This window comes from Hippoglossus stenolepis, chromosome 3 (genome assembly GCF_022539355.2).
Source record: "Hippoglossus stenolepis isolate QCI-W04-F060 chromosome 3, HSTE1.2, whole genome shotgun sequence".
Taxonomy (NCBI): Eukaryota; Metazoa; Chordata; class Actinopteri; order Pleuronectiformes; family Pleuronectidae; genus Hippoglossus; species Hippoglossus stenolepis.
The window spans coordinates 19,201,567-19,476,100 of record NC_061485.1 but is presented as its reverse complement, the minus strand read 5'-3'; the positions used below and the strand labels follow the sequence as shown (position 1 = coordinate 19,476,100).

At 42.2% G+C, this 274,534-nt stretch overlaps 13 protein-coding genes across 28 annotated transcripts; 5 read left to right on the top strand and 8 right to left on the bottom strand.

The window, feature by feature from the left end:
• Positions 1–14,900: 14,900 nt before the first annotated feature.
• Positions 14,901–55,025, top strand: LOC118104456 (histone deacetylase 7). Of its 3 annotated transcripts, XR_007032574.1 has the most exons (26): positions 14,901–15,348; positions 32,358–32,542; positions 32,808–32,895; positions 33,328–33,442; positions 34,343–34,407; positions 35,297–35,410; positions 35,656–35,753; positions 36,392–36,490; positions 36,978–37,131; positions 37,730–37,989; positions 38,249–38,491; positions 39,154–39,343; positions 39,483–39,616; positions 39,810–39,930; positions 40,024–40,073; positions 41,252–41,359; positions 41,577–41,632; positions 42,767–42,854; positions 43,327–43,446; positions 45,937–46,034; positions 49,368–49,486; positions 50,512–50,645; positions 50,739–50,823; positions 52,336–52,483; positions 52,599–52,685; positions 52,730–55,025. XR_007032574.1 is itself a non-coding variant. In XM_035151337.2 (25 exons), the coding sequence occupies exons 1-25, from the start codon at positions 15,330–15,332 to the stop codon at positions 52,615–52,617; spliced, it is 2,910 nt and encodes a 969-aa protein (XP_035007228.1). In that variant the 5' UTR covers positions 14,903–15,329; the 3' UTR covers positions 52,618–55,025. The 3 variants fall into 3 exon arrangements, 2 of the variants coding, with proteins under 2 accessions (XP_035007228.1, XP_047195244.1); XM_035151337.2 differs by having other exon boundaries at positions 14,903–15,348; positions 52,599–55,025; XM_047339288.1 differs by lacking the exon at positions 14,901–15,348 and adding an exon at positions 21,924–22,322 and having other exon boundaries at positions 52,599–55,025.
• Positions 55,026–55,237: 212 nt separating this feature from the next.
• Positions 55,238–62,025, bottom strand: LOC118104457 (twist-related protein 2). Of its 2 annotated transcripts, none has more exons than XM_035151339.1 (2): positions 60,793–62,025; positions 55,238–56,116 (listed from the first exon to the last, which is right to left on the bottom strand). In XM_035151339.1, exon 1 carries the CDS (start codon positions 61,723–61,725, stop codon positions 61,153–61,155), a length of 573 nt encoding a protein of 190 aa, XP_035007230.1. In that variant the 5' UTR covers positions 61,726–62,025; the 3' UTR covers positions 55,238–56,116; positions 60,793–61,152. The 2 variants fall into 2 exon arrangements, with proteins under 2 accessions (XP_035007230.1, XP_035007231.1); XM_035151340.1 differs by lacking the exon at positions 55,238–56,116 and adding an exon at positions 59,203–59,292.
• Positions 62,026–72,929: 10,904 nt separating this feature from the next.
• On the bottom strand, positions 72,930–79,177 carry LOC118104458 (heme transporter hrg1-A). Its single transcript, XM_035151341.2, has 3 exons — positions 78,921–79,177; positions 75,306–75,473; positions 72,930–74,081 (listed from the first exon to the last, which is right to left on the bottom strand). The coding sequence occupies exons 1-3, from the start codon at positions 79,048–79,050 to the stop codon at positions 73,945–73,947; spliced, it is 435 nt and encodes a 144-aa protein (XP_035007232.1). The 5' UTR covers positions 79,051–79,177; the 3' UTR covers positions 72,930–73,944.
• Positions 79,178–79,714: 537 nt separating this feature from the next.
• On the bottom strand, positions 79,715–82,973 carry LOC118102469. Its single transcript, XM_035148697.1, has 4 exons — positions 82,666–82,973; positions 81,787–82,211; positions 81,349–81,395; positions 79,715–81,259 (listed from the first exon to the last, which is right to left on the bottom strand). The coding sequence occupies exons 1-4, from the start codon at positions 82,841–82,843 to the stop codon at positions 80,278–80,280; spliced, it is 1,632 nt and encodes a 543-aa protein (XP_035004588.1). The 5' UTR covers positions 82,844–82,973; the 3' UTR covers positions 79,715–80,277.
• Positions 82,974–84,268: 1,295 nt separating this feature from the next.
• Positions 84,269–89,556, top strand: phf13 (PHD finger protein 13). The gene is made up of 5 exons (XM_035152536.2): positions 84,269–84,733; positions 85,537–85,638; positions 86,462–86,641; positions 86,738–87,155; positions 87,247–89,556. The coding sequence occupies exons 1-5, from the start codon at positions 84,689–84,691 to the stop codon at positions 87,477–87,479; spliced, it is 978 nt and encodes a 325-aa protein (XP_035008427.1). The 5' UTR covers positions 84,269–84,688; the 3' UTR covers positions 87,480–89,556.
• A 57-nt stretch (positions 89,557–89,613) lies between these two features.
• On the bottom strand, positions 89,614–98,585 carry LOC118105118 (dnaJ homolog subfamily C member 11). The gene is made up of 16 exons (XM_035152535.2): positions 98,439–98,585; positions 97,564–97,693; positions 97,364–97,437; positions 97,159–97,260; positions 96,799–96,927; positions 96,565–96,687; positions 96,331–96,404; positions 96,023–96,212; positions 95,785–95,870; positions 94,696–94,812; positions 94,439–94,594; positions 94,036–94,105; positions 93,792–93,849; positions 92,606–92,748; positions 92,378–92,507; positions 89,614–92,259 (listed from the first exon to the last, which is right to left on the bottom strand). The coding sequence occupies exons 1-16, from the start codon at positions 98,511–98,513 to the stop codon at positions 92,234–92,236; spliced, it is 1,683 nt and encodes a 560-aa protein (XP_035008426.1). The 5' UTR covers positions 98,514–98,585; the 3' UTR covers positions 89,614–92,233.
• Positions 98,586–100,917: 2,332 nt separating this feature from the next.
• LOC118105479 (calmodulin-binding transcription activator 1) lies at positions 100,918–153,842 on the top strand. Of its 5 annotated transcripts, none has more exons than XM_035153321.2 (22): positions 100,918–101,062; positions 103,201–103,296; positions 108,202–108,305; positions 126,380–126,447; positions 129,243–129,378; positions 131,643–131,714; positions 133,711–133,864; positions 135,320–137,175; positions 138,374–138,500; positions 139,799–139,933; positions 143,973–144,121; positions 144,693–144,877; positions 144,963–145,041; positions 145,137–145,404; positions 145,533–146,074; positions 147,011–147,153; positions 147,255–147,501; positions 147,746–147,814; positions 148,173–148,318; positions 148,435–148,503; positions 148,624–148,654; positions 149,153–153,842. In XM_035153321.2, exons 1-22 carry the CDS (start codon positions 101,038–101,040, stop codon positions 149,183–149,185), a joined length of 4,734 nt encoding a protein of 1,577 aa, XP_035009212.2. In that variant the 5' UTR covers positions 100,918–101,037; the 3' UTR covers positions 149,186–153,842. The 5 variants fall into 5 exon arrangements, with proteins under 5 accessions (XP_035009212.2, XP_035009211.2, XP_035009210.2 ...); XM_035153320.2 differs by having other exon boundaries at positions 148,432–148,503; XM_035153319.2 differs by lacking the exon at positions 148,624–148,654.
• Positions 153,843–154,725: 883 nt separating this feature from the next.
• Positions 154,726–170,536, top strand: hipk1b (homeodomain interacting protein kinase 1b). Of its 4 annotated transcripts, none has more exons than XM_035151954.2 (18): positions 154,726–155,062; positions 157,931–158,664; positions 159,306–159,497; positions 159,658–159,839; positions 159,997–160,120; positions 160,974–161,093; positions 161,226–161,312; positions 161,471–161,655; positions 161,748–161,898; positions 161,987–162,173; positions 162,510–162,628; positions 164,121–164,255; positions 165,261–165,418; positions 165,582–165,653; positions 166,105–166,275; positions 167,076–167,290; positions 167,380–167,462; positions 168,565–170,536. In XM_035151954.2, exons 2-18 carry the CDS (start codon positions 157,933–157,935, stop codon positions 169,033–169,035), a joined length of 3,384 nt encoding a protein of 1,127 aa, XP_035007845.1. In that variant the 5' UTR covers positions 154,726–155,062; positions 157,931–157,932; the 3' UTR covers positions 169,036–170,536. The 4 variants fall into 4 exon arrangements, with proteins under 4 accessions (XP_035007845.1, XP_035007844.1, XP_035007848.1 ...); XM_035151953.2 differs by having other exon boundaries at positions 165,258–165,418; XM_035151957.2 differs by lacking the exon at positions 164,121–164,255.
• Positions 170,537–173,252: 2,716 nt separating this feature from the next.
• On the bottom strand, positions 173,253–175,791 carry LOC118105081 (RING finger protein 208). Its single transcript, XM_035152472.2, has 2 exons — positions 175,308–175,791; positions 173,253–175,181 (listed from the first exon to the last, which is right to left on the bottom strand). Exons 1-2 carry the CDS (start codon positions 175,625–175,627, stop codon positions 175,112–175,114), a joined length of 390 nt encoding a protein of 129 aa, XP_035008363.1. The 5' UTR covers positions 175,628–175,791; the 3' UTR covers positions 173,253–175,111.
• A 149-nt stretch (positions 175,792–175,940) lies between these two features.
• Positions 175,941–182,701, bottom strand: ube2j2 (ubiquitin-conjugating enzyme E2, J2 (UBC6 homolog, yeast)). Its single transcript, XM_035152471.2, has 7 exons — positions 182,514–182,701; positions 180,271–180,401; positions 179,356–179,396; positions 179,068–179,170; positions 178,815–178,953; positions 178,284–178,364; positions 175,941–178,183 (listed from the first exon to the last, which is right to left on the bottom strand). Exons 2-7 carry the CDS (start codon positions 180,399–180,401, stop codon positions 177,893–177,895), a joined length of 786 nt encoding a protein of 261 aa, XP_035008362.1. The 5' UTR covers positions 182,514–182,701; the 3' UTR covers positions 175,941–177,892.
• Positions 182,702–183,271: 570 nt separating this feature from the next.
• acap3b (ArfGAP with coiled-coil, ankyrin repeat and PH domains 3b) lies at positions 183,272–240,492 on the bottom strand. Of its 6 annotated transcripts, none has more exons than XM_047339361.1 (26): positions 240,192–240,492; positions 213,062–213,119; positions 208,008–208,127; positions 207,468–207,521; positions 203,316–203,374; positions 202,438–202,621; positions 202,199–202,243; positions 201,940–202,035; positions 201,503–201,577; positions 200,140–200,151; positions 194,400–194,512; positions 194,029–194,080; positions 193,691–193,791; positions 193,360–193,471; positions 193,029–193,252; positions 192,064–192,133; positions 191,814–191,908; positions 191,443–191,663; positions 190,711–190,803; positions 190,423–190,515; positions 189,884–190,107; positions 189,533–189,642; positions 188,982–189,092; positions 188,579–188,640; positions 185,374–185,423; positions 183,272–183,969 (listed from the first exon to the last, which is right to left on the bottom strand). In XM_047339361.1, the coding sequence occupies exons 1-26, from the start codon at positions 240,236–240,238 to the stop codon at positions 183,901–183,903; spliced, it is 2,550 nt and encodes an 849-aa protein (XP_047195317.1). In that variant the 5' UTR covers positions 240,239–240,492; the 3' UTR covers positions 183,272–183,900. The 6 variants fall into 6 exon arrangements, with proteins under 6 accessions (XP_047195317.1, XP_047195315.1, XP_047195320.1 ...); XM_047339359.1 differs by having other exon boundaries at positions 190,423–190,524; positions 240,192–240,491; XM_047339364.1 differs by lacking the exon at positions 240,192–240,492 and adding an exon at positions 228,517–228,963 and having other exon boundaries at positions 190,423–190,524.
• A 1,192-nt stretch (positions 240,493–241,684) lies between these two features.
• pusl1 (pseudouridine synthase like 1) lies at positions 241,685–256,093 on the top strand. Its single transcript, XM_035151267.1, has 8 exons — positions 241,685–242,081; positions 242,164–242,224; positions 243,947–244,134; positions 247,728–247,877; positions 249,566–249,736; positions 254,787–254,841; positions 255,045–255,207; positions 255,955–256,093. The coding sequence occupies exons 1-8, from the start codon at positions 242,026–242,028 to the stop codon at positions 256,002–256,004; spliced, it is 894 nt and encodes a 297-aa protein (XP_035007158.1). The 5' UTR covers positions 241,685–242,025; the 3' UTR covers positions 256,005–256,093.
• Positions 256,094–256,206: 113 nt separating this feature from the next.
• On the bottom strand, positions 256,207–263,129 carry LOC118104407 (ATP-dependent RNA helicase DDX19B). Its single transcript, XM_035151266.2, has 12 exons — positions 262,929–263,129; positions 262,470–262,509; positions 262,271–262,354; positions 262,017–262,152; positions 261,338–261,430; positions 261,048–261,150; positions 260,725–260,839; positions 260,410–260,587; positions 259,959–260,196; positions 259,355–259,517; positions 258,701–258,892; positions 256,207–258,471 (listed from the first exon to the last, which is right to left on the bottom strand). The coding sequence occupies exons 1-12, from the start codon at positions 262,983–262,985 to the stop codon at positions 258,410–258,412; spliced, it is 1,461 nt and encodes a 486-aa protein (XP_035007157.1). The 5' UTR covers positions 262,986–263,129; the 3' UTR covers positions 256,207–258,409.
• Positions 263,130–274,534: the final 11,405 nt, after the last annotated feature.

Here is a 274,534-nt window from a genome sequence, read left to right as displayed (position 1 = left end):
ATAAAGATCAACCAGACTGTGCACTTATCACAATGTTTGCATGGCCTAAAATGAGACAGAACCTCATTCAGACCAAAGGAAGTTGTTTTTAATATGTTCAATAAACATAGTTTAATAAAACATACAAGAATGAAATAAAAGTAAAAAAACATAAAAAGGTGGGACTTAAAAACAAGGGTACGACAAGTTACTGAAAGTGCAATATTTAGTAGCATTGCTCCAAATTACAACAAAAGAATAAACTACAAATACAGAAAATATTATAATATATGATATACTATAATATTACAATGTACATTCAGAAAATATGATGATCAGAAGAACCTGAGCTGCATTTCAAATGTCAAGGGTCAGAGTACTTAGATCAATGTGATAGTTCAGTTTTCTTATTTGATAAGAAATTCTAAAATTCTGTTTGTGCTTTTGATTGGGAATTGATTGTGGAGCAAAGAGGGAAAACAAACAATGTTGGTTCTAAGGTTGCAATGTTCTCAGTGTACTGTATTACTATGTAATGGTATGTTTTTTGTTTCTGTCTCCTTAGCAACATTAGCAGAGATGGACTCTGTATTTTAACATCACAGTGTAAATCACAGATATTCAGTGACTAGAATTATTATATCAAATTATTTTATTTCTAGACTAGGCTTCCATATTGTGTTTTGGGACGTATGACATATATATTCTGTCACACTCACCATGTTTGTATTTTATTTTATTCCTAAACCTTTAAAATCATTTAGCCACTAGAGGGCGCTGTCTCTCATTGTATGTGCTAGTACACCCTCATTGACCTGATGACCTCTCTGATTCAACACTGAGGTCAGCCATGAGCAGTTTATCTGGATTGCACTGCACGGCCGCTCACCACAGCATTGTGGTGTGTGTACAGACACACAACAGACTCATATCAGGACATATCTGACATGTGTACAATATGTCGGAAGAGATTTGAGCTCACCTCAGCTCACATCTCTCCGGTTGGTCATGCATGGGACAAGATTGCACGGGTGGCGGTGTGCGGGGGGGACATATAAAAGGTTATCAGAAAAATCCAGTCATCGTGCGACAGTTAATTGTCAGCCCTGTGTATGAAGTATGAAGCGGAGGACCTTCTTTTGCCTGCTGATAAGCTTGCGCTCGAGCAGTCTGCTGAACCGTTTGTGCAAGAGGTTAGATGGAGGGAAGAGAGACTCTGGTTGCAGCAACATCCCTTAGGTGAGGGCTCTCTGGCTGCATTATCGCACAGCAGAGCAAGAAGAAACCGTACACCCGGTAGTTTTCCACAGCCTAGTATCTGTGGCCGCACATTCCTGCAGATAATAAGCATTAGTGCCGAAATGCAGCTTCATGCATCCTTCAGGTGTTTAAAGATGAAACAACTGTCCCTAACTGGGGACGTCCACATGTGGAACAGTCCCAATAAGAAACAGGCCAAGTTCCATTCCTATTATTCTTTACTTTAATCAAATGGCACTGATTTGAGCCCAAGCTATTTAGTTCACTTATACAGCTTGACATGAACAATAACCTATTTTATGTTAAATCTGGGGACAGAAGCATTTTTCTGCAGGTGCTGCATCACTGCTGAGGAAATCTTATCTATTTCATTCTATTTTTCTGTTAAAGCTGCACTCATCAATGTATCTACATTAATAGTAGACATGTCTCATCACCCATGGGGATGAGACTGCTATATATAAGAATATTTTTAAAAAAGTTTGAATTTAGAAATTAGATTGATTAGGTTTAATTTATTAGTTATAATATTCAACAATTACTGATCAGAGCTGTGGTTCCCTTCAGTTCTAAGTTGTGTTTTCTGCTCTTGCTCTAACTTTACAGTTATCATTATTTACAGCCGCAGCAGTTAGCTGCAGAAAAAAGCTCCAAGAACAAACTGTACTCTACCTGATCCACACCGAATGACAAACACACAACGTTGGTGAACACAGTGGGGCGTTTAGATGCTAAAGAGACAGATATTTCCTATTGGAAATGGTGGAGGCCAAAACGGAGATAAAAGGAGGGTAAAGAATTAGCCTTGTCAATGCCAGGGGAGAGAGACGTGACTCCAAATGAATGGTAATGTTGCTCTGGTTAAATAGACAAATGTTTGTAAACATGTGTGCTACAGCTTTATAAGGTGATGATATGTCAGTGTCGTGCTTACAGCTTGTTTTGTCCCAATCAAGTACCCAAAAAATAAATTAGTGCAGATTTAAGGTTTTTGTTTGATTGTGAAAGTAAACGTTTTATCCAGATTTTTGACTTGAGTAAAACGCGATTAGAAAAATATTCAAAGATAATTTTAGCACATTATTCCACCTCTGGTTGTTTGCTGTTCCTCTGGCGGTACACAACTTTGGGCTCAGTGACCAGAGTCACACAGGGACAGTTTCTCGTGATGGCACTGTGTGACTGTGTTGGGGTTTTTGTGTGAGGCTGGTAATGGGTACCAGATACAGTCACACAAACACACACACATAGACACACACATTTGTGTACATTTACAATGGGATGGCCTTCACAGGCATTTATTTCTGTCTGTGGAGGGTATTAATATGTATGGGTAGAGCCCTCGTGTTATCAGAGACTGATACTGCAGCTCTGAGCAGCACATGCTCGCTGATAGACCGCCGCCTCTGTACGAAATGTAACTGTATGTTTTTCTAAGAATGCCCCTGCCACCATAATAAGGACTGTTTTATTTTTGCGCCCCAGCTCGGCGTATGACTGTTCAGCTGGCACAGAGCCGCCTGCAGGGGGACGCCAGTTGTGACTTTCCAGTAATAACAAGGGCGTGTTGTTTTCTGTGTGCATATCTCTTGTACATGTGTGTGTGTGAGACAGAGACAGAGAGTTTTATTTGAAACTAAACAGCCAATCACAATGACACGACAAAGCAGAGAAGGACGCAGTGGGATCAGTAATGTGAAGCTCATGCTACGCATTGAGTCCACGGGGCGAAAGAGAGAGGAACCTTTTCTTCCTCGTTTCTAGTGATTCTGTGCCCACTTATCTAGATTGGATGTTGGATGCCCTTTATGCAAGTCATCCAAATATCATTAAGGCCGAACCCAGTGTGTGGTTTTGCTTCAGAATGTGAGGAACGCCTGCACGGCCCGTGGATGTTTCTCTGCTCGCCCTCAGGCCCTACTCCCAGAGCTGCTGGAAACGGAGAGAAAATACACAATTACAGAAAATCAACAGGCCGGCGTTTTATGACAGATTATGCTCATGAGGCACAAGCCGCTCCTTCACTGTGAATAGAAGCAGAGCATGCTGGGATTTAGTGCATGATCAAGTGATCACACCTTACAGATTAGATAAGAACGAGACAAAGAAAAGAGGAAAAAACGGCAGAAATGACGTTTTTTTTCTTAATCCTCTTTCCCCTGAGCTGCACATTGTTCCAAAGGTGAAAGAAAAACATCTCAGCTTTCTTTTCTTTCAATTCCCTGTTGTTCTTGTCCCCTCCGTACTTTCCAGGCAAAAGGAAGAGGGCAGTTTGTGCATGAGTGTGTGTTTAAGGAAGTGTTCTCCTTGGAAAATAATGGCTGCAAAGTCGCATTAACAGCCAGACATTTCCTCCGTGTTTTCCCGTGCCCTATATTTATATTCCGCACCCCCGCCCCTTCCCACACACACACACACACACACACACACACACACACACACACACACACACAGCATGCAACTGTGTTTATTCACCTTTTAGCCTTTGCAGTCATGTGGTTTCTATCATGGCCCTGATAACATTATACATGACGTTTAGATGGAATGTCTGAATCAATGTTGATTTCTGATGTGTGTGTATTAAACAGTTTCTGTTCACACAAGTATTTATAATGTTTATAAGTCATAATTAATGATGAGCTCTGCCCAGGACAAATATGTGCCTTATACAGTAGCTGTTTGTCTTAACCCTATTACTGTTTTTGTGATTTTCATATTTGATCATTGGTTTAAATGTCCTCTGTTGCAAATGTCAAAGCTAAATTCATACAAACTGAATTTGTTTTTAAAGCTCTTAATTTTTCTGTTTTGCAGGTTCCCGTCCAAACAGCACAGTATAATGTGCTAATAGTAAATGAAAGTCCGTTGCTTTCATTCTTTTGTGAAATCTGACAGCAAAAAATAACAAACTGCCATAGTTCTTGTGCCCTTGAGCAAAGAATTGAAAGCCTGGGCTGCTGCACTGGAACAAGTTGTATTGGACACAAATATGTGTATCTGTGAGAATTAGAAGTAGGATGTTGCTAAATAAAAGACGGCCTGCATGCACAGCAAAACCTTTTTGAAAATGATGACACACTCACAGGTTTTCTCAGTATAGGAGGAAGTATAGAAATGAATGGGTTAGGGAAAGAATCACATTGATTTTTGATGATATTCCCATCAGTGTCTTCTGCTGTTTGTTGTTCACTGTCAGTTCATATAACTACAGGTTTGAAATAGTCATTGTAATAACAAAACCAGAGCCAGTCTTGCACCCTGTGTTGAACGGAGAGGGAGAGAAAGTTTTCAGTGTGTGATGAAACTGAGACATGAGTAAGAATGTTTTCCGATTCCAGTATAAGAAGTGTATATACATCACACACACACATCCATGAACATCACCTCTTAAATGGGGAGAATGGTTATCACCCCACTCGCATATGTTCCGCTTGTGTGTGTGTGAGTGTGTGCGTGCGTGTGAGTGTGAGTATTTTCTCTTAAATGTCATTGTGCCGAGCACACTGTGGTTTCCTGGATATTTAACATCTATGGCTTTTCTGATGAACCACACGTCACCTGAGCTGCAGAGAAGTACATACAAAGTACATGGTTCATGTTAAAAGTCTGTCTGTGCTTCTGGGTGTTTCTGTCACAGTTTGTATTGTTTGTGTGTCATGTGAGTGTGGATAATGGGATGCTGATGTGTATTTACATGCCTGAAATATACATTGTGTAAAACATGTGCCCATTGTCAGTCAGATATAGTGTGTGTGTGTGTGTGTGTGTGTGTGTGTGTGTGTGTGTGTGTGTGTGTGTGTGTGTGTGTGTGTGTGTGTGTGTGTGTGTGTGTGTGTGTGTGTGTGTGTGTGTGTGTGTGTGTGTGTGTGTGTAAACTGAGCAGCTCTCTGGCTTGGAGACATGTATTCACACTTCTGCTGTGGGGGCATTTTCTCAGTAAAAACCACAGTGTGTCTGATCACAGCTGGAGGCAGGGGGACACCTGTCAACCTCCTCCTCAGCCCTGCGGCCATCCTGCCCTACTTACAACCCCGAGAGAGAGAGAACATTGATCAGCAGACGATAGAAGAAAACATTGTCTGTAAAATACTGGAACAGGAATGCAACACAGCTGAAAATAACAATCATGTCCTTTTACTGACGATACTATTTGTCTGTAGGTGGTTTCATCCTCTTCTCTGAGGGAATATTTAATTCAGTTTGGACTGTTCTGCTATTCGAGCGGCATGGTGGTTCAGTGGGTAGCGCTGTCCACACTGCAAGATGGGTCTTGGTTCGGATCCCAGTTCAGCGAGGGTCTTTCTGTGTGGAGTTTGCAAGTTCGCCGCATGTCAGTGTGGGCTCTCCGGTTTCCTCCCTGCAATGAATGGATGTTCTACCACTGTTCTCCATCTCTCTCTCTCTCTCTGTGTGTTTTGTGCAGTTCATGTGAACAGTTTAACTTTAAATAAGCGATTCTCTTAAATTCCTAAATTGGCATTAACTGCCCAGATAGAAGCTGATACTGGATCAGCCTCCAAACCAGCAGATCCACACTGAAGTCATATTACTCATAGGCTCCTGCTACATTCAGCTCAGATACAGGTTGGGTTCACTAAGGAAGGAACAGTGTCACAGTCAGAACAGAGTAGATGTGTGTCAGGCTCAAAGGAAAGATGACAAAATAATTTGCATCCTAACAGTTTCACATCTGGACCTTGGCTGGGCCTGTTTTCCACATCTGTGCCAGAACTAATGGAGGCTCTGGGCGAGATCCAAGCCATTTAACGTTGGCTGTTTTTTGACCACTCGCAGGCAGAGGAAACGAGCTGTAAACACAACACTGACGCAGTGTCATCTCATGAAGTTGATATAATGGACTTGTTAACAAAGAGCTGCCAATGTACACACACAGCAGGTACAGAGCAACACTCATTTGGAGCATCAGATTTGATTAGGTCCAATATTCACTGCATTTCACCGCCCAGCCGAGGGGAAAAGCAAAGTTAGCTGATAATTCTCATCACAAACTGAAATGCTCTCACGTGTCAGCATCATGTTACACATTCCAAACATTCAGTGTTGATTCTAGTATTATTGTAAAGCTCTGCAGTAATGATCTGTCTTTACACCAGTTTCACCAGGACATAATCATATACGTCGGATTTTCTTGACCAAAATGACACAGAAGCTATTGAGCAGATTCTTTAAATATTTATTATGTAACAATTTTTTAATAAAATGTCTAAAAACAACTAGACCGCTGTTATATATTTGGTCCGTTTGTCCACTTACATAATCCAAAAATGTTCCAACAATTTTCAAACCCAGAGAAATCTACAATTTTAACAACTTGTAACGGGACATTTTATTTTGGTGGCCTTACAAATGCATCATATCCACTTTACCAGTGGCTTTGTCCGTCTCTGCTATAAATTCGATGTGTGAGAAAGGAAAAACGCTGTGAGTCAAAAGCCGGTTGGCAGTTTTTTCCTTCCACTCACCCATAATGCATCATGATCATTCATTGCTGTTTACTGTGTAACGTGAACAGAGCTTTAATGACCGCAGCCGTAAACATGACCTGCGCCCGAGTTCTGTCAGGTAGATTTTCATCTGCAGAGGTGGTGGTGCACATGATCCCTCACTGCTTCACCAAGTCATCAAACTAGGTCTTATAAGGTTTTCATTGGGAGACCTCCATAGTGGCCGAGGTTACTTAATGTACGTTTAATAAAAGCAACTTAAGGCCTAATATTCTCTAAGAGATTTCACCTTTGAAAGTTTGCAGTGCCATCAAAATTGTTGATATCCACTTTGCATCCTCTTCTTTTGCTTCTGCACTCGCCGCGCAACACATGTGCTGCTCAGCATGATCTGTTATTGTTTTGAATATAACCTCTACACGGTCACCTAGTTTGTGGCAAGAGTGTATTAATTTGTTTATGACTTCACGAGAAAACCAACATGCAGCGATGACAAGTGACACAGTTACAGTAAGAATGTGTTCAACAGACAGGAGACAAAAAATATGACCAATGTGGATTTGTGTGTGCATGTGTGCGTGCGCGCACGTGTGTGTGTGTGTGTGTGTGTGTGTGTGTGTGTCTGGGGGGCATTTCCGCCAGAGAACAGGTGCATAGAGACATGTCGCCCATGCACAACTTTGATCACACACACACACACACACACACACACACACACCGTAGTAGATGCTGCGATAAGTGTGAGCTCAAACCACGGCGCCACTTGAGATACGAGGAGGAGGGGATTTCACAAGAAGCGGAGCCTCAAAACATGATCCAGGTGTGTGTTTGTGGCAGGTGTTAACATTTCTGCAAACACCACACAAAGAATTATACAAAATAATGTTAAATTGCCTCCAAATCACACAGATATACCTAAACACAAGTGTTTTGTGTGTTTGCATTTGTCTCTGTGTGCATGCATCGTTGTGTCGATGTTACACATGTGGTACTGTGGTTTCCTGGCTGTATGTGTCTTCTCCTGCTACACACAGTGTGTACACCAAACAAAAATGTAGCACGTCTTGTGAAAAATGGGAGTGGCACAATAAACCGCATGCTGATACTTTCTCATATACAAACACAGACATTCACACACAAAGTCAGAGGAACGTAGCGTACAGATGTGTGTCTTGGCCTCAGAATAAGTGGTGAGCAGCTCATTGAAGTGATGAAGTGTAAATGTGTGGGGATAAGTAGTGAGAGAACACACCGATGTCAAGCACTTTTTCCATAGTCTGGCTTTAACATATGACGACGCAGAGCGGTGCAGAGCCAAAACCAAAACAGCCAGCGTCCTCTTAGCCAGGGTGAGTTCATGTTATTTCCACTACCTCCCACCTCCCCCACACACACACACACACACACACACACACACACACACACACACACACACACACACACACACACACACACACACACACACACACACACACACACACACACACACACACACACACACACACACAAGGGATCTGCAGTTTGTCATCCTCGCATTGGTCATTCAAGTTCCCAAGGCTGATTCATTACAGAGCGAGAGAGACCACTTAATCGGAGGCACATCCACCCAACAGCGGATTGGTTCTGCAACAGCTGTGCAAAACATCTGCCGGGCCTCCCCTGGTCCCAGCCTGGACGCTCTGGGGTAAGACCAACATTTGACATAAACCGATAAATTTGTTGATTCCACTTCCAGAAAAAAGTCCACCCTCCGCACATGCTCTTACTCTCAGGAAGTCTGCCCCCCCCTCTCCCTCTCCCCTTTCTTCATCGTCTCCTCTGTGGTCGTACCTCGTCCCTCTTCTGTGAATCAACCGGCCCCAACACAACCCTCCTGTACACCCCCTCCCCTCTATACAGCTGTTGCTTTTCCTCATGTTGCGCATTCTTTCATTCTTCGGGCCTCTGGCTGTCGGGGACCCATTACAGTCTCCTGCTGCTGCTGCTGCAGTGTGTGTGTGTGTGTGTGTGTGTGTGTGTGTGTGTGTGTGTGCGTGTGTGTGTGAGAGAGAAAGAGAGAGAGAGAGAAAGCAATGCAACAATTTGAGAGGGATCTAGAGCCTGAAAGACAGAGTACAGCTGCATGGAGGAGAGCCCCCTCTCACACACACACACACACACACACACACTCCCCCAGCTGTTTGTCTCTCGCCAATTACTGCAGCCTCTGTTCGTCCTGTCCCCTCTCGTCCTCCCTCAGTCCCACAAGAACCTTCCTATTCCTGCTATTTTTAGCAGAGAGACGGGGGGCCCCTTCACGGCCTAATCACGGCATCCACCGTGCACCCGCTGCCTTCATATTTTCACTGCCCAGCCCCCAGCCTCCTTTGTCTCTCACTCTTCAAACTTCCCTCCCCCTGTCCTCCCCATCTTTTGGCCAAGGGCTCAGGTAATATACTTGGGAATGCTAAACAAAGGAAAAGTGCAACACAAAAACAGGCAGCGACCCGACAAACAACAAAGCAATTAGTCGGTGTTTGGTCTGGCTGGAACAACCGTGAACTTTCAGGAAACTCCCCCATCCTGTGAGAGACGGGCCTGCTCGCCGCTCGGCCCGGTTGAAACACAACAACCAGGATTCTTGGAAGTGTGTGATCACGTCTGACATGATGGAGTGAATTTCCTAAAAGAGGTCATCCCAACCTACATAGTCTATAAGACGTCAGCCACAGTGATCTCAACAGCAAAGGTGAAGGGGAAATATTTTGTTCGATGTTTTGGTTTTAAACGATTAAGTATCTACAAATTGAAATTCATTGAAATTTGACGCTGAGATTTGTAATCTTGTAATATTATTTACTTTCTTGGTTTAAAGAAATCCCATGAAAAACCCCATATATGTATAGTTATAGTTATTCTAATCTATACCCCTTGGCATCAGGCATCCACACTGTTGTCCAAAACCTATTAAAAACAGTGGGCGACATATTCCTTTATTATCATAAACCACCAACATGCTTGCTGGTTTATTTGACACTGTCCTTCACCTGTAAGTATTCACTCAAACATTTTTCTTTGATTTATCAGAGAATGATTCATTAATCTTGATGAAAAATATTGGTCATGTTTGATATTCAGTTTGTGCAATTTGGAGCAGATCTAAATAAAAATCTGGATCTGGTGAATTTAAATGTGGATTCATGAGGGGACTGTTGGGCCTTAGCTGAGGTGGAGTACTGTTCTAGTTTAATGTATTGTTTTGTTAGGTATTCTCAGAAAACGTAAAATTTGTTGACATTTTATATCAGCTCCACTATTGAGACGTTTCGAGGGACGATTTTTAAACACCGTTCACGTGACAGAAATTTCGAGGGGCAATCTTAAAAATGAGCTGCTGAACCAGATAATGGGGAAAAGATGTGGTCACTTGCAGGCTGATAAGACATTTCCAGTTTTTTCCTCTCCTTGGGATCCGTCTCAACTGCTCTGACAGATAAAGGCACCCCCCCCCCTTTCCTTCTGCTCCTCCTCACGCTGATCTTTAGGGTCTGTTAACAGTCTCTGTGCGCTCTGTGTTTCCACATGATGCAAATCCCATTGTATTCCTCAAGGACTCCTAACCTGCTTCTTATCAGCTTCTTTTTCTCTCCTTTTCCTCTCAGCGCTCCAAAAAGGAACAGTTTAGCTGTTTGTAACAACTCCACCGCAGCCTCTTGGTGCCCAACTCCCATCGATTACAGCCAATTGTGAGGAATTTGCATTTGCGGGGCTTGAAAAGTGGACTCATCCAATCCAGACTGTGTCTTTTATGTAGATCAAAACCCACATGCTGTCATATAGTGGCGGGGTGGAAATTCTGGGAAATCGCTTGAGGTTAGATCTCAAATGTTGACACTGAGGCAAAACCAATTCTTTAAATTCATGAAATATTTTTTTTCCATTGCGGCAAAACATTCTTCTGTTGTAGTTTTACAAGAGCATCCGTCAATGTGTTGCTTTTTATGCATCGATTCTGTGTTTTCACATCACAGTCTCCTTTTCCTCATTGAGTTTGTTTGAGGAGAAACTGACACCGGGGCGAGCCGACGGCACAGTCCCTCTCACTTGCCATGAGGACAAAGGGTCGTGACCCCCAAACATGAGTTTCCTTTGGTCAGTGTGTTTTCCCAAAGGATGGGGTTACATCTGAGGCAGAAAGCTAATCCATAGCTGCTAGCTCGGTAGTGGAGGGAGCCAGACCACACAGCAGATGAGGTCAGGAGGGTTGTCGACCCTTTTAGCTGCATTTCTCCTCCACAGAAGGAGACAATCAGGAAGCCCACACTCCCTGAAACAAGCAGAGGTGAGTTCAACAGCTAACTGAGCTAATGTGTGTTGGCGTAGCTGCAGCGCTGTGGTCCCATGAGAGGTCTCATGTCTGTACGTGGCATTGTTGTGTCTGCTGAGCGCACATCAGACGAAAGATCTGTTGACTGGTAGAATGAATCAAACTGATGAAATTGATTATTAGACACTTCGGGATTCATACATGAAGATATCTCAACATCTTAAAAAGGAATTTAAAACACATTCACTGAGTTCACTGAGTGTTCAAAAGAATCATAATAACGGGCCATAAAAATCCTCATTTTAAATATTTAGGAAAAAAAGATTGGAGAGCTGACAAATGTTCTCAGATCTATCAAATTGTGATCTTTTAAGAAAATATACGATATACTATAACTACTACAACGGAACATTCAGGAGTTAAAGATACAAGGGATATTCTCCATCTTGTCCTATGTTCTAAAATGTAATTTTGTTACTATACTAAAAACTTGTGCGCTACATGTTGCTGATCCACATCGATGCACCAGCTGATTTGCTGTGTTTTGTGGCTCTACCAACTTAACTGGTGTTCTTTCATAATATATTACCTTCGTTGTTTTTATCAGAGCTCTCCCATAGATGTTCAACTGGGTTAGGATATGGTGACTGCATCATTTTCACACTCATATATGATCATACCAATCAGGGACCTCTCGTGCACGGTGGATAGAGCTCGTCATCCTGAGATCAATCCCCATAGCAACAAAATGATCCTCACAGCATAACACAGCCACCGGATCTCCTTACTCTCTCAAACTGGTTTTTGCACCACTGACCTCTGAAATGTGCAGAAATCTTTATGATGAGGGGGGTGTGCACTCCTCTAATATCACTCTGCGTGTGATATCAACAGACTGTTCTTGCTGACACAGTCTCATCGTGTCCTGCATTCTCTGTCACCTGAGAACCTCACATATCGCACTAATCCTCGAAAATCAGGGTCATCAAATGTGCGCCGGCGGCCACAGGGTCTGAACCTGTTTACTGAAGTCTTCCCCATAAATCTAAATGCAGCCAGTTGATCATCTTTGTGTCTGCAGCTCCTGCCATCTGTGCTCAAACAATGAAACTTTGTTTAGAGTCACAAATGCTGTGTCTCCACTAAGCACTATACAGTCCACTATAGAGTGAGTTTGGCATTAGTGATGTCCGATCTTTAGTGAATTTCTCTTACCCTACATAGTGCACTCATTGTTTCCAACAGTGCATCTTGAAAAGTGTGCAACCGATGGTCACTGACCCGAGCACTATATACCATCATGCATTGCGCTTGCGGCGGATATACACGAGGAGAGAGGGCAGCAGGAACAAGTTTATTTTCTTCATGTAAACATGATCAATCGTTTCTTCTTACCAAAAAGTATTGACACTAAGTGTAAAATAAACATTTGACACAGCCAAAGTCACCATCTTCCTGCAAAATCTAAATCAACAGTGTTTGCTCAGCATTTTCATACCTTCCCTGGAACATGATGGGATGTTAAGTGCTTAATCGTACCATGCAGTGCATCTCTGTGGAAGCATCAGCATTCAATTTGTATCTCCAGCCTAATTTTCAGGTTTTATTATCATACTTTTGAGTAGAGCTGATATTATTAGTCATTTGACAGAAATATTATCTTCAACTATTTAGAGTTTTCAGCTGCTTATATGTGAATATTTGCTGCTTCTCTTTGTCATACACTCACTTACATGTTACATCATGCTAATACTGGGCAGATTTTTTAAAAATGTTTTGTTTTGGAGATTTTGCTTCATGTTGACGTGACTGCATCACATCATCCCTGCAGATTTGTCCGCTTTACATTCGTGGTGCGAATCACCTTTTCTAATACATCCTGACCTTTACGGGTGTTGTAGAATGGGATTCTGCTTGGACACATGGATTCATGTCTGTTGCCACAGAAGATGTTTCAGACCAGGCTACATGTTTCCAGTCTTCAGCCGTCTCGTGCTGGTGAGTCTGTGCCCACTGCAGGGGAGCCCGACATGTTCTTCTGGTTCTCGGGGTTGGACATGTTGTTCATTTTGAGACGCTCCTCTGCTTTTCTGCCCACCACAGTTGTAGAGTGTGGTTATCTGAGTTATCATAGTCTGTCAGCTGCAACCAGTCTGGTCGTTCTCCTCTGACCTCCCTCCCCAACAAAGCTTTTCTGCAGAGGTGTCGCTCACTGGAAGTTTTTGTTTTGTTTTGTTTTTCCATACCTTTGGGCATGAAAATCTCAAATACTCAATGTCTGCAACCAACAACAATGCCACAGTCAAAGTCACTGACATGTTCACACTATTATGATGTTTGATATAAACATTAACTGCTGCTACATCATTGGTTGATTGGATAATTACATGGATAAGCGGGTAAGTGTTTAATAAGTGCATGTTATGGTTCAATGAGCATCTAGTCGTTCCGAAATGTTTTTCATTTTCCTGGTAAGTTTGGTTTAATGCTATAAAAACATCATGATTGATAGCTGAGACTGACTCACGATTGGCTGAGCATGTGTATCGGCAAGAACTCACTACCGAGGCTCCACATGGAGTTGGATATTAAGAGGAAATGGAGACGTGTTGTCCATCTTTATATACTGTCTCCGATCAGTTGCAGCCCTACCTCTCTGAATCTTTTACAGTTTATTTTCATCCTGGAGTTAGGTTTTATAAGAAAAAAATTCAGATATGAATATTTTAAATACATGCTCTCCATTTTTCATCCCACGTATTTCTTTGCATGACGATTTAACACAGTTTCCGCCTGTTTGTGCTCTTTGATGTTGTTGTTTTATATGAATGAATCTCCAAACACATATGATTGGTGCCAAATCTGTGAGAAAACCACACGCAGCAAATCGTCTTTTCCGCTCACGTTTCCGGGGAGATTTTCATTTACCAGAAATACTGAACCTACTGATACGTTCATGTGTGTGCAGTCTATAGCTGCTTCTGCTTCGCAATGGTTTCCCAAATGTATATGCAAATCAGGAATGAATAATGATCACATTGTAATTAAGCACTATACTATAATTGTTAATGGAATACAGCACTTGTTCATTTCCTAAATCACTAATATGCTGCCTGTTTTCTTTCTTGGTTATATCACTCTGAAATGTAATTGCAGTGGTGAAATATGTCGCCTCGTGTAAGTAATCACACTGAATACTCCGTTTGTGTGTTTAAGAGCTTGACGGGGTCATGAAGGGAAAAGAGAGAAAACAGCTCAGTGCTTCTTACTTGAGTGATCTGTCTTTGATAAGCACCCAGCGTAAAGTGCTGCCTTTGAATAACTGATGAACACATTTAGATGCAGCGCATGTCATATCCTACTCTATGTTTGCATGTAAAGAAAAGCTTATTTATATGAAAAACTAATAAATAAACCAACACATTTACATCTAAATGAACCTAAGTAGGTTGAATAACAACATTTAGAGGAAAACAATAATTAAATATGCATTATTTTGTTTTTACGTGATTAGTCTCCTATTTTAAAGTTGATTTATTGTGATTTTCATCCTGCCTGCACATGCCTGGCAACAAAACGGGGGTAAATTATGCTCTTGTGGCAAATAAAAGAAAACATTGAGACACTCCAACTTCATACATTTAGTCTCCAATGATACTCTTGGTCCAGAATTAAAGGAACTAAGTGTAATACCACTGTAATGTGTCTTTCAACACTTGTAATGCTTTATGCAACTTTCTTATTTAGATCCCATGTGCATCCTAAAGCAACACTTCCTGCTATTGTCTGTCAGACACAAGCAGCTACACAATCTGTCCCTCTCTCTCTCCAACACACACATGCACGCAGACACACATCCCTCCTCCCCTATACCACCCCCGGAGGTTCTGGTGCAGGGGCAGCACTGACAAAAAGTTACAGTGGGGTGATAGGGCAGAGCAACCGTTTCTTCTCTGAAAAAGAGATTGAGATATAGACTGTGTAAGTAAGAAAACAGAGAGAGAGAGAGAGAGAGAGAGAGAGAGAGAGAGAGAGAGAGAGAGAGAGAGAGAGAGAGAGAGAGAGAGGGAGACCGAGAGAGAGAGAGAGAGTTATGCTCACATGAGAGGAAGTGCAAGGAAGAGAAGTCAGAGCGAGAGCCCGTTGTGTCAAACAGTTGACTGTGACTCTCTCTGTGTCAGAGCGCAGCAGCCGGGGCTCCAGCACTGCAGCACCACTCCCCTGTCAGAGCAGGATCTATCCGTCTTCTCCCGGAGCCTCCCAGCCTGTCCGACTGCTGCCTCTGTGATTGACCGGACTGCTGTGGGACCGCTCACTGGATGTCAGCACCCAAAACTGGTAAGAGGCTCAGCTTCACATAATAAACATCTAACTTTGAAAAGCAGCTGCATGAAAACGTTTGTGTTCTTCAGTGACTGTATGTTATGGTAGTGTGTCAATCTTTGTGGTTATTAAAGCCTGAAGAGAGGATTCTCGCTGCAGATGTTGACACAGTTATGTCCAGACTAGAGTTTCTTGGTCCAGTTGTTAGTTTGGTTTATCTGAATCTTCTTTTACTACCGGCAGATGGTCAGCTTTGGTCGGCTTCAGCTGTGAGAAGCTTGGGTTCATTCTGGTTTCAGCTGCAAATATTTCTAAATTTTGTAGATGCATACATGTGCAAGACTGTTCAGAGGAGAACCGGTCAGCAACAGGTAGAAAATCAAATTTCTTTTAGGGTTGTATTTGTGGAGCTTTTGAAGCGTTTGTTTCTCAGGACAGGGAAGGGGAGAAAATTGGAAACAGACCCATGCAGTCACCCTGGAGAGCTGGTCTGTCCATGAAAAGTATTAGAGTGCAAAGAAAGAGGAGACACACAACAACAGTCCTTCAGTGCAGCGCTGGAGGAGAAGAGCCCAGAGATGAGAGAGCCAAAGAGGGCGATCTGCAAAAGGCTAGAAAGAGGTTTATTTGTGAATGCTGTAGCAACAGCCGGCTACAGTATCTACCGTACTCAACCTCTACTTTCAGTCTTAAAAACGTAGACATGCTTGAGTTGTCAGATCTTGCATGGGCATGCATAAATCGTTTACCCACAGACACTCCGGTAAGTCTTCACAACACCACTGCCACATCCGTAAAACCAAATTATTCTAAAGTAAAGAAAAGTTAGTCCACTGTATAACAGGTTTAGCTTCTCACCCCATCCTTCCTTGTTTTTGTGCACCATACATAAATCATGCTGCATAAGATAAAAATCCTGTCCAGAGCTTATTCTTGCTCTTTTGCCCAAAACAGTAAACTTTCACTCTATTTTTACTCTCTCGTGCTGCTCCGTTTTTAGAGACTTTTTGTCTATGTGGTTTTTGGGCAATAAATCAGATTTAAACTGCTCTGTGTCCTCTGGGAATAATGAGTTTTAGGGAGTTCATCTCTGATAAAAACAAACTGGAGCTTAGAAAAGACAAACTCTCCCTGGACAGATGTTACACTGTCCAAATAAACAATAAACTAAATAAGACTTTTATAAATTCGAGAAATTCAGTTTTGCGGCATTAATGACAGATTACTTAAAGATAAAATAAATGTTTCCCAATCCATCCATTAAAAATGATTTGAGTTAAAGCATTTAAAATGAGATAAGTAGCTAAATGCACCTTTTTATTCACAAAAGTTTGAGCAGTTGTCTTTGGTAGATGGACGGAAATAGACATTTGGATATTTGATTAATTGCAACACATTTATTGAGAAATAATGCAACCTTTTTAAGCAAAAATATACTCCAATGATGAAATGTAACTGCTTTTATGACAGTGAACTAACTTTATTTGAATTGGTTGACTAAAACAAGACATTTAAAGACATCATTGTGCGATAGGTAAGAATTTGTTATGGTTATGTTATGTTGGATCAATGGATTATCAAAATAACTGTTGGTTATGAGAGAAGCGATATTTAGTTTATTAGAGTAGAACAAATAAATGTCCATGTTTAAAGCGGGAAATCCGAGCAGCCAAACTTAGTAAATACCTTGATAAACGTGAGCATCTGTCAATGTGATAAATCATCAGACTCCGGGTTTGTTTGGTTTGTAGGGGTTAAGAGGCCGCAGTCAGCTGGAAGTGGCCCTCAGGGGACACAACTCTCCCTCTCCCGGGGTCACTGACTCAGGCTACATCTCTAGTGGCAGTCGGCACGGGTGTCTAAATCAAGCCGAGCTGGTGCCGACCAACGGAGCAGAGGGAAAACAAAGTTATGTGTTTCAGTTTCAAATGTGTAACACTTGTTTTTCATTCAGTATTAAAGCCTCCTCTAAAAGCTTTTAGAGAAGAAGTCATTATTTGTTTTTTGGAAACCTCCATCAGTAATGGCTTGTTGAGAAAGTTTTAGTCCTTCTAATCAAAACGCATATGCATCTTTGTTTTCAATTACTAAAATCACTTTTGGATTTGCGCTGGTTCGTGCCATTTCCCAAGTTGCCGAGGGACAGTATAGTAACTTGGCCGCAAAGTAGGCCAAAAAGTATGGTGATCCAAAACAGATCACCTCTCTCATTCAGTCTGAAGAGAGCGCTTCATCACAGCAGACGCTGCCAACAGAGGTCACATCAGCTTGAGTGCTTGATGTGTGATACTGATGAGTTGATATCTGCCTAGAGCAAGCTCACTACCATCTCTTATACCTGAACAGGCTGCTGTTTGTGTTTAGATTACAAACAATATATGGAGTCATTCATTTGAGCATCAGCCCCTTGTGGGAACTTATTTTCACTGCAAAAATCTCATCTACTACAGAGCTAGTTTATTTCAATGTTACTGCCACAGGGAAGTCGGATTTTTAAAGGAAATACTGTCTGAGGAATTTTGTCGTGGAGGAAGCTGGAGTTCCAGAAACCACTATAAGGAAATGTAATGTATTTTCATGAGAGTCTAATGACACTGTGCAGTATTGTGTAGAGGAGCTCTCAGAAATGTATAGTTTTTTTCCCACCATGTTCAGCTGTTGGATGTTCAACCTTATCAAAGTCCTTATTTCGTAAAACAACAGGCATCTTAAGACAGGGGCTTCTGAGAAGCCGCCCCCTCACAGGTTTGTTCAGTTAGACATGTACATATAACACATCACAAACCTTATCAAAGTGGTTACACACCGTTCTGAACTACATGCTTTGACGTTTTCCCACAAGTGTGCACACGGGAGTTCGAAGGCGTCGTAAAGCAACAATTTCCAGCATCTCAGTCAGTTTCCAGAGAAACCAGGCGAGCGCTACATAAGGCCTATCACTCCGCTATGTGGGTTGACTTTGCTTTGCTGCTGGGAGTGGAAAGAGGTTTTAAAGTCTACCCACCGCTGCAGGCACGTCTCCATCGACGTCTCAACGTTTCAAAGTTACCACACAGCTGCTAGCTACAGCTACACGTTGTTAATGACATGCAAGGGCCCTTATTACAAAGAGTTTGAGAAAGTGAAGAAACAGTGTGCTGTGCAACTACTTTTTAGGGCCCGAGCACCTCCGGTGGGAGGCCCTATTGTATTTCGAAGGATTTTTATTTCCCTTTTGGGGCTTTTTCAGGGCCTAGACATGCTCAAATTCTCACCAAAGTTTGCAGGAAATTCAAAACCCTAAAAAGTATTTGAATTCTGGAGTAATTTGAAATGGGCGTGGCAAAATGGCTCAACAGCGCCATCTAAGGAAAAGCCCCTCAGTTAGCTTTCACCGATCTTCACAAAAATCGGGACACCTGTGTATCATGACCAGACGCACAAAAAAGTCTAGAGGTGCATTGTGAAAAACACAACAGGAAGCCCTGGCTGTATCACTAAACAATCATGTTTATATACTATGTCATAATTGAATCAATTTCTATAAGATAATATTGATGATTGCAGATCTGAACTGAACCACTAATCTATTCTATATGAAACAGATATTTCATGTCTGTCCTACAGGAGGCACTGTAGTTAATTTGTTTATTGTAAAGCCCTCTTAGACATATTTGCAATTTTACACTATATACAAAAGACTCACTGAACAACTGAACTAGCTAGAGGCAGCTAAACTGTCCTAGTAATAGTGATGACCATTAAAGAAAGAGTGAAACTGATTTAAAGCGTTGGCTGCATGTGTGTGTGTGTGTATCTGTGTACATGTCTGAGTGCACAGTCTCTGCATGCATGTGTGTCTTTCGGGCGTCTGTGGCTCAGGAGGCCGAGCGGGTCGTCCACTAACCAGAGGGTTTGTGGTTCGACGGCTGTGTCGCCAGTGTGTAATAGAGAAAGCTCTGCACATTGATGCACTGTAAGAATGTGTGGGTGAATGGGTGAATGGGCAAAACGTAAAGTTTAAATGGTCATCAAGACTAGTAAAGTGCCTATAAATACATACTGCTAACCATATTCAGGAGGATGACCCCCTGTAACAGTTTTGTCTTGTTTGTGTCAGTGACTCCGCTAACATCACTCATATCATCCACATCAAACTGTCAATACCAGAGAGAACAATTACACTCGCAGCACGTGCTCAGCGTTAGAGCTCTGCAGGCCTGCCATCCTTGGCTGTGTGTGCATCTCAGTTATTAGTGCCCCAGCTACTTTCTGCTCACTTTCTCACTCTCCCTATCTTTCTTTAACTCCCTCCTTTAATTTTATTCTTCTTGGCAATCTGCCCTGCAACTGCTGCTCCCTCCATCAACGTATTGCCTGACTGCATTCCTCTCATTCCTACTGGCTTCCTGTGACTGGAAGAAGAGTGAACCCTACTGGGCACAAAACCTCACCTTGGAGACCCATCTATGCCATATGTGTCTTTTCAATTCTCCGCTTCAAAAAAAATCGTATATATAAAATCAAATCCCTGTGAGTGTCTGGTGAGGACTTGTCTCATCATGTCACACGTGCTTTCATTGCACTGTAAAGTGGATATTTAAGTGAAGGGTCTTGGGACTGTCCGTCTATCGATAATCCAGTCAAGTCTGAAACATCAAACGAGCACTGCCCTTGTGACGACTGCCCTACAAATGGTCTGAGGGGGAAAGATATGAAGGGAGAGCTCTGTTGATATCTGATGATGTGTTAACAGAAAAATTGGCACCAACGTCATCGGCCCTGTTAGTAAACACTTACAATGAACTCTAGTGTTTTTGTACAACATACTGTTCAAAGTTCTATGACAAATGAGTCCCTGACATAATTATATGACGTGATAATTACGTGCTGAGGCCACACCAGATCCGTATACATGATGTTTGAAATAGAAACTGTGTGCATGTCAGCTACTTTCAGGGAAAATGTAACTCAGGGAGCAACCATTACCGGGCCCTCCCTGTCTCTGCATCTGTAAATAGTGTAAGGTCTGGTTCAAGCGTGTGCTGTTCAAAATGGAAGGCCTGTTGTGAAATTCAATTTGCTTGTACATATCTCAAATGATTCAGGCCACAGTCAGCCCCGTGACTGGGGGATGGACTGTTCGGCTCTGCCAAGATCACCGGGGATAAGACACGGTGTTGTTGAGATGACATTGAGTTATTGTTGATAGCAGATTTTTCTCATAATAAGTTTTAGGTACATAATTTAACTGAACAGCAGCAGCAGCAAATCTATTGATTCATAGGAGGAGGACTGGTCACAGTCACATGAAATAAAAGTCTGGCTCAGCTCAAAAAAACGTTTGTAGCTGTTTACTGATTCATCCTCATGATGTGGACTTTATTATTGGCAAAGGTTGGATTTGTCCTCAAGCAGGATGAGACATCTGTTAAAAACAGAGAGAGTTCAGTCTGGGTGAGATTGTGCTCGAACAGACAGCACAGTGCAGATAAACTTTCTGTTGGTGTATATCTGATTTGGCAAATTTGCATTTGTGTGTATGTGTCTGCATCCCAAACAGAGATGAAAATTTGTCTTTTGCTTTACAAGTTGATCAGATCCAGAAATTAATGGGGAAAAAAAACACACTGTTCATCCAGTATCAGGCTTGGCTAAAGCACTGGAGGTTCAAGACATCAAACTGAATGTTGAATGCTTTGACTTCTATTCCTTGTGGACAACCAAACTAACACATTATCCCTAATCACAACCATGATCAACTCCTACCTAACCCTAACCTTAACCAAATCACATCTTACCACCTCAACCGGGCGCTCAGAAATTATGTTTTGCCTCATCCCCATGAGGTCCACACACACACACACACACACACACACACACACACACACACACACACACACACACACACACACACACACACACACACACACACACACACACACACACACACACCCTAACCCTCTTGTATTTCTGCCTATGTGAGGACACTCATTGGCATAACTCATTCTCTAGGCCCTTACCCTAACTTTAAGCATCCCCTAACCAAACCACCGAAATATAATTCCAATACCTTAAAAACAAATCTTAACACTAAAACAGCCCTTTGACTGGACAAATGTCCTCAATCTGTGAGGTCTATACTCTTAAATAGTCCTCACAAATATTTAAAAGTACACACACACACAAACACACAGGTTTGTACATCTAGCTTAGTGAGGACAGGACATGGGCATACTGCATTCCCTAGCCCCTTAACCTAACCTTAACGCTAACCCTTACACTAACAACCACGAACACCAAAACCCAACCCTAACCCAACCCTATCGAAACTTAATGCCCAACCCTAACCCTAAAACCAAGTCTTAACTCTCAAATAGCACAAGTGGGTCAGATAGTGAGGATGTCTTCTTCAGAGTAAATTCAATTGACTTACACTATCTTACATGTAATGATTTATGTTATGGGGACAAAAAACAAGACCCCATAGGTATGACAAGTAAATAACAGAATGACAGGTTAGGTCCCCATAACACGAATAACATCACACACTCCACACACACACACACACACTTTACCCAGCAGGGTTCAGCAGATGGAGCCCTAACACCAGCAGCACACACAACACGCGGATGAGAGTGAGACTCGCGGCCGGTTTTGTCTGTAGTTTCACACACATACACGTTCACACACTCACACACACACGTTCACACACACCCACAGAGAGGAGGAGGAGAGGCTTTTTCTTCCATAATTAACTCGCATAGTGTTTCAGCGCGCGAGCCTCCATGTTTACATAGAGCTCTGTGTGACAGCGGCGCGTGCTGACGACAGGAACCACACCGAGGAGAAAAGTTGAGACCTCCATGATGCGGAGGACAGACCGGAGACTTCTATCCGCCCTCTCTTCACTCTGACCCTCTGTCTCTGCTTGTTAACTCACTGTCAGTCCTGCTGCTGCCGCCGCTTCAACCTGGAAATGCGTCGCTTTTGAACTTCACCTCCTCCAGGTAGGCGATGTTTATCTGCTAACCGGCGCCGAGAAGGGAAGTAGCTAGCTAACACTTTAGCGACTGTCAAAAACTTTATTTACAAAACCTGTCCTGGTACATGTGTGTGCACTACGTCTTATTGTGGTGAGGAAGTTGCCTTTATTTGTTTTTTATTCAGTCATCACACATTGTACCGAAAATATAAACAATGAAGACAGTGGAAACAAAGTCTTAACAGTCTTTACATTATAAATGTACTGAAAATGCTAAGGACTTTTACGCCTGTCCATATTCTTATCAATTTAAGCCACTCAGTAAACAACACAAATCCTTCAAATTAAGCTAACCTCAAATAAAACCATTCAAATTAAGCTAAACTCCATTAAAAGTGTTGAAATTAAGCTAACCGCCATTAAAAGTGTTGAAATCATAGACTGTATGGTTGAAATTAAGCTAACCTCCTTAAAATCATTCAAATAAAGCTAACATCCAGAAAAAGAGAAACAAATTATTCACACTTGTAACCCTCCAACATTTTTGGAATTTCGTAAATAAGTCTTTTTAAACCAAGAATGACACATCCTTAAGTTCATATTGGCCTTTGTGTTCCTCAATTTCACCTGAACAATAGAGACACATCTCCTTTTAATCCCGGTTTTGGCTTCTTGTACTGTAAACGTACAAATACCTCTCAGATCATATTTGCTCCTCTGCATAGAATAAACACTCCTGCACAAAGTCTGGTAATGATTTAGATCCTCTGGCTTGTGTCAAAGCTCAGCAGGTGTATGCGACCACCTGGCTGACCACTCATTCAGCTGCAGTCTGATGTGTTCTCCTCCTATTGACAGAAAATAGCAGCACTGACAAACAATTTTGGCATAATCATTTTCAAAATCAGAGTGAATGTACATGAGGTGCAGCCACATGAATTAGCGCATACATCATTTCCTCTTCTGAAGTAATTGACTGTGTGACTGTAGGTGCACTGGTAATTATCCTAATCCGACAGCTAACAGGTCTATTTGAAGGTGATTAATGGAGCAAATAATTGTGTAATTATAGCATTAAGGCTCCATTGTGAGCGCGAGTGTAGAATTTCCTACTGGATGTGTTTCTGCCCATAACGTCATTGAAAAGTTTGACTCATTCACTACCAGGCAACAAATGCTTGCTTGTTTGATGGGCCATGGGGTGGGCAGCTGTATTATGACAGAAGTTGTAAAAATTGTTCGATCCCACCCAGTCCCTAGAAAATGAAAACATGCACACATATGTACACAAACTCACGCTGCAGCCATGCGTGGAATAATGTTCTCATGTGTCCAGGTTCCCTCTCTGATCTGGATTAGGTCATAGCCTTGGTTCTGTTGTGAGGGTACTGTTACAGTTGTTTCATGTGGGCCATGCCAGAGGAATCAACACCTACTGACACTTCTCTGCCCCCTTTCTGTTGCCTTTTTAGATCTCTCTCTCTCTCTCTCTCTCTCTCTCTCTCTCTCTCTCTCTCTCTCTCTCTCTCTCTCTCTCTCTCTCTCTCCGTCGCTCCTGCACCTTTTCCTCTTGTCATCTCAGATAACTTTGAATGTCGACCTGTATGCATGCATGACTGTCTGTGCAGGCTGCATCCAGGCATGTATGTATGTGTGTGCGTGTGTTTACAAAAGTCCATCCCTGAATGGAAACGTAGCTCATAATATCCAACCCCTCATGCTGCACGATCAGTGGTGTCGTCTTACACAAACTGTTGATTACAAAGGCCCATTTGCTCTGTGAGTTGTGACGGGCCGTGGGCTTGGCTTTGTCACACTTATCAACTCTGAACAGGCCTCATATATGTCTGGAGATTCAAAGTGAAAGTTGACCACCATCATCTTAGAGAAAAAGCTAATGTTTCTCACTTTAACCGGAGATGTTGAGGTTCTGGTTTGTGTCTATCTGTGAAGTTTTTCTACATTCTTGTGCACAACACATATTTCATGTCAGCTACAGTCAGCTGTTTTGTGTTACAGCCGACATCAGCTGGGAGTAACACTCTGGCCTTATTAGATGTAAAGTTTTGTTTTTTTTTGCCGGAGTTGTGATGTGGTTGCTTGCAGTCTGTGTTGTTCTGAGTTGCTCTTGAGTGAATGAAGCAGGACTTTACTTTACATACTTTAATTGTTTGGCATCTAATATAAATCCACATTTATTTAAAATGTAAAAGATGATCTTTTTGACTTTTCTCAATATGCTCTCTATTTAGTGTTGTACATCCTGCAGAGAAGCAGGTGGAGAGGTGTCACAGTTGTTTTTGTGGTTTTTTGTGAGACGTCTTGAAGTGTAGGCTTTAAAAAAGTATTGAATGTACATTTAAAATGTCTTAAATAGTGAAAAATGCCTGTTAAAATCTTCAGATATCTTCACATTTCTTGATTCACCAACAACAGATGCCAGAATCCCAAAATTGTCAAATATTATCACATAAAGCAAGCAATAAATAAAAGCAAAGGAAATGATCAGTATTGTTGCTTAAAAAACACTGAAGCGCTTAACAATGAATAAATAGTCAAAATAGTTTCTCAATTAGTTTCTGTATTTGACCAGTATTTTTACCAATATTTCAACCCTATTTGAGAAAACATCATGGACAATCTGTAGCATTTGCTTTTTTAGTGGCCCCTTTAATGGGCCTTTACATTTATAGAAGAGAGCACAACAGAGCCAACGTCATAGTGATTAGGCCATTATCAAGTATCCATTTTGGGTGGAATGGTACTTGTGAAAGTTGATATCAACCTTTTCCCAAGGCAGATAACCTTTAAAAGTGCCCAGTGTTTTGCCAGTGTGAGCCACAGCACTGCACTGACAATAGGGACAGTGTTCTGGACCGGCCAGAGCTCCAGATCACATTTCCTGTTCCTGATTTAAGATCAGCTCAGCTGACTGCTGATACACTCTGCTTGTGTGTCATGCAAGTGTGTTTTTTTTTGTGAGAGAGACGGCAGAAAAGATGGAAAATATTAGGGAAATCAACAAAGTTCTAACAAAGACAGTAACTTTATCAAAACCAGCAGTAAAAGCAGACTAGTGCCAGAAGATGGTAACCTTATTCTCACTGACTGCAGGGTGTATCTGAAACAAAGAGGCCCTTCTGTGTACATAGCCTTCTAACCTAGTGTGTAATAACAGACTGTGATACACAGAGTACTGCAGACACATGGGGGAGTTATAGTAGGAAGTGGGCATGAGAACCTGTTCTCTCAGTCAAATGCCAGGAGGGGGAAAAGGCCACATTTCCTCAGGTAACGTCTGGTAATTGTCAGGATCAGAGAGGTGAATGTCTGTGGATTGCGATGAGGTGTACCTCAATCAGTTTGTGCTCACATCATCAGCAGCTGTTTTTTTTTCTTCTTTAGAAGTCAGCTAGTGTTCCCATCCCATCAAGTAAATCATGTATTTATTTGCATAATTGTGGTTTTGGCCGATGATGAACATTTGTGTGAGGTATGTGTGAAGGAGGGTGTGTATTAGTACACTAGTACTCTGTTACATAATGTAGTGTTACCTGTTACTTCTCAGCTGCAACTTACAGTCATTCATATTGGACTCTCTTTAGCCCTCGAGAGACTGGCAGGTTTAAGCCAGAGGAAACACTTTGTTGTGAGTTTGTTGAAATTAACAATGACATCCATTAATTGTACATTTCAGTAAAATATCCCCTCTCTCTTTAATTTCTTGTGGTTCAAAGATTATGAAAAACTTGAGTTGTTCTTCAGGAAGGGAACTTTTGTTGCTGCTGATTTTATTTGGCAAGCCTGGAATTACAGAGGAGAGTTATAGAATAATGCATTTTTTTGTAATGGAAAACATTTTTGATGCCTAGTAAATCCGTGAGAGTTGGGTTCTCTCTCTCACGAAAAATGAAATGTATGATAAAAACTTTTATTTCATGGGCTATTCTGGAATTTTGTTGCAATGCATGATGATGTTTTTTTTCCAATAGTGATTTGCGCATTGATTGCCATAGTAACACTATAAGCTTTGAAGCCCTTAGGCATTTGGGTCATCCCTACACTTAATGTGTATGTTCTCAGGCAACTCAACGTTTCTGTCTCATGCCAAGCGTATGACAGCACCCTGAGCCAAATTTTGCTATGTTTTCCCCTCCCAATAAAGATGACCTTTCCGAACCCAAAGGAGAAATAATGAAACAACTTCAACAATAGTCGGTCTGTACTGGCTGTGAGAAATCAAGCTGGAGAATCACACGGGAGAAGAGCATGCTAGTTTGTGACACTCATATACACACAACTCTACAGTGAGCTGGCGACCCCTCACCTTTTTCCTCTGCTGCCTCTGGGACACCAGATCAAGAGAAGTCTTATAACTATGTGACCCCTGACCTTTGAGTTGAAGAGAGTGGCAGGGACAGTACAAAATAGCACTTATGAGTGTGAGAGAAAAAGAGAAAAGACGACACAACATAGCTTGTGCCATTATCCTGCTGACAGTCAACTAGAGGAATGTATTAATCATATGTTGTGTCATAATAAGCCTCGAGGGAAAATGAGTTGAGCTGTGCAGCATGCTTTACTCAGTTTAACTGACAAACAAATGCCAATTATCCAACAATTATAGATTAGCCGAATTTGCTTTTAGATCAGAAACAATTGGCTGAATAATCATTTAGTTGATCAACTGAAAACTGTCTGGCAATTATCTTGATAATAAAATTGTTGTATCGATAATTTTTTCAAGTGAAAATACGAGCCGTACTCATGGCTCCAGCTGCGCTCTATAGTTGTATCATTGTAAACCGAATAGCATTAACTTTTGAACTGTTGTCTTGATGAACAAAAGGATTCTCTCAGGGAAACTGGTCAACATGTTTCGCTATTTTCTGACATCTAATGGGAAAAAGGTTACAAAACAATAAATCAACTAATAGAGAAAACAATCTGCTGACTAACATATTTTGAAAATGCTTTGATTCCCACAGTGAATTATGAATTCTGCAGCTCAGCTCAGGTCGAATGTTGTGATTGGGAAAAGCTTTATGGGATTTTTAGTTTTCAACTGGGCAACCAATGCTCCTACTGGCCTGTCAGACTGTGATGGATATTTCCATTGTCAATGTGTTTGTGTGTGTGTGAGAGAGAGAAGTAGATTCACAGCCTGACAAAGAGGGAGCTGCGCTACGATTTAAGCTGCGGTGCAAAGCACAACCTTAGAAATCTTTGATGCTATGTTTGGGTTCATTATGAAACTGTGGCAGAACAAATTTGACTCTGGGTAAATAATGGCTAACACTGAATTAACTGTAAGTTGAAACTCTGAGGAATCAGCAACAGATCAGTAGGTAGGCAGGATGTGGTTCTTTATCAGAATCAGAATCAGAAATACTTTATTGATCCCAGGGGGAAATTATGTTTGTTAGAATAGCTCCATACAAGAGTAGAAATATAAGCATATAAAGATTTTAAAAATAAAATAATATTAAATAAAATATTAAATATAAAAAACATATAATATATACACACAAATATGAAATATATACAATATGTGTGTTGTTATGGTTGTCAGTTAAGTTTTATTAACACGGATGCTATTAAATACAACAGTACATTTTATAAAGCAGACTTTACAAAAATGATAAACATGAATCAGGAAAAATGAGAGTCAGAAAATATTTAAAAATACAGCACATTATCTACACAACATTAACATTAACACAAGCAACTGGTTTTAATGTTGTGGTTGATTGGTGTAAATGCCAGTACTCCAGTAAATCAATACCATCTAATATCTTAATACACAAAGCTGAAGTTATTGACAGCCCCACAGACACGCCATACCCATACAGAATCATGTTTTGGCAATTGGTAACACTATTAATACATTCACAAGCACACACACACACACACACACATGCCACACACTCCACACACTCCCAAAAACATGTGACATGATGCTATTACTATGTCATGAAACTGCAACGTACAAACTGTCCTTGCACATATGTGCACTTGACTGCACACAATAACACAAGTGTTTACTGACAGGTGACACTAAAAATAACCTGCCTTGGATACATGCACTTAAACTAGCACAAAGAGCCACAGTGATCCTTGTAAAAAAACAAATGGACACTATTAATACACTAGCACCGACACACGCGAGCACTGATGCACTGATACATGTGCACACTCACCCCTCAACTGTTGCACAAGCAGATCCTACTTATGCAAACACAAAGACCTGTTATGTACACTCAAACGAAACAACTGCCAGCTATTAATATCTTGGCGTGTTTAGGATTGACACATACAAGAGCACACACACACATGGATGTACACATCTCACGCAGAGATTGATACTCCAGCTGCTCGGAAGCAGAGGGACAGAATGTCCCCAACAGCTGTGGATTCCTAAAAACGTAGGGATGGAGAGAATCACAGAGGGATGGGTGGCGGGCGGTGGTATTGGAGGTGGCCAGTATGGTGGAAAATAGTTTTTGTGTATGGGAACGTGTAAACATAATGAATTTACAGTCAGCACAAGTTTACATGCTTGATATTTTACTGGAAACAGTATTACAAATATTTGTCTATATTTCAGATGACACTTTGTCAGCTCTCTGTGCTTTGTTGCTCATCAAACCAGACTTAAACCTCCAGCCTACTGCCTTCGTTAATAGTAACTGTCATATAACCTGATGTGTGATTTTCAGATGTAAGTCCACTCAGTACAACTGTGTAGTCCAACAATAAACAAAGCACGTTTAAGTACCACACTGTGGATATAAATACTGCTGAAGGACGTCTGTAACACTCTCAAGCTGAAGAAATGAACCGCCATTGAACCAAAATAGAAGCTTCTGCTTGCCTAAATGAACCAAGAGGATGTTATGGTGCAGGCTAACTTTAGAAACGGGAAGTAACTGTTTCTGTGTGTGTCTGTGTGTGTCGGTGCTTCAGTGTGTTACTGCAGAAGGCCCACAGAAAGGGGAGGATGGTTGTGAAACAAATATGCTATTACAGAAACCAGAAGTTCGTCTCCTGTCTATTTTTAGCACCACAATGTGAAAACGAGAGACAGAGAAGCATGCACACAGATCTTATCTATGCATTTTTTTTAAATGTTCCGATGTTATCTTATAAATAGAATTACTTGTTTGTAATATAGTGTTGATGTGTGTACTGTGAATGTTTCTCTTGTTGTGAGCTCTTTGAAATATGGTACGAAGTAATCAACACCTATTTGAAATGCTTTAGGGTTTGTGACCGAGGGTGACTGAGTTGGTTTTGTGGCCAGTCATACAGTGTTAAATGACTCACTGTCATTTGAAAAAGTGTCTTTCTCTAAACTTGTAGAAAGAAAATGTCCGTGTCAGTGTAGAGTGCGTCTCTGGGAGGACATATAGCGACCCAATGGTTGCTGTGGCCTGATTTTCACTGTAAAAATATACTGCAGGTGTTTCAGTACGCCTGACTTCCTGATCATTTCCTTTCTGTCAGGAGAGCGGACTTGTTTGGTAATCATTTCTCTCTGTATGTGTTTGAGAGAGTGTAACGCAGACTATTCGAGTCACCACCTCCCTCCCCCATCGACTGTCTGATTTCCTTTTAAAACACACAAACATTCTTCTGGTAATGCGTACCATTCTGCTGAATGTGGCACTTCCTGTTTTTCACTTTTTTTGTAAAGTAAGAAGCTGAAAGAAACAGGCCCTGTCAACTTCAACAGTGACACACAGTGAGAGAGGCTTAAAGCAGCTGAAAGTCTCCCTGACATTAAGTGTTGCCTGATGAGTCTTGGCTTCCTCCAGTCAGCTGGCAGGGTCGGATCCCTTGAACTCTGCGGGGCAAGAAGGGTGTAAAACAAATGCATAATTTAAACAAGACAGTGCTCATCCACGTGTTTCCCCAAGCTGTCCAAATAATGATGCATCAAACTTTCAGTTCTTGCACAAAATATCTCAGTTTTTCTCTGTCTCACACATAAAAACATAAAAACACAAGGCTGTTCCCACAGAGCAGATAGTGTTGCTACTATGAACTCTCGATCAGTGAGTGCAACAGAACTGAAACCACTTGGCTTAAACTGTACAATATTAGCTTGTTACTGTAAATGATTCTGCTCTTGTTAACTCTGCTCCAGTTCTACTGTGTGCACGTCACACTTGACCTGCAGTAATAAGAGCGTGGGAGTGTTTTCTTCATCTGAGGAATTCTGTCAACCTGTAACGCTTTCGCAGACGTTACTTCTGTCTGAGTCAGTGCTGCTGTCGGGAATGAGTGGCTGAATAACGCTGCCTGGGTCTGTTTGACTGTCTGGCTCAGATGGGAGGGAAGTTTAGAGGCACTCGGCTGCAACCTGTTTGTGTTGGTCTGTTTTGTGGCACTGAAAGTTGCATTTTTACAGGAGTTGCTGTTCTAGCAGACACTGTGTGTTTAACTGTACCAACACCATCTGCTTGACTGGCCTGTGTCTTTTTTTGCATTTGGATTTTAAGCATCTCTCGCTTCACAGTATCATGCATACTTTAATCACAATTACTCACTTGTTTTGGCAGCTATTCAAGCTGTTACTCCCATACAGTGCTGTCCACAACACTGTAAGCCAGTAAAGAAATGTCCACTTAGAGGAATTATATTAATAAGGTTGGGCAATATTCTGGGTTGCAGCCATTCGGGCGTGAGAGTTCAGTAAATTTCCACATCTTTCCATCCCTCCCACTGTCCATCTACCCCAGAGGCAGCAAGGTGTCTCCTTCCATCGGCCCGCTCTTTTGTATCAGTGCCGAAACATTCCTCACCCCTTTTATTGGTTTCGGGTATCGAGTCATCTGTGAACTTCCATATGTTTTTGTCTTGTTGATATGATGTATCACAAAAGTAGAGGTTTTCTCAGTACCAGTTATTGCTATAGCCTTCCTCTCTGTTGCATGATTTATAGGTCATCGAGTTAGGTCCATATTGTGGCTTTCATGCCGTTGTAAAATCAGTCATGGTGAAAAGTATGGTAGCTCTAACATACTGTATTTGCAGTGGCCTTTGGATTGCCTAAGTGGAACCTTTTCTCACTCCCATGCTCCCATAAAAAGACATCTGTCTTAAGTTAGGACACTGAAGCTTGCTTCAATTGTCTCACTTGATCTAAATTTAACTTTTTTATTTCTTTCATTTTAGTAAAACCTGGAAAGGAGATGACAGATTAATGTACCTGACCCAAATGCTTTGACCACACACTGTTCAAATCCGGCTCACCACCCTGTTTCCTTCATTCTTTTTCTTTCTTTTGTGGCCCTGCAGCCCCAACACACACAAACACACCTCCTTTGCTCTTTTGAATGCAGTGTTGGACAATGGCCAGTTCACTTTAGGCAGGAAGACTTGAATAAAATGAAATATGACTGGTGAATGTGCAGAGTTCAAGTACAAGTACACATCTGGACATACACTTATTCCCAAAAACCTGAGTGCACGCTTGAGCGTGTTTATGTCAAGCACAAACAGTAAAATATACATCAATTGTTCATGGAATTCTTTTGTGAATAGCTGTGAAAACTTTCTTCCAACTATTTGTGTTTTAGACCAAACAAGATATTTGCATTTAAGATACTTGCATTACCTTTGATACTGAATACAATACGAAAAGCTTATAGGACCCTAAATATCATCTGTGTAAGACCACATGAATTTTTTAACATTGCGTTTTTGAAGGAAATCATCAACATGTGGGGTGAGATAATTGGCGAAGGCGCCCAGCAAAGGGCCGGGTCAGAACCAAACCTGCGACCGCTGCAGGGGGTCTCAAGTCTCTGCACACTTTTCTAAGTTTACAAAGCTTAAAAATATTCTTTGTTCACTACATTTAAAAATCATAGGAAGCCAAGCAACTTCAAGTTCTTATTTTTCACAGTGCAAAAGTACACCACGAGGACACAGATACTCCTGGGGGACAAACTGATGTTTGACCCCATATCTAATCCTAACCCAATAACTTTTAGTGTCACCAACCCGTCACAGAATAATGTGTTAATATCTTTCTCTCTCTGTCTCTCTGTAGTGGATGTGATCATCAGCAGTCAACTTTCATTATCCATTTGTGGGGAGCAGCCCATGGACCTGAGGGTGACCCAGAGGTTGTTACATCCAGGCCCAGATTCGGCCATGCTGACCCCCCGCCCTCCCTTCTTCCTGGGACCCCTCACCGCTCAGCATTGCTCCCAGTTTTCCCAGCAGCATTTGCAGGTGTGGAAACATTCTTGTTTCAGGAGATTAACGCTGCATCTCCTTAATGTTACTGTATCATCAGTTGTTTGATTATCATTGATATTTACTAAAAATCTGATGATTGATGACACACTCCAGGTGCTAATAAATCTTTCCTTTGTGAAGGCTTAGTCAGTATGCAAATCCTGTGGAAATATTCAGCTATAAATAAATATCTCACACGCACAGTTAAAGCAGACGTGACTGGTCAGTTTAAATGTCCCGTAAAAAAATGTCTTTGCAGTATAACATTGAACAGAGGCAAAGAGAGATGGAGGAGGAGAAAAGAGAGGAGCTACAGCATCTGACACGAAAGAATAAGAATGAGCAGAGTGAGTACCTCATGTGTCAGTACTGTATTGTACGTGTTGTCGTAGGTTCCCTGAAAACAGTAAGGTTCTTGATGTGCTTTTCATCTAGGTCACAATTTGTGTTTCAATGAAAAAGAAGGGGATTTCCACCAGTTCTGTGATCTATTCTAGGAAATGTGTACAAATATCAAATCAAAGTCAAACAAACACTTGTTTCAGGAAACTCATAATGCTATTTTTATTTTTCCATGTAGAGGAGATAAAGAGCTCACAGAGGAAAGTGACCTCTACAGTCTCCTGACTGCTTATTGACACAATACGATTCCTTGTAGGATAATATGAAGAAATACTGTAATATATTATCATCCTTACTGTTGGCATGCCTATTGCATAGCTGTATATGATCCAAATCATTGTCTGTTTTCCTGATCCACTCATTTTGTTGACGGACAGGTGCTGTTTCCAGTCCCCTGGTAAGGCAGAAACTTCGGGAACATATAATTATGAAGAGCCAACCCACCCATGACAGGGTTACTCCCAACCACACCAGCCCGACACTGGGATACAAGTGAGACGCACAAAAGAACCTTTTTTTAAAGCAGAACAGAGACAAACACAGAGTATCACAATATCACGATATTTCATAGTAACATATTCGGCTTGTTTGGATGTGGGATTTAATTTAATTATTTTTGTAGGTGACTGTGCAAAAGTTTAAGAATTAACAGAATTATTATTAACAGAAATATGAACATGATTAAATAATAGCATGTGACTGTAACATCTTGTATTGCCAAAGCGTGTTAGTCTGCATGATACCGACAATGGTGGAAGAAAACATCACATCTTTTACTTTACTAACTTTAATTACAAGTTACTTTGTTACAAGTATAAATCTTGCATTGAGTTGTTGCAATACATCCATCAAAAGCTACTTAAAGGATTAGGAATGTGATAATAATGTAATTTTACTGTTTTAGTTGGTTGAGCGGTTTTTGAGCTATTTTGTATCCAACTGCAACAAATTATTATCTCAGTTATGGATGAATCTGCTTTTTATTTTCTTCAGTAATTTATCAATTTCTTGATTGTAAAAATTCCCAGGACTAAGAAAAAATATGCCAACATTTAAATGTTGATGGTGTTCCTCTTTTAGCAGCAGTCTCGCTTTCTCAGCCATTTCTCTTTATGTGTGTGTGGCGCATTGGTCCATTCAGTTGCCATTTTTTATACTGGTACAGTAATAAGCCAATGTACATGGCATAATAACCACAATCCACATGTTTATTTAAATTAGGTTTCAGGGATTGATCAAATGTGAAAGTATTTTCTTAATTACCATTTTGAATTTTCTATTGGCCTCTTCCTTTTCTGATTTTAATGAATGGAATACTTAATAATGAAATGAAGTCTCCTCATGCCAATTTGTAAGTGATGCAGTTTATTCAATCTTGTTGTGGTTACCTAGGCTGTCTCCAAAGCCTCAGCCGACGCCCTGCGACCAGCGTAAGGACCTCCCCCTGCGCAGAACAGGTGAGATGCCTCTAGCTTTTACTGTCTGTGATGCGGGTTCTCACTCTGAGGCTAAAGCTGCCTAGGTCACTGGTGATTTTCCATTTCAGGTCTGTTCTCCTTGTGGTATGCTCTGTGTAATTTGAGTTAGAGTCAAAGTCATCTGACTGCATATCTCAGTGGATATTTTGTTCAGTGTGGTACTTTTCAGAGTCTCAGCAAACTGTAATTCTGGACATAAAGAATAAGGGAAATGAACATGCACAGTGTTGATAATTGTAAGACAAAGCAAACTCATAAAGCAGCAGGCCTGCAGAGCCAGAGAGAGATTGAACCGTCGTGAAAAACAACAGCGACAGTGAGACACAAAGACCAAAGCGGTTACATAACTTAAACTAAGTATGTGTAAAATGAACTCCGTGAGAGTCCAGAGCAAGCCTCCTTCGCCATGTGAATGAGAGTGGGAGTGGTTTAATGTCTTCGAGTACACTAACCATTCAAAAATCCATTATTTATTTGCATTGCCCTGGAACCCCTTAGGTGACAGCGTGCAAACACTCACACACCCTCCAGTGTGTGTTTTGTTTTAGCTCAGTGACAACACATAGCTGCTTTTCATCTGCTCTGAGCCAGCCTCTCTGTTTGAGCTTATTGGAGCCGGACCAAAGTAAACATGAAACTTCTTAATGCTGTTGACCAGGGTTGATGTGATTGATTTGGCTGTGCTGCAGATTCTTCATGGTTTTGTTATGACAATTGAGCGCATCAATATGGTATGTGCGTTCCTGAGCAGGTGCATTCCTGCAGATGTACTGTACAAGATTATGTTGTTTATTATCAAGTTCTGTTTGTGTCTGTGTGTGCATGCTCTTCTTCATGTATTTATTTATGTATGTTTTTGTTTGTGCAGTCTCCGAGCCCACTCTGAAGTGGAAGTTAAAGAAGCTCATCAATACGAGGCCAAACCCGCTGCAGAGAAAGATCAGTGCCCCTCCTGCTGTCAAGCACAGGACAGAAACTCTGGGTAGAGGATCTACATTTATCTCTTCTGTTTAATTGACACTGCTGTTTTAGCCACTTCCCGATATGCCAGTTTCGTATTATTTTACACCACAATATACGCAGTGTAATTTAAACATATACTGTACCGACGCAGTTTGATTCATTTTTTTTAACAACTTGTTATGCTCATCATTTTGTGATGTATATACACATCTGCTCTGTTGTTGGCTGCTATGAATATCAGTGTCTCTCCATTTTGTCAACCAGACTCGTCCCCCAGCAGCGGCAGCACCCCAGCATCAGGATGCAGCTCACCCAACGACAGCCTCCATTCTGATAATGGTGCCCTTCCGCTGTCTCATGAGGTGAGACTTCCTAGTCCACAATAGTAAATAATGAGTGCACAGTCTAAGGTTTGGTGTTCTGCTTAAACACACATCAACACAATACATGGAGCCAGAATTGTTCCACCTGCATGTATTCCTGTTCCAATTATGGATTCATTCATCAACTCTTTCCAAGGCAACCTTTCTGGTATTTACCCTACTTACTGTATGATGATGCAGGTGTTGCTTGGATTTTTTTGGGGTGATGTACCTCTTTACAACCATCAGCTGATTGTTAATTTTGTGTTAAATACAGTTTGGTAATGGTTCCTAGTGTCATAAGGAAGAAGGTCATATGTATCGAACAAATACATTTTACTCCATCACTTTCACTCTAATATAAACTATTTTTATTTACAAGTTACGTAGTATATTTTTCCTCATTGTATTAGGTGTGTGGTTTTATCAGTTTTAACTTGTATCTTTTTAATGGATTTAATGTGACAGTTGATACATAAAATTCCATTCTATCAGTATATGATACTCAGGAGAGAGGTCAATTTAACTTTATAACGTAACTGTATGTTTGATGTTTTTATGTTCGAAATAGACGTAACCACTTGTATGGGATTGTCTTAACAGATAATTTGTATACTGACTTTTTCTGTGTCTTGTAGGCACAGAGGTTGCTGCTGAAGGATGGAAGATTGGCTCATTTCACTTTACCTCCTAACTCTGCTGTCATGCCAAACATCACTGCTGGACATCCTGCACATGTGAGCAATTATACATTAATTGGTTCCATTTACAATCAGTAGTTGAATTGTTGGAGTTTCATGTAACATAACAACTTAGGCATAATTTAAGTAAAGAAACGGACACATATATATATCATAGATACAAATTGATGAATGCATGCTCTAAGCATGTGTATCTGAGACAATGTGTAAAATAGTGCCTGCATTGTTGGATACTTACAGAAATAAATGTGCTGTTTTTAGGCTTTCACTTCCTTTTTGATCTTGGTGTGAATCAGTCATGTGATATTTTACTCCCATTGTGAACGTGGTCACTGACAGGTCTCGTGTCTAATGTTTGAAACAGCCCATTAAGCCCTCATCTTATGCACTAACTCTTCATTTTTCTTAGTTGTGTAAGCTGCAGCATGACGAGGGCTTATCTAATTCCCTGTGTATCCCCTCCAGGTTTTCTTACCGTCATCTTTCCGCTTCTTTTTACTCTTGTCTTGTTCTCTCTCCCCAGGCTAAACTACAAGTAGCCAAGCCCTTGGCATTGTCTGCTCTGCATCAAGTCTACTTGCCTCTGGAAGGAAACGGTGCCGCCTTGGCCCAACACCTGCAGCCTGTTCTCATACTGGAACCACACACTAGACTGGTGCACTCCCAGTTTCTCTCTTGTGAGTTTTGCAACTGGAAATGTGTTGAACAACAAAAACTTAAACACTTCATTATGCACTGATAAAAAACACATGCCAGTGAAAACATGTATAGGTGCATTTTTGAATAATCTTAACATGATGCAGCTTAACCATAAATTATCATATTAAACTATGAACATGTTGGTTAGAAGTTTGTAAATGTGTGTGATGAAAAAGAAGACTGTAGGAACATTATAGTCCTCTGTCTTGTACTGCATTTCTTTTGCTTCATTATTATAAACTGCACAAGGGTGCCCTCTACTCAGCATTTGACAGTAATGCAGTTTAAATGATAATACAGAAATATGCTGTAAATACAACCAATATTATCATCTCTTAGTTCTCCAGTAAAACTAAAATATTTAGTTAATTAGTTAAGTATTTTCCCTCTCACTTCTCCTTAAACTTAGAATTATCTTTTCTTTTTCATTTTACTTTCCTCCTTCATCCTCCTGCCCCTATTTTTGTCATGTTTATTTTGTCCATTTATATTGTGCTTCTTTCCTCTGTCTCCTCTCCTGCCTGCCGAATCTTGATTCCTAGTCATAAACCTGTTCCTCTCTCCTTCTCTCTGCAGTTCATGGTTTGAGTGCCATTCCTCTGCAGCAGCACCCTCACCCACCTTCCCCCTCCAGAAGAGAAGGAAGAGAAGGCGAAGTCAACTTGCTGTCGCACAGGCCCGTGGAGCGAACCCGCTCAGAGCCGCCACCCTACAGCCACTCACCCTTTACTCTGCATGCCAGTCAGCTCTCACATGCTCAGCACCAGCTGCTTCAGCAGTACCACAAGAGTGGGCTGGAGAGGTTCAAGCAGAACGCACACCTGAACCAGAGCAAGGTGAGAGGAGGATACAAGGCCTGGACACAAATAAAAGACTGGTTATTTCTAATACAGAGGTCATATGAAAAATTATAATGTGGAGTCTTTTACCTGGATTGTACGTTGATATTATTTAAAACCTTATTTTTGATTTCTATTTACTTAATATTTGACTCAATATGGAAATAATCTGATTTCTTATTTTTAGCTAGACACAAAAGAGAATATTAATAACTTTAAGATTTTCAAAGACTGTAAAACTTTTACTTTATGCTAGCCAACGGGCCAGTCTATGGAGAAGCCTCGTCTGACTCAGATCCCATCAGAGGACATGGACCTGGAGGAGACTGGATCAGGAACAGGTTCGGGACCAGGCTCTGTGTGCTCAGAACAGGAATCAATGTGTGATGACAGCTACCGCAGGAGACAGAGCACCACAAGCACAGACTCTGTTTGTGGCACAGAGTCCACAACCTCGTCACGGGAGAGCCTGATCGAACCCACACATCCCCTCACTCAGGTACTAATTTAAACTCAGTGTTGCATCTCAGCAGAGCGAGAATAATGTATTATTTTTCTTCTTGCTTTCTTAGGAAGTGGAAGAAGACATATGTCATGACTTGTTATGAATGAATTAGTATGACATTTCTTATGAATTCAGCTTTGACCTCAGTAACATCACTGGTTATGTTTTGTACACCTCAGTGGTTCTGAAGAATAATAATACATGGATTATCAGAACCTGCACATTATTACTAATAATTAATCTGTTAGGGTAGATGATCACCTGTAGATGATCACCTGTTTTTAATATTTTGTAGTTTAGTTTAATTTGAATGAATCATTGATCATGTAACTAATTACAGAGAAAAAAGACTTTAAAATTCATAGTACATGAATTCCTTGTTTTTGACATCAGAGGGCGCTGTTGCTTCATCTATATAATGTGAATGTGAGTTACTGTGTTGTGGCAATTTTTGGCAGCATGTTTGGCAAAAGCTGAATTTTCTTTATGAGTTGCTTGTTCTAGATGAGCAGTATTAAACTGACTAAGTAATGAGTAGTTGCAGTTTAATGAAGATACAAACTGGATTTAGGAGTGTGTGTGTGGAATTTATTCATGTTAGTCTTTGCCATGTGCTGCTTCAGTTAATTGTGTTTCCTGTTCTCTGGGAACCACAGCGGCAGGTGATCCTCAGACCAGGTTCCCATCTGGACTCCCTGAGTTTGCCTTCCCAAATATGGTCTCACCAGCCTCTGTTTCGGACCCGGTCCTCTCCGGCCTCCACCTCCCTGCCTCCTCCAGCCAACACCATACCTTCTCTGTCACTATCCAGCCCTGCTGCAGACGTCCAGCTACGTTTCACGACAGGTGAGGAAACTGTGGGGAAAAAAATCAATAAATGCCATTATCTGCTGTTGCATTATATTTACATGTCACATGCAATTAGTTAATGAAATACTGAGGAAGGAAAAGAAGGTCAAGAGTTTGTGTTTGTGTGTGTATCTAGGTCTAGTTTATGACTCTCAGATGCAGAAGCACCAGTGTACCTGTGGGGACAACAGCCGCCACCCTGAGCATGCTGGAAGGGTCCAAAGCATCTGGTCCAGACTGCATGAAAGAGGCCTCAGGAACCAGTGTGAGGTAAAGCGCGCACAGTCTGTCTGTGTGGTCTTTCTTACCCTCACTTTAACCTTAACCATTATAACTAAATCCACCAATTCTATCCTAAACCTTAAAAGCAAGCCTTAACACTCAAACAGCCCTTTGAAATTTTACGGACCGGCCAGGATGTCCTCGCAACAATGGTTTCAAACAAAAAAATTTGTGTGTGTAGTCTATCCGCAGTAGGAAGGCCACTCTTGAAGAGCTGCAGTCAGTCCATTCAGAGAAACATGTACTTCTGTTCGGCACCAACCCTCTCAACCGCCTCAAGCTGGACAGCCGCAAACTGGCTGGTAAAATCTAAAAATCAACAATAATCATGAAAAAATCAATAAATGAATTAATAATTAATGATTAATATTCATGACATACATTGTCTCTTGCAGGAATTTTATCTCAACGGATATTTGTGATGTTACCATGTGGAGGAGTTGGAGTGAGTGGCACACACACACACACACACACACACACACGTACGTTAAAAACACAGGTCATGTGGGAATCTTTCTACTTATCCAATTGCATTACTGAACAGCAAACATTACATGGCTAATTATGCATCATTACGCAATTAAGCTAATAATACTACAAATTGCCAATGCTATTGTTTTTGGCTACGATAACTTAGCGACCCAGTTCGAAATTAAAGGCTGCACAAAGTGAGTTGTGGGAGAAAGAGGGGAAAAGAAAGGGTAAAAGAGGGTTCACAGAGAGATGCAGTTTTTTTGGAGTGTGTGCCATTGAAACTGGATTTTATTTGGAGGGAATGGGTTTGGCAAACAGAGAACGCTGTTACAGAAGAAGAAAAAGACATGAAGGTAGCGGAATAAATTAAATTTAACAGTGGATAACACGAGAGGGAACAATTAAGAGGATAAAAACAACGAAAGATATTTACTCCACTTATAAGACAAAACACAGAAAATAAAGCCCATGAGAAAGTTGAGAGGAGACGAGAGGAGAGGAGGTAGGAGAAGAAGAAGGGGGCTGGGTGTCAGTTGATAAGACGACTGATCTTCTGGGATTTCCGGCTCTTGCCTGGTCTGGTGAAGAGGGGTGATTGGAACAAGATGGCAAAGTCTGTGATAAAAGAAATTCCTCTGATTTCATTGTTCCACCACGACACAGCACAAGAAATACACGTTTCGAAGCATAAAGCAACACAGGAACTCAAGACAATGTTTTCACTGAGAATAGGTGCAAAAAATAAGTCTCTCTGCAGTTAATCATCCAAAGTAGTTAAAGTCCGCTGTCACACATAACATTTTCTAATACACTGTATACATCACACTACAAGAATAATTATCCATGCAATTTATTAATGCAAACTAAAGGCAGTTCAGCAAATTCAGTTAAATCAATGTCAATTATCAGAAGTGCCAATAGTAAACTGCTTATTGGCCAGCAGCTCCACTAAATGAAATGGGGAAAACTTGCTGACTGAGGCTTAGCTCAGTTCATCAGAGTTCAACCAGTAAAGAAAGTTCAGTTTTGATGAGCGTGACTGTTCGAATGCAGGTACTTTTTAACTGCATCTTAGGTAAACGTCTGTAAAGTAAAGTGGCTGTCGTTTCCAGCTGACCTTGTGTGTGTCTTCTTGGTTTTTACTGACAGGTAGATGTTGATACAATCTGGAACGAGCTTCACACATCAGCAGCTTCTCGCATTGCTGCAGGATGTGTCACAGACCTGGCACTCAAAGTAGCACAAGGAGAGCTGAAGGTGTGTTTTTGTCACCAAGCACTTCATCATCTCTGACATGTGTTTTCTCAGTGTGTTATGTGACAGGTTGTGGGTTAAACAACATCAACTCGCATACAGTAACGCCGGTGGATATTAAATCCATTGACTATAACGTTGAATGTAACTACAACAGCTTAAATATGTGTTTGGTTTGGGAAAGCAAGTTGATGTTGAACGTTTTGCTCTTCTCCCACAGAATGGCTTTGCAGTGGTGAGGCCTCCTGGACACCATGCAACAAAGTCCTCTCCTCAGTAAGTACAACAACATGCACGCACGAATGCACACACACACACACACACACACACACACACACACACACACACACACACATACCAGGAGCCAGGAGGTCTCGGCAAAGTGTTTCAAAGGATTTATTACAGATCAGCTACACTTCTAAGCAAGAGAGAGAGTGGGAGCCGATGTCTCTCTGTCTTATTTTGTGCGTGTGTCGTGTGTGTGTGTACATGTGTGTGATTTGCGCTACCTGGGGCAAACTTCCTCCTCCGCTCTGTTTCTTTCAGGACACAAAAGCACCTCAAAAGAAGTGTGTGTGTGTGTGTGTGTGTGTGTGTGTGTGTGTGTGTGTGTGTGTGTGTGTGTGTGTGTGTGTGTGTGTGTGTGTGTGTCTTTGATAGGAGCCATTAGCCAAGTAACCACACTCAGCTGGGACTGTGTGTGCTCAGCAGTGCTTGACACTGGTTATTTATGGGATGATAATGACTTTTTCTTGATGAGCAGAGTTTGAGAAGCATATATGATATACTGTCCACAGACACATTAAGCACTCCGAGTTTATGACCCATGCTGACACTGCCACTTCCAACATTCCTCTATTGTTTTTCATACATCAACACTTTTCTTGCATACCTTTGCAGTAGACAATGCGTGTTGGGGGAACTGTCGTGCCAAGTCATGAGTTCATCTCTCTGAAATCATCTCACACGTCCTGCCAGCAATTCACACAATGTTATCGTTTGGAACGTGGAGTGAACTTTAAGATTTGCTTCGTTTTCTGTTTGTCGCAAAAATTGTGGTTTTTGCTTTTCTCAGGAGTGCAGGATTATGGACTCAGCATAATGTCGTAATATGAAAAAACGTTTTTTGTTTGTCAGCAGTGAAAGAAATATAAAACAAGTTGAAACGAAACATCCACATTTCTCAAATCTTTGAAGTAAATGTTTACGTGGCAGGAGTTTCCCTCTTTGACTTGGAGTCAGCACTGTGACTGTCATGAGCTGGATTTAGTAGCCCCAAATGATGCCAGATAACTGGAGACATGTCTTAGAGGTTCCTAAGGTCCATATGGTGAAACTATGATATTAATTAAGTAAAGATGTCCTGATAATCACATGTGGCTGCCTTTCTTCCTGTCTGTTTGTCTACAGGGGCTTCTGTTTCTTCAACTCTGTGGCCATTGCTGCCAGACAGCTCCAACACAAACTCAACGTCAGCAAGATCCTCATCGTTGACTGGGTGAGGACACTGCCGCATGACAGCCATCACTGGTCCCCACATGGGCAGGAATAAATACATGCGCAAGCACACAAATGTACCGTAGACAGGAACATGGTCCACGAAGCACAGCGTCCCTATACAGTAGCACTGCTGTTTATTTTTTTGTTCATTTAGATGCTGTAATATCTGGTCTCCATGTGTGAACTGAACTGACACACATGCATAGAGTAGAAACAGAGCCACACACACACACACACAAATTCATATGAACGTAAGCCCACACACATGTGCAGATATTGATCCGCAGCCAGGTGGACGTCTCAGTTTACCACATGTGTGCATGTAAGCCTGCATCATGTCTTTACACACACACATTAATGCATCAAACACTTATTACTACCTGCTTCATCAAAAAGCTTTCAGATTAAAACACATTTGCTCTTGAGAGGGAAAAGCTGTTTAACTAATCTCTCATCCAATCATTGTCCAGGATGTTCACCATGGCAACGGCACCCAGGAGGCTTTCTATACCGACCCCAGTGTGCTGTACATCTCTCTACATCGCTACGACGATGGCAACTTCTTTCCTGGTAGTGGACATCCCAGTGAGGTAGTTACGAAACAGTCCTTCTCAGTGGTGCTGTGTTTTCCTGCTTTTGTTTGTGTTGTCATGGCGATTTTTGGATGTTTGTGTGTCTCTGCATGTACCTAAATTCTTGTGAACACAATAACTAAAGAACAACACATGAGGAACCTTTATGCTTATAAAACAAGTTCTCTTTGTAGAGCAGATTCAGGCGGATTTAGAGAGCTATTGAATTTACCGGCTAATGTGAAGATGGATACGTTGGCATTGATGGAAATATTTGGTAAATACATAATTCCCCTGGGACATGAGGCAGCTCAGGAGCCTTGTGTTTAGCATTTACTTGTCAAAACAAAAAAAATAATATTAACCATAAATCGAGGAATCATCTACATGATTTAAAGCCTCAATTATAACCTCAATGTGTTCATGATGAGGGATTTTCCTCTGATGCACAGGGGGAAAATTTGACAGGTTGCTGTGGCTGTTGGTGTTGAACTGTACAGGGATGAGGATTAAAATATTTTACCTCTCATCTGGCCTCAGATCAGTCACAGTTGTCATAACGAGAACAAACAAACAAACATTGCTTACACCACTGGTGATCCTGTAATATTCATCTGAAGTCAAAGTTCTTCAGTGTTTATTATAAAAATGTTGTTTAGTGTGATTCTGGCTCAAAGTAAATCATTTTAAGAATAATTTAGAATTATGTACTAGATTTACTTTGTTTATTTTTGTCACTGTTACATTGTCTTCAACAGGAAAACATTTGGACCAATTCAACCTTAAACTTCCAAATGCTATAAGTGTGTTTTGCCAATGAGCACACAATCCCACTGTGTTTTTGTGTATCCACCGTAGGTTTAATTTAATATGGCCTCGGATGATAGAACTTCACAACAGGATGTGTACAGTTGAATTGCATGCCCTTGTTTGCATACAGGAAATTGAGATGCCTATGAATCCTGCCTGCGGTCCTTCCAGAAACCAAAGTGTGATGACTATCTCCAGTCAGATGAATTGACCCCCAACCAATGGTGGCGTTAACCACCCATTCAATCCCCCATATCCTCCCCCAGTTCCCATCCTTCCCCTACACAATAATGAGGATAAAATAGTCAATGTTTTCCCATAAAATCCCCTGATGAGGGACGGTAAATAAAACGCTCTGCTGGCTTGGATGTGGCTTCGCCTTAAGTGGCTCCTCAACCTCTGTTGAGCTGTGTGGTAAACCTCTGGAGTCTTGCTGTCCCCGTGTAGGTATATAGCACACCATGGGGTAGGGGTGTGATGTCATAGCTATAACAGAGAGTGCAGAGTACCACACAGAAACCAGCTGAGGACTAATCCAGTCCAGCAACTCTCGAAACATGAAAGAGAGGAGGAGGACAGAGAAGCGCAAGAGACTTGGAGCAATAGCAGGAATTGTGTGTGTGTGTGTGTATCCGTGTGCACGTGCTTGTGCTAGCGGGTACATTACTAGTTGGCAGAGGACCGGAGGCCTCATGTGTTTTTCGTTTGCCCTGTGAACATCCCGTCCACGGAGAGAAGAATAGAGACAGACGCTCTGCGATGCTCATCAGCATTCTTTCTCTTTCAAACATCCTCTCACACCCATACACACTCTTACACACACGCACACACACAAAGGAAATTACCACGCCTTGTTGCCAAGAGTGTGTCAATCAACCTCCTCATTCTCCCCTCAAACTGACACATTGACTGATGGCGAAGGGCTTAGAGAACAGCTAAATGGCTGCTAGCAGGACTACAAAGAGAGAGGCAGGAATCCTCAGACCTTCTTTCCAAGAACCAGGCCTCAGTTAACTCTGCCCCAAGTGTGTGAGGTCAAACTGAAAGGAGCTCCCTGGACTCCGCGTGGCATTTTGAGAGCAGACATGTCCAGTGAAAAATCGGCTAAAATCGTATATAGGACATTTAAAAATGAACATGTGAATCCGTTGTGTAGAGAAGTACAACAATATAGCTTTACAGGGGTATGACGTACACCAAACCATCTACTGCATACACAACATGCAGTATAATTGTGTTTTGATAAAAATGCATGCATTTTTAACAGAACATACAACATACAGTTTATATTCAGGCAGCGGTTGCCAAGTGTGAATATTTTCCAGTGCAGTTGTAGCTCGAAGCTTGGGACCCATAAACGGGTGTAGCTCTGTTGTGGCTCCGGGTGATTTATATAACTATTTGACAAATTGTATCAAAATCAAAATGGAGCGACAGGGGTGTTGAATTAATAGCCATCCGTCTCTCATTTAGGAATCATAATCACTCCCTGGTGTTGCCTTAAATAGAAGTCACGTTCTTTCAATTGCAGCAATTGACATTTTTTTGCAACAGCGATGCTGAGTTTGTGAACATTTGATACAAATCTGTCATCGTCGTATAGTTTCTCAACTTTCACGGGGACTCATTAACTTTCTTTGACATTCAAAGAAATCATTTTGTTTTTCTCTCTTCTTTCCTCCTCTCTCCCTCATCCAGGTGGGTGCAGGTCAAGGTGAAGGCTTCAATGTGAATGTAGGATGGACGGGAGGACTGAACCCTCCCATGGGAGATGCCGAGTACCTGGCTGCATTCAGGTAAAGATTTAACTGAACCCGTCTCTATTTGCTTTCCCATGTTTCTTTCACACTGTCGTGTTTTATGAGTTAAAATCTAAAATTCAGCGTATTGCTACATATTCAATATATTTGCATACAGCACAATGTAGTTTTCAGGATGGTGAGAATGTTTTACTATCGTCTAGTCTGCAGCTTGAAATTATCCTTTCCAAGATGAGCGTGTGGGTATTGCTGGTTCAGTAAGTTGCTGAATGTTTTGCTGCTTTGTGTTTCTCTACTTAAGTTTCAAAGAATTTACAAAAATAACAAAACACAACTGTTACACAATAAACCTGTCCAAATTTCATCCAAATGCAAAAATTACTCCTTTCTCACCCGCCCTCTCCTCTCCTCTCTCCCAAGAGTGACTCTTCTCAATCAATCAAATCATCTTTATTTATATAGCACCATGCAAACAATTTAAATGCAATTCAAAGGGTTTTACAAGTGATTGGCAAAATGTGGGATGTTAAAAATGAATACAAAATTGGTTAAAAACTTTTTAAAAACTAATTTAGAGACACAGGGTTGTTGTTTACATCAGTCATCTGCAAAGTACAATTAAGATAATAAAAATGTAAAGATTTTAAGCTAACAAAGAAAATCCCCAGGTCAAGAAAAGGCCAAAAACATATTTTCATGAGGACTGGGAATTTTTTTTTTCACCGCTGTGAATAAAAAGTGTGAGAGCCAAGACAGTAAAATGTTATTTTTCTCCTCCTGGTTTAAGCCCACCCTCAAATTTTGGATGTGGCAACTTCCCATCTGCACTGGAATACAACGTTTAAGAATTGCGTACTTTTACACATGTGACACTGGATCTTGTTCAACATCTAAAGCAGGTTTAATACCTGATTTCCTCCGAAACAGGCAGCAATCAGTGTAAAGTCTTCACAAGCATTAAATTGAAAAAAAATATTGATGGTTTTTCAATGATACAAGCAATTATCCTTACACAAAACCAAACACAACAACATATAACACACAACAGTTTGTTTGTGAGTCACACCTTTGCTCTCACCTCACTTTTCATTTCAATCAATCTATTTCTCCTGAATGAATTTGGTTTTGTTCTGCTCTGCGCTGTAATGAACTGTGTTTCTGTCCACAACACTAACTCGCCACCAGATGATTAAACAGTGTGCGAGCGCTTCATGGTGCTGCATGCAGCACACGCAGTGGGTGGGCCCCTCGTCAAAGGAAAGATGCTAATGAGCTAGCCCATACTGGTAAAATCCATAGAGCCAATAGACAGGCTTGGAAAAACTAAGTCCAGTGTTTACTGGCGCACTGGATTTTAATTAAAAGACAACTGGTCCTTTCCTGAGCAGCCGTCTGGTTTTGGTATTTTTCATCCAGTTTGGGAAACGGCAAGTGTTTTCATGTGTAAAGCTTCCTCAGTTAACCACACTATAGTATAGAGTAACACACTATTGTGTGTTACTCCTACAGACTTTTCCCTGTATCAAAGCTCTGTGGTGGTGTGTGGTGGTGGTCCAGTGGTTTGAAGCACATACCATGTAGCTGTGATGTCCATGGCGCATATCCGGCCAGTGACCTTTGTCATATGTTATCATGTGAAGCAACTCTACATTTACTGTCACTGTCAACTATAGAATATAGGATAACATGTCATTTGATTTGTCAAACTGCAGCAAGAGAGGCAAGATTTTTGAAGCAGCAAAAATGTGAAAGGATTTCTATGAAAATATACTTTACACAAATGTTTGACTAAGTTCTCAGTAAACGCTGCCACCGCTCTGTTGATTATGGTGCAAATAAATGCATAACTCCCCAAGTAGACAAAATTTGACGCATCATGAATTCATGTTGATGCAATTAAGAATGTAGTGGGGTGCCAGCTCTGTAATTCAATCTGAATACATGATTTAGACAACAGGGTTCCAGACTGTGTGTTTCTCCACAGGATGGAACAGAGTGCGGCTGTTGATGATGTGTGCCTCTGCATTTGGGTGTGTTAGTGACGGGGGAAATATTGTGGTCGAGAGCGGCGGTTGGACTCGAGTACAATCAAGAGAAAGCTCAGCTGCATCGAGATTAGGTATCATGACGTTGTGTGTTTGTGTGGGTGTGTGTGTGTTGTGTGGGTGTGTTGAGGATTACTGAGCTGGTCAGAATTGGAAGTCGGTGTAATCACCGGTAGCCCAGCACACCCGTTACATCCAGTTTCAAAGGAAAAGCGTGCGCCTGTATCTATTTTGGCCTGTCTATTGTATGTACGGGCACATGCCGATATTTTCATATGCATTTCTAGGTGGCTACTGACAAATGACAGACTATGGAGGAGAGGGAGAATACAGCAGAGGAGAGGAGAAGAAGTGGGGGGTGCATTGTTAGGGAATCCAAAGGCGGCGTAATTAGGCCCAATGGATCCCAGATGGCTGGCTGTCAGTGACGTGAGAAGAGGGACGAGCTCCTAATAGGAACCAGACACACACAAGCGTCTTTGAACTGCCGCTGAGAGAGCGAGAGAATCAAACGCGGCATGGGCCATGCGCTCTTGCTAAATAACTGGCAGCGGGAGAGGAGAGGAAGTGAGGAGGAGAGCAGAGAAGCGAGGAAAGTGGTCTGCTCTAAGTAGAGTATACAGTATGTGGGCGTCACAGCCCCGATATGTCTAGGGTCTCATTTTTATCTCCTTGTGTCCTTTGCAAAAACCGAAACCTACCTAAAGCTGTGTGAGAGTCAGTTTATTTTTTTTATCTTTTTATGTCCAGGAAAGATCTGTAGTTTGCACTCGTGCTTTTCAGTTTTTTTCAGGGCCGCTCTGCTTCACATTTAAACAGTTGCACACGTTCACACCTGGGAGCTACCCCACCTTCTCTTCTTGGCTACTTACCAGGAACGGATCAAGAACAGAGATCAAGCACTTGGAACATGGCCTTTGATAATTTATCTTTCATCATTTTCAAATGGAGGGAGTTTACAATGAAGTAAATGTTTGCAGTTTACAATCCAGAAAAAAGTCCTACGGTGTGCATGTGTTCCAGTTGCAAATCAATCACCTTCTCGATGCAATGATTCCCGCTCGATGTTTTTTTTTTTACTTTACCGGCAACTTAAAATGTTGGTAATTACAATAATTATACATTAATCATTTTCAGTCTATTGCGACGTTAAAGCAATTGCACAAAGACTTCCTTGCTCATATTATTATGGTGTGTTCAGAAATCATAAACACCTGTTGTACACATATTTTACAGTAACACACAAGTCCACAGGGTTTGAGTGAATGTAACATAACAGTATTTGGTTCAGTGTTTTGTTTCCTCTCCTCCTCCTCCTCCTCAGAGCTGTGGTGATGCCCATCGCCCACGAGTTTTCCCCTGATGTGGTGCTGGTGTCGTCTGGGTTCGACGCTGTAGAGGGACACTCGCCGTCACTGGGAGGATACAAGGTCACAGCCAAGTGTAAGCCTCAGTCAGACACTCATTTACATACAGCAAACATTCACAGTAAGAAAGCCTCACACACGAAGGTATATGAATGTGAGTGTTGTTAGATTTTTCTTCTACATCATCTCCATTTGTTTTTTATTAAGTTAGAAGAATTACATAAAAACGACTCAACCGATTTCCATGAATTTTTTCGAGGGGTGGAGAATGACCCAAGAAAGAACCCATTACATTTTTTGGTGTGGATAGAGCATTTTTTTAACATTTTTGGGAATTGGGGAAGATCTTTCTGAAAAAAGGACATCAGGAGGTTGCTAGTATTTTTGAACAGTTGAAATTAGGTGCGATCTGGTTTTTGTGAAAATAAGTATTAATAGGAGGGTGATGTTACCCATCAACCTTAGCGGAGGTATTCTTGTTTGTGCATTGTGTACTCTTAAAAATGAGTTACCTTACTCTGGTGTCGGTAAAAGTGCATCCTGTTGGTCTAATTGACATAAAAATTATAAATATGGACTTTTATGTTTTTCCTTTCCGACATTTGAATACAGAAGAGTAACAAGATAGCTTGAGTTGGCAGATGGCTAGAACTAACTTATGGGACATATTGTGTAATCATAAAGCTTGGGTGTTCCTCACAGGCTAGTTTCATGTGGACAAAGTCTTTCACAGCTCAATGAAATATTGTCTGACATCAGCATCAGGTGAGGAGGGCTGTGATCAAAACAAACCTCAGCTCTTGAGTATACAGTGGGAAGAGAGTTTTTTGTGAACTGCTGGGGACTTCAAATGTAGATTGCATCTGTGTCTCATAAATCTTGAATTTTGTTGCATCATAAATGAAAAGCTCGCTCAGAAGTGAACTGAAATGAACAGCATTTGCAAGGCAGGAATCATCACTCTGAACTAATGTGACAACAAAATGTAAAAATCACAACGTTGGCTGACGTGGAAAGTGAATCCCTTTATTCTCGTATCTGTGGATAAATTGCTGACCAGCCAGTGTGTGTCTCAACCTGTGTATGTGTATGTGTTTTCAGGTTTTGGCTTCCTCACCCGTCAGCTCATGTCGTTGGCTGGGGGTCGGGTGGTACTGGCTCTGGAGGGGGGTCATGACCTCAAAGCCATCTGTGACGCCTCTGAAGCCTGCGTCAGCGCCTTGTTGGGCATGGAGGTGTGTGTGTGTGTTTGGGTTGTACATATATTTGTGTGTGTGCCTCTACGCATACACAAAATGGGTTGAATCCTCTGACAACTTGTGTCCTAGGTGGAGCCACTGTCCCAGTCAGTGTTGGACCAGAAGCCTTGTGAAAACGCCATCCAATCACTGCAGAGAGTCATCCAGGTTCAGGGTAAGAACCGACTCCTCAACACAACACAAACCTGAAGCATCAATTACATGGTTTGCACTGTGAAAAGTGTATACTAAAACAAACTGATATATACATATTTGGGTGTTTTGTGTTGTATTGAGTCTTAGGTTGGAAACAGAAGTGTTTCTTCATCTAACGTGTAACAAAACAATTTCTACTTTGCTCTCACCCCCCCTTTTTGTCTCAGTTGTCTTTAATTTCTCAGGAAAACTGGAAAAAGTCATATACACGTGTCAGTAAATTTGAGATGTAAATACATTTCAATCAGCTGGTTTGAAGTTGAATACGTGAATAAACAGATATTCAATACAAATCAACAGTAGAAAACTATTTGCAGGAAATGATTTGTATCAGCCAATTTGTTATTTGGCTTTAGTTTTTGGCAGAAGATTTTACTTGAAGATGGGATCAAAGAAATGCACCTCCAGCTAATAATCATACCACCATGTTCAACAGCTTGTTCAAGTCATCAATTTTTATTGATATGGCTCAAAATCACGTTGTGCTTCCGTACAACCTGTACAACAGAGAAACATCCTCTATTCTTAGACAAGACGAGGACAAACTTGGACATAAGGAAGAGCAGAGAGTTTTTATTTTCAATCTGAAATGAAAAGTCTTTTGCTTCTCCTTATATTGTATTTTAGATCTTATTTTAAAAGTTTGATTAAAACAAAAAGTAGTTTAATCAGATGAAATGTTCATAATATATGTGTCTCTCTTCACCTCTACTGATCCACCTTCAAAACGTAAGCCTCTTTATTTCTCCACTCAGCGATCTCTCCTCTGTGTCTCCTCATCAGTCCTGCTCTCCGGCCACATCTCTCCTCCTTTACATCCCTGTCTCCCATCCCTCCCTCCAGCCGTCCCACTCACAGACCACCACGCACACACACACTCACACAGACACACACGGCCCGCCCTGGCTCCAATTATCTTCAAACACTTCTCTGGCACACGACCTTCGCAACATCCCCTCCTGATTGCACACAAATGTTATCCCAACCAAATTAGATTAATTAAAAATATTTGCAAAGCCACAAGAATGTTAAGCCCATAATTTTATCCTCGGGTGAAATATATTTGAGTTGCATGCACAGCCAGAACACACACATGCTCATAGATGAACACATTTGAAAACACTGATTGATTTTTTTTACTTCCACTGTGTGTCACGGGGCTCTGTCCGGGAGAGCCACAGAGAAGAGAGTGAACTTGAGTTTATATATCTGAAATGATCAACATGGATATTTGGACCAGGGGCTGTTTATATCACAGTCAATACTTAAATTCACATCAAACAGCCACAACTGGGGGATCAAACACCAAGTAGGGCTTTTTATTAATGCAGCGCAGACACTTTCCCTAAAGGAACCATTCAAAATGAAAACATCATTGAAATACCAGCGACTGAGGCCATTAATCTTCCTCTCTCCCATTTCCTGCCTCCTCTCCCTCTCTCCCTCTCTCCCATCCCTCTGCTTCCTGCAGGTGAGTACTGGCACAGTCTGAAGGACTCGGCCACCACAGTGGGTCTGTCCTACCTGCAGGCCCAGAGACGACGGCTGAGGCGAGACTCGGACAGCGAGGCTGTCAGCGCCATCGCCTCGCTGTCGATGGGAGCCCTCATGTCTGACAGGTAAAGATGTTTACTAAAAAATAAACATATTTATTATCTTGTGCTTTAGGAAATATACAATACTGTCAGTAATTTGCTGTAAAGTTTAATTCAATATTTTCTCTTGTTTTTTAAGGAATCAGTCAGAAAACTGACATAGAGGGGGGATTCTCTCTGAAGAAACAGTCTCTTGACAGCTGCCTTCAACCGAGTCTGAATGGAGACACACACACACACACACACACACACACACACACACACACACACACACACACACACACACACACACACACACACACACACACACACACAGTTATGCATTTGGACCATCAGTGGAACCAGATGTCCTCCTCAGTTCAACCACTATATTCTTCGCCTCACAAAAACTCCTCCACCTGCACGACTTCTGGCTCCAGTCTGACAACTCTGGATCAAACACACACACCGAGCAACAACTGACCTGGACACCTGGACAACGTTCATATTCTCATGACGCCTCCGCAGGCTCTTCCTGAAGCAGACGTCACACACTGAACTTAGAGAAAACTGAAAACGAAGACACCCAGAGGCAGATTAATGAAGGAAGTTCAGTCTTTTGGAGCCAGCAACACGGAACACTCAGCTCTGTGACTTAAAACATTCACCTCATTAACGATTCCCTAAAGACCTGCGAGTGACCACTCAAAACTCTTGTAACCTTGAAGCCGGGGTCAAAGGTCACCTCGGCTTACCGAATCACCCTGAGCGGAAAGAGTGGTCCCTGCATGACGTGCCTGTGAAGGAGAGCAGACGCGTCCCTCTGCACTTACAATGCGTCCCACTATGATGATGTCACTTGTCTGCATCTGACAAAAGAGCCAATGAAGGAAAAGATCCTCTCTGATCGTTTTGCACTGTACCGTTGTGTAATGTGAACTGGACAAGATGGAGGAGACGGACGATGACAATCAAGTGTCTCATATTTTAAATATTCATTCATTTGACCTATGCCACACATCTTTGTGAATGTCAGCATGAGATTTTTTTTCAGTAATCCAGAGTGAAGCTACAGTCTGAGACACATGTGTTTCATATTGTTTTGTATGTCCACATATTTTCTTAAATCTTTTTTTTTTTTCTCTTTCTTTTCCTCTCGTAGTCCGTCAGGCGAGCATATGCAGCGAAACTCCAGGTGGCTGCAGTCTTTGTTATTATCACTCGCGGACACATAGAAAAAGACACGTCAGAGGTGCATCTTAAATGTACGGACATACTGTAGTTTGTATCGGTGGCATTAGTCACAATGAAGAGCTAATGCCTGTCGTCACTGGAGTATCAGTAATTTATCGCTCTAAAAGAGACGCAGTCGAACGACAGCAGAGACAGAGACGTGACCACTCAGAAATGATTATACGTGTGACGATGCAGATCACATCAGATCGCACGTTTGGATGAGATACACATTCAAAGCCACATGGACTTCACAACAATCTCCCACACACAAAGTGCACTTATCTTACCCTCAGGATGGGAGGGTCAGAACAACTTCGGTCTTAACCTCTGAACTTTGATGACGTGTGTTACATTACGTGTGTTATGTTACGTTTGCTGCGTTACGTGGACCAGTGTTTCTACCTGTGGATGAGCATTCCTACTGTATTTTGTAGATTTCATTTACACTTTTATTTCTTTATTTTCTTTTATTGAGCTGACCTTTGTTTTTCAGCAGCGCCGCTCTGTTTATTGTCAGCGTCAGGGTTCTTTTTCTCCCCGAACCAAACAAGGACATTGCAGCAGTTAGGACAGAGCAGTAATACTGAGATAGCTGAATATCCACACTGTGCAATTGGACACAGGTTAAGCGCAACCAAAGTTTATGAGAACAATGTGCCGTCCCTGGACTGGCACAGCTTAAAGAACTTCAAAGTCTTTGAAGAGTTTGTGAATGTTTCTTTTTCTATCCAAACAGTTGAACAGCACCGAAAGCACAGGACGGACGTATAAACAAATGTTCCCAAAAGCAAAAACCGACACGCCTTCTATTTATACATTCAGATTCTGCCTTTGAAGTGCTCTTTGCATGTCTAACACAATTGTGACGGTGCTATAGGTTATTTTGCTAATACCGTATGTTTGCTCTTTCTCTTTTCTTTCCTCATGTTGCGCTGTGGACGCAGCTCAGAACCTCTCAGATCTTCGTTCATCTGATGTGAAAATGACGCTTTACAAAGCTTTACGAGAACATTCACGACAAGGACCTAACATATCTCATGTCTTCTCTTTTGTCTTAAATTACTTATTTTTGTATTTGATCTTAAAAATGAACCCCAGTCGCACTTGGAGACCAAATGATCAGCCCGTGTGCCTCGAGGAATCACGCTGACCAGTCTGTGAGGAGGTCGCTTCAGCAAACTGGATCTTAATTCAAAGTGCACGTCGAGTCCAGTTTGATCAGAACTGACTGTCTGATCAATTTTCTGTACAGTGTATATAATGACTTTATTTTGGTTTCTATGTCTGACTTTTGTCTTTTCTACTATTTTTGTTTCCAAAAAAGTCCTTAATAAAGGTAAATTATATAGATTTGAATAAGAAGATTCATTTATTTCTAATTTCGTGCTCCTTCAACCTTCGAATGTTGTAATCGCGTGTTCCAACAAACTCTTCTCAAATCTTACATGTGTGTTGTAATTATTTCATGATCAAAATTATTGTCCACAGGAGTCGGCACAATAGAGCCGATCAAAAAGAAAATGCACAAGATGCACGATCAAAGAATAGACAGACGACCAATGGTTATAAATGAATCCTTTATACTGTGGCTGTAATCACCTCATCATCACTTTGGCACATTTTACAAGAAACGCTCTGATTTTCTTTGTTTTACATCCTTTATTGTAAATAGTCACAGCGAATTTGCGAAGAGATTTTAAAGCTGCAGCAAAAAGCCGACAAACATTTACTTTTGCCTTTCTGACAGAAACACGGAGGTTAACATAAGCAGATGTGGATTGGCGGCCCAACTGGGATCAGTGGTTTTCATGTGGACATTTTTCATTAAAGTATAATGCACAAGCAGAGTTGAAGTGATACAGTGTGCGTACACCAAATTTCACAAACAGATACACTTAAAGTCATTCCAAACAAATACACAGAAAGCTATCCAGTTACTACAGCACGACAGAGGAGAAGATCTGCGTCCGATTCCTCCTGCTCTTCCTTTTCCCAGAAGGCTTTGGGGCTTTGAGAGCCAGAGCGTTTAGCTTATTAGCATTTTTGCTGTAAACATTCATTGGCTGTGACCGCCCTCTAACCATCACTGTGCCATCATCATTAGTCATCTGAATGTCTTGTCTGGCAGTGAGTTGTCCGTCGTGGACAATGGTTATCACGGTGTTACCCAAAGGCACTCGAACCAGCAGCCATTTTGTTTCATTGTCACCGCAGGCCAGCTGTTTGTTTCTTTGTTTGTTTTCATCAGTCACAATGTTCAGCGCTCGACTGTCACGTCTCCTCGCCAGTGTTTCAAAAACACCGCTGCCATGGAAACGTCAGCGTCATGAGTCGAGCATGTGTCCAGACAAAGTAGAAAAAAAAAAATTAAAGATAAAAAGAGAGGGGGGTGGCTGGTGAAGCGGGAACAAATGTTGAGAGAATTTTCCGTTTGTGGGTTTTCTGCAGGGACGAGAAACACATGATTAGACGGTGAGCTTTTAGATAACTGGACATGCATCAGTGTGTGTACAAACAAACACGTGTGTTCAGTGGAAAAAGTGGAAAAATCCCCAAAGCTCCTCGACTGCATCTTAGTCTCTTTCTTTTAACAAGCAAACGTTTCATCTGAGCCGCTCTCTCACTTCTCTCTAATTACAGTCTGTCTTTAAGGAAGAGAGAGAGAGAGAGAGAGAGAGGTCCAGCTACCAGGGGTTGTGTGTCGGGTGTTGTGGGTGTCACATGACTTTCATTATGCCACTAAAGCATGAGCGTGTTAATTCATGGGAACGGGCTTTAATGCTGCATTCTGCTGAATTTATTTGCTTTTTCTTTTTAATAGAAAAAATATTAACAAGACGCCGCATTAGTGTACACACCCGATCGAAACACACAAACATTGTGCTCTGGCTAAATCTGACCAGGCCGCACAACTGCATGATATCATAGGGGATAGTCACTTAAAATAAAAAAAATTTGATTTCTTTGTTCATTTATTTGGGCTGACATGAAATCTTTAATTTATGTTGTGATCCATCTTCATTTTCTCTGACCTACTAATGTCTATGCTGATGCTTGCACCTCTGCAGAAATCTCACAAGTGTTACCTTTATATATATAGATTATTCAAATAGACGCTGTAGTTGCAGAGTTATACTCTATTCATGTCGGGCATGACATTCTCAAGCCGGGGCCGGAGAATTCAGATTTTCATGAAATCAAGCTTAGATTAGATTAGATTAGATTAGATTGATATTCTTAATTGTCCCCAAAGGGAAATTAATTTTGCATAGGTCAGTACCAAGACAAAAAAATATATATATACACAGATTACACGCTGCAGTAATGATAGTTTTTATCGGTAGTGGCAGATTCCGCCCTCTACGCTTTGAATCCAGATCTTTTATTTTAAATTACAAATATCTCTAATAATAGCTTTAATGATAATAATCAATTTTAACATCTGTTAAACAGTTTGACAGATCCTGATGCATGAGTCAGTCATGTGGCCTTTTGTTGCCTACGTGTCAAACCAGAAGTTATCCCTCCATGGCTCTCTGTCCCTGCAGCTGTGTGAGGAAGGCCAACACATGCAAATGCACGCAGCAGGCAAATGCACACACACACACACACACGCACACACACCCTGTCCACCTGCGCTCAGCTCGCAGTGTGGCGCTCCAAAAATAAAGATGAGTATCAGAAGCCACAACTTCTGGATGAGGCTTTTTAAAAACGCAGATGAGCCGCAGAGGACTTTACATCTGGTCCCAAATCAGTCGAGAGCCAGAGCCAGAGATTTGATATGTTCAGAAGAGCTTCCAACAGCTGATCAGTCCAAACTGTAAAACACACACACACACACACACACACACACGGACGCAGCAGAGCCAGAGGTTCCGGTGGAGGAATGAGCAGTGACAGACATTTTGATTGTTCTGTAAACAGAAGGGAGAGGTTTGATTTTTTCCAACTCAAACAAAACAATCGTCTCATTGTGAACGTCTCCTGCTGAGCCAGACACCCACATGTCCGAAAATCATGCTCATCAAAACCTTCAAAAACTGCCCACAGTGCATTCATGCTGGTGTGTGCACGTCAGGAAAAGTACTTGGGCCTTTTCTACACTGAAGAACAAAATATTAGGGACAGTTCCTGATGCAAACTGATGGAACGAAGCCACGTAAAATCAATGATCCTCTTATTTCCTTTAGAAAAAGTGTGTTGGGCGCAAAAGCAACAGCAACACTTTGCAATTCAGTGCCATCCTGGCCATCGCCATCAATAACAGCCTCACAGTGAATTCAATCACTCTGACTTTAATCAATATAACAAAAACAACTAAATATTAGACACTAATTGCGAAGTGTTTAGTTCTTTTGTCCACCCACTAATATCCGGGTTTTAAGATCTGAGAAAGCTTTAAAAGAAGCATCAGCTCAACCTTTTTGATGACTTCCTCTATCATGCATATTGTGCATACTCATACGTATGAGTGACTGAATATGTAAAGTACACACAACCTCAGATACTGTATGCATGCTGCTTAAAAACTCAAACACACACACATGCACGCACACTCTTGTCTTTGAAGTTCTCCTGACTCCTTCTAAACTGCTCTCTCTCCTAAAACTGAACGAGCTCAGCACCAGGCCTTGATTTTCTTTCCCCCTGTAGAGCTGATGACAACAAGCACAGCAGACTGGTGGGTAATAACCACCGCGCTGCATTCAAGGACACTCGGCTCCACGTGCAGGGGCCTTGACTTGCGATCCCCCAGCGCCGGCTGGAGCCCTCAACGTCTGCTGCAGAGGCCGCTGGAGGTTTTATAATAATGCAGAGTGGAACACCTGCAGTGTGCACATGGCCTGCGGCTGTGTGTGTGTGTGTGTGTGTGTGTGTGTGTGTGTGTGTGTGTGTGTGTGTGTGTGTGTGTGAATGTGCCTGTAATCATGTATATGTCTGTTCACAGATGTGTGTCAACGTGTGTGTTTGCAATGTGTTTACCTTGACCTGATTGTATTCACTCCAGCACAGCCTCATCTCTGCATCTCATCATATTTCACTGTTTCTTTCCATTTAAACACTTATCTTGTACTTGGTCCTTTTATTTGGAAGGACTTCCTGACTTCCTAAGTCTGCTAAAACTCAAACCAGGAGGAGAACCAGATAAAAATCACAGAAACAACAACTGTGAGCGTGTTCCTGTTTACTAACCTACAGATGTGTTCACGTACATGCACATATACACACAAGCTAATTAAAGCCCAGCACAAACATGTGCACAAATACACACCAGTGCACATGTATGTGCGCTGACAGGCCCATGTGCCTGACCCCAACCCTGCTACACACACCTTCCTAATACCTCACAACTGTTTCCAATCTAAAGGTTCCTGCTTGTCTGGGCCCCGGCGGGGCCTGATTGCACGATACAAGATCCTGAGGAGGAGAGGGCAAGGCTGCAGAGAGAGAGAGAGAGAGAGAGAGAGAGAGAGAGAGAGAGACTGATGTGCCTACACTTTTTTTTCCACTCTCCCTTTCTTTTCCTCCTTTCATGCTGTACCTGTGCAGGAATCTGGTGTCTGTTAAAATGGCTGAAAAAAACCAGAGCCTGTGTGAAGTCGATCCGACCGATTCTGGAGAAAAACATTTGTCATAAAAGCATCAGAGGTCTGTCAAACCAAGATAATGCACATCTGACAAAGTGCAGCAGCAGCAGAGTTGAGATTTACCAAGATAATGTTCATTTTAGTTAAGTTTAGTTTAAGAACCAGGGTGATCTAACAAGCTCTTTTTAAATCTCTGCTCTGTTTTATGGTTACAAGTCTTGTTGTTCATGTTATTTATTGTGGCCCAAGCTTCACTGTTTTCAGTCTGAGGAAATTTTAAGTGTTTGGGAAACAGGCATTTAATCGTGGTTAATTTACGAGGACGTTTGTAAATTCAATTCTTTTTATTTATCTGATTTTTGAATTAATTTATTCCATAATATCCAAATCCCCGACTTTTTACTAAAGTTTTTATAATTACATGTGTTCGCATTTAGTTTTTCAGTAATACTTTATTTATTTCAGTAAAAGCTGTATATAACATATAAGTGAAGTTAGTTTGGATCTGGTTTTTACTGGTTTTAATGTCTAAATGTTGTTATTCAATAAGAAAGAGATTCTCCCCAGATTGTCTTTTTTTTTTTGCACGAGTCCAACGTAAAGCAGCAGAATAATTTGCAAAAACTGACACAGACCCAACATTTGATTTATTTAAATACTTAATGATGTTTGAGCAACATAACGTTTATGACGTTTAAGGACTAACAACTAAAATGAGCTAATAATTAACAGCATATTATGATTTACTAAATCTGTATGAAATGAAAATAAATTGAGAAGTTCTAATCAGTGAGTAATTGAAAAGGATTCTGTTTCATTGAATTATTGGAGATTCTCTGAAGCTGTGTGAATAAGAACTGAACCCATTCACCTTCATACTGAATTAATTAAAACAGTTTTTCAAATCTGATCATTTTATCGTTTTATGAAATTTTACCAAATACACTGGATTACATTTGTTCACAATTGCATAAAAACCTTTATTTCAAAAACCAAACCAACCAATACCCCAGTTAGAGTATTGTGGAGTAATGTTTTGTAAATAGTATCTTTAAAAAGCTGAATGCAGAATTTCTAAGGGTTTTTTATAATTTGTTAATCAACATGTTTCATTTCATTTTACTTACTGTTATTGTTTTTCTGCTGAACTTTCACTGAACCAACTCTGCATTTCTCACAATAAATATTAAATCAAAATGTAGAACATGTACAGATGTAACAGTTTTTTTTATCTATTGTTGTTTTCTTTTTTTTTGCAAGATATTAATTTCATCTTATTTAGTTTGTTTAGCCTGTTTATCTGTATTTATTTGTTGAGCTTTAAGGCTCATGTAAAATAACTGGAGAATTATTTGTATTACTATTCTGAATGTGAAAATAAACACCAGCTCAGATCAAACCTGTAAATTCACGTCCATGTGCAGAAGACATGGGAAACACGTGTGTGTTTGTATATATTATTCTATCACGTGTCCGTACATTACTGTGTATTGTGTATGAGTAGGCCTCTCTATGTTGTTTTCATACCTGAGGGGCTGCAATGGAGCGTCTTGTTGCACTGGACCAAACTGTGGCACTGGGAGGGGAGAAGAGTGGAAGTGGAAACAATGCGGAGGAACAGGGTGAACTACGACAGGTTTTAGTTGCACATATCCAGCTGTGGATGTTGGAGAATGTGGTGGATGTTAATGAAGTGAAGCATCATGGAGCACAGAGACTGAGCAGGATGAGAAATGAATGCAAAGGTTGGAGATGAAAAGGTCAAGATCGGACCAGAGGGCTTGAATTCAGAGGTTCAGGGGTCAGGAAATGGGCGCAAACACAGACAGGGGCGGTGGGGTGGAGATGTGGACACGAGAGGATGTAGGAGAAAAGTTCGAGGGGGTCCTAGTGGCTGGTGGACATGGCCCAGGCCCCTTCCATCCTCCAGACAGAGAAGGCATAGCTGAGTCTCTCGTGGGCCAGGTAGTTGCAGCTGGCCAGCTTGGCGTCCATCTCGTCGCTCTGCAGCACCTGGTAGAGGAAGTCGATGTAGCGCGAGGCCAGCTTCAGGATCTGGATCTTGCTCAGCTTGTCGGAGGGTAACGTGGGGATGATCTTGCGTAGAGATGAGAAGGCATCGTTCAGCGACTGAGTGCGTTGACGCTCCCGCACGTTGGCTATGACGCGTTGAGAGTGGAGGTCCTCAAAGGGCTGGTCCGGCCTTGGGCCCAGCGGCGTGGGCGCCAGCGACACAACAGTTGTGGGGCTTTTCTTCACCCTCTTGGAGCCGGCCGGCAGCAGGCTGGTGGGGCTGCCGGTGCTGCTCTCCTCAGCCTGACCGAGACTGTCCTTCTTGGGATACGGCGAACGTTTGCGGTTCCCTGATGGGTGGTTCTTCTTCGACCCCCTCTCCAGTTCCTCTTCACTGGCCCCCAGCCCTCCTTCAGGGGAGTTAGTGCAGGAAACCTCTTCTCTCATTGTATCGTCCACGAAAGACTTTCCAAACTCCACTACAGAGACGGGACGTAGTACGGCTCTTTTTCACTGCCAACCCCTGGTGATAGCCCGACAAGCTTTTGCCACAAAACTCTTTCACTCCAAACAAAGTTACGGCTGCTGACGCTCCATCTGATTGGACGTCGCTCTGGCTGCTCCGTTTCCCGCTTAGCTTGTTAAATTTCTCACTTTCACATTCCCCCTCTCGACCTGGCAGACGGAACAACAACAAACCATCTGACAGGCAGGTCCACCTCTACCTCTTTTATACCCAAACGCTAACCTAGTGCCTGCAGGCACTTCTCATTGGCTCAGCGGACTTCCAGAGGGCGAGGTCCGTCCTGAGACAGGCAGGGAAGCAGGAAGAGAGCGTTTGCTGGGCGGGCGGTAGAGTAAGGGGGTAAGTGGCGCTCTCAGCCAATGAGGAGTGCTGTGTCTAATGTTGCAGAGATGTCTGAGGCTTTATGGGTTCCAGATTGGTGCTGGAGCGTCAGTCCGCATGCAGCCATGTGTCTGCATTCTTGTTCATCAATTCATTGTCAGGACCGAAATCAGTCTTAACTTATTACTTCCAACAGTTGACGGTACTTGCTTTAATGCATACTTTTAACGAATACATATGATTCAATTTATATGGTATTTTCATGATTACACATTTTTTAAAACCTTTTTTTTAACAACAAATGAGCAACATTAAAGTCATAAATCACACATGCTGATGGAGTGAGAAAGGTTTTTCGAGTTCACATTTGATGTGCACCATGCTGAAAACCAGTCTCTGAAAAACAAATCTGTTCAACCAAGGGTCACAACATCAACCGAGTCAGTGATAATACTGCGGATTAAAAGACTGAGGGAGGATTTATGGGTTAAATAATGTACTTTATGATGTGGAACTTATGTTTATAAATGGTACAAAGCAAAGATTTTTGCCGTGACGAATGGTAAAGCTCTGCAAATGAAAAAAAAAGACTGTTCATAAATCTGTTTGGCTGCAGCAGATTTAGGTACAGAGAAAATATGAGGTTGTGCGAGCGTAATTCCTGGAGAGATTCTCACAGTTTTTTTCTGACATATCACGGAAATGCTGATTTACTAAAAGCTCTTAACACCTGACTGGTGCTTGTTTGAGAGAAGTTCCTGAATGAATGAACACTTCTAACAACACAGCTGACGTCAGCCGTCCTCCTCTCTGCTGGATCAGGAAGGCAGCGCAGACAGGACCCTAAATAACCCCTGACCCCTGTGGCCCAGTGACCTCGGTCTGCAGAGGTGAGAGAGCACCTAATTGTGCCATCCATGGCCCCGAGGCAGAGCCGACACATGTTCCACCTCCACGCCGCTAACCCATCTGGATCTGCAGCCGCTTAAACACATTATCGCAGTTGTGACAGCAGACAGGTTCTTCTTAAGAAACTGACAACGCATGGCTCGGCGTCCACATTTTCTCAATCTGCGTTCAGGCGCCAAGGTCACTTAAGCTACAAATTGAACCAATGACTAAGTCTTGTGTAATCGTACCTTAGAATTTCAATCCGTTTCCCAACATCGTGTCCATTTATACCTTCATGCGTCACAGTGACTCAAGCGTGGATCACTGCAGAGAAATCTTGTGGGAAGTTTACCGCTCTTCCAAGTTGCAGAAAGCTTGTGCTTTTTGATGACAGCATACTTAATGGTACCCGTTACATTTCAACACCTCGAAGACATGTTTTTTACAAGAGTTGTTCTTTCCTGTTTCCAAAACTGAAACTGCCCTGAGATATGCAGACGCAGAGAGACATTTTTTTCCAGAAATAGGTTTTATTTACTAACAAACATTTCACGGGTTGTAGCTAAATCTCATATCAGTCTCCATAAGCTGCTTGACAGCTTCGAGCCGACAATTTGGGTGTGATTGCGGCGGCATTTGAAGGGCCGCATGTGCAGGGAGCGGCTCAGAAGATTTTTGATGAGCCCCATGATTGCACTGGTTTACATTTCATTCTGAGAGCGAAGTTGAACGGAAAGTAGCTTGATCCCAGTTGGGTTCAATCAACTTGAAAAGAAAGAAAAAAGAAAACTCATCTGGCCATCAAAGCAAGGCCGTGGACAGAGACAGTGAATTATACGAGGTTGTATTTACATAACAGGCCGAGTCAGCTCCGGGATTAACTGGTATTAGAAGTTTGGGCTTATTTGGAGCTCCGGTGGAGACATCGGAGGGACAGGAAAGTCATTGTTGCGGCGGCTAATCTCAGGAGCAGCCGCTTACCTTTTAGAGAAAGCGTGGCAGCGTGCCACCACCGCCATGGAAAAAATTAGCTAACGAAGCGAGTAGTCCAACAGGAATGTCGTGGCACACTAGAAGAACAGAAGGGAGAAGAAAGCGAGAGAGAGAATAGGGAGAAGAATAGGAAAAGGGGAAAAGAAAAGGAGAAGAAAGGAGCGGGAGAAAGGGGGAAAAAAGTGAGGCTGTCCAAACAGAACCAGATGCAGGAGTGTGGAGGCTCGTTTGATCTCTGTCCTCATAGGCTGATTGATGTTGCACATTTCATTTCCTTGTCAGAGTCTTGACATAATGTTTCACTAAACACTCAGGTCCTGCTCTCCTCTTCGTTTTCCTTCCAACGGGTCATAATTAACCCTCTGCGGAGCTGAAAATAGATCATACGCATCATACACATATCAATATATATCAATATATATTGGCTTACACATATACACGGGGGAGTTCAATATCAAAGAAGACCGATGTATTGTCTATTTCTGTCTCCGCACCATATGGTTTGGTCCTGACTGAAATACGGCACTGAGGAGCGGCCGTGTTGAAACTTTGAAGTTGGGAGGAAGAAAAAAAAAAACAGTTCATAATGCAGTCAGTTCAATTACCGTCATACGCCAAGAGGTCGAAGCTCTGCAGTGACGTACTGGACTGGTAGGAGCGCACCAGTGTGACCAATCATAAGTGATGTGTTTGGAAATCCACGCTGGCTTGACAAAAGGAACCAATCATTAGATTCCTGCTCACCTTCACCCTGGGAGTTTCTTCACCCTCCCGGCCGCTGTTATTGATGTTTGCACACACACTACGCCCTAGCCCCCCACCCCACTCCTCATACCCATCCTTCCACCGCTCCATCCCTCCCGAGGAGCCTATAGTGGCACAAAGAGGCAGACATCTGGGACCCATTTCCCCCCCTGGAGAAGCCCTTCCTGTGGGGTATCCACTTAGAGGGGTTCTGGAGGAGCGGGGGGGGGGGTTGAGGGGCTGAGGGGTGAAGGTATAGGCTAGGTGGGGGATGGTGGTGATGGGGCTGGGTGGGGTGAAGGGGGGGACTTCTCGCAAACTAACATGAAAGGTAACCTTGTGTTTTTTTGTCCTGAGCAAAAAGTCACGTCATGAACACGGATTCAAGTTTTGTTGATGATCAAACGCTTGTTTAGTTTTTTTTTTTCATGAAGAGTTCGATTAGGTGATTATAATTCTGCCTCAGTGGTGGGATGTACATTTATATTTAAATGTACTTGTCTCTGTACTTTACTTGCATACATTTAATTTAGGCTACTTTTCACTGTTACTCCAAAACTTGTATCAGCAAATATCTACTTTCTCCTCCGCTACCTTTTCACAATACACTCTGTTACAGGTTCACATTGTTTTCTACATTTTCAAAATTAATCAATTACGAGAGTTGGTTCAATGATCCAATCAGAGCAGGCAGGTAACATTAAAGCCCGCCTCCTTCAACAGTAGCAGTACCTGTATCTAATGGAGTAGTAGACCGTTGCAATATGCTACAATTGGCAAGTACTTTTACTTTTAGTGCTTTACATATATTTAAAAGCTAGTATTTGCTTTTATTCAAGGAGAAAAGTTAATGTGGTACTTTTCTTTTACTCAAGTACATCTTTATCTATTTATTTGTAGTTTTACTTAAAGCTTGGGTTGGTAATCCTGGAGAAGCTAACAAGAGCAGGCTACACATTGAATACATCCCACGCTCTCCCATTCATTTCGTCTAATGAAATGATCGGTCATATCAATAACAGTCCTGCGAGCAAGAGTACCTGGCTGCGGACAAGATGGCGGACCTCCGTCCTCAACGAGTGCATGCACAGTAGATGTCCGTAAACACATGCACAACAAAAATCTCCGCACTTCTGTCGTTTTCATCCCCGTGAAGTGACACAAGTACCCCTTACACAGATTTAACCCAAGAGTAACACACACATTTATCAAAATACACTAACTTTATTAATTAAAAGCTTAGTTTAAAAGGCAACTGACAGTCAGCACTTTACATTCGGTACCCTCTCATTTATTTTCATCTATCTACAGCCTATATTCACATTGTTTATAGTATTTATAAGAAAAAAATTTAAATGCAATTTGATTTAAAAAATACATAAAATAATTGTAGACTTTTTCAAGACTTGTTGAATTAACTTTATATTGGGCTGTTAAAAAAAACTGTACAAATGAGAGGGTACCGAATGTAAAGTGCAGACTGTCAGTTGCCTTTTAAAATAAGTTTTTAATCAATAAAGTTTGTATATTTTGATTTGTGTTACTCTTGGGTTAAATCTGTGCCAGAGTACTTGTGCCACTTCATGGGGATGAAAACGACAGATGACCAACTTCCACTGCTAGGATCACATTGAATCCTGTCAAGTGCGGAGATTTCTGTTGCGCATGCACTTACGTAAATCTACTGCCCATGCGCTCGCTGAGGACAGAGGTCCGCCATCTTGTCCGCAGCCAGGTCCCTCTCCCTGCGAGTGCCACAGACGCCTGCTTTTTATTAATTTTTTTCCCAGACATCTTCATTTATTGACGGCTATCGGGACGTGAAGAGGATTTCAGCAAATAAGATGAAAAATGTCGAATGTATTGGAAGTAAAATGTTTGGGTCCTTCCTCCACAACAAAAAAGCTGGTTAACTTAGATCCACACACAGACTGAAAGCAGGCCAGCTCTTTCTGAAGGCACACAAACCAACCAGTCAACTCCTTTTATGTTGAACAAACAAAACATGTTTATTTATTACATACTAAACCCGAAGAGTAAAAAAAACAACTATTCATCATTTTACTCTTTTACACTGCAAACCAGATTAGCTTTAGCAACCAGGTAAACTAAGTCATATTTTTCACAATTTCTACCTGTTCCTTTGAATAGACAAATCTGAAACATAACAAAGTTGAGTTTTAAGACCTGACCAACAAAGGAAGCACACTATAGAAATTACATAACTTAAGTTAATCAACATAAGATCTTATTAAAGGCCCCAGAAACTTTCTCAATGAGCTTATTTTTTCAAAGTTAGAACAGGTCTGGTTTTTTAACAGAAGATGTTTTCTCTCGCCTCCTGACAAGTGACAAACTATCTGTGCTTCGATCACAGTAGTTGAGTCAAACTGTTTATGTTGTGGGTATATATGAGACATATAGTCAACTCTGTTTGTATAATATATTTTTAGAACCTTAATTTTCTTCATTGCTTATTTAGTCATAATTATTTAATAACATAGAGAAACACTCACTATGTTACTCACATTTTCAGAGACTTTAAACTGGAATAAAGGAAATTTGATCACAATCTCACAACAATCGGCAAGCTCCATTTGACAAGGTGAAACGATGCTGACGAAGTTCATCAGACCATGAGGTGGGACTGTTTAGTCAGATGTTTATAGATGCCGTCAACGTGTGTTTCTCACATATAAAACCACAACCCTGCATTTAAAAACACTTCCCTCCCCCACTGCGTGCGAGCCTGTATTATTCTTATTTAGCTCTGACTTATCTTCTCCTACTTGACCGTAATTTATCATAATATTTAGTGCTCAAGCTTCCTTCAAATGTCCCTGCTTTCATGTGTAATTTAGCCAATATCCTGCTCTGGCTCTGATTACAGTGTTTAAGTGCTGGGGTCCGTCCATGGCACATTACAAACTCTCCCAGTGGAGCTCACAGCTGAGCTGAGGGATACAGCTCGCTGGGCTGCTGTACGCTGGGCAGCAGGTCAGGCTGGATGAAGACAAGTGTGGAACGGAGGAGGCAGTGCATGGTGGGTACAAGCTGACGTTCACTGGGGATCATGTGCAGTCAAGATGAGTTTCGCTGCTTTGGATTGTAAGTTGTAGCTAATGGATTTATCAATAATAAATATGTCAATTGTAATTTATAGACTGGTTTTACTCCATTGTAACACTTTCATTAATGTTTAGCATTTTTAACCAGTAGGAAAAAAAAATTGTAATAGTTTATAACCCCCTATAAAGTAGTTTTATGGGTTTATTCATAATTAACAGTCATAACTTGCCCTATAATGATATATTTGATATTACTACAATATATTATATTGTTCTTTATGAGTTTATACATCATTCTACACTCATAGGCATCCACAGGAGAGATCACAGTTATTAAGAAATGCAATCATTATAACTTAAAGCTGCTTAAAACCAGATTTAAATGTTTTACAAACCTTTATAGTGTTTAATTATAACTAGAAGAATTGTAAGTACAATTATGCCCCAAACAAGCTGGTGTTTAATCTCCCGTTTTAGTAACAGTGCCATTATATTTGATCAATAAGTCATTCGTGGCTCCAGATCCTCCTGTGGCTCAGTCACAACCTGGCAACCCAAAAGCTCCTATTATTAACTTTTTAAAACTGATCATAAAGTAATAGTAATATTTGGTAAACTACAACTAAGGTGTTTCTTATTACAAGTGGTTTTTCAGTGCTAATGTTACACAGAAGCAAACCACATACGTTAGACATAAAGTTTAATACAAGGAGTAGATGTCACATGAAACCTTTTAGGATTCGCAACTGGATGCTTGTGTCAGTGTCTGTGTGTTAGTTCATGTTTGTCTGTCTGTGTGTGTGTGCGTGTGCATGCATGTGGAAGGTTGCTCGAAGGTTGCATCATATCATGTCCATATGGGCAAACAGCAGGTCATGTGATCTCCCGTTGCATGTGATAATGTGAGACAGGGGCAACACCTACCAAGAACAGCTGCACGGAGACTTATAGGAGGTTACAAAAACTGTTCCTTGCACGTTGACCAGAATCTGTGCGATTACTGTAAAACCGCTGAGTGTAATCAGCCAGGCAGAGAGATAGGGATGTTACCCACACCTCTATATATAGCAAATGATCACATGAAAGTCATTTTCACTGCTGAGTCAGCCATTCACATTCAACCCTACTAAGACTTTCGGTGAGTCCTCAGTTCCCAGCTGACCATGTGGTCACTCGAGCTGGAAAATCCTGTTTCAGCGTGAACGTCAGAAATGAGCTTATCAAACCACAAGACTGTAGCTCACAGGAGAGGGTTCACAAGAGCGTGTGCACCTGAAAGAGAGAGAGATGAGGAGAACCACTCAGCATCACTGTGTGAATATAAACTGCTGATCAGGTCCCTCTCTGTTCCCTGGTTTCAATGATTTTTATTAGGTAGACCACAATGTGCTCATTACTTAGTCTCTGCTGGAAATTCAAATAGCACCGGAACACCTTTTTGGCCCTCTGTGAATACGGCTCCTTGTTGTAGAATAACAAAAAAACAACAACCCACAAACCACAAATCGATTTCTTTCGATAAGGAGCCTGGCAGGGAGTCAAACGCTGCCATCTCCAACCACACACTTCAAATAGTGGTTACTGGAAGCAGTGTCAACCTGGGATCTGTGGAATTAGGCTCTATCACGCATCCAGCCCTGTCAGGCAGTGCGGCACTCTGTGTGCAAAGGTACAGAGGAATGCTGCATTTCTGCAACAGAGCTATTGCATTAGAAACATCAACAGAGCCCGCTTCAAAGGGGTACGCCTTCACATTGAATCAATTCCCATAGATTAGATGACCTTAGCAAAGTTACATTGCGCTAACGTTTCTTTATGGTTTTTCAAATCCCTCGCTCTGGTTCTGTTTCCCCTGTGAAGCCACTTCAAACAGCCTCTGCCATGGCATATCCCTTTGTGCTCTAAAACAGCAAATATGTGTCTCTCTAAAATGTTTCAGATGCGAGCTCGCAGTGGTCCCAGAGGCACAGACGGCATCGTGCACAGAAACACAATGAGTCGAGGGAGGGAAGAAACAATGGCCGAGTGTAAAGGTAGGACGTCTACTGTGCTGTGTCCTCTCAGACCTGTGTGCTGACAGCACATTAGATGCCCAACCTTTACACTCAGCTAATGTGCTGTCAACAGGCAGGCCTGGAAGGAGAGAGAGAGAGTGTGACCGACTGGTGAGTGATGGAAGACGACGATAAAGACTGAGAGATGCAGAGAGAAGCAAAGTAAAGGATAGAAATGCTGCAGCGGTAAATCAGTGTGGTAATAGAGGAGATGGGAGGGGAGGGGGGGGGGGGCTGTAAAGGTCCAGAAACATATGTTTCAGTTTGTAAATAAAACAGTAAATTGCTATGGATATTGCTTAAATATCTGTGGGCTTTGTACCACACTTTGCGGAAGTTCTTCGGAAATCATTCAGGGACTGCCTCCTTTAAATGCCAAAGCAGCTTCTTAATGTCAGAGGCCATCTGGTTCTCGACCAATTCAAGATGTTTGCTTTTCATTTAGTGTTTTTCCCCTCTCTTCTTTTTTTAGATCAAATGTTTCACTTTTTTGTTTTATTAATACCAACATTCATATTTCGCAACTGACACTGTTGGACAGCACGCAGCGCAGACACAAAGCTGTGAATCCTTTCCCACCTTTTATCAGAAAGTATCAAAATACTTAATAATAATGATAATTTTCATGTATAAATAGATATATTTAGTTATATGCAAATTGTGTATGTTTAAATAACAGCAGGTGTTAAACATTTGATCGGAAGTGTAATACTTTCCCATTTAAATACTTGAGTAGTTCTGGACTTTTACTTGTTTTGGGTGATCGTGGTCGTATTCCTACTTCAACTGTCAAAGATCTTAACGTCTCCTCCATCACTGTCAATTTATAACCTAACCAAAATAGAGTGTTCACAGCATTGAGGAAGGAAGTTTTCTAATGTGTTAACTGTGTAGAAATATTAATACCATACTGCAGAATTTCAAATTACGAATATTAAAAGTTCTTAAAATAAGTTATCTCAAATATAATAATAAAACTTCTAAAAATAATTTTTTTTTGGCAATCAAATGTGAGTACAAATAAGTAACAGTGAGTATGCAGAATTATAATGTTTTATTAGCTTACCGAGTGAGCAGTCCTCCTATCAGCAGGTGGTCGAGATTAAGAACATTTAGCCACTTGATATTCCACTGAGTATCTCATGTATAACGACGCATCATATCTTAGAAAAAGATCTTATGTTTGGTATGTTGAAGATCAATCTGAAAAGCATTTTACAATAAATACAGCTGTCAAATGAGGAGTGGAACTTACAGCAGGGTTGAGTAGAATGAGCTCGAAATACACAAGTTAAGTAAAAGCCCCCTAAAACTTGTACTTAAGTACTACTTGGGTACCTGTACTGTACATGTACATTTGTTACACTCCACCAGTGGACATTGTATTGCTAATACTTCTGCATAAGTAAATGCAGGACTTTAATCAGAGGGTGTTGCCGCGTTCAGTTGAGCGACAGATCTCAGTTCTTCTTCCACCACTGTGTCCTATGAGATGATGGTAATTGTTTAATGCTCTGCTCTGACTCCACGTTTCAGTGTGTCGGCGGGTTCGCACAAACAGGTCTGAGAGCGGACAGGTGGACGTGTGCTGATCGTGTCCTCCATGTGCATTTTCAAATATTTAGATTCTGACGTCGTGTGTTGAAAGAGTGTGAGTAATGCAGAGGAAGCATTTCCCCTGTCGGCTGTTTGTTGCAGATTCTGATTCGGTCGCTTTTTAGTATCTAATTGAACAGGATGTTTAGGATATTTGTGTTATTTGAAAGTATAAACTATTGTTTCCAGCGTCACCACACTCTGCCAGACTGCCAGTCAACACTCGAGACAACTTCCTTCCGTGATTTGAGTAGAAAGGAGTCCCATAATTGAGTGAAATGAGAGCCCTCCCTCTCTTTACATACCACACAAACAACACACACGCACACACTCACTCACACACACACATTTTACAGGATGGTGTATAAACTTAATAGGATGCATTTGGTTCCACATCCCCCAGCTTGCTCAGTGGAAAGTGAGCTGGATTGTTTTTCAGTTTCTTAATGTCGAAGTTTATAACGGCCAGATAAAAAATATTGCCATGGTGATCTAACCACAACATGGCAATTACCTTGATGCAATGAGACTCTGAGGGCTCACAAACAAACCATTGTAACACAATTAAGATGCAAGAAAATGTCCTTAAAGCACAGAGGAAGGATGCAGCCAAGCAACAAAGAAAGTGCAACAGTGACGATATGATGGCTTCTAAAGGATCAAAGTTACTGATCTATCCAGTAAATAATGAAAGGTTTTCTTCATTAATTACCATAGAAGGTGTGTTTTCCTCAGCAGCTGCAGAGATGCGTTAAAGAGACGTGTTTTCCATCGGATAATAAGAATAAACTTTATTTCAACCGATATTCTGCTGCAAACCAATCACTTAATGAGTCATAATAATGCACCAAATGCTGATTGTGCCGTAACAATTCCATCACATATTTTTCACATCAACTTCAAAGTGATTCTATCAGGCGGCTACCTCAAGAAAAAAAAATCATACAGCAAAAACTCTCCGCCCCCACTTTCCCTTTGAGGGACAAAATAAAAATGTGGATGTATGGAATAATTGCCCGACTTCAAAGTGCAGGTTATTGGTCTGCATTTACTGTCGCGATTGCAATGCTGTGGGGTGTTTTTTCTTCATAAACGTGGCTCGGGTGGGTGGGAAAAGTGGCTCATTCCTCTCATGGCACAAATCCCACTCTAATGCCCGACACTGACCCTCCTGACCCAGACTTAGAGGGAGAGAGAGAGAGAGAGAGAGAGAGAGAGAGAGAAAAAAAAACAGCACGTGTAGCACCTTCAGTCTGCTTCTTTAACACCTTCTCATGTTCTATGAAGATCACAGGGAAAATAATAACTTGTTTTCTTCTGTTAATCTAATATTTTATAGGAACAGAAACTGTAAAAGATGCCGACACATTCCTTGTCATAAAAGAGGAACAGTTACGAATCACTGGCAAAGCTATTTTATAAGATTTCACTGCAAAAACGACCCAGCGCACAGGAAGATGTGAAGAAATGTTTTTTTTTATTAACATGGCTCTCACACACACTCCTGTACAAACACACACACACACACACACACACACACACACACACACACCACACACTCCTACACGTTGTTGTTATGCTTCATTTCTCACATGGCAGTGAACAGAGATATAGAACAATTAAAGGAAATAACACCAAAATAATCTCATTATTTCTGATGAGGACGATATAAAATAACATTCAAACAACTGTGGCAGATCAAAGCCCTAAACTGAGAGCCATATTCAAAATTATGATTTCCGACATTTCTTACTCTTTTAAAATAAAACTAATGTAAAAATCATTCTCATCATAAAAAATGCCCATTAATAGTTCAAAAACATGTCGAATCCAAACATGTGGTGCTTATTTGGGATTGCACATATGCACATTTGCTTGAATGTTGCAGATTTGTCCTTTGCGAAACCCTGACGCTCTGTTGAAGCAGTGTTTGGATGTACAACATTAAAGCCTTGTATCACACATTTCTTCGTATATGTATGTGCAACTAGTGATGTGCAACACGTCTGTCATGATTCACAGGTATAGAAAAACCATAAAGAAAACACATAGAAGTAATATTACAAAGTTGGGATGTCGAGCACATGTACTGTACATGTTATTTCAATATTGGAACAGTGGCTCCCTCTAGTGGCTGGACTGCAACTGATAATTACCACTGAGGAGTGTGGGGAAACGTGACAGTTCAAGATGATAGTTTGGAGTTGTTTTGTTTGAGTGTGCGATATTGTAAAGATAATAAAATTTATCAAGGATCATATAAATCAGAGCGTGACTTCTCTGTAAAGTTGCCATGTGGACAACAAATCCTGCAGGTTTGGGGGGGAGAACCTGGTGAGACACACAGCAGAATTTAAAACTCCCCCGATTCCTCTTCTGGTGTCCTCTGTCTCTCCCACGCTGTGACGCTCCGGGGTTAGAGGTCAGCACAGTGAGTGAACAGTAGAGTATGAGTGGGTCACTGGTGATGGCATCAGAAGTCGCTGAGGATACTGATGTCGGCGAACTCTTTGCGGTAGCGGTGAGCGCACAAGGCGAGCACGAAGGACCACTTCAGGGTCATGAAGCTCCACACACAGGACAGGTAGAGACTGTTGGGGTCACTCAGGGCTGTGGGAGGGGGAGACACACTGATTAGTATTCAGCAATCTGCAGACTCTCTGCAGTGGTGTATTACTTCATTGCATTCACATGAACAGGACGCATGGAGGGACGACCTAAAAACATAATACCTTCTGCCGTGGATGTTGATCAGCAGAGGCATAAAAATGTCCTTTAACTTCACACCGATATATAATATGATATTGTGAAAATATGGGATTTTTATTTATTTAAAGTACATTTGTTTTTGATATCCCTAGTATCTCCAACATCAACTAATGTGAATTTACAGCAATGTAATATATTTAGAATGTATTCACTTGGATCTTTGTCTACAACCTGTGGAGGTTCTGTAAATTTAAAACTTCTGACATTTAAGAAATTAAAATAACTTCCTTTATACTTAATTTTGGAAGCAGGAAGCAGAAAGATTTTCACTTTCATCAAAACACCACTTTTAGCAGTTTGATGAATGGGGCCCTGGCTCACAGTTGCGGTTCCACTTAATTCCAAAGATGTTGAGATCAGGGGTCTGATGATGCTGGTCTAGTTCCTCCACATTAAAGTCAGTGAAACACTTCCTGTACAGACCTGGCTCTTTGCACGAGGGTATTGTCAGGCTGAAACATGAAGGGGCTTTCCTCACACAAACTTTGAAGCATACTATTGTTTACTGCATATTTCTGTTTGCTGGAGCTTTAAGAGTAGAGGTGCAATGTAACTAAGGGGTCAAGCCCCAAGCCATGAAACAAAAATACCCACGAGATTGTGGACAAATGCGGATTACAATTGATGTTCAACATTTAAAAGAGGGACAACAATTTGAAATTGAGATAGAAACAGCAATAGCAATATCTCCATTTATAGTCGCCTTAAGAACTGAAAGGCAATCATACACCATGTTTTGAGGACGAGATTAGAGATATTGCTTAGTTAATTGATGCAGGGTTAAGGCCATTCTAGGAATTGTAGGAAATCTGCAGTTTATGTGACATAATAAAGCAGATTGAGTTGAAGTGGGGAAACTCTGCTTAGACCTTTATCCTGTAATATTTTGGTTTATTGTGACTATTACTACACAGCGTTGAATACTTTGCTGCATAAAAAATTTCACACAGGCTCCAGTACATTGTAACACATCTGTACAACTCTACATTAACACATAAAGAACAACAATGCGCACACACAAACACACGGATACGTGAAGCAGGACAGCGATGTAGAAGAACTCACACTCTTTGTTGCTGATGGCGACAGACAGGAAGGTGATGAAGGCTACGACTGCGAGCAGAGAGAAGAAGACCCCGATGAAGAAGAAGAACTTGAGGCCCTTCAGCCAGGTCCTCCAGTAGTCCTGCAGGTACATGATGTGAGTGATGAGGGCCCACAGTGCCAGCACACCTGAGTCAAACACACACACACACACACACACACACACAGTTAAATCTAAATCACTTTAAAAAGTAATTTTTTTAACTCTTCAGGCTGCCTCTGTTTACATGTTATTCCAACACACACACACACGTTTGTACTATCTTAGTGAGGACACTCGTTCATATAATACATTCCCTAGCCCCCTACCCTAACCCTAACCATCCAAACTAAATGCTTAAGTCTAACCCTAACCCTAACCTAAACCTAATTCTAACCCTAAAACCAAGTCTTAACCCTCAAACAGCCCATTGAGGAAGTGAGGACTGGCCAAAATGTCCTCACTTTCCAAAAATGTCCTCACTCTGTAGGGTCTATGCCTAAAATAGTCCTCACAAAGATACAAGTACAGGACCACACACACACAATACACTCTCTGTCCCCATTGTTTTTTCATGTTATTGCTGCATTGTAACCATAGACTGTTTATAAAGATTGTAACACAGGGACTAAAAGTTCTGAAGAGGTACCACATTCAAAACCTACTGTTGCTTTTTACAACAAGCCCTAAAGTCTGACAATAAGCAGACGTGGATGGCATTCAGGCAGCAATGAGGCCTATTGAAATAAAAACAAATATTAAGCGCTCTTGAAATTATTAGCATTAATTTTGATGCCACAAAAAAATATAATTCTTTGTGTATGACTGTCTCAGGGGTCCAGCAGGGTTGTCTCACTCATATTTGAGCAGTACTGTTTGTCCTTTCTAATACAGATTACAATCCAGTCTCTTTCTCCCAAATTCAGAATCTGTAACCTTCACTGTCACGTAATGTGTGGAGTCATTTTTATGTTAAGATACCGTGAAGCCAGAGCTTGCTGTAGGGCTATAAACTGACTTGGTGGCTCACTATGATTTAAATTAGTATACCTGACTTTACAGAGATTTTAACAGAGGATCTGTATTTTATGGGCATCGCCTGTGTCTGGTTAATACCCAGTCCGCCTATAGGGTCAGTGTGGCCCCTGCTACCAATCCAGGATCAGAGATCAGCACACTGCAGCCTTAATATTACTTAAAACCTATTAGAAAGCAGCTGACTCGGAAATCATTGTTGTCACAGATTCTTGAGTGTACCAAAAGACACATGTTTTCAGGAAGACTTCCTCATTTTCTATCACTTACATTTTTATCTCTCTCTGCTTATTAATTAGCTGATTCTGGTTATTTTCAATGGCCAATCGGATTCTGCCACAATCCCATCCACCAAATCATGCTGTTGCTGACTCTAAATCCGCCGTCAGCCGTCATTTCAGTGATCTGCTGTAAACCGCCTGCACCCCAATCGCCTCCAGTCTTCATCCAAAGCCCTGGTCGAGTCCAGCAGAGTCACTCATCATCATATCAGGGCCCTTGACCGCCACCAGTGTCTAGACCTCAGGGGGGGATTCCTATTCTACGTTCTGCTTTGCCCCCCTCTCATCCTGAACACATCACATTGGGGTCGAAACGCAAAACAGACACTTAACATATACCATCACTTTCTTTTTGTGCATGACAATAAAAATGTTTGTTCGTTTCACTGTAACGTTGAAGTGTCTCCTGATTGAACAGAAGTGACTAGAAACCAGTGTAACGATAAGATTATAATGGGCTGCAACATTCTCAGCTTTTTAAATGATCCTATAGCAGTAGTTGATCTGAGGAGTGACTGTGCATTTCCAGCGGCTGTGTCATGAAATATCATGACACAGCCGCTGGAAATATCATGACACAGCATTTTGCCAAGTGCTGAATCACTGAATCACACTTCTGCCTTTCTGTTCTCGCTTGTTCTTTGTTTTTTTTCTGTGAACATTTCACAATGAACTGGATGAAACTGTGACAGAGGGACCTGAACTGTATCAATCCGACTGCAGCCTCTGCTTCAGTCTCAGTTTTTCAGTGAATGTTTGGTGCAGATGGTTATTTAGTGACAGTAACACTTTCAAGATAGCGTGATGATGATCAAAAACACAAAAAAGGGATTATGTCTGTGTATAAACTAAGCACACATTTCATATTGTTGCCTGTTTGTCAGAGAACAGAGAGAAATTCACCTGTGTGGGTCACTGATCTTAGCAGTTGTGAAAGAATACGGACATCTCCGCACCTACGAGCATTTGACCGCCCCTAATTTTTGATAACAACTTCCGTGTGATCTATGATCAACTGGTGTTTTGAAATAACACTAAAAACTGATAACACTACGTCCTGTGGTCGGATGAGCGCAGAGTTTACAGATATGAACCTCAACTGTGGCTCAAAGGTCACGTGGCAGACTGTCGCCTAGTTGTTCATAAAACCATCTCCTCTAAACGAGCTCTAACATCATTTATGACACTACACAAATATGCAAAATCGATTTAAACACAGTGTAAAATCCAAACCACGCTTAAAAAACCAAACTCGAAGGATCATATATAATCATTTTAGTGCAGCACTGTTTACTCTACATTAACACCAACCACTTTACCTTTAAGCATTTCCCATCCCTCCCAACAAACAGTGGTTTATATTCTGCTGAGTACAGTATAAAATTCACTTCAATTCAATAATGTGAAAGACAAAAACATTCTTTGAAAAACGGTTTAAATGAATGTGAAGTATGAATCATTTATATAAGCAAAATGTTGACATTGTACTTTATATAATTTCTATTACAGCATATTTGGGGAAATACCATAATAACAGACTAAATTTATGATTGATAAGGTAAGAGTAGCCTCTATTTTTATATTAATGCAATAGTTTTTTGTTTTTTTTAATAAAGGTTATATAACATTTGATAATAGTTGTGTTTTCATTTTTCCAACAAAGGTTTGTGATCATTTAAGGCAATAAAAGAGTTTAGAATGTGAAACCTGCAGCAGGATGCTCTGCACTGTTTTTTAAAGGTTCAGTGTGTAGAATTTAGGAAACATTTAGTGGTGAAGTGTCATGTTGCAGCTGAACACCCCTCAATTCACCCTCGCCTTCCAAACATGACAGAGAACCCGTGGCAGCCTTTAGTTGTCATAAAAACTCAAAAAGGTGTTTAGTAGTTTGTCCAGTTTGGGCTACTGTAAAAAACATTGCGGCCTCTTTAGATAGGACCTGCTCACGATGTAAATATAACATATTTTAGTAGAAAGGGTAAATTCTGGGGTAAAGTCAGTAGGATTATTATTATTTATTTTCTGCCAATAGATCCCTTTCACCTTTAAGACAAAATGATCGGACTGATCACTACAGTCCTTCAAACACAGGTGTCTAACTCCATGGTGGGACTATAAACAGGATCCGTTTCCAGTCAGTGGGCTCAGAAAGCAGCAGAATACCTTCAGCCTGAGGAGGAGGGCACTGCTGTTTATCTGCGGACTGGAATAAACACACGAACATGGCACAGACAAAACACCAGCTGACTGACACACACACACACACACAGCAGTGTTTACCTGACAGTCCTCCCATGGTTGCAGTCCACGGCTGCTTGAACACGATGTTCCACACCAGAAAAGCAGAACAGCCCATGATCGTACCGAACGAGGCGTACACGATACCGACGTGCGTTTTATTTACAGCCATGATCACATCAACAAACAAAAACAATAACAAATACAAAGGCGCCGCGCGAGGAGAGAAAGAGACACGATCACAGGAGAAGCGAGTGTGAGAGAGACAGACAGAGAGAGAGAGATAGACAGAGGTGGGGAGGGAGAGGGAGAGAGAGAGAGAGAGAGAGAGAGAGAGAGAGAGAGAGAGAGAGAGGAGGGAGGGAGAGAGAGAGAGACGACCACAGAAGATGCGAGTGAGTGTGAGAGAGAGACACACACACAGAGACAGTGAGAGAGAGAGAGCTGACAATTTCAAGACAACTACATCCGGTCAATCACACTGAGCCGACGGACCCAGTGTCAACCTGCTGACTCACGGTTGTTGTCACTCACTGAGACTAAAGTGACAAAGTGATTCTAGCTGTTCTGTCCCCCTGCAGATTAAATAGCTGTTTCACTTTACGTTATCTGACATGAACCACAGACCTGTGCTCAGTGACGCCGCTCTGTGGACACAGCGCCCTCCTCAGGAGCAGGGGACAATTTAAAACCTTGACCCTCGTGGTTTGTTTACTTCAGCTTCATGTCGTCATTGCTGAGAGCTCAGTGCTGCATGTGTAGAAATATCCTAATGAAAACGTCACTTTGTCACATGTGACACGAACAAACACAGAAATGATCATAAACCGTTTATATTAGAACAAATATATTTATTTGAAAAGAACACGTCCTAACTCACAATGTAAAAGTGAAACATAAAATCCTGGATCTGTCCCGATTCGTCTTCACACCAAAATGTAATGTGTTCTTCATTTAAATAACACACAAACAATAACACAAAGTTACTACAGACACATTCTAAAGAACCAATCAGAACGGGGTGAATCAGCGTGTAGAAGAGCTCACACCAGTACCAGATATCAGTCCTCTAAACGTGCCCAACTTTTTTCATCAAGATCGATGCTTTATTCGGTGGGGAAAATGTTGAAAAAGTCCCATCACGCAATGTTAACAAAAACTAAATAAAATATCTGGATCCAACCCTTTAACTGGAGAAGTGCCAACATTTAAGGAGTTCTCTCTTGGCCCATGCCCCATGCTTCCACCAAGTTTTGTGAAAAACTGTTCAGAAGTTTTTGTCTAAGCCTGTTGACAAACAAACAGGGGAGAAAACCAAACCATCTTGGTGGAGGTAACAATACCAGTAGAACATTAGTGAAACTCAACTTCAAGCACCTGAGAGGAGCATGTTGTGTGTTCAGCAGCGTGATGATGCCACAGACACTCTGTCATTGGTGTATAACAGACTTCGCATGTAGTGACGGAAAAAGAAATTGTGCAACTTCTCCGTCATTATATTGATGGTAACTCTGTCCCGATAGATGCGTTGAACCAGTATATCATCTCTGGAGAAAACAAACAGATCACACCACCACACACCCGTCACCATCATCTCTCCTTGGATGTTCCAGTATACCCGGTGGCTCCTATTCAGTGTCAACACTCCGTCCCGGCAGACCAGGAATCTACACGTAACGAAGCTTCGCAAGCCAATGTATTTGATGTGCACCAGCCCGAAACCGTGATTCTTGCTGGGGTCGTACACCAACCCGTCAGGCAGCGCGCCCAACCACGGAGCATTCGGGTGAACGACCAAACCGCAGGGATACCAGTTCACACGCAGATGCCGACAGTATTCGCGAAGTGCTTGAGACTTCATGTCCTTATCAATCTGGGCTGATTTACGCCTATTCCGCATCTTTGATATCAGGAGCTCCGCCTGCTCCCGTCCTGGTTTAAGCCTGCAGATATCCCTGAAACAGCTGGTCAGGCGCAGTTTGCTCAGCTCCTCTGCAGACTCCCTACTATCACGCGTGGCGCACTCCATAAAGTGTGCTGTCTCCCTGGTGAGATGCATGTCTTGAATATGTTCCTGCTCCTGGGCAGTGAGATCCAATACTGTATGCAGTCTGTAATGGGGCAGGGGAAGAGCCGGCCGATGGGGGGCGTTGCTATGAGTCATGTAATCCTTACTTGAGGGTACAGGGCATTGGTAAGACAGGGGGCAACCTCTCGGGACTTTACCAAAAGCACTGTCCACCAACACCTCGTCGGCCGTGAGGCCCATACTGGTTATCAAAGGCTTCTCGTCATCTGGAAAATCCTTAAAGGCTTCAGTGATTCTGTCCAAAAACGACGTGGAGACAGATGGTGCGATTGATGGTTCGTGGGGCTTCATCCTGAATGAAACAGATTAATATTAATACCTATTTAAGCAAACAAGTAACACTGCATCGAGAAATTTAAGCCACGGTTCCGCCATTCTTACCTTGGTATTTCCAGCATGGTTTTCTGAAAGGAATTCTCTGGCTTCCTCTATTTTCATATTTTTAGAAAAGAAAAACACTCATCATTTATGCTCCGAAGACTAGCATGTGAACAAAACATTATATTCCGGTCCTTAAGTGAATTGAGATGTTTTCCATTGCTTTTATCAAAAGATTTTCCTGAATATTTCCAAGGGTTCTGTCATAGCAACTACTGTATATGCATCTTTTTGTCAAAGTCTAGTTATTTTGTTGGACTCAGGCAGCTTAAAGGAAAAAGCTAACAACTCTTCACATTTTCCACATTACTAGAAAACATTTATTAAATAAAGAGATCAAGAAATAATTAAGCACCGGCGTTCTCAGTGTTTTGACACTTAATTAAATAGCGTTCACAAAAATAACCAAAGGTTTATTCAACAATATTTTGTAAAGCTTACCTTGGATGTGACAGTATACCTTTGAGTTTCCTGACTGTCATTGTCACTTTCTTCCTCACTTAGCGTTAGTGAGGAATCTGAGTCCGACGAGGAGGCTTGCTCATTGTCATGATTCATGCCTCCAACTGAGACCGTCTCAGAAGGGCCAGGGATGTACTCCTCCACTTGAATGCTGAATGTCTCAGTGACACATGACATGTTTACGTCTTCTGCTGGATCTTCTTTTTTCATGTATTCTGAGGTAGCAGCGCTGTCACCTCCTTCTGGCTCCTGTTTTGGTTCTGATCCTAAACCGAAGACCCAATCAATTGGCTCTACTTTAGGTTTTTTTGCCGGCGTCTCTGAAATTCCGTGGTCGGCCTCAGTGCTCGGCTCGGGTGGCTGCTCTCTGACATCTGTGGTTGCTCTGGTGCATACACCAACATCTATTGTAGGGGGGGGAAGACAAACACAAATATGCTGACTATAATCTTACCTCGCCTTGGGTATACATGGTCTGCAGACACAGTGCAGTGTTAAAATGACAAATTACTTTTGTCATTAAGCAACTTAAGCTGTGTCAGTTAAACTTAGATTGCTCTGTGTGTTGACCATTCTTAGTTTGATAAAGAATTATGTTACATTGTGTGAAAAGTGCTGTACAAATTAAATCTCATTGCTGGATTGATTGATAATCAGTCATTGATTATAACTAATTCTTCTCTACTAAACTAAGCAAGATGACATATAACGGGACCGTTACATTATCCTCCTAATGTTGATCTCACATTGTTTACGTTTTACGACATACTTCTGCGAGCTCATGGTATGTCACAGCAGAAGCACATCAACTCAGCACCGCTATGCTAGAGCTACTTAGCTAAAACCAAAGTGACAGACCTATCTTCTGCAGATTAATGTCGGGGCTGAGCACGATGCGGAGTATGTTCTGCAGACGTTTGTTTTCTTCTTGATACGCCCCCATAATGGTCTCCACTTCTTCAAACACCTCTACCGCCGCGGAGGTGAACCTCTCCGTGAGAAAGCTCCGGAAACTCTGGAGCCTGCTGTCCGACATTTTCAACAGGACAGGTTTGAAAGATATGTTGTGCTTGAGATGCGAACGACCCGCGAACTCCCGCACACACTCCCAGCTCCAGAACACGAGAACACACGCTTCCGGCAAAACACTCTTCTTCTTTGGTGTTACCACAGTCCTGCCTGTTTGGAATGGGCTCTCTCTCTCTCTCTCTCTCTCTCTCTCTCTGTGTGAATATTTTATAATCATTGTTTTTCATAAATGAAACAGATTTTGTTTTATTGCTGTTCACATATGGGGTTTATGTATACGTTTGAATCATTTCATTAATTTTCTCACACATTGCATGTTGCCTATTTCAGAGGTTTACACAATTTACAGACCTGAGTTAACTATTAAAAATGAAAAGTCTGCGATTCAGCTCAGTCTGGAGCATTACAGCAACAAGACGAACGGGGTGCTTTGACTTAGAGGACAAATTGCCAAACAGGCTGACTGAGATCACCACATGTCTGTGTCAGTGGATAGGTGAAATAAAAAGAATCAAATGATCAAAATATCTGGCTCTGATTTTGACCTGCGGTTTGACTCACTTGCCGACCACTGCTGTAGTTTATCAGAGGACTTAGACTTCTACATAGGGCATTGGATGTTGTATGAAGTAGAGATGCGTCGTCCATCTTTATATACAGTCTGTGGTTGAAAACCCACCTATTTTTCAAATGAGCAAAAATATTTGAATATGCATATGACAGGTGTTTTAAAGAGCTCCAAATGTCTACTCTTGGGTTTATCCTTGGGATTCCCTTGTGAAGACTGTGCCTGTTAAAAGGGATAAACCGAAATGAAAACCAGAGAGCAGTCTATGGTAGAAAATCCTGGACCTTAGAAAATAGGGATAATCGATGAGGGCATCATCATTACACAAACTTTGGTCATAGACCATGAAGAAGCAGTGGTGGAGATGAGTCCCCAGAAGCTTTGGAACTACGATTTCTGCAGTGATGAGACCAAACCAAAGTGATGTAAAGGCCAAAGTATGTAGAGAGAAAAAGGCAACAAGCTCATCTGTGAAGTACTTTAATGATGATGGTAGGAATGGTGTTGAGTTTTCAGTTTGCAGAGCAATGAGAGAAATGCATTCAAACTAATCAGGAGGAACAACGTCATGTGGCCAGAAAATGACCTGAAACACATTGCTGACACAACTAAGGCTTCATCTCGGGGGAAAGTGGTGTAATACTTCACAGGCTCACAGAGTGTTTGTGTATTTGTGTGTTTTCGAAGAAGAAGAAGAAAGTACTGTGTCCAGTAGTAAATTATTTTTATTTATTTTACATTCCATGCATCTTTAAACATGTCTGGAGGGTGTTATTTATTTATTCATTCATTCACTCAGATAATATACAGTCCATGTTAAGAACCTGACACAGGCTCCACACCAAAAGGGGGCGGTAATGCGTCTTTTTCGTCCACTCGCTGCCATGTACACAGAGGAGAAGAAGAAGAGAGGAGTGACAGCTGAAGTGAACCGCTCCCCCCAGCAGCAGCGGCGATTGCCGTCAGTTCACTGGGTGAAACGGAGACTGTACCGGGCAGGAGGTCGATGGACACGCAGTAGAATCGTCCACGGGAGACACGTTTTTTTTACAACTTTGACCCGACTTGCTGACGCTGGATCAGTGGCTGCTGGTCCAAGCCATGTTCTCGCTGGTGGCAAACTGAGTGAGCGCTGTTGCTTCGAGTTTAGCATCGGTACCGTTAACGTTAGCTTCAGCGTTCGGTGTTAGCTCGGTGTACTCGGTGTCTATGGTGGCATCGAGCAGCCCGCCGCTGTAGACTGTCACGGTATCGAAACGCCAGGTGGTCGGGTGTTCGGTAAAGATGGATGACATCGACCCGTCGACACCTCACGCATTTCAGTCGGAGGTAAGTGTTTCAATGCAACTGTTTCATGCTGAGTAGTTTGCAGTCACGGCTAACGATGTTAGCAGACGTCAAACCCCCACCGTGAGGTCTGTCACCACACGGTGTAGTAGCCGCTGCCTAGCGTTAGCTTACTGTTTACATAATGTAGCTTCTGCTGCCGAAGTTATAAACGCGAAGCTAACTTTCATATTTATAACCTAATAATTTGTTGAATGTGAATGAGTGGTTAACGGTTTTTTAGAAGATACTTTGTTAGTAACTTTGATGTCACGTTTGAAACTAGCGTTAGCTCGAGGCTTCTTCGAAAAGAAAACACTTCTTCATCACTGCGGAGCATGCTAACATTAACGTTGGCTAACGACGCTACATGCGTGTATTGTCAGCTAACACTTGAGCAACACTGAAGCTTGTTAGACTCCTTGGTTGTCTTCAATGCGAAGTCATTTATACCTTCATAGTTTTGTTCGTCGGGTAAAACTCCAACGACGCTAGCCTGCAGCTCGCCCCTTGGCATTAGTTTCTTATCTGCTGTGTTTGCTAGCCGAGCGAGCTAATGTTAGCTGTCTTTTTAAACGTGCTAATCAGTGGGGGTTGGTAAAGGAGGTTCACAGGCGAGTCCAGAAAGAAATGTCCCAGTAGATAATCAAACTTCATCCCGTGTTAATCAGCTGGTTGTCGTTGTGCTTCGTCCCGAATCAGTACTCGGTATCAGTGACTGCGGCGATCAGCTCCTAGTGTTGACGCCATGTCGAGATGTGTTGGTGTGATACAGCCTGTGTCTCAACGACCTGACTGTGTTTCAGGGTTTCAGTCCGCCATTCAGACGGAGGAGGACAGTGGAGGATTTTAACAAGTTTTGCACTTTTGTCTTGGCCTATGCCGGCTACATCCCATACCCCCAAGAGGTGAGTAAACGAAGCCGATCGTTCCTTTACATGCATCGTCACATAACCACCTGTTTTGTTGTTGCGAAGCTGGCACATATTTTTGGGACCACATAAGGGATGTTTCTCAGAGTTACATAATGTATAGAAACATCTACAAAAAACAAAATCAAATGAAAGGACGGCAGTAAATAGATGACTGCATTTTATAAGTCTTACACTATGTTTCAATTAAATCAAGAGGTTTGTGGTGAATGAATGAAGACGATATATTAACAAAGATTCAATTGCTTTGAGATAATATATGGATGAATTTAAAATAGTTAAGTAGATATGTAGAGACTCCATGGTTAACCTTTCAGTTAAAACAAAGCAATTTACATAATAATTAAATATAGTCAAATCTTTATAGTCTGAAGCTGCACCGGCAATCTAGCTGCATTTGGCAAACTGCTAAATGCTAAATAGATTGTAACATTGTGACAAATAAGCAAGAGGCACTGTTTTATTAAACTGCTCCACAACAGTACACACAAGTTCCTGTATTAAATTAAAAATAACATTCCTGACAGACTTTGTTACTGTTCTGCCTTCACCGGCTGCATTACCATGCACTTTCCTGATTAGTCCAGAGACAGGAGCTTGCTGGACTGACTCACCTAAACACAAACTGAGACAGTGTTGCTACAATATAAGGCTAATGCTTAGTTCAGTGGCAATTTACTGATTGATAATTATCGTCTTATTGTTGAATGTTTGTAAAGAATTGTCATGTTAACATTAGCTTTATCTCCTGATGGGATTTTTCACTTGCTGACTGCCAATTGTCCATTTATTGCTACAGGACTCTCCACTGCGTAGTAGTTCCAGCCCCCCCAACAGTACAGGCAGCACAGCTGACAGTGATGGCTGGACCTCAGGACCCCCGACCTCATGCCCACAGCGCCCTCCAAAGGTCCCGCAGGACAGGAGCAGGAAACGTCCACAGTCAGGAGCCACACTGTCCAGTCACATCAAGAGAGATGTTAGTTGAATCAATGTCACATCACACCCTAACCCTTTTTACTTGTTCACTCTCACCCCTTTTGATATAAGTGACACTTTATTTTCTCTTCTGCAGCAAACAATCACCACCCTCCACCCAGACGACCGCAGGAAATCTGACAAGCTGAAGAAGAAGAGGAGAAAGGAGAGGGAGCATCAGGTTGGCGAGGTCGATGAGACTCAGCAGGAGATCTCGCCAGTACCAGAGATGCAGTTCCCTGTGTCCTTTGGTGGCCGAATGATCAAAGAAGAGCCTGAAGATGATATCAGTATTCCCCTCCACCCCCAGCATCTGCCTAGCCCGTCCACCTGCAAGGAGGAGCCCAAAGAGGAGCACAGTAACTGGGGCGGTCGAGACATCGAGGAAGGAGTGGTGAAGGTACAGAAGGTGGAGGGCTTTTCAGGAAGCAGAACGGTGTTCCGACAGGGGAAACAGGTGGTGTTTAGAGACGAAGATGGGTCAGGAGAAGATGAGGACATCATGGTAGATTCAGGTGAGACCTTGTTTTGTTCTGTATATTGAATTGGCATAAGTTTGACAATGTGGACAAACTTGACTCAGTGGATTCTCTCTTGTCTCTTCAGATGACGACTCGTGGGACCTGGTCACATGTTTCTGCATGAAGCCTTTTGCGGGTCGGGCCATGATCGAGTGTAACAAGTGCAACACCTGGATCCACCTTTCTTGCGCCAAGATCCGCAAGAGCCACGTGCCAGAGACATATGTCTGCCATAGCTGCCAAGAGACACATGGAGTCCCAGATGCCCGCCGCTCCCACCGCTCCCGCATGGGCCCGCGCAAGCACCAGCTAGATTGACCTCAATCTGAACCATGAACTCTTACCACTTCCTCTCCTGATACTCTCCACCTGTTGGACTGACCCCTCCTCAGTATCAGGTGTTGGACCCTTCAGTCTCTGTCCCTCATGGTCAGCCATGAACCCACATTTTCTATATACACTTTTGGTGGACCTATCCCAAATCCTTATTCCATTTGAATACAGTTGGAGTGCTATTTTAGATTTACCGAGGTTTGTTTCTGCTTCCCTACAGACTCTGCGTAAGGCAATCACTGAATAGATGTTTGTCTGTAGATGATATTAGCATAGCAGCAAACCGCTACTGTTGGGACTTGGTGTCTCGTGAACACTGGAAAAATTTGAACTGCCATATAGAGAGAAAACCCTCACAACTGCCACCCACTATGGTGCATGCTGGGATCTGTGGGAAAGACTGTTTGCACTTTTTCTCACTTTTTTTCTTAGTTTAAAATCCATCTGACCTTTCTGTCACAGGGACAGGTATGTCTTTCTGATGAAAATGGATTTTATTTCTCTAAGATGCCTCTAAAAACGTTACATAATTAACCGTTTATAAACAGAAAATAAGTTAAGCCTTGTGTTAATTGCTTCAGATGGTGCTATAGTGTTAAGCTGAGGTATAAACTAATAGAACAAAGATGTATGATAAGAGACTGGAGTCTGCATCTGCTTCATCTGTCTGTTCTGTTTTGTTATTTATGACACTGTGCAAAAAATATCACAGAAGCTTTAAGCCCCTACAACTGAACTAAACGCTTGTTCCTTTTACTTCACAAGCTGTCTTCCAGCCTCGGAATCAAGATGTTGCTTGACTACAAGTGGAGCTTTTTCACGCTGTTCAAATGGGGTTCTTATGTCATCAGAAGTTCTTTCCTATAAAAGTAATTTGTTATTTTACAGTTTGAAAAGACCCAGATAATCCACAAGATTCAGATAACGGGACAGCTCTCAGTAAAGGTGTCTTCTGTTGTATGTGGTCAATATGATTTTGCTGCATTTCAGGACAGGGTTAGAGAGTTGTGTTGTTCACAAACAGTTATTTAACGTTTCCTCAGTTTTCAAATGTTTCATGCTGAACTCAGAGACAAATATATTTATAGAAGGGAATCCCCTGTGGCCGTCCTATAAGAGTATCAACACAGAAAAAGTTATCGTAACTGGAATAGTGGTGTTAGAGATTCTCTCAAGTGTCCAGTTGACATTATGCATGGGAGTGTGTTTGTTTGAATGGTTAACACTGCGAGGGTGTTGCAAGTGCTGCTATGACTTGTCTCAACTAAGCCCTATGGTTTTAGGTCTTTTGTAAGATTGAGAAATGGATATCAGCATAGTACTGTGGGCAGGGTCAGTTTGTTATGTTTGTCTCTGAAGGGTCAGATCAGAAGAACAGACCCCAGTCTCTTACCACCTCTTGCTAAGATTTTCACAGCAGTATTTAGTTACTTCCATATGCAGCAAGTTTAGGACACATTTTTCCCATAAAACTTGCTGTAATCTGGAGGAAAGATTTTAAGCTTTGATATTCATGTGCCATCTGCTGTTGGGCCTGTCTGTGTAGGCTACATGTTACTGATTATACAAAAGCCATACTGTAGAGTAACAGATTTTAGACTCACAACCTTGGATATTAGTCCGGGATGGGTTTTACAATGCAGAATCAATGACTTGACCAGGGAACGACTAACACACACGACGAATGTTTGGTTTGTAAGAACAAGACTTTTCATCTGTCTGCTGGTATTTACAAATGTAGGTTAACTGGTTCCTACCCAGCAAACACCCAGGTCCTGATGTGTGTTTTTATTTTTTAAAGGCATTTCAAGACCTGAAATCATTTGCTGTTTCTCAGGACGTTCATGTCTTGAGGAGAACCTGAAGATGCCTTCAGGCACAACAAGTTCCTAACGTTAGTCTGCGGATTAATAACGTCAACAATGCTCATTGTGAAACAGCTCGTTTATTCTGATCCTGGGTTGTCCTATCCTCTTATTGAGAAAGCGTTGTCTGTACTGTGGTGCAAACTGTTTCTGTGAAACTATTGTAAACTATTGTAAATAAAGAGTTACCATTTTAACCTTCTGTGTTAGTGCATATTCTTCTATGACGCTGTTAAAATCAAACACCACACATGTTTTTTTCCCCCTTCACGTTTACTGTTTTCTTTACAGGACAGAGAATACAGGCTCCTCAACCATTCAGCACATTTACATAACGGGGGTCAGTTTGGATGATGGGTTGGGAAGCAACAGCAGGGTGCAGTCTTTCTGCCGGCCTCATGGTGGCACTAGAGCAGAGCCGACCTGTAAAAATACTTGACAGCAAACTCAAAATTCAAAAGGAGACAAAACTAGAAACATTCAGTGCAAAATGGCTGCTGTAACTGCGACTTAAAGTTAAGACAACTATCACTATATAGACAGACGTCCCATTAATTTGCCACTAATGGCAAAATCAGAATCTATCAGGAGACAGAAAAGGACCAATCACTGCTGCACAATAGAGTTCGATGAAGAGCTATTAAAAGATTCAGCACAACTTCCCAAGTAGACACAGTTTTGCTTTAAATACTGTACATTTTGTGCAAAATATTGTTTTCAGTAAAATACTTGTATAGTTTCTATCATACAGTCGAGTGTACAGGGATCATGGTTCATTACAGCGCTCCCAGATAAAATGAGGAACAACTAACTCTCACTCTTCCCTTTGCAGTTACAGTGCCAATCCACCTCCAGTTAAAACCATTTTAACTACTGACACAAATACAGATTCGTATAGGCAATAAACTTTGGGACATCTGTGCTACAACACCTACATCTCAAAAGAAAGTGCATTATAGGATACAAGATTTCATGTCAGCTTCACCTCACTCAAAAAATAGCGACCAAGGGTGGGTTACAAGAGGGTTAGATTATCACTTAAGCATCTAATACATTACATAATAGATGTATGTATAAGAAGTGGCACTGCATTTCAGATGAATTCAACTCAGAATATAGATTAAAAAAATCAAAGGGTAATATCAAATTAAAAGATATGGGACAGAAATGATGCACATTCCTGTTTTGCAACCCCAAGTTCACATATACTCAGTAAAACATCTACAGTAAAATGATTTCTGTGGCTCAGATCTGCTCCAGTCACAAGTTATTGTCTGGCAGTGACCTCTTCAGCAGCAAAGACAGTGTTGATCTACGCCCTCTAGTGGTCGCATCCCAACAACAAAAAAGATCCTTCATTTATATCCCCATTTGAAAAATACATTTTAAATCCATAGTTACTGTTATCACTGGCTGTCTGCCAGATATACACACCAGTGATGCACAAACTATAGCCTTCACTCCATAACAAAAAATTATAGTAAAGATAAAAAAAAAGTTTTGCAAGTTTAGGCTGCAACTGCACGGACATAATCAATAAACACACACAAATCAAACCCATGTGGATTTTGTGTCTTTGAACTGCAGTGTAGTCTGAGATGTAAGAAAATAAAATCTGTGTAAAGAATTCAAGCCTGTCTCTCCTTTGTTGGATCATGGATCGTTTACGAAGATGGACGACATGACTGCTCGCCAAAAGTAAAGCCAAAGCAGTACAGGTCATAAATCCCCACTGCCCCATGTTACTGGATGGGACACGGACCAAAGTAAAAGTACACATTAAATACATTTTTCTCAAAGCTGGTTTCTGTCATTTTAGATAGTTCTTATCACATCGATGCATGTCATTTCTTCTGGTAAGATTGGTTATAATTAGCTATTTGATGCTATAAAATCAGGGTGAAATGTAATGATTGACAGTGATGAGGGGAACTCGATACCGTGGCTCCTTCTATGGATTGCTACTGCACAGACTCTGGTTTCAAATGTGCAAGATGGCAGCGTTCGTATCCGGGCATTTTAGCTTCATTTCTGGATAGTTGGAGGAAGTGGAGATGCATCGTCCACCTTTGTACGGTCTATAGGTTGGATCATCATCGACACTTTCCCTCCCTATATTTCCAAATCCAAACCCAACCAGATACAAGTTTCGAGCACCAGTTTGTGTCTGCTGACTGGCGTCCTAATCAGATGCAGACATGTCGATGAAAGGCAAAATAAATTAGCAGGAGACATTTTCAACAAGTTAACAAAAACAAAAACGTGGAGTTACATGGCCGACCCCGGGTCCACAGACATGAAGACGTGATCCTGCATAGTGTTACTCTAAACATTTGCATGACTGGTTAGTTATAACATTATTAGGCTTAAAACTACCAGGGTGTTAAAACATACAGGACAAAGACGACAATGATAAGGGGTAAAATTACAGCACAGCTTATATGTCTATACCTGTCATGACAAATATCAAGAAACATTATTAAATGCATCTGTGCACATTTAGCTCACCGTCGAAAGGGGACAGTCACCACATCCGCAGTGACCACAGGTCCCTCTGTGTACATGTTAAACTATGTTGAGGGCCAATCTCAGATCTCCAGCAGCAGGCAGATAGGTGAGCAGCTCTGACAGGTGTGGTCGACCAGAGACTCAACTGGTGAGACCTCGTAGAAACTCTGTGCTGACTCCTGGTCCCAAGGAAGGGGAGGAATGGAGGAAGTCCATAAACAGATTCACTAATACTATGATAGAAGAGGACTGGAGGAGAGAAACCGAGGTATTTTTCATGTGTTCCCTCCGTTCATGGGTTCGTCTGTTCACACAAAGTCTGTTTTATCAGCGTTTGCCCTCTGGTGCCTCAACAGCGTTGAGCTCCTACGACTCGGCTTCAATTCTGTGAGCTGAAAAGACAAAAACAACAATACAGCAATAAAGCATACAGGCTTTAGCCATTTTGTAATTAGCGCACAGCGACAGAATAATAATAGTGGTAATAAGGTAAAGTGGCTGCACACTAACATTGCTTGGGTATCCGTAGAGGCTCGGCGTCTGCAGAGATGACTTGGTGCATCACACCTCTGAACTGGTACAGCAATTTAAGACTCTTCTCCTCTCCTACACAAGGGTCATAGAAGCCCGGCAACCCCACCTGCACACAGAGAAACCCCTCGTATGAATACAGGTAGATTTACTCATGCACAGTTGCATACACTGACAGGTGAATATACACACACCTTACATACTCACCTTAGAGGCCTCTGTGAGGATGAGTTTGGAGTCTTTGACCAGACACTGCAAGGGCAAAGTGACGTCGATCACCTTGGCTTTCTCCTGCTTCTGGCTGGTGTCTGACACAAACTTTCCATACCAGGCATTCAGGATGATCAAGCCTAGACCGTGATAAACGATATGTGTAATGTTTGTAAACGTATGATATTATTCAAACAGAAATGCAGGAATAATTTAAAGAAATCTGAATATTTATATGTGTAAATTCCTCCTATAGCTGTGCAAACACATGCAACACCTAGAATGACCTCTGCCAAGACCCAACAGTCCCCTCGCACACTCATAGATAGTGCCCTAAATAGATAGTGCCCATAGATAGTACCCTAAATGTGACTAACTTTTTTCATCAAGATCCAGGAATTATTCCCTGAGAAATCTGTGAAAATGTCAAATAAAACAACCAATCTTGCTATGTTAAAGAAAAAAATCAGCACCAAAATTGTATGGGTTCTTCCCTGACCCATACCACATCCTTACACCAAGTTTCATTGGAATCCCCCCAGTAGTTTTTGTGTAATCCTGATAACAATCCAACAAGCAAACGGACAGGGGTGAAAACAACCTTGGCGGAGGTAACAACAGTCGTATGTACTACGTTTGCTTGATATAAACAATATGGAGCAATTTGCATCATTGTCTATAAGGTACCTGAACACATCCCATAGAGCAGCTGTCCAAATAATGATCCGCTCTCTCTACATTAATATAACATGAAATCCATTAGCACGCTGACGTCACAGTTTTGATTTATTGGAGAGTGCACTCTGGTGTACAAGCATAACAAGGTAACACTTCAGAGTGGAGATGGGCTACATCATCACCGTCTGGCTGCGTAGCAGGAGATGATGGAAGTCAGACTTAGCTAAACAGAATCCTGGAGCTAGTGTATTATGCTGTTGACAGCAACCATGAGAAATGTGTATGCATTCCACATTTGGATTTTTACCAAGTTCTGTCTGGCTGCAAATTAAAAAGATTCTCAGTTTCGCACCCTGGTGTAATGTCTGGGAGTAAATGTGTGTGTGTGTGTGTGTGTGTGTGTGTGTGTGTGTGTGTGTGTGTGTGTGTGTGTGTGTGTGTGTGTGTGTGTGTGTGTGTGTGTGTGTGTGTGTTTGTGTGTGTGTGTGTGTGTGTCTTCCCTCACCCATCTTGGATTCTTCTGCTTCTATGACTCTCCTCACAGACTCCTGCATCAGCAGAACCTACAGAGGAGCCGAGGGAGTAAGAGGAGGAGGAGAGAGAGTGAAATAGGAATAGGATAAGGGAGGAGAGAGAGGTTTTCAGACAAGATGAGGAGAGCTGAGCCCAGAAACAATGATCCCCTACACACACACAGACACACACAATGAATACGTGTGTGTTTGCATGTTGAGTGTGTGAGTGCTCACAGCAGACTCTGCCTCCTGCTTCTTCTTGGCGATGTCTGTGGCGGAGCTCTTCCTCTGCAGCTCCAGATCTCTGTGAAGCACACAGACAGACATCAACAATCGCCCGCTAGGATTCATCAGAGACGAGCAAAACCCTCTCTAGTACTAACGACACCCACGGCTGAAAAGATGCACGTCTGCCCAAGTCAGGGGGGATAGAGTTGCCTTCAGCTTAAGAACAAAGTTTCAAGATTTAACTCTTTATTATACTAACACAAATTACATTAAAAGACACGTAACCGTAAACTTGATTATTAGTAAGGAAATGTATTAAATTCCCTCTGAATCGTGAAGAATGTTTATTTAGGTCAAATTGATTATCTGCTCTGACAAAGAGGGATGCTGACTGAGGAGCTGTACTGACTGTTCTTTCTGTGCATGTGTATACGGGATGATAACCAGTCTGTGGATGGCCAAGTAAACCAGAAGGGGTCCCACGGTGGCATAGAAGACGGCACTGGGCAGCAGCTGATCCGTCAGGTGGACCGGAAACAGGTAGGTTTGACTGGCACGCGCCAACCTGCATGTAAACACCAGCACAAACATGCACGTGAATTAGATAATCACAGATCAGACAGGGACGAGCAGTGGAGTGAGGTAATGTTTTGGGATGGCGAGTACTTGATCTTGAGCGTGACTCCCTGCGGGACGCCGACGCTGACAGTGGCTGACAGGACACTGTGTCTGCTGATCTTCCTCTCTGCTCCATATTCCACCACGGTGCCAAACCAGCCTGTCCTGGAGAGAGAGGGAGCCAGGAGTGAACAGAGACATGGAGCTGAGCTATTGAAGGCAATAACATGCGCGGAATGAGACAGAGTAAACAGCCAATTGAACTGGATTGAAATGCTCAGCGATCAAATATAGCTTTTGTGTCTAACGGCAGTTTTAGCCACGTGCATGTTTTCTTTCTTTTCTTGTAAATTGACTTGATTGTTTGATTATTTTTATAGTAAGGATCCTTTTTTTAATATATTTTTCTCCTATGGGGTGTAGTTGCAGTAGCACAGTGGTTAGCACTGTCCCATCACAGCAGGAAGGTTCCCCGGCTTGAATCCCAGCTTTCTGTGTGGAGTTTGCATGTTCTCCTCGTGTCTGTGTGGGTTTTTTCCAGCTTCCTCCCACAGTCCAAACACAGGCAGATTGTTCGCCCCCATGACCCTTAAAGGATAAGCTGTATAGATAATGGATGGATGGTGTAACTGCTTACTGCTGCTATTTTAATGCTGCCTATGTCCTGTCATGGTCTTCTATTTCCCCCGTCTATGGAAAGCACTCAAGTCAATTAAGTTATGATTTTCAAGTCACGTTATTAAATGGTTTATAAAGGATATTTGATGTACAAGGCCATGAAAACGAAGTTATCTTGTTTTCTTCAGTCATGATCACAAAACTTGTTTTTTTTATTTCAACGGGATACGAAAACAAAAATATTCCTGAAAATGACTAAATATTATTTTTTTTAAACTTTCACAATTCTAAAAAAAGAACAAAATTGAAACCAGGTAGAAAAGCAAAGAGGTGCACATCTGACCACACCCAGCAGGGATGCCAGGGTGAGCTGCACTTCTACTAGAGGTCAGCAAAAACAAGTTTTTCTGCTGGTGTTCAGTTTGCCTTCAAACTGCCCTGATGTGGAAATCATAATCAGCATATTTGCTCATAATCCTGATCCTTTTAAAGAGAGAAGAATTATTATGTCAGACCTACTTGACAGAGCCTTTGACTTTGGTCTGGTCTTCATCCTGGAACTTGTACTGGTAGCTCATCATCAGGTAGGAGTGAGGCACACCCAGCTATAAGAGGGTGGGGTGGGGAGACCACAAAAAGCATTCATAGTGTTAAAGAAGAAAACAAGGTTAAGTACAGAAATGTTCAGTTACCATACTGTGATGTATTCATCCTAATGACAGACAGTGGCAGTATTGGTGAATGTATTTGTGTGCACCTGCAGAGCTAAAGTGAAGTGGCTGCTCTTTGTGTCTCGGACCAGGCTGGTGGTCATGGCGCTATTGGGCCCCCAGCGCCACTGAAGGTAGCCCATGGTGTTCTGGTCCAGGTGGCGTGCTGTCATCAGAGAGCAGCTCGGTCGCAGGCCTCGAGGAGAGAACTGCAACCCACACTGGGCTGTCAAGAAACTGGACAGAGAAAAGACAAAGAGATTAATACGAGACTAAATTAAAGAGAGGGAGAATCTGGTTCTTCTGTTCATACAGTAAGTGCTATTGTTCCACATGTCAAACAGCTGGACCTTACCACCGTGCAGTGACATTGCGAAACACCTTTAACCCGATGAGAGGCCCAAGTATGTCTCCAGCACCGAACTCCACCTGCAGAGACATATGTACATATAGGGAGGACTGAATGTACCTACATCACTAACCAAATCGGTTTTGTCCCATTTTGACATTCATGCTTTAAAAGGCCTCTTCAGGTTGGAGGACATATTTGTGCTTTATATATTGCATGCATGTGTGCGTATGTGTGTACCTCTCCCCAGCCCTTGGCTGAAGTAACCCTTCGCACAGTCATGTTGATGTTGCCCCCTCCATTCCCATTGTGTGTAGAGAGTGAACCAGACAGCACTGCTGTGTCAGTGTTGGTCAGAGGAGCCTGGAGAGAGAAAGAAGAGATGTCTGATAAAACAGAGAATACTCCAGTGATCCTGACCCAGATAAGAAGTCTTGCCGGAGGTAAATGCTGCGTGAGTGTGTTCGGTCATACCTCTATGGACTGAGAAATGTGCATCTTGTTAATTTCGATATGAGGAAAGCCTCCTCCTGGCAACTCTTCAAAGTCCTCATCGTAGCGGTCAAACAGGTCTGTTGCATCCACACCAACGCTGATGGTGCCCTGAAAAAAAAAATGCGTGAAGGTAAGGGATTGAAAGAATGAATTATGAAAAAAGGTAGAATATAGGGTGCATGATAAAGTAAATGTAGAAACGATCCACAAACTAAGTGGTTAGCACTGTCGCCTCACAGCAGGAATCCCACTTCCCATACAAGTAGAGGCCCACACGAGAAATACAGTGAAAGTAGTGACTGTGGCAAAGGGATGTGATGCAGATGTGACTGAAAGAACCTTTGGGTTGGTTCGTTGCTGCAGTCTCCGCTCCTCTCTTTCTCTCTGCAGCCTCTCGTACTCCTCTCGTATTTCTGCTGGAGTTCTCTTCCTCTCCACCACCTACACAGCATCATCATCATTAGATATTGCAAATATATTTACACTTAATGTGTAATGTTTGGGGCGAAACCACTCAAACGTGAGATAAAAAGACGACACACACCTCCCATCCTTCCACCTCCAGCCCCTTACTGCCAAAGATGTCATAGATGGCTCTGGAGTGAGCGTCAGTCAGCACTGAGGGGAAAGAGAGAGGTCACCGTTTAGTTTATGCAGAGGTCGCTGCTTTCAATTTCAGCTGTAATCATTTTTTCCCCCAAGTTGAATGGCAATTAAGAATTAAACGGTTTAAATCCCATTTACCTTCATACGCCTGGTGCACCTGGTTGAAAAGCTGCTCGGCTTGTCTCTTCAGCTCCGGGTCTCGATGTTTGTCAGGGTGGTAGAGCATACACAGCCTCCGATACGACGCCTTCAGCTCCTCCAACGTAGCCTGTAATTAGAGAGAGGACAGGTTTCACTCCTTGAGGACTGCAGCTAGCAATTACTGTCATTACCGATTAATCCACCGTGTGCTTTGGTGAATAACTGACTAATTCCCTGGTTTGTAAAAGGTCGTTAAATAGCTTGGTTTTGTCTAAACACCAGTCCAGACCAATTAAATCATATACCTAATGCAGGATGTCTTCACGAGGCTTGAGAGGTTGCAACCTATAGTTCATTCGTTCACTTAATCATACACTTTTTGATTGTCAGAATTGTTGCAGACTGATTTGCATTCAGTTGACTGATCCTTTCAGAAACCCCTCCAGAGTGCCGGTGGGACACTGCTACATTAAATCAGCCAATTCAGGAGAAGCTGAGAAACAGCCACCGGTGAATGTCTTCCTGTCAGGCTGCCTCAGTCCCCATGCTACCCAACGTTATCCAGATGAACAAGTGTAGGTCCTGCTCAGGCCTCATAATCACCCCCCATCGTGCCCTGCGGAGGTGCACACATGGTATCCGTGCAAACATTATACACGCGTGCATCGTGTACAGTGCATGTTTTAACACCCTGCTGGTCCATGACTCTGCAGCAGCAGCCGCTCCACGGATCATGGTGCTGATGGAGAAGACCGCTACTCAACACAGCGGTGATGCACCGACTCTCTCTTTGGAGGTCTAACCGACCGTCACGGCCCCGGGAAATCGCCATCGTCGTCGCGGATCGTTGTGAAACAAAGATAGAAACGCACCTCTTTCCTGACGTTGAGCAGAGAGTAGTAATCCTGGTTGTTTAACTCCAAATCATCATCTAAGGACGCCGCCATGTTCCCGTTTGGTCAGGTCCCGCCCACCCCTCCAGTGTCCTGGAAGCTCATTGGTCGGCCTCGAGGGAAGCGGAAGTCGTCCCTCCGCCCTCTGCTGGTTGCGTTCGAGCGAAATAAGAAAGAGGAAAAAGACCCAACCAGCGAGAGGAGAGACCACAGGGAAGAGTTTCTGCTTTTTACAAGGTTCTGTGATTGTCAGTGTGTAAAAAACACTCCGCCACCGTCTTTATTCTTTCCTTTACTCCTCAGATAAAACAGTTCGGAGGCTAACTCGTCGTCTCTGCTAACAAGGCTCATTAACACGAGTGTTCCATCAGCTGCACTGGAACCAGGGGGGCAATACATGACTCTTAATTACAATAACTTAAAATATTAGCAATATTACACTAACAACTCAAGTCCGAGTGACAGTTTTATCAGTGTTCCCTGCTGTGTTTGAAGCAACCTGCGAACTAGTCACCAAAGTACACTTATTATTAATAATTACACCTTTTCACCCCCACCCCCACCTCATAAATTGATAGATATATATATTTACCAATTTGATGGTCCAGTCTTGTTTCCTGTGTATAATCTCTGTTCTCTGCTCTGCTGCCAGTCATTCTTTCTTTTGATAATTTACATCACAGTTGTTGCAATGGTGGAAGCAGCCTATGTAAAAGTTGCAATACTGCAGTATGAAAATACTTAATTAGCATTGTATTATATTATTTTGTTTTTAACACGACTACACGACCATAAGTGTTTGGTTGTAAATTTTTGTTTATTTGAAGTATGTTTCTGCCAAATTTTATTCTATACATCATTTGTATAGGCTATAGATTAGTGTTGTTTTTGCACACGCAGCATCTTTTCTTCTAGGGCTGTGCAATGTGGCCAAAAATACTTTCAAGTGATATTATCAAAATAAAAAATAAAAAAATCATATCAGTCGATATTGATTATTATCGTGATAAATGTCACATTATTATTGCTTTTAAGTTTAAACCCTGATTTTTGCACATGGGTGGAGGTTGTGGTTTTAAACTCTTCTTTATGATAATGACAATATATATATATATTAGACTTTTGATATATTGCCATTGATGAAAAATATATTGATATAATTATTGATATTGTTTTATCGCTCAGCCTTAGTTTCTTCCATCACTAAACAGTTTTAATTAAACTGAATTAATTTTTTGTCTCCATATCTTATATATCTTATATATATATATATATATATATATTTATCATTGTCATCTATCCTGTCTGAACCAAGTCGAATACCAAGAACCTTGTATGTCTCTTCACACACAGACAATACGTAGCTGAGGACGGACCATTCAAAACATATCAATTATTTTTCGTGAAGCGTGTCTAGTGGCTTCTTGTCTCTGTCAAACACAAGGCTTTGGTGCAAAGGCGATAATCTAGCCCGAGGCACAGAGTGACAGTGTGGGCTTGAAGCAGGGACATAACGGTCCCGGTTAAGCCCCCACTCTCTTTGGTAGGGTTAGCGTAGTGTAAAACACCAGAATTATAAATAGACTATCATCAGTGAGGATATAACTTAACTTCCCGTGGGGAAGCAATGAGCAATGATACAACGTTATTCCTGCCTGAGCTTAAATAGACAGGCAACAACAAGGACCGTGGTGGTGGAGCTGGGGGAGCTTCATTTCATCCTCTGAGTTTTCATCTGACCCATCCTCGCCTCAGTTCAGTAACACGGCTCAAAGGAAGCACGTATGTGAGTGTGCACCATCACAGCCTGTGTAGGCGCGTGTGGAGCTGTCCTTTCAGCACCAGCGCGAGCTTCAGCACCACAGCGGATGACAGCGGCAGCAGCAGCAGCCCACGCGCATCTAAAAAGTCTCTCTCAGGCACTTCTTCTTTTCATTAAATTCAAGGGGGAGTGTTCATAATTTATGGCGAGACGCGACCTTACATCGCAGCTTCTCAACAGTCCACTGGGTCTGCATGTGAGGAGGGGAGCGCGCACGCGACCCTCTGCGCGCGCGTGTGTGCACGTCCGTGTGTGTGTGTGTGTGTGTGAAGATGATGATGAGCACGATGATGATGATGATGCTGCGCGAGGCTGTCAAGGTGTCCTCGAATACAGACGTCGTTCAGTGACGTGTGAGGAGAGAGGGAGAGAGACGGAGAGAGAGGGGGGGGAGGGAGAGAGAGTGCGCGGGAACGTCCGAGGAGGTGGGGTGGGCGGGGTCAGTGGGAGCAAACGGAGGGATGGAGAATTCCGCGAGTCACCATCACGGATCCCCGCTGTCAATCATAACCGTCCGGACCAATCGGCGCGCTCATCCCGGCAGGCTCGTCCCCACCCAGCCCCCCCTTCTTCATCTCGGCCCCGCCCCCCTCCTTGAGCTGTCCTCTCTGTGCACGCGCGTGGCACCCCCACCTCTCACACACACACACGCACACACCTCCCCACCACCACCACCACCACCACCACTAGGTCGAGTCGAGGAGGAGGAGGAGGAGGAAGAGGAGGAGGAGGGATGAGGCGCTCGGTGGAGGGGAAATGGCTGCCGAAAACAAGCCGGAAGGTAAGAGAGAAATAACGGGTGTTTTTTTTCTTATTTCATGGCGGCAGGGACCTGATGTTCGAGGCGATGGAAGGGGGAGGCACGGCCGAGGAGATGGATGACGGCGGTGCTCTTCCCCCTTCTCTCCCTCCTCCAGCCCGTCCCGAAAACACGGACGCTGGTGCTGAACCAGCGACTGTGTGGAGCACGGTTAACCGACAGCAGATAAATAACGGAAGGAGAGTTGTCCCGTCGGTGGTGCTCTGACTGAGCCGGGATAGGGGCAGTTTTTTAATACCGTCCGGTGTTTGCCAGCGTCTCCGCTCCGAGCAGCTGGCTCATGAGTGTTTTTTTAATCATTAAACGGGATGTGGATGAGAGAGAGAGAGCTTCATGCTGAAGGAATTCAGATGCTCTCCGTGCGTGTGTGCGCGTGTATGTGCGCGCGCGTGTTTATCTGTCTCTGTATTCCTCTTAAAGCATAAAATTAGACCCGTGAATCGTAGATCTTCTTCTCTGACAGCCCCACAGCCTCCCAGTCCAGCTGTGTGTTTATTTATTAACCATATGTTGGTGTGTGTGCGTGTGTGTGTGTTTATGTTTGTATGTGATGATTTGGTGGTGAGCCTGTGTATGTGGTTGCTGAGGCAGTGAAGGTGAGAATCTCTCTGCATGTACCTTGGGGATCGTATGTGTGTCAGTTTTAGGTCATATCTTGAATCTAGTTTAAATTTTTTTGCTCCCTCAACTTAACTCTTGGGGTCATTATTGTTACCCACACACACACACACATTTCATTCAGATTCTTATTCATCCATTCATGAATTATTTACGGTATGGCCATAATCGCCATGGCGATATTATCTCAAGCTCAACTCATGGGTTAATTGGAGCTTTATCCCTTCCTCAATGTGTTCAACATTTGTTTGTAATCACCCCCTGGTTTTTGGTCTGCTCTAAGAATCAGTTTCATTGCCTCTTTTAAGTACTGCTGATGTCACAGAGGGTTAAAGTCATCAACGACGCCTGTCAAGCAATTTAACATAACAGACGGATGTGCTGTCATGGACGAGACACGTAAAAACTTTAAGCGTACTATGACATGCAGCATTCAAAATTAGTTTTAGACATCCGTTAAATAATCAGACTTTTCTATAGTATTATTTTTATCTCCCCCTCAAAGTGATGCCAAAAAATGACCCTCTAGTGGAGAGAGGGTCAAATGCCTAAATGGCAGTTGACCCTCTCTCCACTAGGGAGCGATGTTGAGCAAGATTTCTCTAAGGGGCAATTTTTCGATAACTTGAACTGCAGAAGTAGCATCACACATTTGTGAAGCACATTTCCAGGCGCACAGCACTTTAAGTCAGACACACATACATACACACGTGCAGGCAAGCATGCAGTGTGTGGCCTGAGGCAAAGGGAAGGCCGTGGGTTGAGAGTCCCATTGCGTGAAAAGACGAGAACTGTAGATGAGACAGAAGGCCCATGGGCAGATCAGCAGGCACTGTACCACACGAATATAAAACCACCCTCCTCCTGCTTATACTTTACTGTAGCTAAACACACACATGCAAACAGACCCACGCCGTTCACAGTGTGGGTCTTTTTCATCCATTGACCCCTCAGTGTTATGTGTAGAGAGGATGTAATAATTTACGAGCCTGTGCCATGCTGAATGAAAGCCAAATGAATCGCGGCTCCCGAGGCAGGAGTCAGCCATCCACTCTTTCCATCCTCCGGCAGATGTGTGTGGCACCAATCAGCAGAGTACACCAGTGGGCATGAGAACAATATCCAACATATAGCCTGGAAGACCATCTCCCTCTGCACTGGTTGGTCTACTTTGTATCATAGCAACAGTGGTCAGGGAAACAGAGAAATGATGAGAGAGAAGAGAAACTAAAGCTGGGTACAAGTTAGTCACACACACGGAGGCAGTGTATCTACTGTGGCCAATCGATCAGGGGACACAATGGATGCAAGTTAGTGGATCAGAAAATGGATCAGCCCACATGCATATCACATGGAGTTTTATGTCTGGGCTTTAGAGGAGGACGGATGAGGTGCGGTGTGTGTGTGACTGCCAAGGAAACAAAAGTGTGGAGCATCTTCTAAATATGTCTCTTTTTCCTCTCTTTTTTCTCATTTTGTAGGACTGAAGAAAATAAGAAATCCAGAGCGAATGGTCAGGATCGCTGTTGGTTACACAGGACACACCCCTCCCAAGAGTGACGACACTGACGCCAACAGTAAGAGACACACATATACTCTTCACACTGTTTGTGCGTGCGCATGTCTGCGAGAGGGTGTTTAAGTGCTGCTCTCGCATTTGTCTGTAGCGCAGGGTGACTCTGGGAGCAAGTATAAAAGCCTTCTGGCAGAATGATGTGATGCAGGAACTGAGGTCTCCTTCTCATGTGCTCTGTAACAGATCACACACATGCGCACACACGCACGCACGCACGCACGCACACACACACACACACACACACACACACACACACACACACACACACACACACACACAGAAAGCAAGCACACACTCTGTGTCTCCCTGCTGAGACATCATTCCAATTCAGCTTTGTTACACATCATGTTTATTCATGCATGCCAGTACAGTATTAGTGAGCTCGCGCCTACACACACACACACACACACACACACACACACACACACACACACACACACACACACACACACACACACACACACACACACACACAATAAGGCAAGGCTTACTTTGGCTATCAGTAGTTTATTGTCATGCCTAATCTGTACACATGGCATTATGTATCTATAATCCTCAATGGGCCTGGTTAAACTAGAAGTGAGATGGAGTGTGTAATCTGGGGTCACAGCATGGTCGTGTATGGAAGTGTGGAAGTGTGTGGTGGGCATGTGTGTGATTGCTGTGGTGTGTTACAGGGACTATAAAGGCAATGATTGCTTTGATTGGTTATTGATTCCAGAGGACATGACACAGATGCATGTCCCTGCCTCTCTGTCTGCCAGTGTGCAAGTGTGTCTGTGTGTGTGTGTGTGTGTGTGTGCGCACGTGTGTGCTTTGTTTGTTAGGGGGACACATTGCAGGAAAATAAACAGATGTGAGGAGGAGCAGACCGACATGGTACTTAGTGAGGTGGTGGGGGTTATGGTTATAGGGAGGGAAGTTATGTGGAAGCCCCTCAACATGCACAGACGCACACGCATAAACGCACACGCACGCACACGTTTTTTCATTTCGGAAGGAGCAGATGGCCTCATACCTGCACCAGACCCTCTTATTTTGTTTAGAGGGATGGGAGAAAACGTGAGAGTCACAAAATAGCAAATGAACAAACAGAATAGAATAGAATAGAATAGAATAGAGGGGAACAGAGAGTTCTGTTTGGGATGGCTGTTTAATATGAGCGGAGACTTCCTGAGCCTATCCCTGTCTCCTATCTGTTCTCGCGTCCCAGCTGGAGGATTACTGGAGGAAAAGTTTATCAGCAGAATGATAAAATTAGCATGCACACCCATCTCTCCATCCCTCCCCCCCTGCTCTCCCTCTTTCTGTCGTCTCTCCCTCCTTCTTCCTGCACACTCGCTCATCCCATGCTATGCTCCCCCCTTTCTTCTCCCTGCCCTGGCGCTTCCTCCTGCCGTCCCCCCCCCACCCCCACCCCTCCCACCCCACCCCCCCCACCCCGCCCCCTCCCACCATCTAGCTGCTGTGCAATGAGCCTTTCTTTCTGTCACATTAATTCCATCCCAAAAAGGGGGAAAATGTGAAAATTTCCCCTGATGCCTCCTAATATCAGTAGGGGGAGAGTTAAGAGTTGCATTTGGAGCATTTTTCTCTCTCTTTGCTGAAGAGAGTTTTATAATTAACTGACAGCCATCTCACAAGGGCATTGGCTTGTTTCTGTGTTAAATATGGAGATGACAGTTTTATGAGGTAAAATATTCATCAGTCGGTGGCTGCTCTTCTATGTGACTCCAGTCTAAATTATGGCATTTGATAGGCTACCACCAAAGCAATGTTTCACTACGGTTGAACACTTTTACACTTTTTAGGACGCGTACCTCTATATGACTTAATGAGCCATCAGTTTCACATTAGCATTCAGACTTTGTCACTCTTTTGGACTCTCTTTTAGCCGATTAGCAAGTGCGTGATCTATGTCGAGCCTCTTTGGGGTGTGAAAGCTCATCAGCATTCAACAAATCTGCAAAGTTGTTCTTCCATTCCTCGTCAGCGAGGAGAGACATTGTAAGAATGGGTTAAGATGATGGCTCTGTCCATTAAGGTGTGGTTTGAAACAGATTTCGGCACCAAGGTCACTGGTAAAAAAATGTAATAACACCACTCTGGGATAAATTCTGTTATGTGGCTTCCTTAGTCGACATGAGCTGCATGTATATGTGTGAGTCTGTTTGCATGTATGAGTGTGCGTGGGTGTTTGTGTGTGTGTGTGTGTGTGTGTGTGTGTGTGTGTGTGTGTGTGTGTGTGTGTGTGTGTGTGTGTGTGTGTGTGTGTGTGTGTGTGTGTGTGTGTGTGTGTGTGTGTGCCTACGCATGTGCTACGGGCTTGTTTGATGTGGTGGTTCTGGTACATTTCAAAGGCGAGGCTCTGATGAGAATTCTTCAGAACAGCAGGGGGAGGGGAGGGGGTTATAGCCAGGAGGGGTGGGGTTTAAACGCTGATTGGCATTCATAGCGGAGAGGCTGGAGTGCTGCTAAAAAAGAAATTAGGCTTTAACTAAGCTGCACCATTCAGCTGTTTAACTAAGCTGCTGCACCGTTCAGCTGTTTGAAATTCTGTCTTCTCAGGCCTTCTATTAATAAATGCATAATTGATTAGGGGGAGCATACGTGCCTGAACACACTTTTACTGACACAAACACACACACATACTCAGGCAGGTCTGAGCACACACACATAGACCCCACTCCTGTCTTCTTACAGCACTCATCTGTCTTTGTCTTACCTTGTTCCATCTCTTGTCCTTGCAAAATTCTTACTTTCTGTTTCGTCTCTTTCAAAGTTTTTCTTTTCTTCATTAAGTGTCTCTCTCTGGCTCATTGTCTCTCGTCTCCCCGCTCTGACAGCCCCTGCACCCACCCACACCCACACACATCACCTAACATATCTCTTTTTTACTCTCACTCTGTCTGCCCTCAGGTACAGTATAATTCCTATCTTCCCAGGGGAGTCTTGAATGGACGCCCTCTACTCAAATGCTTATCAATAACCTTTGAGTGCTTGCTCTCTTTGACTTCTGAGCGGCACACCCGTTGGGCATGCACGCACAAACAGGCACACACACACACACACACACACACACACACACACATGAGGGGCTCTATTTGTGCGGACGCTTAGCGCTGGTGAAGTGGTGTATCCTGTGGCGCAGAGGGATTTTTTTCTTTACCCACACCTATTCAATATTTTGGTGATTCTCTGCGCGCTGCAGTAGGAGGAGAGTTTCCCAGGTAATCCAGCAGCACCATGTCGTGTTGGTGGCGGTGCAGTCTTATAGCTCCCTCCGAAAAGCAAACCTCTATTATTCCTAATTTGCCTGCTTGTATTATTACACATTCTGCAACCAGTATAGTCACATCACATGCACTGAATAAAAATGAAAGGAAAAGACTGTCTATCACTGTTGTCAACAAGCTTAACAAAGAGGCTAAAATCAATGCTGTGTTTTCAATACTTTAATACTTGACTTCCTTTACGGGTTCTACTAAAGACCTCTTCTTTAAAAATACGTCTCAAATTATATTGTTACATTTTTTTTTAAGTTTGCTATGCCCGTGATTTTACCTAATGTACCTAAAACAGGAGACATTATATTGGGGACTATTTTCTGCTGGTGTATGGATGTATATTTACATCAACAGAAGGGTGTATGTGGGATTTAACAAAAAAACAACAACCATGCATGTGTTCATTAGAATAATGGAACATTGGTGTGATGATGTGACTCACTGGTGTGTGTTTTGGACAACAGAAGAGGTTTATGGCAGAGAGAGAGAAACATGCTATCAGGTTTTGTTTACACAGAAGGTGTTTGTTGATAGTATCAGTTCCTTGCTGGATTTATTGACAAAAAGACCACCTAGAATATCACTTCTTCCTGGCAATAATGCCAAGGAGGTAAAAGTTAGTCGATTTTAACCAACCTGTGATGAGCATGTGGATCATTGTGGTTGTAAATAATATAGTGCATGATTACGCACAGACAACTTGGTCGTCCAAGGACTTTCAGTTTGTTCAGAAACAAAAAAAACTTTGAATGAAGCATCAGCTGCTCATGGCTGCATTTTAAGGTGCTGGGTTTTCAAGAATGTGCAACTTTCTAGCTTCTGCAGAAGAATATCAGTTTCCTCTTGAGGAGGTGGTCTGCAGTCCCTACTCCATTACCAACCTGTCTGTATAACACTCAGGGGAAAGCATTGCTTTTAAAGGGGATAAGAGATGCCCATGTGATTGGCCTTGATGGTAACCAACCCCAAATGTACTCATAATGTATGATAATGGATTCTTCTTAATCCAAATCGGACTCAGGTGCACTGTGTACCTCCACCTGCTGTCCAAAAATAAGTCAATGCCACTCTCTTTGTGCTCTGCACACTTAGCCTTGATCGACAATCATCAGCCCTTCTTGTGTACGACCCTTTAAATCAGTGAATAATATAAAATAAGACAGAAGCTTATATAAACAGATGACATGGTAATTTTTTTAATAGTTCGTTTGCAATTTGCTGGCTCTGTCCTGTTGCATTGATTTGGAATAACAAATTTACTCAGCCATACAAAACACCAGCCCGACATCCCTTTTCACTGCTATGCCAAAAATGTGGATGGACCAAATTTTATTTGAACAAAATTAATTAAAGCTTCTGTCCTTCACAGGCCTGAACAAATCTCTTTGCGACTTCAATTACTCAAGGTGACATCGAGCCATTAGAAATGCCACACAATAAAAGTTTGTTATGATTTTGAGTCAGCCAGATCCCACAGATGCTGCGTTTTGGTATTCTCCTCTCACCATGTCTCTGTGTCTGATGAGAAATTTCTCCTCTCTTCCCACTCATCCCTCATTTATCTTCCTTTATCTTTTCCCCCTGTCCTCCCCCACCGCCCACCCCGCCTTCCACTCCAGATGAGCCTGGCCAATTGAAGATCTACCTTCCGAAGAAGTTGCTGGAGTGTCTACCCAAATGTTCCTCTCTGCCCAAGGAGCGCCATCGCTGGAACACCAACGAGGTGAGAATGAAAACACGCTGGAAAGTGAAATATCTGTAACAGTGAGATGACTCTGATTTTTACTGGTGATGCATCTCCAGCTAATTTCACATTGAGAGATGAAGAGGAGGTAAACAAACACAATGGCAGCTTTTTATTGTGTGAAAAAAAAAAAACCTGAGCTCCCAGCCAGAGTCCCACTGACTGTACATTCCATTATGTTGTTTCCTATTACACTTTGTAATCCAAACAATTATGGGTCAAGGCGCCGGGATCAGTCTAAAACTATGGGATCTTTCCACTCCCTGATGTTTGGTGGGTTCAACAAAACCCATATGGTCAATACGATGGAAATGTCTGAACTTCACATTGTTGCTATGCAACCACAGAAAGCTGTTAAATGTGTGGCAGACTTCTGCACAAAGTTGCTTTTTCAGCTTTGCGTTATGTGTGAAAATTATGCTCCACTTATAGTGTGCAATGTTGTTCTGCAAAACAAAGCAAAACATTGGAAATTAAAAGCTGTCTGCGAGGTATAAACAACAAACACAGTGGCCATGCACCCGGAGGATTTGATCATAAAAGTGAGTTAAGTTTAAGTAACCTGGGGCTTTTTGCACTTCACTGTAGTCAGTGTCAAGTGAACCATATTTTTTGAAACCTTTATTCGGACTGTAGTTTTCACACAAACACATGGTTACACCTCATGAATATAGGGCTGGGTCTGTCATGTTCGGGCCAAAATTAGCATCATATTTGCAGCATGAACATTACAAATTCAGCCGCTGGCGAAGTGGTGCAATGTAAAATGGGGCAAATTGGTTTGGGACAGCTCTTTACTCAGGACCATAGATGACCCTGAATTAAACATTTGGGGTGAGAAAAGCTTGACAGAGCTGCATGTTGTTTCAGACTTAATCTGTTAGCTTTAGCTTAGGGAATTGTTTGATGGGTGGAAATGGTTGCAGGCATTTATCGTCAATGACTCCTTGTTCATGCATTTCATTGCACAGCTCTCCACCGGTGGTTTGCCCCATTCATTGTGATGTGGTTGGCCTCTGCGAGGACATTTTCTCCATGTGCAGGCTGTGCACTCCATTATGGATGTGTGTTTGTGTGTTTGTGTTATTGATTACCAAGTCCTGCATTATTATGCAATGCAAAGCTGATTTGGCCTGTGGTTTTTCTCTCAGGAAAGTCATTACATTTTTCATGCAATCCATCTCAATGAAGGTCATACTGGGAGTTAAGCCCGGCGCCTACTGAACAGTGTGCACACATGAATAGGCAGTGTGTCTGTGTGTCTGTGTGTGTGTGTGTTCAGAACAAGGTAGCCGCTGTTAGTTAGGGACTTCCACTTTCATCAGCCTAACCAACAGCAATTGTGCACAAAGCGCAGCGACGAGACCAGAGCACCTTGTTGCCTGCCCCCTCTCCTGCCCTTTCTCCCTCTTTTTCTCCGTAAGTCTCCCTTTCAACTTACCATCTACTCCTCTTCATCTTTATCTTTCATTTCCTCTCCTCCCCCTCCCTTTCTCTCTCCTTCTCTCTCTCTCCTTGGCGCTCTCTCTCTGATGAGGAGGTACAGGCTCAGTTCAGGGGGAGGTTGGGTGTCCCTCAGCGAATTCCTTCAAAGCTCCTTTTCCACCCAGGCATAAAGTTTCCTGCATACTTAAACACTCCATTGTGTCTGCTGCTCCTCTTGCTTGATGCTTTCATAGGAGGATGCGCGATGTGCATCTAATGCATGTTTGTGTTTCAGTCGGTGTGTGTGTTTCTAACTGCATGTGTCTGTTAGGGATATGCACAATGCCAGATTATTGTGGTCGATTATTTTGTAGCTGCTGCAACAAAGGTATTGATTTTTTTCCACTGTGTTTGTTATCTGTCTGTATTGCAGACAACGAAAGAGCTATAGCAGTTTTCATCAGCAGCACATTGAGAATTGAAATCATCATTGGTCATCAAATTTAATACAGAGAGAGAGAGTTTGTATGTCCAACATAGAGTGTAGACTAACACAATCTTATGTGGGATTTCCAGACCAATAAGATGTCAGCTGTCAAAACAGCTGTCAAACTTAAATCAATTTTTTTATTCAGTCCCATCCCTTAAATGTGTATGTGTGTGTTACTTCAAAAAGTAATACTGTTCTGGTCGAGATATTGCTCATGAAGTGTGATGATATGTCATTGACAAATTGTTTATGTTAAAATCGCCCAGTAATTATTCGGCATGTATACACATCTGTGTGCATGTGGGTGAGTGTGTGTGTTGTCAGTGCGTGTGCTTTTTGGGGTTTTCAAAGAATTCTTCAATTCAATGTGCTCACGTATAAGGAAATTCGCTATTGTTTTTGTGTTTCCTCATCCTCACTGTTTGTGTTTCTGTTTATACATGTCTGCATTCAGAATTAGGATTATCCTTTGTGTGTGTGTTTGCATGTGTGTGTGTGTGTGTGTGTGTGTGTGTGTGTGTGTGTGTGTGTGTGTGTGTGTGTGTGTGTGTGTGTGTGTGTGTGTGTGTGTATGTGTGCGTGCAGGCACTGTGTGTGAATAAGAAGAGCACAGTGTGATAGATAAAGAGATTACCTTCCTGTGTTTTGATGCCTTTGATTAAGTCAGTCGCAATCTTTACAAGTCTTCATCTGATATGTCCCTATTTTCTCATTTTTCTTGGCATGTGTATGTCAGTGCGTGTGTGCGTGCATGTGTGTTTATTTTCTTGCACGTGTGCGCGATTGCATATGATCCTCTGATCTCTGTTTTGTCACGCATGGCTCTTTGCTTGGCCTCCCACAAGCACTGAGCTGTGACCCCATACATTTCTACTCAGTGCACTCCTCCTTCTCCTCTCTGTCCTTTCCTCTCTTCCTTCCCTTCCCTCTCTTCCTCTCTCTCTTTTGTGTACCTACTGATGTGTGAAATTATTCTGGGATGGAGGGATGGATTCCTCCCTGAAGGGCTGAGCAGAGGCGTGAGCCTTTTGTTCAATAATAGATTGGGGGTGTATGTGTATCTGTCCATGGTAATAGACTATAGACTAGTTTTAGATAACAAACCACACTCAGGTGGACAGACGGATGGTAGAGTCTGTTTTATTCATCCATCGGGATAGCCCTAACCCTGACTTGTTTGGTTTGGTTTCAGCAGATTCTTTGGAGCACTGAAATAAGGAATGAAAGTTCTTTAAATCTCGACAAAGACAAACTTCAGAATCTGGTCCTGGGATTCAAGCTCATGAAAAGATATGGCTACTCTTGAGGGGACCCTTGACATCCTGACTCATATTTTAAGATGCCAGTCTGGGTTGAATAACAAATAAACTTCCCTTTAGAAAGATTACATTCAAGCTATGAAATATGCATGCACATGCTATGTTGCATGTTAAAGGTTCCTACTTTAGAGCAGCCCCCTACTGTGATTCAAATGATGCAACTGTCAAATGGTTTGGTACAGACTCGAGTAGACCACACAGACGACAGCCGTCTGTGCCACAGTGCTTCTGCATGTGAGTGGGCGCTACGTGTCGCTCAATTGTACAGGCGCAAAAAAGCAAAGGCATTATTTTGGTATCAATGCTATGAAACATGCAGTGTTTTATTGCGCAGCTCCGCTCTCATTGCGCAGTGATATATTGTGTCACTGTGGTGTGAAGGCAGCTCATCGACAGTTCACACACGCCCATGTCTGGCTGTGCCGCCGCATGACACTAACATGATTGCTTGAATGAGAAGCAGATCAAAAAGCATATACATGTTAGACCACTGCCCCATCCGCCTCCTGTGTGTGTGTGTGTGTGTGTGTGTGTGTGTGTGTGTGTGTGTGTGTGTGTGTATGAGTGCGTCAAGGATATGTGTTGCCATGGTAACAGATTGTGCGTGTGTGTGTGTGTGTGCGCACATATTCCTGCTAATGTTATGATCAATGTTGCATGTGTGACACAAACGCTCTTTATGATTGTGCAGTACATCAAAGGTGATAAGAAAGACGAGATATTGTCAGCATGTCGCTTGTAATGCCAAACATGTACAATGGATCCCCCCCCCAAAAAAAACTAATGGTGAAGGGCGAAAGCTCTAAATCTCAGGTAGAAATATCACTCCCGCTCACCTGTGCATGCTGTGCAAGCTTCTGTGAGCGCCTGTGTCTAGCCCAAACAAAGCGCTGCGTGTGTGAATGTTTAATGTATTATTTATGTCAGTATTGTTTGTGAGCCATTAAATAGATACATTCAATTAAATATGCATGCATTGTATCCCTACATGTCTTTGTAGAGATATTTCCCATTTTTCCCTGTAGGTGAAACATGAAACGGAGAGGTGTGCAGAGAGGAAGTTAACACGGGAGGGATGACGTTAAACGCCAGTTAACAGACGATGCGAAAACAAATACTAAGGCTTCATTATTGAAACTCAGGGCGATACAGTTAGCACACAGCCAGTCCCGGGTCTCTGTGCTCCATTTATTCTGTGGTAAGGGTGCCCTTGATTTATGACTTTGATGTGTGAATCGCTAATGTCCAGCTCACACTGGCTCCTGCTGACACTCTCCATTTTGTTGGCCGTGCCAGAGCAAAGACAAACGTAACGGGCCACTGGAAACTTAGAGAAAGTTTCATATTTAAATGAAAGGGGTATGCCATTTGTGCATTTGTTAGAGAACATGTTTGGAGGAGACGTGTGTCTCTGTGTGTGTGTGTGTTTTTGTATCTGTGTGTTTATGTGTGTGTGTGTGTGTGTCCCAGAGTCTGCTTATGGCTATAACCTCTCCAGTTGACATTGAGCTCTGCACTGTTGCCGTTTACCAGAGTAAAGCATAGTTTAATGAGGGGGCAAAGAACCCAGTGCACACACATCAGATGTTCGCACACATGCATGCACACACATGTACACACACGCATACGCATGCACACCATACCAGAGGGGTGTTGCAGAGCTCCTTGTGTTTGATTCCTTTTCTTTTCTTTTTAATCATTCCTCTGTCTTTTGGGTTGAGAAATATTTTATGTTTGGAGAGCGCCAAGTTATAATCACTAATTAGTCCTCCAGGCTCTCTCTCCCTCCCTCTCTCTTTCCCTCCTCCTCTTTGTCTATCTCTCCATCTCTCTCTCTCTGAGCCAAGCATAGCCCAATTAACACCCATTGTCATTTTGTGTCTGTTGTGACTTCCATTTCCGCTCGAACTCCATACTGTCATGCCGACCAAACGATGACAACGTGAACCCAATGTGCAGCAATGCAAAGAATTAATTACTTTAGATTCATTCTATTCATTAATGTTATTTCCTTCTGTATACATGTCTATTATCCAGCGAGCCTCTCATTTGCACAAGAGCTTGTACTATGGATGTGGCATAGATTGTTGGGATCTGTATTTCAGTGTTTTTCATGTCATGCAGTTAGATCAACACAAACAAGTTCACAAAGGGCTGGGATTAACCAGGTTTTACAAGTCTAGTCAGGGAAAGCCAGGTGTCTGAGTCTCTCCTCTCCTCCCATCTCCTCTCCTCTCCTCTCGCTCTCTCTCTACCTCTCCTCCTACGCGACTGGAAGCCCCACATTTTTCTCCTGTGCTATTTTCTCCGTGTTGCACAGACCCACTATTTATCTTGCCCACTATAATTTGACACAAAATATTGTTAACTGGAGACACAGAAATATATTAAACAGTGGGAATGTGTGACTGTGAGTGCGGGGCTGTTGTGTGTGTCTGTGTGTGTGTGTGTGTGAATTTGTGTGCCTCAGCTCGTTTGTGTGTGTCTTCATGTGTTTCTTTGAGTGTGCCTTCTGAGTTTTAACTTCCTGTTACTTTCCAAGCCCAATCAAAAGGAACCGAATGACCAGCAGTGTCTGCTGTAATAAGGAGCCGGGCTGTGCAGTGGAGACAAAACCTTTTGTAACCTTAAATGTCCCCACATAGAACCTCCGTAATATCTGAGTCCTTTGTAAATTAGATTTAATTCATTTGAGACCGATAAAGCATTCAAATGTGTATGTGTGTGCATGTGCATACACACGCAGATGTGCAGTCGTTGTGCTCCTATGTTTGGAGGAATTGTACTGTATGTAGAGCTTTGTCTAGAAAACATTATCACTTTATTTAAGTTTGATGATGTTCTGTTCCTCAGACTTTGCAAGGCCTTCAGGAGTCTATAGCAATTTATATGCTATAGACTATAGACTAGCATCTATATCTTACAGCAGCACGTGGCAATTTCGCATCTTCACTTCTCCAAATAATAGTAATAATAGATGTCAACAAAACACAGCATAAATTCAGTCAACACACGAACCACTAGAACCCTCTTGATTTTAATGAGGGTTTTTTTCTTTTGCATCTTTGTTTTTCTGACTTAGACATTCTTCAAGATCTCTGAAGCCAACACATATTTCATACTCTGTGCTCATGTTTTACGAAAGAAGCTTTCAATCAAACGTTTTTTTTCTCATTATGAAATTGCAGTTTCAGCTTGTCATGTTTGACTCTAAGCAGATAATGGCACTGAAGTCCAACTGTACACCCTTCTCACAATATCAGTAGGAGTTTTTGTTCTAAGTTTGGGTCTGATCTGTTAGTCCCATGTGTTGCTATCCTGATGCCCAGACACTTTTTCATTCAAGCTCAATTCCTCACTCTGTGGTAGTCTCCATACTCAGTTATTTGGCAATATTTTACTGTAAATTCTTGTGATAAGTATCTGCAGACACCCGAGACTGCATTAGTTATACATGAGTAATCTGAGGGATTCTTTACAGCGTATATATATATATATACGTATATCAGGTAGACAATTGCACAGATACCATAACTCCAAACATATTGATCAGAACTGCAGCCTTAGTCTTTTACTAAACATGAATTAAATGTCCAATTTTCGGATTTAATGTATAGGTGAATAGTGTTATCATTATTATTGTTATTATTATTAACTATTTCACATTTCTACATGATTTCTGTTGTTGCTGCCGGTATAATGCTGATTGTTTTCCTGAAGAATTTGTACAGCTTTTACACCAGTGTATTTAAACAGACTTTTTTCTAATGCAACATCATATTTATATGATTGAAGTTAGATTCTATTCAATTCACACAAATATTTAGGATGCTCTCCTCTGTGTACACCCTTTCCCTGTAAAAAGATTTTCCACACAGTATGATTAACTGCCTCTCTCACCTAAACCAGACAGTTAAGATGTTTGTAAGATACAAATACAAAGATATCAACAAACCCAAATAATTAATACTAATATAGTCAAACATATATACTTAAAAGGGGGCTACATGTGTTTGTGCTGTGAGGCCGTTGTATGTTCGGTTTGTTGATGTTATTGGACAGATCTGTTGCTGTGTTGGCCTCATGAGCTTCAGCCCACTAATAGTCATTCGCTGGCTGTATTCTCTATTTTTAATTAAATCTAGTGAGATTATGTGGTCGTTAAATTGCACTGCACAGTGCAAAATCAATGTAGAAAAATACAACATAGTAATAAAGAAAATGTCAACTTGCAATGGTGGTTTCAGAACACTTTAATTTCTTTTCACTCATTATTAATTTGCTCACTGCTTATTTGATTTGATAATGGAGATGCTGGTGTGGGGAATAGTAAATGTATATTTATGAATATTTAGTCGTAAAATGTGAGCCATCGACCACAGACTTGGTGTTAGGATTCGGATTTTAAACAGGGAGAGGTGGCAGGTTTAAGAGAGCCTGATATAAAACTTGCAAGGTAGAAAAAGTTAACAGGGTACAGAGTTACATCAGGTTCAGAATTAATGGTGAACAACGATCTGCCAGAGTCTTGGTGGTGTAGCTGATCTCCACACACACACACACATACACGCATATATAAAAAACAACAGGCAGAATCCATAATCCCACCAATTGGTTCATGTTTTTTTCGGTTACTATAGCGTCTGTCAAGGTAGCTGTCTTAATGTCTGTGTTTGCCTGTTAATGAGTTGAGAAGTCATATCATCGTGGAGCTCTCCCGCCGTGTTTACTGCAAACTGTGAACAGTGTTCATCAACATGTTTTGGGGCCTCATGGAGCTTTGTTTCTATGAACTCAATAAAAACACAATTAAAGACTTTAATTTTGGAGCAAAAATGTGTACCCATGTTATAATACATGAATTCAAGGGCCTTCACTGTTTCTTAACATGTGCCAAAGAAACACCTCAGTTCTGTTCCATCCTCACACATTAATAACATATGATGCAGGTCAAAAGTGATGACACATATCGAGCAAAAGTTTTACCTCTGGCTCTTTTTCTGGGTTTTTTATGTTTCACAATTAGGTCTCCAGCCCTCACTTTGTTACAGGAGCTGAGCCAAAGGGGTAAACCGGCTGCCAACTATATCATAGCCACAACAAAACATAGTGAGAGAAGTGTGACACTGTGAATGGTGCTGTGACAAACATTCACTAGAGTTAAGAGATTCACTGTGAAATTTACCATTCATACCACATATAAATTATTATAGGGTGAGATACTCCATGCATTATGTGTGTGTGTGTGTGTGTGTGTGTGTGTGTGTGTGTGTGTGTGTGTGTGTGTGTGTGTGTGTGTGTGTGTGTGTGTGTGTGTGTGTGTGTGTGTGTGTGTGTTTCTGGGTTATAATATCGGAACAATTTCTCTCAGGAGAACACAGTACGTGTCCAGTTTTCTCCTCTCAAACAGCACTTCTGTTTCTCTGTCTCTCCCCGCTGCTGTCCTCCTCTTCCTCCTCTTCCTCCCTCTCCCTCCTCGCTCCTGCTGATGTATGGAATGTCGACTCTCATATGGAAAGTGTTTGTTAAAGTCACAATAATCAAATTTCACTGATTCCTAGGGGATTAAACAAGGTGGCATTTGTGTGTGTGCGTGTGTGTGTGTGTGTGTGTTCTGTCTCTTTGCTGATATGATATAAGCTGTGTACTACATTGTGTATTGTAATGCAGTGGTGTCATTAGTCTAAGACCAGCTCAGCTGTAATATATCATCCATCATGTTGTACTCTGAGGAGGCAGCTTCACTGATGCCTCATTTGCATAGTGACAGTACATATATTTAATTGTTTGAATGTAAAGCAGTGGGAAGGAGCGATGATAAACCACCTAATGTGGAGGGAGGAGCATCTCGCTATGTCTCACTAGCATCTCGTCTCAAATGACAGAGATTGAAGATAGCTCTGACTGTTCCTTTAGGTGTTCGACAGTGAAAGTTGTTGTTAACAGTGTGACGGTCTTCTACGAAATTCATCTATAATACTTGAAGCAAAATCACTGTGGCCCAAAAATATCATTATCTACTGGAAGTGTTAGCTCACTACTCCTGCAAGAAGTAAAAACAGCTATGAGCTAGTGTTAAACCTAACAACCTGCATAATTACCTCATATACTGGTATGTTCAACTCATAACAGTTACTAGGTTTACACGGTCAGCAATATTCATTTGACCCTAATCTGAATAAGACATCATTCCGATTTACATCAGTTGCTAATGGAACATACCATTTACTTTCCCTTTTACCAGTTACAGAGCATAGTCAGATTATGACGTCAAGCAGTTGGTAACTGGTGCACATGTCGACGTCGCCAAATGTTCAAATAGGATGTTATAATGCAATTAGGACGTACACATGTCAACATAATCCACTAAAATCAGAATAGAGTGTAACAGTGACCATCCACTTTTACAACGTCTCTGGTTCCTGAAATAAATCTTCAATTGTCTCCTTTGACATTTCAGAAAATCTGAATGAAATCAGTTTTAAGCCTGGAACCAGGCAGATCAGCTACAAGATGAATCATGACTATAAAACATTTTTAAAAAGGCAACGGTATGAGACTGCGCACATGATTATTTTAAGAGTGAAGGAACTACGCATCCCATAAATCATTGCAAATGATCCCTTTCCAACCACTTCCAGCGCACTTCTTCTTGAATTTAACCTTGTTGTTAACATAGTTTCACATCTCATTACCTGTGGTAAGTCTACCTTGGATGGTTACTTTATTATGGCTGATAATCAAACTCTCTATTCAGAAAATGAATGGAATTTTCAATTCCAGAACCATGCTGACACCTTTCTCAATTCAATTCTTTGCCGAATTGGGGTCTAGAATAAAATAAAATGAAATGCTGTTTCTATGGCAGCGTCATAAACTTTAATATGTATATTATATCTAATAATGTACACAATCAAGTTCATATCTGAATATTTCTGTCCATGTGGACAAAGTCAGTGTCCGATATAACAACAGCACCACTTTCTCTGTGCGACTCCAGGCTCCAGTCTTTGTCTACTGTAGGATGCCATTGCATGTTGAACTAGGAAGTCACGGCCCATTACAGTTCACATGAGGTGGATAGTTACCAGGACAGCCCGGACAGCAATGACTGATGTCTCTCCCCTCCTCAATCTCTAAAAGGTCATTAGACGAGAGCAATTATTGAATGGCTACATGCACTTAATGAATGAGAGCAGTTAGATTTAAGCAAACAAATGTCTCTCGAAGGTCATGATAGTTTTCCATAGGCAACAAATGGTTATTGCTGCTGTAAAAATGTTGGTTGTATTGCTCATCCCCGTCTGTTATTTATTTATATACATACACTTACATCATGTAGAAGTTTAAAGATAGCAAACATACTTTGGCGCCCACTGCATGACTCACAGTGCTTGAAGAGAAGGTGATGACACCGGGCTCTACCTTGTCCAATGCATCATCACTGTAAATATACAGTGAAGAGGAGCCCCTCTGGATCTATTGATGCACTATACCGTACACTTATGAACTATTATCGGAACAGCATATGTTCATCAGATAACATCACTTTCAGCAGCTCACTCTCCACGTATTTTCCGAGCCATGGCGGAGCGCAGTCTGTCCTTCATGCAGCGGTTTCAGCCAAGAGACAGTCATGAAGACATTTCAAGATGGATTGGTCTACTTCAAACTGAATTCAAAATGAAACACAGCCATTCTTTTTACCACAAGATGCAATAAATAAGTTCCAGACAGTGCCCAAATTCTGCTGACTCCTGATTTGTGGTTATGACTCAGGACAAGTCAACTGGAAAATGAGTAAAGTCAATTCCGCGAGGAAGGGGTTAAAGCAGGTTCTGCATCTTTAATCTGTCATCGAATAGTTTGATTGTCTGTAATCAAGGACAGTTGTGCATCATTTCGTTAGTTATTCCTGCTGTTTCTATTTCTGAACAGTAGGTGAATTTTCTACTTGCCCGCCTCTTGACTTATTGAAGCACGAGCTGGCAAACAACAGGATTGGGAATGCTTTTGGGACTCCTCTGTTAAACCATATATCACAGTTTGCAATACCCTGAAAGAGTGAGTCCATAGTAAGAGTCAATTCAGGTGCACAGCCCGGGGCCTCGCGGAGACAGATCAGATCAACATACAACAGTTGGAGCCAATCACTCGAGCAGGGTTGATAACCTTTAATGTTTACTTTTGCTTATGATTGTTTTACGTCCAACTGCTCCTCTCACAGTATGAAGCCTGCAGGTCTGTTGTCAGTGGGAAAGATGAACCCAAGATTGCAGACAATTTGTACATCTGTAATTTGATGCTTGTCTTTGGCAGTTTGTTTTTGAAGCTTGAGGAGAGTTAAATATGCATGGCTTCAACATGGGTGGCTCCCACTTTTTTTCTCCAAAACAACAAACAAATGACATGAAATCTTTATTTGGAGTCGACAAACAGAATTTTGAATGGATTCTTTTGGAAGGAGGACTCCACGTGAGCTCCAGCAGTTAACTAGATTTGTTTGTTTCTTCTGAAATGGAGCTACAGTGATATTTACCGAGAGCACGCGCACGTACCGAACAGGTGTGCAAACCTCGCAGACACACGCACACACGTGTGCTCCCATCCTTAGTTGGCTGAGGGGGAGACAAACCTAAAGATCGCCACGGAGACCCATCTTTCAAATTTATTCATTAAACTCCCAAATGCTCCCCTTAACGAATGTAATTAGAATATGGTAATGAGAGAGGGCTGAACCAGGGAGTGTTGTAATACGCTTAGCAGCACAGAGGGAGAGAAGAAGAGAGAGAGATACGGATAGAGACAGGGAGGGAAATAGTAAGGGAGTTAGAGGAGAGAGAAATAGAGAGACTGACTGACAGGATGCCAATTTATGTCTAGTTGTAAACAAGTATTTATGCCAATGAGAGGTGGCACACACTATTTCTTTTTTCTCTCTCTCTCTCTCTCTCTCTTTCTCTCTCCCCCCTCTCTCTCTCTCTCTCTCTCTCTCTCTCTCCCTCTCTCTCTCTCTCTCTCTCTCTCCCTCTATCTATTTCTGTGCCTCTCTATCCCTCTCTGTTTCTGTCTCTTCACAAACCAAGCCTCCTCAATAACAATAACATCAACAATAGCAGAGCAGAGACGAGCCTCAGAGGGCGCAATGACTCAGAGTGAGATGAGGCATCAGGGGTTAACACAACCACTGGAGACTCCTTCATTGAGACACCCCCACCTCTCTCTCTCTCTCTCTCTCTCTCTCTCTCTCTCTCTCTCTCTCTCTCTAAAACAAACACACACATTTGTCGCTACAGATTTCAACTCTGCATCATTGTGTGTGTGTGTGTGTGTGTGTGTGTGTGTGTGTGTGTGTGTGTGTGTGTGTGTGTGTGTGTGTGTGTGAGAGAGAGTTGTGCACCCTTTCGTGGTTAACTTTTGTGAGACTTTTTGAGGACTCTGACAGGCTTTATCCAAGACGCCCTGGCGCAGCAGGGGTCCTGGCATTGTGTTTGACACCAAACACCTGTTGCTGGCTTTGATGTGTTCGCCCCCCTGCTGAGCAAGAGGGGGCCGTCTCCTCAAATGCAAATACAGTACAGGAAGAAGAGGACAGGTAAGGTGCGCGAGAGAGGGGAAGTCTTAGAAAAATATGATTGATGTTCCCTCAGTGGATTGGAGCTGACTCTTCCTTGCTCTCAGGTCCCTGCTAAAAAAGTTTGCACTACTTTCCATACTGCATATGTATGTGTGCAGTAGTCACCTTCACCATTTGAACTTCTATACATCGGTGAATGAGAGATGAGAGGGAAGTTAGACAGAAAAAAAGGAGGAAACTGGTTGAGCTGAAGGGAGGAGAGAAGGGGAAGAGGAAGTAGAGAGGTCAAACCAAAAGGAGAGGGAACGAGGGAGTGAAAGAGTGAAAGAGTGAGGGAGAGGGGAGAGTGACTATTTCATTACGAAGCCGTCAGTCACATGGTCAGCAGCCACCACACAGATTCTTCTGAGACCAAGCCTCTCTGGGGTTGTGTGTGTGTGTGTGTGTGTGTGTGTGTGTGTGTGTGTGTGTGTGTGTGTGTGTGTGTGTGTGTGTGTGTGTGTGTGTGTGTGTGTGTGTGTGTGTGTGTGTGTGTGTGTGTGTGTGTGTGTGTGTGTGTGTGTATACGCCTGTTCATGCCTTTGCATCCTAGCATGTGGGCAACATGGGAGGTATTTTTGTGTGCATAAATGTCCATGTGTGCATGTGCATGAGCGTGTGTATGACTGTTGTGAGAGATGCACTGTGACAGAGATGAATGTGATGCGATTGTCTCCCTCCTAACCAGGTGACAGGGGCGGGTCCCGGCTGAAGGTCAGACCTTGTCCTCCAACGACTAAACGCACTAAAGTGTGTGTGTGTGTGTGTGTGGTGGTTGGGGGGTGGTGGGTGCACTAGTGTGTGAGCTTGTCAATGCGATGTGTGTCACCAAGAGACCAGGAGGAGGAGAGACAGAGAAAGTCGGGGCAAGTTGTATTCGTATTTATTTATTTATTTCACACAAGCGACTTTGTGTATTAATAGTCGGCCCATTTGTATGCGTGTGTGTACAAGTCTTTTATGTCCACGGACGTGCATGTGTGTTGCCCAGTGTGTGATGAGGTGTTTATATGATAAACACAAGGCAAGCTTGGGATGAATTCTGATCAGGGGCTTTGCAACAGTTGTTATGGAAACAGCATTAAGCAGTTGTATTAGCCAGTGGAGGTATTATAAAGGCTGTTGAAAGTAAAACACAGTGGGGAGCGAGGCAGTTTGGGAATATAATACAAACCACACATTATTGCTCTGGTTTACAAAAGACTTGATGCAATTTTATTGTGTGTCTAGAACAGAACAAGATTATACTCGTCGTAACTCACTGTCTGGCTCTCTTACTGGTGAGAGATAAAGTACACATTTTAATTAGCCAGTTTAGAAGAACAGAGTGCAAACAAGACGTTATTGGTCTGGTTTACAATACAGTGCTCATCATTTATGCCAGCTTAAAGCATAATGCAACTCTGTTTTCAGCCCCCTGCAGCATAATCTTAAATTTGGAGTCTAAACGCAGCCACTGCTTCCTTGACCATTGTGATCGTAGAGGTCACTCAGGACTGTTTGAATATTACGCACAGAAACGCTGAGCGGTCGACTCTGTCACACTTCTGTCAACAACTGTGGATAATGACATGCCCACAGGCACCTCTCAATTCTAATGGATTATTATTGATTATTTCAGTTAAAATAAAATTGTATGACGATATAGGTTTAGCATGAAAATTGTCATTGTTATACTTGCTCACTTTACATGATGAGCCCTGTTTAAAAATAGACCAGGATCAATAAAATGTGGGTTGAACGGATGGCGGAGATAGTGCTCCAGATCAAAATACAAAAAAGCCCACACACACACAGAAGCCTGTAGTCTGCAGAAAATGAAGTAATAAAAACAGGAGGCAATTTTGGATAGAGTGTCTATCAACATCAGACACTGACAGGGTTGTTCTGGGAAGGAGAGAACCGGTGGAGGTGCTCTGGAACAAATTACAGCATCAGCAAACCTCCCCTGGTAATGCTAATGCAGTTATTTCGCCCATATATGTATACAAGACTTACCACGCTCAAGGAGAAAGGCAGGGATGGATGCTGTGGTTGAAAAGGACACCTCACTTTGCAACGACCTCGCGCTGCAAAAATATGAAGTGTTCAATGCCACATGATTTCTGTGAGAACCAGCAGCAGCCTTCATTTGAGGCACTTCGAAATGGATGAGACAGTTCCAGTTTACAGACAGCTCTGTTTTCTCCAGATCTCTGTCGGGGTGATGCTCATCATTAGACTTAATATGTGCATGCACACACACACGCAGACACTCAGACAGACCCTATAACGGGATCTCCCTGGGGAAAGCTCCTGTATAAGTCTGTTGTGGTGTAGGCGACCCCCCACTTCCCTCCCCTCCGTTGGAAAACTCCCTGCGGCCGGTGTTTGTGTGTGTGTGTGTGTTTGTGTCTGTGGCTGTCTGCTTTTCTGTACATGCCACCAGTTTCTTGGAGGGAGATGGTCTCAGTGATGCGTGAGTGGGAGGCTGATTTCCCCAACTGCATCGCTCACTCCAATCTAACTTCCCACTCATGCTCTCTGCTTTGTTAGATATTTCTTAAGTAACTCTCTCTCTCTCTCTCTCTCTCTCTCTCTCTCTCTCTCTCTCTCTCTCTCTCTCTCTCTCTCTCTCTCTCTCTCTCTTTACATTCTCTCACACACAGACAGAGAGTAATAGGTGCGTGTTGGGAAATGTGTGCGTCTGTGTGTGTGTGTGTGTGTGTGTGTGTGTGTGTGTGTGTGTGTGTGTGTGTGTGTGTGTGTGTGTGTGTGCGTGTGTATGGGTATGCGTACGTTCAGCTGGGGCTGTCGTAATGTATTACTACGTAGACTCATACAGACATGCAGAACGTCTGGGTTTCTAGAGTAGATCTCTAGAGAAAGATGCTTGTCCCTGTCCCTGCGTCTGGCACAGCTAACACATTTGCACGCACACACACCTGCCTGCCTGCCACGCCCCATGCCTGCCGCCGCATACATGCACGCACACACACACACACACACATGCACGCACACACATCCCTGAAGGGTCACTGTGTCGCCAGGCATACTCTAAGCGCTCCATCACTGGTTTCCACTGGGACAATAACTGTGACTTCCTGAGGATCGACCTTCAGCATCTCACTTCTGTCACTCTTCACATGGGCGTGTGTGTGTGTGTGTGTGTGTGTGTGTGTGTGTGTGTGTGTGTGTGTGTGTGTGTGTGTGTGTGTGTGTGTGTGTGTGTGTGTGCGTGCCTGTGTGCTGGTTGAGGGAGTGAGCAGCAGTGTGTGTCTGCAGCGTGAGTGTGCATGTGTGTTTTTGTGTGTGTGGGTGTGTTTTAGAGTGTGTCAGACTGCTGTTTCAGCTGACTCTTCTGTTTCTGGCTTTTTAATGGCTCTTATGGGGCAGGCCTTTAATTGCAAGTCTCTCTCCCTCCTTCTTAATCCTCCCATCCTTCTGTCTCTCCCAGCCCCTCGTCTCCTCTCTTCTTCTCTCTCCCCCCGCCTCCCACTGGCTGACAGTCACTAGGGGAGCCCGTGTGCCTGGCCGGGGCTGTTGAGGCCGTATAGGATATTGACTTGCTGCGGAGTGGTTTGGGAGGAGGAGAGGTGGCTGCCTGTCACAGCTAATGAATAGATGCATAAATGAATGAGGCACTCCTATGTGTGTGTATGTGTGTGTGTGTGTGTGTTGTTGTGCCTAGCTATGGCTAAAAATGTGTCTGTGTAGCCAACCCAAACACAGCTCGGAGCGGTTTTCTGAGCCTCAGACAGAAAGAAATATAAACAGTGACCAGCTTGATAGTGATAATTATTAAGGGTGTGATGAGTCTACCAAATCCAACCCATCCCCCCCTTCACACACACACATACATATAAACACACATATAAATGCCGGATGAGGCAGCGGGGGGTTGGGACGTGAGGATCGAATGGAGGATACTAAAAAAAAAACAATCAGTTAAGTGCCAGCACCCTCCAGCTGCTTTCTCTTTTTGTCTCCCCCTGCCTTTTTGTTCCCTCTCTGTCCCTCCATATTTTCTCATAGGTGTGAAGCTGGAGGGCTCTTGTGTCAAACTGGGACAAATACCCTAAAATCAAACACACACACACACACACACACACACACACACACACACACACACACACACACACACACACACACACACACACACACACACACACACACACACAGAAAGAGGAGGTCTGGAGGGGAGGCTGTTGATCTGAGGGGGTAGATGAAGGAGTGCTTGAGTGTTGATGTCTTTTTCACTATTGCTTTGTGCCACATTTCAAACACTGATTGCCTTAAGAGGACAATTTACATTTCATAGTCTTTCACAACAAGTGGGTGAGATGGGAGTCAGAGATGGGGAAGAGAGAATGATGTTTCAAGGAGGAAGCCAGGGGTAAGAGAGTTCAGCGAGCAAAGGGAAAAAGGCGATGTTGCGTGAGCGACTACAAAAGTGTGAGGTATAAACAACGGTTTCTTTTCGGTTGCATCTGTGCGTCTGTATGTCTCCATCTCGGAGTACGGACGTTTTGTTTTGCTTGCTCTCGGTAGAATGCACCTGTATGATTTGAACTTTCTTTTTTTCCTTATTGGATTCATGTGAGTGTAGAGGAAATAGTGTGGAGAGGAGAGGAGAGCGGCGGAGATGAAAAGAGAGCCGGAGGAATTAAGAATCAAGTTAGGAGCAAGCTTTATCTGACGGGAAACTGGGAAACTGCAAAGTACAAGAAAACTTTTCCTATCAGTGCACTCTCTCAGCTAGTGTATGGGTCCGCTCCCCCAGTCTCTGTGTGCGTGTGTTTATGTGGCGAGTGTGTGTGTGTGTGTGTATTTAGAGATAGCTTTTCCTCCCTAGTGGAGGGAGACATCAGTGTGTTGGTGAGCGTGATTGGTTGTTGGCCCTGAGGGTCTGTCCTCTATATCTGCCTCCTGACTGGTTGCTCTGTGACCAATCAGGCACCCAGACCACACCATGGCAATCAGATAGTGACATATACTCTCTCTGGACATCAGCAGGTCATCTGGAAATACCTGTTATGTTTTATCTCCCTCTGACACACACACACACACACACACACACACACACACACACACACACACACACACACACACACACACACACACACACACACACACACACACACACACACACACACACACACACACTCACATTCTCATGCACACTCACCAGTGTAACCTTTCTGTCTTGTCTTTGTCTCCCCAGGAGATTGCTGCATATCTCATCACTTTTGAGAAACATGATGAGTGGCTGACGACATCGCCAAAAACCAGGTGAGACAAGTGCAGACAATGGTTAACGCACACACACTCTCTCACACAAAGAATCACTCAATCATCCAGTTACTCACGTTGGTTCAATGCCAATAGCTGTGTCTTTGTTTGATTAAAACATTAGCGATGTACTTCGATGCACGTCCTGCTGACGACCCACTCTACATGTAGAGAGCGCTCTAGAACATGGCTGGACTGTAAAGCACCTAGTCAGCTGAAAATGGAGTATTAATAAATGTAAATGTATTAGGATAAGTGATGTATAATTCAGACATAGCAGGGTGAAGGGGGGGTTCAAAGGGAGGGGGAGTAGGAGTGTGTCTATATGATGGGGTGGGAACAGGGATTCACATGCCAGAACTGAATATTCATCGATCCAAATTAACCATAAGTAGCTCTTTTCCAGAGTGGGTGAAGGCTGTGGCCAGGAGGAAGGGAAAGAGAAAATGGAAGACAGATGAAAAATGGCATTTTGAAGTGTTGATAAATCACCCTATTGACATTTACTGCAGATGTAGGGATGATAAAGAAAGAGAAGCGCCGAATAACAAGGCAAAAAAGAGGTGAGAAAGGAAAGAAAAAGAAGAAAGAAAAAGTAAAGTGAGCGCAGCGGCCGTCTCACGGCCCCATTCCTGATGACTGACACCACCGAAGCCCGAGGTGATGCCCCTGCTCTGCCATTGTGCGAGCTGAAGGACTCTTCTCAGGAGCAGCCTGAGGCCAGCAGCACAGTTTATGTTGTGGATGGATTTCTCATTGATTGGTTGTGCTGCCATACAGCCCCAGCAGCAACAGCAGCAGCAGCAGTCATATTGGTGATATTGAGCAGCAGTTAGATATAATCCCATTTACACATGACACGAGGCACGATTAAAACAGATTACACCTAATCCCATCAGATGGAAAGGAGCTCAGCCAATGGAGCCGGTGACATTTATGTGCAAGCCTGAATGTGTCTGTGTTGGTATCCATATTTGTGCATGCAATTGCACATGTGGGGGGTAATATTAAGGAAACAATCAATGACCTTCATTTTCCCCCCTCACTGAAATACCTTATCAGTTCAACGTAATGACTATTAGCTCCTCTCAGCCTCTCCTTTCTCATCTACTCCTCCTTCCATCTCTCCTCCCTTTGCTGGACCCTCTCTCTCTCGCCCACAATGTCTCTTTATCTTGCCGTCTTTTTTCCCACTCTCCTCCCCTTGCCTTCTCTGTTTTCGCTCTGCTACACTGTGGAACGGTAGAAAAGCTTTTTATATCCCACACATCACAGTCCAGTTACAATCAATAGCATTTATGTCTGCTTGAATCGGAAGGTTTGCGAACATGGGTACCATCCACGTGCGCGCACCTCCATGCGCAGACACACACACACACACACATACATACATAGGAACAGGCACGCATTTCCCACCCACACATACACACAGGCACACATCTGATCTCATCCATCTTCTCCATAACATAATTAGAATCAGCAGCTCTGAGATGACTCACACAGCTCGAGACAGAGACTAAACTCGGCTTTGATCGGAGGGTGGGGGTCTCCACTCCACTAAGAAACTGGCAGGCTCTCCCCAAAACAGAACAGATTTAAGGTGTCAAAGAAAATCAGCTCAAAGTAAATTCAATTTCACTACACACACAGTGTTCTGAGTAAATTGCAATCATCTCGGTCCATATAGATGTGGCTACATCAAATTCGGAGAGGAGAGGAGATCAGAGGAGAAGAGTGGGGGGTAGTGGAGAGGAGAGGAGGTGATGAAAAAAGAGTAAAAAAAGGGGGTTGTGATCGGACTAGAGGGAGCAGATGAAATGAGAAGATCAGAAAAGATGGAACAGAGTGGAGAATGGAGGGACTGAGGAAGCAGTAAAGAGAAAATGAAGAGATAGTATGATAAGAGGGATAAATACTGGAGGTTGATCGGGAAGAGGAGGTTAAGGAGAGGAGAGAGGAGGTGCATAAATGTGTGTGTGCATGCGTGTGTGTGCCTACGTGCACATGACCGTGTGAGGGAGAGCGAGCACTTGTGAGTATGTGTTAGTTTATTGATTGTTAACGGGCCTGTTCTCGTTCTGTTGTCATGAGATAAGGCCGAGAAGCATTTTTCTTCCACCTACATACACACACACACACACACACACACACACACACACGCACACACACACACGCACGCACGCAGAACCATGCGCACACACCTGTCCTTAATGTTTTCCAAGTGAAATGATTGATTGCCGAGCAGCAGGTTTGACATTGAGTCCAAAGAACACACAGCTGTAGGTCCTGCCATGTCTGATATCACTACAGCATCTCTGTCTTTCTACATGTGTGGCTCCTGGTGTGTGTTGGTGTGTGTATGTGTATGTGTGTGCGTGTGTGTGTGCTTGCGCGCGCGTTCCAGTGTGTGTATGTGTGTGCGTGTATGTTCATCCCACCAAGTGTATATAGAATGGGAGCTCAGAGGCCGATGTTCCTGCTGTGCTGATAAATCACCCTACTAAAATATTAACACGTAGGAGTATGAGTCTGTGTATGCAAGGGGTGCATGGGACCAGCTAACTAAACTGTGTGAGAGTAACATTTACAGATGTAACATATTCGTGCTTGTTCCAGTTGGTGTTTAAGAAACAGCAACGCAAGAGAATTTTCATACTTTTTTGCTCGAACACCGTTTTTTTAGTTGGTTTCCATGGAGTTGAATTGCTCTCAGTTTCAACGAAATGACCGCAACATTTACTCTGTATGATCAACATAATGCGACACTGTGTGTTTGTCTGTCTCTTTACCACCAGGCCTCAAAATGGCTCTATGATTCTCTACAACCGCAAGAAGGTGAAGTACAGGAAAGATGGCTACTGCTGGAAGAAGAGGAAAGACGGGAAGACCACCCGAGAGGATCACATGAAGCTCAAAGTGCAGGGAGTCGAGGTGAGAGGCTGCAGAGGAACAACAAGTCGATGGTCCTTTGGCACCGAGTACGGTTTCTACTGCTGCCTGTCTTGTCCTTAACTTACTCTCCTTCACTGCGAGGAGACATGCGTATCACACGAATGCACACACAAACACACATGCTGAGAAGCTACAGGCCAATATGCTACCTGGGAGCAAGTGGTGTCTCGCTCTCTCTCTCTCTCTTTCCCTTCCCGACTCCCCTCTTTCCCTCTCCTTCTCTCTCTCTCTTTCTGAAAGATAAGAGTGTGTTTGGCCCAAGGCCAGGAATGATGTCAATGCCTCCTTCAGCAGAACAGAGAGGGGTATCGATCCAGTCTCAAGGCAGCGTCTGTGCGCGCGTGTGTGTGTGTGTGTGTGTGAGTGAGAGTCACATCAGCCAGCTCAAAAATTGATTATTCAGCAGGAATATACCAGGAGGTGAGAGTAGTGAGTGTGCATGTGTCAGAAACAGAAAGAACGAAGTAGAAGGGAGAGTGAAGGAGAGACAGGAGGCACATGGATGTTTCCAGATGGCTCAGTAGTTTTGTGTTAAAGGTCAGCAGGAGACAAGCAAAAAGGAAAAAAGAATAATTGAGATCTAATATTTTTATCTCCACCTTTATGAGTTACGACCCCACACTCACTTTGACATTCATCTCACATGCGGTTCATTTTTCTACATTCCTGCCTGAACACTCACACACACACATACATCTGTAACAGAAAGTGCTCCTCTCCCTGGCAGTTGCTCGGTAATTGTTTGTGTCACCCTCCTTCTCAGGACTCTCCCTCCCCCAAGCAAGCGTGCAGTGTGTAGAGCAAGGGACGGGAATGAGGGAATGAGCAGAACGCAGAGATGAGCAGAGGGAGAGAAAGAGGATGGGGAGAGGCAGGAAGCTGGAGAGAAAAACATAACCCTGGATGGAAAGCCTCCTCATATCAAATGGAAATATATGGAAATGCACTCTGCCTTTGGCAAAACACACTTTAGATAGAGGGCGGGCTACTTCTGAGAAGAGGCAAAATGGCAAGAAAATAGAAGTGTGTACATGAAAGGAAACAGGACAAGTTTTAGGTGTTGATTATATACAACCTGATCGCTGAGTATTTGTGTTTGCGTGTGCAATTTCTGTCTTGGAAAACAACAAATTCATATGAGCGTGTGATTCATGTTATTAGTGCATGTGGAGAAATGACCGTGATGACCTTGAAAGAAGACCTCTGTCATCATTTCATCTTTCCTCTGTGAAACACCACAAACACACTCCTCATTAGGCATCGAACCTCGGCACAGTTTCAGCCTTGACCAAAATGTTCCCATAGCACAGAATATTGATAAATGTCAAGAAATTGAAACCTGGCTTAATGTCTTACGTAGACCTTGGTACACAGTACTTACTGATTGAGATGGCAATTTCCTTTTAGACTATGAGAGACTGTCTCTTGTACAGCTGCCTTGCATTTCACACTGATGCACTCAAGATAGTTCATACAAAAAATGCATCTATAGAATAACATATTTAATATTATTTGACCTGTGTTATTAAGAAAAACATTTTTGGCGTTGGTTCAGAAACCACTTCACTGGCACCAGTATTGATATATTCCATACCCAGGGCAACACTTCCAAACAAAATGTTAAAGTATAAACCTCTGCAATTTTTGTTGATTTCCGCTTTTCTACACATGTACACACTATTTTGTATTTATGTAATCATCCTCTGTTGGATGGAGTCTTATCCCAAACTGCCTCTTCATCTTTTCCACCTTGACACTCAACTATCACTCTGTGCTTTTCTCACATCCACCTCACTCCTCACCCTCCTCTTCGTCCTCTTCACTGTTTCCGATCTCTCTTGCAGTGTCTGTGAGCTGACAACATTGTGACTTTTTATGAATTCCAAGTGGGTTTTTGTCTGGTCCTGCTGAGGCAGTAAATTTCACCATCTCTTGTGCTGTAATTGTCAACATCAGATTTATGGTATTTTAGAAAAGACATTAGGAAAAAACGCATACAGCATGTTTGCAATTTAGTTTTAGCACCGCAATCAATACAACCTAAGTGGGTATAACCTAAGCTCTCCTCTCCTGTTCTCTCCTTTACTCTCCTCTCCTTTCTCCCCCTTTTTCAATTTTGGTTTTGATTCCTTCCTTTTCTCTTGTTTACCTCCCGGCAATCTCCTCTCCCCTCCTCTTCCCTCCTCTTCCCTCCTCTTCCCTCCTCTCCTCTCCTCTCCTCTCCTCTCCTCTCCTCTCTCTAGTGTCTGTATGGCTGCTACGTCCACTCCTCCATCATCCCCACCTTCCATCGTAGATGCTATTGGCTGCTGCAGGTAAGCCCACCCCCTGTCCCACCTTGCCTTTTCTGACGCATATATACACATACAAATCACATTTTTGACAGTGTTTAAATTGTGGAAATAATTTGTTAATATCTGTTCATAACAAATAGTCATTCTGTGACATTTATTCCAGCTATGTTAAGGCTTTATTCACCACTCTACACAAAACTGGACAACCAGAGAATATATAGCATATTACACAAGTGTCCATTATATTTTCAAAACACTAAACATTAAGCTAAACCATAAACCCGCAATAAACATCCTCCTCTTTTAAATTAATGAGGCAGATTATATACGGAAAATACTATCACGAAGCTGGGCCCATAATAAAACTTGATGTTGTGTGGCTGAGTGGAGTGGCCTACACACAAACAGTTCCACGACTCGAGTACTGCAAGAATATGCTCGGCCCGTAGGTCTTGTATAAAGCTCCCATAGTGTTCAGAGCATTTCATTGCCTGAAGTTAACAGTGAGTTCCAGAGCACAGTGTGTTATCTAACCCTGGCTCCCAATTCTTAAGGAGAGCATCAAGGACTGGGGTATTACTCTATGTGGTCCTCTCAAGGAAAACACCCCGGAGCTACAAACAGCACACACACACACACACACACACACACACACACACACACACACACACACACACACACACACACACACACACACACACACACACAGAATATGCACACATGCACAGGTGTCTCCTGTGTATTAAGGCATGATGTTTTTCATATAAATGTTTGACTCACTCTACTGCTCATGTGAAAGACAACAGAGAGCAGAAGTTGCACGCACAGACACACACATACACGAGCACGCACGCACACATCTCTACCTCTACTGCCCATGCAAGATATGGTCACCAGAACCTCATCATCTTCAGTGACAGGTTCCATGATGAATTTTCAAACAAGCCCGTATATATTTACACTTCCTCTCTCCTCACCTCTCTCCGTTCGTTTAAAAAAAGAAAAATTGAATACCCAGCAATGTTCTTTTAATGTATGTATATGCATATGTATTTATGTAAACTCCACCAGAATATCCTGCATAATTTGTCACATGAAACTTACAAGGGAATTCCAGCCACTGACTGAAAATTAAATCTGCCCTAACCTAATATATTTTCTTTTTCAGCATGCCAAACTAGTTAGATCCCTGCAGTCTGGAAATATTAGGGGGAAATTCTTGCTTTATGTGAAATGTGCTATTTTCTGCTCTCGCACATATATCAAAACACATCAGTGAATATGATCATAAATCAGTCTGTGAGTGCTGTAACACTGCACACTGTGGTGCTGTAGCAGCCCACTGTGCCATCCTCTTTTGGAGAGAAAAGTGTTCCACCTCAGCAGGTCCTCCCCCTCACCTGAGTCTGTCTACTGAATCTTTCATCAAGAGGAGCTTCTCTCTCTCTCTCACACACACACACACACACACACACACACACACACACACACACACACACACACACACACACACACACGCACCTGTTGAATCATTCATGGGGTCAAAATTCCATAGGTCTGCTGGTGGCCTACAGTATAGTGAGAGCTACTCTGAACCGCTCTCTCTCCCTCTCTTTCCACACACACACACACACACACACACACACACACACACACACACACACACACACACACACACACACACACACACACACACACACACACACACACACACACATTCCTACACAGCCTCTGCAGGGGTTAGAGAGAGTGATGAGTGGGCTTTAGCTGTTAAATCTTTTATGGGCAGGTGTGAGAATCTTATCTGACACGCTACATCCGACCTCCCTGACCTCCACGTTCTCTCCTGCTTTCCTTTTCCCCACCCTCCACTTTTTTTGTAAATAGACTATCATTTTACTCTTGCCCTCCCCGTGTACTGTAAGAACAATGAATTAATGAACACAGAGTTGTGTTACACTAACTCCAAGTGTGTGCATGTCTCTGTTTGGTTGTGTTTTGTGCCCTTGTCCTGTAGAACCCAGACATTGTGCTGGTGCACTACTTGAATGTACCGGCAGTGGACGATAGCGGGAAGCCATGCGGCCCCGTCCTCTGCTCTATCAACACAGACAGGAAGGAGTGGGCCAAGTGGAGCAAGGAGGAGCTCATTGGACAACTCAAACCCATGTGTGAGTTAGTGTTTACTGCCATTTCAGCGCTCGCCTCCCTCCTACTCCAGAGATCTCATATTTCAGCCCTCACGCTTCTCCAAAACCCGAGGTTGTGAGTCACCTTGGCTCAATAACAATACCACTTGTCATGGTACAGTAGTGATGAAAAAGATGATGACCCTACACTAGCCAAGCTTCAAAATTAATCTGTAGGAAACCAGTGTAGTAAATCCAAAATAGATCATTTGCTTCACTGGCTTGTTTTTAGGGTTTTATAAACAAACTTGGCAGCGGAAAGGGGCGCAGTCTGAAACCATGCCATCACTTATTAGATGAGACAACAGGTGCTTACAACAATTCAGGGGAGATGATGTGAAAATGTCTCTTGCATGAAAGAAAAATATCTAATTTTGTAGGTGTGAATAATTTAGCTCAGACATAAATAAATGAGCCAAAAAGCAACACCTGAATTTTCCCAGATAGGTGTTTTCAAACAGTGGCCTTCTCATTTAAATTTTGATTTAAAAAAAAACATTTGGAACATCAAGACTCTTTTAAATATATATCTGAAGTGAAAACAGGACTTAACAAGCAAGTGATAGATTTCTAGAAAAAAAATGTTTTTTAACAAGCCACCTTTCAATGAGACATTCAGTATTAATTTAACATTCAGCCAGGCTATATGCAGATAGGAAAGACTTGATGGTTCCAACAGTCAGCGCCATGCTGCCACCTAGAGGCAGAAAATCATTGCAAACAAGAAAGGGAAGAATACAGGGAAGGAAGACAGAGATGCCTGAAATATCCAGCATGTATTATTCATAGCTGAGCATCAGGGAGTAGATAACTCCAGTACACATACTAACACACGTAGACACTCAGACTTACCTAATCTCAGCCATCTTTTGATCTGGTTCAAACAGGCATATAAGGACAGCTGCCCAAAACTAAGTGGCTTGTTGACTTAAGTACTTGAATTGTCTCCTATCTGAATCGTATCCCCTCTTGTCCCTCTGTCTGCCCTAATTTGTTCAAACAAAATAGCTTTGTGTTTTTTCCTTTCCCTAGCTCTCGTCTCTCAAACACCGACTTGATCCTTCTGTGGTCATTGGGATTTAATGGGCATTAGGTCTCTGACACTTCAACTCTTTGGTGTTTGTTATTTTACTTGGGCTAAATCCAGAAAATGTAAATGAGGAAGTCTAATTTGGAAACTTGAAACATATTGTTCAAAAAAATTTGATGTAAAAAAAGCAAATAGTTTGTTTTGCATACATGTGTTTTTTGAACATCTGTTCAATTAACTCAGTTGTGTAGTGTAGACTCTGAACACTGGAGGGCGCCGTTACACACTGTCAAATGTTAGCGAGGCAATTCAACATTACTTTACAGATTGACATAAATATAAAGATAATATGATCAGAGTGTGCTTTGTGTAAAATTGTGTTTTCCTCCGCTCATCTCTTCTGTCAGGTGCTGGAAGCAGCCTGCATCAGAAATGTTCCAGCGTCAAGCAGCGCATCATCTCATCCAAGCAGGAGTCCGGGGCAGCAGCAGGGGGTGGATCTGCGGTGGGTACTGGTGTAGCGGCAGGCCAGAGAGCCGAGGAAGCAGATGGCACGGAGGTCCAGAACAGCGATGTGTCAGAAGGCCAGACAGAGCCCAGTCCTGGGGGGGGCAGGGGCAGAGTGGGCGGAGGAGAGAGGAGGAATGGCAGGATAACCAAACCCTCCTTACTTCCACAGAGCAGCATGGAGGTGTCCTCTTCCACTTCCAACAACCAGGTGGAGGTCCCTGACACCACCCAGAGCTCCCCACTGTCAATCACTAGCGACATGGCCGACAGTCCTGCCCTCTCCATTGGCACTGGTCTGTCACAGAGCACCGCTGTGTTCATGTCGGAGGTCACCACACTGACTGGGGATTCAGTTTACTCTGCTGGTCACACCCACCTGCTGGCATCTGCCCACGAGAGTACCACCGCTGGCATCCTGTTGGCTGTGGCCCCCGAAAACCAGAGGTTTGCATCGTTTCCTGGTGGGGTGGGCTTAGGGGAGGGAGGGGAGTTGGTTCTGTCCAGCTCTCTAGACTCTGGCGGCGCAGTTAGCATCCCTGAAAACACCATGACCTTTGACCCCGACTGCTTCCTCAACAATCCCAAGCAGGGCCAGACGTATGGTGGAGGTGGAGGGAAGACGGAGGGGTGTAATGGTGATGATGGAGGACTCCACTGTTCCCCTAACACCTTCCTCTACAACCCAGCCCTTGTCAACAACATCAAGACGGAACCGGTGCCCCTGGAGCAGCCGCTGGCCACGCAGAGTAGCTATGTAGGAGAGGGAACCGGCCTCAGCCCCAGCACCACCCTGGAGCAAATGGACTTCAGTGCTGTCATGTCAACCGCCTGTGTCACAAGTCTTAACCAGACTATACACCACCCTTCCCCAAGCCTCTTCCTCCAGGCCTCCCCCCAGACAAGCCAGCCCTCTCAGCTGCAGACCAATGGTACAGAGGGAACCCAGGACTCGGGTGAGGCCCAACCTTACATAGGTCTGCCCACAGTGCCAACAGACTCTCCGGTCACCAATAGAGATCCGCACACACATCTCCACCAAGCCAGCCCAGACCAGCAGGGCCTGTGTGGAAGGAACGGCCAAGGAGCAGCAGTGGGCCCGTTTCCCCTGACAACACAGGACACTACCGTCGACCAGTCAGGCAGCAGGGGACATCGGGAGATGGGGGGCTTAGACAAAACTTCTGAGAATGGAGGAGAGTTACTGCTCAAGCCTGGGGATCCTCACGAGGCCTACGCAAGCGTGGACACAGAGCACTACCTGCAACCCACAGATGACAATGGAGGGGGAGAGGAGGGCGGAGGAGGGGGAGGGGAAAACGAGATTCTCTGTAATGGTGTAAGTTTGCCAGGGGCCAGCAGTTCAGTTGGGGCCAGTCCTGAGTCGATAGCTGCAGGTCCAAGCATCGAGGGGGCGCTCTACAGTTCTCCTCTTCCTCAGCAAGGTGGGGGCGTGTCGGCCGCAGCAGCTGGGGCAGGATCAGCCATCAGTCTGGAAGGTTTTGAGGCTTCATTTGGAAGCCAGTTCTCTGATCTCATCAATGATTTCATCTCAGTCGAGGGGTCTGGGGGCGGGGTGGGGGCAGCGGTCACTGGGGTTCTGATGCCCCAGGAGGGGGCAGCAGGAGAGGAGCATGGCACAGCAGCGGGCCACCTGCAGGGCTCGGAGGTGGAGCAGGGAGCTCTGGGACTGCTCCAGGAGACTGGGAGGCTGTTTGGTGTGACAGACTACTCCCCAGAGTGGTCGTATCCAGAGGTTAGTAAACCCCACATGATTATCATTCATTACTTATTCATAGTTGCCTAACATAAAATCAGTCCTTCGACCACATGATTGACAGTGGCTTACACTGATGTTAAACAATGAAATTAAGTTGAGCACAATCTGTACTAATACCGCCGGCCTGGCTTTGTGTGGTCATTCAGGAGCCAGAGTGTCTCAGACTCTGCTGATTGGATTTTGATGAAATTTCAATATTACACCGATTCCCCTGGGTGGCCTCATTAATGTACCCATGTACAGCTTATCATATTTCACACACCAGTTCTGCCACTGAATTATGATTGAATGTTGGAAACATGCCACGTAACAACCATCGGTTTAAAAAAAACACCCAAAAATACTCTCTCCCAAAGACTCTCCCAAAGGCTGGTAAATGGCTTTAAAAATTCAATATTTTTCATTGTTGTGGAATCTAACTTCATGAGTTCAACATTTGTGGGCAACAGTATGTTGTCTATGTATTATTTGTAGCCGCACTAAAGAGAACACATGGCGGTGTCTCTCAGACAACTTGGATTTAAGGAGCCTTAAAACCTCTCGGGGCTGCTACCAGGCTCGTTAGAGAGTCTTTAGAGACTCTTTGGAGATATGTCATTAAAAAAATAGTAATTATTTTGTAAATGAGGCAGATTATAATGTCTATCAGTTCAGAGTTATATAACAGAAAATAAAAGGTTTCATTTTTAGGCCACTGTATCTCTGAGGTGTTTTTTTCTGACAGATAGAATAAGGATATTTGATAGAAACACATTTTTCTGGAAACACAGACACACATACACATGTTTGTGCATCTATCTTAGTGAGGACACTCATTGGCATAATGCATTCGGCCTGCCTAAGAACCAAGTTGGCCAAAATGTCCTCAGTTTTAAAAAACTTCCTCACTCTGCAGGTTGTAGGTTGTAAAATGGACCCCACAAAGTAATCTGTAAAAGAGCACACACACGCACACACAAACACAGTCACACATGTTTCAGACACCCTCAATGACTTGGAGACATTTTGTAGCAGGTAAATTCAATCAAAAGCACTCCGTCGGGTGTCTCACTCTCGCATTGACTCCAGTATCTCTTTGTATGAATGATGAAGTAAACACTTGCAATTGCAGTTTGTTATAGACAAAGAATCTATTCTGTGACATGAGACTGAGGCCTGTGCCTTTGTGCCGCAGGGCGGAGTGAAGGTGCTGATCACAGGTCCATGGTTGGAGTCGGGCAGTGAGTACAGCTGTCTCTTTGACCACATCAGTGTCCCAGCTGCCCTCATCCAGCCCGGGGTGCTGCGCTGCTACTGCCCAGGTAACACACCTGTGTATGCACACACACACACAAACATACACACACACACACACACACACAATAGACTGTCTATAAAGATGGACGACATGACAGCTTCCCAAAAGTGAAGCCAAAGCATCTCGATTGCCACCATATGGCTGAGTGCAATATAAGACATGAATCCTGCCCCCTCCATGTTGGTGGATGGGACATGGATGACCAACTAAGCAGTCAAAGCACATGTTCAATAGCTTTTTTCTCCAAGGTGGCTGGGTTAATTTTTCCAGTAAGTTTGGTTTTAATTACTTATTTAATGGTATGAAAACTGGCTGAAATATGGTGATTGACAGCTGAGACTGATCAAGGCTGTGTATCGATTGCTCCATTCCCGGATCGCTAATGTGCAGACTTTGGGTCCAAAAGTGCAAGATAGCAGCGTTCATGGATATTTTAGCTTCATTTCTGGAAAGTGGGAGGAAGCGGAGACACGTCGTCCATCTCAATATAAAGTCTATGACTCACACACAGCTCTCTCCTCTTATTACTGACTCATACATGGAAAAGCTATATCCTTGATTTTTAAATTTAAACCTTAACCCAACCATTGCCCCATCAATCCCTATAATGAGCAGTCTGTAGCAAAAAGAGAGATGTCGGCTGTCTCTTTTATACTAGAACATACAATGCAAAAAGATAATTGAGAGTAGAGACTTTGTCCTGCAGGCAGATAATGTACACAGTACTTGACATGGTTCTTAGGATGATACAGTATGTGATACATGAGTCATATCCTCCTACAATAAGTGTGATCAAGGGAGAAGTGTTTGGCAAATAGTCTCTTTCAGGCACACATGGGTAAAAGTGACACTATGATAATTCACATATTGTCCTAATATGCTTCGAGGGGGAGATCTTTCTCTCTCTCCCTTCACTTGAGCTGCTTTCAGACATGCACATAACTCTGGAGACCCCCTGAAAAAGCACGGAGAAGACACCGGCAAAGATGTCATGAGAGGTTCTTGTGATAAGAGCCGATGCCGGTGTTGATGTGCTTTAAACCAAATCACGTGATCCTGCAGCAGAATTATTATGTTATTTCCTGCCTCTGCCTGCTGCACCACCCCTCACCTGAATAGTGTGGGGAATTTGTTGTTGTTGTGAATGCGTGTGAGTAGAGAACCCCCTCCTGCGTTGTGCATGTGTGAAAGACCCACTGCGGAGAAAGTCCGGACCCAATTCTCCGGAGATTCTCTAAAAAGTCATGTATGAAAACGGCTTTAATCAGTTTTACTAACACCTTACCTCACATCTGCTTCCAGCCCATGACACTGGCTTGGTGATGCTACAGGTAGCTATGGGTGGTGAAGTCATCTCTTCCTCTGTGGTTTTTGAATACAAGGCGCGTGATCTTCCTGCCCTGCCATCTTCTCAGCACGACTGGCTGTCCCTGGATGGTGAGAGAAATTTGCTTGTGTATTTTGACTACAAGGGGTTTCACAGCTACACTTTTGCTTGCTGCTGTTATTTACTCAATAAAGAGCCCGAACCATAAACTGGAGGAGACTTGTGCATAACTGCTGCATTGTGTGCCTGGAGTGTTGCATGTGTCAATAACAAACAAAGCAAGGAGAAAGAGAGGCCCTGTTCAGACCTGGTATTAACGTGTTGTATGTGTTGGCGTGAGCAAGGAGGGGCTGAATGAATGAATGAATGCGTGCAACTGTGAAGAAAGATTTGTGACCCAGATCACCTCTAACATGCTCTGAGTGATCGGATTCACGATGCATTCAGGATGCATTATGGTGTGTTTAGACCTGGACTTAGTGCTGAGGATTTGTGATTGGATCACCCAGGATGAATGTTAATGACAGGAATGAACGGGGTCAGAGAGAGAGAGAGAGAGAGAGCAAATGTGTGTATCTTTCAACATTCACTTTACTGTTGTATTTGTACTCGGAAAAGGGTTAAACCTCAAATTATGTTCGAAAATGTAACCTTTTCTCATTCTTTCTTAAGTTATTTTAAATTCTCACTGACTTACCTCTCTGCTAATTTTGATCAGCTTAGCTTTGAGAAAACCTGTTGATGTGTGTGCATATGTGTGTTTGTGTGTGTCACTGTGTAGCTCGTTTCTGTTGCTCTGTTATGTTCTGAGATATTTATTCCACAGCTGCTGATGTACAAACAGGATAGTGACATTGCTGCTGCGGTTGGGCTGAACTGTTCTTCTGTAACTGCAGGCAGCTTTATTTTCTACGGTCGCCCTCGGCCTTCATGCAGGAATAAAAGGTGTTGAACTACACCTGTTCTTTTTTTAAACCAAGATTCATAAAGGATTAGAATTTGTCTTTGTTGGATTTGTTTAAGGATCATGGTTTACTGTGGAGTCCAAATTAAGTGTTTGGTTGTTGGAGAGGACTCTGAAGGAGATTGTTTTGGTCGAGCTGGAGGTGTTGATCTTGTGACAGTTAAAAAAAATCTAATTAAAAGTTGCTTCAAGATGTGGACAGTTTAATGTACTTTTTGGATTCAAGTCCTGGGGAGTTTGGCTGCATATGTGTGCACAGCACCAGGGGTGTTATAGCCTCTGTGTGCAAATATCTCTTGTGGTGCAGCTGCAGCTCAGAAACACACGGGTCTCCTCAGTGAGGCATGTCCTGGGTTACTCTGTTCACCCCCCTCGTCTCTGCGTTGCGCAATGCGGCAATGCGGCTCCACAGTCACAGCAGGCTGGCTGTTTGCTGGAGTGAAGGGCAAGGACTTCAAATCACAGTCGCCGGTGCATTTTAACTACTTTACCCACACACCTTATAAATACATATTTATTTTTATATATGTAGACTGAGAGAGAGAGAGAGAGAAGCTGTGTTTGACTTTCAGCGGAGATAGCGACACTTGGCTACGCGCTCTGCTCATTTTCGCTCTGCTCCTTTGTTTGGCCTCAAATGTGCAGCCAAGAGCTCCTTGAAAAGAAAAAATATAAAGAGATAAATATTATTCTGAGTAAATATGCGTCAGTGCACGAAGTCGTCACGTGCACGTTGCTCCAGTTTATTCAGTGTGCGGTCTATTGTTGTGCCGATGACGACCGAGCCTCCTGCAGCTCCGAGTCTGGCGGGCGGATTTGAAGCGCTGCTCTGCGAGACACAACGTGGAGACAGCTCACCCAAACCCTCCCCCCTCTCCCACAATCTCTCTCTCTCTCTCTCCCTGTTTCTCTCTCACTGCACTTAGTTGTGTTTTGCTCGGTCGGAGTAGGAATGTGTGAGTCTTCAAACTAACGGGGTTTGAGGAGAAGCGGGAACAAAGAGAGCAGCAGATAAGAGAGAGAGAGATACGCTGTTTGGGTTCGTAGCTCATTTGATTTTAAATTGATCACAACTTCAAGACGCGCTCTTTTAATTGGCGTTCAGGTCTGTGTTGTTGTTTGTGGAAGTTGTTTTTGTTGCCGTGTTGTTGTAGATAAATGTACCTGTTGTCCAAATGTATTCTTCATAGATGTAAAGCTTGGCGCTACTTTTGCATCCCAGGATTGATATTAGTAGTAACCGACATGTGGAGCACATGCAGACTCTGTCTGGTTCAGACAAAGGGACCGTGGCAACGCCACAAGTCTTCCTTCACGTTGCACGCTATATGTTTGAGCTGAAATCCAAGCGACTGCCTGCCTGATGTTTGTGTTGCGTTTGCGGACCTGATGATCAGCCTTCAGTCTTGTAGTTTTCCAGTCGACCTGTTCTGTTTCAGCACCAGCAGGAGTGGACAGCGCCACTAAACGCCACAACAACAACTGAAGGGAGGCTAACGTGGCTCCTGTAGAGGAGGCCCACATAATGATAATGGGGCTTCAGTTACAGACCTGTTACAGACATGTGTGCATGGTGTTGTTCACCAAATGCTTGAACACAGAAAACACATGTTTCTTAGATGTTTATGTTCACGACTGCAGGTTTCTGGACTGAAAGTTCAGTATCTGAATCTGTTGTGTATCATTTTTTAATTAGGCCTATGACCAAAAGCATAGATGTTATCTGTGTGAACCAAATATGTTTAGTTTAATAGACCTACTGTTGCATGTACTTTGTAACAAAAACTATTCCAACAGGTTGTGTCTGTACTAAAGCCACAGTTTTACTGAAAGTGTAATGAATGTAAACTGGTTTTAATAACTATTTTGGATAACTTTTATTAAATTTGGTTAATAGTTTGATATGGATATTGAGATAGAAATATTAATGTTAAGAACCGTAATAGTGGTTTAAAATAAATGTAGTATACAATGTTTTTCTACAAACATGCTGCCAGAAGAAACAAAGTATTATCGGGGGAAAAAACCATCAACAGAACAGAAAAGGTGTCAGTGTTGGTCAGTAAATCAACAGGTATCTATACAACTGAAAGTAACCCTGGAACAAAAGCAGCTGGATTTGTGTTAAAAAGGACAATAAGTGATCCGTAACTGGCCTAGAGTGTGTCACCAGAGTAGCTTAGTTACTGATCAACTATAATTTATTGATCTTATGCTCAAAAAACATTTCTAAAATTGCATTTAAGTGACATCTTAAGTAAAAACATGATTGCATGCCATTATCATACATTTTTGATGAAGTCCTACAGTGTGTTATAAAGGAGTTTTCCAGAGGACCAGTGAACTTTCTCATAGTGCAATGAATTGTGGAATAGAACATTACATTTTATGGGCATATTTTAAATTCACTAATCCATTTTTCTTTGCTTAAATGTCAAATTTCAATTAGTCTCGTCAACTTTGCAATCAAAATATTATGTATCAGTTAATAAAGTTTTTCAAATTCATCACACATTCCAATGCACTGTTTGTGAATGTATGTGTGTCTTTATGCCTGGACTGGTCTGTGTTTGTGTTTGCATTTGCTGCATCTCATGTGTTTGGCAGGTGTTTTGCTTTGTATTCAGATGAGCTGTATTACTGAGACTCTGCTCCGCGTCTGATTGGCGGAGCGGAAAGGGAGGAGCCACAAGCCTTTGTGTCACTGTTGTGGCTCCACCCTGTCAGCCCAGTGAGGCTGCTGCAGAAAGCAGAAAGAAAAATTGGAGTGAAATGAGAGGAGGGAAAAACAGAGAGACTGAGTGAGAGAGCAGCAGGTGGAATGACATAATGTGCACTGCAGCAGAACTGCAGCAGTACTGAAACAAAAGGGTCACATTCACATACAACCCCAACACGGACATGCAGGACATACATTTGTTGTAAGATATGCACTCTTTTCTTACACACACACACACACAACACACACACACATTTTACTTGGTTCCCCAGTTCCCTAGTTGATAAGGGGATTTACAAGATTCCAGACCTGATATACTTTCTAGACTGGAGCCCCTAGAGAAGAGCTTCTTTCCCTAAGACTCTCAGATCAGGATTTACTAAATCATGATATGATTTTGCTTTAGTACAACAAACACCTGGCCGATGCTTACAACTGCGTGTGTGTCACGCCTTCATTTCTGTAGATACCCAGTTCAGGATGTCCATCTTGGAGCGTCTGGAGCAGATGGAACAGAGGATGGCTGAGATATCCAATCAGAACCCAAACTCAGAAACCATGGCAACCAAGGGCGGAGGAGTGGAGGGAGGAGGAGCCACTGATCAGCAGTCTCAAGTAAGGCAGGAGGAAGTAATTCAGTTAGGCTGAACTTTTCTTTTTTTTTCAGCAATGCAATCTGAAACTGTATCAAGTGAGTAGAACAAACAACCAGCATTAAACAAAATAGACAATTTGGTTTCAGTTATTAAAAGCAAGTCTTGAAAACTGTGTGTGAGTTATTGACATAACGATAATAATCTTATAACTGAAACACCTACAGAAGTAAATTTTTTGTAAAGAATGAATCTTGAAAGTTACGATTCAGAGAGGTGTTGAAGCCACTATTTTCTGAAATAGTTTTCTTAAAACAGAATATACAGTAAACCTCACAGTGGAAGCATTTCTTCCAGGCGTATAGGCACTGGATTACATTACATTTCAAATGTGTTGCTTTTATTTTATAATTTATGTTTGCAAGATCCATAGGCTCTGCATTTTATTTAACATTAGACTTATTGTCAGTAAAGTGAAATGTTGTGACACCTTGAAATACATTTTGAAAAAGCAACAAAATGCAGAAAAAGTCTGATCACCCAAGATTTACTGGCTTAACTCATTACTCCACTCCTCCTCTCCAATGTTCCAGATTCCTCCTGATCAGGGTTCATTCGAGGGTCGCGTGGTGGTGGTTTGTGAGAAGATGATGTCTCAGTCGTGCTGGGCTTCTTCCAATCAGCTCATCCACAGTAAGAACTCCAGAGGAATGACCTTACTGCATCTGGCTGCAGCTCAGGGCTATGCAGGGCTCATTCAGACACTCATTCGCTGGCGGTGAGTTACACACAAACACGAGAGACACCATCGTGAACACACAGACCGTGCCAATTAATTTCACTTTTGCCGTCTTGCTCTGCAGCACAAAGCATGCGGACAGTATTGACCTCGAGCTGGAGGTGGATCCTCTTAACGTAGACCACTTTTCCTGCACTCCACTGGTGAGTGACTGATAGTTTTGAATGGTACTACAAGTGTACAGTACGTATCATTCTTTCCATGCCTGTGTATGACTTTTCATTTCTGGCCTCTGCAGATGTGGGCTTGTGCTCTGGGCCATACTGAGGCAGCACTGGTGCTTTACCAGTGGGATCCGAGAGCTCTTTCTATTCCTGATTCACTGGGTCGCTTGCCTCTCAACATTGCTCGATCTAGGGGCCACACTCGATTGGCTGAGCTATTGGAACAGCTGCAACAGACCCCTCAAGCTCAGGGCCAGCCAGGTGACACTTGGATGGACAGGTGGAGAGGAGAGTCACGGACAGGCGGAATAAGTAACAGCCCAACTCCAAACTCAAACTCAGGTGGGAAATCGGTTCATACCGAAAAAAAGTTTTAAGAGGGGAAGGATTTTTTTGTTTGGTTTTGAGTTAACTGACTGTTTTCTAATTTGGTAAGTAGCTCTTATTTCCCATCATCTTCGTTTCCCCAGAGCTGAGGAGAACCAGGACAGAGAGCCAGCCAGACAACCAGAACCAGAGCTGGAGCCAAACAGGACACAGAGCCCCACAGGCAACCCAGGGAGATAAGGGAGGTCCACCCCCAGCCAAGAGACTCAAACCCAGTCCAGACACCCAGCAACAGTTAGCTAACTCAACCCCCAGCACCAACACCCTCAACTCCCTCCTCAACACCTTCCCGAGTCCTAATGCTCGGTGTTCTCTCGTCCCCAACACCCTCTCCCCACAAACTCAACCCTCCAACCTCAGCTGTCAGAACACACCTCCCCCTGCCAGCTCCAGCCCTAGCCGGCCTCAGCTCCCCAACACCCCGTTCTCCCACCTGCAGGCCAGGATAGGGGGGTCCGGAGGGGGCACCAGGTGGAGTCTGAGACAGACTCTGGGGCAATGTAGCCTAGCCAGGAGAATTTTAGGAAAAGAGCGACTGGCCATTCACCTGCGCCAAAGAGTGCTGTCTGACAGGGGAGAGGAGACAGAGCTGCTGACCTATCAGGATAACACTGAGGACTTGCAGGTAGGGGAAGCGGATTGTTAGGGTCAGTTTGGATCTTGTTCCACAACCAAAACTGAAGTCATTGTACTTTATTTGATGGAAAATGTGTACAGCTTGCTTGCATGTGTGCCATGTTTGTGATAAAATACATGAAACAATACATTAAAAATATATGAAAAAAACTCTCCACAAACTTTGACCCTCAATGCGAATAAGGGAAAATGGAAATACTAAAGCTCAGCAAAGGCCAAAGAAAATGGTGCAGAAACAGGACATAGAGACAATGGGTGATGATTTGGATTTTACTGTTTGTGTACATTGAATTTGTCATTATCGGAAAACATCAGCAGGTGTATCTGTGCTGTTTTCACCACCCAGTCCCACACAAGCACACACACACTAATATGAATCGTCTAACAAGAAAGGAAAAAGGGGCAAACATAGTAAATTATAACTGGCAATAACCTAATACTAACTGGTTAAACCTTACATTAAACCTTAAATTAAAGTTTTTAGTCAGGATATTGTAGTTTGTAGTGCTCATCTAGCTAAACGTAGCTAGAAAGAATGGAAATGCATCAATTAAATCTCAGATCCATGTCGTTTTTTGTACTTGGATAAAGAATTAATTATACAGACATGTTACTGTATAATCTGTGATGCAGTGAAATAAAACGGACAGCACAAGTCCATCTAACTGTTAAAAGTATGAGAGCACATGACAAGATGAATGTTCAAACAAAATCACAGAACAGAGAATTCTAAATCAAGTAGCAATGATAATATTTTTGACTTTTTCCCTAGCCTACCTGTATGTATTAGATACTAAGAGTTGTGTGTCATGTCAATAAATATGAAAATAAATGACAAAATTACAGGTATTTATTTTATTTTAAGGACAGCTGGTGTTCGAAATAGGTAAATAACACCTGTCCTGTATGTGTGTGTGTGTTTCAGATGGACATTACAATGCTAGCTGATCACATCATGGAGGCTTCAGCTGGTAGGCTCAAACAGGAGGCTGTGGAAACAGACTCCGGGAAGGGGGGGATCAGCAGCGATGTCAGGTTACTGTCTGGTTACCTCAGTGAGGTGGAGAGGTGAGGGAAACTATAACTATTGTTTTTCCACATTTGCTTCACCTATGTCATCAAATGGCGTAAATATGTTTTGACTTACTTGGCTCTCTGTTTGTCTCCAGGTTCCTGAACTCCAAGCCCCAGACCCCTAACCCCAAACCAAAATCTCTCTCAGGGCCGGAGGATCAGCAGAGTCCTCAGGCTAAGCAAGCCCCACCCTCCCCCTTCGACTGGAGCTCCTTCCTCTGTGCAGCTATGAAAGAGGAGAGGTTGAAAAATGACTCCCCCTGTCTAGCCATGACTGAAGCAGAGCAGGGAGAGCTGTATGAGACCATCAGGCATGCCCTTCACGCCCTCAGAAAACACAAGGTATACGTGACCTCCACTCCTTTAGAACGATGCCCCAGGGATTGTTAAAGAAACTGATGCATTTTGTTACTGTGTTTTTGTTTTTTGGGTTACATATCTGATTCCGGCATCTGTTCACATTAGCTTCCCCTCCTTTTTTCTTTCATAAATTGCAGTCTTAAAGAAAAAGCTTAAGATGACCATGAACCATTTATCGTAGGCTCTATGACGTTTATTCAAACTCCTAATGTCCCCCCCCCCTCAGGGTCCCATTCAGGAACAACGCAAAGAGATTGCAGCAGTGATTCAACGTTGCTATAAGCGATACAAGCAGGTAAGGCTTCATGTACTGTTCAGCTGTTGAGTAGAGAATTATTCCTTATCATGAACACACCAACCCCACTACCTTCTTCCACACACTATCAAGTACTGGATCCATTGTATACATCATTGTATGTATACCTAATTGCCACTATCACTAACTTGTCACTATCAAACTATCTGAATGTTGTTCATGGAAGTTGAGTTGGGTTCTGACTCAAATTAGGATTAGGTCAGGGGCGTATATTCTGAATTATTTACTTTGATTCACAGGAGCAAACCTAAAATATTTTTACACTTTAAATGACTATATTTTTTGTTATCTTTATCATTCATTTGGAAATAAAATGCTGCTGTGCCCTCTCTTTAAGTATGCACTTTATAAGAGGATGACCCTGGCAGCCATCCTGATCCAGAGTCGTTTCCGGAGTTTCCATGAGCAGAGGAAGTTCCAGCAGAGTCGTCGAGCAGCGGTCCTCATCCAGCAATACTACCGTTCCTACAGACACTCCCTCAGGTACTACACACACACACACACATACACACACACGCACACACATACAAGGATTAATAGTATGTGTATGTATGGTACTAGTATTGTATGAATTTGTTCACATTTTTTGCCCACAGCAGCCTCCTAACTAAAAAACAGAACCAGGCTGCTCGCAAGATCTTGAGGTTCCTGCTCCGATGCCGCCACAGGTGAGGCATGAAAAAGCTCCACACACTCTCAAACACCCACACACACTTACAGCCCACTGCCACATGTGTGCTCGCTTCATTGGTGCTAATAGTTGGTGTTGTTTTACTGTTCCTGTGAAGCCCCTTGATGGACCATAGGCCTCTGAAACGGGTGAGTCTTCTCTCCCTCTCTTCTCTCTCTCTCCCTCCCTCTCTCCCGATGGCTGATGCCTGTTTGCATGTCAGCTGAGGGAGTGGGAGAGGAAGTCAAGGATTATCATCCTTCCCTCTCGCACTCTCTTTCTCTCTCTCTCTCTCTCTCTCTCTCTCTGTCTCTCTTCTTGCCCCCCTTTCTTCTATCTCCCTATCTCTCTCTGTCTCTCTCCAAGGACTGCTGAATGATGTTGGTACTTGTGCATGACTGACAGATAGATAGAGGAGCGATTCTTGCTTAGGGTCTTCCTGGGGGCATGTTCTGACTGACACTAGGGGACATTAAGTGTCTTGCTTGGCCTGCTTGGTCTCTTTTTTGTGCCTTGATGGGTGGGAAGATAACAGGATGGAATATGGCCTTTGGATATAAAATGGGGGAAAAAACACATTGCCAAAACATGTACAGTTACACACAGTAAAAGACACATACTCTAATGTGTGTTTTGTTTCTCCTCAGGGCCAGAGAGCAGAGAAAGGCCAGGGGTCCTGAGAGCCCACCGCCAGGCGCCACACACAGCCCCCTCAGCCTGTGAGCAATCTATACACCCTCCCTCTCCTCCATCTCCTCCTTTTTCTTTCTTCTCTCTTCCATCTCTCCCAAACACTCTCCCTTTCAGTCCTAAAACCGCATTTCTCCTCCCCCTCTCCTTTCCTTCTCTTTCTCCTTCACTCTCACCCTCTCTCCCCTCTTCTCTCAAGAGAGAAAAAAAAACTTTTCCCAGACAGACTGAGGACAGGATAGGTGTCCATCATGGCAGCTCAGACAGACAGACTGCTGGGTAGAGCCCAGGAACCTGGCTCTGCCCACTGATCCTCCTCCCCAGTTTCACTGGGAGGTCATCACATTAACCTCATGGCATTCTTTGCACTCTTCATGGATATGTTTCTTTGCAACGAAAAGTCGACGAGTCAAATGAGAGAACGCAGGGAGAAGCATCTGACGACGACAACCTGCCTTTGTGGCAGCAACTGGATTGCGAAAGGAATTCGGTGGTGAACAGATTGAGACTTTTTTGACATGCAGAAAACTTACAAAACACTGTTGTGTTTTGTATTCAAAACAGTGATCCATGAAAGAATAAGAAAACATAAACCAAAAGACTCACTTCTGTGTTGCATTTGCATGCAAGATTTTTTCGCTTATTCCTCCTCTCCATCATCCTGAAGAGCTATAGTGGCAAATCATTCTGCTGATTCCGTATATCACAATATCACCAACCACTCAGACTCACAGGCTTACAAACCTATTAATCAGTCACCCGATCCAAAGGGGAGGAACTGCACTTGAATGTAAGAGGGGCATTGTTAGATAAAGGGTGGGGGTCTGAATAACGATGTCTTAATTTGTTACATGGACTTTGTATGGAGTCGTTCTCAGAGGCAGCACTTTGCTCGCCTGACGTGGTGTCTGTGTTCGTTCAATTCAATGCATGTGTTTGAGCTACAAGCTCCTGCATGCTTGCCAAACTGCTTTAGTGTTGTTTCTTTTGTATTTCTATGTGTAGTTGTGTCTCACTTACGTCCTCATCAACTTATCCTTGCCCTGTGTAATGTGAACTGTGTAAGGACAAATGACTTATTTTGGGTGCTTTTTTTTACTTTATTTATTCAAGGATATGATTATTACTTTAATTGGCTCAAGAGAGGTTTAGCTTGAGACTGGTTTTCCCCCTTTGTGTGGTAAAATATGACATGTTCCAATGGTTAAATGTCTCTGTTAGTATGTTCTTTGCGTGAACCTCTAAATCCTAACTGTGGTTTTGAGGAGAGAGTCGCATACCATTGCCTTGACTTCTTCTTGACTCTGAGAGGTCTCTATGCGTGCTCTGTACAGGACATGGGTCCTATACCTGCCCCTATACAGGGCATTGGTCCCCATATTAGCCCATACGGGCGTTCAAATCCATATTTTGGACTATTGCATATTCCTGTATATAAACTGACGAGGTAAGGGGATACGAGGACCCTGAAACTTTTTCATAAGAGGACTGTATTTAAGATTATAAATTATTTTACTCCCATAATGAGAACTTAAAGACAGAGATCTGGGTAACACAGGATGGCTGTATTGCTTGTAAATAATGTAGATATTTAAAACAGAGTAATGTGCATGAGACAAAGAAACAGCAAAAAGAACATGTTAGTGGCTATGGACTGTGAGAGGATTTTAACTGCTTCACTTTAAGAGTATCCAGTATAAGTGTTACTGAAAAGAACATTTTGTTAAAGCATGCAAACTGAAAAATCTAATGTTAGAATTATAAGTGGGAAAAACAACTTTTAGCTGAAACAATGATCTTTCAGACGAAACATTTACATTTTGTGCTTTTGTTTCTTGGCTAGCAAAAATTAAACCCTTTTTGCCAGTAGTGCCAATTATTATGAATGCTATTTTTGCCTAACGATATATTATGTTGGGGAAACCAACACCCAAAAGCTATCAGTAAGATCCACAGAGGCAACACACACACACACTCAGACATACACACACACAATAAACAGTAGAAGAGATCTAGTACTAGCTCAACCATAGACCTCCCTTCAAGTTCTGAAGTTTGTCTGAGGCAGACTTACGTATAGATGATGATGATGATGATGATGATGATGATGATGATGATGATGATGATGATGATGATGATGATGATGATGATGATGCAAGTATGAAAATGATATTAATGGTGATGATAATGATGATAATGATGATGAGCGTTTTAATGTCAATGCAATGACTGATGACCCAAAAAAAGGGAAGAGGGCGCTACATTCTTTAGAATGTGGTCGTACTTCAGCAACATACTAGCTTTTATTAAGACCATTAATCACACCTACAGCGGATCCAGCCTGGCCTCCAGTCAAAGCTTCCCATCTTCAAACAGAATGTCTCCCCCCCTTACTTTCTTACATATCATTTGATTAATTTCCCTTTTCTCCTCATTGTCACTGCCATTACTCTTCAACATGTACTTTGGACTTCTGGAAAGCTCTGTTTAGAAAGTGCCTGCTCAATAACAGAAAAAAGTGCAAGACAATATCAGGAAATATCTACTGTATGTCCTCCAAAAGGTTTTGGAAAAAAAGGTTTGTTTTCTTAAATCGTGTGCTCAGAATGAACTTGACAGTGTTAAACTGGAATGCGAGTCTTACGTTAGAAGCTCCAGTTTGTCAGTGGAATGAATGAATGCCCATGGCCTGATTGGTGGTACGTGTTGCCTAATGAGACAAACTGGTAATTACGGTATCACTTTATGCCCCACTTGTGTGTGCATTTTGCAGTATTAGAGGAAGATAACCATATAATTAATGTATGAAAGGCACTGTCATGAGTCTGTTTAACGTCCCAGTGTCGCTGTCGGGAAGAAGATGTGTGTTTCTTGCATGGACTCGCTTTGTCTTGTCTTTCCTCAAAAAACGTTCTTGCAGCATTTAAGTGAAAGCGTTACCCAGCAGTTTTCCAGAACAAAACAACTGTCATACACACTTTCTTTCTTTCTTTCTTTCTTTCTTTCTTTCTTTCTTTCTTTCTTTCTTTCTTTCTTCGTCTGTCTCTTTCACACACACATGTTACACATACAGTCAAACACAAATGTACACATTCAGATACAAAAAAAAGCCACACCCTTTCTCTCTGTGCTTATGTCTTTGGGAACAATTAAATCTCTCCCTTAGATTTTACTCAGGGTTGAAGAACAGGGAGATGGTATGTGGAGTGTAATGTTTGCTGACACAGAGTTGTACCACTGATGACAGTGTACATTTGTGTATCCATGTGTATGTGAGCAAACTTGACAATATTAGGGATTCTCCAGTTGTTCATTCACTATTTAGTATCCACAAACTTTCAGATCACGCTCTTGATTACAAAAAAAAACCCTCTCCGGATTTACCAGCTCCACTTTGAAACAGCAAACGGTCTGTTTCCTGTATTCTAGCTGTAGCTTGCAACACTTTTTCTACAAGGAAATACAAATCTCCAAATCCCTTATTTTATAGGATTTTGCTTGGATATAAACTAAATTCAAAGTAAGTAATGTGATGTTTCTATTTATACACATGCTCTTGTCTTAAACGCACAAGATTCTTCATACAAAGGATTCTTAAGTAATGCAAGAATAGCTAATAGCCATGTATCACCTCAATTATCTTAATTTAGAAAAAGGAAAGAAGTTGGAAGAGAGGGTAAATTCAAACTCTTACAATTGGAAGATCTCTATTATGTGTGTTTCACATGTTTTCTGAATCTTCATCGCACTGAGGGACAGCCATGGTTAGGACAGCGCTGTCAGGAGCACTCACGCTACAATATCACTCCAACCTCCTCTTAAACTGCCCCTCCTCTCATATCAGCACAACTAAAAAACATTGCTTTATACATTGTCTACATGCACAGATACATACATACACACACACACACACACACACCAACCTCAAATGCTTGCGCCTGTCAACACACACTCACACACATACACCCACACAAACAATACGAAACACACAGATTGCAGAAAATCCATCAATATGTTCATGTTTTCGGAGAGGATGGTGACTGTAAAAAGAGTATGTAGTGTTAAAAAACAAGTTTTAAAAAAAGAAAGAAAGAAATATTGCCATAGTAGACAGCTGGTAAACATGCACAGCGATGGCTTCTGTTCTCATAAGTCCGCCTAGAAATGAATGGTATAACCTTTCAGGCCTTGTTTTGAGAGGGCGTGGCCAAACACCACATTGCATGCTAGAATGGTAGATCCTTATAGATAATCTATGGCTTGACCTCTCCTTGCCTTTCTCTTCTTTCACCCCGTCTTCCCCCCCTCTCTCTCTCTCTCTCTCTCTCTCTCTCTCGCTCTCTCTCTCTCTCTCTCTCTCTCATCTCCTGCTATATTCCCACCTTGCCTGCTGTTGTGTTCTCCATGCCTACCACAGTCTTTCATCCCTCTTTTATTTTGTAGCCTAGTTTTTACTTTCCTTTTAATTTACAAATGTGCATGCACAAGCATCACTAAATTGTGGATGTTTTTAAAAGAATATTTTGTTGCTGAGGCCATGCAAAGTGTTTTGAATATTGCCCTTATATGTGGAAAATGTCTTCTGAATGCTTTACATAATTTCTGCTGTAAAATTAAATCAGAATAAAAAGAAAATTTGCACTTTAAGTTATTTTTGCCTGATTGATTTATTTCTCCAATGGTTTATAAAAGCAAAGTTGTTTGCAAATGTGTTGTTGAGAAAAGGGTATGGCAATATATGCTAACTCTAAGAATTGTAAGGAAAGATGAGCCTATAGATCACTTTTAGGTTTAGGGAAACTCTCCAAACTTCGCAGGCGCTTCAGGCCTGATGAAAAGTTAAATATTCTGGAGTAATTCGAAATGGGCGTGGCAACATGTCTCAACAGCGCCCCCTAAAACGCATCAATTCCGTCTGGTTTAACCGATCTTCACGAAATTCGGAACACACGTGTATCATCAAATCTCGGACATACATGGTCAAATCTTCTCCGAACTGGACATGTATGACAAGAGTCCTTGCCTGATGACATCTACACAAAAATCAGCGGGATATGTCTTGTTTTTTGCATGTCTTACACTTTGATGTACTCCTCCTCGCCATTGACCACAACCATGTCAAACTTTGTCAGAAGACATTGATGATGATGAGTGAAACGATATATGATGAGAGAGAGAGAGAGAGAGAGAGAGAGAGAGAGAAGGAGGGAGGGAGGGGAGAGAGAGTCGGGCCTCCTGGAAAATTACTGATGTATTCTACCAAGTGACGTTCTCTTTTTTTTTTACCGTAAAACTTTTCCTTTACCTTTTAAGCTTTGTTTCTAAATCGATCCCAAATGTGTCTCGGGCGCTCTTTCAACCATTGAGGGATCGTGTTACACTTGTAACTTATATTCTATTGCTACTTTATTCTATTTCTTCTCTTAACCTTGTTAAAAACAACGTCCATATTAGCGTGCAACTCTTGCGGAATCTACGGTAATTACGGTAGAGAGCGGAAATGCCGTAAGAATCGCAGCTGGTATAAGGACGTGGTTAGTTCCGGTGAGCGGTGGCTCTCCTGCCTATACACAGACGCTTTTACCACAGGATTTATTCTGTTTTAATCAACATATGTACATATTTTTACGACGTGTGGATTAAAGATCCACGGGACGATGCTACCTGTGTGTTTTCCGTCAGGTTTGTGACGTCTTCTCCTGCTGCCTAGCTCCTCGCCGACTGGAGAAACAATGCAGGCCTAGCGAGCAGCTAACGGTAGCTAGCTAGCGGGAGCTAATCGGATAACGCTGGTCCAGCAGCAGACTGCAGTGGGATTTAAATCTCGGAGGAAGCCGATTTTCGACGCTGTAATTGCACCCAATCCGGTATGTTCCAACCACAAACGTGTTTTCTGTTCATTTATTACGCGAGCTGTGTCTTTTAAGCGTATTTGTGTGAGGATAGCGGTACAATATCCATCGACATATTTTTCAGAAAGTTGAAGCGTCGGCTTTTTAGCATCAGCGAGCTATGTAGCATCGCCTTGTCGATCTGGTCCTGAAAGGCTGAGTGTGTCAGTGGAGTGAAAATGTCTGTGGTCAGCACACTGACAGCCTCACGTTAGATTGAAGATATTCTCTGGCAGCGATGTGATCATATTGACTCAAAGCGGCTAACGCAGCTTAGCTCTCACCGTGGTCCATCACAGTCCCCCTACTGTCAGTGAGCACACCACTGTCTGACTTTACATTTCATTTTCTCCTCACTGGAAATTGTATTGAATCACACCCATCAAATACGACTGTGTTAAGTGTGAGTTTTTGTGGCTTTTCTTAGAAACGGAAAGTCGGTACTACAAATCAGGAACAACACGGGCTGTTTCCAAAGGCGTAACTTCCCCACATTCCCCTTCCCTTCCCACCCCACCCAAACAGAACAATAAGAGGGTCGAGCCACGTACAAAGGGTCTTTCTTGGAAAGAAGCAGCAATGAACTCTACTTAGACATTGCACAGACGCATATCTCGTACTGTAATCCATGTCAACATTGTGCTTTCTGATACATACCTCTCATTTATCGTTCTTATTATCATCCCGGTCAGAGTTGTACTGATTTCTCCAGAAAATAATTGATACTCTTGATAATCAATTAAGCATTCTTCTAGCTTTAATGCAATATATGTATAACAGGTAACATCTTTTATTATTTTTGTATACCATACAGAAACACAGAATTAACCAATGTGATGATCAGTTGTAATATCATTGATTAATATAGATTTCGATGAATGTAGACTAATATGTCATTAATAGTCTGTATTTAATTACCCTGTTCTTTGATTCTTCGATGATAGTTGTATTAGTTCTGAATGATATGGTAAATGATATCAAAATAATAAAGTCCATATCAGCCGATATCGATAATTATCACGATAGACATCATATAATCAAGAGAATGTAAAACACTTGATATGCAGCAAAAACATTTTACAAATCTGAGGTAGATCAACTATGGGTTAAAGGGCCCATATTGTGTAAAATACATTTTCTGGGCTTTTACTATCCGTAATTACTTGATGGGGGTCAGTAGGGACCCTCAAAGTATGAAAACAGTCACTCAAAGAAATATGTTATCGAAACGTCTCGTTTCGTACTTCCTGTCCGTATGATGTCATTCGGTATTGCACTTGTCTCTCAGCCCCACCAAGCCGGTACCAGTCCACCCCCCGCTCCCCACCACCACCCCTCCGCACCAAACCCGACACCAAGCAGACATGTTGCTGAGCTAGCAGCTTTTTAGCTACCACAGACTAACCACAACAAACAACACTGAAGAAACACTGCAGCGTGGAGGGATGCAAGGAAGAGAATGTGTCCGTGCACATTCATCCTAAGAACGTTACTGTTCGAGACCAGCGGTTACGCTTTATTTCTTCTGACGTGCCGTGTCGCTATGCTCAGTATGGAGTGACGTCTACATTATTCCGTATTGAAACTCTGTACTGTAACTCGAGACGTCACCCCTACATTGGCCGACTGTCCTGCTAAAACTTGAACAAACATGAGGACGGTGTAACTTAACGTTCAGAAACCTCCGGTTGTAACCGACTGTAAATATGTGGCTGGTCTTCTATAGCTGCAAACATAAACAATGTGACTTTCAGCTGTGTTTACCAGAGAGAGTGAATGCGCCAGAAAGAGACCGGTGATAGGCCTGGTCGCGTGTCACTCAAAGTGCAGTCAGCCAATCAGAGGAGGGGCTCACGAGGCAGGCGAAAACAGCCTGTTCTGTCGGCAGCTCCAGAGAGAGGCAGAAGAGAGGACATGGAAACTTGTCCATTTAAACCACTGATATATAATCTTAGGGGTACCAATACCTCAAATTCAAATCCCAGAAAGGTGTAAAATATGGGCCCTTTAATCCGTCCTTACTGTGCAGAAGCATAAGTATTATAAGATACGATAAAAAACTGACATCAGGGAAAGTAATGAAAAAGTAAACATGCAATATAAATGCATGGAAATATAAAGATATTATATCTATGTATTGTACATCTGGAATGTTGCTTTTGATGAAAATTATATTTCATTAATTATTGTTTTGTATTGGCCTCCTGGTCTCAACTCCGGGCTGTCATGGTTGTTGCTCTCCTGATAAAGTCGGTCAGATCTTTACTTACTTGAGCTACTCCATCAATGCAGTTTTTCTTCAATAGACCACGCCTTGCCCAGAAAGTCTCCTAATTCTCTACAAATCCTGCGGCATGTGGTTGTACATGTCATTACTGGTCAGATTAGACAGGAGCCCAGAGAAAACTGCAGTCTGATATTGTCTATGCATATGCACACACCAAGTCAATGTTAATTTTTTGGACCCCAGATTGGTGTCACTGGGGTTTTACCACCAACATGAATAATATTACCATATTACACTTACTGTTAGCCAGCAGCTGCTATGGCTCCAAGGATGAATTTAACTTTGGACTTAACTTTTGAATGTTTCTCAAAAGGTGAAATGTGTGTTTCATAGTTGGTGCCAACTGTTGAACTTTGGGCCTCTGCTTAGTGGTATCATGTTTATTCCACATTCACTGATGTAAATGGGACAGGCTATTGTGTTTAAACTGAATCTTTACTACAATGTGATATACTTGCATTGATTTTAAGGTTTATTTATAATTGTATTATCTTTACTAATATTTTCATGATTTTTAGAATGAAATGTTTCCCTAACTTTCATCTCTATCTTTTCAGCGATGAGCTCTCAGCTGCAGGTCTTCTCCCCCCCCTCGATCTCCTCCAGTGCCTTTTGCCGTGTGAAGAAGCTGAAGGTGGAGAGCAATGTTTGGGATGTGTCCACCACTGAAGCCTACAGCTCCATAGCAGGCCAGTCAGCATACACCTTCGCACCTGCAATGGCTGTGGCGCCCTTCGCACCATCCCTGGTCTTCCCCCCTTCAGCTCCTGGCTCCAGGGGTCAAGTGGTGGTGCGGGCAGCTGACAGCACTGGCAGTCTTCCCCGTGGTTCCAGTCGACGGGTCACTGAGCAGGCAACGTCCTCCTCTTACACTCATGCTGAGACATCCTCGGAAACGAGGGGGCACCGGCACGGGCAGAAGAGAAAAATGGAGGAGGCCAATGAAGGCAGTGGGAGTGGGTGTGGCAGTGTCCAAATATTAGAGGAGCTCTCAGCTCCTGCTGCAACTTACTCCAACCGTACAGGCGGCGGTGGAGGGGGGGGCACTGGCCAGTCGATACCCCACTCAGCTCCAACCACCAAAAGCAGTAGCTCCAATGGCGAAGGAGATTATCAGCTGGTGCAACATGAGATTCTCTGCTCAGTGTCTTGTAGCTATGAAGTGCTGGAGTTCCTAGGAAGAGGCACGTTTGGACAAGTAGCCAAATGTTGGAAGAGGGGCACCAATGAGATTGTGGCAATCAAGATCCTCAAAAACCATCCTTCATATGCTCGTCAGGGCCAAATTGAGGTAACTAGATCATTTTGTTGACAAAATGTGCTTCCTGCTTTGATAAGTAACCTCTCTGTGCAGTGGTGACTGCTTTGCCAGAGCACCTCTTGTGCTGCAGCATTTTGTCTCCATAGGTTAAGCACCCCTGAATGAGAATTAGTTAGGCGTTATTAATTTATAATTTTTTAACCTCAAAATGATAGTGATGGCACACGACAAATGAATTGTGGTTGACTTGAGTCTGGATTTATTTAAATTGAAAAATATCCCAAAATATGCTGTTACTTGTTTTTTCACAACATCTAAAAGCAGCTTATCAACGATGTGTTCCCCTGAACAATAGGCTAAATTTGTGTTGGAAAAGATCCCTTACATTAAAGGAATGAGATAATAGTTTGGTGTTTACATGGGTCAATGCAGATGCCTCACAGATATGTTGTTGGTGGTGGTTGGGGCCGTTAGACTGAAAAGACCCTCAGACTGAAATCCATCTTAATTTAATGTGCCTCGCTTTCAGCAACTGTTATTTCACGTCATTATAATTTTGTTGCAAAGTTTCCAAAACTTGCTTTCTTCTTTGTTCTTACATTTAATGGTTTTAATCATGTGTATACCAGCATTTAGTAGTAAGTCGCGTGTTGTTTCTCTCTCTTTTATAGGTAGGGATTCTGAACCGACTGAGTGCAGAGAACGCAGATGAGTATAACTTTGTGCGTTCGTATGAATGCTTCCAACATAAGGGCCACACCTGCCTGGTGTTTGAGATGCTGGAGCAGAACCTGTATGATTTTCTCAAGCACAGCAAGTTCAGCCCGCTCCCCCTTCGCCACATCAGACCCATCCTACAGCAGGTTGGCAAAATGCTATGATGCACATTTTCTATATATTTTTTCTAATTATGTAATTACCCGTCATATCCTTACTTCTACTTTGTTGTTGATGTAATTTTAAAATCTGAAAAATCCCCAGTTGTTATTCTAGTTGTAAATATCTGTGTGTTTGTATCTTTAGGTGGCTACAGCCCTAATGAAGTTAAAGAGCCTGGGTCTGATTCATGCAGACCTAAAGCCTGAGAACATCATGCTGGTCGACCCCCTCAGACAGCCCTACAAGGTGAAGGTCATTGACTTTGGCTCAGCAAGTCATGTGTCCAAGGCTGTTTGCTCCACCTACTTACAGTCCCGCTACTACAGGTTGGTGGCATCCAACTGTGCTTTGTTGACCTAAATACATCTTGTAATCTTATTAGCATGAGTGCTGATAATAAGTCATGTTTTTATGACATGACTTTTGACCTCAGCTGTAAATCTTTGGTTCTAGTCCTGTTATCTTTTGTTGTTTGCTTTCTAGGGCTCCAGAGATCATTTTGGGTTTGCCGTTCTGTGAGGCCATTGACATGTGGTCTTTAGGCTGTGTGATAGCTGAACTGTTTCTGGGTTGGCCTCTCTACCCTGGAGCCTCTGAGTATGACCAGGTCAGTGCATCAATGTATATACAAATATATATTTGACCTGTTTTTGTCATGAGTACTTAAACATAGGTAAATATTACATGGCGAATAAAGGCATCAGCCAATCATGGGACATTATTATATTAAAGCTATACAACTTCCTCAGATGAAGCTCTAGTATCTCCCTGCAGGACCCCATTCTCTCCTACTGACTTTCTAAAGTGAATGTCTGGATCCAGGACTGGTGAAGCCTTAGCCCTAGGGCTGCACTATCAATATGCGCGATATATCTATCGCAAAAGACTGTGAAAAATGATGTCATGTTCAATGCATTCACACTCCGCATGTCATTGTATTTGACCAATCAGATGGCGCCTTGCTGTAGAAACTTCTAGTGTTCACGTTTGTCCCGAGTCAAATTCATCACCATGAGTGGTTGAATATATAAAGAATTGCGTAGCTTATTTATGATAATCCCAGAACCTGAGGGAAACGTAATGGCACGCACACACAGACACTGACTTTGCTTCTCTCACTCTCTCTTTCTCTCTCGTGTTCTCTCTCGCTATCTTTCTCTCTCTCTCTCTCTATCTTTCTTTTTCTTTCACTTGCTTGCGAAGTGCAGCGTCAATGCTAGACATTGAGACGAGCCGTAAATTACAGACGGAGCCACTAAAAACCTTTTAACCGTAAGATCTTAGTTCGTCGCAGGCCAAGGTGCTACTGTACAAAAACTCATATCGTTTTACACCAATGGATGTTGAAGTGCTCTAGAAGAACAAGTATGACCACAAACTTCAGGGGTATTGAAGTTAATCATTTAATAAGGTTATTGTAGTCTTATTGATAGAATTTGCTGTTTGGTGTCTCTTTACAGATTCGATACATCTCCCAGACTCAAGGCCTTCCAGCAGAGTACTTACTGAGCGCTGGCACTAAGACTAGCCGCTTCTTCAACAGAGGCCCTGACTCCAGCTACCCACTCTGGAGGCTGAAGGTGAATAAAGCCACATAAAAATACTGTTAATCAGACTTTACATGTTTTTTCCTGCCATCTGGAAATAGTTAATTATGCCAAAATGTGGGCCTAGAAAGATCAATATTCATTATATATTATATATTTTCTCAGACCCCATCGGAGCATGAAATGGAGATGGGCATCAAGTCCAAGGAGGCCAGGAAGTATATCTTCAACTGTCTGGATGACATGATGCAGGTATAAATGGCAAATTTTTACATTATACTTGATACAGTGCACTTCACACACCGGTTTTACAGTTTTTAGTTTTTTTGGTAGGGGTTCTGAAATGCACATATCAGGAAATACCTGATATTGTTAGTTTGACCCATTTGGTGTAATTTTGTGAATTCCAGGTCAACCTGTCGTCTCATTTGGAGGGGACAGACATGTTGGCTGAGAAAGCTGATAGACGAGAGTTTATAGACCTCTTAAAGCGGATGCTCCGACTGGATGCAGACAAAAGAATCACACCTACAAAAACTCTGGGTCATCCCTTTGTCACGATGAGCCACCTCATGGATTATCCCCACAGCTCCCAGTGAGTGTTTGTACTGAGATGTAATTATATTTATTTAGGTTAGTGTTAATTGAAATGCAATCACTGAAACACCATCCCTCTTTCCTTTTCAGTGTGAAGTCATGCTTTCAGAACATGGAGATCTGCAAGCGCCGGAGTGCCTACGACAGTGGCAAATCCTTGTACTCCACCAGTGCCGTCCCCAGTGCTGCAGCGGGCAACCTCACCGTTACCTTCAGTAGCCAACTCAACCAGCATAACCAGGTACGACTCATATCCTCACCATGAATTCTTACATTAGTTTAGGCACCTGTAACTCCTCCAGTGTTAAGCAGTGGTGTTTCTCTAACAGGTGCCTTCAGCGGGGGGAGCGGTGCCTTTGCTGAACTACCAGCCAGCTCTTTACCAGCAGGCGACCATCAACATTCCCGGGCTGGCGCAACAGAGTGTGCCGATTCCAACGCGTCCTGCTGGGCTGTGTAGCCAGACAGAGCCCTTCCAGCAGACTCTCATCGTCTGCCCACCCTCCACTATTCAAGGTAATGTTTACAGTTGCATCCAGACTGGAACCATGTAGAACAACACAAGGGGGCTTCATTATGGGCATGTTTGAAGGCAGAACACGGCTGTGATATGAAAAAGGTTATACAACATTTAAACTGTATCAACAATGGAGTGGGGTGTTTCCTACTGAACATGCACACAGTGCTCTATCATGTGCATCTGATGCACAATGGCTGCTGGACTGCAATGAACATATCCTGGTTTCTATAACCAATACTTACAGACCTATTATTAGGGCATACCTGCTCTGCATGCAAACATACTGTGTCATGTTTTACTGACATTGTTTCTGTGGAATTGTCCATTTCCAGGGCTACAGCCATCCAATAAGAGTTCCACTTTCCCTGTGAGGATGGAGAATTCTGTACCTATTGTACCTCAGAACCAATCTGCTCAGTCGCTGCAGATCCAGCCAAGTCTGCTCACCCAGGTAAGAGTTTGTAAAGAATGCGTGTTGTCAAATTTCATATGTTGTGTGGGGGTTCTTGTTTCAAAAAGACACAAGTTGTATTTTTTCTCTGTCATGTTCATTGCGGGTGACCTGTCATTACAATGGTGATATGATCGGCTTGTTGGGAAAGTTTGAAGAAGTATTCAACCTTTTTTTGTTTACAGTAGTGCTTTGACCTGAGAGTTACATGAGTCTTACATTGTCCAGAGTCTGTAAACTGTTCTAATGAATACCACCTACAGACCTAACAAGCTCATGTTCCCACTTCAGACTGAAACAGTGACATTGTTGAAAGCCACATCGACAGTCTATCTGATGGAGTCAGCATGTGTTTGACCTCTGGATTTGGCTCAGTGAAGTAGCATAATTCTCAGAGAGAAATGAATATAATGGATACTGACATTTAAATGTCATACAAGGAGAAAGGACATCAGGGAGAGGGAAAGGATAGAGAAAGATGAACAAAGAGTATGCGCATGGTTTATGAAAGAGATTTATGAAGATGTAACTATTATTGGGTCATTTTCACCATTATACTTTAACACTTTTTTATGTAATGTATGGGGCTACACTTGAGACTGGAGGTAAGGCTAATTAAATAAATCCATATGAATATGACCCCAGTGTGAAACATGCGTTGCGTAAACCTGCATCATTTGCAGAGAGTGAAAGTTGTTGAGATGTGATAAAGGTGTCTGTAGATTTGTCACATTAGGTTGATCTATTTTCAGTATTGTACAACTGTCATTTCATTTGCAGTAACTTTCATTTCATTCCAGCAGTTCCTCACACTTGACACAGTGCACATGAACACGTCTTCCATCAATCAGTAACCTAAACTCGAGGCTGTGGTAAAAATCTGACATCTATGAATGATAACATGTCACTAGCACCGAGCTGACGGCGGTGGTGTCCAGGTTTGCTTATTTCGTGGATGCAATGATTTCATCCAGAGAGTCTCTCTGTTGGGGTTCTCCTCATGACCCCTCTGTTCTTGCAGCCAAAGTTTGTTTGTGAAGAGAAAATAATTGGTTTACTTTCAATGGAGATTTTGGCTATGGTAATGCATTTACACAACAGATTTTTTGAAATGATGGAGGGCTGTGGCTTAAATGATGCTGTTTTTGTTGTTTCTGTTCCTGGTGACTGCATCTTGCCTTGGATTTGCTTCCAAAACTTGACTGCCAGGCCTCTCTTATTCCCAGTCTCCTCTCTGGGATGGAGGCCAGATGTGCAGTGTCGGAGAATCATCTGGCACAAAAAGCTAGTTAATTTTAATTTGTTTGCTAAATTTAGAAATGGTTGCTGGAACCGACAGAGGTTAGGTGTCCAGATGGCTGGTGGTACGAGTGTGCAGCTGGTTTTATCTTCTCCGTCCCTTCATCGTAATGAGATTCAGCCTTGAAGGACATAACTTTTCATCCAACCCTAACACTGCCCTCCCCTATCCTCCCCTCCCTCCCTCCTCCAGGGTTCCTGCACACCCCTGATGGTGGCCACCCTCCACCCACCCTCAGCAGGCATAGCCCCCCAGTATTCTCTGCCCCTTGGGCTGGGCACCGGGGTGGGTCGGCCCACCCTCCTGGAGCACACAGCCACAGTGCTGGTAAAGCAATGATGACCTCCCTGAAGGAAGACATGCATATGCACACTCGCTCTACCACTAACAATGCCATCTCTCTCCTGCCCCCACTTTCCATTTTCTTTTCATTTGTTCACAATTCTTCCTCTCCCTCTGTGCCACACGTCGTATGTGGGTAGTCTTTATTTGATGCGTCATATTTCTACATTCTCCTTCCTCACATGCGTTTGTCAGGATCATGGCTGATCAGTGCTTACTAGTAATCTAATTGGCATTTTTTGGTCTTTATTGATCATCATTGTTCGCATGGTGTTCATGTTTTAAAATTTGCCTCTGTGTCTCACGATTTACAGTCTTTCCAGTCCTGATGCCACCGCTCCCCCCTCGCCCTTCACACACTGTCATTCCCTCCCCCACAGTCTCTCCCCATAGGTGTGCTGAGGGCATGGAGCGCATGTGCTGCTGAGTTGGTCTGCGCTTTGCTTGCAGCTTCTCTTGTCCTGTCCATCCTTGATTTCAGCAGAGGAGGTTGCGGCTACAGAGCTCACTGAAGCAATACTCCACAGCCCCGACTCTGACACACATCTTTTTGTTTCAGCCCCAGAACATGTGGCATGCCTTTCCCCAAGACAGCTTATCAACAGACAGTTTTGCATCAGTGAACTAAACTAATCTCTAAGTGTTTCTTCTTTAACAGGCACCATGGTTCTTTGAATACTTGTCTTTATACCTGATCTGACTGTTGACAGTGTTTCATTGTCTGTGCTTTGCATGATATCCTCCTGTGAATTTGTTATAGGGCTTTGCTTTAATAAGAGAATGGCTTGGAAAAGGTTGCTCGCTTATCTTAGCTTTATTCTTTGGCTCATAGAAGAGATTGCCCATTGTTTTTGCCTCTTCAGTTTTGGGAGTTTGTTTCTCAGCATGGCTCAGTTTATGCGGACCATTCCAGAAATCAGATAATTGGTTCATGAGCAGCCGATCCTTGAGTGTTCTGAATTGTGAGTCTCTGTTGTTTTTTCTCAGCAGGCCTGGCCCACTGGCACCCAACAAATCCTCATACCATCCTCATGGCAGCAGGTCCCAGGCGTGGCCATCCACAGCTCCGCCCACCAGATGAACATCGCAGAATCTCCCCTCAAAACACTTCACTCAGATGCTGCCATACAACAGGGACAGAGCTGGAGGTCGGTCATTAGAGTGTGTTATAGTGGCTCACGGAATATCTAACATGGCTACTTATTGTCTACATCCCCTCAGAATAATGAGCTTTCCCTTGTGTTCACGTTTCATGTTGTCATTGTTTCAGTTGTGTCCATCACTAACTAGACTGATCTTTGAACACAACAGGGGCACAACCCAAGCCAGGAGTCAGCAGGAGAGGAAGAAGGTGAAAGCCAGACGTGGAGAGAACAGAAACAGGTTGGTACAGCCCTGTAGTTTTTAATCTAAAGATTATGATAAACAAAATCATATATTGAATAATAATTTTTTCATTAACACTTTGAGGGAATTTTTAAAAAGCAGGTTCAAAGATTAACAGATTTAGATAGTCAAAGTTTTTGGTCATAACTCAAGAATTTTATACACTTATTATGACAACTGCACGTAAAAACTTTGTATTGAATTCCTTCAAAGTCTTCACTACATATATTATGAGTCTGGACAGACTTTTAATTTCTAGATGATTCTTCCAGATTTCAAATATTTTTCTTGAAACATTTTGAGTTTCCTTCTGTAGAGGTTAACAGAATTTTGAACGTGACAGGAGTTCTGTGCGTTCGTTTTTCTTGTGGTTTTTCTGTTTTATTACAACCAAGTCACACTTTCCTCTCTGAGAAAATTCATTACCGGCATTATTTCGGTTTTCTAGGGGTCTATCCGCAGCGTCGTTACTCAGCAGCAGTGGTATTACCCCACCAAGTTCCAGCGCCACATTGTCCCAGCCAATCATCATCTCTGACACACCCAGCCCAGCAGTCAGCATTATCACTATTCACAGTGACACCGACACTGAAGATGAGCGCAAGTTCCATCCTGCCAGGTAAGAAAACGATTCCTCTGGACTAGAGATGAAACAGTACGACAATATTCTTTCATGGTTTTAATGACCACCTAACTTTTTAATTTAGGTGGACCCAAAAATGTACTGCGTCTTTAGCACTGCAATAATACACCAATTGAACCTTTTCTTGACAGTTCCCATTTCCATTGGTTATAGGGTTCAATTAGATTTTTTCGAAAATCCATTCAGTTAAGGTTTTTTCATTATCATCATCATTCATAGATATGAAAGAAATTCTCAGAAATCAAGATGTAAACTGAACAAGGAAACATTTAACTTGGTGAATTCTTAGAAATATTAAGCTAGGCCTGTCACAATAACAATTGTTTTTGGACTATATTTTGTCACAGAAATGTTTGCGATAAATGATATTATTGTCACAATCGTAAAACCATTTTAAACCGCTGGTGCAAGGATAATATTATAGCTCAATCATCCAAGTTCACCCTTTCAAAGAGCAATGAACTTAATGAGAGAATATCCTAAACAGGTAAAACAAACCACACACAACCAAAACAACAAATAAAATGGACTCTCTGGCTCTGGTAATAAGAATTGCTCTTGATTAGACATGTGCCTTAGAAATGAGGTTATCTGCTATTTCTTCCTTTGGCTCCTCACATCTTCCATCTTAGCTGCGGCAGGGCTCATCCGATATTCGTAGTTTAAAAACTATTCTATGTCCTCAAGCTATCTCCCACTATGATGACATATTTTCTGCTATTTTCTAAATTTCTGCATTTGATCTGTGTATAAACACTGTTCTTTTTCTCACACAGCGTTGGTCTGAGCCAGCGTACTAATGTCATCAGCTGTGTGACGGTGCACGACTCTGACTCGTCCACAGCCAGCCCCCTGACTCCTCTGCCCCGCACGCTCAACCCAACGAACACCGTGTCATCACGCCAAGTCAAGTCTCTGGCAGTGGTGGCACCTTCTGTCAAAACCCAGGGCTCAGAGAGAGGAGCGGCCTCACGTGGACGCTTGGAGACTGGTGAGTGTAATTTGTGAGCTATCAATAAAATTTATATTTTGGATGAAAAAGCAGCGTATCATATATTACCTACAACTTCTAATTCTCAGTGAACTACACAAAGCCGAAGAGATCTAACCGACAACCGTGCAGTTCAGGGGAGACCATGGAGTACCCCCTCAACCTCAGCCAGGTGAGGCTTCTGTTGTGTTGTTGATTCATTTTTTTATTTACCTTTTTAAAGACGCACTCTAAAACCTAAGCATTGTTTGAAAACAACCACCTACAGCCGGAGGGTTTTGACAAGCCGACAGTGTTGCCAGCTTTTACAAAAATCTTATCATCTGAAGTAGATCGAGAAATGGAAATGCAAAACATTTGATAACTTAAACATTTCGCTTCCATTGTAAATCATTGCTGTTTTTCTCTAAACTTCATGAACAAAAAACAAACAAAAAAAGCCGTCAAAATCGCAGAGAAAAAAAATCTGGAAAGCATGTCCTAGAAAAAAAGTCCATAGTGCCCTCTGCTGGACAAACCTTATAACGGCAGGAGAGTGTCAATGACCTGAAACAAACTTGAGTATTTATGAAGTGGTTGTTTCTGCCAAACTGTCCGCACCAATACATCTGTGCTGAGTCGCTACCTGCTGATAACACTGGCTCACCGAAAACAGGCGCTTATCTGAAATATCTTCTCACAGTTGTGTGCATAAATTCAAAAACCTGGCACTTCTATTTTATTTTTATTGAATCATTTTGCAGTCATGAAGATTTTTTTGTAAACATGATTTGTCTCGTAATTTTTTTTGTACTTGATTTTTCAAAAAGCGATCCCCTTACCTTCTTTTCACCTTCTAGAGGGACGGGCGGTTTAGGGTCGAAAATAATGACTTATTGCACAGTGTAAACATCATGTAGTTTCCTGGAAGAGTGAGCTGAAGTCCTGCTTACGTTCCACGTTGCTGTTTTACTTGCGGGACCTTCCACAGTGAAATATTACCAAATTGCTGACATTTAAGCGAGCTCTGCCTAACGCTACATCACCCAACAACACTCTGTCGTCGTCATACTATAAACAGTACTTGCCAGTGGCAGTACTGCACAACTGAAGTAGGAGTGATTTATGGGAAAAGAAAATTGCAGTTTTATGTGGGTGGAACTAAAATACTTGAATGGCGTGGTATTGGATTGCTACATAGATGTGTTTACTCGGCAGTATCCGAGGTTTTTCCAATGCAGGTGTTGGAAAATCTCTAACGTGTTCTGGCGTCTGATTGTTATCTTTCTGGCCAGGTTCAACCAGTGGTTTCTTCATCTCAGGAGCGTTCTGGGTTGGCTCACAGTGACTCATCTTTGCGTCGCCAGCAGACGTTCCCTCCCACCATCTCGGCCTCCCACTACAACTTCCCGGAAGTCTCAGCCCTGACGTCCGTCTCCTGCCCCGGCCCGAGTCTGTACACTTACCCAGCCTCCACCGCCCTCTCCTCAGCTTCTCAGGCCATGGAGCAGCTGCTTGGCCGTGGTCACAGCAGCCACGGACACTCCCCCTCCACCTATGCAGCAACATACACCTCATCCTCTTCCTCCAGGAGAGACTCGGCCGGTCGCAGGGATTCCGTCAGTAGTCTGCTGCACGGCCTCCCCACAGCCTACCAGCATCCGTTCGCCACTGGGACCCCCTACGTTAGCGTGACGCCCCGGGCTGAGGCTTACAGTGCCTACCAGCTGAGTCCCAGGCGGCTCACACAGTACCCGTTCCTATAGGGAGACATACACACTTTACTTTAAACAAAGGAAGAAAAAAAAAAATCTGCTTCCCCTCATGCTACCACAAAGGGACATTTAAACTGTGTTTCTAATAGAGTAACTGTCAATCACTTATTTGTTAGCTGCTTTTGTCCACCAGGCAGAATTTCCCCTCCAGCTGTGGACTGTTTGAGTGTTTTTGAAATGTTCTTTGGTATTATTTGATATCGTATCAGTTAATCTTCCCCTCAAAGATATAGTTTATAGCCCATATTTTATCCCCATCTTATCCCGATGTACTCGTCTAGCATTGGTAAATGTGTTTTACACCTGTAAATCTTGAGGTTGTGTGTGTGAAGAGAGATTTTCCTCCTGTCACAAGCTGCAACGACACTTTTAGCTTTTAGACGTCTGTCCAACGAGGCTGACGGCGACCGTCACCAGCCCTCGTTACGAAGTTGTCCCACTAATCAGCGAGGCCCCATGTTTTTAGCAAATATAATCATGACTGTACCTTTTACTCACATCTGTTTACTCACAAATGTCTTTTACTATGTTTATTAAATTATGTTTTGTCGGTGAGAGGTAGGAAGAGGAACGTCCATGATGTGGAATAAGAGAAAAGTGGTAAAAACTGTGATGGATACATGTTAATTTAAGTGCACATGTGATAGTCTGTTAATGTAGTGACCTTGTTTAGACAGGATTAATCATGTCTGTTTTGTTTCTTTTTAAACTGCATCAACTGAGTGCTGAATGTATTTATGAAGTACAGAGGAGTGGAAACACCATCCTGAGGAATGACGTGAAAAGCTTTTGGTTTTAAACAGTTCAAAAAGAGAGAAAATTTACCCTTTTTCCCTCCTTTCCTTGAAATATGAAAAATCAAGTTACACGTGGACTGAAAAAAAAGATCTATTATCTGTGAATCTGATTGTGTAGGACCTGCTCATTATTAAAATTGATATATGGCCAGTTTTAACAGCTTTTTATATATATATATATATATATATATTATTTGGGTGGGGCTGAATATTTGTCCTGTTTTCTCCCCTTGACACTTTAGAAATGCTCGCTATAGTTTTAACAAACCACCTGCACTGCTGTACGATGACTGACAGATAATAAAGTTGATAAACCGCAGGCTGATAAGTCAGTTGGCGTTGGAGGAGAAGCCGTTAAGTCTCTGGCCACCGTTCAATCACAGGTGGCGAGTGTTTTTTTCCACTCAGTCCCTGTTGGTGTCTTCTGAATTCAGAGCAGATCTCCGGCCACCATGTGTTGAGCTCGGAGATGTGATGTGTTCAGATGGTCTCTGTGGGTCATGAAATGTTTTTCTTTTTTTTTTAGTAAACCCTTTCCTGTCGTTTGCATCAGTTTTGTGTTGTCTGAGTATTTAACTGTGTTTCATCTTAACATAGTATAGTTCAGAGGCTCTTTGGTAGAACTAATTCAGGGAAAAAGGTTTCAGCTCAATTAATCCACCGTCACTGTTTTCAATAAAATAACCATAAATTCACAAACGTGTTGATTTTTATTTTGGCGTGACTCAATTATTTACTTTCCCTCACGACTCTGAAAAGAAACTGCTACGAGTCGGTGAAACTTCAAACATCAAGGATTCTTAAACCCAAACCTGGAACCGTTTGTGTTCATAAAAAACAAACACGAAACAGATCATGAGGAAGAGCCCATGATGCTTCATGTCAGTTTAATGAAGCTCTTATCTAAGGCTATAGTATAATATAACAATTTAATTTAACAGCTGACATGTTGAGCAAGTTGTCACCAGCCTATCAGGGCCATAGACACTTCAACGCCCCACAAGGGGAAAACAACAACATTGGATCAAATACTAAACACAGATAAATAACTAGAGAATAATTGTAATCTATTGTGTAATATTTAACAAATCGCAGTATCCCATATTACAAGAGTATAACGTCATGTAAAAGGTAAAAAATCTCAGAATTTGAGATTGAACATAAATACAAAACATAAATTAAATGTGGTAGAAACCAGTAAAGGCTTATATGAAAACCACACAAACAAAATAAGAAAATACAAATCTAGAAATATATCAGTGTAGCAATGTATATCAGAAGTATACAGTCGTATTTTTCAAATTACAACTTTATTCTGTTAATGACTTTTCCTTCAATATGGCCCCAACACAGTCGGACCTTATAGCCACTGGATTATGTTCTTTGTTACAGAATGAGGTCTGGAAACAAATCAGCATCTAATAAGTATTAATTAACTGATATTTCACTGAATATTATTATTCTATATATATATATATATACATATATACATTAGATAATAAATACATACAAATTAAAATTAATGTATTTTACAACTTATTCACAGAAGACATGTTTACTTACAGGCAAGTGCTTCTTGTTTCAGGTTCAAGACAGAAAAAACCCAACAAACTAAAAACTAAGTTTGAAGCAAAAGTCTCGGTCTGGGCTCCTCACAGGCCACACAGACGTATCTGTTGTGTTCACTGAGGCTGACGGCGACCGTCACCAGCCCTCGTTACGAAGTTGTCCCACTAATCAGCGAGGCCCCATGTTTTTAGCAAATATAATCATGACTGTACCTTTTACTCACATCTGTTTACTCACAAATGTCTTTTACTATGTTTATTAAATTATGTTTTGTCGGTGAGAGGTAGGAAGAGGAACGTCCATGATGTGGAATAAGAGAAAAGTGGTAAAAACTGTGATGGATACATGTTAATTTAAGTGCACATGTGATAGTCTGTTAATGTAGTGACCTTGTTTAGACAGGATTAATCATGTCTGTTTTGTTTCTTTTTAAACTGCATCAACTGAGTGCTGAATGTATTTATGAAGTACAGAGGAGTGGAAACACCATCCTGAGGAATGACGTGAAAAGCTTTTGGTTTTAAACAGTTCAAAAAGAGAGAAAATTTACCCTTTTTCCCTCCTTTCCTTGAAATATGAAAAATCAAGTTACACGTGGACTGAAAAAAACAATCAATTATCTGTGAATCTGATTGTGTAGGACCTGCTCATTATTAAAATTGATATATGGCCAGTTTTAACAGCTTTTTTAAATATATATATATATATTATATATATATATATATATATATATTATGTATATTATTTGGGTGGGGCTGAATATTTGTCCTGTTTTCTCCCCTTGACACTTTAGAAATGCTCGCTATAGTTTTAACAAACCACCTGCACTGCTGTACGATGACTGACAGATAATAAAGTTGATAAACCGCAGGCTGATAAGTCAGTTGGCGTTGGAGGAGAAGCCGTTAAGTCTCTGGCCACCGTTCAATCACAGGTGGCGAGTGTTTTTTTCCACTCAGTCCCTGTTGGTGTCTTCTGAATTCAGAGCAGATCTCCGGCCACCATGTGTTGAGCTCGGAGATGTGATGTGTTCAGATGGTCTCTGTGGGTCATGAAATGTTTTTCTTTTTTTTTTAGTAAACCCTTTCCTGTCGTTTGCATCAGTTTTGTGTTGTCTGAGTATTTAACTGTGTTTCATCTTAACATAGTATAGTTCAGAGGCTCTTTGGTAGAACTAATTCAGGGAAAAAGGTTTCAGCTCAATTAATCCACCGTCACTGTTTTCAATAAAATAACCATAAATTCACAAACGTGTTGATTTTTATTTTGGCGTGACTCAATTATTTACTTTCCCTCACGACTCTGAAAAGAAACTGCTACGAGTCGGTGAAACTTCAAACATCAAGGATTCTTAAACCCAAACCTGGAACCGTTTGTGTTCATAAAAAACAAACACGAAACAGATCATGAGGAAGAGCCCATGATGCTTCATGTCAGTTTAATGAAGCTCTTATCTAAGGCTATAGTATAATATAACAATTTAATTTAACAGCTGACATGTTGAGCAAGTTGTCACCAGCCTATCAGGGCCATAGACACTTCAACGCCCCACAAGGGGAAAACAACAACATTGGATCAAATACTAAACACAGATAAATAACTAGAGAATAATTGTAATCTATTGTGTAATATTTAACAAATCGCAGTATCCCATATTACAAGAGTATAACGTCATGTAAAAGGTAAAAAATCTCAGAATTTGAGATTGAACATAAATACAAAACATAAATTAAATGTGGTAGAAACCAGTAAAGGCTTATATGAAAACCACACAAACAAAATAAGAAAATACAAATCTAGAAATATATCAGTGTAGCAATGTATATCAGAAGTATACAGTCGTATTTTTCAAATTACAACTTTATTCTGTTAATGACTTTTCCTTCAATATGGCCCCAACACAGTCGGACCTTATAGCCACTGGATTATGTTCTTTGTTACAGAATGAGGTCTGGAAACAAATCAGCATCTAATAAGTATTAATTAACTGATATTTCACTGAATATTATTATTCTATATATATATATATATACATATATACATTAGATAATAAATACATACAAATTACAATTAATGTATTTTACAACTTATTCACAGAAGACATGTTTACTTACAGGCAAGTGCTTCTTGTTTCAGGTTCAAGACAGAAAAAACCCAACAAACTAAAAACTAAGTTTGAAGCAAAAGTCTCGGTCTGGGCTCCTCACAGGCCACACAGACGTATCTGTTGTGTTCACTGAGGCTGACGGCGACCGTCACCAGCCCTCGTTACGAAGTTGTCCCACTAATCAGCGAGGCCCCATGTTTTTAGCAAATATAATCATGACTGTACCTTTTACTCACATCTGTTTACTCACAAATGTCTTTTACTATGTTTATTAAATTATGTTTTGTCGGTGAGAGGTAGGAAGAGGAACGTCCATGATGTGGAATAAGAGAAAAGTGGTAAAAACTGTGATGGATACATGTTAATTTAAGTGCACATGTGATAGTCTGTTAATGTAGTGACCTTGTTTAGACAGGATTAATCATGTCTGTTTTGTTTCTTTTTAAACTGCATCAACTGAGTGCTGAATGTATTTATGAAGTACAGAGGAGTGGAAACACCATCCTGAGGAATGACGTGAAAAGCTTTTGGTTTTAAACAGTTCAAAAAGAGAGAACATTTACCCTTTTTCCCTCCTTTCCTTGAAATATGAAAAATCAAGTTACACGTGGACTGAAAAAAAAGATCTATTATCTGTGAATCTGATTGTGTAGGACCTGCTCATTATTAAAATTGATATATGGCCAGTTTTAACAGCTTTTTTTAATATATATATTATGTATATTATTTGGGTGGGGCTGAATATTTGTCCTGTTTTCTCCCCTTGACACTTTAGAAATGCTCGCTATAGTTTTAACAAACCACCTGGCCAAAGACACTTCAACGCCCCACAAGGGGAAAACAACAACATTGGATCAAATACTAAACACAGATAAATAACTAGAGAATAATTGTAATCTATTGTGTAATATTTAACCAATCGCAGTATCCCATATTACAAGAGTATAACGTCATGTAAAAGGTAATAAATCTCAGAATTTGAGAATGAACATAAATACAAAACATAAATTAAATGTGGTAGAAACCAGTAAAGGCTTATATGAAAACCACACAAACAAAATAAGAAAATACAAATCTAGAAATATATCAGTGTAGCAATGTATATCAGAAGAATACAGTCGTATTTTTCAAATTACAACTTTATTCTGTTAATGACTTTTCCTTCAATATGGCCCCAACACAGTCGGACCTTATAGCCACTGGATTATGTTCTTTGTTACAGAATGAGGTCTGGAAACAAATCAGCATCTAATAAGTATTAATTAACTGATATTTCACTGAATATTATTATTATATATATATATATATACACATATATACATTAGATAATAAATACATACAAATTACAATTAATGTATTTTACAACTTATTCACAGAAGACATGTTTACTTACAGGCAAGTGCTTCTTGTTTCAGGTTCAAGACAGAAAAAACCCAACAAACTAAAAACTAACTTTGAAGTTAAAGTCCAGGTCTCGGCTCCTCACAGGCCACACAGACGTATCTGTTGTGTTCACTGAGCGCAAGACTACATGAGGCTCATCTTCAGCTTCGTCAAGTTCAACACAAGGAGGGAAGAGGCTGCTCCTCGCGGGTCAGTAGCCCTTCAGAAAGCTCAGCATCTTTTTGAGCGCAGACATGGATCCCGAGTGCCTCGAATCAGAGCTGAAGACAACAAGAGACATTTGTTGATGTTAGTTTTGGATGAAATATAGTCAGCGCTGAGATTAAACTGCCGTTACACCTCAGAGAAGTGAAAAAAACAGACCACTCGGGCACCTGCATACTTACAGCTTCGACTTGAGTTGTGTCTTTGCGTCGTTCAGAACCACCGATGGAGCCTCCCTCTCCTGCTGCACGTCCTCGGTGATGTGGCTCCAGATTTCTGTGTTGATGTACAGGGCGTCGGACAGGGTCAGGCTGACTGGGGTGCACGTGATCCAGCGGCACAGAGGGCAGGGGATGGTCAGCATGGTGATCTCCCGCCTGGTCAGCTTCTCCAGGCACAGGATGCAGAAGGTGTGGCGGCAGTGGAGGACTCGTGGGATTCGGTTGCTGCGGGAGAACTCGTGGCAGCACACCACACATTCGCGCTCGTCGCTGTTGAACATGGTGGAACCTCAGTGTAAATGTGGAGGGTGACGTGGAAGACGAGTGTTCAGTCGCCGGACTGCGGGTGAAGTGTCTGACGAGTGCTCGCTCGGCTCAGGCTCTTAAGGAGGTTACCCGGACGTGCCTGAGCTTGTCTTGTTATGCACTCACGGAAACGTTGGAAAAAATGTTTTTCATTCCAGTTCTTTGGAAGCTCAAAGGGCGGGCAATTTCTCCCTCCCACACACACACACACACCCACACACAAACACACACACACAATTGGATTCCAAGTAAGTGAAACTATTAATGAATGCATGCTTCAGAGGAAGGTTTTCTAAAAGGCCCTGCAAAGCAGGGTTATTTATTTGCATTTACTATGAAAACATATGTTACACAAGATTAACTGAAGCATGGAAATGTGGGCATTTGCTGGATAATCACACAAACGCACTCCCACCATCATCATCAGTTTGTATTTGTTTTTTTTTAAAGATGGTGCAGAGAAAAGAGCAACACAAAGGCCAATCTTCTACCGTCAGATCAGTTTTCTGTTGAAACATTAGATACACAATAGAACCATCTTTACTAAATGCAATGCACAACAGTAAATTATCAGCAATTATGGGAGTCTGGGAAGTGACCTGTCTGCGCATGTTTGTCCATTATAACGCCTCTTTTAGGCAACACTAGACGTTTCCTCAGAGTTGGGACAGACAGGCCCAGATTTTCTCTATAAATAAAGAGAACAAAAACACAAAAGAAAAAAAACAAAAAAAACATAAAGACACAAAACTGTTGGTTCTTTTCACGCGTCTCCTTCCTTGGACCTACAGTATATAGAGCTATACTATACTGGTCAGCTAAGCCAATTGAAAAAAGGAAAAGAAGAGGTCCTGGTCTGACATCCTGCGCAGACACTGGTTCAGTGCTTGGCTCATGGGTTGACTGGAAACAACATCTGGACTCGCTTCAAACCTTGACCGTGCGTCAGTCTCTCTTCAACAGACCGACGCTCCCAAGTTGGTGTTTCTACGTCGTTTATACCCTGTTGTGGCAAAACTGCTTTTTCCACTCACTCGTTTTGACTCGTCATCATCAGAAATGTAATCTAATGATTACACACGCAGACGCTCTTTTGATGTTTATCTTTGTGCATGTGCTGTTTGATATTAGTCACTGATTACTAATGAGCATGTTGGATGTTTGCAGGTCATAAATATTCATGATTAACTTTTTCTTGTCAACAAAGGACACAAGCCTTTTATCTCTGATGTTAAGGTTTTGACACACACACACACACACACACACACACACACACACACACACACACACACACACACACACACACACACACACACACACACACACACACACACACACACACACACACACACACACACTTTGACAGGGCGGCAGGGATAATGCTAAAAACTGATGAAGTGAGCTTTCAGGTAATGTGCTTAAATTTCAGACCAGTGTCTATTCTCTGTTTGACTGACTGCTCTTTTCTTTTTTTTTTTTAAACCTGAGAAAAAATAATTCTTCCTTGAACCAGACATGACTTTATAGAGTAACAGAGTCACCTGTGAGGATGTGAAATTGAAAGTCTGAACTCTGCAGGTGAAGAAATCTGATGGTGAAATATAACACGTACATATCTGAAAGATCACGCAAACATTTCCTGAATCTCTTCTCTTGAATTTCAAAACTGCAACATCATCACACCCTGAGGCGACTGTAAAATGGAAAATCTGCAGAGGAAAAGGCTTTCGGTAGCAGAGACAGGCATGGGAGACTTAATTTAGTATGATCTACTGAAAGGAGACAAGATTTTATCAGTGCTGTTCGAGACACTGCAGGAGAATGCTGCATTCCATTCCACCTCAGTAGAGCACATTCGTGTTGGTGTCTTCGTGCACGCTGCGACAACCTATGGCCTGTTTACAAGACGTCACGTTAACGTTCTACCACAACCCATGAGCCAAGTCTGTTCCTATTGCTGACCTAAACCTCCAAAGCCCAGAGTGGATCACAACCTTATTAATAAGCCCCTTACAACCCCTGCCCCTGCCCTATTGTCCACTCCCCCACCTCTCAATCCTTCCTGGGCGGGTCGGCTTTGAGTTTCCGTCTTCCATAGTCCATGGTGGTGGTGGTGGTTGTGGAGGGGCTTTACCCTGGACTGAACATCCCTCCCCCCACGTAGTGTGTTTGTAGAATTTGGAGTCCACTAACTGGCCCGCCTGCAGGGTGGGGGGGTCACCCTACAAAGCCAGCTCCTCTCACTCCTGAGCTATGCTCCTCAGCACGTATTTGACTGTGTAGGCGAACGCAGCAAAGCCTACAATCACAAACAAGTTGGCCAGAGCCCCTCCTAGAAGTCCGTGGTTGCGATTGGCCTGCTGCAGACCAGGGGCAGGGTTGGCACCTGCGAGTGGGACGGGACCTCCGTTAAGGGGAGGAATGCCGTAGTGGGCGTGTTGGGGGTCACCGTCTGGCACCACGTCAGGTAAGGGGAGGGGCTGTGTGCGGGCGCTTAACTCCTCCTGGGCCTTCTGTTTCTGTTTCATCTCCTGTGAAGGGTGGAGGGAAAGACATGGGAGAATATTAGGCCACTAAAAAAACAAAAGCAGCAGATTTAGATGGCAAAGTTAGAGATCACATCCTTCTTACATCAACTACATCAGGAAACAGCTCGCAGAACACTTTATCCTTGAGGTTGAAGGCCAGGCTTTGGGCCGACAGCTGTCTTTTCTGAAAAAAAAAAAAAAGAAAAAAGAATTTAACACCTGAGATGTCACTGTCTGATGATCTAAGCGAGGAGAATTCAAATAACAATGAAGAGGATTAAGGCCCAGACAATGTTCCTGCTGACCCATCGACCTAGGCTTAGTTGGTAAGAGACACGTTTGTTGAGGAGGAGGAAGAAGAAGGGGAGAATCTCAGACGTTTTGCAGGCTTTGTTGGTTTTTTAAAAAGTTTTAGGGAAACAGCAATGATTGACAATGAAAGCCATGACATGTTTGTAATATTTCATGTCACTACCTGCTTCAGATGATGAGGAAATTTAAGTTTTGTAAAATTTGGCAATTCTGTCCAGTCTTCAGAAAAGCCTCAGGTTTCAAATAATGCTTAGGTCTTAGGGGGGGTGCTTTCTTTTGGCCTTGCGTCTTTATGGGTAAAGGATCATTTGTTTGACCTCACCGTGTAGTCTGAGGTCTCAATGCTCCCGAGGGTGGGGCCCTTCTCCACCATGAAGCTGAGCAGACCCGTGAGGATGGTGGAAACAGACCACGCAGGGTTCCACGTGTCTGGATGGAAGTCTGTTATGGACAAACATAACCTGTGGAAGAAAACAGGCGATGTTACAGAAAACAAACAAAGCAACAAATAGTTTTTGGAACTTTCTTAAAATCCTGAATTCTCACAATTCATCAATAAGAAACTACAGTCTTACCTTGTATTACACTTAAATCTCCCATTCGGTGTAATCATATAGATACTAGGTGGTTTAAAAGGAAACTCTCGGGGAAAAATGAGTTTTCCGTGGTAATATCCTCCTGCACAAAAGAAAAAGACATCACAGTACGGATTAAATACTGGATTACACAATGTAGAGACAGAAAGGTGGGAAACTATGACACATTATTCACAAGACACAGAAATCTGCACGTTCTAAAAAAAAGCCCCAGAAACAGAGACTACCTGAAGAGTACGTACAAGTTAACTCATCAGCATATTTTACCTTCATATGGAGTTTTCTCAGGACCTCTGACTACATAGTGCCTGGAAAAGACAGGAAAAATGTGTTAGTCACAACAATTATACAAGCCACCTACAGTACCTAATGTTTTACCTGAGTGTCTCCTTTGATCAGCTTTTTTTTCCTTCCTTTTTCTTGTCTTTAACTTTGTTTGGTGAATCTCGGTGATCTAATGGCTGAGATGCACATCACACGACTCAAACTGCAACTATCAATTATTTTCACCTGCGATTTATCAGCTGGTAATTATATTGATTACTAACTTTGTCTCCAAAACATAAGAAAAGTATAAGATCACTTTGTCAAACATCGTGTATTGTTTGACCGGCTGTCGAAAACTATAAATTATTCAAAAATATGTAATTGTAAGACAAATTAAACCATAAAGATCTTATTATAGAAATTTGAGGGCCATCACATTTTGGTATTTTTCTATAAACAAATAGGTACGCTGGTAATCAATCATCAAAATAGTTATCAAATGAATTTCTCAATCAAAATGGTCAACTACTCAACGCAGGTCTAGACGGCTTTCCCCAGGACAGATATTTCTGCTGTAACTGAAATTCACAGGCAGTGATGAGAGAAACTGGATTTTCTGCTCAGGGCAGTGGAACAAAAGACGAGGGTGTGGCGTAATTATAGGCACACCACATGATGGTAAGCTGCAAAGTAGAACACCTGCACAGTGCACACTGATGCCAAACCACAACTCTCTGTTTGTCTGTTTGAGTAAGACTAACTTAATTAAAAGTTGATGTAAAAACTTTTTTTTAAATAATTTTATGTATTTTAAGTATATAAATTAGAGGATCTGAAAATTCAAATTTATTTATCTGGAAAAATGGGTTGAAGCTGGTGGATGTGTTAAAAAAATGTGTGAGATGAGCATCTTACCATTCTAGGATGTTGGAGGGGAGAGGTTCTGCACAGATGTAAGGCACGGGGTCTTTCTTTATCCTGAGGTAATCCTGCTTAAGTCGCTGAGTGGCTGTGGTTGGAGCTCTCTTATTCCCGTTGTTGTTCATCTGAGGATTTAGAAGACATGCAAAAAGGAAGATATTGAAATTCATCTCGGTTCCTTTGGTCTTTACACTTATCAGGATTCATCATCAGGATGTACTCGTTCAAATCCGGAGCAGTTCTGCTGTCTGGTAAACCCATCTTTTACCAGTGTATGTTGTTAATTTGACAGTGTTCATGCTGTCGTGCATGTCTTGGATTGTAGCGACACAGATATTTAAATGTGTCCAAACTGGTTGAACTGCCACTAAGAACTGTGTAGAACATAGTGCGATTGTATCATATTAGCTGATAGAAAGACTAAAATGTGAAGCAGCAACAGACATGTTGCGTTTGCAAAATGTAACTGCAGCTGTGAGTGAGGCTTACAAGGAAACGTGTTTGATTGTCAGCCAATTGTTTATTTAGATCAAAAGCACAGACTGAAGTTCAAGGCCAAACCCGAAGAAGGTAATTATAGGTCATTTTTACCACAGCAACACTGTGATGCAGTAAACATCTCAGGCCTATTTCCCTGCTGACAGTGAGTTGTGTGAATCATTTAGATCACGTTGATGCTGCACTGGAATAAGGAATAGTGTCTTTCATAGTCAATATTTATAATCATCAGGATAAATGTCACATTATTATTTTGCTCCCGATTGAATGTTGTGGTTTTAAAACCTTCTTCATAAGCAGAGAATGACAAACACTTGATCAAACAAAACCTTACGAAGTAGATCAGACAAAAAGTATAATCATTATATTGGACATCTGTTGTATTGCTGTTGAGGACAATTATATTGCGATAATTATTATCTCCACCAAGGAGGTTATAGTGAGGGAAGTTTTCAGGAAGCTGGTGAAAAGAAAAGGTTGTTCAAAAATTCCTTCACAGTTACGTTTCACACCTGTCTGTTTGTTGCTTAGTTTGTAAACATGCAGTAAAATTTAATCCAAAATTTAGCTTTAACTTAATTTAGCCTGATTGACTCACAGGGCAAAAATCCACAACAGGGTACACCCTTAGAGTTGTTAAATTTAAGAATATTACATTTCCCCAAAAAGGTTCTTTTTAAATAAATCTATTTTAGATCCACTGTGTGTTGAGTAATGGATAATGTATTCTCCATCAATATCTCTGGATTAAAATGCAGACTTTGACAGGCTTTTGTTAGTTAGCAAGCTTATGCAAAAAAACTACTGGACGGATTACCAATTAAATTTAGATGCAGATTCAGGTCAGGGTTGTCTTCAGGAATTTCTTATCACTTCCTTTAAAGTGTTATTTCCCAGGGAATGATTGATGGATCTTGATGAAACAAGTCAGCCATGTTTAGGGAACTCACATCTATGAGTGTGTGGAAGTTCTTGGAGCTTGATTGAATTAAAGGGAACTGTTGGGCCTTGGAGATGCTGTGTGTTCTCCTGTGTCTCTCCAGGTGATAGTTATATCACCCCAGTCCTTCATAAAAACCAGTCCCATTAGGTGTCAGATTTTAGATCCAATGCTGGCTGCAGCCTCCATGCCACTGGTGTGGTGTTTTGAAAGTGAACTTCACGTCACACGGCCTATGCGCTAGTACACGACGTAGATTTAACTCCAGCGCGGCCCATTGAACTCCAGATAACTTCAGTGTTTGCCAATAGAGCTGCTGTCATGCGGCGAGCAGCTGACGACGGGCTGCGAGTGGAAGTGAAGTCATTGTCGCTTCCTCATGCAGGACGAGCGAGTTGACGCATGTTGTGTTTCCGCTGGGACTAATCCCTGGCGAGCTGCGCTAATGTTACATCCCCACCTGAACCAGTTGTATGAGCAGGTAACCCCCTCGATCGCCCGGCTGTAAACAAACAGAGCAGACCAGCTTCCAACTGCACACCGACATGACACGTAGCTGAAGACTTGTGTCGTAGTAAACACGGTGCGATCAGCGCTGCCCGCTCAGGAAGGCTAACTGGGCTTTACACGAATTTCGCAGGTAAACTGTGCTCCCCGTGTTAGCCACCAACGGCTAACGTTAGCTAGCCTAGGCCAGAGCTATGTTTAGCTAGCTGGCGTTAGCATCCCTTCGGTAAGAACCGCTGTTACGAACCAGAGCTGAGCCCGCGGGTCTGTCGCAGTGTAGGAAAGCACATACCTCTCCAGAGACCCCAGTGAAGACGGGTGTTCGTGACTGGACCCGGGATGAAGCGGTTGTTCCTGTCGTCAAACCCCCCAATCCGGTGAGACGATGGCAGCGACGTAGCTTCAGCTAGCGCCTACAGCAGGAGTGACACTTCCGGTTCTTCTTCTTCGCTTGTTGGGAAAGGGGCTGAGAAAACGACCGAGGAAATGAACGTCTCCTATGAGCTTTTGTGGAATTTGGAAAAAAAATGAATGAAAGCCAAATTTACACACGTGAAAAGAACTATATATTTTTTACCTTAGTACACCAACTAACATTTGTAGTGAATATTTCCTAATTATACATTTTAAATACTTTTATTGTGACGGAGTCGTTCATCAGTGCGACCCATAACGATCAACTGTATTGTTCTGTGTCTTTGCAATTATTGTTTTCTGTTTTGAACACCAAGTGACACATAAAGAAAAATATAAAGAGTAAGTTCTTGTTCATCCATAGATACACATAGGTAGGTTAGATAAAGGTACTACAAGTATGTACATAGATTCCCAGAAGTAGCCTGTGTACATATCTTGCCTGCTTACAAACGGTACTATGCTGACTTAAATATGTTAACCCAAAAGGGGGTTTGTTTATATAGTATTAACTAAAGATATCTGGCAAGTCTGGTTACCGTAAGGCGACTGACACTGCCAAGATGACCATGTCTTTCCTTTTCCTTCTTTGTTATACACAATTTTAAAGAAGACAAATTTAAATGCACAGAAACATCCATGACAGCCTTTTATTTTGGTCAAATATTTTATTTCTGCAATGAGGTGCAAGAATCAGAGATGTGCAGAAGACAAAATGTTATTATTCACAACACTAAATGGGGCACTTCACTGATTTTAAACCTCAAGTATAATATACTCATCACAGAGAGTATTATTTAAGCTGTGGGAACAGTTGCACAGTATTTTATAATTCCTGGTGTTATTTTGGCTTTGATCCATTGATATTGATCCATACTTGAGAGTATAAAGGCTTTTAAACATGTGTTTTGTGTCTTATGGTGGTGCAATACTATATTGTTGAAGTTCCCCTATAACAAAAAAACAGTCTGGTGTCAGGTGAACTAAAATAACTGTGCAAAGGTGCAACTGTTTGAACATGACATGACCTCACTTGTACAAACTGAGCATAGAAATAGAGAACAATGATATTCAGTGATAAAATAGCTTCAGAGTCTGCAGGGTTTTGACACATTTGTCTTTATCTGCATCACTCAATCCCCAGCACCACACGTCTTTTCTAACAGCATGGACTGCTTCGATATCTGAAGAGTGGTGAGATGAAGTGGTGGTCAGCTGTGGTCACTCTGGTGTCCTGCAGCGGCCGAACTGTACGCTCCTTCTCCTCAACTTCTCGGGCTGGAGAGACGCGAGGAGAGAAAACTCGCGAAAGACGTCAACACAGGAGACCCGACCTGTGGAATGGGACACTTGACATAAGTCGATGGGGGCTCACCCGACTGTGAGCACTGTGGAGACAGCAGGTATTTGTCTGCTGGGTTTTGCTTTACTTTAGTAACAAATCAAACCTTATTAATGACATAAAATCAAGGAAATGAGCCAGAAAATACAGATCTCCAGTCACCCACATATCATTATCTTCAGGAGGCAAGAAAAATAGATCCACCTACATGCACCCATGAGAGAGCAAAGTCCCCTGAAGCGTCGTCTCAAGACCCCAAGAGTGAGGCTCCTCTGTCTAGCCTGGTATACACCTATTCCTTCAGGATGATTAAATTACTCACTCCTCTATAAACTTTCTTTTGTTTGTTCCCCCAAATTCTCTGTGGAAACCACGTGCTTAAGGTTCCTCTCCAAGATGTTTCTTTACAAAAAGGGAAATTAGAAAAGACAAATAATCCCTTGGATCCAATTTCCTCTCTTGTACATTTTCAAATCACTAGGAAACGATATCTGGTCTCATGTGCTTAATATTCAAAGTCACATTTTATAATATGAAATACTACTGCACTCAGTAGAGCGCATTCCTCTTATGAGTCCCCTTATGAAACCACATTTAAATTCACTAGATCCAGATTTTCATTTGGATCGGCACCAAATTTCACACACTCATAAATATCAGTCTCATTAACATGTCTGTTTTATTTCATTAAGATCCATGAAATGCAGCAGCTCGGGTTCGAGTCCGACCTTTGGCCTTTTGCTGCATGTCACCCCTCCCTCCCTCCCTCTATCTCCCCTTTCACACTTAATACACTGTCCTACCCTAATAAAGGCAAAAATGATCCATGAATTCTTTTCTGACAAATCAAGAACATTTTGAAAAACACCCAATCACGTTGTTAAAGAAAGAAAGTGAACAAAAAAAAAACATTTCTAGATCCAACACTTATTCCAATCTGCACCAACATTTAATGGGTTCTTCCTTAGGTCATCGTCCCTCCACACAATTTCATGGAATCAGTCGAGTATAGTTTTTATGTAATCCTGCTAAATAACAAACAAACAAACCTCCTTGGCCCGAGGTAACTGGCTCAACTTACCATTGGATGTATGAATTTTTTATCATTTTGTTTAGGTATTAACTACATATTTTCAAATGCATGTGAATACTGAATCTTACAGCACTTTCTTCTGACTTAACTCTCCTCAACAGCACATCTGTGAGAAGTCCCAGATATATAATTTCTCCCTGTGAGACAAATAAGGTTCACATCATCAAGACGGCTCCGAATATTTTCCCAGAGAGAGGGGGTAAAATGAGTCTATGACAGAAAGACACCCTGAAGTTCCCCCACAGCCACAGAAGCAGAAAGAACACAGTGCCCCTATAAGACGGCCTGGGAGGCTTCACTCACTCTCTCCCGAACATCCTTGGCTTTAACTCTCCTGCTGCCTGTGGCAACCCCTGTGGCAACAGAAGCAATGAAATGTCAGACATTGTTTTACTTGCTCACGTGTTTAGTGTCAGGTGAGGAATTAGGCATTTCTAGCACATGAGAACAGGTTTTCAGTGATGGTGTGCGAACGCTTGTGAGATCGCATGAGATGTTTTAACACACTGGAGACACTTAATTATTCAAGGCACAGTGTTGCAGCTGCTGCAGGCTGAAAACAGAAGGACTGTTAAATAGCCATAACCTGCTAAACAGTAAAATAGTCTTTAAATATCATGTGTGCTGGAGGTGTCTGTGTGCACACCTCACTTTAATATAACTAGTGTATTGCTTTGAATAGGCCAAATGCTGCCCAGTTTGTTATAGACCAAAAGACACACCAGACCATATTGTGAAAAATACTATTCTCCCAACATCTGGCAATATTTCAACAACTAGGTAGCGAGAAATTGAAATTACTACAAATTTAGAGCAGCGACTCTCTGCAAACCATTTCAAATGTATTGCTTCGATGTTGAGAGAATGTCACAGATCAGAGATGAGACAGGAAACAGAAATGAGAGCAACAAGCGGGAAGCAGGGTTAGTTCATCAAGAGTTTCTCAGTTTTATTGTATGCATTTTGTTTTCTTCTTTTCCCCCTCAGTGCTTGTAAAGACAGGAAAGAAAGTATTCCAAAGATATCCAAATGTCAGCGAACAGAGAAACAAGTAGAGCAGGACTCTCTGTCACAGTTCTGCCTGACAGGATGTTTTAGTTGTTTTTAGGAAGAGAGTAAAAAGACAAACATAAAACCGATCAGACAGTCAGGATCCTTGATTGAATGCTGAGAGGCAGGCAGTGGGCTTCGAGTTAAAATACACAAGTGTACTATTTACAGCATGTTTGTTCTGAACAGCACCTTTAACCACTCTTATGTCAATACACACAATGGACACGACATTTAATACTTCCTGCTATAGGGCCTGTATGGGCCACTAAACAGTTTGGTCACAGTAGCTTCACATCACCTCCTAGACTGGTTCTACTTGCAGCACATCAAACTATTGCAGAATATCACCTGTTGTCACAAAGTCTCTCGGGCGAGTCACATTTCTGTCACCTCTTTTTTTGAATACATGAGTACACGGTCAGTGTTTTTACCACTCTGTCACTTCACAAAGCAAGGTGAGACTATGCTGCATCTACTCGGAACAGTTTCAGAAAAGAAAAAAACTGTGATATCATACAACAATGTCAGACACTTTCCCTTTAAAAAATCTTTGGCAGAGGAAAATAAAACCACATGTGGAAATAAAGAAATCAAAAAAGGACAGGATTGAGGAGGTCACCACAGGTTGGATTGGTGGATGGAAGAACGGCACAGAGGTGCAAAGAGGAACCTCTGACGCTCAACGGGTCGAGGTGGTTCATGCTTATTCCACTGGACTGCACTGCACGACATGATCAAACCGTAGAAAACTATTTCATCATGCTCATCATAATGCGAAACGATGTCGAAGTTGCCAAAAAAGACGATTCTGGCTTGGCATGCAGGGAATACTCTCAGCATTTACCAGTGAGGGAAGCTAGAAACAAACAACCTTTGACCCCCACCAAGGGTGTAAACTGTTCTAAAGTGATGTGCTCCATGATCTCACCACAGGTTCTGCCTCATGTTCGCGTATTTACAACAAAACTGAGCCGTGGGTTTACACACAGGAGTGTGAATGACGGAGAAGAAAGGGGCTGTTGAAAGGCGAGATCTTTTGTTTACACACTCTCTCCCTGCACTGCACCACTGCTCTGGTTCGTCCGCACATCACCTGAACAACTCAGCGAGTTCCCACTCTCAAAAACGCACATACTTAGGAAATGATTCACTGTAATAAAAAATTCCAGTCAAATCTCTTTCAATGGTTCGTTTGAATGCCAAATAATTGTACATGTAGAAGCATGAGGCCTTTATAAAGCAAAACTGAAAGCAAAAAGTCTCACGAGTAATGTGGTCTGACAACTTGTGTCATCAATTCCAAGGAACGCTATCAGATCAAAATGACAATCATTTAGAGAAATGCAGACGATATACTGCACCAAGAATGCATTGCACTGGTCCTCTGGAGATAAACATAAATAATAATAATAATACAAAAAAATAGACAATAGATAGATGTACAATAACTTGAGTGGACAAGAACAATGTAAAAAAAGTCGCACTAACTAAATGAAAATAAAAAATAATACTGGAGATGGGAAAAGTGCACAGGTTCTTTTTTTCCTTTACATATTGTATCATAATATCATATTATTTAACTCGGTCTCTCAGTATTCTCTCATGCACGCACTCATTCACTCCTCATGTCACAAAGGATCTCAGAAAGCAAGCGAGGGTCTCCCCCCCTCACAAGCCTTTCAGTATTTTTGTCACAGTTTTACAATAACTTCCCTCCCAGACCTTCTCCCTAATACACACAGGAAACTGCCCTGCTCACCTCTGATGCAGCTTTTTTTTTTCTTAAAGTAATGGAACTTTTTTTTTTCACCCCATGCCACAGCACATATAAAGATTAGCCATTTTAACTTCTAAATATGTATATTTACATCTCTGATTGCGGAGAGATGGGTACGCTGGATGTCAACACAGATGGTTTGGATAGATAGAAAGCATGGAGGGGGTTAATGCAGTTGTTCAGAGGTCAGAGCTGTTAGGCCACAGTAAACCCCCGCACCCTCACACGACAGGTATAAGTTAGAGGATAACCCTGTTAATAAAACACCAAAATGTATTTTTACTGTGTGTGTGTGTGTGATGGCGGTGCTGAGTAATGGCAAGCAGAGACACGGTGATGCAGAGAAAATGGAAGTGGTGGCTGTATTGTCAGTAGAGTTAAAAAGGTCCATCAGGGGTCTCCCTATGACACGACGCACCCCCACAATGAGCGAGTGGTACGCTCCTCTCTTCTTAGACGCCTGTAAGCCTTCGTCTACGTGGTTATTTTCAGTTTCCAATCAGGGGGAACATTTTGTATGTATATACTAGAGTATGTATATATAATGTATACATGTATATAACACAAGCTACACTCTTGGATACAGGAGTAACTAGCACTCCTCTATCGTGAGGCAGATGAACTCCTGGATGCACTTCCTATACTGCTGCTCAGTGGGGCTGCTGCCCGGGTATTGACCTGGTTGACCCAGCGGAGCCTCGGCCTCCCGCATCTCCTCGTTCATCCGTGCTAAACGTAATCTGTCAGAAGAGAAGGGAGAGCGGGAGAGAGAGGATTGAGAAAGAGAGAAAGGCAAAGAAAAAAGCAGAAATGAGAAATGGGAAGGCGGCAGGTGAGGAAAGAGAGAAATACGAAGGAAGGGAAAGGATGGAGATGATCAGGCGCCATGACATCATGGGAAATGTGGTGGTATACAGCAGTGACAGAAGACAGATGATAGGAGGAGGGAGGAAAGGAGGGAAGAAGAGAGTGAAGGTCATTATCACCGTGAGCTTCCATTGCAGAAGAATAATTAAAACATATTGAACAACATTTAGATGCAGAAGACAGTTGATTTTTGAGAAGAATTCAGATGATTTACAGTGTGACGATGTCTGCGTTGGCAGCCTGCACGGCGATACTCAGGGGGTCATGACCCTGCTCGTCCACCTCCGTCTGCGATGCTCCCCTCTTCAGGAAGAGACACACCTGACTGGGAACCAAAAGTTACAGCGAGAGAAAAGACAGAGAATGATGTCAGTTGTTAACATCAGAAATTTATTCTTTACACTTTTTATTCCATAAAGATTATAATTATCATTATTAATAAAAAGCAGAAGGATGAGAAAAAATGTTTATGGGCTGATAAACTCATGGGTGTGACATTTGTTGATTTTTCCAAGCAATGATTTGAGACCGTGTGACACAACTCTCAAAGAATATATGTCCTTCAGCAACAGTCTCTACAAATGTGGCTGTTGTCAGTTTCTGACGAAAATACGTAATGACTAATACAATCCAAACCATGCCTGGAAAATGGAGCAATCCTGGTGACATCAGAGTAATTTGGGGCAGGTTGGCACATGAACTATGTCACGAGGAAGAGGCAGAGAGATTTGAAGCTGTTCTTTTCCCTTTGCAGGCGTCACTTACCCAGTGTGCCCCAGGTAGGTGGCGTGGTGCAGCGGGCCTCTGCCCCTCATGTCCCTCTGGTTCACATCAGCTCCGTTCTGCAGCAGGAACTCACAAGCTATCAGAGAGCCCTGGCAGAGAGACAGACGGACAGAGAGTTTATTATTAGTTTTTTTATTTTCTTTCGAGTGATAGTTGAACATTACCGACTTATTTACTTACTATTTAACCCACACGGATTCCACAATTATTTGATATCGCAAAAAACGTAAGGGTCAAATAAATTGCTAGAGAGTAAATTGCTGATTTACACTTTTCTCACTTTATACAAATTCAAATGCTTTTGTGGGTCGAACCAACTTAGTGTCTCACCCCGATCACGGCCTGTATGAGCGGCGTTTTCCCCTCCTCCTCCTCACTCGCAGCGTGTACGTCAGCACCGTGTGCAAACGCCTCAGCCATGAGCGGCAGGTTGTGCAGACGCGAGGATCGGTAGAGGAGCGCCCCGGGGTGTAGCTCCCTTGGATCTTCCGGGTCCGATGACATTTCCTGCTCGATCTCCACCTCGCCACTGGACGACTCCTCCGACTCCTCCTCTGAGGGTAGGTAAGGAAACAGGTAAGGAGAACAAATGCTAGCGAGTGTACGTCATGCAGTGTGACTGGGCTCGTAAAGGTCTTAACAGGAATTCTCTTTTGTGTGATGTTTCTTTACAACATCAAAACTATTGAAAAAATTCACACTGGGTTATTAAGTAACTCTTATTGACCCAAGTGTCCTGCTTCTACCATGAATAACTCTTTTGTATTCGACATGCACACACACACACACACACACACACACACACACACACACACACACACACACACACACACACACACACACACACACACACACACACACACACACACCTTCTTCTGTAACACTGTCCACCACTGAGCCAAAAACCAGGATGTCAGTGCTGCCGTCAGTGCTTCCTCCGAGGCCACTGTCGCTGCTGAGACCTGCGGGGCCAAGCATCGCCAAGCCACGGACACGTTAATCATTACACAGCACAAACTGTGCCGCTAATACACACATCATCACAGGTAAGACTGCACAACTAATAGAAGATATGTCCGAAATTGCTGAATAAAAATCTACAATAACTCTGCAATGGATGTGTGTAGACGTGTGTGCTGAGTGAGTGGTGAACTTACTGCGAGGACCATTGCCGGTGTCGAAGTAGGAAAATAGTGAATCCAGCTCATCTGGGCAGAACAGGGAGTCTCGGCGAAACTTTGCTGCCGCCGCTGCCGAGAGACAAAGGATTTCAGATTAAACAATATATCTAAGCCACCTTATTATCTCTCTTTAACTTTATCTTTAACTTCTCCCTGAGTAAAGCCATTGATCCCAAGAGCTTCAAAACCACCACAGTAATCTAATCTCAGGCAAACACCCCTCGGCATCCGTGGCTCCACTGAGAGCATCTAGTTTGTTGAGGTGCAGATCTCGGAAAGACTCACTAACACCACCAGGCCCAGCAGAGATCGCACTTTCATAGGAAACTGAAGCAAAACATTCTCACAACCTTCCAGAGAGGAACAGTTGTGAGAGCATCACCACTTATTCAACCTGCATTAACAGTGATACTGCCGCCCTGCAGGAGGAGCTGAGAAGATCATCGAAGTCTAGATAACTTCTGGAGCATCTCCTGAGCTGATGGCTTTAACATCCTCAGGGTCCACTCACACCCACTTCACAAATACTTTGGTCGTCTACCATCACAACCACAAGACTGTTAAACAGCAACTTCACCACTAGATGTCAGTAGATTCTACACACTGAACCTTTAAAAGGAACTTGCATTTAACAGATCTCAGGTAAGCATGACTCGGGAATATATATATATATATATATATAAAGTGATGGTGATTAGCTGAACTGACCTGCTGAGAGATTTGCAGGAGAGGCGCTGCCTGGCTCGTAGCGGTGGTATTTCCTGCGGACCTTGTTGGGGGCTCGCACAGAGCTGTTGTGTCGCTGGCATTTCTTCACCGTCCAGGGGCGGGACTTCCTCTCGCCCACCACCAAAGCCTCACTCCCGCTCATTTTCTTCAGGAAGCGTTTCTCCACGTATTTGGACTTGATCCAGGCTTCCTTCTCCTGCCTGGAGGGAGATGATCACAAACCCATCACTTTTTACATCACACTTCTTTTAACTTAACTGTCTTCAGGGTGAAAACCTATAGCCAACGGTATTAACAAACAGTGGATTTTCTTTTCTCTCCAAATGTTTGTCATGGAGTAAAAAACTGACCTTGAACTAGAGGGTCCAGGTTTCTTAGCCCCCACTTCCTCACAGCGTCCCTCATAAATCTGGTTTATTACAGTGTTCCCCAGTTCACACATCAGCTAAATGTGATAGAAGAAGGAAAGAAGACACAGGAAAGTCATTTAAAGGAGTTATTTTAGCAATGTAATACCAGAGAGCCAACTGTAACAGGGGAAAAAAGCTCAGCACAGAGAGAAGAAGCTGTTTGTGTGATGAACGGGCTGGAGAGACGCACCTTGAGTAACTCTGGCTCCCATGAGTCTAACGTCAGTGAACGCACTTTGGAGCAATGGACACCTAAACTCCTGAAAGACACATGGAGAAGAGGAGAGAAGAGATTTTATAAAGTTTATAAAGAATATAGAGTTTTACATCTTACTACAAAATCTTAGCACATTTTTACTCTTGCCACTTTTAATAAATCTGCTAGAAGGGACAGATCAGAATATGGTGCCACTTTTGTGTTTCTACTTTCTGAATGCTCAGAAAATCTCTAGAGTTAAACTAAAAAGAGCAGCTCTATTATTTACCATGCAACAGTTACATAAATAAAACATCAGCAACAGGATGAACGTCACTTCTGCAGAGAGTGACATGTGTGAGGAGGAAGCTTCAGCCACTAGGGGTTTCTCAATCAAAACAATAACTAAAGCCCTAGTTTGATGACATTGTGAAAAGGCGCGGGATCACGGGAATCATTGTCTTCACCAACATTGCCAATGAAAATCGACATGCCGCGACTCGTCAATGGATAATCTTGATCCATTATGAAAAGGAAAAAACAGACAACTGGCTAACAGTGCATTTTTCTTTCGTCACACGTCGTTTGCCCTGGAAGTGATAGCAGAGATGGGGTAATCCACGGGTGAAGTATATTTGACACAAAAGGAAAATGAAAGGTACCGTAAACTTGTATAAAACTGGGGATTTGTCTGAGTTTGAATATTATTGGAAACATTTTGGATAATGTAAGTTCACAAGTCAACAAAATAAAAAAACTTCATTTTTAGACATTTTAACGAAGAGTTGTTACATATTATTTCTTTAATAACATTTTCTAAAAGGATGATTTAATTATCTGGAATTGCTGTGAATTCTTATTTCAAACTGACGAAGCCAATTGATAGGTAAAAAAATAATCCTAAATATTGTTGCCGCCCTCTACAAACAAACCCAGTCTCGGTGTTGGTGCAGTTATACCTGTGGATCCCTGAGCACTCGATGCACAGCAGCACTCCCAGGTTGATGGAGGCCCAGCACGGAGCTGTCTGTCTACAGTCGCAGCACAGCTCGTTGCCTGGCAGGCTCTGCACCCTCTGGAGGAGGCTCTCCCCCCCTACCCTAACTCCTTTATCACCCCTTTCTCTGGGTTCGCTGGCAGAGTCGATGCTGCTGGTGGAGGGCGAGGCTGTCCGGTCCAAACGCTGCACAGACAAGGGGCAGACAGGTCAGCGGCAGACACTTTCATTTCAAGGAAAATTCAGTAATGAAAAGAAATGAGTGATGTGAATTTTTCTGCATGTGTTCATACCTCAATATAGTAATTGTCAGCGATGTCTTTGTAAGCAGAGGCGATGCTCGCCTGGACGGCCTGAATCCAGGCCTGTCGCAGCTTCTCAGACTCAGCTTGTAGCATGCAGCTCCTACAAAATAAAAGTCCAGTTATAGAAATATCATAATGGTCTAATATTAGAAATCTATATGTTAGTGAGCCGCTCAGTTCATTCCGAATGATAGTACATATAGAATATATATATATATATATATATATATATATATATATATATATATAACACACACACACACACACACACACACACACACACACACACACACACACACACACACAACACACCACTTACTTGGTGGGTGAAACCACCTCAAAGCAGAACCTCCTCTCGTTATCCTCACAGGGTTTGACTGAGCACAACCTCAGGTCCTCCACCACCACTGTCAGAGAGTCCTGTCATTGGCAGAGAGGAACGTCACTCACAACAAGGTCGATCTATTTACTGCAAGTTACACTGGAACAGGTTAACGTCCTCATATCTGGCAGGAAAGGATGAGTCACTGCACGGCTCCTTCCTTCTCTGTCAATATGTCATTGACATTGATTTGGAGTAGTTTAATTTTAGTAATGAAATAAATTATTACATAAAAACACACACGTTGTAAAAAATTTAGGAAAATCAAACTGTACCTTGAGTTTCTTTTGATAGACCAGCTGACTGTTTTGTATGGAAAACCATCGCCTGCAGGGAGGAGAGGGTATGACATTAGCTTCTGTATAAAAGACATAAACAATCAAATGTCTACCCATTAAAAACACTGTTCTTTGGGCTTAAAGAAACAGATTAAACCCATAGAGTCTGTTCATGTTAATACATGTTATTATTTTAAGTTGAAAAAACTTTTTAACAATTTGTGTGTTACCAGTTTAAGTGATTTTTTGAGTCGTTAAACAATTTTCGTTTTTTTGGTGTATTTAAGTAAAGTTTAATAAACAAACCTTTTCTTGACAATTCCTGACTTTTGATAGTTACAACACTCTATGTCACTCTTGTCTTTTACCTGTTCCAGGTCTTGAAAGCATTGCTGGCCCTCTTGAAGAGGTAGCCCTCCATGACCACACCATTGGGAGCATCCACATTAAATTCCAACTTGGGGTCATCATAGGAAAAGTCCTGCAGGGAAAACACCAACACACATAAATATTAAGATCTGACTTCCTCTCCACTGTATGCTCTTATTGTCAGGGAGTGATGGATTGTCTATGATCAACGTAATGAAAAGTCCACATCTCCACGGTCTAGTTCCTGTAGATACTGGATGTTCCCCTGTTCTTGATAACAAATAAGTAATTACAGAAATGAATGATGGCTCAGAGACAAACAGCTTTAATCAGTCATCTGCGTACAGATCAGGTCTGGAGATGCTGAGGAGTGATTAACGTCCACTAAAACATATCAAGAGGAGCCTGAGATATCATCTTATCAGAAGCACAAACAGTAGCTCCTGACGCCTTGCTCCGTTGTGACGTTACACATTTTCTCTACATTTTTTAAAAGTGTCTGTGTTCCTCCACAAACATCAGTCTGTGTCCTCTCTTCACTGATCATCTGTTCTTTAGTTTATCTTCAAAGATGACATCGAATCTGAGCCTCTCTAACCTCTCTACCTGTCAGCTGAAACCTCACCGGCTTTGTCCACTCAGAGCTGAACTTCCTGAGATACATGCCACCTGGCCAGCGAGGTGAATAAAACAAGCATACTGATTCACATGCGAGTCAACAGGGAGGTTGGGTTTCAGTATTGTTAAGGAGGCCTTTGGTTTGGTGTAAGGGAATACTAGGCATATGGCAAGCTGCTGGCATTAACACACGACCACACACACACTCACATACACTTGTCTCTCTATTGTGAAGACACTCATTGACATAATTCATTCCCTAGCCCCTTACCCTAGCCTGAAGAATTCTGTGTTTTTCCCAAAAATATTTTTACACCAACGCCATCAAGTGTATATTCAGCATCCTTATTAAATATAACTAAAACGTTCAAATCAAATTGATCGTTTTGGCAGCTTTATGCAGATCAGTGTGGAAGATGAGCAACTTGTGGTATTGGGTTATTAGAAATGTAAATTGGCATATTGCTCAGCCCGTGTGTGGGATTTCTGCTGGTTTGTGTGACAACATTCAGGCTATGTGATACGTTAACATGGTGGGATGTAACAGAACTGTCCGTCTCCTGGCTGTGAGACATTCATAGCTTGAGGTGTTTCCAGCAGGATCCAAAAGAGACGCTTGTAAACACCAACGCTGCCTCGTTCTTACATTCTGCAACAGGCCACTAGAGGGAAAGAGCTACTTTATACCAACTTTGTGGAGAAGAAGAGAGAAGAACAAAAAGAGAAGACTTCGGCAGAGTATGCACACAATGGTGTCAAGCATCTTTTTTTCCAATGTAACTATTGTATTTGATTTGTAGTGAATGTTAACTACACACTAGAAGTGGGCGATAAAACAATATCCGTAATTATCGCAACATCATTTTCATCAAAGGTTCAATATCAATGCTTATGCAGAGATGAGGAGCTATAACACATTATTGATCTACCTCAGATGTGTCAAATGTTTTGCTGTTCATCAAACCACAACCTTCACCGGACCAAAATTAAAGTCTTTAAACTGGAAAATAATAATGTTCCATTTATCATGGTATTTATCAATATCGACTGATGTGAATCTTTTCTGATCTTAGTATAATTTTTATTGCATATCACACTAAGACAGACACAAGTTATTATTTTCCTATCAATGTGATCTATCCTCACAACACACTGTGAGTAGTTCTCAGTGGGAAATAGGTCTGGGGTGTTTACTGCATCACAGTGGTACTGTGGTAAAATGACCCCTTACTTTCTTGTTCAAGTTATACTGGCCCTATTACATACCAATACCAAAAAACAAACAAAAGTATCATGACAACGGACTCCTGACAAGAGAAAACAGCCATTAACAGAAGAAACATGTTTCTCACCAGTGTGTGGTCCAGTCTGCCAAATATCTTCATCTTCACCACACTGAGATCCAACAACATCTCCAATTCAACAGTAAAAGAATAAATAACTTAATGATAAAGAAATAAACTGATGCATTACATCACACACACACACACACACACACATCTCACACCAGTGCAGATGAGAGACTGTCAGCAGGCTCGTGCCGTTGCTTCACTCCACGCCACCTGCCTGCACACTGCTCCTGCTCCAGGGCCGCCATGCATGTGTCGTGAGCCCTCATTACCATACAGCTGTCACAGAGCGTGCTCGTGACCCTCTGACCCCCCCACGGCTGCCGGAGATCAAACATTTTCACTTTACACCCCCTCCCTCCCTCCATCCTCCGTCCCAACCCGGGATTTAAGGCTCTCCTCTAACCCCTGCAGCTATATTCTCCAACCCCGGGTTTAGTGCACACTTCTGGAGGAGTCAGCTCTCCATCTGTCTCTGGCTCTCAACACTATTCCTGCTTAATCAAGCTGACGTTATTGCTCCCCAAACACCAGCACAGAGCTCCTGCTTCCCACCTTAAATCAGACGGCACAGTGGAAGAATGCAGCGCAGCAAGAGTCCAAAAGGCGCAGGAGGCTGCACAACAACAGCCTTTATTATAGGGACTGAAAAAAGTTCCAGAATTTATTATCCTTAGATAGAACATGTCAGGTGGGTGGGTGGGTGGGTGGGGGGCAGTCGACCAAAAACAGTGAAAGTGTAGGGGTGAGGTCAGGAGCCACACAAACAGGAGAGGGGGAAGAGGAGGGAGAGAAGGTGAACGTACAGTGATCATCTGTGTAAAACACTCCCTCACTGATAAAGAGTTTATTGCTTTCATTTCATCACGACCATGGACATCAAGATAAGACATTTCCGGCATTTCAAGCTGTCTGTTTTTTTTCTGTATTGATGCATCTCACATAATTTTCATCCATTATAAGATTAATACATTTCTTCTTGAAAAAATATTACCATACAGTATCTTATACTGATTCTGTTCTGGTATCCATCTCCTCCAACTGAAAAATAACCCAATCCACATCAAATGTATCTTAAACTATACTTTTATGATGAAGAAATCTTATTCTCTTATGAGCAGGACTCCTGCAGTTACTTAATGGTATATTAATAAAGAATGTATTCTATTAATAATTCACAAACTCTTCTCAGTCTCATGTCTTTACTTCCTGCAGCAACTCATTTGCATATGGAAGGAGTCTAAAAAAAGAAGTCTTTGATCGCAGGAGAATATCAGAAACGGCTCAGGGCAACATCTCCTGAATGTCTTGATGTGCTGTGGCTTTTTCTGTCTCCAGACCTTTTTTTTGGAGAAATTTCTTTTCACAGATGCAAAGACAAAGAAAATCGGGAATAAGAGACACTCGACTCGAAGCAGCTTACATATTTTCTTGTGCGTCATCACCATTTGGCTTCATCCAACCATCCGATCTGTGTGTCAAGGTTCACAACGGAGGCCAACATTTTAAACTGTGATGTTGTAACAACTATTAGCAAAATTATGGTGCAGTGATTAACACTGTCGCCTCACAGCAAGATAGTTCCCGGTTCGGCCGGGGTCTTTCTGTGTTGAATTTTAAATGTTCTCCCTGTGTCTGTGTGAGTTTTCTCTGGGTTCACCAGATTCCTCCCACAGTCCTAAGACATGCACATTTGAATATGTCTTTATCAGCCCTGCAATACGCTGGTGACCTGTCCAGGGTGTACCCCTCCTCTCGTCCAATGTCAGCTGTGATTTGCTCCAGCCCCCCCAGGACCCTCAAAAGGACAAGCGGTATAGATAATGGATAGATGAGTAAATGAAACTAAAGTGATTTTATAGGAATAGGAGTTTTTGATTCCTAACTATAAAGAGCACCATCACATGGAGCTAATTTCTCCATTCGGTAGCCACACTGCTAAATTTAGAAAACTCACATATAATCAAGTGAGCAGGGATAAACAGATTTAATTCTTTAAATCAGCATTTATTCTATGATGACAGAGGTTAAGCTGAGAAGTGACTCTATAATTCTATTATCCTTCATGGTCCCTGCCTGGGTCTTAAACTTGTCTCCTCTCTTTAGTCCTCTGCTCTTTGTCTTCTTGCTCTATCACTTCATGTTTAACCCCCCACTGTGCTCAGTTATGCCGTCTGTTGACTGGGGCTGAAGCTGGCGGGGGTCGGAGAAGGAAATGGGTTGATGCTGCAGCATCGGATATCTGAATTTAGAAAGTCAATGGCTGAATTTAACTAAAAATACAACGAGGTAATGATGGAAAACACTGTCTCAATACAAAAAAACATCACGACTACTATTTTTAAGCGTCTACTCAGACAATAATATCTTTGTAACAGGCTTACTGATGTGCTGACAAATCCTCAGGGTTACATTCTGAGATGAAACAAACTGGAACAGCACAAAAAAACAGGAACGGAGAGAGAGAGAGAGAGAGAGAGAGAGAGAGAGAGAGAGAGAGAGAGAGAAAGAGAGATAGAGAGAGGGAGAGAGATGTGGGTGCATGTGTTTGTTTAGGTGCATGATGAAGAAAAATGTGTGTGCGGCTGCCTCCATGTAAGTGAGAGAGAAACAGAAAAAGAAGAAATAAAAGGAGAGATCTAAAAGAAGAGAACAAAGTCGACATCCAATGCGAGACAAAAATAAGCTCACAAGGTTTGTACGATGTAAGTAGATCAGTTGAGACGTTGTTACAGAAATATCAGGGGGATAGTGGAAAAATTCAACACTTCATGGACACTAAGTCATGAAGCCCAAACTTCAGTGGAACAAACGTGTGGAGGTGAGGTCACACAAAACGAGAAATACCTGAGTAAAAGTACTTAACTATGGAAAAACAAGTTCCTGTTGGCTATTGCCGACAAGAATGTGCTCAGGTTCCCTGGAAGCCAAGCTACCAGATAAGAAATGCATTTGATTGACATCCTGGAATGCTTCCAGACTGACACACAAACACAAACACAAACACACACACACACACAAGTTAAAGTATGAAAGAATCACAATTCATGCAGAAACACACATACCCTCTGCACTACTGCTCCGAACAGGCTATAGATTCCTGCCATAGAAACCAGCACGTGAAGGTCATAAAACTGCTCGCAGTACATCAGTCACTGAGTCTGCTAAGATAACTACCACACACACACACACACACACACACACACACACACACACACACACACACAAAACGCTGCGCACACAACGCACACGCACACGCACACAAACACATACACATACACACACACAGGGACCCAGGCATCTGCTAGACCACATTTTATGGGGTACCACTCTAAATGCAAGTTTGATGTAAACAGGGGAGTTCAGATGTGGAAACGTTACTCAAATCATATGCAGTCAGAAAACTGTCTAATGAAAATATTAAACATTATTATCACGTTAAACGTTTAGAATTGATATAAAAAATAAAACTCTGTGATGTGGCTGCTTGGTTGAAATATTCACGGAGGAAAAACAAAAGTATCTAAAAAACAAATCTTCTCTTTCAAACAAATTCAACAACAATGCCAATGCAAAACCATGCACATGGAGTTGTAAAGCCCTCTGCCATATTCCTCCTGAACCATCATAAAAACACTGTAATATGACATTTTGCAATGTAGCACAGTTCCTCTTGAACCAGGGGGATTATACTGTTTCCTAAGTAAAGTGGAAGTTGAGGATACAATTTAAAGGTGCAGATAAAAAAAAAAAAACATAAATATAAACTCACCTGCATCAGAGTCTGGAGGTGAAAGAAAGTGGTTGGGCAAGGACGCAATGTAAAGAGAGAGAGAGAGAGAGAGAGACAGAGAGAGAGAGATGTTATACATAAATAAAACAACACGTGAACATATAGATTCATTGACCCTGAAGAGTCCAGTTACTTTGGCCACTTTGAATGCTTTGGATTTTGTCTTTAGATGCCACTTGCCTGTATATGACCAAACAATTCATTTTTCACTTTGACATATTGTACCCAAAAACACACGCCGCCACGTCACATGGTTTGATCATGGCGGCGTGTTTGTAGACTCCGCAGAGAGTTCAACTAAATATGTTTTTTACTGTGAGATATCGTGTTATAATCAATGTCAGTTTCAAGGAAATCTTAGTTCAGAGGGCTCCTGAAACACAGACGTCACACCTCCAGGAAACTGTTTCTCTCGTGTCACTAAAAGGGGGAGGATGTGTTGCTGAAAGGCAATTAGGTCGAACATAAAGCTGAGCGACGTGTCTGGCACGATGCCTCCACTTGAGGATCGATCAGAGGGACGGGCACAGTCAGGCAGAAAACAGCCTGTGGCCTCTGGCGTCTCCTGAGGTAACAGATGGATGATTTATGTGCATCTGTGCATGAGGATTTCAATTTAGTGTTTTATTCAGCCGAGTGCCTTATAACATAAATACATCGAACCGTGTTTGTGAGAAATGATTTCCTACTTTAAAATCTTAATTTGAGCATCAAGGAAAAACTAAATTATTCAGCATTCATACACTTTGTACTTTGTACTCTTTTTGTTTGCTAATTGTTTCTAAAAAAAAAAAAAAGAGTCACGAACCAGACAATATAAAAATAATTCAAAGCTGCAGTGGGAAGCATTCTTCAGATGAAGTGTTTACTGATGACATAAGATAAGTTCTTGTTGTTTTACATTCCAGAGAGACCGATAAACATCTTCTGTAACCACACTAATTTCACTGAGATTCTTTAACTAAGTTAGGAGGAATGAGAGTGAAACGTGTTGATATAATTAGACTCAGAATGGACACATGCCATGAAGGTTTCATAAGCTAATAACTGCTTGTTTTAGTTTGTGAAGATATTCACCTGAAGTGTCTCCATGAATTTTGGGACGTTAGTAAAGTTTTGAAATGATATAAACTGCACATCTCAGTGCTGAGGGGATATTTCTCTGTATTCTGCTGCTTATCTTCAATAGAGGCGTATTTTTTATTTAATTGTGCAGGAAAGGAAAAGTTCCAGTGTATCTAGGGACAAGAGATGAAACGTAGAAGCATGAACTAGTTTCCTCTGAATAGAGGAAGAAAAGAGGAAGAGAAGAGGAGGAGAAGAAGTTGTGTTGTTGTCTCACTCTCTGCTGTATGATGGCATGTTTGTGCTCCAGCTCTCGCTTCTCCACGGCCGAGTCGATGACCAGCTGATCCAGCTGCACAGAGCAGAAAACGGAAGAGTCACTGAGACAGCACACGCTCACATGCACGCACACACACACAGATACATCTGCTCACCATCGTAAACTCAGTTTATTGTTATTTTTATTTCATTATTGACTGTGTACATGTGTTTGTGTTATTGTACTTAAGTTGCACTTAAAGTAAAATAACCTACAATTCCAGAAAAGGCTGCAAAATTAGATGTAGTTATAGACGAAAACAAGCATAGAGCACAACAGTTTAATTATTTAATTTCCCTAGAAGTACAGTAAGAGTAATAAAGTGCCCAAGTGCTGTATTTCCTTGTTTTGAGCCTGCATGGCACTTTGTGTGTTTTGGGTTTGTTTGGTTTTACCTGTGCAGCCAGTTTTTTCATATAAGGGTCGATCTCATCTAAGATGTTGAAGCCTTGTTGGAACAGAGTGTACTGGGCTCTCATGAAGGACAACATCTGCAGCAGACACAGGGAGGAAACACTGTAATACAGCTGTGTGCATCACCCTGCTCCACATCACACCGCACAGGGATACATATGTTTAACACACAGAACATACTGTATATAATAATGCACAGATGCTATTGTGATATTAAAGGGACAAATCTGGGTCACTCACTGCATCCAGGATTTCAAACTTCTTCTTGGCCTGAAGAACATTAATCTGTAAAAAAAAAAGGAAAATCAGAATGTGGATTGTATTAAGGTTGGATTTTTCAGATCAACAGGAGGATTATAGATGGTTAGTCTCTTTTTTAATCTACAATCTCAAGTATTTGGCTTTAGCGCCATCTACTGGACAACACTGGGAACACAGCTGGATTTCGAGCCTATGCTTAGAACAGGTGGGTTTTTCACCTGCAGCACGTAGTCCAGCGCCAGGTGCCTGAAGGCTTTGCGGCTGAGGACGAGGGCCTGTGCGGCCTCCTCTGCCTCGTGGACCTTGTTCCTGGGGGCCTGGGCGTTCTTCACCTGGGCCAGCTCCATGTCCTCACGCACCCGGTCAAACTGCTTCTTGGTGTCCTTGAATTTACGCACATCCCTGAGAAAAGAGAAAAGAGACAGCTTACAATTCATGCACATTCATGACCACGGACATTGCATGAGCGGAGTCAGAATAGCACATACGCATTTTCTGCCTATGTTTGCAAAACGGCAAAGAGCATTGGGGTTAAACGTGGGGGTTGGCAATGATACGAGTGAGGTGGACAGCTGTATTCAACAATGGTGGATGTTTCTATATAAGACATTTATCTCAGAGACTATATATATTGGTTTAATATCATGCTCAAGAGTATCTTGAAGGGCCGCCTCAGCATTAAAGCAACAACTAGAGTGGCACTCAGTTGAGCATAAACCTCTGCCAAGGCCCAACAGTCCCCTCGTAAAACACATTTAAATGCACTAGATTTTTTTTTTTATCTGCACCAAATTGCACACAATCATAAATATTAGTCCCCTAAAGATGTTTGTTTTTTCCCCCCCAATTAAGATCCATGAATTATTATCTGAGAAAATAACAAAAATGTAAAAAAGAAATTGATATTCCATCCTTCCACCAAGTCCTGTGGAAATCCGTTCAGTAGTTTTTGTGTAATATTGGTTACATGAGAGCTGTTGAGCCTAAGACGTCCATTTTCATCACAGCACCTCTTGAAAAGGTGTGCACACCTGATGCATCACAGCAGGAAGAAGCGACCATTAACTTTCACCATTAAATGTGATGAAGTACTCACTCTTTGATGAAGGTGTGAAGCTGCTGCTTGATGGACCTCTGGGCCTGGTCAAACAGAATCTGTGGACACAGACGGCGAGAGAGTTGGAAACATGAACACATTATTACAAGAGCGGGGCAGTGAAACAAACGGTGGGAGCTGAGATCTATTGATTTAATCTTCAAATCTGAGGTGGCCACATCTCACCACAAGATGGCAACATGAGGCCTTACACTCAGAGCAACAGATGAGGCCAGAGGCAGAGGAGGGGAAGAGGAAGAGGGATGAGGACAGACACATGTGCACACACTGAGCTGCTGCCTCAACACATTTTTAGCCTCACAGACGTCTTTTCCTGTTAACTGTGGGTTTCTCACTCTGCCTCCTTCTTCCTCTCACTCTCCTTTACTACAGTACTACTCCTCTTCATCGTCCTCCTCCTCTTCTCTGTCTGTGTATTTTCCATCCGGTTCTTGAGCATAGTAAGAACAGCAGCTTCAGTCTCCATCTAGATATTTGAGTTTTCTTCCATTGCTACATTTCTGATCATACGAAATAAAATGGCTGCTGGTGAACAGAACATCCGTCTTTTTGAAGGAAATGTTCACGGACGGACACACACACACACACACACACACACACACACACACACACACACACACACACACGCAGCCACACACACACACACGACGGCACACACAACCACATACCCACACAAACAACAATCAGCCTGTGGATTAAACTTTCTATAGCAATCCCTTGTTAATAAACATACACATTGAGGATTAGCCTACAGGCTTTGTGTATATTTATATATATATATATATATATATATATATATATATATATAGCGTAAGTGTGTGTGTGTGTGTGTGTGTGTGTGTGTGTGTGTGTGTGTGTGTGTGTGTGTGTGTGTGTGTTTTGTGTGTGTGTGCCTCCACCCATATGACGTCCCTCCCAAGTCTGATGACGTCACAGGCTGGTTCTTGTTTGGGTGGGTTTTCGTACGTTTTCTCAGATCCAGTCTGATGTGCTCATTGTGGGAATACAGAACACTGTGTCATGCTCCCCACTGACTGAAGAGCTTTTTAAATGGTGGACATCAAGTGGTCAGTTTGGTGTCAGACACTTCAGGGTCATTCCGAGTCAAATCATCAAACCTTTGTTTGGCACCGTCACAAGATTTTAATGAAATTTGTCATTCCGATTTGGTCACATGAGAAACCAACAGAACAGAAATCACATGTGTCTCGGATCCCCATTAAGAGAGATATACTGTAGGCTAACCAAGTTTGAACTATTTTTTTTTGGGGGGGGGGGGGATCTAATATAGGTCACAGAGAAATGGTTCTCTTATCATTTTAAAACTCTTTCCAGCTTCATATCAATATATACGTTTTTAGCCAGCTGGATGCATCAAAAATAGAAAATATTTCTATGTGCATTTCAAAATCTTTATGAAGAATACAGTTGCATAATTATTTACACAAACAGATGCATTAATATTTACTTGATAGGCTCTAGCCCCCCCCCGCGACTGCGGTGTAGATAATGGATGGATGGTTTAAAATTTTAAATAAAATTCCACTGTAAATCATTTTTGAATGCAATACAACTAACTTAAATTATTACAATATTAACAAATGAGATGAAAAACAGAAGGCGTTTCAGGTATTTGTAAGTACGGTGGACACATTTCTCTCCACTCATGGAGTTTGCTTCTGTAATTGTGTTGTTTATACAGCATCTAAATATGACAAGTGAGTCACAGGACTGGGGCTCATTTATAAAAAAAAAAAAAGAAGGTTTGGTACTTTCCAGAGTGGTGTAACATATCTGCCAGTTCAACAGAACAGAAGTAAATCCCATAAAAAAAAAATCTAAATCATTTCCACCAGACAGACTTGCACATGTGCACTAATCCAAATGTTCCACCCAAACCTGCTCTGGATTACAGTGTCCTGGGCATGACCCAACAAACACTTCTTCGTGTTTACACTCCTAATACTCTTAAGGTCATGATGCCTTGATGTTAAAATAGTAAAACAGCATGTCGATTTTACAAGATGAGTTGCACCATAGATAAATGAAGACGCTACAACCTCACAAAAATCAGTTGGGGGTCATTTTAACCTGCTCAGATTCATGGAAGGATTATGTCTGTATGTAAACACGTTTAACCATCATGTGATACTAGGGAGGATTCTCTCTCCTGTCTGAACGCCGTCTTTTGTTCCTGACGAGAGCAGAGAAGGTGCAGAAATAGGCATCGGTGGGTGGTCGAACAAATACAGATTTCCTTTCACTGTGTCTCTCCCTCCCCTCTCCTCCCCATGTCGCTCCATCCCTACTGTCTGCCAGACAAGCTATTAGAGTAAGTCCTGGGTGTTAGAGTGGAGGAGTGGGACGCCTGCGGTGAAGGGTGAGAGAGGAGGGAGGCAGGAGGAGAGGGGGATACGGAGGATAGATGGAGAGGCGATGGAGGAGAAGAGGAAAAGAAATAGGTGGTGACAAAAATCACAGTGGAAAATGGCCCGTGTGATAAGGCAGAACCCAAACACAAGAGAAATTGTCCAGACACGTTTTGGACAGAGGTAGAGAGACAACAGAGAGCCATTATAGAAAAAGAGAGATAGAGGAGAAGATTGTATTGGATTGATGCAGCTGATGGATCATATCTACAGTTTTGATTTGATTTAAAAGGGCTCTGGGTGGAATGAAATGAAAAAATATTGGAAAAGAACAGGACAGATTAAAGAGAAAGAGAAGAGGAATGAGGAGGATTTCATTTTTTATTGTGGTAAATGTTTTTGCTTGAAGCTCATTTCATCCAACTGGTGGATTTATACTGAGAAAAGCGATTAAATGTCCTTCAACTGCTTCAGTCAAGATCATTTCAGCTCTGTGATCAAAACATTGATCAAACTTCAAAAGCAGGAAACAAGAGGCCTCTATCCAAGGCTCAGATCGCAGAGGGCACAGATTTTCCACATTGATTGCAAGTGATAGAGTTAATCAGGGTGACAAATCCGAATGAATGAAACGATGCAGTGCAATGATAAAAGCAAAAAGGGAAAAGGTCTCTGATGAGGTCACAGTACAGCACAGGAGTCCGCTGGACACCAACACCAGCATACTAACAGAAAGATGAGGCAGTTTCATACAACTTGTTTTTTTAACCACAGTTAGTGTTCATTGAGATATTTCAAAGTGTTAATACAACTGAACTTGTTATGAGATCAGATGCCACCAAAATGGTTGAACTGATGAACTATTTAGAAATGAGGCTGTATCCCAAAAGGCAGACTTGAGATATCATCTTCCTGAGTACGAAAAAATGTTTGGTGGGGCCACTTTGACCTTTGACCACCCAAATCGAATGGGACAGATGGACAATGGACATGAGTAAATAACTTAAATGTTTTTCCTTTAAAGCCACAGCTTATTGTCTCCTGTGTCCTGCAACTGAATCTTTAAATGTATCCATTTCCCCCTCCTCGAGAGGACATCTTTTCTCCTGCTCACTTCCCCTTCCCTCTCCTATTTTCTCCTTCCTCTCCTTCCTCATACTCTCTTTCTTTAACTGTTATAAATCCTGACTTCACCTCTTTGTTGGCAGATTTGTTTGTTTACACACATAATCATGGTAAGACATGGACATGCATATTGTCTTGTCAGTATAAAACAGTGCAGTTTAAGTGTCTCACACATGTAACTGTAAATATTGATGACTTCCACATATTCATCTCTTTAAATGCAGATTTGCCTTTGAGCTTTTCCAACCTGTAGCAGCGTCTCAGCATGATTCATAGAGAGGAGAATGTCATAATAACACTTAGTCATAAGGAAAATTCACTCATGTGAATAAAACCTGTGAGTGTGTGTTCATGTATGTGTGTGTGTGTGAATGTTTGTGCATTACACACATCTGGTGAAGCATGTGGCTTGAATCAGACACACACACACACACTGTCCAGCAAGTACAGATTCACCGTTACAAAGTGTGGTCACAGTTAAAGTCAGGGGTGTGTGTGTTTTGTAACATCAGGCCCAGGAGAGACTGGATGTCTGAAAGATGTTAACATGCCAAGAGGACCTGGGCGTGTCCGAACAATGCTCTACCTCGACCTCTTGCCTTTGGCTGACAGTCGCGCGCGTGTGTGTAAAACTCACCATGTGGTAGTTGACGATCTCTTGGAGGCTTTCCCCACACTTTTCAAGGCATTCCTGCAATGTTGACGCACACATACACACACACAAACACACACGTGTTAAAAAATATGTCTATATACTAGTCTATAACATATCATTAACACATTCACTTGTAATTGTAACTGAAACACTAATGTCTCTTCTGCTAAATCTTTGAGCTTCCTGGGTGACGCTGGCACTGACAGGAAATCCAGTCCAAATGTTTTCCTAAAAGAAAACCATGAAGCAGGTTTCCGATCTCACTGCTCCCAGCCATGTAAACTAGCAGTGTAAACATCTCCTGTCTGCATGTGGTCACATCTCTGGTGTTTAAAAAAGCTGAAGGACTCTGTGTCTGGACAATACTGTTTATACTGAGTTACTGTTGTTATTCCAATTGGGGAATCACTGGAATGTACTGGAAGAGATAGATGAGAAAAGATGTTGATAAGTTGACCGCTAGACATTCCTCTGTGGATGCACAGATTCCAGCGCAGCTGAGGTTTTGTCACCTCCACTCACCGATATCGCCTCCTCTTTCTTGCACTGCTGGGACAGGTCCTTGATGCCGTTCACAAAGAGCTTGTTGGCGCTGACGTAGGCCCTGCCCGCCTCGATCATCCCACTGCACAGCTTCACCAGCTGGGACAGAAACATAGAAATCATCCCTTTAAATAAGACTGTCTATTTTAGTTTCACACAGTGTGATGCAGGATATTAATAGACACAGTGATTACATAAATCAAACTGATAAGAATTGTTAGTCACATGCACAATCTGCAAGGACACTCAGATTTAGAGGCATCGAGGCCGGGGGCAGTCAGGACTGATGCTGGTGTGACCAAAAGAGTTGTGTGTGATCAATAAAGAGTTCAATACAAGTGAAATTAAAAATATGCAAATTGGATACAAGACACATGGTCCTTAAATGTTTCGTAAGAGCAGAATATAGACTGTGTGTGTGTTCCTGTACTTATATCGTTTTGTGAGGACCATTTTAAGCATAGTCCCTACAGTGTGAGGTAATGTTTGGAAAGTGAGGTAATTTTTGTACGGTCCTCCTTTTTTTAATCGGCTGTTTGAGGGTTAACACTTGGTTTTAGGGTTAGAATGAGGTTTAGGGTAAGGGTTAGGCATTTAGTTTGAATGGTTAAGGTTAGGGTAAGGGGCCAGGGAATGCATTATGTAAACATGTGTCCTCACTAAGAAAGAAGTACAAACATGTCTCTGTCTGTGTGTGATTGTGCCTGCAATTTTGACAATTTTGACATCTAACCTTGGAAATATCCAAACCTAATCCCTTCTTCCTCGACTTTCAACTCTGTACATCATATTTAATAATAGCCAATATTGTATTTTTACAGTAACATCACTGCCAATTCTAGAGTCAAAGTGAAGCACCACGCTGAGTGATTATTAGTTTAAAACAAAGTTGTGGGTATTACTTGTGTACCGAAGTGGGTGCCAGAGGTCCCTCATTACTTCTTATTTCTAACATGTGTTTGTAAAGATTGTTTATTTTTCTCGTGATTTCGTCCAGGGGTTGTGAAGTTTGTCACGTGAGTTTGCTTGTGTCTATTTACCGTAATGTTTATTCATGTTTCCAGTGGAAAACACACGCATGGACATTCTGACTTAACTGTATAAAAGGCACATGACCCCCTTCTTTATGAGGGATTAGGAGCTGAACTATTTTGGATTTGGGTCCCCTTAGACAGAGCCATGTTTCCTGACTTAATGTTAAGTTAAGCTAAATGACTACGAGTTGTAGTCTTACATTTAACAAACATTCATTATGCAAATAGGTGTATTTCAAAAGGTCCGGAACCAATCCAGTCCTTGAATAAAGCAACTAAGAGAGCTCGTAAATGAAGAATCACTGCATCATGTCATGTAATGTTTGCAGAAAAAATTATTAGTTTCATTAGATATTTGTTAAATATTAATAATATTCGGATAGAGTAACTGAAGATTAGAAGTCTTCACACGGGGAGTGATTTCAGACACAGAAAGCAGAAACCTAATTGTAAACATGTATGTTACCAGGAGAGTTCACAGCACTGGTATGTTCTCTTTTAAACATTTAAACACACGGCGACCACATGAACTGGCAACCGCTGCACTTTCCCACTCTATGGGAAATATGATAAGCTTCAGGGTGGTACACTGTCATTACCACTGTCCTGACGCAGCTGTGTATACTGCCGAACCAGAACATATGTGTTTGTGTGGGTTGGTGAGGGGTGGAGTATGCAGGGTTGGAGTGGGAGTGGGTGGGGGGTGCAGAAGGGAGGGTACTGTAAACCTTTAATTATTTCATTTAGTGCAGAGGTTCCCAAGGTTGATGCTGTGTGTGTGTGTGTGTGTGTGTGTGTGTGTGTGTGTGTGTGTGTGTGTGTGTGTGTGTGTGTGTGTGTGTGTGTGTGTGTGTGTGTGTGTGTGTGTGTGTGTGGCTGACAGAGAGACCTTTATTCTGCACAGGCCGCAGATGAGAGACCAGACAGTGAGGACAGATAACTGCACAATCTGTGACAGCTGTAATGTGTATGTGAACATCGCTGGAATGAGGTGCTGGCTTCAAATGGCTGGGTACAGCGTATTGATCTGATGCACATTATCCAGTGTACATGTTTCCCTTCATGTGCACACAACTGGATACGGGTACGAATCCAATGCAAAACACAAGGCAGCGCGATGCCTGGCCTGCTGCGGCTCTCGGGCTGGTCTGACAACATATCTGTCAACAGACTGGCTGACGCAGGGAACCTGATCTCACCGTGTGCTGTACTGAGCCCTCAGGGTCTGAGCAGGGCCATTAGAGGGACAGTGTATGTGTCAGGATGTGTTGATTAATGGACAGGAAGAACCATGGGGGTCCACTCAGTCTCAAACGCCACATCTGGCAGCACAAGACGGACTGAAACAGTAAGAGTGTAACGCCGAGAGCTCACTGAGGTGTAGGATGGGGGTTTTAAGATTTGGGCAAATTGGTCAATAGCAGCAACATTTTAGCAAAAAAAATGTATTATCATCCATCTACCAATTATATAAATAACATTGTTATATAATTGTGTTTATATTTTTGTAACTAATTAATAGAAACCATCAGAATGGACAGCACTGCATGTTTCCACACTGGTTCTAACAGTCATTTGGACCCTGCAGGCAGGTTCAGCCGTCATTAATCTCAAGCCTGTTCTTCTCTAAGAACCCTCAACGCCCTGAGTCCATCCCTCAGGCAGCTTCAGAGCCTCCTAACAGAGCCGCGTGAGGACCCCTGCTGAACAGAACAAATCACCCTGATTGACGGTCATCTTTCAGTGGTGCTCAAATGGAGCTCAGAGTTCAATAGAGGGTCCTGACCTTTCCGGGGGCAGAAATAATCTGTAGATGTGTGTGTGTGTATATGTGTGTGTATTTTGGTGTGTGATGTTAGGGTGGGGTGGGGGCATGCACATTTGTTTGAGATGTCAAAGCGTCGCCTGCTGGTTCACTATTTTAAGAGTGGGGGGCTGATCTATTGATAAACCTGAGAGAGACTGCAACAACGAGGAATTGTCACAATCATCTAAACAGTTTGTACATCACAGATATATATATACTGGAGAGAGGGGCCAGTTGTCCAATAGGATGTCTTAGCTTATGTATGCATTTAAAAAAACAGGTGAGAGGAGATAGCAGGGGCGGGCAATGACACAATATCAATCATTATTGCAATATATTTCATCAATAGCAGTATAATAAAAGTTAAATATTTATATTGATGTTATACATTGTGTAAGAGCAGTGAGGAGGTAAAATACATAATAGATTGACCTCAGATTTGTCAAATGTTTTGCTGTTTATCCATTGTTTTTAAATTTCAAAGAAATAAAAAAGGGACATTTATTCTGATTATTATCATCGACTGATGTAAAAAAAATGCAATCGATGATGATATAATTTTTGGCCATATCGTCCATTCCTAGGGGACAGGAGACCAAAAAGGGTGCGGCCGCTGCTTAACTACATTAACACCATTTCATCCTTTAAATGCTGCCTGACTCACTAGTCTATTAGTTTAACTGCAGAGGCATGATGTCAGCTCATAGACTCCCCAGAGACAGTTCTCCATTCATTCCCACTGGCCCTCCACACTTTGGATCCATCTCTTATAATAATGAGAAATAAGATCTGACAATGGTCAACTAAGACATTTCTCCACATTCAGTTGTTTGCCTTTAACCAGTTTCACTATTTTTACATGTGCCAAAGTAGTTATGTTTTCATCAGTGTTTATTTATTATTCAGCAGGATTATGTAAAAACTATTAGACGGATTACCACAAACCTTGGTGGATGAATGCGGTATACATTTTGGTGAGAATCTGGATTAGGGGCAGATACAAGAATTTTCTTTCCATTTTTAAATATTGCAAAGGTTTTTCAACATTTCCTTGATTTCTCAGAGAATAATTTGTGGATTTTGATTAAAGAAATTCAGAGTGATATTTATCTATTACTGTGTGAAATCTGGTGCAGATCCAAATAAAATTCTGGATCAAGTGACTTTAAATGTGGTTTCATAAGGTGACAGGTGGGCCTTGGTGGAGGTATGTGCTCTCCTGACTGCCATTCTAGTTTTAGTCATGTTTTTAAAGGGGATAATAGCAGCTGACCCACATTATTTCTTTAACCTGTTCACCCACTTGTCTTCAACAAATACATTTACAACTGTGTCAGATGCCTAGTTCAATACAATAGTAACATATGAACATATTATATCTGTATCAATAAAGTAGACTTTTGTATTTTCAGTCACCTTCAACATTTCTGTAAAAATGGTGCAGCCACATTTCACTGCAGAGAAACTGAAACCTTGTATTTCAAGGTGGCTGAATGTAACTTTATTCCAAATCACGGTCACACAAAAGATGATAATGATCATTTGTTATTATGTTGCATGGAGTTAGCAGGGTGTGGTGAAGCAGGAGAGACAAAGACTGCTCTGTGTGATGATCACATAGGACAGAATATAACGCTAATCAGGGTTTGTTCAGTGGAGCTGCTCCATACCAGCATGTGTGTGTGTGTGTGTGTGTGTGTGTGTGTGTGTGTGTGTGTGTGTGTGTGTGTGTGTGTGTGTGTGTGTGTGTGTGTTTCTAGCAGCGCATTAACCTATTAAATATTATAACTCATGTCTGCAGTGTTTCCCTGCTTAAATAACCTTGACATTTCGATAACCCAGAGTGAGAGGACGACAGACAGATACACAAATGAAAAGAGAATTACACAATTACACACAGACACACACAGATAGAGAGAGGCAGACAGGTAGAGACACAGTGAGCCATTTGATCAGGTTCAAAGTACTGTTTGCATTTTTTCATTTTGACAGTGTGAATCAAAGCCACATGCAAGTCTTTTAGTTGTTCTCACAAGCATTGCCATGTCTGAGTACTTCACAGGTATTTGTAAAATGTTCTCTAAAACACAGAGGTACAGTGTTTACAGCCGTTTAAAGAGACAGACGCATGCAGCATATGCAGGTTTGACATTTTGAATGAGCGGCACAGTCTTCAGCAGCATGGTTCATACCTTGTCGAGCTTCGCCTCGATCTCCACCACATCTGTCTCCACATCATCAATGCCAGCCCTGTAGAGAGAACACAAAGCCACGCAGTTAATCATCTGCTCCTCAGTCATTTCCAGACTCTGTTCAAAACCATTTGTGAAGAGAGGAGCCACAAATGAAGACGAAACCCATTGTGGTCGCAGTCAGAAAGATTCAAATCCATGTTTATTATATTAGCGGTGAGCCATAATATCACAGTAACTAATACCAGATAACTAAATTACATGATTTAGATTTGAAATGATCGTCTGTGAAATGTAATGTAGAACAATGGGAATAAAAGGGAGGGGAGGGATAAAAGCATAATTGAAAGGAATCAAAGTGACAAAGTGAAGCCGGATGAATAATATTCTCTGTATTCAAACACATGCCGCACCATCTACCATCATTTACCCCCAACATACTGCAAATCACATAGCTATCAGTCACCACACATCACAGCGAGTTGAACATCAGTCCTGATGACTGGATCGACAAAGGCATCACTCTGGAAGATTAGTGGCCACACTGCCGAGCTGCAAAATCAATGAATGACATCATGCAGAGACACACTCTGTTACTTAAGTATCAGTAAGGGGAGCTGTTAAAAGAAGCAGCAGCAACAGAGATGGGTTTATGAGAAGATATCAGCAGCTTAGCATTGAATAATAATGAAAAAACGCAGATCTCCAAAATGAGGTGTTATTTCATTTTTCAGTTTCATGTAAGATAAATATGAAGGTAATGGGACTTGATGGCTCTTGGGGGGGCGAGAAGCTTTTACCTTCCTTCCCCTGGGGGTGGTCTTCGATTAGCATGCAAGTACACATACACACACACACACACACATAAATGCACACACAGAATCCCATGACCACATTTACAGGGTCAGTTGTTATGGCAACCCCATATATGTGGGGCACAAGCTGTGTCTCAATTCAGGGGGCTGCATCCTTTCGCCTTCTTCGTGGGCCAAACCGAAAAAGAGACGTCTGGTCTATGCGTCACACAACATCACATACACATCAGCATCACTTTGAGAACCAGAAGGACAGCGACACAGGGAACAGTCCTCTGATACCAGGCAGGCCCCGACCCAATGGCTAGAATACTCACATCATATGAGCACAGATATTTACTGGAAATGACATGATACATGTCTGTTACACATAATGGGCCGTGAGTAAAACAAATGTTTGACTAACTAGAGTTGAAATCTGAGATGTTGACCTGTTAAACAAGGGCAGGGGAGCAGCAGCGAACAAGCTACAACTGAAGATTGTCAGCCTTTAACCAAAATAGCTGCATCTCATCTGTTGCTTCCCAATCTGAGCCACTGACCTAAAAAACACGTAAAGTATAGAGTATATGTGTATGTGTGTGACAGACATGTTTGATTAAATGGGCACATACTGTAATAATACTGTACACTAGTCTCCAATATCATTCTGCATTCTTTATTTCCCCCAAACTGTCTCGGATGACTGCGTGTGAATAGTGTGTCTATATAGAAGCGCTGTGGGAATATGTGCATGAATGACTGAATGTGACTTGTACTGTTAAGTGCTTTGACTAATCGATAAGACTGGAGAACTGCTATATATACAGTCAATTCGCAATGCAAAAGAATGCAGACTGTCTCCTCAGGTAAATAAATCCAAACTAATTCCTCAGGATCAGCTGAAGTCCGACCAAGAGCCAAGCGACGTCGTCACACCCTGCATGTGCTGGAACATGTCGAACGTAACCCAGAAAGAAACCGTGGGAGCTGATGAGCTCATCACACAATCCTCAACCCCGCCCTCATCCCCGACTCTTCTACTTGTAAAAACACAGACAGCTGATCTAATAAATCACAGCAGAAAACTCAGAGCAGAACATGTGAACAATCAAGTGATGGCACAAGTTGTTCTATGTTGTTTTCTAAAGGTTGTGACTGTTTGTGCTTTGCGAGGGAAGTGCACGATGGGGTCAGGAGCTTCACCACCTGCTCCGAAGAACAACATTCCCAGAATTCCTTTCTGCTCCTGCTTATTCTTAACTTGTGTCCTTCTTGCAATTGTCTTCTTCTCCTCTCATCCAAAACACTGTTTACAAAGGTGGCACTTTTTCTTGTGTGGTCTGCACTGGGGAACAGAGGTGATGGAGCATTTGTGGCACTTTGTGTGCTGTTGCTGTCAAATTTGTGGCGTGCAGTCCAATCCATCAGCTGGCTTATATAGTTCCTGCTCTTCGGCTGCATTTAAATTAGAAATACAACATGCACACTCACAAGCTCCACACCCAAGCAGCATCATGTTCTCCATTCACTCACTCTGAACCAAACACTTTCAATGTCAAACAGCTGTTCAATGCAGTGGATAAGCTCATTACAAGCATGTCGTGTCTCTGGCGGCACACGCTCCCAATAAGCAGTCACTGACATTTAATGACAAGGAGTCAGCTGATACTCTACTGATCAAAGTTTTCAAGTTCAACACAGACTTACAGAGATAAACTGACTGAGGTTCTTGTGATTCGTGTCGCAGGTTGTTTGTGCTTTGGGAAAATCCATACACTATGTGGTTGCCAGCTCTGTCGACGTTAAAAACCCCAAACCAGAAGTACATAGATAAAGGTGTGTGTTAATGAGAGCATGTGTGAGCTTGACAACGCATGTTTGTCCTTATTTGCTCCTCTCAGTGGTGTACATTATCTTGGCTATTAATTTCCTCCAACTGAATGCACCAGAGAGTTATGGGATTAAAGGGAAAAGGAGTAAGATTGTCTCCCAAGGAGGATTATGGGTAATGCTGCAAGACACAACAGCTGCATGAGGATGCCACGGTATTGAGGATGAAGATGATATATACGTTGTATATGTGCGCATGTGTGTTTGTGAGTGTGTTTCAAACTATGTGTCTCAGTGATGCCCACTTCCTTTGTGTGGTCAGTGTGTGTGTGTGTGTGTGTGTGTGTGTGTGTGTGTGTGTGTGTGTGTGTGTGTGTGTGTGTGGTGTGTTAGAGAGACACACACTGGAAAAAATCCCCAAAGATGAAATGATGATGATGATGATGATGATGATGATGCAGGAGCGGGGGATGGGCTCATACTTGCTGCCAGCGGCAACACACTGTACAGGGTCTGACGTCATCAGTGAGGGGGGAGGGGATCCTCACGTGCACTTGCTCCACGTGTACTCCCATCAGCCCCAACAAGCATCTACACTAGTGCTCAGGGTCTATTCTTGTCCTCCACGCTGTGTGTGTACTCTAGCATGAAGCTTGCGTGGCTATCCTCTCCAACCTCCTCACACGAGAGCAATGTGCACACACACGCACACAACACACACACGCTCAAAGTAATGCTTTGAGCCCAGAGACATATCCGGGACCCTGTGTCTTCCAGACTTGATGTGTCACACAACATCACATTCACATCAGCATCACTTGGATCAGAAGGACAGCAGCACAGGGAACAGTCCTCTGATACCAGACAGGCCCCGACCCAATGGCTGAAATACTCACATCATATGAGGCATTAGCACAGATATTCACTGGAATTGACATGATACATGTCTGTTACACACAATGGGCCTTGAGTAAAACAAACGTGACTAAAGAGAGTCAAAATCTGACATGTTGACCTGTTGATCCTGAAACAAGGGGAGTGGAGCAGCAGAGAGCAAGCTAAGATTGTCAGCTTTTAACCAAAATAGCCGCATCTCATCAGCTTTATTGGGACCACAGTGCAATGTGTGTGTGTGTGTGTGTGTGTGTGTGTGTGTGTGTGTGTGTGTGTGTGTGTGTGTGTGTGTGTGTGTGTGTGTGTGTGTGTATTGGATTAGATTTAATAGGACTACCTGTCCTGTTGCTTCCTAATCTGATCCACTGACTTAAAATACACGTAAAGTATACATAAGTATTTGTGTGACAGACATTTTGGACTAATTACAGATTAAAATCAGCAGTGTCAGGTTTACTAAGAAGTTCAGGTTGTGATGAGGTCATTTTATACTGACATCAGGCTGGTGAAAAGTAAATTCACGGTCTCATGTCTGACCACACACACACACACACACACACATACACACACTCTTGGACTTCTATCTTAGTGAGGACACTCATTGACATAATGCATTTGCCAGCACCTTGCCCCAACCTTAACCATCACAACTAAATGGCTAACCCCCAATTCTAACCCTCACCGTAAAACCGAGTCTTAACCCTCAAACAAGCCTTTCAAAAAGTGAGGACCGGCCAAAATGTCCTCACTTTCCATAAATGTCCTCACTTACCAAAAATGTCCTAACTCCATAAGGTCTATCCTCAAAATGGTCCTCACAAATGTATTAGTACACACACACACACAGACACACACAGAGACAAACACCTACTAAAAACAAAAAGTCAAAAGTGAGTATTTTCATACCGCTATAAGGTGAACAGCAGTGAGTGGAGAAGTGTGAACTTAAGAGCATCATCAGGCGTGTTTCACTTTAGTAATAACAGCTTAATGTTCTCCTATATGCTTGCCTGTCTGATTATGCTCAGTCCTCATGGGTTTATAAGACACTAATTACCATGGCAGCACTGAGAACGGACAGCAGTGGAGGATATGAAGATATATGCAAATTTGTCAACTGTCAGATTTTGTCATGCTATTTATACTGTGGTCTCTGTCTCCTTAATGTTTCTATTAGACCGTTGTTGGCATCGTTGTATGACATGATCTATAATACTGTAGATATAAAAAATAAAAGCAAAAACAGTAGAGAAATCTTGTTGATGCATTAAGCCACTTGATCTGTATGTACACACAGACTCAAACTGTACACTCATTTATAATGTATATACATTTTCATCTGTGCTCCACCCACAAGTTCAGACTGTACACACACATAGACACACAAAAATATCCCCTTCCCAGAATTCCAAGTAGCGAACTCCATGGCAACCATTCATTGACCCCCCAATCACCATGGCAACAGGCATCAGCATTACTTACGCTTTTTTTACTGACCAATTTCCTCCGAGTCTGATGTGTCTGTCCCTGTGCATCTCCAATTCATTATTCTTGTTTTATGAAACGCTCGTTCTCCACTGATGTGTGTTCGTGCAGCTCCATTAACCAAAACACAGAAAGCTACTGATACAGTCTGTGTCACAGACGGGTCAGTGTGATACAGTGGTGCAGCTGCAGTGCCCGCTGCCTCACAGGCAATGTGCCCAGGAGGAGCCTGCTGATCCCGAAAAGCTACAAAAGGCTCTGTGGTCACTCCTGCATGCTGCAAACGTTGTCTTTAAACACCTGGACATTCTCTTATTGTGTTTAGATTATTATATATTTTTTTTAATATTGATTTAAAAGTGTTAATTGAATAAAATCATGTTTCTAATAAACTAATAATGTAATTTGCTTTATTCTCCTGTGAAACCTCTTCAACAAGATATCAACCACAAAGCTCAAATTATAAAATCTGGTCGCTGATTGTTAATTTACAGATTACATTAGATGAAGTGATGTGCTGGTATGGATAATTTGCTTTGTCTGACAGTGAGCAGACGCAGGTGGTTTCGACTGCAGCCCATCCCTCGTTTCTTTGTTCTTCTCTCCCAATCCCCAACAATCCCCGTATGGAAACCAGTTTTAGTCAACTCAAACAAACATTTACTGCTTTTATATTCAAACTGTCTACATCTTCAAAGGGTTCTGTACGACTTTGTGGTCATATTCTCAAACAGTCTCCGTGCTTAGCTCCAGTTTTTCTCCACGTCATCTCTCTACACACAGACATCCTCCACCTCCTTTCTCTCTTTGTTTCATTTCTGCACGTCTCCTTCTGCTCCCTCTGTCTGTCTGTAACGCTCCTTCATTAGCTATTGGCATGGACAGTATATGTGTGTGTGTGTGTGTGTGTGTATAAGTGAGAGAGGAGAGAGAGGAGAGGCTGTACCAGTATACCAGGGCGAACAAAAGATGAACTAGAAACTGATGACCATGTACTTAGGCTACAGTATATTGTATTGTCCACTGTTCTGTAATTACAGACCCTGTGGAGTGTATGTCAGAGTGCTCCTTGATTCCCTATAGGTGTGGAGGGAAATATTGATTTGTGTACAGTTGCCAGGTTGACATTAATTGGCAGCTTAATCTGGAAAGCCATGACGACAGGCTGCTCTGTTGTCCAGGACTTCTCGCTGCTGCCCGCACCTACGCCTGCAGATTTAACCGAATCATTGGACAGTGGTCGCTGTGCATTGGTCTGTAATAGGCAGAATTTAGAGTCATGGAGAGGACATTAACAATTTGACAAGGTTATATCCTTGGACACAGAGTCAGTATAATGACCCTGAGTGCAGGGTTGAAAGCATTTCAGGCAGATAAAAGACAGATATTGGTGAAAAATACAAAGATATTTAGTTTTTTCTTACAAGTATTTCGCAAATACCAAGAGATGAATAAGAATTTAACCCAGGACAAAAGATTAAAGCTGTGAAAACAATCTCAGCTTTCACAACTAAAAGTCACATGTAAAATGTAACTCTGTCAGTTGATGTCTGCACCACTTGCTCCATACCACTAAATACACGCGCTCGTGCTCTGACTCAATTAACAGAGTAAATGATCCTCACACACACACACACACACACACACACACACACACACACACACACACACACACACACACACACACACACTTGCATAAACAGGCTGCCTTTTCACACCAATAACAAGTCGAGCCAAACACTAGTATCTTATGTGCGTCTAACAAAGCTGCCTTCACTGCGCCCCATCCCAACACACAACAAACACCACACTCATCACCTGAAAAAACATTTGACTGCGCCGAGGGCTGATGAGACAAAGAGACCAAACATGACGCGGACAAAAAGGACAACCCTCGCTTGTATCCTGGAGCCTCGGCTTCGTGGTGATACACACAACTTAGCTGACTGGAGACAAAGTAATGTGCTGATCCAGAGCTCGGCTACAAAATACATCAAGTATGCAGCCACCATGGCTTATTTTGTTGAACTGTTTATTGGAAACAAATCCTTATTTACATTGTAACATATATAAAGCTGACGATCATGTTTTCAATTTAGAGATTGTTGGTTTAGTCTAGAAAGTGTTGTCTATAAGATGCTGTTACATGTTCATAAAATGTTAAAATATATGAAAAAAAGTTGACTAAATTAAAATAGTAAAAAAAACATCCACTACAATTTCCAAAAGCCCAAGGTCACTCGGGAACTGATGTATATGAGTGTTTTCTCAATTTGATGCAAATCCAAATAAAAATCCAGGTCTACTGGAGTTAAATATGGTTTTACATGGGGTGTTTTTTTTTTTTTTACTGCTGTATGGTAAAAATAGGGTTGGAATGTGTAGGTGACATATTGTGGACTCAGAAGGAATCAACAGTTTGTATATATTTTCAATGTCCAAATCAAAATGACGGATTTGGTGGAGAATTTAAGGGCTCTGTTGGGCCTTGGCAGAGGTATGTGCTCTATAAGTATATATATATATATATATATATATATATATATATATATATAAGATCTGCACATTTGCCACAAACTATAAGAGAAGATACAGAGTCTCTGCTTCCCAGCAGCTGTCAGACCACCTGCTCACTGGCCTCACTGAAGAAGAAGAGTGTGATGGGTCCTTGCTATCATAACTCACAAGCCGTGGTTCTGTACGCTGCTCTCTATAAACACAATACAGCTCTAAATATTTCTGGTGTAGTGGAATCGTCTGGGATGTGCTAACGTCATTTTATCATTCAAGAGTACATTCCAGCAGAAGGCCACAGGAAGTGAGTTGGAAGCCTCAGAGTGCAAAGCAGACAGAAATAATTTCCCTCTAATGCATTGTAACAGCAACTGGAGCCCGGTGGAACAGCGCAGAACATTTTCTCTCCTTTTTGAAAGGACATGAGGGAACAGGGATCGAAACAGGGAAAAAACGACTGAGAGGGACTGTTTTCCACAGGAAGCCACACTGCTGGTTACATCATCATCAAGTGACAAAAATGAGTCCGTTGCCAGAAAGTCTCAAACCTGTGTGAGACGTATATAAAATGTAATACAGATGACAAATGAAAAAGAACCCCAAACAGATGTCTTAAGATGAAAAGCAGAGTCATAGACGTAGAATATACTGACGGAGATGTTAAGAGAGCTTTTAGCAACAAGGGCCGACACCAGGGTCGTTGTGATGTAAATAGAAACACGTGACCTCTGCAGCAGAACTAATTCGTTACATGCTGCACCAGCCCTCACCTTAACGCTCTGGAGATTTCTGTGTTGTTGTGAACACGTCTGAGCAGAGAATCTCCTGCTGCATTGTTCATGTGTGTGCAGCAACCTGCTTACAACGATGCGGCGTAAAGATGGTCTAGATTTGGCCACTATGCTACTTTAATGTTAGCAGATAAAGAGTATTACAGTGTAAGGTCTGACTCAATCTATGGAGACAATGGTTTGAGCTGAGAACCTGTACTGGCTCAGTAAAACATAAAAAGACAGACTGAAAGCAACAGGAAGCCACAAAAACAAGAGCATAAAGTCAGACTGCATGTTCATCCCAAACTCCAACCTCTTTAACCTCCACTGACTCCCAAGCCCCCACCCCTCCAGAGGGGTAGAAGCGGCAGCCAACACGCACACGGACGCAGGCTGCATGAGAAATGCAGGGGAGGAAGAAGAACCCCTGTGGTGTGAAAGCACTTTGTTCCCAGGACTCTTCTGCCTCTGTCCTCTTTACATCCATCCCACCCACAGCCAACAGAGGCCCCACTCAGATCCTGGCAATAACAACCCGTCTCCAATGGTCCAATCACATGTGCACCCCGGGAATTAGGCCGCGTCTCCAAATGCGTCTCGTGTGACCACTTGTGATACTGAAGGATGACAGTGATGGAGTCACACTGGAAGTCAATCGCTGTGTCCCAAAGCCACGAATGGATTGTAAGACAATTGACCCCCAAGCATAGCTATGTAAAAGGACTCCCATCCCAACCCATCTTCACATAATTAGCGAAACCCATGGGGGGTTGCAGATGTGGCGTCCCACCAGGATCTCTCTCTCTCTACATATATATATATATATATATATATATATACATAAAAAGAATATCCAGGCCAAGTCCAGACAATCAGTTTTTTGTTTGCATTTATGAAGGCAACAATTCATGATCCCTCTAGAATCCAAATGAATGAAGCAACCATTATAAAATAAGCCCACCTCTCACGATATGTCAGTCTCTTCTACTGTCATTATATACAGAAAGAAGCATTTTTGTCACATACACACAAAAACTGTATGTAGCTATACATTCGCTTCCCATTCGTCAATTGTACATATAGAAAGAGAGCATCCAGCTCACTTGGGCTGATGATCTACTAAGGATCAGTATCAGTAAACAGTGCAGTTGACACACACGCTCAAGTAAACGAGTGTTGCCGAGCCATGAATTGATCTATTGAATTTAGATCCTGCAGCATTTTCACACTGGAGGAATCACTTCTCTCATTTATGAGCAGAGGAACATGTGCAAACCTACACAGTCACTGTTGTTATGAACTTTTTGTTGCTTAAGTTCAAAAGTATTTTCTAGAATCACAGTTTTATACTGTTCGTTATACTTTACATTCTCAACATACAATGATCCCTCTATATTGTACGGACTCAACAGATATTCTGATACTGTGATACCAGGGACTAACAACCCCCATTCGCCTGGAGCTGGAAGCCAGAAAGAGAAACGAAAATCAGAATGAAAGTGCACATTGTCCTTAAGGATATTTCAGCCCTTTCCTTTCCACCAAAACAGGCTTTTCAGGACATACACTTTCCACTGAGATGGCAGCGAGAGTCTTCAATGGAAAAAATAACAACAGTAGCCAAGTCAAGTAGCAGACATGACTAGTGATGATTCAAATATACAAGAATTTGGATTCAAGCCACCTGCGCAAAGCACCTGTTAAAACTTGTGTTACAAAATTTACAGGAAACACAAACTCTGCTTAAAACATCCTGCCAAATGAAAATCACAATTCACAAATACCAACTTGTCCCCAACTGGTTTGTTCACTGGCCTTTTACTGTACGGCTTCAAAGAAAGCTACAGAGATGCTAAGGGACTGATAGAGACAGGTTTACAGGTAAACGCCTCCAGCATTGCTGAGCAACTGTTCACATTAACCCAGCAAAGAGCAGGACTTCTTCCTTAAAGAATGTCTGGCACAGATAAGGCCTGCTTCTTGTTTCAGCCCTAAAACACACACACACACACAATTGTATGCATTTGTGAATGAGCTAACCTAAATAGAGTATATGTATATACTGTATTAACATGTGCAAGACTTAAGTTATTTTGTATTAATGTTATATAAATGTATCATAAAATGTAGTCTTGATAACATTTACTAATATCAATGATAACATTTACTAATATTCAAATTGATTTATCAACTCAGTAGAACGCTCATCACCGCCAAGGCCACAGTTTCAAACCTGCTGCACCAAACTGGACAAATTAAGTACGTCCTCTGGTTATTCATCATTTTCCATGCATAATGGTGAAATCTTTGAAAATGTCACGAAAAAAACAAAATCAAACACCTTATCTCACAATGCTAAAGACAGTGATAAAATAAATTGCTGGACCTGCACCAATATTCATGGGAATCTGTTGTGTAGTTTTTGCGTAATCCTGCTGACAAACAAACCGTCCATCAAACAGGCAAACAAACAGGCAGGGAAAACACAACGTCCTTGGCAGAGGTAAACAATCTAATGTTGAGACACTGTGTTTCTTATTACCTAAAAATTAAAGACATACAGTTTCTATATTTGTATGAATCCCATTTTGAGTTTGAGTCTGACAAGAGAAGAGAAATACAATATTTGGAAAAAACAGGAACAAAATTAAACGTTTGTTTTGCATTCACTTCCAGGTACATTCAATTCAAAAGGATAACAAATACACAAATTTATTGATTCCTTTATGTAAATTCCTTATGACACTGTGTAGGTCTGAAACCAGGTGAAGCAGTGAGTCAGTTTGTTTTAATATTTAATCGTTCCTCCTCCCACAAAAACCTACAGAATCAAAGCTAAAGATATATGCTTAGGTGTGTATTTATGGCTGAGTGTGTGTGTTTGTGTGTGCGTGTGTGCGTGCGTGCGTGCGTGCGTGCGTGCGTGCGTGCGTGTGTGTGTCTTTGTGAGTGTGTGCGTGCATTTTAATGCAGACATGTGATAGAGTAGAGATGCTACTTTGAACCATGAGACCCAGAGGAAAGATATGAGCTTTGCACAACAGCCTGCTTCCCTCCTGTTATATTTGGCAGCACTGATCCAACATTAGCAGAATAAGTCTCCTGTTGACACCCGAGTCAGATGTGCCAGAGAGGAAACGACCACCTTTTAACACTTTTATCCATCTAAGAGCAGTGTGTTGGTGCCAAAGACTCAGTGAGGGGACACGCTCTGGCTTTCTGGTTGGCATTAAGTAATTATCTGATCATGTACATGTGCTTCACACTCACGCAATCTGAACAATCAGATCTTGGCCACAAATCAACCTGCAGATCTGGTTTTATTTTTCTGGGTTCAGCTTTGGTAAACTGATACACTGTGTTTGAATCTAAAGGACAGGAATTAAAATCCCTATACAGCTGCATGTAAACTCATTCCTCTTTTAACTTTGTACTGTCGCCATCCGACCCTCACGTAACCTGATGTTTTTTATTTATTTATTAAATGTTGTCACGTCAGTTGGAGGATTTCACAATGACAGACCGGTCCAGGGTGTAAGTTTTCACTAAAAGCATGCTGGGACAGGCCGCTACCCCTTGTAATTATCATGGCATGTTGTGGTTTAGAAAACAGATGGATGGACAGTTTATCGACAGCAAAGGTGAGCACATATTAAAAGTGTATATAACCAGATGAATCATGTCTTTACTGGATTGTGACCAGATGCGTCAAGTCAGATGCTTGTAGATGTACATCACTGTTTGGCTGTAACAATATTTAATCATTAAAGTTAAGCTTCATCCAAATAAAACCCACGATCAGACCTCTGACAGTTATTAATGTCTCACTTCCTGAAACACTGGTCGTTGATGTTTCCACGTCTGGAGTCAGTCATCATTTTAGCACAGACGACACTGTCAAATGTCCATAAACTGAGAATACGACCCAACCGCTACAAACACAGAATCTCATGCTCTGATTTCGTCAGCGAAAATAAACTGTGGCTGTTATCTCCGAATCCTAAATGACCTGTCATCACCATTTCAGAAGTCACACGGACCCAAATGTTTTCAATGAATGACTGTTAAATATATTATGTGGAAACAAATGGTTCCCTTATCTTAGTGTGAATGTGAGTGATAAAAGAAAGGAAGTAGAATCTACTGTGGAGTGATTACCAATCTTTAGTTTGGAACGTCCATGCGGCAAATATAAAATAAAGAATATACTGTGATTCCCATTAGTATTTATCATTGTGAAAGCACAGTTTCTGTTGGCCCATGATTTGTCTTTTCATTCACTCCAGAGTCTTTATCACTGAATGTTGGGATTAAGGATGAAGTGACCGCCAACACCAGAGGATTATTTCCCAGTTTAGGACAATGGCCACATTTTCTCTCCCTTCCCTCGAGCATTTTCTCAGTCAGACAGTAATGGCTCTCAGCACACGTGGCACAACATGTAGTGGAGTAGATGGAAAATGGAGAGAAGGTTCAGGGTTGGAGAAAGAATGAAGAGACAGGTTTACACTAACTCGAGGGGTGGTCTTACACAAGACCCCCGCACACAGACACAGCTAGAGAAACAAAGCATGCTGGACTCAGAGCCGCGGTCTGGAACATGTAGGACGTTACAGTCAAAGTGTGTGTATGTGAATGTGTGGACATGTGTCATGGCCTCACCTATGAAACAAAGAGAGCTGAAATGACTTTTTTTTAAAAAACAGAATCTGTACAAAAATATATGAGACGAATAGAAATCCTGTATGGGGCCTTTCGGTGTGTTTCTGTGTCGAGTTTGCATTTTCTCCCTGTGTCTGCGTGGCGCAGTCCACATGCAGAATGGGGTTGGATTAATTGGAGACTCTAAATTGTCCGTAGGTGTGTATGTTGGCGACGTGTCCAGGGTGAAACCCCATGTCAGCTGAGATTGACTAGAGCTCCCCTAGGCAAACCTCCAAGGATGAGTGGTAATGAGAATGGATGGATGGATGGATGGATGGATGGATTTATGGATGAATCCTAGTGACTCAATTGCCATTCATTTTCATTTTTTAAAAATATCATTCAGTAACACCTTCTCTTACAGGTCTCATCATTTTCTAATAACTTCCCTAGTTTTACTGAAAATAACAAAGTGTGTTGTTCCAATGATGAATGATGAGGGAATATTCTATTTGATGAGTTGAGACTTAGCTGAATTTACTTCATAAGCAGTTGTAATCTTTAGAGGGATTTCTATGAAAGAGCTGCTAAGATCTTAATGACTGGAAAACTAATAGATCAACTACATCCAAAGCCAATCTTCATTTATTACTCGAGACGCGATTCTTTTTTTCCCCCTGCCTGTACACACCTTTGTCGACCTGCTTCAATGAAAAACTCGAGGATCACTAAGATTTAATCAAAGTGAATTGACCCCTCGCTCTAGTTTCTCTATAATCAGTCCCACATTACATGATCCTTTCCAGGAACATTTCTTTGAATGTGAAGATACATATCAGTTTCTTTCTAGGAAGTTGTTAAGAAACTGAAGTGTTTGCCAATGTTATTCTTATACAAGCAATTTAAAATGGAATTAAAAACCTACATGAGTGTTGTGCTATCAGCAGGTTTTGTCTGACAACATTCAAGAACTGTTGCTGGCCTCAGGGCAAAACACATATTACAGATATTAGATTTAAGAGACATACTAAACTCTAAACTATCAAACTTAGTATTGACTTTGGCTCTTTGGGCAGAATTTATCAATATACTCAAGTGGTATCTCGCCAAAACGTTAAAGACATGTGTTACAGTCTTGTACCATTCTGAAGGAGGTATAAAGTTAACTATGCAACTTACACAATTTGACATATACATATATAAAAAGACAGTACTGGAAAAATGTGTTTGGCTGCAAGTGAAAGTGGAGCCTTGACAGCCAGCTCTCTGATCTGCTGTATTCGTCCAAAGTAAACCGCCAGTTGCAGTCACCATGAAACATTTAGTTATGCTTGTTTCACATACTGTTGAGCCTTAATCTCCCTTCTCTCCGGCCAAAATCTATTTTACAGAACTTCCCTGTTCAGCCAGCTACATCTGTCAACTCCACAGTGAAGTATGCACACACACACACACACACACACACACACACACACACACACTGTAATTCCCATCATGACTCTACACCCACATTCCAACGCAATGGTATATCAAGCATGGTCATCCTTCCTTCCTGCCCCAAGACATATTATCGTGCATTATGGACCATGTTTCAGCTGTTCAGATTTTTTCAGCTTGCATGCGATGGGCAATCCATCCAACAAATGGAAGAGAGCACTCCCTGTGTCAAAGAGCGCATGTGTATATGCGATTTTGTGGGGGTGGTGGGAGTGATGGATCCAAGAAAGTGCGGGACTGCTGACACGGCAGATGGGAATGTTTTCATTTGGTTACAAGGAATTCCACAGAGATCAGAGGCAGGGATCCAGGCTGAATAATGTAAGGATGGAGAACGGGGAAAGGGAATCCATGGGTTTCTGCAGAGTGCAATCAGTGTTCCAGTTTTCTCCTCTTGTCTCTATAGAAGCTTGGCATGTCAATCACGCAGGGGTGTTTGGATTCAGTGAGTCAGGGAAGGTGTACTGCCAAGCACACAGCGAGCCTGTGTGAGCAAGCTGCGAGGAAGCGATAAATGATAAATGTCTCAACACACTGTCGCTGAGAGGACATGGGAATAGCAGAGGAGGTGACACAAATCAAGTGGGTGAGTGGTGGTGGTGTTCAAGACACCGGAAGTGAAAGTCAGTGGTCCAAAATTCTGATGCAATCTGGTCCATCCTCCTCCACACAGCATCACATGGTGCCCGGGGCGACAGGAACGCGGGTGGAGGACGAGAGACAGACTGAGAGAGTTGGAAAAGGCACAAGAATAAACAGGGGGGGGGGGGGAGAAACAACATATAGGAGCTGAAAATAATAATAGGATGTAAAGAAAAACCGGAATGCACAATACTGAGAGAGAGAGAGCAGAACTAAAACAAAGGCAGAGAAAGTTGGGCCAAATCGGAACCAGCTGCTCGACTGGATCCCAGATGTGAGAGAGTGAGAGTCAGCATGCACACACACACACACACACACACACCATCTCTTCTTGTCGTCTGCGAGCCAGAGTAAACCCCATGACTATTTAATTTGTCACCTCAGGGAAACTGTGTCCGAGCAGCGGCTGCCATTTGACAAGACAGCTGTCCACTTCCTCTGCTCGGCTCCAGCGCCGTCCTCTCACACTTCCTTTTGCTGGGAAATCTTTTCATGTGGGTTTTAGTTCATGCTTATATAGGTGCCTGGAAGATAATGTAACTCGTGACGCATTCGCCGAATAAATCTGTGAAATATCAAGACAGGATCGCACCGCAGTAACGATGGAGAGCATTAATCTTTCTCCACTTTCCGTCTTCCGTTCCTCTGTCTTTAAGTCCACACCTCTGAGTCCGTTTATCCATCCAGTCCACCCACTGTTGTGTCTCTGCGCTCCATCTCTCCTACGAACGTCTGTCCAACAATTATTTCCGCTAACATGCCAGTCATCCATCACCCCTCCACTCCACATTCAGTTTGAAAACAGACAGACTCAGGTAATCTACTGAAACCCAATCCGCCTCGCTGCTGCAGCCCTGACACTGATTCATATCCATCCCACATCTGCAACAATGGACCGGAGGAGAAAAGCAAATGCGTGGGAAGAGGAGGATGAGAGGTAAAGAGGTAAAAAACAGGTTGGATAAATGTCAAAAGAAAGACGAAGTGCTGCAGTGAGAGAGAGAATCACTGAGAGTAAAGAGGGATGACAAATGTTGACAAAAGACCATTCACTCCTTTTCTCTTCCTGTCTTTTCTTTACCACTTGGTTAAACCAGTTGGGTGATTTTTGAAGGCGAGCACGGTTTAGCAACATCCTGTAAAGTAATTCCCACAGTGTGTAGGTGACAAATATCCACTTCTTGCCCAATGTCTCCTTTTTACTGGAACACAATGGTTTGTCATACCAGCATCAGAGGCAGGGATTTCTATGACGATCCCTAATCTGGAATACTACACACATTAAAGACAGAAGGATGTGTGTATGTGTGTGTATGTGTGTGTTTGTGATGGAGAGATGGTCTTGTGGAACGGGCTTTTCCCTGCCCTGAGCTGGGTGTAAGCAATGAGCACTGCAGTTGGTATTTCATGGAATGGTTTACTCTGACCAAGAAATGCTTCAGGATGAGAAACTGTTTCCTGATCTTTCAACTCTACTGTATAAAGAAATGCAAAGTTGCATTTGAAAAATCCAAAACAAACAAAAAGCCACCAAGAACTTGAAAGGTCTGGGTTTTTGCAGACACCATGTTCTACTGAATACCTTTTGATTACCCACCGCCAAGGAGGTTACATGTATGTTTTCATCTGCGTTCGTTTGTGTGTTAATTTGCAGGATTACACAAAAACTGCTTGACAGGTTACCTCTAAACTTGCCACTATGGGGCATGGGTCAGTCCATTAAATTTTGGTACAGATCCGAATAAATGGGCAGATCGAGGAATTTGGTTTTCCTTTCTCTGCAGCAGCAGATTCAGAGTGACAGGTACACAGATTAGAGAGTGAAAGGCAAGTTCTCGTATGAGAGAGAGAGAGAGAAATGGATTGAATACGACATACAGGTACGCACACAACTGCAGCTGAAACTGTGAGGTCTGACTGTCTGCGTGGACAGTAAGAACTTTATGGGCGATAGCGTGAACACGTGGCAAACAGTGCTGCACACGGCTGTACAATGCCGCAAAGGAGCAAAAACTCAAACCTGTGGCAGGACAAACTAGAATTTTAGCGGACTGGCAGAGTCTAATGGGAAACACTGCTTTGATATGGCAAGAAAGGGCATTTGCCTTGGCGGCTGTATGTGGCCTCAGAGTGCCCATCTGCGTTTGTTTGTCGGATAGTTAGCAGGATTACACAAACAACTACTGGACAGATTACCAAGATACTTGGATGTGGTATGAGTCAGGAAAGAACTCATCATCTGGGAGAATAATTCATGGATCTTGGTGGACATTTTTTTGGCATGTTTAGGGGACTGATATTTATGAGTGTGCTATTTGGTGCAGATCCAAATAGAAAACCGGATGTAGTGAATTTAAATGTGGTTTCATATGGGGGATGCACTCTACTGCAGTTTGAGGAAACCATTAGGTGATTGTTCCTTTCTCTACTGCAGAACACAACCGTATAAAGTCACACTAAAGCAGCCCATGCTGCATACATACCAGCAATTTACTGTTTTGTAACATATGTGCGAACACACATGCTGCTGCATGTTTTAACAGCTTTTTATGTGTGCATACATGCATGCATGCCTAAAAGTGTGGCAGTGAGGTCTGAGGTCTGGCCACCACAGATGCATTCCACATATTACATACCGGCTAGTCCTGTTTCTTTCCCCCTGTGAGATTTAATGACTTCCTGTGGAGTGAACTCTCAACAGCAAATTTTGGGGTTCATAGTTCAGACATGGCTTCCATTATGAGCGCTTAACCTCTTCACGTCTTAACCAAAAGTCAACCCTCTTTGTTTGTGTGTCAGTGGTTATGACAAAACATAAAGTCTGAAAAGGGTTTAAAATGGTCATGACACTCAAGGATAGACAAACAAAGATGAAGAGAGCTGCCAAGGAACAAGATGCAGGCAATTTACTTAACTGTTCTGATTCGACTTTCAACGGGTCTTGGAAGAAGAAAAGAAGACAAAACAAACTATCAAATCCTGATCTGAGTAACAGCAGTGAGAGAGGTTGTATACAATGAACTGTGAGACAGCAGGAGAGAGGTGAGACGGTTCAAACTGTCCCATATTTTTCATTCCTGTTGTTCGTGATAAGAATCCAATTTGATCCGAGCATCACGTTGTCAGAGGTCGGACTTCTACATCTGCCACAATCCACAGCTCACCTTGTTCTGTTTTCCAATGAGGTCATTTCAAACGGAGCCTCCTCTCCACACAGTCTCATGTCCTTGAATTGGAACTGCATTGACTGGTGAGTAATGTTAAGGGTATACAGGCTCCTTTCAGAGTGCCCGGTGCTCTTGATGATCTTGTCTTTATTGACAAAGTCATTACTTTAATTAGGAGAAACTGCCCATTACCCTTTAGTCTACCTAGACATCAATCACTGCGCTATGAACAGAAAACTAAAGGAGACACAGATGAATTACAGTTGTTATAATAAAGTGTCTGTTCACTCCCTGCCTTGAAAAATTGATTGTCCAATTAAAGCTTAGTAACTGTAACTGGGCGTGGCCGGTCTTTGTCACGTTGAAGCAGTGAGATTGGTGCTTTAGTGGGAGCACAACTTTTTAGGATGTTAATTGCCTATATGTTTAGTCATAAACCCAGCCTCCTCCATGTTAGTCGATGGACGAAAGAAAAAGGCAAAATATATGGCAAATAAGTGAGAGACGTCACTGGCGTAAGACGACATCATTCAGATATTTTGGCTCCACACAGTGAGATGAAGTGGAGAAACATCACACAGCTTTTAACAGTCTATGGTTGTGACATAGTTCGTTTTTGAAGTTAAAAATAATAGCTACTTGTAAATATCTAATCTATTACAAACACTGTCTTTGTTTGAAAAATCACCAGACTACTGCACTGTGCTTTCAGTATCTTCATGTGACGTGTGACATCAGCGTATACCATCAGGTCTTAAAATAACCCAAGCTTCACAGTATAAAGGTCAGATTGATATTATAGATAAAAACATATATATTACGTGGCACCTGATCTTGAACAAATAAGGGCAGGAATCCAGCCTGTGCAGCACACTGAAGCAGCACATGTCGTTTGAACTGCACTTAGACTTATTTGTGTTGGACCAATATCTGCAGTTCTACATTATCCTGCGCACCACCGCTGAATGGGATGGTAAAATTGTATTGAGGTTCTCAGGGTAAGAGGCTGATAGTGTGTGAGCTGTAATAGGGTGTGTAGGCTATCCAGTTGATTTAATCAGAGAGTGTGGTTACTGATAATCCTATTTCATAAATGGGTCCCACACTAAGTCCCCCGGCAGCACGTGCAGCACAGCGGCAGAAAATCTGCTGCACCGTGGACTCGGTGGAAGTGTCCACGTGCTGGACTGATGTTCTCTCATGAGCACATCAAGCTACTGCATACGCCTGACATGCCAGCAGCGACAAGAATATGATTAGCCTACATGCTAGCCAGCAGACACACACACCATGCTTGTGTGGCACAACCAGATAAGGACAATGAGAGCTGATAGAAAGCATATGCAGGCTTCATTACTGTGCTCATATCCACTATCCCCTGGAAAAAGATTTAGTAAGAGCATGTGGATTGTCCCATTAAAATTCAGAAAGTAAATCATCTATCTTGATGTTTTTTAATCTAACCCCAGAACAGGTCACGCCGTTTCTGATTCTATTATGTTTCCCAGGTAAGATCTGGTAAAGGTAATTATGATATTATGCTAAATGATGTCATATTCAGGTTCAACTAGTAAACACACTAGCAGCCTTGCTGTAAATTATATGGCACAGTCTGGTACACCGTGCAGTGGCATTAGAGATAATACGTTTCTCCATTTAATTGTTCCATGATTATTCTGATCTACTGGCTCTAACAGCTTCAGCTTCCAAAAACAACTCAACAACTGCGCTCATGACAAAATTATCCTTGATCTATGTGCAGCTATTACAAATTATTAATGCTAATTCAATCAATCACCACTGACTGCCAGTGAAACACCTTTTCTTACATGATCTTCATGTTGGGTATAGTCATTATTCTTTTGACATCTGTGTCAGGCTCCTGTATGAGTGATGCCACTGGATTAAGCATTCATATCCTGTTTATTGGTAAGAACCCAAGCTCATGTGAGATGCATGTGAGCAGGGACGCAGGCCTCATTTTTTAGCCACTTAGTTTGGCTCTAATTCACTGAAGTGGTGCGCTCATGTAGTCTGACATCATTTCATTATCTAGGGGCATCAACTCAATGCACCCATACAGGAAAAACAAGGGTGGGGCTGCCCTCTGTTCACCTGCTCCATCCACTTTCAACAGTGGATAGTCTTTGTTCAGGAGAAAGAGAACAACACAAATCTGTAAATATGCAGCACAGATGCTGCAGCACCAATACGACCATATCCAGTAACCACAATGTTTCACGCTTTACACGTGACAGACGTGTTTCCAGCAAGGCCTCTCTCACACACACAGGGGGAACTGAAATATTCATGCAAACTGATGGGAAATGTCAAGATATTTTTAAAGCCCTGATGTTCTACATTGTCTTATTGTGACATTTGTAGGTCAAGAGAGTTTAAAAGGTAAATTAGAGGTTAAAGTGAGGCTTTCCTGTGGAGAAGGACATTTACTGAGTTCACCACTAACCTCATCAGGAGTTTAGCAAAAACGAAGCAGCGTATCAACCCGATCCTCCATCTACTGTAGATCCAGCTTTGAAAGCTTTTTTCCCAGTGTGTGCAACTATTAGACTTGAAGTAATCTAAAACAACTGCATCATACTGTAACAAATAGATTTAGCACAACAGTTTAACATTAAAAAAAAAATGTTATAGGGTTAGTTACTGTGCTAGAAAGTTGTTTTATTATACTGTAGATATACAGACATAAATAATAGCTATAAAGATTTAAACCTATAAGCATCAGAATGTTCTATGTATGTTAAAGTTAAACATCACTAAACATTTTATGCTAGAATTATTTTCCTTATATTTGTTTGGTCTGAATCTCAAATAAATTGTGTGAACCATATAATTTCCATGGATTACAGATTCATATAGAGAATTTAAGTATCCAGTATTTAATAACTATATTCAATCTGCTCAAATTCAATAGTCTAGACAACATTGTCGTTGTGTCCATTTATAAACTGTAATTTACATTATATTGACAATGTAGCAAAAATAATGCTACAAAATTAATCTAGCAATTCTTTACATTATTTTCTGTCAGCGCCAATGTCCAGATTTAATAAATGTAATACTTCTGCTCATCCATTAGAGCCACCGTAGAGATATTAAACCCCATGTGTGGGAGCGTAAATAAATTGTTTGACCTCTCTATACCTTTGAAGAAAAAAAAAATCTATTGCTTAGGGGGCAAATCCCTCAAGATTAGGGCCAAATGTCAGAGATTTGTTTGCAGTTTATGATGCATTTTCCAACACTGATGTAAAGTCTGGGTCTGAGTGGTTTAAAGAAAAGAACGAATCCTCAAGCAGAGCAATTTCATCTTTACAATAACTAAAAAAAAGCTTTGCAACGGATGGAGACAACCTCCATATATGGAGGGTAAGAGGATCGGGATTCCAGGCCTGTGGGGTCGTTCTCTTGCCGAGAGAGAGCACATCTCCTGTGTACATGGGTGCATTAGGGAGAGTGGTTGGGAATGAGTGTCTTGACATTAGCAACTTAATGTGAGTGGTCTGGAATCTTTCTAAACGTTTTGCAGAGGATGTTGTAGACTCGGGTCTATTTTGGGTGAAGTTCAGTGGGTCACGGTGTGGCTCTGAAAGAGGTTTTCTCCAAAAATGAATAAAAGACAAACTGATAAGGACACCGGGTGTGTATAGTTGAAAGCTGGCACTTCATACGTCATTGTCTCCAGCCCGGGAAGCTTTCCAAGCATCATCACGTCAGTAAAACACACAGGACGTCAGCGTCAACCTTCTCTGGCAACAGCTAATTTGGTTCATCACTTTAATGCAATTTATTATCTACTGTAAAACCATCCACACTCTCTGAAGGTCATCGTGTGCCGTTCTATTTTACGCTGCGAGTAAATACACCTTCACCCTCTCTGCTGGCACACACACCTGCCCGCTGGCACACGCCGCAAACAGCTGTGCGTGGCCCTGCGATGAAGTGGACAGATATTAGTCTCCCCCTGCATCCTGGAGCGAGGCAGGAGGATATGCAGTCGCCATGCCCATGAAAGCAACTGATCACCCATGGCAACGACAAGTCCACTTCCCCTCCCCTGACTAGAAACGGCAGCGCGGTGTTGGATATTTACATATTTCACAGGCGACTTAACCGAAACGGAATCCATTATCTCTGACAACCGAGTTTATGACATGTGTAAAAAAAAAAAGGATTGCAGGTGATGATGATGCAGGTAAGGGAATAAAAACCCCAGACAGTTAAAAGAAACCAGGGCGCCAGACGGATATCTGGAGCATCAAATGGCACTTTAATCTGTCAATAAACGGAGACGTGCTTTTAAAATAATGCAGGGAACCAGGAATAAGGACTAAAAGGACCGAGAGCCTCTTGTTATGAAGCGCTTTCAAATCTTTTATCTTGGTTTACCCATTACTGTAGGCCTATATAAATTCCAGACATTCTTCACTCTCTCTTCAGACTTCATTAAAATTAATTTCATAGTAAGAGGGTTTATGTTAACTTAATATGGAGCACAGCACAACTAAATGGAGCTGGGGAAACAGCGTGAGGAATCACACCTTGTTTGTTATTTAAGTGAAGAGGAAGGAAAGGGAAAAAAAGACCAATTTGGTTCAGTCAACATAATAAGCTCTAGTTTGTTTACGTTTCCCACAGAATATGGGGTTAGAGAGCCACCTCTATTAAAAACGCTGACAGGTTGTGACCTCTCATCAGTTTTTCCCCTGAAGGTCACCTTAGCACCCACAGAGGAGCTAAACGCCTGAGTAAAGCTGATCTCACACGCTGCAAAAGAAAACAAACAGAAAATTACTTCTGGGTTGGAAACCGTGCTGCTGAGATAAGATTAGATAAATAAAATATTTAAACATCCACCAACATTTATTACTACCTCTACCAGGGAGGTTATGTTTTTAATTGCCACTTGTCCATCTGTCTCTCAGCAGGGCTACTCAAAAACTAATAAAACGATTTACATGAAATTTTGCGAAGGGATAGGGGCATGATCATAGACGGCATATAAAAATGGATGCAAGTCTCCACTTCCACTATCCAGAAATGAAACTAAAATATCCAGAATACACTAGATCTCGTGCATTTGGAGTCTGCTCAGTGATCGGGGATGGAGCCACAGTATCATATACTTATACATGTACTTGACTAGTCAGTCTCAGCTGTCAATCATGATATTTCACCCAGTTTTTATAGCATCAAATAACTAATTAAAACCAAACTTACCAGAAAAACACTTGAGCAAACAGCAATGTGATAAGAACTACCTCAAATGACAGAGACCAAATTTATTAAAAGTGTATCTAACTTTTTTGTTTGGTCCATGACCCATCTGCTAACATGGAGGAGGCCGGCCTTATGACCTAAACTGCAGCCAGCCACCAGGTGGTGGTTAAGGTTTGGCTTCACTTTTGGGAAGCTGTCATATCGTCTATCTTTACATACAGTCTCTGGGCTCGACCCAAGGGTGAACCCATTCAATTCATTCAGCCGTGTAGGAGTTATGCATTCTCTGAGTATGAAATGAAAAACAAATACTAAGAGATTATTTTGTCATCATAAGAAGCCAGCGTGCGGGTTTGGCAGCTTTCAAGTGCAGATCTACAGGTTAGTGATTGTAACACTGTCCTATTGGAAATGACTGACCACTAATGATTACTGATTACACTCTACATGGACACTGGTTTTGCTTTATCTGAACATGTTAGTGTTGTTGTGAATCAACCCTATTGTGTTTCAGTATTGAGTCTGAGCACCGCACAATAACAACTCTATGCCTTGCCTGTCTGATCCTTCCTGTCACCTTCTGGATCTCGTTGAGTAACTTACACAACCTGTCTGTTTCGCCGGATGCTGCATGTACACAGTGGGAGGGTGGGACAGAGACAGACAGAGGGAACTGACAGAGAGAGGCAGACAGGTGCAGCTGGTTCTCCACATCAGTTAACACCTACACTCATTGACCTCAGACAACTGTGGCTGGAGGCAATATCTGAGTTTTCATTCCGTTTTGATGTATATCACAATGAAATATTAAAAATGATCAGGCAGTGAGGAGTTCAATATGCAGGTAATACAAAAATACACTTTGCTCTTATTTATCTATTTACACTGCTGATCACTTCACTTTTACAAATATATCAAAACAGAAAATAACAACCTTCTCATATTAAGTGTTGAGCGTAAAGAAGTCAACAAATTCTTATAGACAACACTTAGTCATCACAATGAAATTATTCCCTTTATGGTAAATTCAAATATAATGTTGCTGTCTTTTCAAATCACCCATCTTCTCTCCCATTCTTACATGTTCTCTTCTCTTCTCTGCCTGTGCTCATTTGTCTCCCTTATAGGAGCAGTTGCTAGGCAACAGCTCAATCCCACATGTGCATATTAATACTTATACCATTATAGCACAGTGAATGAAAATAACAAAACATTAATAAAATAAGGATAATGCAATATTTTGCTTTAGGATCACTAGACCAGTAACTATAAGGTTATTTAATTGAAAAGCAAAAGGCTACACTTGGTTTATATTGGATGAGTAAAACAATGAGTCATGTGCTATGTCCAGCACTGCTTATCAAAATCTGTTCAAGTCAATGGGTTTCAGTTTATAATAAGGACCTTGTTGAGAACTTGTGCAACCACAGCTCTGCTCCGTCATCACAATGAAACCATAATAATGATAATATCTAGGAACTACCAGTGTGGACAAGCAGAAAACTAAACTGGTGGCGGTAACAATCTTTGTGTCTCATGGGAATCAGATTGCAACCATTTACCAACAACTACGGGCAGGTGCACACGCGTCATCTGATCTTTTGTTACAGGATCAATGAGAGTAGCAGGTGACTGCTGAATAAAAGACAGAGTGGTGAGGAAAACAAAAGAGTTTAGTGAACAGAAAAAAAGTGAGGAAGAGAATGAAAAAAGTGTGTGAAAGAGATACTCAGGCATACCTTAAATATTCTTTCATGTTCACCCAGTCATGCACACACACACTTACAGCACTGGCACAAGTTTGGACCTGCAGTGAGAGGGTGTGTGTGAGCTGTTTCAGCACCATGTGTGGGAAGACAGGCAGGACTGCATTTAATTACCTGGCACACTGACAGCAGACCGGCTCCAGTTTTTGAAATAAATGTTCATGTAAAAAAACGCCATTCTTTAGGCTGCCTGTGTAAACCTTGAGGACAGACTCTCTTTTGAACACACACTGCGTTGTCTTGATTCAGAAACTTCTTTCAGTCAGGTGATCACAAAGTCTTAAAAATAACTACCTCCGCCGAAGTGGGTTGAGTTTTTTTTTTATTTGCAGGATTGAACAAAAACTACTGAACAGGTTTCCATGAAACTTGGTGGAAGGACGGGACATTGGCCTGGAAAGACTGACGTTAAGTCTAATTAGTAGTTTGCCGTCACCAAATCGTAATCACACTATTATGCAACATTTTATTTTCCCATCCACTTCATTTTATCAGTGGTGGAATTTTCCAAATAGCATCGCTCTAAAGATCATGGGAAAGTGATCCAGGCGATAAAAAGAGGGAAGTGTATAAATGTGCTCTGATTCTCTGTCTCTTCCTGTGACCTTCCATCTCAGCCATTCAAGGAGTGAGAAGGGATTTAAGGAACAAACTGAATGGCTGACTCACTCAGTCTCTTCCTTGTTTGCCACTGTCTGCTTGCTTACTCAAATCACTGGCTGTGTGTTTGTCTGTGGTCGTGCAAAATGCTCAACAAGCAAGAGAAGTCGTGTGACAGAGAGAGGAAGAGGGAAGCAACAAAATGAGAAACAGAAGAATCAAACAAGTAAACACAAACACTGTCTCTGATGTATTATCACTCTGCTCCTTCTATGCGACACACTGAGCACATATCTGCCACCCAACTATCTGACATAATTAACAGGGGATCCCTGGCCTGGCTGCTGTCAGAATCTCCACTGCTGGTTTCCCCATCGGCCTGCACAGGAGTGCAGCCAGACTGGCACGTGGACTGAGTGTAACTACAACCCTCCAGTGGGCAGCAGGCGAGGGACAGAGCGGCTGGATACCAGCTCCATCCCTAGAGAGAGAGCATACTCCTCTCCCTGCTGCCTGCTGCCTGTCAGCCAGACCACCACCACCATCAGTACTATACTACTGCTGCTGCTGCTGCTGCTGCTGCTGCTGCTGCTGCAAGGACATCTCCTCTCCTGTCTGCTACCACAGAGACACAGTGTGTGGCTGCATGGCCTCCTCTATGAACGAATGAGAAGACTGCACCCAACCTGTGTGCCATGCTGCTGCAACACCCTCACACACAGAATGATCCCTAAACACTTGTTCGTGTTGTATGGACTGGGTCGTATAGATGTGGCTGTGCACAAGAATATAGATCTTTATTAAATTGCTAATTAAGACATGACATCGTAAAAATCACGTTATTAACGCTGAGGAAAATGGATCCTCACTGTGCGAGGCACTGAGTGTCCCTCCTCTCACATGCACTGAGCTACAAGCCACATCCAAGAAAATCAGACAGTCACATATGGAACCACCGACACACATGTGACTACCAGCAAATACAGGCCTATCACAAAATAACACAAAAACAACCAAATCGCGACATGTACAAATTCTCAGGAATAAGACTTCAAATTTGAGCAAATACAGCAAAATAGACAAAAGATAAAGAACGCCATCCGGTCATTGAGCACATGGATGAATTCACACACATCTTGTATCATTCACCCTGTTGATGTCTCGCACAAATTCTGGCTGAGAGGACGCATTGAGCCCCCGTCTCAAAAAAAAAAAAAAACCGTGCGTAAAAGAAGGTGTGCCATTTTTGCGCACCGCTGTGATGAGAGAAGCCGCCTTACCTGAATCTGGGGGAATCTTTAATACATTCTTCAAAGTCCACCGTCATGTTTGCGTGTTCTCGTGTATTCCCACTTCAGTCCACCAATGTCATTGCCCGCAGCGGATGGTGTTGAGGATCCTTGTTGAGGATGGTGAGGTGGTGTGTACCCCGGTACGCAGCAGCAGCAGCAGCAGCAACAGCAGCAGCAACAGCAGCAGTGGTCTGTCGCCCCTCTCCCGGTGGCACCGTGACACTAAATGCGAGCAGGCGGGTTACTACACCACAATATACTCCACTACTGCCTCTGCTGCCGAGACAGGCGAGAGGCGAACCTGCAGCCTGGGAGATGATAAGAGAGAGGAGAGCGCCCACTAGTTACAGGCTGCTGTCACAACTCCGGACAAACATGAGGAATCAGGGGAGGACGGAAATATGGAATGATGTATAAATCATTCATCTTATTCAGTTTATTTATAGAATGTACCCTAGAATAGGCTCAACAATATCAGCTAATACTCCATACAAGTAGCAATAATAATAACAGTGATCATAATAATAATAATAAGAAGAAGAAGAAGAAGAAGAAGAAGAAGAAGAAGAAGAAGAAGAAGAAGAAGAAGAAGAACATTCACAACAATAGATTACTATAAACATTCTTAATAAGCAGACATTTTATAACTTTAAACCTGAAATATATAACAAACTAGTGTAGGGCTATACCACCATATAGGCCTACACTACATACATGTATGATCAGTTATCTGTACAAACTTTACAGTAAGACAAACAATATCGTGATGTTTGTGAACATTTGAAATTATGATATGTAGCCTACATGTTAACTCAGTCAGCGAAAAGAGGTGCAATCCAACATTAAAATTCTTTATTTGTATTTAACTATTTCATTTCCTTCAAAATGCTTCTTATTTGTATTGTCTTACGTTGTGTTTACAATTTGTCATGAGGCCTTTTACACCTTACACGAGGCACTTTGATTGGCCTTGCTGATGAATGTGCACAAGCTATAAAAAATAATCTTGCCTCGCCTAATAAAATTAAATCTTAGTGGATGAATTGTGTCACGTCCCAGTGTGGGAAACGTTCTGAATCATTTTGTCTTAATTTTACTTTAAGTCATAGTTTCAGCAAAGGTTTATAAATACATTTATTAATGATAACAACTTTAAATGTGTAGGCTTTCAGAGCTATAGTCAAAGATGAATCTCTGAATATTGACTTTAATGGATGAAATCGGACTCCTGTATCTTATATGACATCAGTGTCAGTGTCAGTCAGAAATGAAATAATAACAGGATGATTGTCAGAGCTGCTTGTGTTGAGTCTGTTGTCTTCTCACCACTGATCCATCTGCACTACGAGCTTCAATGGGTTTCAAGGCAGACTGTTTTACAACTGGTCACGCGCCCTACGTAGAGTATGACGCAAATAAAAGGGGACGAACAAATAGAAGTCATTTCGCCTAAAACCACACATTCTGTGGTTTATTGTAGGATAATGATAAACTGTGATGTCTGTACACAAACCTTGAACATTGAAGTAGTGACTGAAGTGATGCACTAACCTCATCATTCCTTTCTACCGCGCTGAGCCTACAAGTGGAGTCTCTACTCTACTTCCGGACTACAAATCCAACCACGAGCCGAGCCGGAAGTGTTTCTCGTGTCCACGCTGTGTTGTGAAAGTTATTTAAAGGTCGACCTCCACACACACGCCAAAACTACACAGCTGCACAGTTTGACAATGAAAAATGGCTTTTATTTTTAAATGTAACGTTCCACTGCTGCGTTCAAGAACAACATGACGGAGCATTGCGAAAGACACCAGGAGAGAACATGCACTGCTGCACACGTTACCTCATCTTCTTTCAATACATTGGATCCAGATACAGGTATGATTCACTGCATGGTCAGTTATTACACGTTAACGTGCCTCCTTGTGAACATATTTAACTCTAGTTATTGTTTGTGCAGTGGTGCAGTGAAGGTGCCTCCACATCAGCTGTGGAAGAAGGGCATCCAGGACCATTTAGAGGTGAGCGTGGATGAAATGATGATACTGCCATAACCTTAAATACACCTTGTTACTTGTCCTGTAAAGATTAAACAAGCTTATGAAATCATTATGTGTCTATTATCTAATTGAGCTTTGCTCTAAAGTGGATTCAGTAAACTGAGCAGGTCGTTTTATACCATGTTATCATGTGATACCATGATAATTATACACAACAGCTACATGTGCATGTGTGCTGTTATAGTCGTAAGTGCTTGGAGACAGGCCATCTATGATAATACACGTTATTTATATAGCACCTTTCCAAACACAGTTACAATGTGCTTTACAAAAAAATTCAAGGCAAACAACAAGAAACAAAGCCCAGATACAGCAATAAAAAACAAATGTTACAGATGAGAAAAGAGTTAAAACAAGATCATATGAAACATTACACAATGATTCAAATAGTTGGTAAGATCTGAACTAGGAGAAAGCACACCTATAAAAATGTGTCTGTAAGAGAGATTTAAGAGGATAAGAAGTTTGCCAGACTGATCTCCTCAGGGAGATTGTTCCAAAGAGTGGGAGCCCTGACAGAAAAAGACCCGGTCACCTCTGGACCTCAGTTTTTGACGGGGTCATATGGTGTCAAAAGATCTGAAATGTACTGTGGTGCAAATCGAGAACGGGCCTTAAAAGTCAGCATAGTAAAATCTATTCAAACATTTACTGCAAGCCAATGAAGAGAAGCTAAATGTGGAGTAATAGGTTCTCTTCCAGCAGACCTGGTGAGGAGTGAGCTATAATGTCCGTTGCTGACCCACTGTCCACTTATTATTATTGTCCTCACTAGCTTCCTTTGAATCAGAGCTTGATAAGTACTCATTCCCTGATTTTACCTAATTCTAGTTTTATTCGTATAATGGGTGGTCACACTCTGTCACATGTTTCATGTTTTTAATCTTTTATGACTTTAAAAAAAAAGTACATCTTTATTTGTGAGGCACTTTGTAAGCTTGTTTTGAGAAGTGCTATAAATAAAGACCATTATGATATTATTATTATTATTATGAGGCACACCTAGTAAAAACTAATTCAGTTTAATGCCATGTATTAAATTTGTGAAGGTTTTTCAGTTTTTCAGGTGATGATTGAACTCAGTCCTTATTTTGGAGGCTGCAGTTTGTGGTGCTATTGAATTGCACTGCGTTGTACTGGAAGGAGTTTCTATTGTTTTGTTTGGCCCATTTATATCAGATCGGTTGGCCAATTAACAGAAATGCCTGCAGGTATGTAAACAATGTTGCTCAGAACACAAACAAAAACATCCATCAGTGATGTTGACAGTTTCAACATCAAAGTGGGAACTTTATGTCTGTGACAAGAGAACATTTACAGATAGCAGTTTGAAAAAAAAACATTTATTATGGAAGAAGGACACATGCAGAATTCGGGCAAATAAGTGTCAGTTAATCAAAGTATACTCGGTACCTTTCACAACCTGGGACATCCTATTGGCCCAAGGGTTAAGTTGTTAACCACGAAACACAATTGTTCCAGTTCACATCTAGTGAGGGACCTTTGTTGTAATTAGGCATCATTCTTATGCACTTTTTTCCCCGTTGGCTCTTTAATTTCTCTCTATGTGCTACCCCTCTTTCCTCTGTTGTGATATAACTGGTCTATGTGTGTTCGTGGTGAGCTATGAAATATTTCAATTCTTCTATTTTTTCCCCCACAATTCTCTGTTTTTGGGAGCAGGAGGCCATAAGGAAGCTGAAGCCCATCAACCCGGTGTCTCTGTCGATCTCCAGCAGGACAGACACAGGCGTCCACGCCCTCTGTAACTCCGCCCACTTTGACCTCCAGCGCAGAGACAACAAGGCTCCGTTCACTGAGGACATTCTTGTTGAGGCCCTGAATTTCCACCTCGGAACCGAACAAATCAGGTAAGAACCGATTTACTCATAACAACAGGTGTTTATGTGTTTGGTTCTGTTTCTGAACACACGTATGCATGGATAGCGTACGGGTGGTCAACTCTTTATCCGATTATATGATATATTCACTTTTCTCTGCAACTACAACTTCACAAACATTACAAGCATGATGGTGGGTGAACCAATAATGAGGGCTCTGATTGGCTGCTCTCTGCCAGCCAAATAAGTGACTACTAAACTAACATAATGAACAAGTCCTTCATCACAGCTACTGAGCCACTCATACCGTACAACAACACATTTATGAATACTTTATTGAAGTAAAGTCATAAGTTCAGACAGAGGTGTCACTAGAAAATCAGCAATATTTGCTCTCATCGAATTTGAAAAGGGATAGATGTCTCTAGTTATCTGGTTGTCATGGTTCTCAAACTGTTCTTATTTCTGAAAGCAGCTGTAGTGTTGTCATGTTTTCACATTAAACTATTCCACCTCAGTAATCAAACCAGGAGGAGGCTGTTCTGAACTAGTCGAACTGTGATACCAGGAGGAAATAAAGTATTGGTCATCAATACTAGAAAAGTGCTATTTAAATACAGACCATTTACATAAAGGAAAACATGAATTTGCACCGCAAATGTACCGCATGAGGACATGCCTCCTGTAATAAATCACGAACAACAGTAGATCTGTGTGTCTCAGCCCAACATCTAGTCAAGCAGTTAACAGCATAGAACTCAAGCGAAATGCTATAAGGTCACTTGTTGAGTCTTTTGAAATAGGGACATATTTGAACATTACAAATCCTGGTTGATAGTGTTTGTTTTAGCCTCCTATTATTTAAAACCAGACATTTTTGCTTATTCATAGCCACAGTCACTTCCTTACGACTTTGGCTGAGACTGCTAAATTTGTGAAAGTTAGATGGAGGCTTTTCTGCATGAGAGAGGATAAAGGACAGAGATTGAGGGATAGAGAGAATCAGAGTCGGTGAGAGAGAGGAAATAGAGGAGGGAGGTAAGGGAAGCCCCCAGCATCCCGCTAATCCCTAAACCTGCAGAGAGAAGGTTAGAAAGGATGATCCCTGCTCTGCTTTTTGGTCTGTAGCATCCGTTCATCACACACACACACACGCACACACACACACACACACACACACACACACACACACACACACACACACACACACACGCATCTGGCAAAATGGAATTCATCATTATGTGAAACCTATGGAGAAATTTGAATGCAACATGAGGGAGTTTTTGTGTCGGCCTCAATCAGGAGCTTTGAACTGCCGCCTCCCGAGACAGAGACACAAAGCAAGATAACAACATAGACGATTAATAGAAATAAAACATCTCATCTTACTTTTCTTTCAGTGAACATGAACCTCAATTAGCCTAAAATGAAAAGCCCTTTTCCCATAAGGGGAAACTGCTGAGTAGTAAAATGGAGCCACGCCAAACAAAGGCCCCGTTCCTCGTTGTGGGAGGCCATGCTTTGTATACTGCTTATGAAATTTGTATGTGTGTGTGTGTGTGTGGGTGGGTGGTTTGGGGGCCAGGCAAAGGCTGTCACTTCACATTGGAGCCGGCGCTGGTGGCAGACACAAGGGTTTCCTCTGCCACGTGTCACACCCAATCTCCTCCTCTGGAAACCTAACCCAGTTTCTCTCACTGTGTGTACACCACACACATCACAGACTGCACTTGCATGTGCACATACATATGATGTGTATATCTGATCTTTGATTTTCTTTTTACATTTAAGATTGGTTTTCTCTGGGCTTCCTCTCAAATTCCTAAAAATAATAATTAAAATAATAAAAAAATAATAAATTGCTTCTAGGTGTGAATGTGAGTGGTTGTTTGTTTCTGCACGTCAGAGGATGTCAGCTGAGTAGGCGGTCCGTCGTATGTGGCCCAGGATGCATTTGCGTTCACACAGCGAAAAAGATTGTGGCCACATGTATCAGTCAACCTCCGAATGTGGTCAGAGGGATCGGATCTCACAACGCATTTAGGACGCATTTGGTTACATTCAACTTAGAGCTGACCACTTGTGATCAGATCACTCAGGATGCATGTTAATTCCAGGTCTGAATGGGGTCAAGTTTCCTCTTTGGACTACTGCAGTGATTAAAACTATTCAATCTTCTTTGGAGACTACACAGGACACAGGCTGTTTTGGTTGGTCTTCGTGGTCTTGTTGGTCATGATAATTCTGCCCTCAGCCCCTGATGTAAGCCATTCTTTCTTAGACCAGCAAAGTGTTGGTGCCAGAGTTTAAGCAGTTTTTCTGGTCAAGAGTTGTTTTTTTTGGCTGTTGAATCCCAAAGTGCCAATACCAAGAACTGGTTCCTGAGTATGCACTGGCTTCAAACCAGTCCCTGTCTGGAAAATGGACCGGTGACCCATCCAGGGTGTATCCGCCTTTACACATTATGTCAATGTCAGCTGGGATTGGCTCCAGCTCCTCACGTGACCCTCAAAGGATAAGCAGACAATGGATGGATGGATTGATGGATAATAATTGCATGCTATATCTACAAAGAGTGGGAATTTAGATTCACTCTGTAAAATACATTTTACATTTGAATATTTTCATGCGCTATAGCTTCCATTTGTGAGGCTGAGAGAATAAGAGAGGCTCATTTCTAATGTGAATTGGAGGAATATCTTGCCATGTGCAGTGTGACTTGTTAGAAGTCTGTAAGCAATTTAGCATTTTCACATTTTTACAAACTTTGCATTGGTTGGACCAGAAGCAATGAGCAGAACTGGAATCTTCTCACTATAACAGCGCGACCAAAATACATTTTTCAAACCATTTCTGTCAAAACCCTTTGTGAAAATTTGTTTGTTCCGGCAGCAACACTTTGCACAAAGTAGATCATAAAGAGTGATTCAAGTCCATGTGTCGATCTTTGATCAGAAATCACAGTGACATTCCTCACAGTTATTTTATGGTGTGTGTGTGTGTGTGTGTGTGTGTGTGTGTGTGTGTGTGTGTGTGTGTGTGTGTGTGTGTGTGTGTGTGTGTGTGTGTGTGTGTGTGTGTGTGTGTGTGTGTGTGTGTGTGTGTGTGTGCGTGTGTGGATCCACTGGAAGTGTCCACACTCCTGCTGGAATCACTTCAAACAGCCTCGGCCTCTCAGTCGGTTGTGATGCTAACTGAGTGGACATAAGCCCTTTGGCTCTTCAGGGCTCTTGGCAGCACTTTGACAACGGCCGTGCTTTTGTGTAAGAAGATGCAACATTGGCATTTTGGACAATGACTTCTGCACAGTTTTCCTTGCTGGCAGGACAAGATGTTCGTATTAAGACCATCTGTGTCTGGAGACAATAGTCTGTCTGAAACACAGTTTGTTTTGTGGTTTTTGTGTGAATATCCACCACATCAGTGTCTCTGTTTTTCAGTGGCTTTTCATAGCACAATACTAAAGCAGCACACTTTTATGCCGAGCATCAGCTGCATGTTGTATTAATGAATACTATGAATTAGAAATTACTGCTCATTACAGTTTCAGAGTTTAAAGTTTTATCGTGCCTGAATGGATTGTAGCTTTCACCCTAACTGCTCTTCTTTTCTTACTCCTCTAGGATCACCCATGCCCACCGCGTGTCCAACAACTTCCATGCCCGTTTTCGTGCCGACTCTCGGACCTACGTCTACCGGATCGCCCTGGGAATCTCCCACCGCTCCCTGCTTCCCCTCACAGATCACGATATGTGCTGGACCCTCCGCAACACGTGAGTTATCCGCCCCTCTCTTCGTCCGCAGTCGAAACACACAAACACACAAACACACAAACACAAACACACCAACAGACTTACCCTCAATAAGCTCATGCCAAGCCTTGCAGAAACAATTGCACATTTAAACACATGAATAATCCACACGTGCTGTGCCGGAACTGCAAATTAGGGCAAGTCAAACAGGGTGTTTTATGCGATTCAACAACCCTAAAAACAAACAAAGAGAAAAGGAGGGAGAGCAGGATGAGGATGGACAGAGTATAAAATGATGGGAAGAGCTGGGGTGTCACAGCCTGGACAGTGTTCTTTTAGCCGTGGTTGGACGAGAGGGAGCGTTCAGAGACACTTCAGAGAGCGACCGTCTGAAGCGTTTGTCTTCTCTTCACTTTTTGGGGGGAAAAGTAGGGCAAGATAAGCTGCGGGCTTATACACATGCAGAACAGCACCCACGCACATTACCCTGACTGTGTGGTTTTCTTTTCCACTCTCTCTTTCCCTCTCCCAACCTTTTCCTTTCCTCCCTCGTTTCTCTCTCTGGTGTCTCTACTCTCTCTTTCCCTCTCTCTCTCTCTCTCGTTTCCAGCATCCATCTCATCCCTCCAGCCCTGAGCGTCTCTGCCTCAGCAGCTTCTCTCTGTTCTCTCTGTTCTCTCTTTGATCTGCCGCTCCCTCCTTATCCTTCACACTGCAAAAAATATTCATCCCCACTGTTTATTTTAATGCTGAATTTAGTCCAGAAACCCTTTTTTCAGAAGTGCATTATTCTGACTCTGAAACCGGCACAGTCGTGGTTAGCGGTGCCTAGCTCGTCTACCTGGGGTCCATGGTTAGGTGAGGGAAAGATCATGTTCTGGTTAAATACAGAGAGAAGTTCACTGTGACTTTAAACACAATCTGCCCTATCTTACACTTTTCCCATCCATTGCTCATGTCACCCATCTCCATGCAGTGAAAGCAGTTGTGCAATTGTTAGTGGTGGAAGCACATCTGGCTTTTAGGAGATGGCATTGTGATTGATTCAGGATGTTACACCCAAAACACACACATGATTAATTAAGGGACTAAGTAGAAGGGGCATGGTTGACAGGTGTTAGCACAGCCAGAAGGTTCCCTGTTTGAATCCTAGTTCGGCCGGGGTCCTTCTGTGTGGAGTATGCATGTTCTCCCCGTGTCAGTGTGGGTTTTCTCCAGGTATTTCCTCCTAAACACATGCAGATTGGAGTTAGGTTAACTGGAGACTCTAAATTGAGCATGAATGGTGTGAATGGCTGTTTGTCTCCTTATGTTGGCCTTGCGATACACTGGCGGCCTGGCCATGGTGTAGATGAGCTGTTGAGTCCTTCATTTCTTACAGCGCTCACATCTTCATTCATGGCGTACTGTCGCTTCAAGATTTCAAATTGGTGATGTTAATTGATGAGTTACTCAGCACACTCATCTCTCTCTGTCTCTGTCTATCTCTCGCTCTCTCTCTCTCACAAGACACGCTCTGCTCCCTCATGTGGCGTTGTGCCTCACAAATTGTTGATAAATTATATCCGGAGGCAGGTCACTTTCAGGCCAAGTTGGATTATCACAACTCTGTTGTCCTCTTTTGTCTGTTCTCAACGCTCAAAGAATCAACATAATTTTTCACGAACACTTATTAAAGTAAAGTATCTCCTCATTCTGGCTGCTATCAGGGAGCTGGATGTGGGAGCCATGCGCAACGCTGCTGCCCTGATGGTTGGGACTCACAACTTCAACAGCTTCAGGGCGGTCAGCTCGGACATGCCTCTTATAAGCCCCGTCAAGACGCTGGATGTGGCCGACGTTCAGCCAGGAAGCTCTTTCTCACACGCACACTTCCACAGGTAGGTTATATACTCAAGGACAACTGATCACATTGATTAACAACAGATTTGTTGCCACTTTGTGATGGTCACTCAAAGCAGTTGTCTCCTGAAGCAAGGATGCTCATGAGAGCTGAACTAAGTACACATGCTCTAAGTGCTGTAAAATCTCTGTATAGGAATTATCTGTCAAACAGACAAAATCGATATGTGTATACTTTAATACTTGAAATACATTTTTCTGTACTTTTATCTAAGTGGAATTTTTCCATGCAGAACTTTTACCTTTAATTGAAATGAGAATTTAATAAATATTAAGACTATATAATAAATGTTGTTTTGATTGCTGTATTGGTAACTTTATTTGAGTAAAGGATCTACATACCTCCTCCACCTCTGGCAGTGAGAGTGAACGCTGCAGGCCAAAAACCAAAACAATGAGCTGTAAGACACTAAACTGCTGCGTCTAGTCAGCTGAGAGGAACTGCTGAGATAGGTGGAGATTTTCTGGGTTTCAGTCTCTATGAACAACCCCCTTTACATTACGCACTGTCAATGTATCTATTGTTAATATTGTTGCAGCTTTAAAATATGTAATGGGAATGTTGTAGAACGCTTTACAGATTCAAAATTGTAGTTGTTGTAATACTTTCATTTGCTTTCCTGCTGAGCTACAATCAGCTGCAGGTCAGGTTACATTCCAATAAATACTGGTACCAGGAGAAAACGGTTAAAACAGCCAGGACCTGTTCTGTCCAATACAAACTAGATCTGCAGACAAAAGCCTCTGTAGCTCAAATTACATGTTGTCTAGCTGTTTCCACAGTCTTTATGCAAAGCTAAGCTAACAGTCTGTTTGCTTAGCTTTCTTCTCAAATGGTATTAGCCCGAAAATACGGTGCGCGAGATGGTGTCAAACTATTCCTTTAAAAGACTTTATGTTGCAGTACATGGCAAATCAGCTTAAGACCGACCTGCTGTACCTTCAGTTTATTTGTATGTTTCTCGTGTCTCGTACTGGTGGTTCAATTGCCCTGCAACTGCAGAGTGAAATCCAGGGGGATAGCGTGAAACTCTGAGCAGCAGAGGTAGCACATGACCGTCTGCAGCCTCAGTGACCAGATAACTGATTATTCAAATCAGGGACAAAATAATTAAGAAATAATACATGTACATAATACATTTTCCACTCTTGAATCTTGTGTTTCTCAATCTTGCGTCAACTGCTGCTGAAGAAGTTGGTCGAACTTTTGAATCATTTACAGTCACTTCACTCTGCCAGCTCTGCATGTTCGGCCCAGAATACATCTCCCTTTCAAGCTTCAGTCAGACGCACTGATGGGTTTGATGTTCTCAGGTGAATCACAGGTCAGAAAGATTCTCATCTAATCTCATCCTGTTCAGAACAGCTAGTACTTCATTGACTGATATTACACACAAAACTGCAAAATACGTGTTTTTACTATTTAAGCAGCAAGAGATGCATCATAGGAGAAGTAAACCCGACACATGTTAGAGCCCACAGGTAGAAGCTCTTTTTGATGATTAATGTTCTGTGTGGTTGCAGGGTGGTATACTTAAAATAAGATCCAATATCCTATCCATAGCAGAGATGGGGGGGTGGGGGTGGGATTAAGACGGGGACCATGTGGGCTGAGTTTGTGAGATGACACACACCAGGGGGTCGCTCTGCATGCCCAATACCATTTTCATGCTCATTATCCATATGCCTAAAATAAATACGGTTCACGAGATGGACATGGGCCGCAGCTCTCAAACTAAATGTCACACAGTCCCATAACCTCCGACACGACGATGTGGTGCGTTAACAATCTGAGCGCCAGCCTTACAGATCCATAATGTGTTCTATAGAGTTCTGCACTTTAGTGTCCGTGCTTGCATTCTCACCATTTCTCTGCAGAATTCCCATGAACGTCCAGATGTGGGCTAACGTTAGTCAGGTTCAGAGAAGGCGAGCGAGTTGAGCTGCACGTTTACTTTTTCATGAGGGTCACTATTCTAAGTAAAAGGGATAAAACAGGAAGAAACGCAGCAGTGAATTATTGAGAAGCCAAAGGTTGAACTAAATTTTTGATCCTAAAACAGGGAGCTGTGGGACTTCTCCGGTCTCTACTCAACACAGGGGAAAAAATTTGATATTTTAAACCTGCAGAAATACTTGATCTCATTGTCATACATAAGTGAACAGCGCTGCATTTCAGAGATCTGTGGGATTCATACTGTGCATTCACGCTAAATCAGTTTTATTATATAGGACCATTTAACAGAATCTCAGGGCAGTACAAGTACGTTGTTGTAGATTTATTTTGGCCTACAGTGTTGACCTCTAGTCTTAGAGCAGCTTGCATGACTGAAGACACTTAGTGTTGCTGTTGTTATTTGATAAATGATTTAAAGAGTCAAATATCGGAATTTATGAAAATGTATTTTGTGCAGACAAAATGATGATGTGTGTGTAGACAGGAGACGTACCAATACAGAGATTAAAAGACTTTATGTCATAGAGGTTGCTTTTAATATAGGCAGGAATATGTGCCATTAGGAAGTGAATTCGATTTTTTTAGAATTTGGATTGTTTAACGGGAATAAATACATTAAAAGTACTCAGAGCTACAAACATTTAGCTTTTATATCTGATGATGGTCTGATTCACTTTATTGTAATTCAGACCACACTCAAGTGCACAGGAGAAGGAAATTACACTGCATCCAGCTCCCGAATGTCATTAAGAATGCAATGGATTCCTAAGTGGGAATTGTGATGGAAATTTGACCTGGTGAGACTTCTGACATAAAGAGATTTATGAATAATAGTCTTTTTAGTAGACGTTATTCCTTTCAAGGAAGGTCAGACAATCATACAGCATGCGAAGAGCATTCTGCAGAGGGAATGACAAAGAAACAGGCGTGTGCTTTTTATGCAGATGCAGTGAAGAGATATGTGTGTGAAGAGTTGAACTACGTGTGCGTGTGCGTGTGTGTGTGAACTATGTGTGTGTATGTATGTGAACTATGTGTGTGAACTAAGTGAATAGTAAAATCCCAGGAGATAAGACTAGACACAGGCTGAAGGCTTCTTCGAGGTCTTGGTGGGGGGAGACCAGCACAGTCTCAGATTTGTGGCTCTGATGTCATCTTGGCAGTTACACAAGCAGAAATAGCATGCATAAGCAGAGATAATATATAGTGTGGTATAATGGTATAATTTTCCATTACAGAATCAGAAAAAAGAAATGTAATAATATGGATTAAATATGGATTAAAACAGAAATAAGATGTAAACAGACTTACTGAGACTTATTGTACATACTGGATGAAATTTCCACGTACTCGTAATAGATCAAAAACGTACAGCAGCTAAACTTAATTGAATAAGGTTGAGCTTTGTAGAAATCTTGTTTACAATATGCACAGAAAAATGTTTCAGTCCTGTGTGTGTATTAAGATCCCACTGCAGGGATGTGGGGCTGCAGACAAACAAAAGGTGGTTCAGAGATTTGGATGAAATGGTCCCAGTATACTGTGTGTATATGGTGATACGGGATGACAATGACATGCTGTCACTGTGTAGTAGATCCACTAACATGTTAATATTTTGTATTTGTTTTTTAGTGATACATATTCCTGCCCTGTTATTACCATGGGAAGAAATGTTAGAGGAGACACACAAATACAGCTGCACACGTGTGTGACTGTGCAACACGTGACCCAGCCTCAGCTAAACAGATTGTCCCTCACCAGAGTCCATGAGCTAACAGCTGTATAAATCTGTCTGTGCACTCCTTACATGTCAACTGTAATCAGACGGCGAGCGCTGAGTCAAATTTGCATTTGACCCAATTCCTCCTGCGAGCCTGTTTGCTCACTTCACTCTTTTCTCCCCACAAAATATCAACTCAGTCAGATTTTTTTTTTTGGGGGGGGGGAAGCTGCTGCGACTTAAACTGTGAAATAACAAACGTCAGTTAAAAAAAAAGAAAAATTGAATGTCAAGGTGCAAAAGAAAAGCAATTCATATTTTCTATGGCATTACACATAATCCTGTTGGGCCTAAGCTGCAGTGGCGTATTTAGTGAGTGACATTAAAGGGAATCTTTGCACCAGGAGGGTCCCGGACTTTTTATTGTTTATTTTTTTATTCTACCTACCAGGTCCACTAAAATAGATCTTTTTAACATTTAAATTTTATTATGTCACTTTTTTCTCCAAAGTCTGGTGTCATTCTGACCCATGCTCCTCCTGTAGAGACATTGGATTATTTCCTCCGCCAGGGAGGTTCGGTCCTGGATGTGGTATGGGTCATTCTAGTTCTTTTTACAACTTTTGAAATCGTTGTTTTGTTCATGATGAGATTTCATGAGAAATATTTCATGAGAAACATATATATATATATATATATATATATATATATATATATAGGTCTTACAGCCTTTGTGCACCTTTTGTCCAATGTGCAGATGACACATATAAATTAACGACACATTTATAAATGATTATGTATATTGGTATATACCTTAGACGTGTATAAAGATGGACGAAGCATCTCCACTTCCTCCCACTTTCCAGAATTAAAGCCAAAACATCCTGGATACGAATGCTTCCATCTTGCACATTTGGAGCCAGAGTCTGCACAGTAGCGATCAGGGGATGGAGCCATTCACGTGTTTGACCAATCCGTGTCAGCGGTCAATTATGACGTTTCCCCACATTGTTATAGCATAATCAATATGATTATATTATTAATGTTATTATAGCACTAATTCAAACACTCACAAGATTGAGCACTTGAACAAACCTGAGTGTGATGAACTACCTAAAATAACAAACCATCTTTGAGAAAACGATTATTTGATGTGTACTTTGACTTTTGAATTTGGTCCTGTCCACTAACACGGAGGAGGCAGGATTCCAGGTGGTGATCGAGACACGTTGGCTTCACTTGTGGGTCACTGTCACGTTGTCCATCTCTATACACTGTACAGTGTATGGTGTTTACATATCATTGCGCACTTATCTTTGTGACATTTGACACCGTTTGTTCTCTCTTTCAGGAACATCCCACTCTGGGAGCTGACTTTCAGAAGCAGATCTTTTCTCTACAGACAGGTTTGTTCACTTTAAATGTCTTTTAAAATCTCTCTCTATATTTCTGTTAACAATGTGTGTGTGATTGTGTTGCCATCTGCTGGGGGTGCTTGAAAAATATGGATCATAAGTAAGGAGTTCTTATTATTTAAGTCTTAGAGATTCCTACTGAGACTGTTATTCCCAGTACACGTTCGAGTGGTTGCTCTGGCTCTGTGCTCCAGGTGCGGAGGATGACGGGGGCCCTGGTGGCTGTGGGCCAGGGGACGCTGTCAGTGCCCCAGCTGAAGGACATATTGGAGGCTCAGGACTCTTTAGCCTTCCCACAGGGTCTGACCGCCCCAGCTCACGGCCTCTTCCTCACAAGAGTGGGCTACAGAGACGCAGGTGAGGAGGCTGGAAAACAAATCCTCCAGAAAAGGAGGATGAATTTAAATAGGCAAAACGCCAACATCAATCTGTATCATTTAAATGTGACACATACAGCTACCTATATTTCAGCTCAATGGGACTCTTAGACACAGTGGGTCTGATGTGGTACAAACAGGAGGATATTTAAATATAACTGATAGAATGTAATTATGTTCATTCACAGTTGTTCTTTTTCATTCTTGCATTGTAAGATTCCAGTTTATTTTCAAACACGCTCTGGATGACACTGCAGATGCCAACTTTTACTGAGCCCGTTAATTTCAACATGGAATAACACAGAGAACAATCTAAAGCTCCACTCAGTTTTATTCTTTGGGGAAATCTAAGATTTAATCTTACCTTATTTTACCCAAAGTCATTATTTTTTCCTCCTTTGTTTATTTATTTGCTTTACATTTGATTTCATGTACTGTATTTATTCCTAAGGCTTTTAGTTTAGCTCTTGATTTTGCTATTTGGCTAATTTTAATGTTCATGTTTTCTTGGTGTCTTTGGCATTTTGTTTAATCTCTGTTCTCAGCTGTATTGTAAATGCAGTCCGTTACGAGACAGGGCATTTTGTGACTTTCACCAATTTCCCAGGGAGAATTTTGATGATAAAATCAGGCATGTTTAGTGAACTGGAATTTGGCGTAGCTTGATTGAATTTCAGTTAGTGAGTGACCTTCTGTTCGTTTTCTCTTCACCCCTTCACCACTCTAGACCTGCAGTTTTCCCAACCGACTTCAGAGGAACATCTTCCCTCCACTTGAAACTCAGAGGATTAATTCTACTTGAACAATTCATTCATGTTGATGTATTTCTATAGTAATGCATGCAAAATAAAGATTTTATATTTCTATGTATAGTTTTGTCTTTACGCATAAAACACATCAGCTTAACTTCTTGTCAGTGACCTCCAACCGGGGATTTAACAAAGTGATTTCCACACAATCATTAGACTAAATACAGATAGACATCTATATGTTCTTTTAATTCAACATATTAAGAAGACATAACTGTGTCCATGAATGCAGCTCAGATACAGAATACCACACACCTTGAACCTATCATTGTCTACACATGGCCTTCAGGTTTAAACAGACAACTTGTTTCAAGCCTGGTTAGGCAGTATTACTCGTGTGTGTGTGTGTGTGTGTGTGTGTGTGTATATGTGTATATGCGTATATATGAACTGGGTTTTGTAGGTTCTCACAATCATCAAACAAAGTATACAACATGTGGAGAAGAGTGTTAAGTTCAAAACTGCTTTGTGTGTCCATGGCTCTTATACAGTGGCATTACATTACACATCGACAAAGTGCACGCACACACTCACTGATAATGTATACATCCAAATGTCCAAATAAAACTGCATACACTGCTTCTTTACCCTGGAAAGTCTTCACAGAGCATTCTGGTGGGTTTTCAGCACACTCCCTTGCTTTTAGTTTTGGCAGAATCTGCTCACTGAGTTGAGGGGTTTTCAGCAAGTTGTCCGTAAACAGTCCATTAAAAACCGGACCACCGCCGGCAAGTCGCCGGTGGGAGCCAGATGAGGTTTGCAGAAGGTTCAGACTGACCAATCACTGCCCTTAACGTTCCAGCGCATCGATCAAACACACCAGACACCACAGTTTTCCTTAATTTCATTCAGTCACCCACTGATGCAAGGTTAACTGATTTTAAGCTCGCTGCATTTCTAAGTGCTGCGTCTGTTAAAATTTAACCTCATGAGGAATGTTGTCGCACTTCTTAGAAGTGACAAACTGTCAATAATTCAGACACACTGTCTTAAATTTTAAATATGTACACAAGTACATGTTTGATACTCCTGCGACCATGTTGGAACAACACAGTGAATCTGATTGGCATAGGTCCTCTGATCCTCAAGTCAACTCAGCATTTGGTTTCAAAAAAGATAATTCACACATCCTGAAGACGCCCATAATTCAATATATCATCAAAATTTCAAGTGTTAGTCAGAATATTAAGCCCGATGTCTTAGAATGTCAGTAACAAAATCATATGTATATATAATGCACTTGAGGAAGGCATTGCGTATTCTTTTAACTCACAATCCTTATTAACAGCACAGCCTGGATGAAGAATGTAGCTGAGCTCAAGTCAAACTGGAGAGAGACCCTGATTAAAAAGATTGTGGGACAGTGAATGACAAACGGAAACTGAACAAATCAGGCCTTGACGGCCACGTCTGGAATTAAAATTAGGTTTTTTTTATGAGACAGATGAGGGAAAAAAGACGACTAATGCTCAATGCTCAGCGCTGGAGCCGAGCCTGTTCTTTGATAATGGCCGTGATAGTTTTTTAAAATGACAAAATAACACATGTAACATTTGTGGTTGGCTGATGATCGATTACTGGTGAAAACACAAACACCTTAATGTGCATGACTTGGAGTTAGCTGTGTATCATCACTATGCAGCCTTTTTTTGGCATTTGACTACACACCCTGATGCTAAAGCTGAGGTTAATTCATGAATAATCTGTGTCATGTGAATACAGGTTGATAGTATTTGATAAGAACTATCACAGGTTGATAAGTTTGCATAGACCCTTTGAAACTCAACCATCACCATCTCAATAACAATCTTACTGATATATCTACCACTTGGAGCAACATACCCAATTTCACCCTTTGTACTGATTTTAGTTGATATAACAAAGCACAATAGAAGCTGTAGGAGTTGAACATGATATTTTTACATTCAATTTTATTTTTGTTCTTTAAAATCAAAGATAACTTTGTGGCACATGGAAATAGCTAATCGCCATTCTGGAGTTTTTCGGAATCTTTTTAATAGAAAAGCTTGTATCATGCCACCACTACAGCCAATAAGTGTTTTTTAATCCACGTGTGTTCAGTCAAAGAGTCGACTATTCCTGCAGCAGCATTATAAACACAGCGATAAACTCATAGACTTTATTCAAAGTAGTACAAAGAGTGAAATGGGGTATGTTCCAGAGACGTACAAAACACTTGTCTGAGAGGAGACATATCCACGTGTAAACATATGCTGTGTTTGTGGTTCTGCTCATTCCTCTGACAGCTAAAAATTAAAAGCATAAAACACTGTAGGAGTGCACAGTCCTTAAGAGAGCGGGGGTGGGGGGTGGGTTGGGTTGACGTCCTTCATGGGAGCGCACCCGTTGTCTTTAGCCGGCGATTCTCTCAATTTCATCCAGATCGTCTGTGTCTAGTTTGTCAATTTTCTTATCTGTGGAGGAAAGACACGGATCGGATCGGCATATGGATGATCAGCAGCCTGACAAGAACCATCTCGCCAAAATAAATGAACAAATACATTTAAGACAAAGAATAACACTCAAGGGGCTAATGTAATTATATCATTTCTACAAGCGTATGAACACTCCACCACAACTTCACTGCATCGTTAACCTATTGTTATGAGAAAGACAGGTTTGTGTAGCTGCTGTCCAACTTACTGAAATGCTCCTGGATCCTGTTGAGGATGTTCATGCTCATCTTGCTGTCCACCATGTTGATCGCCAGGCCCCGTTTGCCAAATCGACCTGTGCGGCCGATCCTGTGCAAGTAGGTCTCGTTGTCTGGGTTCCCGTCCTTGTCCACTGGTAAGTCAAAGTTGATCACCACAGAAACCTGCTCCACATCAATGCCTGAAAATAAGAGAAGCAGGCCAAAAGATTATTAATCAATATTGTCAATAACAGTTCAGTTAGTTTCAATAAAGGAGTTTTCCACTAACAGAAAAACAGATGTGGCTCCACTCTTCGTCTTTGCTTAAAGTACATAAAGTCCACAACCAGGTGGAAACAGTGCATCAAGCGTATGCTGACACAGCATGTGTTTTAATATCACAAGTAAACACAACATCGTCTGGGGAAATATTAGATTTAAAAGTTGGCTCATAATTTCAGGCAAACAATCCATTACTGGAATAAAAGGTAAAGCTTTGCAAAAGAAACCCTATGAGGGCAAACCATAGGAACACACACAGTTCCATGGTTTTTACTGTACTCGCTCTCCAATCAGTTGGTCACAGAGAATATACAAGTAACAGTCAAATAAAGGTCACGATCACGTCATGTTTCTTCTTCCCATTCCCACATGGTCCTTACCTCGAGCACAAACGTTTGTCGTAACCAGGACCTTCTCCTTGCCCTCCCTGAAGCGATCAATGACAGCAGCCCTCTGCTCAACCTGCATTTCCCCACTGAGCAGCGCCACCTGGTGTCCTTCTCTAGACAGCTCACCTGCCAGCCAGCCTGCAGTCTTCCTAGTCTGAATCACACAGAGAGTAGAGTTTGTTGCTTATTAAACAGCCAACTAGGTGCATGTGTAGCAAAGGACAAAATGTAAAAAAATAACTTGGCAGTTGATTTAAAGAATGAGAAAGAAAGCAAGTGTTTTTTTGTAAAACAGAGAAAAAGCAACCATAACAAAATGGTTTTGTGATATCACAATGATATCCTCTTTGACCATCATGAGCCACTATGTTCATCATTGGGTCCAAGTGAAGGTTTGCTGCCATAAAAGATATCGTGTTCAAGAGAATGGAACAGACGGATGGAGTAACCCCGAAAACATGATGCCTGGGGCCTCAGCTCTTACAAGCATGGAGGTATAACAACACTCAACTTACAATACGACTAGAGGAAACACAACCCGTCTCCGTGGTCGACTGGAATAAAACACCAGGGTCAAACTTCTCCGTGAACTCACGTGGCAGAAGATCATGGCCTGGGCGATAGTGATGGCTCCGTAGATGTTACAGAGGGCATGGAACTTCTCTTCTTTGCAGTTGCACAACACGTAGTACTGTTTGATGGTGTCCAGCGTCTCCTCCTCCCTCTTCAGTTTGATGACGTTGGGGTCAGGCACAATGCGCTGGGCGAAATTCCACACCGTTTCTTCAAATGTGGCCGAAAACAGCAACATTTGGCAGTTTTTAGGCAGCATCCTATGTGGCAGGGAAGAGAGGAGACAACCGATCAGTAGTTGTAGATCGGAGAGCTTGAAAAATGTTTCTTTACAGGATAAATATAAATATAACTGTTGATAGATTAAGAACACATTCATCATGGTTTCATGACACTGTACATAGGCTTGTGCACTTTTCCAAGCTTTCAAACAGTTGAGTATTTTAATTTAATTTCAGTTTATTTCAACTGACCTCTGTATGCGGATACTCTGGTCCTGGTGACCCTGGGTGGCGATCATGACGTCAGCCTCGTCCAGCACAAACACCATGATCTTCTTGGGGTCTATGAACTTGAACTTACTGCACCAGTCCAGCATCGTACCAGGTGTGCCAATAACTATCTGTTCCTGCAACTTCATGCCACGTTGCACTGCAAAATTCACAAGAAACAAGAGAATTACTAAGACACAAAGATATATCTCAGGTGCAGGAATGTATGTTTTCATCAAAGGGAACCATTACATCATTGCACACAGGCACTGTAAAAAGCAAGCAGCTAAGCCTTACATTTATTTCCTCTGATGGCGTAGACTAGTTTGACCTCAGGATAGTGTTTGCCCATCTGCTCGATCACCTTACCAGTCTGAAGTGCCAGTTCATAGGTGGGTGACACACACAGGCACTGATGGGAAAAATGTTAAGAATTAATGCTTGTTTATTTCAATTGATCAACGTGTCATTAACTAATTAGGGTGGAAGAAAGAATTTAATCAATAGAAATGAGGGCGTGAAAAGCATATACATCAAAATGCTCAGTCATGTTTATAAATCAAAAAACATGAGATTACAAGTGGAGTCTTTCTAAAACAGTGAGAGAAGTGAGTACTAACCTGGGGATATCTGTTGCTGGGGTCGACGTGGCTGAGCATGGCCAGGACAAAGGCAGCCGTTTTCCCTGTTCCCGACTGCGACTGGGCAATGAGATTCTGTGGACTGGAGGAAATAAGGGAATTAGAATAAGGGAATTAGATCACAGACACTGGTGGTAAAATTGATTTTGGCCTTATCACCTTTCTTGACCTAAAAGCAATGATATTTAAATTATTTTTTAAAGTTATACCCAAAATACTCAGTGTGAGTGAATTCACCGAGTATGAAATCACTTTGATGGGGTACTCACGGTTCAGCCAGCATCATAGGTAAGGCAGTTTCCTGGATTTTAGATGGCCGATTGAAACCCATGCCGTACACGCCCTGAAGCAGCTGAGGTTTGCTACACACGAAAGAAAACGGACACATCGTCAGCAGAGTTTTTGTACACACATCTAAGGGAGGGCGTGAACACTACACAACCCTTAATAACTACACACAGCTGTCAAAAATACAAAGCACAATAGCTGACAAACTAATAAGACGAGTGCGGTGCCCGTTCTAAACCTGCGAATGCTCTTGTTGCAGCTTTCTTTCTGAAATTGTAAAAGTGACCTGCAGTGATTCACTTGCTGCCAATAAACACCACCTGCAGGACTCGGAACACTGAAGTTGCTGTTGTTGCCAACACTTGAGTTAATAAGCCCCAGCCACCACTGCTACAGAGCTCTGGGCGTCTGTTTAATCAAAGTTTATTAATATTGAATGCATCACTTGTCTAAAATTGCACCAAATTTGACACTGCATTTCCTTGGGCCTTTAACAATACACGTGTCAAAAGTGGAGCTGTTAAGATGAATTAATCTTTAGATCGGCAAGCGGCAGTCCGACAGACTTCTGACTCTGAGAGTTCTGGAATTATTAGTGACGAGTGAAAAACCACAGCAACACTCAATAATGTTGATTAGAAAAATAGAAGATATACTTACAGTCGCAACTCCTCAAAAGACTTGACAGAGTAGAGTGGAGAGTTTGGATCTTTCTGAAGAACTTCCACTTGGTTTGTATTGTTGACTAGATTACTCCTGATCAGCTTGTTCAACAACGATTGGGCCGCTTTGTCATCTGAAAGAGAAAAGTTACAATAACTGTCACGCCTCTAGAGAGCGTCTTCATTTAAGACACTGTAGGGGAGGGGGGAGGGGGGTCAGACAGATGAACATATATGATCGTAATAAATTACCTTTGACATCGTCATCTGTTGACTTGACTTCACCTTCTGTCTTTGCAGCTGCGGGGGTCGCCTCTGTTACGTGTGCTGCGGTGCCTGCAATGTGCAATGTGCAATGTTTAAAAACTCGTATTTACACTTGAATCAGTGTATGGGACAAGCACGTATCTTACCATTGAGTCTAACACGTATTGCAGCTATATGCACTCACCATTTTCTTCTGGTTTCTCTTTAATGTGGAGGTTGCCGATCTGAAAGGAGGAACATCAGAAAGTTTGGTTAAGTCCGTGTCTCTGGTGATAAACATTGAGACACCGACGCGTTCAGCTGAGCCCTTAAAGAGCCTCTTGCGTCAGTTACTTGTTAGCCAGATACGTGCTAACGCTAGTAACACGGCAGCACGCAGCATATCGGATCTAGCTAACTTGTTGTAGCTTTGTAGCCGAACCGGGACCAACCGGTAGTTTCGTTTTGATTCACATGAAACCAAAACCGAGACGAGCTGCCGCGGGGCCCCGTCTATTCACTGGTAGTGTTTGAGTTACACGTTTTCAAACGTGAAATGTAAAGTTAAGCGATAGGGTTTCGTCAACATTGTGTGAGAACAGGCCAGACGATCCACTGAGCAGCTAACAACACGTTAGCTTGTGTTGCGTAAGTTGGGATTTACCGATTCCGCCGCGGCTTCTTGTTCATCCACCGCCTGGGCCCAGGAGTCCGTAGCCATCGTGGGTCAGTTTCTTCTTCCTACTGCACTCGGGATAATTCAACAATAAAAGCTTTCACGGACTGCGGAGTCAGTAATGTGAAAGTAACTGGGGTCCACAATGGCGTGCCGACACCGATTCTAGGTACATGTGCAACCACTCACATGTCCGGGGGGAAAGGCCAAGCGTTAATAGTTCCCAGTGCAGTGAAAGTTCCCACCTGGAACAAAAAGTACAACCGGGTGTTTCATTTCAAATTTGAACAAATCATTTACATTTAATAATTAATTTAATCACATAAACTTGATTCCAATTATTTTACTAGAATCCGGCAGATTGGAGGTTGAATATTAAGAAACAATACTCGGCTGGACCTCTAGGTGGCGCCACAACGTTTAGCATAGGATCCCCCCTGTTAAAGTTAAATACTGTACACAGCTATACCTGTCTGTAGCGCGCGCGCACACACACACACACACACACACACACACACACACACACACACACACACACACACACACACACACACACACCCTCTCTCTCTCTCTCGCTCTCTATCTCTCTCTCTATCTGGAAATTAATAGAATACCCAAATCTGTTGGTAATATGTTCTACACTAATATATTAGTGTTATGATGCTGGCCACCTCTGGTAAAATCGCCTACATCCTCAGTTGAACAGATCATGCGATTCCACCCCTGTAGAATAATGGCCTATGTCAAGAGTGTGACAGGCCGTTTTATTTTGCCTGAGTCAAAAGACAATGTGACTTAGGCAATTTTACAAGCTTTTCAAGATGGCGGCTGCATCAAGAAGAACGAAAATCTACTTAGCCGCTGAAGTTATTTCCATGATTCAGGGCTCGTCCTGAACTTGAACATAATATTAGTAATCATAACATCATTTGACCGGTAGTATGCCTGTTGTGCAGTGTCTAGAGGCAGCTTGTGCACCCCTAGGGTTGCATGCACACCACTTTGGGAATCCCTGATGTAGCTTAATACAAGTGACCACAAGGCAATGAATGTTTTTCAGACTGATCACACATTTGTGACTGTACACCTGAAAAGGTTGAAATGTTTTTCCGTTTTGGTAGGAGATGCACTTGACAATTCTGACACCGATCAGGTCTCATCCACTGAAAATGACAATGAGACCGTCGTTGAAGAGATGAAGCAGCATGTACCAGGCCAAGACTCTGTTTTAGATGGAGCAGACAATACCTTAAACACTCCCGTTGATGTTGTTTAAGATGCCAAGCAAACACATCCACACCATGAAGAGGACATATCTGATAATGATGATGTCATAAGCGATCCAGACTATACCCCATCCTGAGATGAGTCCTCTGAAGGTGTGATCAAAGACCATCCAGAACTCAAGGAGATCAAAGTGTCTAAGTGCAACAAGGTATTTCTGTATAGTACCCCATATTTCCTTGCAAGCTCAGAGAATGCATGTGTGGCGAATGCATTCTCTGAGCTTGCAAGGAAATATGGGGTACTATACAGAAATACCTTGTTGCAGGGCACACACAAATGGAGTGTGACAGCATGCATAGTACTATTGAACGCAAAATAGTTCCGGATATCTTCACCCCGAGAGACTACGTCATCATACTCCAGACTGCAAGAAACAGGCCATCACCTTACCATGTGAAGGTGCTCAAGCATGATGAGTTCCTGAAAATGAATGGATCTTACTTCATTAGCATCAGACCAGGCAAAAAAGCTGGAGATCCGACTGTGCATCACTTGCGGGCTCTTTAGTTTAGCAGTGAAGGCAAGGTCCATTTCAAGCTGTCCTTCTCGGAGGACTCTGCGTGGGAAGCACTGCCACAAAGGGTACAGGTGCCAAATGAGCCGATAGCATGGATACGAATGTTTCCATGTGCTCTGCCAATCAAGGAGAGAAAGTTCCAGGACCTCCAGTCAATGAAACACGTCATGCCCGTTGAGTGTCATCACTTCTTTGACAATTTGCCACATTAATAGGCATCAGTCAAGAACCCAGCAAAGAAGAGCTGGAAGGAGAACTGAGGAGATGCACATGCCTCCTCAGCATTATGTTTAGTTAGTTTGTTAGTTATGCTTTATTGTTGACAGAGTTGAAGGTTTAAAATTGCTTAAGTCACAAAGGCATGTTCAAAAATTCATTAATTTATTCCTCTTATGTTACATAATTGACAGACATTGTTATTAGTATGTCAATAGTCATCTATTGTCATAACCTTTTTGAGTGAAATTATTAATAAATGTCATATATTTAATATATTATTTTAGATTTAAGAGGGTGACAATATATAAGGGATGGTAAGTACATTTAATGTGGCTTCTACATTTTTACCCGAGGCCCTCTCTTTCCGAGGGGCCCTGTGTCGAAATCTGATCGTAGCACCTTTGGTATTTCAGTCCACACGATGCAGTGCAGTTCTTGAAAAGCAAAGGTAAGCAATGGGAGACCGCCTCAGCTGTCAGGTGGTGCCAGGTGTTCTGAAATGAACACAGTGGAGCTCTAAGATCAAACCAGTGCTGGGTTTCAACATGTTATTGGACAAGGAGTCCTGAAGGTCTGTCTGTCTGTTTGTACAGATGGTTTGTTTTGATTAAGTTCTTATACTCATCACGCTGAATCTGAATGAATTTTTTTTTACTATTTTGGGGTTTTTGCAGATACAGTGTTGTACTGAGCAACACTCAGTAACAACAGTATATGTGTTATTGTTTTCCTTTAATTTTTCAACATATTTTGAATATTTATTTTTCTTAGTACATTTCATTATTTGTACGCTTTATGTATATATTTTTTCATATTCAGAATTTCCGTTGTTGTTATCAGTGTTGGTTTGTTCCTGACATTCTTAGTTAATAAAGTTTTTAAAAAGTACAGAGTGAGATAAGTTTGATCCCATGTTTTAAAAAATGCATTTGACACTATAAATTATTGCAGTTTTTTGAGCCGCATGTATATTTTTGACCATGACAACTTTTACGTGAGACAAAAAAATTACCACATTACTAAACTACATACAAGTTAATAAAAGTCACTAAACCGGGTCTCCCTAAAACATACTGATGTAAAAATCAGCAACTCAAATCAAATAAACCTGATTGTTTCTAAAAAATCTTTCAGAGGACTTTGAAATACTGAGATTAGACATTTAAAGAGTCATCCTGAAACGACTGTGGATCTGTGGTTGTATAATGAGTTGGTACTATTTCTTCCTTTGAATCACTGCTCCATGGCCAAGAAATCACCCACAGAAAACCTTGTTTGAGACCACAGTTTGTTGTTTTCACACCTCATGTTTATAAGGGAATTTTAGAGATGCTGGTTGGTAGATTTTCTTAACTCAGGCCACCGTATGGACTTTAACTCTTCACACCTGAGGGTGGCAACAATGCTCCCATCTACATTGTGAATAGTTTTATTGCCCAGAATGACAACCTATGTCTTTAAGTGTGCAGCACAAAGATTCTTCATCTGAAACAGTTGATCAGACCAAGGCTTTCAGTCACGTGTACCCTCCTGTGTTGGCCCATGTAGGTGCAGTGCTGCAACAAGCCCTCCATGATGCTGTGGTGGAGACCAGGCTATTAACCGGAGCAGGCCTTCATCAGGGAGCAAGCAGGAGCACTCGGGGTCACCTCTGGAGCCAGACTGCTGTGGCTGGCTGCTCCTTAATTGAATGCAGAATTGATTTCACACATTTCGACTGTTCCACTGGGATAGATAGATAGATGATGACAGTGGCTTTGGATTGTGCTGAAGGAGATTACATTGATCTCCGTTCCGCTGTCAACGTTCACCGCCGCTGTGTGCGCGCGTCAGTCCTCAGAGTTTATCCACGTGTGTGTGTGTGTGTGCGTTCTCGCATCACCAGATGTGTGTCAGCATGTGAGAGAAGGTACAGGGAGTCTGTTCAGGTCATCAATTTGGAGACAGATTTGTCAAAATCTGGAAGAAGAGTTGAGTTTATTGTTGCCTCCAATCAGCTGCCTTGCTGGAGGTATCCATGGCAACTGAAGGAGTAAAAGTAAGGTTTGAGGTCTCCAGAGAATTTGGAAGAAACAGAGAGAAGGACTTTGTGTTGCCACATTAGGACTCATTTCAAGCTCTGAACATGACAGAGAGGATATCAAAGTGGAGTGGCCGTGGTTTTCTGTGTGAACAAACCGAACAAAGATAAGCACTCAGCCCACAAACACAAATGTAAGGGCGCTCAAACACTACTCCATACTCATACACATACTGTATGTCACCATTTATACCGCCAATACAACCACTCTCCTGTGCTCTCCATATATTCAGAGAGTAACACTTCATCAAGCTGTGAACACATGGAGCTTGAATCTGCATCTTGAACAGATGATCTGTCCCTGGGTAGAAATAAATAAATTAACACTGTGAAGCCAGAATGTAAAAAGGATAAGACGCAGAGAAGGTAAAACACTAAATATTAAACCTTGAGTTCCTTTTTGTCTATTTTGTGTCAATTGAGGTGTGTGTGTGTGTGTGTGTGTGTGTGTGTGTGTGTGTGTGTGTGTGTGTGTGTGTGTGTGTGTGTGTGTGTGTGTATGTGTGTGTGTGTGGCATGCAGCGATGATTTGATTTATTTTGAAGATAGAGGTTATCTGCTGGAAGTCTTTACCCCTTTAGTATATTATCATGTGTAATGTAAATCTCATGTTGGATGGTCCCCATGACACAAATATAAAATATTAATCCCACTTATTCAATCATTCACACACCGTCTCAAGGTGGTTTTAAATTGGGAAAAGGCTGAGCAGCCGGAGTAAAAGATACAAAGTATAACACCATACAAGAAAACACACCTTGTTCATAAAAGTTCAGTTTATCTCAAGTCTGTGCATCAATCCAAACATTCCCTGGTTCCAGCTTCTCATATTTTTTTGTAATATATGATAGTAAAGTGAAAATACATCTGAAGATGTCATGTTGGGCTATGGGACATTAAAATCCGTGCTTTTCACTATTTACTGACATTTTGTTGATGAAATAATTGATCAAGAGAATAATATGGAGATTAATTGATAATGAAAATGATGATACAACATGTTCCAAAACCATGGGAATGAATTGCTATAACAGCCTCAGCTCCTCTAACTTTGTACCATTCAGCTACAACGAGGTAAGGTCTGATGATGTTGGGGGAAGAGGCCTGGCTCCTAGATGACGTACAAGTTCATCTCTGACGTGTTGGATGGGGTTGAGGCCATGCAAGGTTCTGTGTAAGACAGTTAAGTTCTTCCACACTAAATTGGGAGAACTATAGTTTGGCCTGGCTCCGTGGATCGGAGTAGTGTGGTGGTGCTACTGCTACTATGTAGTGATGGAAATCCTGTGTGTAGAAAAGTGCAGCAATAGGAGTCTGTCTACTCCGTCTTGTTCTCCCTGTCTTTAACACGGCAGCATTCAGGGTCTTAGTTGTCCATCGTCAGCTAATTAATCAGAATCAAAGGGAGACAAATCCTGTAAACACAGAGAGAGAGGGTGAGAGAGAGAGAGAGGACAAGCAAGGGGGCGAAAGAGGTAGATAGGGTGGATTCTCCCTCAGACTTCCTCTCTCTCTCTCGCCCCCTGTACTTTCTTCTTCATTAAGATTCATAGCCCTGATCCTTTGCTCTGTGCTGGCTCCTCGCTGCTTGCTCCATGCATCTCTAGCAAAGAGGGGGAAAAAAACAGAACCTGCACACCCAGAATTAAAATGGTGATGCTGTCAACAAGAGAGGGCATATGGAGAGAGAGAAAATGAGAGAGGGCCGAGGGAAAGAGAGACAGAGAGAGGGAGAGAGTAAGGGGCTGACAGCTGGTTGGTATTCCTGAGGCTTAGCCAGAGAGGCTGATGGTGCAGAGTGGACATCACCAAGGAATTTCAATGTGGATAGAGCGACTTGCTGTCAGAGTGAGAACTCTAACCTTTATATTACAGTCCTGACTATTTTACTAACTACACTGTGTTTAATCAAGCAAATGTTATCTGTATTTTTAAAGTTTTTCAGTTTAATAAACGTTTTTATAAGACAATGGGGCTTTGTTATGATTTAAAATGACGAAGTGAAATTGTAACTATTGTGAATATAGTATATTTCTTGTTTCTTGTTTAATCCAATTCTAGTGGAGAATCTGAAGTTTTGCAGATGAATAATCTATATGGCGGATGTTTCCATTTGATGGAAAGGTGCAGTGATAAAAAGACACGTAGTCTGAATATGTACAGACATTATATAGCTTCAATAAAGAGCTGGGAAAACCAGACATGCAATGCATGATACTGTCAGATAAAGTGGATTATGATGATTTAACACACCTTAAAGTTACGTAAGAGGAACTTAACAGGGGTAAACTTGATGTTATAGGATTAATGGAAGATTAAACTTAGTCTCTATTTGCTAAATCCGATGATTACTTCTACTTTACCTTAATAGTATATTAAAAGCAGGAAAGATAACAGTAAAAAAAACTAAAATGTGATATTCTGATAAATATTCTCTGTTGGTCAATAGCATCAATGTTAAGAAATGGGAACTTTAGGAGGAATGCTTCAAACCCAATCAAAATCAGCTTATACCATCTGCCTTGAGGAAATAACAGTTCACAGAAATACGCTACGTTCAATAAGTCGGACTAGAAAAACCGTGAATCATGAATAAAAGCATAGATATAGATTTAGATATAGATTTCTATGATGGGTTGTAATCTGTAGTTTTCGACCCTTAACTCGGTCTCAGAGTGTCAGATGTGATGCAGAATGTTTGACAACGACAATAGATCTTTACTCCAAAGAAATGTGTGTCAGGATTGGACTTGTTGCCCTGTTCTTCCTTGTGTTTCCTCCACCCTGCCCCTCTGCTCCTGTGTGTTGTTTGTCCCTGTCTTGTCCTCGTCACTGCCTGTTTCGCTGGCGGGGACACAGTTTTCCGTTTCTGATTCCCTCCAAAATCACCTTGACACTTGAACTTCTGTCAATGATTAATACCACGCCTCCAAGCAGTATACAAGCACCGGTTCTACCAAGAACACTCTTCATGCAACCCTTGTGGCCAAACATGTGATGGTCCCTTTTCAGTGTCGCTCTCTGAAGTCTTTTTGTACTCCCCATTTTGTCTGCGTCTCTTGTTAATACAGGTTTGTGTTTGTGTCCAGGATCATAAACCCACCATCCTCACCCTGCTCTTTCAGTCTGGACATTTGTGTGTCTGCCTCTCTATGGACTCTGGATCTCAGAAAACTCATCTCACCTCTAAAACTCAGAACTGACAATCTGCCGTGCTGGTGTTCACATTCATATCCTATATCCTCATCAAATGATTTTTTTTAATTCTTTAAAACTCCTCCCTGTCTCCACTTCCTGAGTCCCGAATCTTAACAATATGACACATTTGAATATTCCCCCAGTAAGTCCCTTGAAATGTTTCAAGTGACACTACAGCTCAGTTTATGTGGTTGGATTTATCGCTAAGATGTGCGAAACGTAAGATGGATGAGTCAGAGTGTTTGGGCTGAGCCTGCAGGATCTCACACAGCGTCAGTCCCAAGGTTGGCCAGACAACTCCAAACATCTGGATCCAGCCTCCCTCCTTTCTCCAGGGGAGACCCAGCTATCACTAAACCCAACCAATCCACTGTGTAAACAGCTGGAACATTGCATAACACGTGGTGGGAGCGAAATAGCCTCAAGTTCTTTGAAAAACCTGAAGAAAAAAGATGACTTTTTCTCCACTTGTGCAGTTTGGAGCTCTCGATCATGCGGCCGCCGCGTTCATTCATCTACAGCGGCCAACGAGATGCGAGGCTGTCGGGCCGCGGCTCAACAATTTTCAATTCCTTAATAATTTATTGATGGCGAGCAGTCAAATTGCATATCAATAATGTAGAAGGGCTCAGTACAGTGTTGATACAAAACACCCTTTCAGTCGGGTTCATTGATGCTCACAGACCTGCAGACATATGTACTATGTTCAGTCCCACGTGGTGCAGGGCTGGCACATTGCATGAATCCAATCTGCATCAGTGAACTGTGTAATGTTTGTTGATGATGGAGAGTCTAAAAATCCTTCTCATGTTTTCTTTTGTGATTGTGATGCAGGATAAAGCCCAGAATAAGGCTTTTATAAGGGGGAGGGGCTGGGAGAGAAAATCATACGCTACAAAGACACTGAAATAAGAATGACACATTGATTATATATTTCCAAACACCTTCAAACCTTTTAATCTCTTTTCCAAACCTGTGAATAAAAGTTTCTAACGTTTCCCTCAAATGCACGACTGTCTTTGCTCTCTATTCCATTGGACAGCTATTATGTATGTTTGGGCGCGAGCCAATCACACATGTCGCACAAATTAAGTGACCAATGGCGGATTTCCATCTAGGTCAGCATCTTTTATTCAGGAGGCACGCGTACACAGTTACATGCCATCCCGCCCCGGGGGCCGTGCAGAGACCCACTCTGCCACTGAGAGATGGCCCACCATTTTGTTCTGTTTTGAAAATGATCTCCATGCATGAGATTTGCTGGGGGGCCTACGAGCTCTTCCCTTTGTGGTGCCTCCCAGTTTGGATTTTTTTTCCCCCGCCTGGTGTTTGTGTGTATGTGCATGTGCAGGGCACGCATGGTGCCAGGCTGCATTCGTGAGCGTGCATATCCTTGTGTGTGTGTTCAGTGGGCTTTTTTCGCTCGTTGCAGGGACGAAAAAACCAACGCGATGAAGACGTCTGATGCCCATCCTGTGTCTGAAAGTGTAGAGCACTGCTGCTGAGCTTGAGGAGAACGCTTATAGCATCTCAATCTGTATGCGGAGTTTACAGCAACGCACGCTTCACAATACAAACATTTTTATATGTACAGTAGATGCCTATGTGTTTGTGTGTGAGGCAGGGTGAACGGTAAAGCTAGGCATTTATTAGGGTCACCAGACCTGTTCATGACCCCACACTGGTGGGCTGCATTGTAATGCCTCGCTTATTATTCCAAACCAGGTGCAGAAGATTTTGTCGGGATTTGTTCTGTGGGATGAAAAAAGGGCATAGTTTGCGTATTGCAAAGACACAATAAAAGCATAGTGAATGTACACAAGGAACAACAGTATGTAAAGTTGGTTATGAGGATCAATGATGCCACTGCACCAAAATGTAAAAAGCTGCCTCTCCCAGCCGCTGGTTTCCCTCCACAGACTTAAAGCAGCTAGAAAGCAATGAGGTAGAGAGCGAGAGACGGAGAGACAGAGAGGGAGACTAGGGATGTGGTTGCTATAGCAACCATCTGGTGGGTCTGAACTGTTTCTCCCTGGCATTCATTTCATCATATTGAGCCTCTCCGTCTCTCTTCCTCTCTCTTCCTCTACTCTCACTTTTGTTTATCCCTCTCTTTTCCTCCTTCTCTCCTGGCTCTCCATCTCCCCTCTCATGCCGCTCTCCCACTCTTCTTCCAATCTGCCGCCCTTCCTCTTTCCTCCTCGCTCCTCACTTTCCTTGAAAAGAAGAAATAACATTAAGCGAGTGAGGTTGTTTAATGTCAATGCGGAGTGGTCCTCCCATCTCTGTCTTTATGTCTGTTTTTTTAACACTCTGCCGTCCTGACACTCCCATCTGTTAAACCTGCAGTCTCTTATCCTTTTTCAGACGAGAACAGGACATGAGAACAGTGTCCACAGTGGCAGACTTTGGGCGGGATTAGGGGTTTTTGGAGATGAGTGAAAAGCTGGATTGATATCAGAGAGCGAACTTGCCCGAAAGATTGACGTCATCTGCAATCACGATTTAGCTGCAACCAAAGTGGATTTCACCACCATATCATAGGCAGGGTTGTTTCTTGTTCGAATGCTCTGATTCACCTATGCTCAAAAAACAATAAAACAAAAAAGAAACTTGAGGTGAAATCCCAGACAGTGTTCTGGTGTGTAAAGGGATATTTATTTATTTTCCCAAGCAGGACTGTATTTTTCCTCATCCCCCTCTTATCAGCGGTTGTCCTTGTGAATTCCTAGTGGGGTATCAATCAGCAGGAGAATACCTGATCCCAATGCCAATTGAGCTTTGCTGCCACCACACGCACACACACACACACACACACACACACACACACACACACACACACACACACACACACACACACACACACACACACACACACACACACACACACACACACACACACACACACACACACACACACACACACACATACAGACACAGGTTTGCGCAGCTCTCCTTATTAGGACTTTGTATTGACTTCCACTCATTGTGGACAGCCTGACCAAAACCTTATTCCTCACCTTAGTCAGGACCTCAGTTTTCCCTCATTAGGACCGGGCTTAGTCCCCGTGATCAGGTCCCAGGCTCCTGACAAGGTCAGTGTTAGTACTGAAAAAAGTCCTAAACATACACATACACACACACATGCAATGGAATCAAATGCAAATGCCTAACCCATTTGCATGTCACAAACATTCTATGACAGAATCATATAAAGCCCATTGATTCATGGCAAGAAAAATGAGAGGTGATTTTCCCAGCAGTTCGGCATGTGAGGTCATCACTGGTATTTCCCTGCTACGACATGTCAGATTCGGGAATAATACAGAGGGGAGGGTTGCACTGGCTTTTCTTGGTGATTACTGTGTGTGCGTGTGTGTGTGTGTGTGTGTGTGTGTGTGTGTGTGTGTGTGTGTGTGTGTGTGTGTGTGTGTGTGTGTGTGTCATAAAGTGTATGAAGGGTGTGGTTTTCCTCCTGGTGTCGGTCACCAACGAATGATCTTCCCCCTTCTCTTTCTCCCATCCATGTTTTTCCTCCTTAGTGACTTCATGTTGCTCCTCTTCTTCCTGCGTCTTCCTCCTCTTCCTCATGTGTCGCAGCTACACTATGTAACCCAAAAGTTATCCTGATGTTGACATCTGTCGGCCCCCCTCTCACAGCACCAGTGAATGACCTCTCATCAGTCTGTGTTAGTTAGTTCTGAGTTAGTTGAAAAAAAGCTCCCTGTTACATTTGTGGTAATATTGGAGGATCTATTCATTGTGAAGCTGGATGCAAGTAGCTATGCTTTCTTCATTAGCTCATAGATACCGAGATATTTGTTGTCAACTATGAGGAGGATGGACAGCATCCAGCATTTTTACCAGTGTATCAAAATATATGTGGGAGAAAAATGTTTGAGAGATGTGTAAATGGATATCTATGGAAAAGAAGCAGAATGTGTTTCTGTCACACTTAGACTTTGTGATAAACTTTATATCAAACATTGTGACTGAATGAGGTTTCCTTCGTTGCATTGTTAGAGGATTTTAATGAGGTTTCAGGTGGGTGTTTGACTCCACCATGTTGCCCCCAAGAATTTAGTTTGAAACAGGACTTAAAGGTCAAGCATGTGTGAAGAAAGAGACAAGTTTGGGAACCTCAGAATTACAACCCTGTTCTTTGCAGAAGACGTGGTTCTGTTCCCTCATAAGACCATGAACTCCAGAGTACACTGGGATGGGATTCAGCCCAGTGTGAAGGAGTCAGGAGGAGAGTCGGCACCTCCATGGTTCTCTGCTCCCTAGGGGTTG

What these genes read in the sequence shown, in the direction of transcription:
- LOC118104456 (XM_035151337.2), top strand. An exon ending in CTGCTGGACATCCTGCACAT is followed by an intron (nt 36,491 to 36,977) that starts GTGAGCAATTAT and finishes CTCTCTCCCCAG; the next exon opens with GCTAAACTACAAGTAGCCAA. An exon ending in CCAGCTACGTTTCACGACAG is followed by an intron (nt 39,344 to 39,482) that starts GTGAGGAAACTG and finishes GTGTGTATCTAG; the next exon opens with GTCTAGTTTATGACTCTCAG.
- LOC118104457 (XM_035151339.1), bottom strand. Translation starts at nt 61,725, where the DNA reads ATGAGAGAAGAGGTTTCCTGCACTAACTCCCCTGAAGGAGGGCTGGGG.
- LOC118104458 (XM_035151341.2), bottom strand. Translation starts at nt 79,050, where the DNA reads ATGGCTGTAAATAAAACGCACGTCGGTATCGTGTACGCCTCGTTCGGT. An exon ending in AACCATGGGAGGACTGTCAG is followed by an intron (nt 75,474 to 78,920) that starts GTAAACACTGCT and finishes TGTTTGACTCAG; the next exon opens with GTGTGCTGGCACTGTGGGCC. An exon ending in CGCCATCAGCAACAAAGAGT is followed by an intron (nt 74,082 to 75,305) that starts GTGAGTTCTTCT and finishes CCCCTCCCACAG; the next exon opens with CCCTGAGTGACCCCAACAGT.
- LOC118102469 (XM_035148697.1), bottom strand. Translation starts at nt 82,843, where the DNA reads ATGTCGGACAGCAGGCTCCAGAGTTTCCGGAGCTTTCTCACGGAGAGG. An exon ending in CATTAATCTGCAGAAGATAG is followed by an intron (nt 82,212 to 82,665) that starts GTCTGTCACTTT and finishes CCCCTACAATAG; the next exon opens with ATGTTGGTGTATGCACCAGA. An exon ending in GGTATACTGTCACATCCAAG is followed by an intron (nt 81,396 to 81,786) that starts GTAAGCTTTACA and finishes ATATGAAAATAG; the next exon opens with AGGAAGCCAGAGAATTCCTT.
- phf13 (XM_035152536.2), top strand. Translation starts at nt 84,689, where the DNA reads ATGGATGACATCGACCCGTCGACACCTCACGCATTTCAGTCGGAG. An exon ending in CTCACGCATTTCAGTCGGAG is followed by an intron (nt 84,734 to 85,536) that starts GTAAGTGTTTCA and finishes ACTGTGTTTCAG; the next exon opens with GGTTTCAGTCCGCCATTCAG. An exon ending in CCAGTCACATCAAGAGAGAT is followed by an intron (nt 86,642 to 86,737) that starts GTTAGTTGAATC and finishes TCTCTTCTGCAG; the next exon opens with CAAACAATCACCACCCTCCA.
- LOC118105118 (XM_035152535.2), bottom strand. Translation starts at nt 98,513, where the DNA reads ATGGCGGCGTCCTTAGATGATGATTTGGAGTTAAACAACCAGGATTAC. An exon ending in TGGAGGTGGAAGGATGGGAG is followed by an intron (nt 97,261 to 97,363) that starts GTGTGTGTCGTC and finishes GATGCTGTGTAG; the next exon opens with GTGGTGGAGAGGAAGAGAAC. An exon ending in AAAGTCAAAGGCTCTGTCAA is followed by an intron (nt 94,813 to 95,784) that starts GTAGGTCTGACA and finishes CTCTCTCTCCAG; the next exon opens with GACAGGCTGGTTTGGCACCG.
- LOC118105479 (XM_035153318.2), top strand. Translation starts at nt 101,038, where the DNA reads ATGGCTGCCGAAAACAAGCCGGAAG. An exon ending in GCTGCGCTGCTACTGCCCAG is followed by an intron (nt 138,501 to 139,798) that starts GTAACACACCTG and finishes ATCTGCTTCCAG; the next exon opens with CCCATGACACTGGCTTGGTG. An exon ending in TACCTCAGTGAGGTGGAGAG is followed by an intron (nt 147,154 to 147,254) that starts GTGAGGGAAACT and finishes GTTTGTCTCCAG; the next exon opens with GTTCCTGAACTCCAAGCCCC.
- hipk1b (XM_035151953.2), top strand. Translation starts at nt 157,933, where the DNA reads ATGAGCTCTCAGCTGCAGGTCTTCTCCCCCCCCTCGATCTCCTCCAGT. An exon ending in AGCCAAGTCTGCTCACCCAG is followed by an intron (nt 162,629 to 164,120) that starts GTAAGAGTTTGT and finishes TCCCTCCTCCAG; the next exon opens with GGTTCCTGCACACCCCTGAT. An exon ending in ACGTGGACGCTTGGAGACTG is followed by an intron (nt 167,291 to 167,379) that starts GTGAGTGTAATT and finishes TCTAATTCTCAG; the next exon opens with TGAACTACACAAAGCCGAAG.
- LOC118105081 (XM_035152472.2), bottom strand. Translation starts at nt 175,627, where the DNA reads ATGTTCAACAGCGACGAGCGCGAATGTGTGGTGTGCTGCCACGAGTTC. An exon ending in ACACAACTCAAGTCGAAGCT is followed by an intron (nt 175,182 to 175,307) that starts GTAAGTATGCAG and finishes TGTTGTCTTCAG; the next exon opens with CTCTGATTCGAGGCACTCGG.
- ube2j2 (XM_035152471.2), bottom strand. Translation starts at nt 180,401, where the DNA reads ATGAACAACAACGGGAATAAGAGAGCTCCAACCACAGCCACTCAGCGA. An exon ending in CCCTCCAACATCCTAGAATG is followed by an intron (nt 179,397 to 180,270) that starts GTAAGATGCTCA and finishes TGTCTTTTCCAG; the next exon opens with GCACTATGTAGTCAGAGGTC. An exon ending in TGTTTCCTGATGTAGTTGAT is followed by an intron (nt 178,184 to 178,283) that starts GTAAGAAGGATG and finishes CACCCTTCACAG; the next exon opens with GAGATGAAACAGAAACAGAA.
- acap3b (XM_047339359.1), bottom strand. Translation starts at nt 240,238, where the DNA reads ATGACGGTGGACTTTGAAGAATGTATTAAAGATTCCCCCAGATTCAG. An exon ending in AAAGATTCCCCCAGATTCAG is followed by an intron (nt 213,120 to 240,191) that starts GTAAGGCGGCTT and finishes TTCTCTCTACAG; the next exon opens with GGCTGGCATTGATGATGTGG. An exon ending in TGAAAAAACTGGCTGCACAG is followed by an intron (nt 201,578 to 201,939) that starts GTAAAACCAAAC and finishes TGCTCTGTGCAG; the next exon opens with CTGGATCAGCTGGTCATCGA.
- pusl1 (XM_035151267.1), top strand. Translation starts at nt 242,026, where the DNA reads ATGCACTGCTGCACACGTTACCTCATCTTCTTTCAATACATTGGATCC. An exon ending in GATCTTTTCTCTACAGACAG is followed by an intron (nt 254,842 to 255,044) that starts GTTTGTTCACTT and finishes TCTGTGCTCCAG; the next exon opens with GTGCGGAGGATGACGGGGGC. An exon ending in AGTGGGCTACAGAGACGCAG is followed by an intron (nt 255,208 to 255,954) that starts GTGAGGAGGCTG and finishes TCACCACTCTAG; the next exon opens with ACCTGCAGTTTTCCCAACCG.
- LOC118104407 (XM_035151266.2), bottom strand. Translation starts at nt 262,985, where the DNA reads ATGGCTACGGACTCCTGGGCCCAGGCGGTGGATGAACAAGAAGCCGCG. An exon ending in CCTATGATGCTGGCTGAACC is followed by an intron (nt 261,151 to 261,337) that starts GTGAGTACCCCA and finishes TATTTCCTCCAG; the next exon opens with TCCACAGAATCTCATTGCCC. An exon ending in GACAAACGTTTGTGCTCGAG is followed by an intron (nt 258,893 to 259,354) that starts GTAAGGACCATG and finishes TCTTATTTTCAG; the next exon opens with GCATTGATGTGGAGCAGGTT.